The sequence below is a fragment of the Coturnix japonica genome, chromosome 9 (assembly GCF_054131305.1).
Source record: "Coturnix japonica strain WE chromosome 9, WE-NBRP24, whole genome shotgun sequence".
NCBI lineage: Eukaryota > Metazoa > Chordata > Aves > Galliformes > Phasianidae > Coturnix > Coturnix japonica.
In genome coordinates this window covers 9,484,895-9,763,931 of record NC_140671.1, presented here as the reverse complement: position 1 = coordinate 9,763,931, position 279,037 = coordinate 9,484,895, and the positions used below count along the sequence as shown (strand labels likewise).

The 279,037-nt window shown below is 47.9% G+C and overlaps 11 protein-coding genes and 3 long non-coding RNA genes across 34 annotated transcripts in view; 10 read left to right on the top strand and 4 right to left on the bottom strand.

Moving 5' to 3' along the window:
* Window positions 1–697, bottom strand: part of LOC107321479 (uncharacterized) — a 2,234-nt gene extending 1,537 nt beyond the window's left edge. The window contains exons 1-2 of the mRNA XM_015878421.3: window positions 543–697; window positions 159–329 (exon numbers count right to left, since the gene is read on the bottom strand). Of these exons, the coding sequence (XP_015733907.1) occupies window positions 159–329; window positions 543–591 (220 nt within the window). The 5' untranslated portion in view covers window positions 592–697. The remainder of the gene's footprint in view (window positions 1–158; window positions 330–542) is intronic.
* A 570-nt stretch (window positions 698–1,267) lies between these two features.
* Window positions 1,268–8,389, bottom strand: GAL3ST1 (galactose-3-O-sulfotransferase 1). 7 transcript variants are annotated; one of them, XM_015878471.3, is made up of 3 exons: window positions 8,371–8,389; window positions 4,096–4,232; window positions 1,268–3,545 (listed from the first exon to the last, which is right to left on the bottom strand). In XM_015878471.3, exons 2-3 carry the CDS (start codon window positions 4,221–4,223, stop codon window positions 2,399–2,401), a joined length of 1,275 nt encoding a protein of 424 aa, XP_015733957.2. In that variant the 5' UTR covers window positions 4,224–4,232; window positions 8,371–8,389; the 3' UTR covers window positions 1,268–2,398. The 7 variants fall into 7 exon arrangements, with proteins under 7 accessions (XP_015733957.2, XP_015733959.2, XP_015733958.2 ...); XM_015878473.3 differs by lacking the exon at window positions 8,371–8,389 and adding an exon at window positions 6,113–6,464; XM_015878472.3 differs by lacking the exon at window positions 8,371–8,389 and adding an exon at window positions 5,068–5,756.
* A 1,042-nt stretch (window positions 8,390–9,431) lies between these two features.
* PES1 (pescadillo ribosomal biogenesis factor 1) lies at window positions 9,432–15,614 on the bottom strand. Its single transcript, XM_015878331.2, has 15 exons — window positions 15,554–15,614; window positions 15,151–15,230; window positions 14,925–15,078; window positions 14,751–14,860; window positions 13,880–14,051; window positions 13,663–13,752; window positions 12,831–12,947; window positions 12,589–12,666; window positions 12,216–12,305; window positions 11,885–12,015; window positions 11,621–11,746; window positions 11,259–11,443; window positions 10,986–11,143; window positions 10,656–10,823; window positions 9,432–10,092 (listed from the first exon to the last, which is right to left on the bottom strand). Exons 1-15 carry the CDS (start codon window positions 15,575–15,577, stop codon window positions 10,006–10,008), a joined length of 1,770 nt encoding a protein of 589 aa, XP_015733817.1. The 5' UTR covers window positions 15,578–15,614; the 3' UTR covers window positions 9,432–10,005.
* A 262-nt stretch (window positions 15,615–15,876) lies between these two features.
* Window positions 15,877–18,512, top strand: TCN2 (transcobalamin 2). The gene is made up of 10 exons (XM_015878332.3): window positions 15,877–16,292; window positions 16,507–16,696; window positions 16,769–16,819; window positions 16,885–17,018; window positions 17,116–17,277; window positions 17,354–17,529; window positions 17,640–17,814; window positions 17,891–18,083; window positions 18,190–18,311; window positions 18,407–18,512. The coding sequence occupies exons 1-10, from the start codon at window positions 16,238–16,240 to the stop codon at window positions 18,466–18,468; spliced, it is 1,320 nt and encodes a 439-aa protein (XP_015733818.1). The 5' UTR covers window positions 15,877–16,237; the 3' UTR covers window positions 18,469–18,512.
* Window positions 18,513–18,744: 232 nt separating this feature from the next.
* SLC35E4 (solute carrier family 35 member E4) lies at window positions 18,745–22,489 on the top strand. The gene is made up of 2 exons (XM_015878334.3): window positions 18,745–19,828; window positions 20,716–22,489. The coding sequence occupies exons 1-2, from the start codon at window positions 19,234–19,236 to the stop codon at window positions 21,141–21,143; spliced, it is 1,023 nt and encodes a 340-aa protein (XP_015733820.1). The 5' UTR covers window positions 18,745–19,233; the 3' UTR covers window positions 21,144–22,489.
* Window positions 22,490–23,854: 1,365 nt separating this feature from the next.
* On the bottom strand, window positions 23,855–28,017 carry DUSP18 (dual specificity phosphatase 18). 4 transcript variants are annotated; one of them, XM_015878339.3, is made up of 2 exons: window positions 27,930–28,017; window positions 23,855–24,519 (listed from the first exon to the last, which is right to left on the bottom strand). In XM_015878339.3, the coding sequence occupies exon 2, from the start codon at window positions 24,463–24,465 to the stop codon at window positions 23,926–23,928; it is 540 nt and encodes a 179-aa protein (XP_015733825.2). In that variant the 5' UTR covers window positions 24,466–24,519; window positions 27,930–28,017; the 3' UTR covers window positions 23,855–23,925. The 4 variants fall into 4 exon arrangements, with proteins under 4 accessions (XP_015733825.2, XP_085365660.1, XP_085365659.1 ...); XM_085509534.1 differs by lacking the exon at window positions 27,930–28,017 and adding an exon at window positions 26,598–26,741; XM_085509533.1 differs by lacking the exon at window positions 27,930–28,017 and adding an exon at window positions 25,291–25,364.
* On the top strand, window positions 24,853–27,118 carry LOC146759683 (uncharacterized). 3 transcript variants are annotated; one of them, XM_085509535.1, is made up of 3 exons: window positions 24,853–25,092; window positions 25,571–25,676; window positions 26,749–27,118. In XM_085509535.1, the coding sequence occupies exons 1-3, from the start codon at window positions 24,992–24,994 to the stop codon at window positions 26,971–26,973; spliced, it is 432 nt and encodes a 143-aa protein (XP_085365661.1). In that variant the 5' UTR covers window positions 24,853–24,991; the 3' UTR covers window positions 26,974–27,118. The 3 variants fall into 3 exon arrangements, with proteins under 3 accessions (XP_085365661.1, XP_085365663.1, XP_085365662.1); XM_085509537.1 differs by lacking the exon at window positions 26,749–27,118 and adding an exon at window positions 25,760–26,003; XM_085509536.1 differs by lacking the exon at window positions 24,853–25,092 and adding an exon at window positions 25,292–25,469.
* Window positions 28,018–28,193: 176 nt separating the features above from the next.
* On the top strand, window positions 28,194–33,539 carry DRC10 (dynein regulatory complex subunit 10). 2 transcript variants are annotated; one of them, XM_015878333.3, is made up of 4 exons: window positions 28,194–29,331; window positions 30,427–30,660; window positions 32,653–32,724; window positions 32,944–33,539. In XM_015878333.3, exons 1-4 carry the CDS (start codon window positions 28,711–28,713, stop codon window positions 33,223–33,225), a joined length of 1,209 nt encoding a protein of 402 aa, XP_015733819.1. In that variant the 5' UTR covers window positions 28,194–28,710; the 3' UTR covers window positions 33,226–33,539. The 2 variants fall into 2 exon arrangements, with proteins under 2 accessions (XP_015733819.1, XP_032303690.1); XM_032447799.2 differs by lacking the exon at window positions 32,653–32,724.
* Window positions 33,540–34,320: 781 nt separating this feature from the next.
* On the top strand, window positions 34,321–87,892 carry OSBP2 (oxysterol binding protein 2). Of its 8 annotated transcripts, XM_015878377.3 has the most exons (15): window positions 35,018–35,296; window positions 39,937–40,132; window positions 50,121–50,329; window positions 69,907–70,157; window positions 77,196–77,382; window positions 78,427–78,544; window positions 78,720–78,786; window positions 78,900–79,064; window positions 81,117–81,362; window positions 83,006–83,126; window positions 83,306–83,409; window positions 83,633–83,728; window positions 84,117–84,301; window positions 84,626–84,846; window positions 85,840–87,892. In XM_015878377.3, the coding sequence occupies exons 2-15, from the start codon at window positions 39,996–39,998 to the stop codon at window positions 85,980–85,982; spliced, it is 2,250 nt and encodes a 749-aa protein (XP_015733863.2). In that variant the 5' UTR covers window positions 35,018–35,296; window positions 39,937–39,995; the 3' UTR covers window positions 85,983–87,892. The 8 variants fall into 8 exon arrangements, 7 of the variants coding, with proteins under 7 accessions (XP_015733862.3, XP_085365647.1, XP_015733863.2 ...); XR_014931970.1 differs by lacking the exon at window positions 39,937–40,132 and having other exon boundaries at window positions 34,321–35,296; window positions 83,701–83,728; XM_015878376.3 differs by lacking the exon at window positions 39,937–40,132 and having other exon boundaries at window positions 34,321–35,296.
* LOC146759682 (uncharacterized) lies at window positions 40,316–44,653 on the top strand. Its single transcript, XR_014931971.1, has 2 exons — window positions 40,316–43,508; window positions 43,772–44,653. It is a non-coding gene; the product is annotated as an uncharacterized LOC146759682 (long non-coding RNA).
* A 786-nt stretch (window positions 87,893–88,678) lies between the features above and the next one.
* On the top strand, window positions 88,679–109,677 carry LOC107321523 (uncharacterized). The gene is made up of 11 exons (XM_085509520.1): window positions 88,679–88,808; window positions 88,964–89,560; window positions 89,726–89,862; window positions 90,177–90,274; window positions 90,375–90,405; window positions 90,544–90,627; window positions 90,962–91,093; window positions 91,174–91,366; window positions 91,815–96,284; window positions 100,323–100,425; window positions 107,445–109,677. Exons 1-9 carry the CDS (start codon window positions 88,751–88,753, stop codon window positions 91,835–91,837), a joined length of 1,353 nt encoding a protein of 450 aa, XP_085365646.1. The 5' UTR covers window positions 88,679–88,750; the 3' UTR covers window positions 91,838–96,284; window positions 100,323–100,425; window positions 107,445–109,677.
* A 31,584-nt stretch (window positions 109,678–141,261) lies between these two features.
* LOC107321094 (uncharacterized) lies at window positions 141,262–146,568 on the top strand. Its single transcript, XR_001558457.3, has 2 exons — window positions 141,262–142,975; window positions 144,281–146,568. It is a non-coding gene; the product is annotated as an uncharacterized LOC107321094 (long non-coding RNA).
* Window positions 146,569–148,769: 2,201 nt separating this feature from the next.
* On the top strand, window positions 148,770–244,534 carry LOC116654130 (uncharacterized). Its single transcript, XM_085509518.1, has 7 exons — window positions 148,770–149,911; window positions 167,387–167,506; window positions 176,051–176,224; window positions 224,572–224,734; window positions 234,469–234,794; window positions 240,982–241,083; window positions 244,129–244,534. Exons 3-5 carry the CDS (start codon window positions 176,189–176,191, stop codon window positions 234,660–234,662), a joined length of 393 nt encoding a protein of 130 aa, XP_085365644.1. The 5' UTR covers window positions 148,770–149,911; window positions 167,387–167,506; window positions 176,051–176,188; the 3' UTR covers window positions 234,663–234,794; window positions 240,982–241,083; window positions 244,129–244,534.
* Window positions 244,535–244,553: 19 nt separating this feature from the next.
* On the top strand, window positions 244,554–277,431 carry LOC146759681 (uncharacterized). Of its 2 annotated transcripts, none has more exons than XR_014931969.1 (3): window positions 244,554–244,798; window positions 273,707–273,847; window positions 273,992–277,431. It is a non-coding gene; the product is annotated as an uncharacterized LOC146759681 (long non-coding RNA). The 2 variants fall into 2 exon arrangements; XR_014931968.1 differs by having other exon boundaries at window positions 273,707–273,911.
* The last annotated feature ends 1,606 nt before the right edge of the window (window positions 277,432–279,037 follow it).

The following is a 279,037-nucleotide window of genomic DNA, read 5'->3' as shown; positions in this document are numbered from 1 at the left end:
CAACCATTGGGGTCTTTGGCTCCAGCACTCCCCAGGTTATGGAGCCTCCATGTGAGAGAGCTCATCCCCTGCTGGATGGCTGCTGGGGTCCTGGCAGGCTCCATCTTCTGGTCTCATCCCCTCCAAGATCAGCACTTAACACAACACAGAACACTCACCATCCAGCAGCCTTAAGGTGAAGTTCACAGTGGGCTCCTCGGAGCAGGGCTGAGATGGGGTGGCAGCAGCAGGCGCCGGGGCCACAGTGTGTAACCCCACATCCAGGGACATCCTCAGAGCAACTGTTGTGTGACTGGAGGATGCTGGAGCAGCTGGAGTCACGGTGGTCTCTGCAACAAGGTGAGAGTTTGCCTGGCAGGACTGGGCTTGGTGTGGCTGTGCCAAAGCTACACCAGGGACACCCAACAACTCAGGTATCCCTGGAGCTCATGGAGAGGAGGTAGCTTAGGGGGCACACAGAGCCCCTCTCTACCAGGAGGACGTTGGGAACCAGCAGCAGGTCACTCGATCACTCACTCCACCATTCAACCAGCCCTACTCACCTACCACCCCCAGCACAACCCTACACAGCAGCAGCCAGAACAGCCTCATCCTCAGAGAGCAGCAGCACAGCCCCAGCCCTGCAGGCCTTTAAGTACCAGGTGGCTGCAAACTGCCCTCACCTGGTGCTGCTTGCTTTTTGGTTTGGATTGGGTTTTGTTTTGGAGTGGGGGGAGGAAAGGGAAAGGGGTTTGCTTGATGTTCTCTGTGTTGTCACACAGTCCCAACCCCTCCATTTAGTTTTGATCCCACTGTGTCCTTCTGGACCTGCACATGGTCTGGTGTCAACACCTCACCCTGGTGTTAGTGGTTTGGCCCCACAGTCTGTCCTAGTGGTCCTATGGATGCTATTTGTCCCACTGGACAATACAGGTCCCACTATATGGTCTCAGTCCCATGTATGATCCTGGTCCTACCATCCCACCCTTATCCCACCTCACAAATCCTGCTTCCCACCACCCTTCCCCCCCTCCCACCCCATCAGCACCCACCCAGCTCCATTAAGTGCTCCTGTGCTGCAGAAGCTCAACTGTAGGGATGAGAGGTTCTCCTATGGGCAAGTGGGTTCTAAGTCAGGCCTGGGGACCTGGAGAAGGCCATGAAGATCCATGGGAGCCTCCCCCAATCATCTGCTCCCTGCCCAGCCCAGAGAGCATCTCTGAGTCTTCCAAATTCATTAATACCCTGGAGCCACATCCAGTCCCCATAGAGAACAAAGACCAACGGAGACCAGCTGGACCATTGGTGTATTAAAAACTGCCAAATATACAATACAATTATTTTACAGAAGTAGAATTGCTTTTTTCTTGTTGTTGTTGTTGTCGTTGTTTTATTGCTTGCTTTCACAAACAGAGCAGAACATGAACACACAGAGGGTGGCAGAGTTGGGCTCCCTGTGTCACCCCTGCGGCCACACGGTGCCATGGCCCGGGCCACTCTTGGCTTTGCCCCATGCCATTGTCATCCAGCCCGGCTGGGGCACCCACGGGCTCCCTGTGATGTGGTGGTCCCCATTGGGGTTGTGTCCACCACCAGCTCTGCCCAGCTTGTTGCCATGCTGCACCCCATCTGCTCCTGCTGGCACTGTGGGCTCCATGTCTGCTCCCAACACCAGTTCTCACCAGACTCCATGGTCCTACCAGGTTGTCCCCACCAAGGATCAGCACCATGGGGTCCTCTAACTGGAAAAATGGCGTGCTGGGGGGACCTGCTGCCACAGGGTGCTGCAGGGACATGCTGGGGACCACCACTGGCAAAGGCTTTGGGGTGGTTTTGATGCTCTCCAAACTCAAGCATGGATAATACTTAGAAACTCACTGGGGCTTGCTGGGGGACCAACAGCCACAGGTTCACTGAGGACCTTTGGACTGGGGAAGCCCAAGCAGCACAGTCGGAATGATGGGCTCAGACAGGGAGCCCAAATCTGGGATGGAAGGATAGGGAGAAGTGAAAGCAGCCCTTTGGGTGTGAGTCAGCGTGAGCTCCAAAACCCCCACAGGTCCCTGGCCCCATGCTCCATGGGTCCCACTGCTGTCTGACCCACTGTGCACCTCCAGGTCCGTGGTGGTGGATGTATGTCACCACAACAGGGGCACAATGGGGCCCTGCCCTTCACACACCACCTCTGGCATTTCCACATGGAAGGAAGAAGTGGATCCTGTTGGGAAAAACCTCAAAACCCCAACCAACCCACACAGCCTGCGTCCTTTGAACTGGGTTCCTACATCCCATCAGCCACTCTTGGGTGCCCAGGGGTTGGCTGGGGACCCACCATGATGTTCTGCTCGTGTCTAACCCAAAGACATGTGAAGGAAGGACGATGTGAGCCACCAACTCTCCCGCAGGGCGCCCGCTGCTTCTACCACTTGAGGAAGTCCCGCACGCGGCTCCACAGCTTAGTGATCCACAGGTTGACCCCGAGGTCCGTCAGGTACTGGATCTCAGGTGTCAGCATCTTGCGGCACAGCTTCTGGTGCTTCTTGTTGATCTTCTTCTTCAAGTTGTAGCCCAGGATTGACTTCTCTCCCAGCGGCTGCCAGGGCTGCATGGAGGACTCCTGGATGGCGCTGGCGTCCACAGCGTGCCCCCCATCGATGCAGATGCTCTTCATCTTCTCGTTCTCCCGCTGCAGCTCAGCCACATCCTTGGCCATCCTCTCCCTCCCGTAAGCCTCCACTTTCCGCCAGAAGGTGGCATTGAAATATCGGTAGAGTTTGGCATCAATGAGGTTCCAAGCAGTCGCCTTGTCATAGAGTTCAGGCGTCAGCCGGGAGATGGTGGAACCCTTGCGAGCGTTGAGCTTGAAGTAGAGGATATCCTCCAGCTGCCAGCACAGCAGCTCCTTCAGCAGCACCAGGGACTCATCGAAGTACTCCTGCAGCATGACCAGGTGGAAGCGCTGCTCTATCTCCAGGATGTGCTGCTCCACCAGTGGGCTGTCGGCCTTTATGTTGTTGTCATAGCCCAAGTCAAAGAAGAGGAGGTTTTGGAGGTAGTGCGCGTTGAACCCGTTCGGGTCGTAGTAATGCCAGGGGTCCCGCAGGAACTCGGCCAGCTTGTCCTCCCCCGGCAGCTTCCAGGTGAGGGGGATGACGCGCCCAAAGTAGTGGAAAGAGGACTCGAAGAGGTAGGCAGGGTCTCGCAGCACCGTCACAAAGGTGGTGTCCGCCGGCAGGAGCTTGCGCACCTCCTCGTAATTGAAGCGCATGTGGTTGCAGATGATGTTGAAGCACATTCCTGGGCGGTAGTGCTGCACCTGGCTCCTCTCGAAGAAGGACGGGTAGTAGAAGTCATTGCGGCCGTTGGGGAAGGCGAATTTGAGGCGATGCTTCTCCCCGAAGCGGAAGAGGATGTTGAGGATGGTGCTGCTGGCCGTCTTGTGGGTCTTCATGAACATGATGTTCACCTTGGGCCGGCAGTTGGCTCCTGAAGTGCTGCGTGTGCCATTGGCTATTGGTGGCCCCTTGGCTTGCAGCTGGGAGGAGGAGCAGGAGGGGACGGAGATCCTGGTGGGGAGGAGAGAGAGGGCAGCGGTGAGGTGAGCAGAGACACAATGGCATGGTATGGCTGTGTGGGTGATGGACGGCAGAACAAACAACCCCTGTGCTATCTGAGATGCACAGAGCTGGTAATGGACACTCCAGGGCTGAGTGACTTTGGGCAGCTCCATGAAGCTGCAGAGCTGATCCTCGCTAATGCTGTGGTACCGCAATGTAGAAAACAGGAGCAAGAAGCTTACAGAGTGCCCACACATGGAGCTGTGTTATACACGGGATAAAGTTAATGTTCTCCATAGACACTCTGAACCCATTCCTGGGGAAACAGCCTTCACTTTTGAGCCCTGCTGCGTTCTGGGTTTGGAGGGGATGGGAGCAAAGAGCACAACACTCATCTGTACCCATTGTGTTGGCAGCCCCATCACCCCAAAGCAAGCACCCTCAGCCTCCCCAGGAGCTTTCCCATCACACAGACAGCACTGGAGTGTCCTGTGGGGGCAATGACATCCCAGTGCAAAGCCATCAGGGTGTCTGGGTGACGCGGAGTCCCCACACTCACTGTGTCATGCTGACTTGCAGCGGGGGCACGGCGTAGGAGTAGAGCAGGAGCATGAAGCTGGTCAGGAGGGTCCCCAGGACGAGCCCCTTGCACATGGACCTCCAGGGCTTCCCATGTTGATGCAGCATCGTGGTCACCTGCAAGGGCAGAAGGGACACAGCCGTCAGCAGCGCGGGCGGTAAGGGAAGGGCAGCGCGGGGAGCAAAGCCTGCGGAAGAGAAATAATGAGAAATAAAGCATGAGAAGCATCACAGAAGGCTTTTAGGGGCTGGGGAGAAGAGAATCGGTGCCAGGCTCATCCTTGGCCAAGAGAGATTTGCAGACAAGGTGCTGCAGCTCTGCCCATGCTGTATCTCGTCCCTGTGTTCCAAAGATCGAAAGCAATTTCCTTTATAAAAACGAAACCTGAAGAGCTGAAGTGGGAGGAACAGGTGACTGCTCTGATCCAATGGCAGCAAACACTGGGATGGAGAGAACTTGGCATTGAGCGGTGGAGGTCCTAATCCGTGCTTCTGGGCTGCACCAGAGCTGGGGCTGACATGGACCTGCTCCTCACCACCTTCCCTGCATGGCCCTGCCAGCAGCACACACATACACATCTGTATGTGCTTGTGCATGCACAGGGGCACAGACACACGCCCACGATTGCCCACGCACACACAGGTGCACACTCCTCATGTAGATCTCACTCCTGCACGCAGGGACACGGCCTGTGCATGTGCATGCAGACACAGGCACTCACACATCCACGCACACTCACACACAAGGGCACACCTATAGGCTCACCCACGCATGCAGGCAAGGACACGGCCACCCGCACACCTGCAGCACCGCAGACAAGGGCACATCATTTGCACGCATATCCCCCCCCGCACCCGCACTGCAGCAGCACCGCACACCGCGCCGGGGCTGCCCAGGTGCCGCAGTGCAGCAGGGCGCACCGCAATGGGCCGGCAGCAGAGTGTGCCCTACCCTCCTTCCATCCAGCACCCATCCGGCCTCCATCCGTCCTTCGCACCCTTGGGCCGCCCTCCGCAAACACCCGCTGCGTGTCCTGCAGCCCGGCACGTACAGCGAGCAGCAAAGATCTCCAAAGGGATTTTGCAGAGATAAACCACGCGGAAACGCTACCGGGCCCCCGGCGCCGTCTCGCCCCGCTGTGCACGAAGCCTCCCCGCAGCGCTTGGCTCCGTTCTCAGCCTGTATCTCTCCTGCCTTGTCCCGGCGGAGGGCAGCGAGCCACGCCGCAGCTGAGATTTCCATCTCGATGAATAATGGATGGAAAGCGTAACCAGACGCCGGGCACGGCTCGTCCTCACCGACCTCTTCCGAGCCGAGCGCTGCTCCCTGGGCTTTCCGAGATGGAAATGACGGCGAGAGCGCGGCTGAGCTGTCCGCAGCATCCCCGCGGCTGCCGACACCCGGCCCCGCCGGCAGAGATGCCAAGGGGATGCTGAGCTCCACCCGGGCCGCCTCTGGCGTGGTGTTCCTTGCAAACAGTTCCCAGCCCAGTTATTCTATTGACTTTGCCTTAAATGAGTGGCTTAATTATTAATAGCTCGGCAGGAGAAATGCCAAAGTGGAGGCTTTGTCCTGGGGCTCCCTTCGCAGCGGGGCGGCTGCCGGTTCCCATCCGCCGGGTGGAAAGACCCGCTGCAGCCGGAGCCACAGCGCAGGGACGTGGCCGTGCCAGCCATGGCCCCCACCGCATCCACGTCCCAGCCCCATCCCTGCATCCCCGAGGGTCCCATGCTTCCCACAGCAGCCACCCCATAGATTTTCCCTTATGGGCACCGACCCCTTCACAACCTGAATGTCAGGGAGCTGCACACAAGGCACCGCCGCCTCCAGCCCCCGGCAGCCCTGACTCAGGCTCTCCTCACCCTATGCCCATCATGGGCACGCTCCTCCCATCCCCCATGCACTGGCATCTCATGCCACGGGTGCCGGCACCCACCCACCCCTCACCTCCCCCGATCCCCCCGTACCAAGCCCTGCATGCTCAGCCCCCCATCACCTCTTCCTTTGCTCCAGCTGCTCCCTGCACACCGTCCTTCTCCTCTCCTGGGCTGGCCGGGGCGCGGGGCGGGGGAGGCAATGCTGCTCCGACATGGAACAGGCTCTCCCCAAGCAGCCCGCAGCAGCTGCCCCGTCCCTATACCATCCCCTAAATGGAAGCTCCAGCGCACCCAGCCCGGTGGGGAAGGGGAAGCCAAATCAGAAGGATCTCCTTCCCCAGCGCTGCCGGTTCGAGGCGTGGAGTGAGGCTCCCGCTGCCACCCCGTCTCTCCTCCGTCTCTCCACCCACCGCCGGAGCACAGAGGGCTCATTCACCCCGCTGCCACAACAACGGGGCCGTTTGTCTCCATCTGCTCCACTGCCATCAACGGGGACATTGTGGCCGGGTGCCCCGGCTCGCTGCAGCCAGAGCTGCCCCTGCCCAGGCCCGGCCTGGTGCTGCCAACCCGGCACCCCCGGCTGCGGGGTTGGGATCAGGGGGTCCTGGGGTTGCTGGGGGTGCTGGGTGACCCTGTAAGCACCAAGGAGACGTCGAACACAGTGAGTGCTGGCAGTGCTCGCTTGGTGACTCGTGCTGCTTTTTGGCCCCCAGCACATCACATAAGGACAGTGGCCGTTCCTTCTCGGAGACATCTCCCCATGCAGCTCAATGAGCTCTTCCCTATGGGGAGGAGCTCCAGGCTGGGTCTTCTCTCCACAGGAGCTGCCTGCCCTCTCCTTCCCCTTGTTGCCTGGCATCTCTCACTGGTTTTTATGGCCCCACAATGGCAATGCTCACGTTCTGTGCTCTCTGGTGCATCACTTGCTCATTGGATGGGGGAGGCAGGTGCTCAGGTGGGCAACCAGAAGGGTGCCCAAGGTACCCCGAGGGGGGCCCGGGTCTCTCCTGCTTGCTGGGGTGTGAGGCTTTGGTTTATTGGGAACCAGCCTCCCTTTGCTCAGAAGTCAGAGGCCACACATCACATGGCTCCTGTGTTCCATGGCAGTGTCAGCAGAGCTGTGAGGAAGCTGCTGAGCTGTGTTTCCATCCAGCATCACCCCACCAGCAGCCACAGAAGGGACCATTGTGCACCGGATGCGGCCCTGGCTCCTTCCCACCAGCCGGAGCTCTGCGTCCCTCACACCAATGGAGAGCAGGAAATGCGAAGCTGCTGCCCCGTCACAGCCACTGCATTGAGCCCAGCAACAAGAAAAGAGGATGTTCTCCATCCGTGGAGAGCTGTGCCCTGCTCCCAGGTGTGATGGAGGCACTGGCTGTGGGGCAGGCAGGTCCCTGTTCTCTTAGGACACAGCTCTTGGTGCTCCCAGCTGCAGTGTCACAGGATGATGGAAGCTGTGTATGCAACCTCAGAATCTTCAGAATGAAAGCCTGAGCCTGTGCCAGCCTTCCTGGGCTCTCCATAGCCAGGGGAGAGAAATGAGTGCATCCACGGGTGAACTGAGATGGCACGGCCTTCACTGCAGCTGGGAGACAAAGGTATCCCCTATAAACCCCACGGGAAGGCACGGCCTTCTCTGGGGCACATGTTGTGGGGAGGCAGGGGATGATTCCCTCCAGTCTGGCTGGGGACAGGACCAGGTTTTCCCCCCTTGATGACCTGCTTCGGGGCACCAAGCAGCCCAGAGATGTTCCTTTGCCTTCCACCCGGCTGCCCCACACAGCAACACTTCCCATGGGGAAAGCAGGGTCTGTGCCAGGTTGGAGCACCCAGCTCCAGGCTGATGCATTCCCTGCTGTGCCCAACCCTGACTGGATTCATGCCAGTGATTTATCACCCATCTCCCCACCTAAGGCACACCTGTCACAGCGGATACTCTGCATGAAGCACACAAGGCACTGGATTAAGTCACGCACCTGTTTCCAGCTGAGCTGCCTTTCCATCCCTGCCCCAATGCTTCCTCACTATGGATACATCCCAGCTCCATCTGACAGCTGTCTGAGCCAGAGCTCAGCCAGGAGAAGGAGCCTTGGCCCTTCCCATGTCCCACTCTTCCTCTGCAGCTCTCTGCTCCCCCTTCTTCCTGCTGGGTTTTTGTTTCTGGTGGATATCGCAGCACCCAATGGCTGTGGATGGGGCATAGCAGCACTGCTCACTCCCATCTGCAAAGTAATGCTCACAGCCATGGGACACTACCAAAGCAAACCATGTATATGTGTTATCAGCTCTCACAGCCCTCTTTTAGGAACACTCTTCTGCCCCAAACCCAAATACTGCAGCAGTGGGGTGGGACGAGGCCCTATGTGTGTACACTCACCTTGCCATGGATGGCAGCTCCAGGAGGGCACTGCCACCACCTCAGGGTGCTCCTCTCACTGTGCCCCATCCACCACCAACCTGCTGGGACAGGGAACAAGAAAAGGCTTGTTTTAAAATGAATGGATAAATATGGGGAAACCCAGCCTTACGGCCCACCTGTGATGGTGAAGAAGGGCACACAACCAGGCCGTGGGCACTTCTGTCCCCATACCACCACAGTCTGTAACAGGGCATGTTGCAAAGGCCCCAGCAGGCAGCACAGCCCCCAGAGCCCACTCAGGTGCCCACTCTGACCTCCATAACAGACATCATAGGGGAACACACGTGCCCCTCTCCCTCTCCCCCCCATCCCCAGGCCCCAGTACTGACCTCACACAGCAGCACAGGGCTGTCCCCTCGGCCTGGTGGCACACACTGAGTCTGGGCCTTGCAGGGCACTATGAGGCCTTGGGTGGGGATGGAGGCTGTGCTGGGTGTGGGGCTGGGCCTGGAGATGCTGCAAGGGGGGAATGAGAAGGAGAGGGGAAAAAAGGAAGGAAACGAGGGGAAAAAGGAGGAAAGGAGGGGGAAAAGGGAGGAAAAACTGAACAGGGAGGAGCAGAAAGCAGCAGAGGAGCTCAAAAATGAACTTACACCACAATGGTGGTTCCAAGCTCCTAACTGGATCTGATAAAACCCAGTGCTGCTCTGTGAGGCTCAGGATGTCCTGCAGGCTCTGCTCACACTGCACACTGCTGGGCAGCCCTCCATGCTGCTCCCAAGGGATGGTGGAAGCAGCTCCATGCTCTCTGGGTGCCCCTGGGCTGTGCCTCCCCAATGCAGGAACCCACACCAGGCCCTGGGAGGCATCAGCAGCCAGCAGGGATAAATCAGGGCCTGCACAGAGCTGGAGCAGGGCATGGAGCACAGTGAGAAGGTGTGAGAACACAGTGCTACGGAGCTTGGGGGCTGAGGAGTCACCTCCAGCCCTGAGTGATTCATGGGTTAAGCCACAGCTCTTGGTCAGGCCCGAGGTTTGGGCACACAGCACTGCCACAAGGGTACAGACAACACACAGCATGGGGGAAGCATCAAGTTTAATTAAAAACATAACGAAGTTGCAATACAATAGAAGTGTGGTGGTGGAGAGCAGCTCCGTTCTCTGGGAGGCGGGTGGGCTCCTCTTCCATGCTGAGCACAAATCCGGCTCCTCCTTGTGCTGGACACACCACCCCTCTGAACACAACCCAGCAAGGCCAGCAGCCCCCAGGGCAGGTGGGACAGTCTGCACATCTCAGGGCTGTGGGTGTGCAAGGTGAACAGAGCCAGAGGGAGGCAGCTGCAAGAGCTCACAGCTCCCCTTGGCCTCCTGTTCTTCCTGCCCTGAGGTTGCTGAAAGAGCACAAAGAGGACATTGCTCACATAGCTGACCCTCAGGACAGGCAACTGCATCTACAATCACTCCTCCATTTCCTGCATGGATGGAGTCCTGGGTAAGGCACAGCAGGAGGTGTAGTTACTGATGGGCAATAGTTTAATGTAGTATTTCTGTCCCATGAGGAAAGCTGAGGGTTTTTCACCCACACATGATGGTCTCTGCAGCCATTGCAGCCAGGCAGGAGGGTTATCCCCTCCTCAGTGTCCCAAAGTCTCATCAGGCTCGTCGTGCCTTCTTGCTTTTCTTTTTCTCCTCTTTCATGGCAGTGTCGTGGGCTTTCCTCTTGGCTGCCAGTTTGTTTGCCTGCACAGAAACACAACCCGAGAGCCACGGTCAGCCCTGTCCCCACACACCAAGACCTGCTCCAGCCTCAGACCCACTGAACTGTTCTGACAGCGGGGGATGGAGACAAGCAGAGATGCCCTGAGCTTCACTTGCTGGCCACACACTAAGGCCCCAGGCAGGCACAGGGAGTTCTGCTCAAGGAGTTTGAATGCCTGCAGCCTGGTAATGCTGGGGAAGAGGCCTGTACAGTCTCAGCCTTGTGTACCTGAGGTCAGCATCCTCACTGCCTCACCATGTACAGAGAGGAAATGAAAACCCAAAACATGCAGCATGGGAGCAGTCTATGATGTGCATGGAGGGGATTCAGCTCTGACCAGCCCCACAGCAGGGCAGGAAGACAGGAGCTGCAAGGCTATGGGCAAAGCTCCCTCCTACAACCAGAGCTAGGGAGGCACAGGCCTCAGAGGTCACTCCATCCTCACAAGATGAGGACAGACCATGATATGTGATCTTTAGCTGCAAACTGCTTTGGGAAGACCTAGCACAGGGATCCATGGTTTGGAGCATCCCTACACTCGTACCTCTCGGATTTTGCGTTTCTTTCCAAACATGATCTTCTTGTAGAGGTATTTCTCCCTTTTCTTCATCATCATGATGGCCAGGCGCTTCTCCTCGCTTTGCTGCTCCTGTTCCAGGCGCTGCTTGTCCTCCAGCTTCACTTTGCCAGCAGTCACCTTCACGGGAAGAGCCTGCAGAGAGCAGAGAGCTCAGGGCTCTGTGTGCCAGGAGCCGGGCCTTCCCCAGGGGCACTTCCACACTACTCAGTGGAAACACAAGAGACACAGCATCCTCTCTGGTTGCCCCGAATGGGTGGCAGAGGGACAGTGGCATCCCATTGCCATGCACTGCACCTTGTTGTTGCTCTGAGTCTTCTGCTCTTCCATCTTCTTCAATTTAATCTCCTCTTCCTTTTCGGACTCATCTTCCTCCTCCTCTTCCTCATCTTTATCATTGTCATCCTCCTCTTCCTCTCCCTCCTCTTCTTCCTCCTCCTCCTCACTTTCTTCCCCTATAAAGAGATCACTGTTACTGACCATGGAACACAGTGGCCCTGCAGCAGACAGAGCTCTGCTGAAGCTGCAGCACTGCCTGGATCCTCTCCAGCTCTGGGAGCTTCACATCACCTGGGTCCTCGCCTCGCTGCATGGCCAGCAGCTTCAGCTTCTCTGGAGGGATATAGTCTCCTTCCTGCTCTGTCACGAAGGGCGAGAGGTGTGGGGGCAGCAGCACACCGGGGAAATAATCGGCTACAGGGAGACACAGCTTGGCATTGACTGAGTCAAAAACCCACTGAGGCTGCAGATAATACCTATGGGCAGAGGGATATGGGGCTGGAGGTCAGACACTGCCTTCCTGCCCCATGCTCTAGTGTCCAAGGGGCTGCAAGATTGCAGTGGGGAAGGTTGGGAGCAAGCGGAGCAAGGGGGAGTTCAGAAACAGCCATCAGCCCAAGATGGCCATTCTGAGGACAGGACACCTGGCTCACCTGCCCACAACCTGCTGCTCAATCCGGGGCCGGTCAACTATCTGGTGGGTGATGGATGGGTCACTCACATCATAGGTGGCACCAATGCACAGGGACTTGTCCCAGGACACTTGGCCACCAAAGCACCTGCCAGTCAAACACATCAAGCGGTCGGTCACACAGCTGACACTCTCAGGGTCATGGTGGCCTCAGCAGTGCAACTGGAGAGGACAGGGAAGGACAGCACAAGGTGGCAGAGCTGCAGGAACCCCTCCCACCACATACCGGATGATGAAGGCCAGGGGCTCTCGAGGCACCTCCCTGTTGAGGAAGAAGCGTAGCCCTTCAAACAGCTTTTTGTGCTTCTCCAGGGCCTCCTGCTCCTTCCTCCTTGCATCCATCTGCTCAGCAGTCTCCTGCTCAGGGGCAAAACAGTCAAGTCTCTTCCCTACATGCAGCACAGCCAAGCCCCTCTCTGCTCTCAGTCACTGTCCCCATCCTCCTGCCAGTCCCCCCCAGTCCCACACTGGGCACAGACAGCCTTCTCTCAGCCATAAGACGTGATGAGGACAAGACAGCACATGGTGTGGCTCAGGCCTGGCCACCAGGCTCTTACCCCCTCCACAGGGAACTCATCCATCTCCACATCATCCTCTTGGGCTGGTGCCACCACACGTGCCAGGCTGGAGCTCAGAGCCGACAGTTTCTGCAACCAGAGGAGACCAAGATGTAAGGTTCAGCCAGAGCTTTAGGAATGGGAAAGGAGCAGGCTCACAGAGGGAGCCCCAAGACCAAGCACAGCTCCTCCTCCAGCGACAGCAAAGGGATGAGAAGCTGGGATCTCCATCATGCATGGGTCAGGCTCTGCTCCTCAGCCCCTGCACCACGGCCCCAGACCAGGAGGGGTCCCCAGCCAGGGCACTGAGGACACACAGCATCCTTGCATGCAAAGTCCTCACGCTGACCATAGTGGCAGCAGAGCCCCTCACCTCCAGGTAGCTCTCTGAATCCATGGCATACTCCTTGCCTTCCACAGGCTTCAGCTCAACCTCAGCCTGGCCATCGATCTAGAGACAAACAGAAAGGTGGGGGGACAGCTCCCAGACATGCTTTGCACAAACATCCTCCCCCTCAGCCCTTCCACCACCCACACAAGTCCCCAGGAGCAATGTTCCCTGCAGTAGGCGCTCCCACCAGCCTGGCATGTCCCCGAGGCTGGCAGTGGCCTTACCTTAGGTGGGTAGTGCAGGTTGAGTGAGTGGTAGAGACGAAAGTTGACGAAGCCCAGCAGGGTGGTGTAGAACTCAGTGAAGGTAGCCATCACACGATAATCCACATCTGTTGGGTGCTGTGGGCACACAGGGAGGGGAACGACACAAGGATGAAGGAGCAGATTCCCTAATAAGGGACAGGGTGCTGTCCACCCAGTGCCAGCTCAGGACAAGAGCAGGGCCAGGAGCTGAAACACAGCAGGAATACAACCAGCCCCATGACAGTCAGGATGCAAGGGATCGAGGAAGGCCATGGGCTCATTGAGAAGATGCTGGGGAGGTGACACTGCCATAGGCTGTACCAAAGGCCATAGACTGGGAATGTTAGGACCTAACTAAGTCCCAGAAACCATGGGACAAATGGAGAGCACTGCAGCAACTACGAGCTCCTGTGTGCCAGTGGTTCTGGCCCAGCAGCACCCACAGCTCTACCAGAGTCCTGCTGTGAGGGCTGCACAAGGAGCATGTTGCCCTGCCACCCTGCAAAGATGACACAGGAATCAACTCACCCTGGCACCTCCAACTGAGCTAACAGCCAATTAATCTTTAATTCATGGGCAGAGCATATCTTAATAATTTACGAAAAGAGGAAATGAAGAGCAGGGTAGACTGGTACAGCCTGGCACCAGGTCTGACAGGAGAGGCTGTGCCATGAGCGGCTGCCAAAGGCCTTTGTTTTGTCTCTTGGGCACAAGAGTGAGCAAAGGTCCCTCAAAGCCCAGCCCAGCCCTAGGGAAGGGAACAGCAACAACAGCAACAACAGCAACAACAGCACAGGTCTCATGTACTCACATCATGGGCAAAAGCGTAAGGGGTGACCCAGGTGATGGGCTGCCCCAGCACCTCTGCCTGGTAGTAGATACCCTTGATGGAGAGGAAGACCTGGTGGGGAAAGAACGCGACGAAGGTTACAGGTGCTCCTGGTTGTTACCAACTTTGCCTAGACAGTAAAGATACAAAGGAGCAGTGGGGACAGGCAGCAGGACTCAGCCCATCTCAGAGTCCCCACCTTGCGCAGTGAGCGGGAGGCGATGACATAGTTGAGGAACTCAACAGCCAAACGTCGGCACAGCTGGATGGTCTGCACGTGGCACTTGCCCGTCCGTGGGAAGGTAGAGAAGAGGAAACACATGGAGAGGGCATCATCCAGGTCCCGCAGTGCGTCCACAAAGGTTGGGTACCTGCAGCCGGGCAGGAGGGAATGGCACCATCACACCTGGCACCAAAACTGCCTGGACCCAGGCAGAGCTGCAGCAGCTGGTGGGGACCTAATGCAACAAAGGGATGAGCACCTGCAGCCTGGAGTGCCAGGCAATGTGTGGGGACAGGGCCCATAGAGACCATCCAACAGCACTGCAGGGGTCAGGACTGCCCTGCAGGAACCTCCCTTATTGGGAACAACAAACCCAGCTTGTCACCTCCTGCCTTGGGGTGACAGCTCTGAGCACGTGTTGGGGTAGGAGGAGGTTGTGTTGCCCCCACAGCTCCAACAGAGCACCCTGATCGCTGCATAAATCATGTCAGGGCATGAATCACGTAGCTCCCAGGGCTGCTCCTCTCTCCCTGCTAACACAGTCGGATCCCACACAGCACCAGGGATTTGCTAGAGCAGGTCTTTTCTCTTGTGTGTCATCTTTCTCTCTGCCACCAAATGAACCAGCTGCATTGGCGTGCTGGGCCTCTCTCTCAAAGTGTCAATGGAAAACACTCAGGGGGAGAGTGGGAAAGTGCTCAGTGTCATCATGGAAATCCTGGAGCTATTCACAACGGCCAAGAACTTGCTCAGATCTCATAAGCATCAATACTAACCCATAAACCCCGCACGATGCCCAGCAATGCCCACATAGGGCCGGGTGCTGTATAGGGCCCTGTGGACTCACCTCTCCTTCACAATATGGTCGAGCTTGTAGGTGGGTTTGTTGTCCCTCAGCCGCTCCGCCGTCCCCCACTCACTCTTCCCATACGCCTTCCTCAGCTTACGGACAAAGACCTGCCGGCAGAGCAGGGCTCAGGGCTCAGCACAACCAGCACAGCACAGCTCCAGCATCACTCACCTTGTACTCCCGGAACTTGTTGACGATGGGCTCGTGGAGGAGGAACCTGATGTCTTTGAGGAGATAGAAGGTCCGCGGGGCGGTGGAGCCTTTGTTCACCTTCTTCTTGTGCCGGGGCTCGTGGGGGTAAATACCCTTCAGGATACACAGCCGCCTGGGGAGAAGCGATACAACATCAGCACCGCCATCAGCACGGCCCATAGGGGGCAATGGATGGGACACGCACCTGAAGTCGGGCAGGCTGAGCTGCAGCTTCTTGCGGGCCTTGTTGCGGGTGATGTAGTTGGTGGCGGAGCCGCGTTGGTACTAAGGGGAGACACAGGGGGGGTCACAGAGGGGGAGAGCCCCACACCACGGCCATTATCACCCCACACCACGGCCATTATCAGCCCCACACCACGGCCATTATCACCCCACACCACGGCCAGTACCAGCCCCACACCACGGCCATTATCAACCCCATCATGGCCATTACCAGCCCCACACCACGGCCATTATCAACCCCACACCACGGCCATTATCAACCCCATCATGGCCATTACCAGCCCCACACCACGGCCAGTACCAGCCCCATCCCGGCCATTACCCCCCCCCCCCATCACGGCCATTATCGCCCCCCACCCCGGTACCTTCTTCTTCTCCAGCCCCCCCATGTCCCCGCCGCCTCCTCGTGCTCCTCCGCACCGAAAGACCCGAGCTGCCCCCGCACTGCCCGCACCGCACCGATCCGCGCCTGCGCAGGAGCCCGAACGGTTCCACAGCGCCCCGAGCTGCGGCGGGGCTGAGCGGGGCGGGGGGACGCGGGGATGGAGAGGAGCGGAGCGGCGGAGGGAGGCGGTCAGTCAGGCACAGCGCGGGCAGCTCCAACATGGCGGGTGGGGTCCTTCGGAGCGGGGCCACATCCGGGCCGAGTGCGGGCGGCCATGTTGGTGGGCGTGGTCAAAGAGGGCGTGGCCAACACAAGGGGGCGTGGTCAAGCCAGGGGGCGTGGCTTATAATGGCGCGCCCCACCACGTGCCGTCCCCGCCCGGAGCCCCGCCGTTCCCGTGAGCCCTCCCCAGGGTTACCCGAGTCCTGTCACTCCGCTCGGTGCCCCTGACCTGACCTACAACACGGGGTCGTGACCACCCCGCCTGTTCCTCCTTATCTGCTCTCGTCCGTAGCCAAAGTCCTCTCCCCTTTCTGCTGACTCGGCCCCGCGGTGCGGAACTGCCTCAGTCCATCACCGCCTTCCTTCCTATCATCATCTCCTTCCCGTCCATCATCTCCTTCCTGCCCGGCTCCGCTCATCCCGCTGTCACCCCCCCGTAGCGATGTGGCTGCTCCTGGTCCTGCTGCAGGTTGCGGTGCTGCCCGCCCGGTCCTGCGGTGAGTCCGGTCCGCCCCGACGCTCCGTGTCCGCGCTCCGACGCGGGGCGCCCGGGGCCGGGCTGTGGGTGGGAGCGCAGCGGTGCCGGGCGGTGGGTTTCCCCTGTTACCTTTATCCCTTTTCCTGCCCCGTGTCCCGTCTCCTCTTGGCTTCTCCCCCGGCTGGGCTGCACTCACTCCTTGTCCCCATCCTCACGGGAACCCGCGGGGACAGAAGCTCCAGCAGAGGCAGCTTTGGCGGTGCGGGCGTTGGGTGCGCGGCTGCTGGGGCTGGCGATGGAGCCGGGGCACGATGTTGATCCCGGGGTCTACGTGGGGCTGCGCCTCGGCAGCGAGCACGACCTGAGGATGGAGCAGAGTTACCTGCAGCGCCTGCAGGACGTCTTCCAGGGGCGCTACGGCCGGTAGGTCACCGGTGTATGACAGCGGGACGGTCCCTGTCCCTTTTGTGGTCCCACTGATGCCAATCCCTGCAGGAGTCTGCATGCAGCCAGCCAGCCATCCCACGGCCATCGGCACAACAACACGTAGGTGATGGGATGGGGATGGGGTGGTCCTCATGCTCCCCAGGTGCTGACCCCACTGCCCGCAGGCATCCCATGCCGGAGACGGGGCGCCTGGCTCTCTACCTGCTGGGGCTGCGTGCCACCTGCCCCCCACCAGACCCTGCTCCCCAGCGCTTCCCAGTGACATGGCTTAAATACTACCTGGAGAAGGACTGGACAGGTGAGGTACCCCACACACAGTGGGCACCCCATGGCTGCTGGCACAGCAGCTCTGCCACCACCAGCTGGCTCTGGTGACAGCAGTGCCCTGTCCCCAGGCTCCCGGCACCACGGCCATCCTCTCACCAGTTACTACCAGTACAGCCTGGGCGTGCTGGCTCTCTGTGTCCACCACAAGCGGGTGCGTGAGGAGGTGATCCAGCGGCTGCTGGTGGCTGAGCAGCACCGGCGCTTCGGGCACGTGAATGGCAACGCTGTGGGTAAGGGTCAGCGAGGAGCAGGAAGGATGCATGGGGTGGGCATGTAGCATCTGGGGTCACACAGCCATCCCTGCAGACACAGAGGCAGTGGCGGCATTGGCCTTTGCCTGCCTGGAGAAAGAGCCACACATCAGGGCTGGGCTGGCAGCAGAGCTGCGGGCGGCTGTGCGCAGGGCCAGGGCGAGGCTGGTGGAGGCGCAGAGCACAGACGGCCTCATTGGGAACACCTTCAGCACTCCCTTGGCCATGCAGGTGAGTGCGGGTATGGAGCAAGCACAGGAGCGTGGGTGGCTGTGGCTGCAGGCGTTGGTGCAGCTCTGAGCCCGAGTCCTGTGCTGAGCACTTCTTTCCACCCCTCCCAGGTCTTCATTGCCACTGACATGTGCAGGACGCAGCCAGCATACGGCCGTGCCATGGCTGCACTGCTGCAGCACCTGGACAGCTTCACCAGCGCTGCCTCCATGGCCCAAGCGCTGCTCGCTCTGAACGGCCGCAGCTACCTGGGCATCAGCTCCATGCAGTGCCAGAAGGAGCTGGGTAGGAGTGGGGGCCATTGGGCACTGGGTGGCCAGCGTGGGGCTGGCACCGATGGCACCATGTGTCCTTGTCACAGACACACTGACACCCATCTTCTTGGAGGCGCTGCCCCCGGGGCCACACAATGTGATGGTGAGGCTGATGGTGGAGTGCCCGGTGCCGGAGTGTCCCCAGCAGCTGCTGTATAACAACCCGGTGTCTGCACCAGCCGGGGCCTCACTTTTGGACCTGCTCAGAGCAGCCCCACCGCAGGGATCCCAAAACTTCACGTGCGTGGTTTTATGGTCAGGGGGCTCTGAGCCTATCCTCTTGCCCCCCTGTCCCCTCCGCTGTGTCCCTGGGACCCCTGGGTCTCTCACCCTGCTCTGCCCCCAGGTTTGAGACCCGGGACACTGTATATGGCCCCTTCCTGACCTCAGTGCAGGGCATGGCTGCGAGGCCAAAGGAGCGGCAGTACTGGCAGCTGCTCAGCGGGCACGGAACCAGCCTGCAGATGGGTGAGTGATGGGGGGACACGGAGATGTGGGGGCACGGGGATGTGTCCCTGACCCTGCAGCCTTGCCACCACCCTGGCTGCTGTGTCTCTCTGCAGGCATTGCTGACTACAGACCGAAGGATGGGAGCACCATCATCCTGCGCCTGAGCAAGTGGTAGTGGGGCTGGTGGTGGGGATGATGGCAATGAAACGTTGCAGCACCGCCGGGTTGTACCGTGATTTCTCTGGGCGCTGGGAGGGGGGTGGGCACATCCACACTCGGGGGTCCTTGTTTTCATCGCTGCTCGGATGGCTGAAAGCCGCCGGGTTGTGGTGTGCTCAGTGCCCCCCTAGAACGAATGCACAACCCACTGGGGCTGCTCGTTCTCCAGGCAGGGCCACCACCACGGGGGGCGTCACGGGGATTTCAGCAGCTCGGGGTACAACTGTCTGCCCCCACCCCGGGAGCTGAGGGTGATGGCATCGGTGGGGGACCATTCTATGACAGCGCTGGGACGCTTCAGTCCCAAATGTGTACGGAGTCCACCCAAACAAAGCCTGCGCTGGGTGCGCAGCTGGCAGCGAGCGCTGCACGGGGCGGGGTCTGATGGCAGCGCCCGGCCTGCGAGCCACGGCGCCCGCCCATGAGTCACCCGGGGACACTGACGCAGCCGCTCCGTCACCGTGAGCCCGTCCCCGCTCCCCCGGTTCTGGCGGGGATGCGCGGCCTCCTCCCATCTCTCCGCGCTGTTTCCATCCCGGCCGCTCCGCTGTCCCGCACCGCCGCTCTCCTGCCCGCACCGCGGTGACGTGCTCCGGCTGCTCCGGCTGCCGGGGAGGGACCCGCCCGCCTTCGCTCCACGCCATCAAACTTCGCTCCTCCGCACCGGCGCTGCTCGCACATGGCACCCCACGGCTGAACCCACCGCTCGCCCGCACCGGCCATGTGCCCGCGGTGTCCCGGTGGCGATGAAGCAGCGATGATGGCCGCCGCTGGGACCCTCCTACCCCGCAGAACCGACCCGGGGCAGCCGGGGGAACGACCACCGCTGCGGCTGGTGCTCACCGTGGCGGCGTGGCTGGGCACCGGCACCGCTCTGGCCGGCCTCAACAAATGGATTTTCGCCTCCCACGGATTCCGCTACCCGCTGCTGCTCTCCTCCTTGCACATGCTGGCGGCCGTGGCGCTGGGTTACCCGCTGGGCTGGGTGCGAGGACCTCCACCTGCCGTCCGGCCCCGGGCACGGATCTACCTGCTGAGCCTCACCTTCTGCGGCAGCGTGGCTCTGGGTAACCTGGGGCTGAGCCTGGTGCCGCTGGACGCAGCTCAGGCCGTGCACGCTACGGCCCCGCTGGCCACCCTGCTGCTGTCGGCGCTGCTGCGGGGCCGCCGGCACCACCCGCTGCAATACGCGGCCATGGGGCCCGTGTGCGCCGGGGCTGCGTGCAGCATCGCCGGGGGGGTCCGCTTCCACCAGCCCGGGGGCTGCGTCCTCCTGGCTGCCACCGTCCTGCGTGCCCTCAAGTCGCTGCAGCAGAGTAAGTGCCGCCTGGCTGCCCTCGGGGTGTCCTGGGGATGCTGCAATAGGGATGTGCCGACACTCGTGGCACCACAACCATCGTGGTGCTCTGGGCCCCGGGGACACTCTTGGTGTCACCGCTGCTCCCTCTAGCTTTGGGGACATCCCTGTCCCAGTAGCACCTCATAGTCCTGCTGTCACCCCTTGGCCCCAGTAGCACCCCTACCCACCCCATGTCCTGTTCTGCCCCTTCCCCAGTGTCACCCCTGTCCCTGCTGTCACCTCGGTGCTGCCTTGTTCCCTTGCCTTCAGGTCTGTGCTCTCTCCTAGTCCCATCTCTACTCCATCCCTCTTCCATCCCAATCCCAACCCCCATCCCCTTATCCCCATCCCCTGCATGTCTCCATGTGGAGCCGCACTGTCCCCACTCAGGGCCCCTGGCCATGGCCAGAGCAGCAGAGCCACCCGGGCCACGATGTCCTTGGCAGGCGTTGGGGAGGAGCACCCTGACCACACTGTTTTTTTGGAGGGTTGGGAGCATTTCCTCCACCCATGACTCACATGGGCATCACTGCTCTGGCCACAGCCCGTGACTCACAGGGCATAGGGGTGGAGATGAGATGGGGTTTGGGAGGGGAATAGGGGCGAGGATGGAGGTGGGATGACTTTGGGATTAGGATGGGGATGGAGACAGGGTGGAATAGCCTGGGTACTGATGTGTCACTCCGGCCCCATTGTGGGCACTGTGGTTGAGATGAGAGCTGAGCACCTGCCACCCCGGGACTCACTCACCCCCAGTGCCACGCGATGCCGGGTTGGGCTGAGGGCACCCCCCTCTCCTAGTGCTCTTTGTGTTGTTGTACCCCAGCAGGGGCTCTGTCTAACTGTCCCCTTTCCCCCCCCCAGGCCTGCTGCTGCAGGAGGGCCGCCTGGACGCCGTGTCCCTGCTGTGCCTCACCGCCCTGCCCAGCTTCTGCCTGCTCTTCGGTGCAGCCGTGGCGCTGGAGGTGGCCCCGGCGTGGCAGGGCGTGCTGCGCTACGACGGCTCGTTGTGGGGCTGCGTGCTGCTCAGCTGCCTGGGCTCCGTCCTCTACAACCTGGCCAGCTTCTGTGTCCTGTCCCTCACGTCCGCCCTCACCATCCACCTCCTGGGCAACATCACGGTGGTGGGCAACCTCCTGCTCTCCCGTCTGCTCTTCGGCAGCAGCCTGAGTGCGCTCAGCTACCTGGGCATCGCGCTGACACTGGCCGGGATGTTCATGTACCAGCAGCCACAGCTGATTGCCCGGCGCTGGGCGCTGTGGATGCGGCACCGATCCTCACGGCACCAGTAGGGGGTGGAGGCGCTGGGACTCGAGTGTGGCACGTCTGGGTGTGCTGCTGAGCGTGGCACTGTGCATCACGGGAGTGTGCACAGCTCTGTGTGAGCTGGTGTGCAAGGCTGTGTTTGCACATATGAGTGCTGGTGTGCTTGGCACCGAGAGCACAGAACTGCGCTGATGTGCAGAGCTCTGCATGCACCAGTGTGCGTGGCACACGTGTGCTGGGGTGCATGTGTGTCCTTGGCACTGTGTGCACAAAACTGGGTTGATTTGCACTGCTGTGCATGGCACAGTGTGCATACATACGTGCTGGGGTGCACAGCACTGTGTGCGTGTGCAGGTGTGCAGGGCAGTGTGTCCATGTGTGAGTGCTGGTGTGTGAGGCCATGAGCATGTGTGTGCTGCTGTGCATGGCACTGCATACACGTGTGCTGGTGTGTGTGGCAATGTGCACACGTGTGTGTTGGTGTGCACAGCCCCTCTGTGCACGTGTGCTGGGGTGTGTGGCATAATATGCCCACAAGTATGCTGGTGTGCACAGCTCTGTGTCCTCGTGTGGGTGCTGGTGTGCATAGCAATGTATGCACATGCATGTTTGGTGTGCACACTGTGCATGCACATATGTTGGCCACGTGCACATGCGTGTGCTGGTGCACGTGTGTCGGTATGTGCATGTTCTGGATGTGCAACTGTTTGTGTGCACAGCTCTGTGTGTGGGGTACATGTGTGCTGGTGTGCACAGGCTCTGCAGGTGTGAGTGTATCTCTGCACATGGCAGTGTGTGCAAAGAGCGTGTGAGTGTTGGTGTGTGAAGGTTCCAGGTGTGCAAGTCGGTCTCATACATGTGGGCACGTGCTGCTGGGCAGTCTGTGTGGAGTATGTGTGCAGATGTGTGCTGGTGTGCACAGACTGTGTGTGCCAGTGGTGCTCCATGCACAGTTTCATGCATGAGAGCAGGAGCCTGTCAGTGTGTGCACAAGTGTGTGTGCAGATCCTTACAGGTGGGGGTGCATGCACATGCAGCTGCACACAGGCTCCATGTGTGCACAGATTTGGTGTGTGCAAGAGCATGGTGTGTGTGTGTGTGTGCACATGTGCATATCACTATTGAGCTCTGCGGGATGGAGTGAGCCTGGTGCATGTGTGGGAGGTGTGTGCACAGCTTGTTCCCCCATGGGACAGAGGGCGTTGGAGCCTTGGGGTGCTGTGTGCCATTACAATGCTGCTGTCACCGTGTGTCACCGTGCTGCTGCTGGTGATGGCATGTTGGACATGGATGCACACCCGTGTGTGCTCCCCAGCAGGTACAGTGGCACCGGGACAGCTCTGAAATAAAGCTCTATTTTTGTCATACTCCATCCTTGGCTGCCATGACCTCGCACCCAGACCGGCTGAACCCTCACTCCCAGTTGGGGCTGTGACAAGGGATTTCAGCCTGAGCCACCTCGCATGTGCCTCCAGCCTCAATGCTGTCCTTCTTCCACCCGTTGGGATGGTGAGTCCTGAGGCTGTTTGCAGTAACACCCTTGGAAAAGCACCTTCCCAGCAAGGCCACCACGGTGCCACAGCGCCACTGCCACTGGTGCCAGCTTCCCCAGGGCACCCAGGGCTGGAGTGGTGCCCATCCTACAGAGAGCCCAAAGGGCACTGAGCTATCAGAACCAGCTTGTGCCCTTGCCAAGGGCTCGGCAGCTGCAAGCTGTGCCTGTCCCTCTGCCTGTTTGTTTTTAGGGCTCAGATTTCAGAGGCTTTTCCATAGCAGGAAGGACGAGATGGCGTTTTGGGTTTCCTTCTGAAGGGCAAAGCACGCTGCAGACACCAGGAAAAGCCCCCAGCACAGCCTGGCACCCACACTGTCCCCTGCCATGGGCTGGAGGAGCAGGACTTGGGCCAGGATCCCACTGCACCATGACTTTGCCTGGTTTGCCCTCTTTTTAACACGTTGTAGTGCTGGTGGTTGTCCCCTCTCTGAGCATTTCAGGCCATGACCTCAGCCCAGTGCCATTCCTGATGCTGGGGCGTCCCAAAGGGCCGCAAGCATGGGGCAGCTCCCGGCTCCATCCCTGCAGAAGGCAGTGAGCTGCCATGCCCCCAGCCCTCTGACACCCCCAAGGCTCTTGTGTCTCCAGTGTGGGGACTTTACCATCTCTTCCAGCCCCTCCTAATGGTGCACTATTGAAATGTTCTGTACAGGGATTAGCTGCTGCCCCAGGGTAAGGCTGTGCTGTACAGATGGGAGGCAGCAAGGACCAAGTCTGGCTGAGTAAATGCTGTCCCTCTGTCACATGCCAGGTGATGCTCCTGAAGCAGGGGATGCACTGCTGCATCCAGGCTAAAGGAATCCAGCAGGGGAGGAAGAGAGGTCAGGCAGCAAGGAGCAGGATGTCTCTCCCAGCAGGGCAGCCTGTGCTCTTCCTGGCCTCTCCCAGCTGCAGCAAAAGAACAGACTTTGCTCTGCTGTGTCAGGACCCAGAGTCATATCCCAGTAAGGGAAAACAAACCTTGGTGCTGTTCTAAACACCCTGAGTCACAGATAGATTCTGCCCTGTTTTATAAGCAGTTTGTGCTGAAATGAAACAACACCAGCATGTAATGAGAGGCTTCAGCATTGCTGATGAGACCACCATGGCATGAACAGTGCTGTCTGGCCTTACTAACAGCATGCCCCCAGCCTCTGCTCACAGCCCAGTCCCTCCACCTGCAGCTGCAAAGACTCCAACCGCTGTCAAACAACGAGAGTTTATTTCAGAGCTCTGCTGCAGCTCCTCCTTCTGCTTCCCCAGCTGGGCCATACTCAGTACATCACCATCCTCGATTCCCTTTCATAAATATCAGGTATCATCCCAAAGGGCGAATGGACCATGTGGACGGTGTTGATGCCGAACAGCAAATACTCGTAGTGGATGAGCTGCCGCCAGAAGCCGTTGTTGGGTCGGATGATGGGCCGGCACGACCGGACCCAGTCGTGGGCGCTGACCAGTGACATGGCGTGGTGCTTCATCAGGTAGGCTATGCAGACGGTGGCTGAGCGGCTCACCCCGGCTGCACAGTGCAGCAGCGTGCGGCCCCCGCGTTCACCCACATTGCGGATCAAGTCGGCAACAGAGTTGAAACAGGCGGAGATGCGGGCAGAGGGGGTGTCAGCCACCGGGACGCGGAAGTACTCAATGCCGGGGTGCAGCATGTTGGCCAGCTCATGGGAGACGTTGATAACGGTGGTGATGCGGTTGGCAATCAGGAGCTGAGCGTTGCCTGCAGCCACGCCATCGCTGAGGAAGAGGCAGGGGGTGATGCGGGACAGCCTGTGCCTGTGGAGGTGCAGTGAGGCTGTCATAGCCCGTGCCTTCGTCCTGCAACAGCGGTGGCTGCTGCTGTTCCTCCTTCTTCCCTAGAAAACAAACAGCATTGAGTGTAAGTATAAAGAAGGTCACACACAGAGCGTGGGCTGAAGGGGACCTTGAAGATCATCTAGATGCAACCCCCCTGCAATGGGCTGGTTACCAGCTTCTAGATTACGCCATCCAACCTGGCCTTGAATGCCTCCAGGAATGAAGCATCCACAACTTCTCTGGGCAGCCTGTTCCATCATGGACAGTTCCTGCCCTCACCCTTAGGCATGACCAACCCCCATGGATGCTTCTCACTGCCACCATTAATGAGGTTTTGCCTAATTTTTGAGCCTAACCCCTAATATGGCTCACAGTGGGAACACTACCGTGAGTACACGGAGCAGGACTAGCCTGAGCCGGGGCATGGCCAGCCCTGTCTCCAATGTCCTGTGTTCTCTGTCACCTGCCAGCCCCACACTGCAGTGGCTGGGCCGTATTCCCCCACTCCACTGATTTCCATGGTAGCGCTGCATGCACAATGGGGGGCGTGGGGCCATGGAGGAGCCGGGCGGTGTGAGGCCCCGTGTCACCTTCTTCCCACCGCCCGAGAGTAGGGATCCCACCAAAGCCTGGTGAGGGGCTGAGAGACCCCTCATACCTGGGGGGTGATAGGACTCCTCACACTAGTATGGGGCTGTGGGACCCCCTCAAAACTGTTGGGGGCTGTGGGGCTCTTTCATGCCATTGTGGGATTGGTGGGACCCCTTCACACTGGTTGGGATTGGTGGGACCCTTCACACCAATATGGGGATGGGGGGACTGCCTCATACTGTTCTAGAGGTGGTGGGATCTCCTCATATAGTCTGGGGGCTTGGAACATGCTGATCTGAGGCTCTGGAACCCCTCACACCAGCATGGGGATAGTGGAACCCTTCACATCATTATGTGGATGGTGGGACCCCTCCCACTGGTTGGGATCCATGAGAACCCTCACACCACATCAGAGATGGTGGGACCCCTTATACAGCCACGCCAGGTCCCCATGCACCCCAAAAGAGGCATTGCTCACACCCCACTCTGTGTGACATGATCTCCTGTTGCTCAATGCAGCTGTGTGGACTTGGACATCAGGCTGGGTGACCGTGAACTCAACAACTCCCTGTCCCAATCATCCAGCCGCTCCAGCCAGAATACCCTGATGCTCCTGGAGAAGAAGGTGATAACCTCCCTCCCCTGGGCTGCCATCCTGCCAGCATAGGGGAGGGTTTGCTCCACTCTCTGCTGTGTTTTGGAAAAAAGGAGGTGGTTCCTCATTCCTTGGCAGCAAGAGCTATAGATGATGAGAGGCTGAAGAATGTCTTGTGCAAACTCTTTGCTTCCAGTTCCTCAGAAGCCTGAAATCATCGCTTCAGTCCTTAAACCTTCAGCCTGCCAGGTCCAAATGCAGATGTCAGGGACTTTACTCTGCTTTGGGGCTCTACACAGCAGAGAAGGAAACAAATGCTGGAGTGGTCAGACCTAATCTGCCCTTAGTTGTCATTCCTAAAATAGCCCTGTGATGAGACATGGGCAACACGTTGACACCTGTCCTCCCAGGAATGGGAATGAGCCAAAGGTTTTGCAACATCTCATCTCGATTGCCCCTTTAGGGCCTAGCATATTTAGCACTGCAGTAATGAGTGTGAGCCACGGCAGGTGAGACGCCCTCTCCTGCAGGAAGCAGGGATGCCAGGTGGAGTCTGCAGTTATGATTGAGGGTGTCATCAGGCACAGCTGGACACTGGTGTGTAGAGGAGTCCCCTTCTGCAGCCTCAAAGGAAGGGGCTGAGATATCTTCACCATTCCCTCATTCCTGAACCAGAGCTGATGGTCACCTGTGTGCTTTGTGCACAGCAGAACACAAAGTGTTGTGGGTTTCAAGGAGCTGGGGCAGCTGAGAGTGAATCAGCACGAGTTTAATCAGCAAAACCAGTGCTGCTTTGGTACTCAGGCTGCTCCCACAGTGGAAATGAGGCAACGAAGGACACGGTTAGCAAGCATGGTGGGTTGGCATTGGACTTGGTGATCTTGGAGGTCGTTTTCGACCATAATCACCCTATGATTCTATGGTTTCAGTGTTTGGCTGAGTGATACTTACAGATTTTGAAGCTTCTTTGCTTTGAGGTTGCCTTCATGGCAGGGAGGGACCTGGCAGGGCGCCTTCTTTCACAGAGACAAGCATCACTTCAGAGATCTTTATCTTGAAGTTAGGATAGCAGGTATAAGGTCTTACATTTGCTTTCTTAAAGATAAAGCACATGGAAGAGGACAAGAAGAAGATTGAACGTCACCACCAAAAGCTGATGCAGCAATTTGTGCAAGAACAAGAGATAAAAATAGAACGGTTTAAGAAAGCAGCCGAAAGGTTTGAGAAATCCCTGGAGGTGATCAGCCGCAGAGGTGGAAAGTCGTCTGCCCCTGCTGCTGCCGGCCAGGCTGCGAGCACAGGGACTCAGCACAACGCTGCTGAGTGAGAAGGGATTGGGAAGAACATCTAGAGAGCTCCTCCTGCAGGCTGTGCTGCACTGAAAGCTGCGTTTTCCATCTACGTGCTTGGATTTTCAGCTCATCCTTCCTGAAAGCCAGCCTGCTATAACAATAAACAACACCGTCCCTTGCTGTCGGGTGTTCCTCCTTTTATATACATGAAGCTGATGTGGTGTGGGGGCACTGTCTGGGTAGCAGCGCAGGTGTAAAGGGGAAAAAAACCCTTCCAAAGGATTGCTTTCCTCTGAGGCAATAGAAAAGTAATGTAAAGCCAATAGAAGATATTTTGGGGCTTGTGTCTTTCCTTTTTGGAAAGGATGCAAAACGTGTGTCATGGCTGCTTGGATCAGAGAGTCCGAGGGTGTAAATGGATCCTTCACTGGGAAAAGGATTGGTAACTTAAGGCACACACAGGACAGACAGTAAATTGCTTCTTTCATGCTGGCATTGGAGATGGGCTGGTGTTTGCCTACATCAACTGGATGGAGTGGATCTAAGAAGTGTGCTGAAAAACAAGGAAGTGGCAACAAGCAAGTAATGCAGCACAGCTTTGGAGGAGCCTGGAGGTTGTTAGACTGGGGTGGCTTGCACTGGGTCTTCCTTGTTGGAAAACACTGGGAGAAATTGTCATTTTGTGAGCTTCTGAGTTTGATCTAGACACATGTGTGATCAAATAGTGCTTGTGTTGCATCCTTTGGCACGCTGGGTCTGGCTGATTCCCAGACCTGGTTGTGCAGAGTTTGCTGCAAGGGTTTCTGCTCATCAGAGCCTGGGAGACGCTGATCAAAATCACATGCTCTGATCTCAATGCCCTGACACCTCCATGCAGTTCTGCTGCCTGCATCCAACAGCAGAGGGTGCTGGTGGCTGAGGCTGGAGCCAAGGGCAGGATACATTCCAACATCAGCCAGCATTGACACCCAGCCCAGGACCCAGCTCCCACCTGTAACAGCGAGCAGACAGCATCTGGCCGGAGCTGTGTGTACAATTAATCCCTTCCTTCACCAAACAGGCTGCAGGGACACAAGGACCCGGGGCACCCTTTGCTTTCTATGGCACTCCGAGTGCCACCGCCCCTAAGATGGCCACACAGCTACGTCAAGGCCTCTCCTCGTTTTCTATTGAGTAATAGCGCTGCCCGTCAAGACAGCGAAGGCGCTGAGTGGTTCGAGTCGTGATGTGTGTCGGGAAAGAGCCCGCAACAAGCGGAATCCTAGCAACAGGGGGACTCCGGTGGCAGCACGGTCCGGCTCCATAGCGGCCTTCCTTCGGCTGGAGGCCGCACGGCGCTGCGAGCCCCCAACCACAGCCTTGGAGCACTGCAGAGATACAGCCTGATCTGCCACAGCTGCTGCTTAGGAGCTGGGAGCTCTCACCGCACCGGCTTCAAGGCCAGGAGCCCCTCATGTCCCCCCTCCCCACAGGGGTGCTCATGGCCCTGGGTGCTTGACAGCATGTGATATGACACCCCCCCCAGCACCCTAAGGACGCTGTTTCTCTCATATTCTCCTCACATTTTCCTTTTAGAGATCAAAACTAAAGAGGATTTTGCAGCAGAAGCAACAGTGGTCTCTCACTGTGGGCCTTGCCCCGTGTAGGAGATGCTGTGTCCCTTCTAGACGTGAAAACAATTCACTCCTAAGTGTTTAAGTGTGGCAGCAGGGAGCCCAGCTGTGCTCTGAGTATCAGTGCAGGACACGAAGGAAAGAAACAAGATCCTGATAATGGGAACAGAGGCTGCAGAGAAGGCGATGACCACAGTGGACTCCATGAAGGGCTTAGATCCACGCCGGTTGAAACCTAATTGCTTTGAGACAGAGAGAATCCTATCTGTCTTGGATGAGACCATCGCCAAGTTGGAGCTGAGCTCCTTGATCCCACTTATTATCGGCTCTCTGGACAGGTTTGCTGACCTGCTGGGACCTGAGATCACAACCAGCCTGATGGAGTACAAGAAGCTTTCAGACCAAATGGAGCTGCTGCTTGTTGCTGCTGAAGAAGGGGACATCTCAAAACAGGAGGAGCAAAGGGTTGCTCTCCATTTGCTGGAACAACAACTGAAATGTTCTGTTAGGAATATCCTCAGGCTCTTCTTGGCCGTCCCTTCACTTTGTAAGGCTCTGAAATATGAAGTCTGGGCAAGAGAGCCAGCAACTGAAGCATTTATCAAAGCCTTCAGGGAGTTCAGGAATTTTATGCTTGAGCGACTCCTGATTAGTCCCAAGGAAGAGGAAGAAACAGTTCAGCTGGTGGAAGACGTCTCCCTCCGGATCAACAAGAACACTGAAACCATCACAGCTTTGCAGGCAGAACTGGCAGCAGCAATCAGGACCCGAGATGAGGAGGTATATGAGAATGCTTGGTGACAAAGGGTCGCTGAAGCAAAAGCTGAAAAACAAGCCCTTTCTGACAGGTCCTAAAGGGGAGATTCCAGAAATGATTTCAAAATCGGATTCTAAATAGAATTTGGAAATGTTTCTTGAATGCTTCGTGTTGAAACTTGGCATGTTTTGAACCTGTTCTCACCAGCCAACTTCAATGGAGCAAGTTATTGAGCTTAAAAAGGAGCTGCAGGACAGGCACAAATGACTGCAGTAGTATTTTAGCAGGGCTGCCGTGCCAGCTGCCAGGGAGAGGCTCCATTCACTGCTGCTGACATGATGAACAGTCATTCCAGGGAGAGATTGTTCTGATTAAAATCAGTTTTTCATGCCAGCTCTACCTTCGCTCTTAAAACTAACATTTGTGAGACTTCCAACTCCAATACTGGCTACCTTGGAGATCTATAATGAATGTGTGATGACACCATTTCTTTTCCAGTGAAGGCAGCTGGATGGATTAGCTAATGGGCATTTCCCAGGTTCTTTTTGTGAGTCCATGAGCTGAGCCAGAATTCAAGTCCTGGATTCCTGACAAGCCATCCCTTGTTTTATGTGTGTGCTTGTCTTCTTTCTGCAGGAGGGCTCAGAGGGGAAGGTTTTGTCTCGTGCTCATTGCACCGAATGGTTCTGATGGAGATGAGGTCTGTGAATTGAGACACATGAGATTTTTACGTTCACTTTCTTACCAGTGCATAACAAGTGTGTTTCACTGCCCCCAGCTGAGGATCTCTCTTGCTGGCAGCCCCTCTGAGCTGTGTCCTCCAGGCAGTCAATCCAAGCCTCACCTGAAGCCAAAGGGATGATCTTGGCTCCTCTTGAGACAAGGCCGGCTTCTTTACCCTGCAGTGTCAGTGAGTCTCAGTACAGCCTGGTCATTCTATGGCTTTATTCTCAGGTTCAAGCACCTTGCATAAATCTGACTCTGTTCCCTCATCTGGTCGTGCCAGGTCCCTGTTCTTAGATCACCTCCACCTTTGCGACTGTGTCTTTTTCCTCCTGACCACTTTATGCTTCACCTGCACACCCTATTGACATTTCCTTCTGGTTTTCTGTGTCTAGATCCAGAACAAGGACAATATGATCAAAGATCTCAAGAACAGCATGGAAACTGTAGATGAATGCAGCAAGGACAACCTCCTGCAGATCAAGTTGGAAGGTGAAAAACAGCAGAAAGAGGAGCTGCGAGCTTCCCAGGCTAAGTGTGCCAGGCTACAGCAGGACATTCAGCAGCTGGAGGAACAGCTCAATAAGCTGATCCTGGAGCATCGAGTATCAGAGCTGGCTCTCAGGAAGGTAAATGGTCAGAACTGTTGTAGAGCTGCTTGGTGTGGCTGCAAGTGTCTATTTTGTTCCTACCATTTCCTGGCAGGATGCACACGCTGTTTGTCAGAATATACCTGTGCTGTCCTCGTGCTCTGCTGATTTCAGCAGAAAGGAAGCCTGCAGTGCTGCTGGGGAAGTCGCCTGCTCACAGTTCCTCCTCTTGTTCCCTGACCTAGCTCTGGAAGTTCCTCAAACAGTGCTGTGATGCTGCACGACAGGGAGGTTGTGCTCTAGCCAAAGTGCAGAGGCTGGGCAGGTGACAAAGCATCAAATGCAAGTTAGAGCCATCCAACTGCACCTCCTTTAATGCTGTGGCTTTATCAGCCTTTTTTCTTTTTCTTCTATTTTTTTTTCTTTCCTGAGGCAGCCAGGCTGCTGCAGTGATCATTGTGAGGAGCTGCTCAGCTCATGCAGAGAGATTTACTGGCCACAGAGATCCCCTTTCCCTTTCCTTAGCATGTGCTGTACCCCTGGGTGGCCTAATATCGTCTTTGTCATGCCAAGAGACGGGAAATGCCTTGTCTGACCTATGATGGCTTGGAAGTCTGTGGGCCAGTGTCATACAGGAAATCATGTGGCTTGTGGTGGGCTCTGGCTGATCTTTCTCTCACAGAGTACAAATAGCTGTATTTACAGGAGGGACCTTGTTAGGTTAGACTGCTGCTAGACTGTCTTACACCTAGAAATACCTCTTAAGAGGCTCCATATTTGTAGGGCTTTCATGTTTACCATTTCTCTGTTACTTCAGTTCTAGGGTGGTTGCCCCAGTTTGTTGATTACTTGCCTCATTCCATGAGATGTTTTCATTTCCTACCACATAACATGCCTTTCTGATGTCTTTCAATCCTCAGCCCTCATCCAGCTCTGTACTAGTGAACAAATAAGGTGCTTTTGGCCTCAGGCAGCGGAGGCCTGTTCCATGAGAATCCCCAAATCAGGAGCAAAATATAGGTCAGCTGAAGCAAGCTTGCCACAAGGAGGAGATGTTCTACTCAAATATGATGATGCTAGAGCTCAAAGCTATGATGCTGTTTCCTAACTCAGGATTTTACACAGAATCACAGAATCATAGGGATTGGAAGGGACCTCTAGAGATCATCTAGTCCAACCCCACTGTTAAAGCAGGTTCCCTGCAGCAGGTTGCAGAGGAAAACATCCAGGTGGGATTTGAGTATCTCCTGAGGAGATTCTGTCACCTCTGGGAAGTTTGTTCCAGTGCTTTGTCACTCTCAAAGTCATGAAGTTTTTCCTTGTGTTCAGGTGGAACTTCCTATGTTCCAGTTTGTACCCACTGCCCCTTGTCCTGTCACTGGGCACCACCAAAAAGAGCCCTGGCCCCATCCTCTTGACTTTTGATCCTTTTGATCCCCTTAAATATATATAGGCATTGGTAAGACCCCTCTCAGCCTTCTCTAGGGCTCTCAGCCTTTCCACATCAGGGAAAGCAGCGCTTTGTGCTGCCCATCATTTTTTTTGTGTCCCTCTGCTGGACTCTCTCCAGCAGCTCCATGTCTGCCTTGAAGTGGTGAGCCCAGAACTGCACACATTGCTCCAGATGTGGCCTCCCCAGGGCAGAGCAGAGGGAGGAGAACCTTCCTTGACCTGATGGCTACATTCTTTGTAATGTACTCTGAGATACCATTGGCCTTCTTGGCCCCCAGGGCACACTGCTGGCTCATGGTCACCCTGCTGTCCACCAGGACTCTCAGGTCCTTCTCTGCAGAGTTCTTTTGCAGCAGCTCAGCCCTTAACCTGTACTGATGTGCACCCTGATATTCCTCCCTGGGTGTAGGATTCTGCACTTTCCCCTGTTGAACCTCATTGGGTTCCAGTCTGCCCAGCTCTCAGCCTGTCCAAGTTTGGCTGAAGGCTGCGTGGCCTTCTGGTATGTCAGCCACCCCTCCTAGCTTTGTATCACCAAGCTTCAAGTGCCAGCAAGTAACCTACCTTGTTTTGTTTCAGAGAAAAGGCAGAATGGAGGCGGAAATTCTGAACTGGGTCGAGGTATATGACACAGACATGGCAGAAAAACAGGTATCCTCTCTAAAGCATTTTGCTCTCCCATGAGCTGACATGTTCAGGTGCATCCCTATCAAATGGACATTTGGCTCTCACACAGGAGGCCATAGATGTGAGGGGCAGTTCTCCATCCAGATGTAAGGGTAAAAGAATCCTTACCTAGGGTTGTATAGAGAGAAGCTGCTGGTTGCCCTCAGTATTGCTGTAGCTGGTATTTATCTGTTGTCTTGGCAGGCTGAGTTTGAGGAGGTTCATGCTGCCTACACCAAAGAAAAGGCTGAGCTGTCCCTGCTGATGGAGAAACATGCTGTGCTTCTCCCGGAGTATACCCAGATTGAGGAGGAGCGCAGGTTAAATGAGGAGAAGAAGAAGCAAGCTTTGGAGAAATTGGCTGTCATGACCCGCGCTGCCACCCTCATCCAGGCCTTCTGGAGAGGCTACGTGATCCGGTGTACCTTCAAGCCAAAAAAGAAGAAGGGCAAGGGCAAGGGCAAAGGCAAGAAGGGAAAGAAATAATCACAACATCTATTTACTCTCCTGTCAAAGTCACTGACTCCTTTGAGACAGAGCACTTCCAGATAAAAGCATTAGGGTTGAGATAGCATTTGCATTAAGGCCCAAACAGTCCAGGGCTGGAGCTGCCTCTCATAGTTAAATAGAGTGTTGGCATGAAGATAAGGCTTGCTGTTTTAGGTTTAGCTTTGCTAGCTCTAAAAGATGGAGGAGGTCTCCTGGTGAAGGGACTGGACTAGGTCTACCCAACTCTACTTTCTCTCCAATTCTGTTGTTACTGAAGATGGGAATAAAATCATTCCTGGGGGTAGGATGAAGCTCTTTGTCTGGCTTGGTTTCTCCTTGTGTGCATTTGAGAGGATGTTTCCCTTTCCACAGGAGGAAGCTGCAGGATCACCACTGATCCACAAAAGAACTGACACGCCAGTGTCAGATTTAAGACTTAATGCTTCTCCCTGGATCCTCCAAGTGTTCAATGCCCTGTGAGCACACTGTAGCTTTTCCCTTTCACAGAAGTATGAGTCAAATGCATTTAAGTAGCCGTGTAGCAACTTCAGAGTTCTTCACTTCTCTGCCCCTTTGAGCTGAAACTGGTCATGGATACACTTACACTGAGTGCTGTGTCTTACAGAGTTTCATTCTGGCTGTTAATGTTACCAGTATGACACTTCCACTCCTTTGCATTTAACAAGTCCCAGAACTACCAGCATTTGGATCCAGGTTCCAGCTGACATTTCTGTATTCCCCGACTTTGGAGTTTCTTCATTTCTTTTCCCAGGACAGTGCAGTGATGCTGGCTGCAAATCCCCAACAGCCACCAGCCCTTTGCTCCCTCTCTGCCTCTGTTCATAAATGGATATCTATAGCAAATGGATTCTATGCAAACCGAGGCAGAGAAGGGACCGTTTTGCTAAGGACGAGAGTCCCTGGAGATATTCAAGGCCTGAGTGCAGATCACACAGCAGCCCTGCCAGATTTTCCTGGATGGTTTATTTGCTTAAAAGTATGGGGTCACTGTGACATTATCCTCAATACAAATCATAGTGGTTTTTTTTTTGCCATCTTGTGTGCAGCCCTATGCACGTTGCCAAGCGCATCCTGGAATCACTCAGGCCTGGACTCAAGGATGTGACAGGCAGGATCAGGTGAGACTCCTCTCTACTCAGGCACGATCAAAGGATGTTTCTTCGCTTCTTTGCAGCCACAAGAAATTCTTCTCTTGCAATGGACTTCTTCCATTGCTGCTCCATATGGCTAACAGCCCTCCACCTTCATTCATGCCAACTGGAGGAGGTGCACGTGCAGGTGCTCAGCGAGCGGTGATGCGATTAGTGGGATAAGAGCAGATCAGCCAGATCAGGGAAAGGAGATCCCAGCCTTTAGGAGGGAGGGGGCACAAAGGTGAGGGATGTGGTGGCAAACGTGGTGCTTCGCTGCTGCCGCCTGGTCCAACACCACAGGGAACGCCATCCTGGGCATCCTGATGTGGTGATGTGGGGCTGTGATGCTCCTTCCCACACAATCTGTGCCGTGATTCAATTCTGGGACTCTAAGAGACAATCCCGGTGCTGAGGGGGCCGCAAAATGGCGGCGGGAGCAAAATGGGGGTCGAGGGGCTGCGCTCCATTCCCGCCCCGCCGCCAGGGGGCGCTCTGGCCTCGCTCCGCCTCCCCCCATATCCAACTCCTTCTCCCCGTGACGTGTGCGCGGCGCCGCCCCATCCCGGTGCCGGCACAGAGCAGCGCAGCGTGTCGGGGCCGCGGGGCCGCGCCGCGGGGTCTATGGGGAAGGCGGCCGCGCTGTGCAGCGGCAGCACCCGCGGGCTGGTCTCCCTGCTCAGCGCCGTCCCTTGCTTGGCCTGCCACGAGCTGCCGGGCTCCGGCCGCCGCGCCATGAGCGCGGACACGGCGGGAGCGGGGGGCCGGGGCGGCGGCGGCAGCGGGGCGGCGGGGGGAGCGGCCGCGGTACCGGGATCCGACACGTACAAGGGCTGGCTCTTCAAGTGGACCAACTACCTGAAGGGCTACCAGCGCCGCTGGTTCGTGCTCAGCAACGGGCTGCTCAGCTACTACAGGTACCGGAGCGGGGCTGCGTTGATCCTTAGCGGTGGGATGCGCTGGGGCCGCTCGGTGCTATTTGAGTGGGTGGGAGCGGAGCTGGTGCTGCGGCTGGTTGGAGCTTCGTACAGGTTTATAGCCCGTACAGGTTTATAGCCATGAGTGGTGCCAGGTGTTGTCTGGAGGCTCACTGAGCTGAACGTGTGTGCGGGCAGAGCGGAGCTGTGTGTCCATCCCTAATTCAGCCCCTCTCTACCCTCCCCATGACCCCGCGTTGCAGGCGGGTGATGGGTCACAGCTCCGGGCAGCTGATGGAACCAACCCGGCTCCTGCGAGAAACCCGACACGAGCCTTGAGGTCAACCCTGGGCTGTGTCAGTGTAACCCCAAACTCAGAGCTGCTCCCTACAGACAGCCCTGCACTGACCCAGCAGCCAGCCATCCCTCTGATCCTGCTTCCTTGCACACTCAGACACAGCCAGGCATTGCTGTGCCTTTGGCTCAGCTGCTGGAGCTCAGTGCTCCTCTTGTAACCCTGTCAGAATATTGTCTTTGTATCACTGCCAGGTCTGTCACGAGCAAACAAGTGTCTTTTCTCCAGCAACCGCTTGATATTTGTACAGCTAAGGTTATTTTTAAGGCAGTTTTATATGTTTTAGGCTGGAACTGCAGAAAGCTCCCAGGGCAGCGAGTTGAGCAGCAGCAGAAAGCTGTGCCAATGTGATGTGGAGGGACTCACAGCCAGCCCTGCAGCCATGGGTGCTTTGTGCTGTGCAGGTTGGATTGTGTCCTTGCAGGTGCCTCACTGTGCTCTGTGGCTTTTGGCACCCGTGCCATTTGCATTTTGTTCTCCTGATGCACCTCCTCGATCATTTGGGTGTTGGGTTTGTTCAGGACTGGCTTGAAGAAGGTGATAAAACTTCATTCTGCTTGTCAGCTCCATCAAAACGCTGTTCCCTGTTGCCTAAGTGGCTTCCTTGGGTGTATTGATTTAGCTGCAGACTGAAGCTTTTCTTGCTTCAAGTTCCTGCTGCTCACTGCTTAGCTTAGCAAGGACTGAAGGGATGGGGAGCTGCACAGCAAAATTGTTGCCCTGGAGGAGGGGGTTCCTGGTCTTCAGATTGACCTCTTCCAGATGCTGAGGTCCAGGATACAAGGGTCCTCAGGCTCTTCTTTCTCTACAGGGAAAGGCTGGACTCTGATAAAGGCAGCTGCGTTTCACAGGGCCGTGCTTGCATGGTTAAAATACAGCTGAGAAAAGGCAGGACTGGTCCTCTGGGCGCAGCAGGGGACACACTGCATGAGCTTCATGCACATCAGCCTTCTTCCTGGGATCTAATTACAGGACAGCACCTGGAGCACTGCTGGCCCTGTTCATCCAGGAGACTCACCTGCAGGAAGACCAGGACTTTCTCATTACTTCTGAATGACTGGCATTTGGAAGGTTGGGCTGCTCCTTGGCTGCTTCTACTTAATTGCCCTTGACTGTCTCTTTTAGGTTGCGGGGTATTCTGGCTAACATGGAAGTCCACAGCCCAGAGGTGATGTTGGCATTGGGAAGCAGTGCTCAAGAGTGGCACAGCTACTTGTCTCATTAATGAGCCAAACTCTCTTTCCAAACAGTGCTGGCAGGTTGCCACTTGCAGATTTATCATTATCTCTAATTAGAGTGTGTGTATAGGAGAACCTAATCACCTCGGGCAGGTACAGGTTTTCAAGGAGAGTATCTTTAGGTAGGTATTAATTCATTAGAGGTTGGTGCTGGCTCTTGTGACTGAGGTTCTGGATGTGGGCTGCCTTCTCCCAGTATCTTGCTCTTATTTCAGCTAGCTCGAGTTTCCTGCTGTCTCCTCTCCAGGTTTGGTGCCTTAAAGCTGTGCCAAATGGAGAAGGAAAGAAATATTTCATGCTGTGTCTAATTTGCTCATAGTTATGATGCAAAAGGCTCCTGGCCAGCTCGCGGCCTCAGCTCCCCTTTCAGTGCTGGGCAGTGCTCCTGCAGGGACGAGCTGGTGCCTGGAGCAGATTAGCTGTCCTGCCTGCCCTGCCCTGCTATGGGGAGGGGACAGCAGCTTGCTTCCCTGGAAAAGCTGCTTCCCAGAACAGGCTTCTTTGCATAGCTCTGTTTAACCAGCAGTTAACTCTTGATTAACGTATTTAATATCATAAGCACAACCCAGATGGTTCTTTTCTGGCTCCAGCTGAGAGCTGGGGCGAGAATCACAGAACAACTGGAAAAGATGCCTCTGGTCCCAACCCCCTGCATCACACGGGGCCACCCTATGGGGACAGCTGGGACCTTTTGTTGTTGAGCTTTGAGTAATCTCCAACTGCATAGCCTCTGCAGGCCCCTCTGCCAGTGTTGTACCTATGTGTTGAAACGTCTTCCTTATATTTAATCTAAGTGAAGGGAGAGATGCTTCCCTACAGCAGTTTTATAGCACCTCATCTCTCTGCAAACACAGCTGAACGTCCTTGGCCATTTCTCATCCTCCAGCTGATGGCAACGTGCAGGTTTTCAAGCCAGCCCTGTGGCTGCGTGGTAACTCCGAGCTCCTTGTATTTAACCAGCGTTTTTGTGATGCTTGTTCCCAGTCCTCCTGTTTTCACAGGGTGCTTGCTTTCTCCATATGGTGCTCTGCTGTTAATCACTGTTCTTTTTCCTGTTTTTGAGGAATCCCTTCTTGGGTGCTTTGTAACCAGAGACACGATGCAAGTCAACGCGGCGCTTGAGCTGTCAGTTTGCACACCAGGTTCCTCTGTTCTCTCTGCATGCAGGGAGTCCCTCAGCTCTTAAATCTGGCCTAATGGCCCATGTGCTTTATTGGATGAAGCTGCAGCAGAAGTGAGTGCTTTGCTGCAGTGAGCTCTGCATTTTGAGGTGGCCAGAGGAGCAGTGCACTCTGGTTTTGGGGGTTGTAGGTGCAACCTGCAGTGCGGCCTCAAGGCGGATTTCAGACAGCATCGCTCATGCTGCGGTTTTAGTTCCTGGGGATGATTGTGAATATGGGTAATGCTTATGGGCCCAGCTGCATGGGTACCTATGGGAGAGCAGTTACCATCTGACCATTTCTGGTGTCAGATGCTCCAGCTTTTATTGTTGTATTTGTCCTCAGCCGTCCTCCATGGAGGCAGTGGCAGTTTGCTCAGGGCTCCCTGGTTTGGTTTGTTTTCCCTTCAGTGCACTGTAACTCACCACTGGACCACTCTGCCCTCATTTAATGGGCTGTTTCCATGCTGCAGCAGGTCAGACTGCTGAACCTTTCCATATCGTGTCCTGCTTGCATATTCATTACACTGTAGCTAGGTAACTTTGGTAATTGTAGGTGACTTGAGTGCACGGTGACATCAGAGCCCTGTGCTCCTTGCAGGGCCCTCAGACCCACAGCTGATGGCTGTGCTGGAGTCGCTCTGAAACATGAGTTGTTGTCTTGAAAGTCCCTGCATTGGAGTGTGCAGGAGGATGGGGGCTGGCGGAGGTGTTAGATTCCCCATCAAACCTTCATTATGCCGTTCAATTATTTTAATCGTTCCTCCGTCAGCTTGGCAGGGCCCTGGATGCATTTTATACCAACCTTTGTTTGCTTTTGATCGAGAAGCTTGTTTAATAATTAATGGCTTCATTTCTCTTTGTCTGATGACTGCGGGCGGACGGGGCTTGCTGCAACCAGGGCTGGCTCTGCTGCTCCTGGGTCAGTCGCTGCTGACTCACACGGCTGCGTGCATTGAACCTCCAGGCCCCGCAAACATCAACTTCAGAATTCAAAGTGCCAATTTGAAGGCATGGTACGGCGGGGCCGTTGGCACAGCGGGGCCATTGGCACAGCTGAGCTGGCAGCAGGAAGCAGAGCACGTCCCCTTGGCTCCTGGCTCCTGGTCACGCAGCGCTGTGTCGGTGCTGCTCAGCGTTTACATGTTGCTGTGATGAAATTCTGCAGCGTAAGTGTGCAGTCTGGCTTACGTGTGCATGTCAGGAGTGAGCTGTCATGCACGGCAGCTGTGTGCATCCAGCAGCCCTTCCCTTCACGCTCCTTTGGGTCACGCTGTGTTTCTGTCAACCTTCCTGAGCTGTTTTATTTCCTTGCCTTTCCTTTTAACTCTTGCTCTCCTAGATAGGATATTCCTGCTCTGAAATCACGACTGAATAGACGTGTGTCCCCGCCGTGACTATGGAGGAGGGCCTTCATTTCCTAAAAATAGTCTTAATTCCCCATGTATTTCTTGATAAAGAGCTCTGTGCAGGCATTCACAGCAGCTCGGAGTGGTTTCTGCACTGCATGGGAAGATAAATATGGTGCTGTAGGAGTCGGTGCGTTGCCTTTCCTTCTTTAACATGAAGCAGCGATGCCTAAAATCTGTTATTAGCAGCTAAACGTTTTTGCTAAGCACTTCATAAGGAGCGGAGCAGAAAGGGATGTCCTTCACACCTACTGCTTGTGCATTGCTGCTGTATGCAGAAGACCTCCTTACTTTGGGTCTGGGGGTTGGCGTGGGTGCCTCAGCAGTGTGGCTTCATTATTAATGAGGGGAGAAGGGCCCTTTCCTCAGCACAGCCATACGGTGCCATGTGCTGGCAGTGAGCTGGAGGCAGCCACGTGCTGGGATGCAGCAGGGCTGCTCATAGCCAACGTGTCTGTTCACAACCTCTCTTTTTTCAGATCTCCTGTGATTGTGGAGAGTGGTGGCCCTTGTTGGAGGTGTGTAAAGCACGGAGGTCATGGCTCAGAGCAGCTCGCAGGGCTCCTGCCAGCAGGACAGAGTGCCTCTTGTCTCCGGGTGGATCACGGGCAAGAGTGGAGCATGTGCTTCAATGAGCATCTTTCTGCCTTGCCATGTGCAGAAGATGCGCAGCAGGTGAGCGGTGCCACCTGAGCCTGCAGCTCGTTAGGAATTAAACCAAAGATCAAATCTTAACTTCATTCAATCCTTTTTAGAGGCCCTCCTGACCTGATTGTAGGGTCTGTGTGCTTTGGAAGCCCCATTCATTGTCATTAGGATGGGTACCTTCAAGTGTTGCTGTTTCCAGGTGTGTACACATACATCCTGATGCTGCGAGCTTCGCATTTGCAATTTATTGTTCCCATGTTACCACTTAGGTGTTACTCAGCAGGTCTCATAGAGCAGAATGTGCTACAGGTTTATTACGTGTGGTCAGCTGAAACTAATACACTGTTTCATCCAAGCAGTTTTTTCCTTTCCTTGTTGCTTGCTGTATCTGCGTTGCTGTGAGACTGTTGCGGGCTCCCATCTCAGCCTCTCCTGGGATGTAATTTCTGTGAGCAGCAGGAGATGAGGCAGCTCTCCAACCAAAAGCCGTTCTGCCTGAAGTCGTCTCTTATTTGTATGCTGCTGGCAGGTTGCTGCATCTTTCATGGAAGGTGACAGAATCATCTTAAGTCTTGTGTGGCTTAAATTGAATGTGCACCGCACGCTCTCAGCTCCTATTGTTGGTTTGTGTTTTTCCTTTCTTTGTCTTAAGACAGTGTGTGGGACTCCTGCTGAAGCTGTTTGGTGTTCACAGCAGCTGGGTCTTACTAAGGATTGACTGGGAGCAGACTGGGATGTGTGTTAAGTACCTGGTCATGTAATGTGATTTCTTTTATAGATACCAGATTACACAATACACAGCAAACCCAGTTTGGTTGCACTTGAGGCATCCCAAGGTGCCACCCAACCTCTGTTAACATATGGTTCTATCCTCGTGTTGTTCCTGCTCTGCTCTCTCTGTGGGTGAGGCCCAAATCATGACACAGGGATGTGGGATAGATGTGCCATAGGGGCGTACCTTGCAATGGCTGGGCCTTGCTGCTGTGCATTGCATTGGGAATAAGCTGGGTCCTCTGTAAGTCTGAAAAGCTGCTTTGGTGGGGGAGGCAGCGAGGATGCTGGTGCTTTAAGTGTGGTTCAAGCAATACAATTGCACTGTGTGCTCTGCGCTTGCTATGAAGTGGATCTTCTAATAGTGCTGAGAGTTTAGTTTTGAAGCAGTGTGCTTGTGTTTGTGTATCTGCTGGGACATCTGCAGCCCTAAGATGCCTTTACAGTGCAGTGTTGAATATCTTGGGCTTTTCCAGTTTGGGAGCATCACAGGTTAACGTGTGACCTGCCATCCCTTGTGAAGCACTGCTGTGATGTCACCTGCTCCAAATGTGACACGGGAACAAGGCTTTTGCTTTTGGTTTCCTAACGCAGAGCAGCTGTAAGCTGGCATGTCAACTCATGGCCTGTGCTTACTGATGGGGACAGGAGGAAGGTCTTCTGGACTATCTGGCTGTATGAGTTCAGTTCCATGGTCCCTCCAAACACTGGTGGAGAAGGAAGGAGAAGGATGGGAAGCCAGTCTTCCAAAGCCGTCTTTTGCCCCAGATGCCTTTTGCTTTAGTTGCTAATGGGAGAGAACATGGAGAGGGGGTTGTTGGCTTTGTAGGAGAGCAAAGAGAACAGGGCTGTGGTAATGTGTGATGTATTAAGGGAGAGTTTATAGCCTGAGGAGTGAAAACCTGGCAGAGATGCTTAAAATCGCCGTCCGGTTTCAGTGTGCTTGTGTGATTGAAATGAGTGAGGGCACGTCATGCTGCTCAGTGCTAAGTGCACCTTTTATATCTTTAATAAAACCTCGAGGGGAATGTTTCTGCTGTGCCAGAGCTCTATAAAAAGAATCTGATCCTGTGTGCAAGCATTGCAGTCCTGACAGCTTGGTTTTCTCCTCTTGGTCTTCAGGTAATCTAGCTCCCTTTCTTGGGGGAAAAAAAAGAGCGTTTTGCTGCTTTTTCACTAGTGTGTACTTCTCAGTGTGCTGTTCTGGGGCTCTGGGAAGGTTTCCTCCAGCAGCCTTCCTTCTGAACGTAACAGCCTTTCTTTTGCCCTAGAGATCCATCTCTCCCAGCAGTATGAAGCCACCTCCTCCTCGTCACTGTGTTCTTCCACCCACTGTCCTCCAAGGCCTGGAGGACCAACTCCTCTATACCAACACATGCAATGGGGGAACAGTTCAACCTCCTGCAGGAACCGGAGCTTCTGTGGGGTGATTTTCCAAGCACAACACTTGACTCGTGGTGCTATGTAGGCTTCTTTGGCTGGAATTGGAGTGTTTGATTCCCTTCCAGTGCTGAGCCAACATCTGTTTTCAGAGGTGTAACTGCAATCTCGTAACATGTTGGAAGAGCTTCCATTGATATGCCGGTGTCAGTCAGTTCACAAAGCAGATAACCTTCTACTTTTCCTGTTTTCACTTTTGTTTCTGCACTGACAAAGTGAGCAGGTCGTTGCCCCCTGTGTGTGATAGTGCTTTGCTTGCTTTGGCCAGCTGGAACTGTCCTGATTAGGAAGAACAAATATCCACTCACAGCTCATCCCCCAGGAGCAGGTCAGACTTAGGATCATGGAATCGTTAAGGTTGGAAAAGACCTTTAAGATGCCCAAGTCCAACCCCAGCCCACCCCCCATCTTGCCCTCTGACCACGTCCCTCAGTGCCACATCCTCACTGTTCTTGAGCACCTCCAGGGACAGTGATGTTCTCCTCCAGGTGAGCACCCAGCAGAGAGCTGAGAGCAGGCAGTTGATCTCAGGCTGTGCTGAAGCAGCTGTAAGAATTGCACATAAAACCCCTTAAGCATTTTATTGCCCCGAGGGGTTTCTTGCAACGCGGTATGCTGAGGTTTGAGCAATTGGGAAATTCACTTAGAGCTCTAACTCACCCTTTCCTATGTGAGAGCAGCTCCTTGTGAGGGAGGCTGGCTTCGTCTTCCCCTTGGCTGCATGTTTAACTTTCCTGTTCCTGCTAACCATGATCAATATCCATAAGATTTCTGCAGCCCGTCAGCACTGATCCCAGTGCAGAGTATGGCATGACTCAGATTCCCAAGATGAATTTCTGAAGGCGTGTGTGACCTGTTATGTGCTCTGTGTGGCTGTATTCCTGCGTGGAGACAGAGGGGGAGCGTGGGTCTCACTCAGTGCTCCCTATATTGCTGCTCTGTTACTGAGCAGTTAAATGCCTCGCTCTGACCATTGGGCCTTCTCCCCCCATGTTTTATCCTTGACTGACCCTGAGCAAAGGCCATTGATGGAAGCTGATAGCAGTGGGACTTGAGGAAGGAAATCTCAATACACTGATAATGGAAGACATGTTTGGTGTTGCAGGGAAAGCCTTTGAGATCAGCTGGCCAAGGTCACCTGGGCATCTGCAAGACCTGCCAGATCTCTTGGATGTGCCAGGCTGAATCATGGGTCAGTAAGCAGTTAATTCCTGATTTCTATTTTAAAGGAGCTCTTGGCATCTCCAGCGGCTGACAAGCCAGCTGCCAATTTCTTTATTATATTTTTTGGGTAATGTCATAAGGAATGGGAAAGATCTCACATTGCATTATACTGCCCCAGGCACTCACATTGCAGCCGGGGTTTTAAGTTCTTATTGGGTTTTCTTTCTGTTTCATCATTTCTATGCAAAAAGAAATGCTGTTCATTGAATTGCTAACCTCTGTGCTTCCCAGGAGCGCGTCCTGAGGGATGCAGGAGTGAGCCTGTAAATCTGACCATTCTGCAAGGATTATAGTGGAGGTTATGGGAATAACCTATGCATGTATGTATCTCGGTTCTTGAGCTCATGCACTCTTCATCTGCTTGGGCAGCAGCTTTGTGCCAGCTGCCCAAAGGGCTGGATGTGAGCTGAGCCCAGGAGTTGTGTGGCTTGGTTCTAAATGCAGAGACCTGGGTCCTGCATCCAGTTCACCTCTCCTGGTCAGGTTCGTATCTAGAAGAAGTAACTCATCCAGGCAGAAATTCCTTGCTGTGATTTTAGTATTGCTTCAAAGCTGGTGAATAGGAAAGTGCTGACTTTAAAATGATCCTCAGTGCTGGGAATTGTGAGCTTTAATTCATTCACAGCATCTCCAAAGGGAAATTGGTACCGAAAGCATTGACATCAACTGTATCTTGCAGAAGGGCAGCAGAGAAACGTTCCTGGGATGAAGCCCCTTCTGTCCACGTTGGATCTGAGCAAGGGTGGATGAGACTTGTGCTCAAACATGCCCCAGACCTCCGTAATGTGAAAACCCAGGGGCATCCTTAGCAGTCTGAATATTGTTATGGATGCACATGAGTGGGATAAGAACACGATATCTGTCTCCTATTGGCTGTGCTGTGCCCTGTTGTGGGCACACGTTCTTATGCTCTCAGACGTGGTGGTGAGAAAATGCAAACAGGAGATGACTGTGGCTTTATCCTGATCATTTAGCACCATTTCCAAGGGCCAGAAGGCCAGTGCAAACTTAAAGGTTGCGGCAGTAACGAGCACAATTACTGCCTGAGGCTCACGTCTGCTGGGTTGCATTTATGTCAGCGTTCTTGTGCAATAAGAGCATTTGTCAAATTAACCTTGTGTGTGGTAATCTGTTCATTCTTGCTTAAAACAGAGCCACCAGACATGTAATTCACGCGTCTCGCCATTTGTAAGCTAACTCCTGCCCACGTGATGGGGTCTGGACCCAGACCTTCCATCAGTGTTTAACTGAAGCAATGCACTTAGTGGCATTGCTACCCACAAAGGTAGAAGGGGTGAGGGGGTTTGTATCGGTGCCCTCTGAAAGCTGAGCCTTTGTGGGCTGCTATCACCTGCCCTGCTGGGCTGCAGTGTGGGCTGTGCATGGGGTTTGCCACTTCTGTTTAAGCAGTGTAGTCACTGGATCCCATTCCTAACACAGAGTTTGGGGTATGCTGCTAACTGGGAAGAACCTGGTAGGAGGGAGAGCAGCCATGCCGAGGACCTTTTAGTGGCCGGAGTGTTGTTGGAGCCCTTATTTGAGTGAAGGAGGATCTGGAACACTATGAATTAAAACCTTGCTATGCACATTGCCCCAGACCCATAACATTTAAGGGCCCTGTGAGCTAGCTGCTCAGATTCAGTCATAGCAGCACAGGACACCTTCCCCATACAGAGCAGGGGGGTGGCACCCTGCGAGCCCTTGGTGACAGTGATACCCTTATCAGCTGCAGCCACCACTGGTGTCACCAGCGGTCAAATGGAGATAGCACGGCTTGGAGGGAGGAGCTGGAGCTTGTGGTAACCCAAATGCCACTTGGCTACTCCTTCTGTTTTCTGAGTGTTGCCTAACTGAGTTTTTTTCCCCAATTGGCCACTGCTGAGGTTTCATGGTTGGGCTGGAAGGGACTGTGCAGCCCCCCAGCCTGTGCCATGTGGGGCCGGTTGCCCCCATCCAGCCTGGCCCTGAGTGCTGCAGGGGATGGGGCAGACTTGGTCTTAAGAGGCACATCAGCTTGGCAGCTCTCAAATTCCATTGCTCTCCCCATCCATTAGATCTGCATCCATTCCAAGGTTTGTGGCTGCTGTTGAAGGGGCCGTGGGCTGGGCAGTGCTGACATAGGCAGAACACACTGCTGAGGTTCTGCCTCCAGCCTCAGTGCTGTGTCAGTGATGGATGCAGCACCTCGTTCTATGCTGAGGCTGTGGCTGAGGATGTCACAGTGACAAATCACCTCCCCAGCCCCCCTCCAGTGCCTTGTCTCCTGTTTGTAAACGATGCAGATCCAACAGGTGTTCTTTCGTTTGTTTCCTTGCAAAGGATTTCTCTGCACAGCAGTGGGTGCTGCAAACAAGCTCAAGCATCCAAATACTGGAGCTGTCACTGCACCCCTCTGTTTGGAGGAGAAGCTTCAGGCTGTGCAGATCCAACCCCTTCAGCGCTGCTGGTCGGTGGCTGCATCCTGCTGCTGTGACACAACAGCTCTCTGGGACAACAGCTTGGATTTGTTGCTTGTTTTTCCCTGCAACCTGATTATCACTCATCTGTCCCCATCCCCACTGCGGCCACTTGCAGATTAATCAGCCCGTAAATCAAAGCAAACAGAGTCTTTTTGCAGGCATCTCAGTCCAACGCTTGCCATATGCTTGTTTGGGTTTTGTTTGCAAATGTGGTAGGTTTAGTGGAAAGAGAAAGGGGAAGGGAAGAAAAAAACCACCTCAGCTGTTTGTCATGCAGAGCTTGAGGTTTGTACCAGACGTGCTGAGCAAGCTTGTGCTGTGCTGGGTGTATGTATTGTATTGCCTTCCCTGTTTGCTGGGGAAGCTGCTCCTGGCCAAGGGCTGGTTTTCTCTTGGGCCCTTTGCTCTGGAATTGAAATGATGTAAAGATCCTTCTTCCTTGAGCTGAGAGAGGGTGAGAATGCCGAGGGGTTTTAAAAGCTGATGGATGTGGGCAATATCCCGGAGCTGCTAATCTTAGAGTGACCTAGAGACCTTAGAGAACAAGGTCTGAGTGGGTTAAACACTGAGGAACCGAGAGGTGATCTCCAGTTAATAAATGGGTGATGCTGATATGTGACGGTCTCTTCTCTGCTTTGGGGTCACCTGAATGCAGTGAGAGTGATGGAAGGGGAATGCAGCGTTTGGGATGTGGGGCTGGGTATGTTGGTTGCTCAGGCTTACAACAGGCAAGTTTTGAGCTTATATCTCTCGGAGGTCGGGGTGAGCATATTGCAAAGGCCATTGCCATGGATGTACCTTAACTTGTGTTTGGGTCTGTGATGATGCTTAGCAAAAGAGTGGTGCCAGGAACATGGAACAGGGAGTAGTGACCTTTCCAGTGTAGGGAAGAAGTCTCAGCTCAGTGTTTGTGAAGCTTCTTGCTGTGGATAACCCAGTTTAAAGAACTAACTCGCCCCTGTGAAACTGAGTGTAACATAATGAGGTCCCTGTGTGTGCTGAACCCACTGAGCTCAGCCGCACCAAAATACATCTGCAGCCTCAGCGGGTCAGAAGCTCAGCCTGACCCTGTGGTCAGACTGTGGCCACTGGGATACTGCTGCAGGAGCTCTTTCGAGTTAGGACTTCCCCTGATATTCTCCCTTTCTGTAGCTTCTTGGGATGCACATGCAGTGTGGGTTGAAGGGCACACGCTCCTTCCTAAACATGTGTGGTTTCAAGAGACTGAATTTTCAGAGGGCAGCAGTGGTGGCCCTGGAACAGAGCAGCTTAGCCCCAAGCATCCATCATCCTTGCTTGCTGTAACCAAGCTGTACCTGGGGGCAGATGTGACCTGGTGCTTGCACTGCTTGCTGCCTCCTATTAATGTCCTGCAGAGCTGCACAGCTGGAGTCACGGAGCACAGCAGCAGCATTGGAGCAAAACCTTTGGCTGTCATGTATAAAGCTGTAATGTCACCAAACCAAAGCTGCAGAGCCAGTAGGTGAAAAACTTAATCCTTTTTGCTTTTACTCTGTTGCTAAATCTGAGCTCTTATTGCACAGCACTGAAATCCATCATTGCAGAGTGAGAGCATCATTCTCTTGCATAACTCTGGAGCGCTGGATGTGGCTCAGGTGCTCCTCCAGAACTAGCAAGGAGGCTTTTACATCACGACTTGTAATTCTTTTCTGTTAGACATCATCTGCCAGGTAGGAGATGCTAAGAATGGGACTGCAGGTGTTTTACATGGGAGATGTAAAGCTCTGAGTTGTCTCATCAGGCTCTGTGTATTTAGATCTGTGGTATTAAAGTAACCTTAACAGCTCCTCTGGTCGTGTGCCATATACCTTGCACACCGTGCACAGCTATGATTTTACATCGCTGAATTTAATAAGAGCTTTGTTCTGAGCAGCAGCAGATCCCAGCGGCGTCCACCTCTGCACATCCCCTGCTTGTGTTTAACCCCAGTTCGGCCCCTTGCAGCCTGCCCACGTGTTTTCCCATATGTGCAAGCTCTTGGATTATTGCAGAAAGTGGAGAATGACAAAATCTGCCCCGGATCACGTTATGCAATAGTTGAGCTGCTGGCGGTGAATAAGCAGATCCAGCTGAATGCAAGTGCTTCTGAAGGGCACCTCGTATTTTCTGTGTGCGGACAGAGGAAATGGCTTGTTGGCTGGGAGCTGGGTCAGGTGCCTGCCTCGTGTGTGGGTGCTGAGTGATGGCAATTGATTTCCCACGCAGATTGGTGCTGAGAGGTGAGGTAGCTCGAAGAACAGAATCCTGTAGCAAATTGCTTTTCTTGGGTGGGAGAGCGGGGCTGTGTTATGGGATTTAATTTAGTGAAGTCACCTTGGAGACCTTTGTTTTCTGCCTAAGTGAAAATCATTTGAGCTGTTTGCTCAAAGTGAAAAGTAATCCCTCCTGGGAGAACGCCAGTGCGTGCTGCATCACGAGGTGAATGATTCTGGCAATGAATATCAGCACTTGGCTTTGTTTTGAGCCAGCTCACCCCTCCTGCAAACAAACATTGCCATGCTGCATTGCTAGGTTTGAACTTCACACCTAACAGGTGCCAGGGGGCTTTCCTTCCTGCAGGGCTTCTGTTTGCACATGGAGCCTGGGTGTGGTGCTGGGCTAAATCCATCCTGCAAAGCAGTGCCGGGGCTGAGTAGGTTAGAAAAGCTCTGGGGATGCTGTTGGTGGTGATGCAGGGTGGCTCTTAGTGATGCTGCATGTGTACCAGGTTGGGATGCAGCTCCTTGCATCCCCCCCTGCCTTGGTGATGTGATTTCAGTCATGTAGAAGGAAGCAGCTTGAACCATCTGGGAACAGGGGAGGTGCTCCTGGTCCTGGTGCCACTGGCCTGGGGGAAAATAAAGGAGCCATTCCTGTGGAAAGAAATTCCTACCAATTCCTGTTATTCCTCCTGCAATTCAGTGAGCAACCACCTGGTAATGTGTCCTGCTGAAATGTTAGAAGAATCCATCTAATTGTTATGAGACATCTCAATTCCAACAGGTGTCTGCCCAAGGATGAGGACTCTGGGAATGAGTCAGATGAGAGCCATCTGGATGGATCTACACAAGGCTTTTGTCCTACTGTTCTGTGCCCATCTTTCAATCAACCCCATGGGGTGGGGGATGGGGTTGTGGTGTCTGCAGCCCCAGCTGAGAGCGGGCAGCCCTGGGATTGGCATTGCAGGCACTGCAGGGTGATGGGAAGCTGGTGGGACTTGCAGGCTGAGTGCTTGCAGGCAGCTGTAAGTGCTGCATTGGGGTCTACTTAAGCATTTGTCTTCGTGCCCATGTGCCTTTGACACATCCAGTCAGCAGGGATGCTGCTGAGGAGTTCTCTTCCAGTCTGTATACGTACCTGGGATTGTCCTGACCCAGGTGCAGCACCTTTCACTTGGCCTTGTAGAACCTCATTAGGTTCTTGTGGGCCCACTTCTCAGCCTCATCCTATCCAACCTGCGGATGCTGCTGTGGGCATGTGTGGGCTGTGCCTGCTGTGAGGGTGGGGGGGAGGCTCCAGAAAAGCCTCCTGCTTTTCTGAGTAAGCCCAGTGAGATGTGCAGCAGTCCTTCCAGCTGTAAAGGTGTTTCAAAAGCTGTGGATGAATTGTACTGTGCTCGTTTGCTTTACAAATGAATATCTTTGCATGCAAGATCTTATCTAACTTGCACATAAGAGAATGACTGAAAGGATAAGATGGAGAGAGGCAGAAGTGTCTTATAGGTGGTGTGGTGTGGGGAGGGAGAAGAGCTGCAATGCCAGTGAGAAATACCAGTGCTGTGTGTCTGGGGGCACACAGGAGCGTGTTGACCACCCCAGGTGGGTGCAGAGAGATTTAGTATCATTGAATCGTAAAATCATTAAGGTTGGAGAAGACCTTGGTCTTAAGATCAAGCACAACCCCAGCTCACCCCCACCATACCCACTGACCACTTCCCTCAGTGCCACATTGAACACCTACAGGGACAGTGACCCCATCACCTCTCTGGGCATCCTATACCAACACATCACCACTCCTTTGGAGAACAAGTTTTTCCTAATATCTAACCTGAACATCCCTGGCACAACTTGAGGTCGTCACCTTTCAACCTTTACACTTCCCTGTGCTCTTTTCCCTTGCAGGACGCAGGCAGAGATGGCCCACACGTGTCGTGGGACCATCAACCTGTCGACAGCCCACATCGATACCGAGGACTCGTGCAACATCGTGCTGTCCAACGGGGGCAGGACGTACCACCTGAAGGCCAGCTCAGAAGTGGAGAGGCAGCGCTGGGTCACGGCACTGGAGCTGGCTAAGGCCAAAGCCATCCGCATGAGGAACAACCAGTCAGGTAGGGCACAGCTCAACGTGCAGGCATGCGGCTGGATCCTTTGGAAAACCTCCCTGTAAACCAGCTCTTGTGCTCGTTACACTGCACAAAAACCCTAGCAGATACTATATTTCTTCTGTTTCTTCTATTTCTGTTTCCCATTGAGGCACAAAGGGATTTAAGCAGTATTGCATACAGCACACATCTTCCCATCTGGATATACAGCCTTACACCAATACTTAAAGCCCTGGTAGTGGCTGTACATTGCAGAGAGTCAGTAGGAAGGTATTTATGATGCTTCTGCTGGAAGGGAGGTTGTGTGTGCCTTTCTCTTGAGGCCCTGGTTGGTTGGTGTGGGGTGGGGGACATTGCAGGAGGCACCGAGCCCTGCAGGGAGCAGCAGCCCTGGGAGCACTGGTTTGCAGTGAAATCCCAGAGCGATGCCTCTCCCATTCACCCTTAGATTAGGGTATTGCTGTAGATGAATGATAGATAAATGTAATTGTCTGTGCATGCTGCCTTTCTCCCCTCTGCACACACTAAGCTCTGCTTTGGTATTTATTAGTGTGTATTTGGGACAACTGTGTTATGTAAAGCTGTCAAACCACCATGCGTGCTCCTCCTGAGAGTGTCGTTTTTACTGCTCTGTTGTGTAATGGATCTGATAAGCGCTTAACAAACAGTATTGCAGGAATATTTGAATGTTCAGAACTCTTCTGGGATTCACATTTGGTTTTCTTCCACAAACAAACGTTGCCTTCAAATCAAAGAAGACAAAAACTATGAGCATATTAAAAAGGCAATCAGCCACCCCCACTGCCCTAAAATAAAACCACTCTGCTCTCATCCTGAATGCTGGAAGTCAGACCTCATGCAGGAGAGATGTAGTAAGCACCTGCTGTTGTTCCAGTCTGCTTATAATGAAAACATAGCTTCGTCAAACTATGTTTGTTGAGACAGTGAGGTAGTGTGGGAAGGTCTGTGCTTGGGGTAGCTTTGGTTTAATGATGATGTAGGTCCAGGTTTGGGGCCTTGAGACATCTGTAAATGCTGCTTTGTGTGTAGGTGAGGTGGTCATGAGGCTTAGCTTTCAGAATGGCTGCCAAGGAAGGGTCAGTGCACCAAGAAAAACCTCTGCTCCCTGGTGGAAGCATTGCACCAAAAGCACATCACGGGTTGTGCTCAATGCAGCTGTGACATGCAGCTCTTCTGAGCCAAGGCTGCAAGCATGGGGGAAGACGCTTCTTAATGCTGCCGGCCTATGAAAACAGGCAGTCAAGAGAAAAGTGGTTTGCCTGCATTTCTGGAAGGCAGCACATTCCTGTTTCCATCCCCGGGTTGATGGGATGGCTGTTGTGGATGCTGGCTGTGGAGCACAGTGCAGGCAGTCTGTTTTATAGAGAACAGCAGAATGCAGAACATAAACAGCTCAGCTTGCAGGAAAGTGCCCCCAGCCCTGGGCTTATGAGGTCTGACTTATGCATAATTAGCTGTCCCACAAGGTCATATAGAAGTTGATTAGTGCATGAGCTGTTTTCTCATTTCCCATAATTATTTAAGTACGCCGTGTTCTATGGCACCAGTATCTACAGACTTAATTACATAAAGTATTTTGAACCCTCTGTCCCGTGATTGTGCAGCTCTGGACTGTATGTAAATACTGATGGGAGTATGGCTGGTAGAGGAGACGTGGACACCTATGGGGTCTGGCCGTGGCTGCAGTGAGCTCACTGGGTGTGCAGGTTGCTTGTGCTTTAAGGGGCTGAGATGGGTCTGAATCAGGATCTTGTGCCCGGGGGAGGTTGGCACGTGCCTTGGTGTTCATCTCACCTCTGGTTCTTGGGCTGGTTGTGCAATGCAGAGCCACAGTCTGAGGCTTTCGGAGGATGTCAGCATTGTTGCCTGTGGAGTCGCATGCGGTTATTTTGGTCTGGTTTACCACAAAAGTAACAAACACGGAGCCTTGCTGCCTCCAGGCTCTGGATGTGCTGACTTTATGACTTCAGCTGACTCAGGCCATGGTCTCGGGGTATGAGCTGCACAGCGGTGGCAGTGCTGACTTCAGGTGCTCGCTGTCTCACTGTGGTGCTGACCCAACTGATGCTGGGCTCTTCTGTCACCCCAACCAGCAGCAGAACTGCTGTAAGGGGACAAAGGCCTGCTCTGTCTGGCTTGTTTAGTTAGGATGCAGTTAGTGGGGATGGGTTGGCTGTGTGCTGCTGCTGGGGCAGGGCTGCAGCTCAGGCTGCTCAGTGGGGCTGCTGTGGGCATAAGGGGCTGGGCAGACACCAGCTGCTGGGGATGGCTCTGAGGCAGATGAAAGCTGTCTGTTCCCCCAGTGGTTTCCTTGAACTAAACACACTTAAATGCAATTTTATTGGGCTGTAGCTAGCTGGAGCTGTGCATTGAGAAGAGATGCCATTTACTGCAGGACTGTTTGTTGTTTCTATTTTTAAGGAATAGAGAACCCTATACCCAAAGTGAGCGTTGGATAGGAGACACTGCTGCTTCCTCTGCTGCATAATTGAGGGGGATCTGATTTCCTCTGTATCCAGCGCAGGGCTGAGACTATTTTGGTAAGGAGGCATGAGCTGGGACATGAGCAGTGCTCACAGATGTGATACAGGAGCGCGCTGCCCTTGTTCTGCTGCAGGTAGCACTGGGTGCAGGATCAGGGGGGGTTGTCCCCCCTGCTCTGTCCTTAAGAGCCCCCACCATTCCAAGTGTAATTCTGACACCTAAGGGGCACCTGGTTCAGCCACCCCATGGGAACAGCCAACATGGTGCTGCATGAAAGCCTGCTCATCGGCCCTGAAAATCACAGCTTTCTGTAATCACCCTCTGTCTGCATTAATGTAAGCCCCTGGATAATTCCAGCACTCTCTTTCCCATATTGCACCACCCCTTGGCTCTCTGCCCGCTCGCACCCAGGCTCTCAGCAGCCTGAAGCTTTTGGGGACACTTTGCTGCCCATACTCCTTTAAGTTCCCTTCCAAACTAAGCAGTTGTGTGATTCTGCTGGCTTAACCAGCTGTTTTTATAGCCAACAGGGTGTGATGGAAGCAGCCTTACAGAGACTCATCTGCAGGTAGGGGGAGGCTGGGGGCTCAGAAGCCCCCTGCTGTCCCACCACTGGGCTTCCAATGGGCAATTCTGCTGCCTGGATGTGCTGCATCCTACCTGTCTGCAGTGCCCTTTGTGGTACCGAGCAGTTCCTCTAATTGCAGAAGTGCTAACATCAGTTTTGCTGCTAGATGTGTTTTAGCTGTTCTGCTGTTTTTTCTGCCCCCCTCCCCCTTTTCTAACCAAGGAGTTTGTTTGCAGCAAACATTTTGTCTTGGGAATGTGAAGCTGTAACACATCTGCAGCCCCCCCCCCCCTCGGCTGGCTGTGAATTGCCCCTTTGTGGGGGCCCTCCCTCGCCCCCCCAGCAGCCAACACCCGCACTGCTGCTCTGACTGCAGCCACTGGGACAATCACACTCCTTGTTGGCTGTGTGCTCCCAGCTCCCGTCAGCTCTTTGCATCAAACCTCTCCCCTTTTCCCACCCTCCTTGTGGTGTTTCTCCATCCTGTTCCTCTGCATGGTGCTGCTTTGGCATTGCTGTCCCTCTTTTTGGGGGGATCTGCTCTCGGCTTTCCCACTCTTAATCATCCCTCATTGATTTGAGCTTGGGAGTTTTTCTCTTTCCAGGTGGGCAAGTGCCTGATGTCAGGGTTGGGTGTGGGTTGCACTCAGAGGGTGCTGGCATTGCAGCACGAAGCTTCCTGCTGGCCATGGTTCTTAGTGGTACGAGGTTGCTGCCTGGGCTTTCTGCAGCAGCTTTGAGTGCTGCTTCTATTCTCTGTGCCCTCCGTGTATTCCCTGACCATTTGTCTTTACTGCTCAAACACGACCTTTGGGGAAAGACTGGGGCAAGCCCTCTATGGAGTCAGCTGCTCAGGTGTCTGTAAGTGGCTGTACAGACAGAACTTTTACCCTTTTGGGGTAACTTGTGTTGACTTTGCTTTGTTGAACTTGTTTTGTTACGCTCTGTTTGCATGTCAGTATTACCCAAGCAATACACTTAACTCCTTGATTTGGTGCTGACCCTTCCCCTTGTTTTGCCCACGCATCTACTATGTCACAACGTGTTATTCTGTATATATAATCTGTGAGAATCCCCTGTACCAAAGCGGCCCAGAAATCGGTTTGTAGGTAGGACCGGAGCTTGGCACTGCTGCAGGAGCTCAGCAGCTCTATGTAGGGCACCTCTGCTGCTGCATCCTCGTCCCTGCGGCTCTGTGCTGGAGCTGGAGGAGTTTCCTGTGCAGCTGCAGCAATCGAAGGCAAAGGGAAGATGGGCAAAATGCTGCAAGTACTGTGAGTTGGTAATTTTGTAATTAAAGGAGGGGTCATTTCCCTGGATGAGAAATGGCTCCTGCTTGTTCTTTGCCTCTCTGAAGAGTTAAGGCAGTAACAGCTGTGCGTTAGTGCTGGGTTTTGTCCATTAAGTGGGGACTTTGCAATGGTGGTTTGGTGCACTAAGGTCAGAGCAGCTCAGCACAGCCCCCAGCCAGGCTTGGAGCTTGGAGCTGCTACAGACAGAGCAGGGGCAGATGTGCCTATGTGCATTCCTGATTCCTCCCACCTTTGTCTGATCTTGGCATGACCTCTAGATAGCTTCTTGTCTTATCACCTGTGTCCTTCATCCCTGCAGGTTTGGATGCTCTGACTTGGCTGATGCTCTCCCACTCTCAAGCTCAGAAACCCTGAGGAGCCAAGAGCAAAGCATATGAGTGGCAAACAGAGCTCTGCTTGCTGTAGTGTGAGAGCAGCTCTGAACCCAGTGCAGGTTATATCCAAGATGAATTGGCCTTGCAAAGCCATCCTTGCGCTCCTCCCTGCTGTGTGCCTCGTTTCCTGGACACAGGCTGGGCTGTCACTGCGGCTGCTGCAGGCTGCAGTGTGTTCCCCACTGGCTGCAAAGCTCTGCTGCGGCGTGGGTGGCAGCAGTGGGAGGGATGAGCTGTTTCGTTGCTTTGCTGTACCTGCTAATATTAGCTTGATCTGTCACTTTTGCTCACTTACAGCAGAGCTGGGAGGAAGGTGATGCTGTACTGATCACCGAAATGCTGGGCTGCTCTGTAGTGCTCAGCTTCACTCTGCTTTGTGCCTGCTGCTGGTGGCTGGTGTTCTTACCCCACAGCAGCTCATTTACACACCCGTAGCCACGTATGCTTGCATTTGGCATGTGCTGAACACAGGCTGTGTGCCCGCTTACAGCTGGCAGAGGCTGTGTCTGACAGGAAGCAAAGCAAACAGATGGGAATTCAGTGTGCTTACAGTGAGGAGCATCGTATCCTTCCCTTATTTTCCAAAGGGGATGCTGTGGCTGGTGGCTGATCAGGAGCAAATCAGTGGCAATGGGGACATCTGCTCATGTCCTGATTTATGTCCTTGCTGGTACACAAGGCCTGTGCTGACGTATCCCAGTATGTGGCAGCTCAAACCAAGCAAGTATCACCTGGAAGTGACCTGAACAACGTGGTACAGATGTGATCATACCTGGCACGTGCCAAAGGGGAAGCGTTTCCAGCTCAGTGTATTTCTGGATTATCAGGCACTGAAGATTCCCAAGTGGTTTTTCTGTGTTTTCCTTTCTTTCTTCCTGGCACAGAAAAATCCTGTTGGAGGAAAATCAATTTTTAGGTCTGAAAATAACAGCAATTCTCACTAATTAGAAGTGAGTCACTAGAGTGACAGGGCTGCACGGGGCCTTCCTGCCTTGCTTTTGGTCCACCTGAACACATCATCTTCCATTCCCCACCTGCAAAACAGAGGAATTAGCTCCCAGCTTGAGGCTGAGGATGCAGATGCTGTGCTGGAGCCATGCGACGGTGGTAGGTTGCCCTCTGCTGGCACATTCCCTCTGCAAACCCCATGTCTTCATCTCTTCCTTCCAGCACCAAAACCTGCCTGCTGCTGCAGGGGTTGGGAGCTTCAGCCTGTGAGTGTGTGTTTGATTAGTGCCAGCTCTGCTCTGTTCTCTGCAGGGAGAGGGTCTCCCTCTGGTGGTGAAGATGCTCACTAGGAAATGAGACTTCCTCCCACCCTCCCTCGCTGTTGGGGCTCAGCATTAGGTCTCCAGGCCGTGCAAATCCTGCTGCTTGGGGTAGGGCTGCTGGCAGGATCTGGAGCTGCCCACCCTGCCTGTGTGTCCCTTAATGCTGGCAATGCGACACTGCACTTTCAGGGCCCAGCACAGAGGGGGTGTTTAAACAATTTCATTTAATATAATTTCCCCCCCTATTTCCTAATGGCATCCTAGCAAGTGGTCCAGCTCTGTTTTTGGCATCCCAATTTAATGTGTTTTCTGTTGTGAATAATACTGGGGGGAAAAAGCATCTGTGGAACTGAAGTGTAGCTCTGAGCTCCTATCTAAGCCTTGGTTACCCTTCAGGTCTTCTGGATCCTAAATTGCCCAGATAGATGGGTAGGTTGTGTTGGCACTGGAGGCTGAAGAGTGGGGAAAACTGAAAGCTCTGAATGCTGTTAAAGCTGAAGAACTTCTGACTGCTGCCAGCCAGAATCATGCTGAATGATGCTGTCAGTAACTGATAGCAGTCAGTGTTAGTGCTGCTGTTGGCTGTGGCTCACCCCCCTCTTCTACTCTGCGTGAGCTCCATGGCTTTGGTGTCTGCAGTGGGGCTAAGTGCCCTGGGAGCGCCAGGAGCCCATTGCCAGGGCTCCCAAGGCTCTGCTTGCAAACCCCTCCATGGGCTTGAAATTCTTGAATGAAGTGACTAAAGCTGTGCATTCCTTGCTGCATTGCCTTCTGGACCGGACAGAAATGCCAGATGAAGTTCTAGGGTTCCAGGTAGAGTTCTCTATTACTGGCTTTGTCATTGCTTCTTGCCCTGGTTTTTAGATGGGGCTGCACTGGCACATAGGAGCAGTTTGAGCCATTGCAGAGCTGTGCCTGGAGGAGCCCAGCCTAATCTGGATGTTGGCAGCAGTCGTGAGGAACATGAGCAGTGCCATGGGGCAGCAGAGCCAGCTGGGCACAGTGCACATCCCCAGGTAGGAATAGGAGTGTGTTAGCACCTTTGAAGACAAGGAGTTTCCTGAATTACTTGAATAGGGGAAACTGCCACGAGCAAAGGGACTGGAGCTCCTTTGGGCAAAGCTTGCATCGTTTTAAGGAGGCATCTGTGTGAAAACAAATAGGAGAAATGCAGTTTTGTTTCCTGGTGCTGAGATTTTGGAGGTTGCTCCACCATTCAGAGCTGTGTCCCACCTTATTGTTGTGATGGGTTGTACCAGCCCATGGCAGGTGTTGGGGGTTGTAAGGGACCCTTCCAACCCAGCCATTCTATGGTTCTATGATCCTTAAGGACCCTCTCAACCCAAACTGATCTACGATTCTGTGACATGGAGTGTTTCCCAGGTGAGCCACAGGCTGTGACTTCAGCCTGGTTACTTGTTTATGAACAAAATGAAGTGAATTTGGGGATAAATCAATATTTAATCAGGGACTGGTTCTCCATGCACTCAGGTGAGCCGCTCTGCAGCTGTGACTGCTGGCAGAAGGGATCAGAGCTGGTTGTAAAGCTTCATTGATGCCAGGCTTGTGGAGAGCATCTTCTCTATGTGTCTGTGACCCCCCCTTGCAATGTGGTGCAGCAGCAGTGGAACTGAACTGTGCTGGGGTCACTGCAGGAGCCAGGGGTGCATGTGCTAAATCCCATCTGGGCTTTCGCCTCTCCACGCATCACTTGTGTTTTTGGGCATCTCTTTTGATACGTATATACAGAAGGTGGAATACAACCCGTGCTCTGTTGCTATCCAGACATTGGCATTAACAGGAGCTGGAGGAGAGCACTCAGGGCTCAGTGACTGCACGCTGGTCCCTGTGCTGATGTGAGTGCTCACATCGATGTGTCTTCATTTTCTCTTGTTCCCTGGGACTGATAAAAACTGAAGGGCTGGGAAACCCCATCCTCCAGTGCTGGAGGGGTGAGCCAGCAGCCATCAATGTGTGTGTGCATGGCAGAGGTTCTCTTTGGGAGCTGTCGGCTGTGGTGAAATGGAGCTGCGTGAGTGAAATGTGTAATGAAGTTTCTTACCAAAAATGAAGGAATTCAGATGTATATTTTAAGTGAGAGTCCTAAAAATAACCTCTAGCACCATTTAAAGGGACCGGCTTCCAAACAGCATCCCCTTCTCCATACTGCATCCCTTTGGTTTTAGCATCCCTTCGGGTCTCCGGCTGCATCCCTTCTACCCCATTGCTTACCATTTCTGAGATGACCGTGCTGAATCCTGCCCTTTAGTTGCCTGGGTCTCCATGTTTCCCTCTGTAAGGGGGTAGCACACCTCTTCCCGGCACAGATGGAGTTAATTAAGGGCTTCTGCGTGCTGGAGCAAGCAGTGGTGCATGCCGGGCTGTGAGGCTGCCGAGCCCTGTGCCGTAGTGCCCTGCCATCAGCATGGTGCAAGACACAGGGCTGTCTGCTCCATAAGGACATCTGCTAAATAAGAACGTTCTTTTCCTTTGTATTTTTTTTCTCCATCCTAAAGCCAGCGGCCATGCAGCTCTCAGCCTCAGCCGGCTCGGCCCCACAGTGGGCATGAAGGGCAGGGGCTGCTGGGAGGCAGGATCCGTCCGCTCCTTCTGCAACTCTGCCTGCCTCAATAAGTTCCCCAAGGGTCAGTGCCTGGTGGGGGAGGGATGGAGGGATGTGCATGGGGATGGGGCTGCACGAGTGCTGGGTTGGGGTTGGCATCATGCCTAGAAGTGGCTGCTGGGATGGTGTGCTGTGTTCTGCCTTCTGGCTTTATCAGGTGTTGGAACAACAGGGTGCTGCACCCAGTGCTGTGCTGAGAACCTGCTGTTAGGAGAGGTACGTTGTGCATTTCTAGCATCAAAGAATTGATTTGTTCATCGTGGTGAATTAATTTCTGCGGTAGATGCTCTGTTCAGATCTGGTGTTTGATCTCAGTAAATCAGGTAGGTTTTTGTTCTAGGAAAAAGTACCTTCTCATTAAGACATAATGAGAGCGTGTGTGTGTGTGTGGCAGTGCCTGGGGATGCACGAGATGCCTGGCTGTCCTCTGGGAAGCATTTCCCTGCTGAGCTCTGCTTGCCATCCCTCATTGCTGCTGGGGTTATTCCAGGCATTTCCCTCCAGGAGCGCTGTGAGGGCATTGGGTTTCCCAGAGGGGTCAGTGCTGGGATGCATCCCACTGCCAGCCATGTGCTGGAGGGGCTCACATCCACTCAGTGCTTTCCTGGGGTGCTGCAATAGGTTCAAGGATGGGAGAGGCACCACTCCTGCAGAAATCATTAGGGCCTGTGTTGCTGTTGTCTTTGGTGTGGGATTCATTGCCTGACTCTTGGTGAGGTGGTATAGTTGTAGATGCAGGAGTTGAAGCCTGATCTGGTGACCCAAGGTTTCCTTTGGGGCCAGGAGACAACTGGGCACCCTGGAGAACCCTCTGCTTCCTCCTAAAATAGGAGCTGGGATCACAGATTGGACTGAGCAGGGAGTCATGGGGACTTTCCATTCCTGCTGCTGTAGGTCAGGTGAGGTGCCAGTATGTCCTTACACCCACAGGTGGTTAAACTTGCTGCTCCCCCATGGCAAACACCAGGACAGCTTTATTTTTATTAATGTACAATGAGAAATCATCTCTGCATGGGAATCAGCCTCTGCTTGGGCTGCTCCCTCTGCACAGAGATGGCCACGTTGCACCCACGCAGTAATGTAATTTCCTCCCCCAAAGAAAAGAAAACAGAGATACAAATAGGTCAAATCAGAATTCCAGCCGTTGTGGATTTACATCATGCTTTAATCACATCCAGATTGTCCCCTACCCTTTGGTTTTTGCAGCTGGATGCCGTGAGGTCACAGCAACACGTGGTTTATGCAGGTTGGCTTCAGCAAGGAGTGTGAGATGTGAGCTGAACCCCCAAGCTGGGAAAACACTGCCTTTAAAATCCATTTGCTGTGCAGCAAGGGAGCCCCTGGTAAGCACGTCCTGCTTGGAAAACACAGTGCTTGTTCCCTAAGTGAAAATATTTCCCAAGGATGCCCTACTTTTCACTTAATTATGTTATAATATGAGTATTCTACAAAAATAAAGGCATTAAATCTGCATATCTCACTAAAAAGACACCATCTGAGGTGCATTTAATGTGCTGTAATGAGAGACGAGCCCAGCCTTCTGGCTGGCACATAGTTCAGATTGGGATCCCAGTGCTCTTTATGGCAGGATCCCTCTTCCAGTTGCAGCAGGAATGTCCCTGCCAGGTCCTTCTGGAGCAGTGGGTGACCCTGCTCTGTGATCACACCTGTTGTTAGTAATGGGTGAGAACGTGGATAGTTATCTCCTGATGGAAGCGAATCCAGGTTATGTTCCAGCCATGCAGGGCAGCTCTTAGCAGCTGCACAATGGGCTATTTGGATTTGCACATCCCTGGAACATTCCCTTCAGGTGGATCAGACAGAAGAGCCATTGCAGTAACGCCTTCCAGCCCTCTGTGTGTGACCAATGTGGTAATCCTCCCTTATTTTAACAAGAGCAGGTAACCAAAGGGCTCACAGGTGCCAGGGAGGAGGTGCTCTGCTCCTCAGCTGCTCAGCAGCACCACTGGCATCGTGTGCTTATTAGCTACGTCTGAAATGCAAGGGAGAGTAATTAGGGAGGAAGTGACCATCTTGACAGGCTGATGGTGTAATTAGAGAGCAAAAGTGCATTTATAGAATTGGAAGGAATGGAGATGAACTCTGAGATCCAGCCACACGGATCTGCAAATAGAAGCCCCGTGTGCCCTCAGATTGATTTATGTTTTGCTTTTTTACTGGCAAGGCTGTGCCTGTGGCCAGCACAGCACTTCTGGAGGAGGAGATGCTGCATCAGGGTCATTTGGGCAGGACATATGGTGGAGGAGAAACCCCAGGGGATGCTTTACTGGTAAGTCAGTGGTGGTGGCTGCTGTGCGCAGTGCAGCATGTGGGCAAACATCAAGGAGCTGCTACCTGTCCTGCTTCTTGCTCCTGTGGAGTTCTTCATCACTGCTGTGCTTGTAGCCTAGAGGAGATTAATGATGAGTTTATCTCATCCAGCAGAGCACAAAGCCAGCCATCAGAGGGAGGGATGCACGTTGGTTTGGTAAGCTGTGCGGGCTCACTGCAGGGGTGGGCAAACCCTGAGGAGTGTCCAAGTGCTGACTGAAGCTCCCTGACTGCCCTGGACCAGGTGTGGACTTGGAACACTGCATTTCTTCTCTCATTGTAGAGGAAGCAGTGGTGGGATACAGTCACCAAAGGCAGCAATGGGCAGAGCAGCCCCAGTGCTGTACTTGACTTGGGGACTGCAAACCTTCAAGAAACAGGTCCTGGGGCTGGTGCAGAAAGAAGGGGGGGTGTGTGTGTGTTAGGAGACAGGAGGGTGGGAAGTGGGGTCCGTCCCCACTTGACCATGGTCCCCTTGTACCAGGGATGCTGCAGCTTTGCCACCACCAGTCCTGTGACTGGAGCTGCATTATGAGGTAGTAGAAACGGTACTCAAGAGCATCGTTTCCCTCTTTGAGGTCCGCCTGAAGTTATTCCAGACTGTGTGTGCCCTGGAAAAATGGCTTTGCCCCTTTGAAAGCTTTCAGAGCACGATCTCACTGCTGCAAGAAGGGATGTGGAAGGTGGCAGGGAGCCCATGTGTAGCAGAGATGCAATGCTTTAAGTTTGAATGTCTGACCAAACCCCAGCCCTGATGGGCCACTCTGTCATTCAATTATCTTTCCATTTGTAGAAGATGAGTTGGTAGGGTTGTGCGTCCATTAATGATCGAGTTGTTGGAGTTGTTTGCCCATTAATGACTTCTCTTTGACCCCCTGAGGAATTCAGCGCTGTGCTACTTGCCTGCTCCATTGTGTTGGAGAAAGAGAAGTCAGAGGGGAGGAGGAAGGATGGCAGTGGAGCAGTGTCACTGCATCCTCCAACGTACAGCCCTTCAGCCCCTTGATGGCATTAAGCAGAAACACAGAGTGGGGAAAATGGGCCCACAAAGTGGGGATCGGTGCCTGCAGCCTTGCTGCTCTTTGTGAATTAAGAGATGTTGAGTGATGCTGATAAAGCACAGCTTTTAATTAATGAAAATGTAGTCATGTAAAAATGCACACTTTGTTGTGCAAGCATTCAGCCGACCTCGCGTGGGGGAGATTAGCAGTAATTAGGGAAACCCAGGGAGCTGTGGTTAGTTCTGTTTGTAAACACCAGCATCCAGCAGCCAGCTCCCCACGCAGCACCCATGCTGTGTGTCCTCATCCCATGCGGGTTTGCTGTGTACTCTCCCTCTTGGTTGAAATTCTATCAGTTTCTGAGGATTCATCCTTGCTTTCTGTTACTTCTTTTCTACAAAGGGACTAACAGAGCTTTGTCTTCCCTTCCAGTTCAAACCCGTAAGCAGGCTGTCCTGGCACCCATTCTGGCTGATGAGGTTAGTGTGTGTGGGTGCACTCCAGGGCTTCACCTTGTCTGCTTGTAGGGTGTTGGAAAGGCTGTTTGCATCCCTCTGTCTCCACTGGCACTCTGTGACCTGCATGGAATTGAAAGGAGCTGGGTAACTTGCACCCACCCCGATCCTCTTACACAGGAGTAAGCTGAGCCCAGGCAGATTTACGTGTGCATAAGGGCACACATTAGCCTTCCGTTCTCAGGAGTGCTTTCTCAGATATCTTTGCTCATGCAGCTGGCTGAGCTGAGCTTACAAGCCTGCAGGGCAGTGCGGGACGTGCATTACCCATTGGGCAGCAATGGAGACTTCAAGCAGGGCCTTTGCAGTGCTACAAGCAGCCCTCAACCCCCAGCATGGCTGTGTCTAGCTGCCCTGCTGTGGGTATGGCAGGGACATTGCTGTCACAGCCCCGTGATCTCCTGCCTCCCCTGCCACCGCAGCTCCTGAATGTAGCTCAGTCCTGTGTCACTTTGTTCTCATTACAAAGGCTTTGTAGGGAGGGAGAGAGCTGACAGAGCATCAGAGCATCCTCCGTGCTTCCCCGGCTGCCTCCTACGAGCCTGTGACAGGCTGTGTTTTCCATTCTGACACAGGCTTCCAAAGAAAAGCTTCATTGATTTAAAGAAGGAAAATGAGGAATCCCATGCCAAGTTCATCCTTGGTTGCACCAAGTGTTGCATTGCTTTGCAGAGGATGGCTGCTCCAAGCCTGGCTGTGCCACCAGCAGGTCCCCAGCTTTGTTGCTGGGGCAGGGAGTAGAGCCCACCCCACTGTCAGCTCCGTGCCCCATGCTGCTGAAACCAGAGTGCGGCCTGAGGCTGGGAGATATTTAAGCATCATTAAAAATGGATGCTTGGTGATGCACTTAGGAGATATCCAACAACTGAAGTGGTTTTTGGTAGCTGTGTGCTGGCTGACACCAAGGCTAGGCACTGCAGAGCAGGGATGTGCAGCCCCACTGTCCCTATGCTGCTCCCTGCCTCAGCTCCTGCTCGGAGGGAATCATGGAGACATTAAGGTTGGCTCTAAGATGATCTAGTCCAACTGTTGACCCATTCCCCACCATGCCTCCTGAACACTGTCCCTAAAGGACAGTCCCTTTGTGTCAAGGAAAGGAGGTGGTGAGACAGGAGCTGGCTGCAGGTGAGCCCTGTGTGCTTAAGTCACTGGTGGTTTTGCTCTTCTGTGGCTGTCAGGGCTCTTCATCCAGCATAGCCTGATGTTTCCATTTATGCTACTTCTGCATCTGTCATGGCTCACTGCAGCCTGAGGATGCTGCTCATGCACAGCCCAGTGCTGTTCACTGCCCTCTCTTGCAAAGAAGCTCCCATTCCCTGCTCACGGTGCCATCTGGTTGTGAATGCTCAAACACAAATAACAAAGTTTATCGTTTTTTTTTCCCCCTAATGTGCTTTGTTGGACAGGAGCAAATGACGTTTAATGATTTATGACACTTGCATTTACGCAGCTAAATATTCATCAGCAGACCATGAGGTAGCTCTGAAGCCTTGGGCTGTGCACGTCCTCCCTGTGGCGTTGTCTCAGTCTGTGTGTCAGCTGTGGATTCCGAGCTCAGCCATAAAATAGAGAAAGCACAGTTCAGTGAAGCACATGGGCTTCCTTATCTTTGTGCCTTCTTCTCAGTGAGCCCAATGGAAAGGTGGAAATTGGAATGGTGTGGAGTCGGGGATCTACTCCATCTAAGGAGCCTGTGACTCTGGCTGATACCCACAGCTTGAGCTTTGGATATAGGTTTCTCTTCTATTTTAAGTGCTTCATCAAGTATGGATTTGTTGATCTCCCTTCCTCTCACTGATTCAAGAATAGCCCAAAGGAATGATCTCAACATCATCATTCAGATTCCGTGGTGGAGGTTGTGTTGTGTGCCAGCAGTGGGTTGGGGATGCATTTTGCATCATTGCCATTGTGTTGCCTTTGGTGAACCTGCAGAAAGGAAACCCTTGATTGGACCTTGATCCTCACTTGGTGGCACACATGGGCTGGCAGGGACAGGCATGGAGCTTCCAGACTGGAAGAAGCTCTGGGCAGTAGGTGATTGGGACCACTGGGTGGGCTGTAGGGTCCCTAACAACCCAAGTTATGCTATGGTTCTAAAAGGAGATCGATGGGATGAGACGTCAGGCTAAAGATATCAGCTCAGGAGCAGCCTGGGCAGCTTTGCAGGTGTGGATAGAAGCACACTGCCCCTGGCACCCACAATTAGCACTGCTTGCCAAGGACAAGCAGGTGTCAGCATGGCCTGGAGCTGGCCTTGCTGCTCAGGTCAGTCCGCAGTGTGTTCCTGTTTGGAGCTGTAGGATGATAAAGTTCCTATTTTTACCAGAACATTTGTTTTCTTCTCTGGCGGTGTGACGTGCAGTGTGAGCAGCCAACTGTCTGCTAATGAACGGTTATTTCGCTATAATCACACCTTCACAACTGGAATTTTTTCCATTTTCATTCAGAGCTGGCTCTTGGCTTCTTCCAATGCCCATTGTGGATATGGAGAACAGATCATTCCCTTCCGCTTCCAAAAACTAATGTGTAGACCGTGTCTGCAGTCCACGGTGTTGTATTTTTACTGAATGCTGTCCTTTCATTCATCTCTCCCTGCAGGATTTATTTCCCAGCCCTGCTATCATTCCTATTGATGGCTTTTTATGGCGTGCATCTGCCTTAGGATTGCAGTGTCCCAGGCTGGGCGCAGGCTCTTGGGCTCTGATCAGAAGGCACATCATGTCTCAGAGAGCTCTGTTCTGTTCATATAACCCCATATTTCTCTGCTTTTTTTAGCTCCCTTTTCAAAGTTCCATTGTAACTCACACTGAACTGGTAGATCCCTTTCTGCCAAGTGGGCAGTTGTCTGCTCTCTGCTTGGTTGGCATCTCTTCCAGAGTTGGTATCTCCACTTGGGATATGGTGCAATCCTACATTGACTGCATCCTTCAGGCTCCCCATCACCACTGCTTCCATACTCTGAGGTTAAACCCTTGCAACATACTTTCAGCCTGTCTTTATTGCCTGCCTTACCAGTGGGTTGGAGCTGATTAGGTGATGGGGTCAACAGAAAATCCCGTATATGCCAGAAAGAGAGAATGACTGCAGTCCAAACGTAGTGCTGAGGGTTATTGACTGATAACATCATCTTGTGACTGCAGCAATGAGATGGCTGGATTGCAGTCATAATAATAAAAATACTTTATGCTTTCTCAGTGCTTGTCTTTCAGAAAAGCAGAAATCCTTTAGATGCATTAATGGGCTGTGATGCCCACTCCATCTCAGGGTGATGCTTCATAGGAGGAAAGAATGCAGATAACAGCAGATGGGTTAGAATTCTTTGCATGTCAACTGCCAGAACCTCCGTGGCCTCCAGCATCCACACAATGGGCAATGTGGGGGTGAAAGCTCATTGGGCTTGGAAATGGATCCTTGCAGCCCTGAAGGTGTGAGTCCTGGGTTGAGTCTTGTCCTGGGTAAGAGATGAAGCCATCAACTTAACTGCTCTTTGTCCCTCCGGTTTTTTGTTCTTAGATTTTTCAGTTGTGTCCCCATGGTGCTCACTGACCTGAAAAGCCAAGCAAGCAGTGTAATGTGTCACAAGTGTCACTTTGCTTTGGTTTGGCTCCAGCCAGTTGCACTGGAGCTTTAATGAAACCACAATTACAGAAACCAAGAGATGGATTCAGAAGCAAAGAAGATGCTTTCCTGCTTTATTTCAGCATGGTGAGGTGTAATGGTGCCATGTTGGCTAAGTAGGACGTCTCTGCTCCAATCGTGGGCTAGGTTAGGTCATATCTGTAAAATCCTTTGCTTTGAATATCTGCAAAACCTGAGCATTTGGCTTCTCACCATGATCCCAATGGATTTCAGGCAGATCTGCTGGGACAGACTGGGAGCTCTGGGTCCATTCTGTGCAGCCCCAAGCTGAGTTGTGCCCCCAAGGCTGGGTCATCCCCATCAAATGCAATGGAGATGTCATCACGGTTGGTGAATATCTGCTATTCTTAGGCCTGAACAGCTTTCCATTTGCATTAGCAGTAGCAGAAATATCCTCGCCAGGTTGGCGATAATTGCAAAGTGATCACCCAGATTTGGAACGATTTATGACCGACTGTTTGCTCTGTTATTTTGATGATTAATTGCCAACGTAATTCTTTACAACCAAAAAGTGCCGCCTGGGCCTGCTTGTGCAGATGCCGTAGGAATTCATCCCTCTCTTGGCAGCCGGGTGAAGCTATTAAATATAGATACCCATTTCCATTTCATATTCATAGCTATTAAAAGCAACGAAAGCGGATGAAGGTTTTGGAGCCATTGTGGAAATTGCTCCAGTTGAAGAATGGTTGGTGATCAGTGGCCTTGTGCTGCAGCTGGTCCTGGTGGGAAAGGCTCTGGTTCCCAAACCAGGTCTATAGTGGTGGCTGCAGAACAGCAGAGGGACCTGTGGGTGTTTGCTGGGAGTGCTACTGGTATTTCTATAGGCTTTGCCCATGGTCTCCCTGGCAGAGGTTCGTGCTTATTCATCCTTTAGACCTTCCCCATGTTGCATGGAAAAACCTCCAAACCAAATCAGCATGGGATTTTTTCTTGCATTTCCATACAAAGCCCCTGGGGCAGGTACGTGGAAAGGCATACACTGACATTTGTTAGATCCAGGCCCACTGAGATGAAGCTGTGCTTTCTTGATAGGCAGCCATATTATCTATGATGGTGGTGGTGTCCTGGGAGTATCAAGTGCTGGCTGGCTTCCCAGCTATGGAGAGAGGGAGACAAGCAAGTTCATTAACCCCATGACTTCCTCTTAGCCCATCCCAAACAGCTCTCCTGGCTCCATGCATCCATGGAAGCACCTAAATGCACCTGAGCAGCAGCACCCCCAGCTGCTCACCTGCCACCTCTGGTGTCACCGCTGTCCTGTATGCAGGAAGTGCCACCTCCTCCAGTCTGCAGCTCTCCACCAGCATGGGGGAAAGAGCTGCGAGCAGGGTTTAGCTGGGGGAAGTTCAAGAGGCAGAAAATGAGGCTCTAATGGGAGCATCTGCCTTGCTGAGCTCCTCATGAGCTGCTGCCCTGGGCTCTGAAGGCTGGTGTGTGCTGTGGGTTTGGGAAGCAGCCTGAGGAGGCTTATGGCCACTGGCTGCTGATCCATTTTACATGGATTAAATAGCATCACAGCTCCAAAAATAATCCTCCGGGCTCGCGGCGAGGCCCACTGTTCCTATAGCAACTGGTTCATACCAGTGCCCTACAAACAAAAATCAAAACAGATTTCCTTTAAGTTTGTTTGCAAGTCAAAACAAAGTGGGAAACAGAGAATGAAAGACTCTGGGCTGAACAAACCGAGGGTCCTCAGCCTCTCCTCACACACCCTGTGCTCCAACCCCTCCCCATCCCACAGCCCTCCTTTGGACTCCTGATGGTTTTATGTCCTTAAAACCCAGAGCTAGAGAGGCACATACAGCTCCTCTTGTCATCAGAAGGGAGAGTAGTGATGGTTGAGGAGATCCTGGGTGCTCCATCGATCTCTTTTTGCCCACTGTAACATGGGGGTATCCCAGTGGCTGTGGTGGGGGGCTGGGAGCACGTCCTGGGAGTTGCTTCGGGTGCTTTGCACAAATGTTTCTCCTTCAGCTTGCTCTGATTTGATTGTAACCACAGCTTTGGGTTTCCTTCCTTCTGTGCTTTGATTTCAGTTCATTACAGCCAATTTTTGCTGTTCTGCGAGTTAAGTGAAACACCTTCTGGGTGTTTATATAATTCTGCACGGCAGCAAGAAATGGGAGAGGGGGGGGATATGGGTTAAACACTGCCTGGGGTAGGCAGAGAGATCCTTCCTGCTGCTTGCTGCTTCTGAAGTGCTGTTTCTTTTTGCAGCCGTAAATAAGGGAAGATTGTCTTTGAGAGGCATCACTCATGCCTGTCTACGCACAGAGAGATGCCAAATTTGATTCTTCCCCTGCAGTCACACAGAGGGAGCGGTGGTTTTGGTGTCACGGTGGTAGCTGCCTGCACAGTGTCTGTGATGGAAACCACGCTGGGGCTATTGGCTTGTGCTTTTTTGGTGGGTATATAGGGCACTGTTTAGCTGCTGAAGGCCAGCTGCAATCACCCTCAGTCACTGAATGGAGAGAAGGAGAGGTTACCAGGGTGCCTTATGTGCCCCAGGGTGACAGATACTGCAGCAGTGCTGGAAAAACTTGGAACAGAATGTGGACCTTTGGGAGGTTCTGGTTACTTTACTGATTGCTTAAGTTTTCCCTCTAGATCTGTTGAAGCTGGCACATTCGAGACACCAGCAGCACAAGCCTGGTGTACCCTCTGGGATACATCCTGCAAGCCCCATCTTCTCTCTCCTCTCCTCCTGCCCATCACCTCCATCCTACGTTGACCTCATCCCTGTGTGCTTAGAGCAGCAGGACTGTTCTTGTTCATGGTACCCCTGTCCCTGGCAGGGGGTTGGAACCAGATGGTCAATAAGGTTTCAAGGAGTTGCAGCTATAACCGTTCCTGTTGTATCTGAGATGCTGACTGTGATTTTCTGTCGTCTGAAGTGGATGGAGGGTTTGGGGTAGATACGTAGATGCTGTTCCTTCGATCATCCTTTCCTTGGCACGGTGTGGACCTGGCAGAGCCCTGACAAGGTTCAGTTGTGCCGCTGGATGCCCCAAACCCAACCCCTGTGGCTGGGAGTGCTGTCCCAACGCTCCCTGAGTTCTGGCAGCTCAGGGCTGTGCCCAATACCCGGGGAGCCTGTTCCATTCCCACTGCCCTCTGGAACAGAACCTTTCCCTAGTGCTCACCCTGTGTCACACCTTCATTCAGGCTGAGCATCATCCTGGTGGCAGCGGGAGGAGCCGTCCTGACACCCCGGTTTCCATCCCAAATCATTCCTCATGCCACACTCTGCGTCCTCATGCAGAGGGATGCCAGTGAGATGGGCGAGCAGGGATTCAGGGCTGGACTCGGTGCCCCTTCCCTCTGCCCTGGCACATCCCGGTCTGTAGCCTGTGCCAGAGGAGGCAGGAGGTCCCCCTGCCCGCTGGTACAGTCCAGGGGTAACCATGGAAACTGTTTTTTTTTCTCCATCCCTCCCTTTGCAGATGACTCGGGTGACGAGGAGCCCGCCTCACAGTCAGACAAGAGCGAGCTGCACAGCACGCTGAAAACCCTCTCGAGTAAGCTGGAGGACCTGAGCACTTGCAATGACCTGATTGCCAAGCACGGGGCGGCCCTGCAGCGCTCGCTCAGCGAGCTGGAGAACCTGAAACTGCCAGCTGAGAGCGGAGAGAAGATCAAGGCTGTGAATGAGCGAGCCACGCTCTTCCGCATCACCTCCAATGCTATGATCAACGTAAGTGCCGCCGCGTTTGCATGGAGGCAGAGGGAGAGGCATCTTCTTTCCTCTCAAACAACCCCATCTCCTCCCTGTGCCCCAGCTCAGTGCTGTGGTGAGCATGGTCACAACCCTCAGAGTAGCTGGGACAGGGCTCTGCTGAGTGCTCTCAGCTTGCTTGCTGGGTGTGCTGCTCAAGATCTGGTTGGGAAGCATGGTACATCTGGAGGTTGGTGTGCTGGGGGCTTTTGGATCATTCCTGGGGGTGGCTTTCAGGCCAGCCCAGCAATTCAGAGTCTGCTGTGGGTTCAGACCCCCATCCCCTTGTTGCTTGCCACCCTCATTTTGCACCACGGGGGTTTAACCCTGCAGTGCACTCCCCAGGTGCTTTGCTGGAACCCCTCTTTCTCCCTGCCCTGTGCTTCACAATGGGATTTTGTACAGCTCATTCTGGGGTGTGGTGCTGCCTTTCCCAGTGAAGCAGCTCTTCCTGGGGATGGGGAGAGAACAACATGGAATAAAATGTTTGAAGGGGAGCGGAAAAAAGAAAATTAATCAAAGCCTGACAGTCAAAGAATAATGCATGAGGGTAAAGCTCAGGGAGCTTAGCTGTCCCAGCCCGGAGCAAAACAGAGGCTGTATGCCACCTTATGTGTGCATGGAGGAATGCCCCTCCAGGCAGCTGTGTGCTGGTGCTGGAGGGTGTTTGCTGGGGAAAGGCTTTCCCATGGTGGTGTTTGGGGTGTCTGTGCAGATGTGTGGAGTTAGGGAAAGTTTTGGGAGCAGGATTGGCACAGTGTACCCAGGTTTGCCATTTGGATGCATCAGCAGCAGCCAGGAGAGGAGTTTTGGGAAGGGTGAGTAGGGCAGTACCCACTGTGTCTGTGCTGAGGTGGTGGTGGTGGTTGTGGCATGATAAAGGCTTGAGTCAGGGCTTGGCCATCTGGACAGCGTGAAACAGCACCAAAACAGTGAGGAAAAGATGGGAGGAACTCAGTGTAGTGAGCCCACAATAGAATATGAGGGGCTCTGGATACCAGGTGTTTTTGAACAGTGTACTTCTCTGCATCAGCTTGTGGCTGAGCTGCCTGGGGATGGGGGGGTCTGAGGCTCCCCAGGGAGGTCTTAGAGGGTCTTGTAGCAGCCTCAGGAGCATTTCTGCACCTGGGTTTACCTTGTTAGCACAGGGTGATGCCCTCTGTGTCCTGCTGAAGCCCTGCCAGCAGCCTATCTTAGTACTGAAACCTGTAAGGAAATGTTGGATGTCCCTGCGGACGAGTCCACGGCACCCAGCCACCTCCTGGCAGCATAGAGGAGCGCTCTGTCTCATGGATATCCTGCTATTATTCAATATGCTTCTGATGGGCCACAGCTCTGTGGGGTTCCTGCTCAGTTTGGGACCCATATGACAGGTGGTGCTGCATCCCCGTCCTGTTTCCATCCAGCCGTGAACGATGGGATTATGTAAATGTCCCCATGCTGCAGGAGCAGCAGCAGGCAAGTAGAAATAAAGAAATACATATGGAAATCCAGCAGCCGCCTGTTAAGGTGACCTCTGTGCTGCAAACGTGCCGTGCGTGCCACTGGGGGCTCCCTGCAGCCCCCCTTCTGCCAATGGGATCTTCGTCCTCCCCTTCCTCACCCTGCCATCCTCACACAAGGCGTTCTCTTCAAGAAGTCCCAAACTCAAAAGGATGGGATGCACAACAGGGCAGCCCCCAAAATGTGCTCCCAGCTCTGTGCCAGCTGCCCATTCGCTCTGTTCCTGTCCTGGTTTTGCAACCTTGCGTAATAACGCACCGGGAGAGCCACGTGGCAGTGGCAGAGCTGAGCCCGACGGCGCTGGGACTTGAGGAGCATCCGAGAGGAGACGCAGCCAAGCGATCTGCCACGGGGGAGGAGCGGGAGGTGCGTAAAAATAAGAAGAAACTAATTAGGGGGATTAGTATCATCTTAATAAGGGGAGCGGAGACGAAGAGCAGCGTGGGCTGTGCAGCTGAGTTCTATTTGAGGTTGGTGTGAGCATAGGGAGCAGCAGGGTTGGCTGCTTGTGGCTGTGGGGTGGGCTCTGCCCTGAGCTCTGGGAGCAGCTTGGCCTCAGGAGGAGGATAGAAGGCAGAGAAAGGCTCTGCAAGGAGGGTGAGGGTGTGCTGCGGGGCTGGAGATGCTGAGATTTCACAGGGGTGTGTTTGGGGATGAAGTTTTGGGTCACCAGGGCCCAAATGACTGCCACCATCTCTACAGGAGGCCAGACTGCCTTCCCTATGGGGGTTTCTCTTACTCTGAGCACTGTCACCCCTCCCAGAGCCTGGAGTCATTGTCTGAGTGCATCCCACAGCCCGCTGGGAGGATGGTGGGCACAGCCTTGGCATCTCTGTGACATGCTGAAGGATGTGGTTCCCTGGGGCTGGGAATGGGCTGCTGTAGTCCTGCCCAAATTTGCTGTGTTTTAATGCAGTATTGAGCATCCCCTGTCCCTGCGGGATGGTGCTGTGATTAATCTGTGCTCCTAAAATGGCCTCACTGTTAAAGCAGGATGATGCGCAGCACGTGCTCCCAGCGGCACCACGTTCACTGCTGTGAATGGCTGCAGGGCAGCTTAACCCTTGCCTGTGACTGTGTTGGGTTGCAGGGCCACTTAGAGCTGATGTGAGTCACCTAAACCCACTGTAGACACAGCAGGAACATGGATCCCACCTCCCCTCTGCCCCCTACCAGCATGCACGGCACTCCCAGTTCAGCCTGGTACACCAGTACCCAGAAGGAGCCCTGCACCCCATCACACATGCTGTTTTTGCTCCTGGAGCCCATCCTTGCGTGGTCTGTATTAGTTATCTGTGCTGTACCCCACGTGCTCTGATCAGCGCATAGGAAACCATGTCACCGACCCAGAAAACCCACAGCTTTGGGATTAAATCTCCAACCCAGCCCTAATCCCCAGCAGGCAAAAGGAGGCTGTGGCCCAGGGTCCGGGGTGATATGCACTGCTGATAGGGGGGTCACTGTGTGGGCTGCTCATGTTGGGGACTCTGTGGCTGTGTTCAGAGGCTCAGAATGGCTCCCAGGCAGCTTGTGGGGAGCACCCTTGATTGCTGTTTTAATGTTCAGTCTCTAGGTGTGCTGGCTTAGCAGCCTGGCTCTGCAGTTACCCATAAAGGTGTTCATGTTGCTGGGATGGCACTGCAAGCCTGGAAATGGAGATCAGTACCCAGGTCCCTTGGCAAAGCTGAGACAGTGCTGGGGAGGAGGAGTTGCCACCGGTCCCAGCATCACTGCTGGGCCAGCTCCTCGTCCCACTGAGTGTGGTTGTTGGGCTGGAGGGATTACAGGAGCCTCCTTAACGCAGCCACACCAGGGGATTAGCTGCTGTCCCCAATCTAATCCCCTGTAAGGGCTGGATTACATGGCCCCAGCTGCTGGGAGTGGGGCTGGGGTTGATGTGGGAGCTTCACCCTGGTGAGGGGCACCTGGCTAAAGCTTCTGTGACTGTGGGACAGGCTCCCTGCAGCCAGCCCTTATGGGGGCTGCTTTAGCAAGTCCCCACAGCAAGACATGAGGTTTGGGTGCAGCAATAGGGCTGGGTGCTGGCAGAGCCCTGCTTTGTGCTGCTGTGTACTGAGGTGTGGGCTGGAGCATCTCTGATCCATGTTTCCACACTAGAACTATTAATGAGCATCCCTATACCTGTGCACCATTCTTTTTGGTGGTGCTCTGAGCTGAGCCCTGTGCTTCACATCTCCCTTCTCGCAGCCCTGTGCTGGGCAGCAGTGGCTCTTGGCGTGCTTGTGCCCTCCTTTTGGGATGCTGCCGAGCAGCTGGGGTCACCCCGAGGGCTCCACAGGGATTTGCAGGCGTTTCAGCCATCTGTGCAGCTCTGGATGTTTCCTACGCTGCTGCTCCATGTGCTGTGGGCGCTGTGCTCTCCATCCTTGCCATTCAGCTGTGTGTGCGAGCTGATGTGGGATTTGAGACCAGCTCCATCTCGCACTCCTTGTGTTTCCCCTTTTGCTTTCCGTTTCCACTGGGGGATGAAGTGAAAAAACAAACCCTCTCCTGGTTCAAATTCCATGTCCATCTTGCTGCTCTCAGTGCAAGCTGCTACATTTTGTGTTGTACTGTGTGACCTGAGCGCTGACGTGGTGTTAATGTGTTCCGAGCTAAAAAGAGGATCAGAAATGGCCCTTCCCTTGGGATATTTTCTGCTAAGCAGCAGCACAGCTGTGTCCCTGCCTTTTGATGAGTCCAGGAAGGAAGGGAGCACTTATCTACGCAGCACCATGCGTGTGCAGAGCAGCAGGATGTTCCTTCCCACAATGAATGAAGAAACAGCCCTTGCTGCATAATGCACCTTTAAAAAGGAGATGATGGGGCACATCTGGCTGTTCCCTTCTCCCACGCTCAGTGATACTCCTTCAGCTTTAAGCACAGCCCCTTGGCATCCATCATTGGGCTGCAGGTTGGTCGTTGTGTGCCCTGTCCCATGTCCCCTCTGATCTGAAGGACTCAAATCAACCTCCCACTGTATGGGGTGTGATATAGATGGCTCTATTATCTATAGGATGGCTTCACACTGTGCCTCTGCCTTGCTGGGGGGCCTCTCACTTGCTGACCTCCCCAAGGGTGGCCCTGAGGACGGCCATTCTCCCTGCACCATGTGGATTTACAGCTCTGTCTTGCATGCAATCCAGCTCAGGTTAAATTTAGCTGCCGCCCCATAAGGATTTTATAAGCTGGATTTTGCTGTGTTGTTCCTTCAAAGGCTGTGGTTGTCTGCACCTTTGGAGTGAAATGAACTGGTGGTGACCCACAACAGGATTGGCCTGAGGGGGCATCAGTTGCAGGGCCTCCACTTTGTCCCTGGCCACATCCTCGTACAGTGACAGCTCCATAGAGCTTTGTCACTGCTGGGGAAGAGGTGACAGCCACCGACTGGCACAGGAAGCAGTAATGCCTGGATAGCGACATGGATGCTGCAGGCTGCCCGCCAGCATTGCCACTGCTGCTTTGAGGTAGGCTGGGAATGGGACACGTCCTACATTGGGGCTGTACAGCATTGCCCTGGGTGATGTTTTAGGATGGAGTCCTGGGCACTGCTAGTGTGAATGGGGCAGGGCTGTGAGGCAGTGTGGCACTGCTATGATGGCAGCTCTGGGAGGTGAACCCTTGGGGCTGGGGTCTGCCCTTGCCACTGTGGCTGCTCAGTGCTGTCTGCAGGGTCACCGTTGGGTGAGGACAGATCCTCCTGGCTCTAGTGCTGCTTCCCGTTGGCTGTGCATCAGAGAACTTTTGTGCTCACAGATGTGCTTTTTTCCTGGAGCCATTTGCAAAGCACACAGCAGCTGTGGCTCTGCAGCAGCACCAGCACTGCAGAAAGCACCAGGGTGGATGCCATCAAGGGATGATGCCGTCCCAGAGCAGCAAGGACCTTCATGTCTGCATGCCAAGCAGCAGCGTGGCACCACAGTATGCCAAGGGCTTGGTGACAGCACCCTGCCCACTGGAAGAGGAAGATGTGGGAGAGGAAGGTGCAGCTCTTTGGGGTTTTGCAGCTTTAACTGCGTGAAAGAAGCTGTGCCACATCCTTTGGTGGAAGGCAGCAGCAAGCAGGGCTTTAATGATTGCTTCTGACAGCTGGGGAGGGCTGAGGCCCCAGAGACCATCAGAACGCGGTGCTTTGTGTGATCAGCATGGGAGTGCTGCTAGTTGGTGCTGCACAGAGAGCTGCCCTGGAATGGCACCAGCATGTCCCCTTGTCATTGTAGGACCTGGGGACAGCTTAACTAGTGATAAAGGGCCAGGAAGAGCCGAGGTGCTTCTCTTTGGGACACCAATGCCATGTCCCGGAGCTGGGACAGCTGGCACTGCCCATGCTGGTGCCAGCCAGCAGCACTAAATGGGTGTTTGGGGTCAGGATGGGGACCTTCAGAGCAGGTAATGAGCTTTGCTGGGTGGGGAAGGTCGTGTTGCTATCTGATTACTTACCCTTCTGCTTTCATCCTCTTATTGCAATGCATCAGCGTAATAGGAGAGGCGAGCCTGCCGGCTTGGCATGGCTTAGTTTGAATGGGTGCTGGGAGGAAGGCTCGTAGAGGAACAAAGGATCTTCTTGGGAAGGCTCCAGCCTGCAGCTGGGTGTGAAGGCATTTGGGGCCTTAGGGCACAGGGTGCCTGGTGTGGTCTAAGAAGGGAATGGGGACCTGCATGGGGTAATTCTGGGTGCAGATCTCTGTGGCCTAAAGTCAGAAATGGGAATGGAAAACATGAAAGCTGCTGCTCCATGCTGTTTGCCTGCAGCATTGTGCTGCATTGTTTCTGGTGGTGTTAAGCAAATTCCCCCTCAAATCCTGCTCCTGGCCAAAGGTTTGACAGAACCTGATGAGTCAGAGCTTTTTTTCCGATAAACCCTTTTAGAATCCATTCACATTACAAAAGCTGAAACCCTGATGTTGTATGGCTGGGAAATAATTCAAGTGTTCAGGTGCCATCTCCCTGCTTCTCAGTGCAAGAAGTTTAATGCGTACTGAGCCACAGAGAGTTAGGGGAGGGAAGAGAAGGAGCAGCCCTGCCTCTGTGCTGCTTAACCTGGGCTGATCACAGGGGAAGCAGCTGAGCTGAGGAGGCTCACTGCCCAACCTGATATAACAATAACCTACAAATAGAGGTTGGAAGGTTCAAACACAGGACATGCAGCTCTTGGCAGTGTCCCTGCACCGAGCGGACACTGCACATCCTGCACGTGGGGACGTCCCAGTGCACACCCTGTGCAAGGAAGTGTCCCATTGCACGCCCTGTGCACTGGGAAGGCACGGTGCTGAGTTTGTCTGTCCGTGTCCCTGTGCTTGGTGGGTCCCATTGCCTGGGAAAGGGCACATGGTGGGGACGGGAGGGCTCTGGGGCTGTTACCTGCTGTCCTGCCTGGGGGTGTCTGCATCTGTATGAGCTCAGCTGTGGCTCCCCAGCTTCAGGGATGTTCTTCCTACTTCCAGGGATGTGGGAATCCTGCAAAGCTGCGGGCTCACATTTCTCCCGGCTGATTTCTCCCTTCCTGCCCTGCAGGCTTGCCGTGATTTCCTGGACTTAGCAGAAACTCACAGCCGAAAATGGCAGCGGGCGCTGCAGTATGAGAGGGAGCAGCGGATCCGGCTGGAGGAGACCATCGAGCAGCTAGCCAAGCAGCACAACAGCTTGGAGAGAGCCTGCCGTGGGGCACCAGGCAGCACAGGCAGCACCGGCACCGCCAAAGGTGAGCCCAAGGGATGGGGATTGGGAAGAGGTACAGGCAAGTGCTCTCTGTGCCCATGCTGTTTGCTTTTAGGAAGCCTATGGTTATCCCAAGTGGTCCTGCAGGAGAGTACTGCATCCCCAGACCCAGACTGCTTGTGCTGTTTCAAATCTTCTCCCTGCTAACAGGGCACGTCTCCGGCCACGGTGCTTGGAGGAAACCCAGGATCCCCAAATGCTGCTGAGTTCACGGCTTCATTGTGGCTCATGTCCCAACTGGGACTCGTTTGCTGCTTGCAAAAGTTATTTATCGGACAGTAAAATCAATTGGCTTTGGATATCAGTGCCAAATCTCCTTCCCTGCAGGAGGCATTTGTTACAGCCTGGTGGCCAAAAGCTGCATGTAGAGCTGTGTCTTATTTTGAAGGAATGTATGGGCTTAAAGGAGAAGTGAGCTGTTGGAGGGTATTGCCTGGTGTAGGGCAGGCACAGTGGCAGCCTGAGCCCCTCAGAGTGGCATCCTTGCTCCTTCAGAGGGATACAGGGACAAGGAGGTTGTTGTGCCCTGCCTGCAGGTGGCTCAGCAGCGTGGGGTGCAGTGGGGATGGGGATGGAGCTGGAGCATCCCTCCTGGTGCTGCACACAGCTCTACAGGACGTACAGATGCTTGCACCATTCCCATTGCTGGAGCAGTACCACCACCCACAGCTCTGTGATGGGGAGGGACGTTGCCCACCCTGTAAGGTTGTGGTTTAATGTGAAATGGCTGCAGGAGGTTTGGGAATGGATATTCAGGGGTGATCAGCTCTGTGGCATCCTGGCTGCTGGAACAGAGGCTGCATGGCAGAGCACTGAAGCTGGTACCTGCGGTGAGGCTGTTCCCTGGGGCAGTGCCACCTCTCAAAAGTCCCCTTTTGTTTGGTGTCTGTGGTCTGCACGTGGCTCAGGCTTCTGGCTTCGTGGCAGTGGGAGGGGACAGAGCAGGAGACAGCGGTGACAGTGAGTCTCAGTGGGTTTGAAAGGGGACTGGCAGAAGCTGAGCATCTCAACACCTTTGTGCCACCAGGGAGTGTGCAGTCTGCCAAAGGAGAAGCCAGTGATGAAGATGAAGAGACAGAGTATTTTGATGCCATGGAGGATGCACCAGCTTTTATCACTGTAACTGCAGACCCCAAGCACCACAGGTACGAGCTACAGCCCAAGGGCTTGGTGAAACTCATGGGAAGAGCATGAGAAAGACTTGCTGTTGGGTGTTGTGCTTGGCTTTGGGACAGCACCTGAGTGGTAGTGGCTGTATTGCACTGCCCCGGCTCCTCTGTGCTGTTCCCACCTTCACCAGGTGGCACTTTGTCCCCGCAGGCGTTCGGGCAGTAACCTGAGCGGGGCCAGCGAGGGCCACCCTGAGGACTGGAACCTGGAGGACAGTGTGAGTTGGGCAGAGGGTGGGATGTCCAGTGAGATGGAATGGCTCTGGGACTTCACCTGAGTCCCTGGCCGTGCTGGGTGAGCGCTGCTTAGACCATCCTCTTGCTTTTGCAGGTATTTGAAAGCTCAAATCAAAGCAGCTACAATGAGTCCTGCAAAGATCTCCTGCCGAAGAAAAGGAGACGGAGCCGCATCCCTGACAAACCCAACTACAGCCTTAACCTCTGGAGCATCATGAAGAACTGCATTGGCAAAGAGCTCTCCAAGATCCCCATGCCTGTAAGTGAGCCCCAGGGTGTTGCTGCTGTGCTGAAGGTGCTGACCTCAGGGTTTGGTTCAGTGTAGAGCATTCGGGTTACTGCTCCAGGTAGACCTGCATGTGCTGCAGCAACCTCTGAGCAGGACAGAGCTCATGTTACCATGTGGCACACGTAGCCTGGGGTCTGGCTGCCATTAATGTGAGTTGTCCAGTGCTCTGAAGAATCAGCACAGGTAGAAAGCTTGTGCAGCCTGGCAAGAGAATGCTCAGCATGGAGTTGTGCTGCTAATTGCTATGTGGTAAATGGCTCTGATACTGTGGCTTTTGCATTAGGGGCTGCCTGCATCAGGCTGGCTCTTTGGGGCTGATTTCTGCTCCTGTGCTGGCTGTGTAGGACCACAGAGTGCTTATGTGGAGCTGGGGTGCATCTGCAAACCCAGGGGTGAAGAGGGAACCAGGGCACCTGGAATCCCTGCAGATACAACTGTTTCACTCAGGGCAAGAGGAGGAGACCTCCTCCTCAGTAAGTGGCGTGGCTGCCACTGTAAGCAAATAATTCCCCCCAAACCTGCCATGTCCTGGCAAGCACAGGAGAATCGATTTTATTTCTCAGAATGGTACCTGACACACTTGAGTAAAGGGTGAGTTTGTCCCTTGTGCTGTTGCCAGCTGGGAGCTGCAGCTTAGCACTGTCAGTTAGCATTGCTGCACCAGCATCAAGATCAGATAAGGACACGATGGCTGCAGAAATCAGCTCAGGATGTGAAATACCGGCAGCTGCGGTGCTGAGAGAGAGGAAAGCTCTATCTTTCCTAGCAGTCAAACCCACTTAAAGCAGTCGCAGCCTGGCAGCAGTGCATGGCTGCATGTCCCAGGGGCCGTGATGCATGGAAAGCCTCCCCATGCACACGCTGCCTTCCTTCATTTGAATGAATGAACAAATCCTCAGCACTGAAATGGAACAACGCAGCTGTAGGGATTTTGCATTTTTGGGGAGGAGATAATCATCATCCCACTGCTGGAAGGCTTTGCTGTGTGACAGTGCTGGTGTGGGATGCAGCTGCTGCTTTGTTGTTGAGCTGCCTGCCTCTCTCCTGAGGGTCTGCCAGGCTGGCACTGCTTTGCTTCTCGGTGGATGCTTTTGCTGCCCTTGCTACATAACTGCCCTTCTTGGATGCTGTCAGATCCTTCTTGCTTACAGACTAAATCCCAGAATGGAACAGTCTGGAGTTTGTTTTCTTTTCTATAAAACACGTAGCTTGGCTTATGGAAGCGATTCTCCCGTCCTTCAGCCATCTGCTCATTCCAAAATAGAATTCTTGTTGTGAACTGGAAGCGAAAAGGGACTTTCAGATGGTTTGGGGGCAAAAGACTTTCCACTCATGCAACAGAAAATATCTCACTTGTCCTTTTTTAATGATTCCACTTGTTTCTGGAACAAAAGAATTGCTGAAGTCAAGCACTTCTTTTTTTTCCCAAAGACATTTGCAGCAGTGGTTTGGGCAATGTACTGCAAATGTCTCTATTTAACAAAGCTATGATTTCGGGCTGGAAATAAGGTGGGCTGGGGCTTCCCCTGGGACAGAGTCGTCCCTCTGCCCATTGTTCTGTGTTGTGTGGCTTTGACAACGCCACTAAATCGGAGTTTAGGGCTCTGTCAGTCACTGTGCTGCAGTGTGGAGGTGATGGAGGTGCTCAGGGATGCTCGTTGATGCGGGATGTTCCCAGCAGGGAGCTGGGCTCACTGCTCAGGGTCATTCAGGGGATTGGGCCATGTATGACCTGCCACTGTGCTGGGTTAGCTCATGGGCTGTCAGCTCACGGCACGGCTGTTCCCAGCTCAGCCCAGCTGGGCACTCCGAAGCCCTCAGGCACTTGTGCTACGGTTCAGGGGGCACATTATAGCACGAGTCTCTTGTTTTATTTAACATTTACTTGATGCTGCAGAGGCAGTGCTTGTACAGAGCTCCCTGCCACATCCAGCCCTGTGCCACAGCCTCTTCTGGACGTGGTGCTGGAGTGCCCAGCTGGCATCCATCCTGCTTTGCTGATCACCGCTCTTCTCCCTGCAGGTGAACTTCAATGAACCACTCTCCATGCTGCAGCGGCTGACGGAGGACCTGGAGTACCACGAGCTGCTGGACAAAGCAGTCAAGTGTGAGAGCTCCACAGAGCAGATGTGTTTCGTGGCAGCTTTTTCTGTGTCTTCCTACTCGACGACGGTGCACCGCACTGCAAAGCCGTTCAATCCGCTGCTGGGGGAAACCTATGAGCTTGACAGGCTGGAGGAGCTGGGCTTCCGTTCCCTGTGTGAGCAGGTGAGCCACGCAGAAGGGCTCCATGTGCCTGTCTTGCTGTTTGTGCCTGACCAAAGCAGCCCTTGCATGTAGGAGATGCAGCATCTCCCCATTTCAGTGCACTTCATGGAGCCTCAAGGTCTCATTTCTTTCTTGTTATACTGCAAAGTGTTAATTTTCAAGCTTGGTGGCAACCTGAGGACCTCCAGCATCCCTGTGTGCTAATCACAGAGTACATCTGATGCTCATCTATCAACCAGCAGGTCTTAATTAAAAACCTGGGGAGCTTAATGGGTTGAGACCTTGGAAGGAAATTGACTCTTTAAAGCGTAGCATGCTCAGCTGGTGCTTCCCATCCTCCTGGGGATGGACAGGGCTGTTTATCACCACTGAAGGCAGGACATCATTTTGAAGGGGCTCTGGGCTTCCCAGGAGGTGGCTGTGCTGTCCCAGGGACAGTGTGACCATCACATTTCCTGGCACTCAGGAACAAACCCACAGGCCTCTATCACTGCAGAGACCAGTGCAGGTTCATGACCTGCGGCACCGTTTGGCACTGAGACGTGTGAAGTGAGGGCTGTGTGTTAGCTGTTCTGTGGGGCTGTGCTTGCAAACTGTGTCCTCCGGGTGCCCGGTCCCCTTTGGCAGCACTCTGAAGGTGCTGCACTTTGTTCAGAGGGAGGCAGGGACATTTTTGACCAGGGGAGGCAGTCTGTATTGCTCTTCAGAAGGGCACAATGTGTGAAAAGAGTTTTGCTGCTAGTCAGGATGTGGAACAAGGTCACATTATGCCCCTCTGTGCCAGTGTGAGCTATCAAGAGAGAGACAGAAGTAAAGGTGCTTTGGTAGTTGACCTCCAGGATTTGTATCCCTGCTGACCCTACTTGTAGGTATTTCCGACCCTTCCATGTGCCCGTTCCAGCTGCCTTGGGTGTATGAGTATATGAGTTTCGGGTGCTGATAAATGGTGGGGGCTGGAGACGTTCATCCAGAATTTGGTTTGCAGTAACTCGGAGCAAAACCAACTCTGTTGCAGTACTATGGAGCATTTGATCTGTGAGCAGAGCCTCTAACTGCCTGAATCCTGGCCACATCTCAAAGAGCAGACTGGGGGCAGGCTTGCAGAAGCCCACTGTTGGTGTTGTCAGTATGTGCTGCCCTGGGTTGTGCTGGCATTGTGGGATGGATAGATGGACAGACAGACGGATGCTGTTCCTGTGGCTCTGAACATCCCTTGGCCCACTGACATGCTGAGTGAGGCACTAGTAATCCGGTGCCTGAAATCCAGTTATCCAAATAGGATTTTCTCCAGCTGGTGACAGTGGGATTTAATGGAGAGGTTTTGGCTCTGCTCACGGTTGTAATCCGGTTGCTCGGGGCACTCAGGAGTAATTACCCTGGTGCAAAGTATCTCTGAATACAGCAGCTTATATATTCCTTCCAGGGGATGGTGCTTGAGTGGTGTCCCTTGAGCCCCCAGGTGGGCTGTGCTGCAGCCTCATCTGCTTTTTCTGTCCATGTCCATGGGAAGGCACCGCAGTGCCGGACAAGTTGTGGGCTCAGCATCCTTGGGACCAAAGCTGCCACCATTCTTTGTGTCCTGCAGCTATGACTGAGCACTGGATGGGGTGAGCAACTGATGGGCTGTCTTTTCTCCCTCCCAGGTGAGCCATCACCCCCCGGCAGCTGCCCACCATGTCTCCTCCAAGCGAGGCTGGACGCTGTGGCAGGAGATCACCATCGCCAGCAAGTTCAGGGGCAAATACCTCTCCATCATGCCTCTGGGTAGGTGACCTGGCCAAGGGGATGAGAGCTCACTTGTGCCATCCCCTATGACACTGGGAACCAAGCAGGATGTTCCCCGTGGGCTTTCAAAATGAAAGCTGTTAGAGGACAAGGCGGGCATGGTGCTTGGTGCTTGGGCATCTGTCCAGTCCCCACCCTGAGCCCAGGGCTCTCCACAGGTGCCATCCACCTTGAGTTTCACTCCAGTGGAAATCACTACGTATGGAGGAAAGTCACCTCCACAGTTCACAACATCATTGTGGGCAAGCTCTGGATCGACCAGGTTAGTGCCTATGGGCTCTTGGGGGAGCAGGGCACTGTGGGGCCAGGTCTGACGTGGGGTATTTTACTTGGGCCCATCATATCATGGGACTGGAGGGGTTGGAGTGGGGGGCAGATGTAGTTCTGCACTGAGGTTGGTGTGCAGCTGCACAAATGGCGACTAACGGCTCATTTGTTTCCTTGCAAAGTCTCTCACTTGCTGTGGTTCTGTGTCTTTTATCTAGTCTGGTGAAATAGAGATTGTTAACCATAAGTCAAAAGATAAATGCCAGCTGAAATTTACCCCCTACAGCTACTTCTCCAGGGATGTCCCCCGAAAGGTACGTAGCCAAAAATCTCCCTGTTGCTTCTTCTGGCCTGGCTTTGCCCTCCCAACTGGGTTCTGCCCTTCCAGCTGGGCTCATGGAGTCCTGGCATTGGGGTGGGATGCAGCCAGCATGGGGCTGTGGAGCTGCACTGGCACCTCAGTGTGCCACTGGCCCCTGGGGGGGGGATGCTGGGGACAGAGCTGACAGCTGGGACCTGTGTATGGTGCTGGGGAGGATGAGGGTGGAAAGCAGATGTGTCAGGATGGGACCTTGCTGGGTTCTGCCCTTATGTCTGAGGACACAGAGCACCGCTTGAGTCACCATGTCTCACTCCTGGAGGGCTCTGGGTGCTTTCAGGAGCCACCAGAGCCATCTCCTGCACTGCTGTCTCTCCTGCCAGGTGACGGGAGTGGTGAGTGATGCTGATGGCAAAGCCCACTATGTCATGTCAGGCACGTGGGACGAGAAGATGGAGTGCTCCAAGATTGTGCAGAGCAGCCATGGCAGCGCCGGCTCAGAGGGCAAACAGAAAACTGTCTACCAGACGTTGTCCCCAAAGGTCTTGTGGAAGAAGTACCCCCTCCCGTGAGTCCCGCCCTGTGAGGTTGCTTGCTGCATGTCCAGCATGCTCCTTTGGTTGGAGTTCTGCTTTCCTGGCTGCTGGCTGTGGAAGGGAGTGGTGGTGTCTCCATGCTGGCTTTGCTTTTAGCATCTCCATACCAAACCAATGAGCCTGTGCTTCCCCAAACCCCTGCAGGCATCTCCTCCTTGCCTCCCGAAGGCACCATTTCCACTTATGTGACTGGATGCAGAGCTTCTTAAGGGTGTTATTAGAGGGTGTGGGACGTGAGCACCTGAAAGGATGGGAGGCCTTGCTTGTGGTCCTTATCGGGTCTGTCTTGTCTGCAGGGAGAATGCCGAGAACATGTACTACTTCTCCAGCCTGGCCCTCACCCTGAATGAGCCCGAAGAGCGCGTGGCCCCCACGGACAGTCGGCTGCGTCCTGACCAGAGGCTGATGGAGAGTGGCCGCTGGGATGAGGCCAATGTGGAGAAGCAGCGGCTGGAGGAGAAGCAGAGGGCTGTGCGCCGCAGGAGGGAGGCTGAGGCTGTGGAGGCCTTGGAGGAAGGTGGGATGTTGTGGGGTGGGGAATGGGGGGCTGCAGGGAAACCCTGTAGGGTTGGGGAGGAAGGACGGACTTCTCATTGTGGAATCATCGAGTCCTAGAATCAGGGAATGGTTAAGGTTGGAATAGACCTCCAAGATCACAGAAACACAGAATTGTAGGGGTTGGAAGGGACCTCTAGAGATCATCAAGTCCAACCCCCCTGCCAAAGCAGGCACCCTACACCATGTCACACAGGTAGGCGTCCAGGCGGGTCTTAAATATCTCCAGAGAAGGAGACTCCACCACCTCCCTGGGCAGCCTGTTCCAGTGCTCCGTCACCCTCACTGTAAAGAAGTTCTTCCGCACATTAATGCGGAACTTCCTATGCTGTACTTTAATCCCATTACCCCTAGTCCTGTCCCCACGCACTACTGAAAACAGACCAGACTCACCACTGTGGCCCCCACACCTCAGGTATTTATAAACCTGGATCAAGTCCCCTCTCAGCCTTCTTTTCTCAAGGCTAAACAGGCCCAGTTCCCTCAGTCTCTCCTCATAGGGGAGATGCTCCAGGCCCTTCACCATCTTAGTGGCCCTCCGCTGGACTCTTTCCAAGAGATCCCTGTCTTTGATCTCTCTGACTCTTGTCTCTGACTCCAAGATGAAGTCCAACCCGCAACCCATCCCCATCATGCCCATTTGTAGAACCATAGAGCCATTCATGTTGGAAAGGACCTCTAAGATCACCAAGTCCAACTGCCAACCCATCATTATCATGGCCACTAAGCCATGTCCCTGGGTGCCACATCATATGGATGGACGTGGTGGGGATGGGCTGATGGTTGGGCAGGGTGACCTCAACAGCCTTTTCCAACCTTAATAATTCCGTGATTCCATCTCCACCTTTCTCAAGCACCTCCATGGGCAGTGACTCCACCACCTCCATGGGCAGCTCAATCCAACAGCTGACCAAGAGGAGATTTTCATCTTCATCCTTCACTTCTTCCCCTGCAGGAAAGGACTACGAGGGCTACATCCCACTGTGGTTTGAGCGGAAGGTGGATCCCATCACAGGGGAACTGATCTGTGCTTACAAAGGCGGCTACTGGGAGGCCAAGGACAAGCAGGACTGGAGCTCGTGCCCCGATATCTTCTGAGCTGCCGTGCTTGCTGTGGTGTGGCCAACCTGCAGCAGGACAGACAGACAGAGGGACAACGAGGACACACAGCAACGTGCTGCCAGTGGTTGACAGCGCAAATAAACACACACACAGACACACACACGGCGTCAATACAGGCAGAAATTGGACAGAGAGAATCTAAACAGGGATTCCAAACCTATTTTTTTATGCACTAATAAATAGCATCTTTTTGGTTTTGTTTTTTTTTTTCTTTTTTTAAACAGTGGCTTTTTCAGCTACTTAATTAGGACACGTGGCTCCGGTTTGTTTGTAGCCTATGGTATTTATTGCTGTCAGGAGCTGCTGCCTATATCTTTCAGTGTCTTGGCCCTATTGGCTGAGACAACAACTTCCAAAGATGCTCGTGTCGTGGGGGTGCCGTGCAGTTGTGTGAGCTCTTTCTTTCGGCATCTTTTCCCCCCCATTCATGAAAAAAACAACCCACACAACCTCTTTAATCCTGATTCAGATTCCTTAAGATAACCAAACGAAACCAGCTGTGAACCCAGAACCAGCTGTGAAGCCCAGAAAGCAATGGGGGGCTGTGGCTGTTGCTGGAGGCTGCAGGTGGTTCCTATGGCTGCACCCCCATCTCACCCATCAGGATGTTTCAGCTGACGACCTGCTTTGTTTCCATGACCATGGTGAGCTGCTGGTACATGGAGGACTCAGGAGGAGGTGATGTCGCACCACATGACAGAGGGAACCAGAAACCTGCACACCCGCTATTCATGTATCTCTGGGTCTCTGTCACACCGTACCGAGCTCTCCCTCCCATGGGCCGCCTGCATCCGGACAGCCACGTCCCCATTGGAAGATAATGAGCAATAATGAATTTTGAGGCGATGGGAACTGTGATACCCTTGGAACATTTATGCAATCAGCTTCTTCCTCCATCAGCCTCCTCCTGGTTGGCTTCTTATCCAGCACCTGCTGCCTACAGCAAACCTGTGTGTACAGTTATACATAGACCTCGTCTGACATAACAGTAGTGAGTGGCTATTGGAGTGGCAACACCCACTGAGCTCAACATACCCCTCCAGTCTTATTTATTTGCTTCTAATTTATATATATATATATAAATATATATATAATTATTTTGCTGAAATTTCTATGGTACGCAATAGATGAAAAACGATGAAGACAGATGCATCTGTCTGAGGTTTTTGTAGCACGAAGCTGAGTGCCCAGCCCTGGGCAGGGTGTGGGGGGTGATGGTGATTCATTCCCAAAGCCAACAAGTGACGTTTTGTCTCCTAAGCTCTTCAAGCTGCTGTGTTGGCTGCTTGGATGCAGCTGGCTCCAGCTGTGCCACATCCAGCCCCAAGGCACTCAGATCTGCTTTGGAGATGTTCCCACCTCAATAATGCCTTATTTTCCTCTTCTTTTTTTTTTTTTGGTCAATGCAAGAGAATGCAGGGAAAGGTGAGCAGCCCCACACCCCAAAGCTGGAGCCTGGTGTCCCCAGGACGCGGGGTGACGTTGCTCAGGGACTGTTGGCTCTATGGCCTACAGGTGGGACACAGCTCCTGTCCTGTTAGCCCCCCTTCCCTCTGCTGTGTATCTCCCAGGATCACCATCACAGACAGCTGAGTGCAAGGAGTGCCCCGACAACACAAATCCCACCCCCTCCCCTTTTTTAAAGCTAATTTTATCTTCCAGAGATCACCGAGCAGCATCACTTCATCTGAGCACCATCTCCTTCCCTTTCTATTTCCCCCTTACCGCCTCCCCCTCCCTACCCCCCCACCAAAGGATTTTAATGTCATTCTACTGTAAATGCTGTTGAATGTATTTCTTTTTGAGCAATATATTGTGAGTGACCCTCCCCCCCCACTCCCCCTTCTCCTACATGGTAATAAAACTTGGATTCAGGAATTTTAAAAGGTGGAAGTCCTGAGGTTCTCACTCTTCAGATTTGCAGGGTTGGGGGGTGGCCAAGCTCTGGGTGTGAGGTGACCGTGTTGTTGTCCATTGGGAGACCATGGAGGGCCAGGAGAAGGGTTGTCCAGGGAAGGTTCATGGGGAGGTGGAGTCCAAAGGAGGAGATGGCCAAAGGAAGGTGGTGTAGGGAAGGAGATTGAGGGATGGTGGCCATGGGCAGGAGGTGGTTTGCGGGAGGGGGACCAGGTAAACAGGGGTAGGAGAGGTGGCCATAGGAAAGATGTTCTCCATGGAAGGGATTCTCTTGGGGAGGTGGCCAAGAGGGGGCAGAGGATCAAGGAAGGGGTTGTTCTGGGAGGGCCAGGGTGGGAGAGGGTCTGGGGAGGAGGCTGCAGAATCATAGTATGGCTTAAATCAGAAGGGATGTTAAAGATCATTGAGCTCCAGGTTCAGTGGCTTGGGGAGATGGTGCTGCAGCATCCCAGGGAGAGCCCAGTGGGGGGGGATGTGAAGGCTGGGAGGGATTGGAGAGGTGAACTGCTGGAGGAGGAACAGACCATGGGGAGGAGGCCCAGGAGAGGTGGAGGAGGCTCTTGGGCAGGCTGGGACTGGCCAGGACACCACAACGTTGCCAGGTGACAGACAACAGCAGCTCCGGGGTGCACTGAGCACACTGACATCTTGTCTTTTCCCAGGGAGGGTCCCCTCTGTGCCCCCCGGCCATCACACAGCACAGGAGGCTGAGCCCGGCTGCATCCTGCTTGGGGCGTTCACTCTGAAGCCTAATGAGGACCTCGAGCCTTCTGCAGCAGAACCCTGCAGCTCCTTCCCTGTCCCCCCTGCAGCAACGTGGGGCTGGGATGTATGGCAGGGCCTGCAGTGCCTCTCCTGCTGCTGCCAGTGTCCGTGGGATGGCTGGTGAGTGGGGATGGGGCTCTTTGCTTGGTCTGTGCACGCAGCATTCTGCATTTAAGTCCATTAAATGAAAGGACGGTGCTACACAGAGGGCAGAATGGGGAGCAGTGAAGAGCAATGCCCACACAGTGACTCCTGCTCTGTTTGCATTTTGCCAGTGGCTCCCGCTGAGGGCAGAACTCCGGCTGCAGATCCCAGCTTGGAGGGCTCCAGACTTGCTGCTCCCCATGCAGGGCTGGTGGAACACGGAGTGTGGAGCTGTTGGGGGCCAAAGTGGGGCAGAAGGAGCAGCTGCAGCTCTGTCTACACCGAAGATGTGGCTGCTGGGTGTTGGGAGGGCACAGCGGGGACCTCCGAGGAGGAAGAGGATGATGGCAGCAGGCAGGATGTGTCCCCAGGGTTGATGAGGAGGGGGAGCCTGGAGTCGCTTGGAGCCAGGATATCCAGGCTGAGCCAGAGTGGGGCTGAGACCCCCTGCCCAGCCCCCTCTGAGCACCCAGCACAGGGCAGGGGGGATGCATCCCATTGGGCACCACGCTCCAAGGCAAAGCCCTCAGTCACTGCTTTGCATGGTGGGGATGGGGACACTGGACATCTCTGGACACCCTCAGGCAGCTCAGTCAGCAGGAGCAGGACCAGGGCCATAGGACATAGTGGATGGCAGGAGCCACCAGCACAACGGGGGTGGCATGGAGGGGATGTCACCCTCACTGCGGAGAAGGAAGGAGATGGCAACGAGCGGAGGAGGGCTCTTTGTGAGTGTGCTGCTGGCCTCAGGGTGCTGGGGCTGAAGCAGGGGACCAGGAGGGGTCCCAGGGGCTTGGTGGGGACAGGGACCCTCCTGGGGCTGGGTGATGGTGGGGCCAACCCAACTCGTTGGTGGGTTTGTTGTGTCCCCAACCACCTCCATGTTCCTGCAGGCACCAAAGCAGCAGCAGTGGGACCTGCTGGGAAATGCAGCCCCCAGGCAGAGGGGCAGCACAGTGTGTCCTGCCCAGGGCATGTGGCTGAGCCCCAGTGGCAGCGCTGGAAGCAGAAGGCCATCCTGTCCCACAGGGTGCGTGTGGGTTGGGATGGTGGGGTGGCTGTCCCCATGTGAAGGGTCCCTGGGTCCCACATGGGACCTCTGCCAGCCCCTACAATGGCCATGGAAAGGCTGTCAGCATGAGGACGTTTATCAAAGAAATGAATTGTGAATGAAATCCTGCAAGAAAAACCCTCCAGCACAGGGGAGACTGTTCAAAACCAGTTTGTAAAAGTCATTGCCTTCATCAAGTTAATTAGCTGCATAAGTGCAGGCTCAACGTGGCAACACAACCCAAGGGTTGATGGGTTGGTGCCATCCAGCTGTGTCTGTCCTGCTCCCTCCAGCTGGCAGCACTGAGCCGAGCCCTGCAGAGCAGCCAGGAGGGGATGTGGGAGCCAAGAGCTGGAGCTCAGGGCATGCAGAGCAATGGGGATGGGGCCAGGTATGCGCTGCAGCCTCAGGGACTGACCCTGCTCTGGGGTCCTATGGGTAATAGGGGAGTTCTGGGGGTGTCCCACTGGGTGATGCTCTCCCTTTTGCAGGGCGTGTGCATGGGATTGCGTGGAGAAGGTGGTGAGCACACTGAGATGGGCAAAAGGGGGTGGCAGAGGGATGGGTTGGGGGGCAGCAGGGCAGGGTCTGGGCTGGCCATGCCATAAGAGGGGAGGGAGGAGCAGGGGGGAGGTGGAAGGGATGTCCCTGTCTCAGCAGGGGTGGAAGGGCTGCGCTGAATGCTGTGAGAAGATGAGGAGGAAAACGCTGGATCTCAGGGAAGAGAAGCAGGAGCTGAAGGAGGTCGGTGCCTACCTGGGGTGCTGTGGGTGTGGGCTGTGTGGGATGGATGTGTCCCTGGGCAGTGCAAGGCTCTCACCCAGCCACTGAGTGCCCCATTTTGTGATGTATATGAAAGCGAGATGACCTGTGGGAAGGTTTTTGTCATAGAATCAGAATCACAAGCACGGTTGGGTTGGAAGCGCCCATACACTGGCCTGGCTGGGGGTCCATGGTTGTCTACAGAGCTCCAGGAGGGAGGGCAGTGCCCCAGGTGCAGTGGGGTGCTGGGTATTGACACAGCCTGCACTTGAGGGATGAGCCTGGCTGGGCCTGGGATGTGACACCTTTCCTGCAGAGGCTCTGTGGGCTGGAGCTCCAGATGTGCTCCGTGCTGCGGCAGAGACAGGAGGCATTAGGGCAACTGCGGGCAGTGCTGCAGAAGGAGAGGATGGCCACGCTCCATCAGCTGCAGGAGAGCATGGAGAAGGTTGGGGTGGTGTTGGGGCACAGGGGTGTTGTTGGCTTGGTGCCTGAGACCCCATGGGTGACCCTCTATGTGGACTGCAGGTGAATGGATGTCAGGAGAACTGTCACCTGAAGGAGCTGGCAGCCCCAGCAGCCCTGAAGGAGCCACTGACCACAGTGAGAGCCCTGCGGGTGGCAGGAGGTCCTGCCCCACATCCAACACTGCCTGCAGGAGCTGCAAGTAGAGGACCTTGGTGTGCTGGGAGCAGAGCTGGGCACCACAGCAAGTATAGAGGTATAGGGACGGCTGAGACAAGGGACTTGATCACTGCCACTGCATCACCAACTGGACAAATGAAGAGTATGAGGTGCTCCAAGGGGTGGGAGCAGCCCCACAGCAGGGCTCAGGGCCCTGTGGTTTGGTTTCTAACCTAGGGACATTGGGTAGATCCTGTCATAACCATATGGGGTAGGGGACATTGGGCTCATCTGTGGAGGGCTGAAGGTGGGAGGGGACCTGATGGTGGGAAAGGATCGGCTATGGGGAAGGCTATAAGGTTCCTCAGGAGTCCTCATCTGTGTTTTCTCAGATGAAGAACCAGGTTCTTTTGCATCTCTCCCACCCTGCAACATATCCTTCTCCCAGCCTGAGATACAGCCATAGGACAAACCCGAAAGGCAAATTGGATGTGGTGCTTCCCTTTCTGCTCCATTACATTTAATGGATTATGGCTTTCTCCTAGGGGTTCCTGATGCCACCTCTTGACGTTCCTCCGAGCCCCAACAGGATCAAGCTCACTGCTGCAACCAGGACTTGAGATGAAGCATGGAGGTGGCGATGCATCCCTCTGCTTCCCCATGCACAATCAGAACGACCAGTTGTGAAGCTGCTGAATGGGGTCCCACAGAGTTTCCCATGTAGAAGCTTTCCCTTAGGTCCAGGCTGGGCTCCTTCCCAGGGCTGGGGACTGTGGGATGTGCCAGGCTGCTGTAAAGGTCCTGCTGCAAGAACATGGATTCCCAACCAGCATCGTTGCTCCTCACACTCATTTACGAGCTTGGAATGGAGAGGTCCTATGTTGCAGGAGTGGGGTGCTCAGTGGGGCGGGGATGAAGCTTTTGGGTTGAGGTGAGATATGGGGAAGGAGGTGGGGAGTAAGGGCTGTGGGGAAGTCTTGTGCTTGGAAGCTTTGGGATGCTGCTGCAATCCCAGTCAAAATCACCCAGTGCAATACATGTCCCTGTGGAAGGCAATTGCAAGACCCATGAAACAGATTTTGTTTGACATACCTAAAACTGGATGAAATACCAATGGTGTGTGCCAGAAATTAAGAACTAGGATATAGATTTAAAAGAAAAAATAATGGCATTTTTGTAATTAATATGGGAAGTTCTGTTGGAGCAACACGTAATTACAGAAACAGCCCTCTGGGACAAACCACTGTTCAAACACTGATGGATGAGAGCTGCTCATCTCCACAGGGAAAATGAGAATCTCAGTCTAGGAAGGCAAAGCTATTTGTACTGTGATAATGGTGATCGTGATTATATGGCAAAGGTGTCTGGGACTGAACTGGTAATAATAAAGGACTGAGGGTGGTTTTGGTAGACCCTTATTTCAAGAAAACTGGGAAATGATTATCTCTGCACAGTATAATTATAACTAGAAAATTAATAATATGGAATACAGTGGAATGAAATGGGATGGGATGGAACAGAATGGGGGAGAAAGGAGAGGGTAGGATAGGATAGGATAGGATAGGATAGGATAGGATAACCCAGTACACAAACTGGGTAAAATGAATTGAAGCCAGACTGAGCCTCAAGAATAGCTGTTTTTCTTACTATGGCCAGAGCTGCCTACCCATGGCAGTACTGCTTAGCTGGAAGATTGCTTGCCTTCTGCTTGAGTGATTGTGTATGTTTTTATGGAAAGCACTCACCCATTAGAGATATTTACTTATGGAAAGTGTCTCCTAATGCCTGGGGATTGCAGACACTTGTGCTTCCTTGGTGATGTATTTGCTTTGTACAGATTAAGTCCCCCCCGATAAGGAATGCAGGGTAATTGGTGACCTCCTCATCTCATGAGAACCATTTTTGTCTGTTCTGACGCGGGCAGAGAAGGCACTTGTGTCAGGTTAATGATGTCCCAGCATGGCAAGAGACGTCTGGATAATTGGTGGCATTTGTCACAAGGGAGGTGTCATCTCCTTCCTTCCGCAGGAATGGCTGCTGAGGGTAATTAGCAAGAATTATTGCATAGACGATGGAAATTGTTCACCAGTTTTAGCGCCTACGTCCCCCACATGCTGCTAACCAGAGCTTCTCCCAAACACCTGCTGAACAGGGAACGGGCTGCTTGATTCGATGTATTACATATATTGCCCTCCTGCTTTTTAATCCATGCTGGTTAACCAGAGCCACTTGGGGCCGTTGTAAAGGCTCCCATCATTTGTATGAATTACAGGTATGGGCTAATTGAAGGTGATGCTGACTCAGGCTGGTGCTCACACAGCTTTCAGGGGTGGCAGTTAATTTCAGTCCCATCTGATGTTGCAGCAGAAGTGCCGGGTAAGCAGACAACTGCTGCTGCTGATGAGAAATACCTATAGCCCCCAGTCGGTGTTGACTGAATAGGAACGCACTTGCCTTGTGTTAATTAACCAAATCCCATCATTCCTGGGCAGTACTGGTTCATCAGAAGTATTTCAGTGAATGTCATGACTCAATCCAGCCAATCAACAGGGAGCACGGAGCATAACTCATGTTATTAGTGTCATACGGTAATGCAGTGTGCAGCGGTGCTGAACTGACGGCATATTTGCTGCCTATGATCTAATGCCAATAATTCCTGCAGGATGCCACTGAATCAGAACTGGTTTTGCCACTAACACCTCTTGCCATTGCATGGGCTCTGGGGATGATCAGGGTGAAGTAACTGCCCTAAACCAACAAGTAGCAAATAATATTTTGTTCCCAGAGGGACACTCAGGTTTGGTGGCTGGGGGACCCATTCGTCTCAGGGCAGAACACCCAACAGCCCCAGGACACCCCCTGGGCAGCAGTGTGGTCTCTGTTCCTCCCTCCTCCACCCCTACAGCTGCCATATGTCCATCCATTTCCACCCTCCTTGGTGTTAATGGGGTACAAAAGTTGTTTACAATGCATAATTCAGACATTTGCATTAATGGGGGATACGGCTGCTCAGCACGATTAGGCTTGTCTTATGCTGATTAATTCTCTTAATTTCTAGGTAATTAGATTTATGAGCTGCATTTCTACCCAATGGTTCCTGCCATTATTTATGGCTGAGGTGCTGACTGTCAATTGGTGCTATATGTGTCTCAAGTTGCTCCATGCCCATGCCCTGTAGAAGTCATCTGCCCCTCGGAGGTGTTTGTGCACATGGTGCCTTTCCCCATAATGGTGGTTGAAGAGGAGAGGATTTGCCATTGGCTGATTAATTCTCAGCATCCCTTGGAATTACAGACAAGGTCTCTTCTTAATCTACCCAATTGCCATCATCTGAAAGGACGTGGTTGTTATTGAAAGCCCACTCTATTGTTCACTGGTTGGCAATAAAAATCATTTAGAGAAGCTATGGGAATAAGCACCTTCCATTGACCGCTATTTATACTGTTATGTCTCTGTCTTGTCCTAACTCTTCTATCTTCAACAGTTTCACGGTCAAACATGGGGCTGCTGGCTGTAAAAACTCTCTTTAGGGCTCAAGAGAATGAGAAGAATGGTTGGCGGTTCCTCAGAACTTTTGCTGCCCGTGGCCATGCACTCAGCATCCTTCTTGTTTGACGTCAGCTTGGAATCCAACCTGGGCACGTTAATGGATATAGATCAGCTGCAACGTTCATTTTGAGTAGATCCTTTCCTTACGCCCAAAATCAGCTTATTTGGAATCGCTCACTTTTACATAGTCCCCCATTAGAGACAAATCCCACTCTACGGTGACTGTTACAGGCAAATAAACCCGAGCATCCTCTGCAGACAAGCAGTTACCCACTAGATGGCAAGTTTGCTCCATACAACGCCATGCTCAGCGCTGCTCGGAGAAAATGCAGATGTGTTAAAAAAGAAGGCAGCAGGTCCCATTTACTGAGAGACTTAAAGATTTTTTCATCTGCACAGCCAAGAGGGCATAGAGCAGCATCGAGACTATAAGCCAAATGGGCAAGCGTAGGAACAGCTGGGCTTTGCATTAGGGGAGTGCATTGGTGGCAGGTTACCAGGAGGGGATGGATCCTCACTGTCCTGCTGGGACACAATCAACTGTACCATTCTAAATGAAACCATGGCTGAGCATCTCTCGAGTTGGGCAGTGCTTCCTTCCCCTGGAAGACTGCTGTTTCAAAGTACAACCTTTTGGGTTTTCAATATAGTGGGGAGGCACACTGACCTATGTGGAAGCACAAAGACCTGACATGGAGAAATAGGAGCAGCCAAAGTTTGAATCCCACAGGCCATTTCTTGTGTGTCATCTGTAGGATCTGAACCTTGGATCTATCACTCAAAAACCAGCCCACGGGCTTATATGTAGCCCCACAAAGGGGGAAGAAGACACAGTTGTCCTTCTTCACTACTATTTCCATTAGCTCATCGTATTCATCATTGACACTCATGGACTGCTTGCAAAACCACTGTTTTGTGCTCTGAGTGAAGTAACCCAAGGAGAAAACAGAGGCTTTTTCTGGAACATGGGGAGGAAAGCATTAAAAAGGCAGCAGCATCTTTTGTATGTGGTAATAGGATGACCAGAATGCTAATGCAGTGGGAAATCGTTCTCATATATAGGAACTGTCTGTAATAGAGAAGCAAATCCACTTTTTGCTGGATACAAATTCCACTGAACAGTTCAAAGCCTAAGTGAAATATTTGTAGAGGCTGTAATTGAATTAGAGCTGATGGAGAAAGGCTGTGGTTCTGAGCCCTGTGGAACTGGAGGGATCTGCAGCTTTGAACCAGGTGGAGGAGATTTGGGGTGCACAGCTGAGGCTCTTAAAGGAGGAGAGAAGGAGGGAGAATATAGAGCTGCTTGGTAGAGAGTGATGTGTAGCTACAGGATCAGAAGGCAGGAGACTGCAGTATTGCCAATATTGGTCTGACCATAATGGGAATACAAGAGGTAGCAGCCATGAGTTACAGCAATTGCTAACCCAGTGCTAAGGAAGGGGATGTATCCTTCTGATGGTGACAAGGTGGGTACTGATGCTTTTGATGAGGATGTCTTGTCTGTGTTCTGTGACACCAGTGTAATAGGTTTGGGTATGGGATGAGAAAGCAGTAGTACAGTTGATTTGGCAGCTGCTTGGTAGCACGGCATTTGCTGAGGTCTTTCCAATGTCAGCACCTTCATGTCAGGCAGTTTCTTCAGGTTGGTGATGGGAGAACTGCATTTTGGGGAGCTGGGACAAGGACCATGAAAAGGCAAAGAAGACTTGGGGTGTGTGAACTGAGTCTCCCCAGTACAAGAGTCAGTCATGTCCTTGACTCCAGCACACAAGCTGAAGCCACGCAGGGGCCATGTGGCTTTGCTCTGGCTCTTAAAGCACCTGGCTGAGTCATCCAAAGCTGTAATCTGCCCACCATATCCACACTGTATGCTGCTTATTACTCAAACCTCTTTAATTCTTGTCTGATCACCTTGGCATCTTTCATGTGTTGTGCCTATCTAAAGGGTTGGCAATCTTCCCCTGTGGGATCCATGCTGACCTGCAGGTGATAGCTGGAGTTAAGGTGGGTAAGGCAGACTGCTATAGAAGCCAGCAGAAGAAAAGAGTGGCTGGAGCAATACAACTTGATGCTCTGGGTCCTCTCTCAGGAGATCTCACCCATGAGAACCAGGGGAATACTGTGAGCAGCCTCCACCACAAGACAATCAATGGGCAGTCACCACCAGCCACGCACTATGTATTTTGCCCTTGAAAACCTGAAGTTTGCTGTCTCTGGGATGAGAGGCAGCTCACCAGGTTAGCTCAGACATTGCACGCTAACAGTATTTTCTTTCTTGGATGCACTTTTGGACCAGCTAATAACCTCGGTGCGAAAGCACACAGCAAAGAGGATAAGAGTGTAGCAGAGAAGCTGAGCAAATGTTCTTCATCTGTGAAGGAGTTAACTGGAATCCCCAGCCTGGAACGTTTCTTAATGGGGGACGAGTCAGAAAGTGTGTCTCAAAGTGATGTTTCAGTAGATGAAGTTATAAAGCACCTCAACAAAATAAACGGTGCCAGTTCAGTAGCACTGAGTGGTTTTCAGTCGAGCTCTTAAGGAATTCAAGGATGAAATAGCTGAACTATTAACTGCATTAAGTCTACTGTGAAACCTCTTAAAATATTCTCACTATAGGGGGCAAGAAAGCAGTGAGACCTTGATTTTAAGGAAATGCTTTAGAGCAGATCCAGGAAGAATAGATTATTAATACTGATGCCTAAATGAGGTAGAACTGCAGTAAGGAAGGGAACTAGGGAGTGTGTTAGCGAGCAGTGATTTATGGGAATAGTCAACAAGGCTTTTGTGAATGGGAGGACTATCTGAAGGGTCAGCAAGGGATTGTATATCAACATGCAGAGAAATCCATGGTGCAACCTGCTTGAGCTTCCAAAAGAGTTTAACAGAGTCTTTGTTCCAGGGATCTCAAAGAAGTTGCTATGAGAAGGAAGGTGCCCCCATAGGTAAGCCTGGGGAAGGAGACACAGGTGAAGAGCCTCCCAGAGCTTAAACTTAGCAATGATTGTAAGCTCAGGCTCCAGCTGGGCCCACAACTGAAACATGAATCAAGATTAAAACTAAGCCCTACAGTCCCATCTGGTGACTCCAGCTGGTTTGAGATTCACTTGCAGGTGAAACTGGGTGTTTTACAAGTTGGGGTTCTGTTTTGTTCATTCCTGATATCCAGATTTCTTATTTATTGACCACAGCAGAGAACTGAGCTGACTCCAACTCTTATTCTCAAGTGGTATTTTTTCAGAGCCCATTGCAGTGTATCTGAAATTAGGATTTGTTCTTCCCATGTGTGTCACTTTGTATTTGTCTGTATTGAATTCTATCTTCCACCCTCTCACCTTCTCTATCAATATTATGCATTTCTCTTGCTTAATTTGCTGCCCCTTTTCTCCTCTGCAGGGAGAGAAGTGAAATACTTGGCCCTACGCATCCTCTCAGGGTTCTCATGAGTTTGTCTTCCTTCATGTATCCGCTATGACAATCCCTTCTCTATGCTGAAGGCTCCTGTCCTCCGGTTTTCCTCACACAAAAGCCATTCCAGACCTTCCATCGCCCTCTTGTCCTCCCCTTGTACCCAAGTACATGTCTGAAATGAGGGGATTGAAACCACAGTATGACTGCACCAATGATTTATACAGCAGCAGAGCTGCGTTTTCATTGATCAGATAATCTACCATTCTCTAGGAGCTCTTCATTCAGGCTGCATGGCCGTGTGTTACCAACACAGATGGTCCATCTGACAGTTTAGATGCTGTCTTACAAATGGTTTTCCTCCACCTTTGCTTAGTTCTGGAGTCCTCTTGTCATAATGACTCACTGGAGTGCTCCTCTCCCAGACCTGCTTGGTGGTTGCCTCCCTGTGATTTACAGCACCATCTTTCTCTCCTTGCACTTGTAATTTCATAGTGTTTGGGTCTGTGTTCCTCTTCCAAAGCTACTTGGCAAGATTATCTGCCCCGTTGCTTCGCTCCTACTTGGGAAACAGGCTGGTTTCATTAGTAATAGGGCCAACTTCTGCACTGCAACCACAAGGTACAGAATCATGCTCACAGTTGCACTAGAGAAGACTAATGTGGAGCTGCTTTATTTGATGGCTCCTTTGTAACATTTCAGTGGTCATTTGCTGTACAATATGGGTTCTCAATGGAGGTCAGAGGAGATTACCACTGAGCACGTTGCTCTGAACAGGAGCAGGCTATGTGTGCAGACTCAAAGGAGGAGCGCTGATGATGCAATTAGGAATAAAGCTCAAATAGGTATTATTCTGAGACATGAAAGTAGCTTTGCTGGGACAGAATGCTCTCTCTTTCTTTAGAAAGTGGATGCCTGACCTCTGTTTCCATCCACAAGGTGTCTTGTACTGTATTTTTTCCATTGGGATATTAACAGCTCCTTTAAAATCATTGAACTGAACTGTTCTATACCAAGTGACAAATTACCTGTAAAAGATCTCAGTGAAAGCTTCTTCTGGAGTCAAAGAATTGATTTCCAGATATCTCAGTGCTTCTTCCATCTTCTCCAAGACAGCACTTCTCCTGGACTCCTTGTTCTCTGGGGCACTTGAGAATACTGATAACATGGGAGTACATCTCATCCATGCACAGAGGCAATGGTGTAAAGGGAGCGTGCATCCTGACTGTCATTGTTTTGTTCCCCTCATGTGTTCAGGACCAGGACTTCTCACAGCTGTGGTCCATCAGACCACAGTGGCCCATGCATCGAGAGCTCATCCGTGCCAGTAAGGGAGAGAGATAAGAACACCCTTCATGTCATCTATGAGTCCAGCTCCTTGTATGCATTTGAAATACATTGGAAGTGACAGAACTGACCCTGAAACAAAAGGTGTTTGCTGTTCAAAGAGCCTTCTGAAGCTCTCATCTAGATAGTTATTGATGGCACGTACAGTGAACAGAGTGCTCAAGGAGCCTGGTGAAATAAAAACAAAAGCTTTTTTTTTTTTTAATATATTATTTTTTAATTTATTTTATGTATGTATGAAGCCTCCTCCTTGTATGACCCTGGAATACTTTCAGATGAAGCCCTCTGGCTCTGAACTGCCTTCAGAACTGCTTGATTTATGATACCTTGTGTGAGCTTCTGACAGAGCTTCAGCCAGCCGCGTGCGCCCTCTCTTTGAGATGTGATCAACAATTCACATTTGAACCTGTGCAACCATCCGTTTCAGAGCTAATGACTGCAATAGGTGAAGCCTGAAGGCTGACTTTGGGTTGAAGTTTTTCTCCTTGCAAATCAAGCATGCAAACTGCCTGGTGCTGAGTCTGCTCTGTGATGTGAGTTTGCTCCTACACCAAGTGTTGTGTTTGGACCATGGCGCATTTGCAATGGTGCACATTCAACCTCAATTTCTGGTTGCCTCAGTTCACTGTATTGTTAACTTGTAGGAGGTATTCAGAGAAACATCCTGTCTTGAGGCATCTAGAAGCTTTCCTGGGCTTTCTTTGCCTTTCCCTTGTCTCCACTTAAATCTTAACTCAGGTCTCTGTTTACAGGATCATGGAGGAGCTCCTCTCCTGCTACAGAGCAGCTGCTGCACCACCCATTCTGCTGCAGTCTCATCACTGGTTGCAAAGCTGGACACCATTCACCCACCAGGTGAGTAAGGGTAGTACTACTGTGTGTGTCCCATGTCTAAATAACAGGTGAGAAAGATGTTTGAAAAGAAAATCAAATGCAGTTTCCCTTTTCACTTATTTCTTTTTATTATTATTTTTAGAAATAGGAAAAGTTTCCAGAGAAAAAAGTATAAAACCCCACTAAACCCTGTGTATTCAGGCAAAAAACTTACCCAATAAATTGAAATATTTCTCAGCTTTTACACTGAAGTCATCTCCCAGTCTTCTGCCCCTTAGGATTGCCTCTGACGTGGCTCTGTGTTGGTCCCCAGCTCTTTGCCGGCAGCTCTGTGAGATGTGCTCCATCTCTGTGAGCCACACAGTGGGGCTGTTATCCCACCTGATGCAGGGATGGCTGAGGCTGGTTGGGCTCCTCCTGCAGCTGCTGTTTGTAGCAAGCACATCTCTTACACTTGCAGCTTTTTGACCCCCCTGAGGTGGTTGTGGAGTCTGGTTGTGTCCCTTCTTACCCCTTTCCATTGAAGTCGTTGGTGGAGGTTCTGCTGAGTGTCCCCATTTGTGGTGGAGCTGTGCATGATGTGGTTGTTGATGATGACTGGTTTTAAGGTCTGGCTCCATTGAAGAGCATTTTCCAACTGCCTTAGGATAGCGCCTGGTGCTCTGACTTGGGCTTGGAGGAGCCCAGTTCCCCATGGCTGCATCCTGTTCCATGGGATGGTGCTGGTGCACTGTCCTGCTGTGCAATTCATCAGCAAACCTTGGTAGCCCGTCCACACTGCTCGCTTCTTTCCCGGCTTTGAAAGGCATCATAGAATCATTAGGGTTGGAACAGTCCTTTAAGATCCCCAAGTCCAGCCCACCCCCCTGTGCCCACTGGCTGTGTCCTTCAGTGCCACATCTGTGTGTTTCTTGAACACATCCAGTGTGCCCTGCTTGTGTGTCTGTCCTCCTTTCCTTGCAAACCAATGCTCCTGTGCACCCATCAAGGGTTAATTTGCCTTTTGGTGCAAGTGAGAAGTTTGCAAGTACAGTACCCCTGCCATATGCTGAGGATTTAGCTTTATAATCATCTTGGCTTTAGCAGCAAAGCTGGGAAGAGAAGCTTTTTTGTATTTATTATACATAAGAAGATCTCGGTGGTTAAGAATATACAGGGCTGAAAATGGGGAAGGAAAAAAAAAAACCCACAACTTTGATAAGCTTTAAAGATTTAAGAGATGGAATCTGCATCTGTGTTACCAAAAATACCTTTGTGAAACCTGGCTGCTGGAATAGGGGAGGCGTGTGAGTAGTGACACCCTGCTGCCATGTTCACCCAAGGGTGCCATGAGTTGAGCAGTTCATAGAACCATAGTGTCATTAAGGCTGGAAAAGACCACTAAATCCATCAAGTCCAACTGTTGACCCATCCCCGCCATTCCCACTATCCATGTCAAACTCTATTGCTGCACTACAGGAGGGTTTGCCCAGCACAACACCATCATCCCCTTCCCCACTTCACCCTGACATATGGGCACACATGTGACACCCCAAGAACTGCTCCAGGTCATAGGATGGCTGCTGATAGCTGTCTTTCCAGGGGTTTTGATGCTCCGATAGCCTGAAGAACTATTTTCAAGGCTACTACTTGAGAAATCAAGGGATTCCGACACATACTTATTCAAATGCATGCCATCAGATTGTAAGGGCTAACTGCTGTGAATGAGAATAAACCCCAGCACACCATGGCTATTGATCACAGAGGGTTTTTTATGGCTGTTCTTGAAGAATGAAATCCCTTCCCATGGGAGGCTGCAGCTCAACTCAGGTTGCTCCTCTTAGGTCCTTGAGTGGTGGATTCAGCATTTGACCCTTTGTTCAGCCCAGAGCTGTGTTGGATGGAAGTAGTGTGGGATTCTCTACCATGAGTTCCTCTTCCCCACCAGGCGACTTCTGAATTCTCTTTGCTACCCCTCCTTTGGGTACCAGCCTGCTCCATCTATTGCTCCCTATAGGCGATGGAAGAAAGATGCCCAGCAAACTTGCAGGGCGATGGGGTTTCAGCAGCAGAAGGGAAAGTAGAATGCATGATGCCTACACTGGGGAGAATGGAGGTGTGTGCTTCACAACCTCCAGGTCATGGTGATTTCTCTTGGTGATTTCCCCACTTGGCTCTTGGCATGCCCACATAGTCTCTTTTTGAGCTGATTGGAATCATTTGTATGAAATGCGTGACCTGAATGAAGGCTTCCTGCTATCGAACTGCATTGGAAATACCTCTGAAATACCAATATGGCAATGGTTTTTGAAGCATAAATATTTTGTGGAATTTTGGTCTCTCTGCTTTGGGGTGGAGGGAACAATAATATTCCCCTATGGACAGAGTATCTGTAAACATGTTTCCAGAACAGAGAAAAATAATAATAATAATAATAGTAAAATACCCTTCGTATTTCTATCATGGTCTTTGCTGTGAAAGTCTTCTACTATGGCCTGGCTCCAGCAATACGTCTCATTTGTCTTTTCTACCCTTCTCCTTTGCCAGAAGATTTGTCTTTTAAAAATCCATTCAGCCCTCAGATGTGGCCTTGTGCCGAGGTTGTTGGGTTCTCTGGTTGCTTTAATAACTCAGAGAGGATTAAAGTTCAAGGGCAAGGGTTTGGAGCTCTCTGAAAATCAATTCCCTCTTGACTTGGCCACCCAAAAAAGCAGGGGAATGTGAAATTAAAAGAATCAACCCAAAATCCTGGGTAGAGTCCTTCTACTGGTGAGAGAGTGAAATAAGGGTTGGAAAGTTATTCTGCCCTTTAGCCTCTTAGCTTTAAAATGTTGGGTGGCTTTTTTTGTTTACTCATACCAACAAGTCATGCTTGCAAGGCTAAAATTTCACAACACCAACCCATTTCAGACCCTTTCCTCCCATTTTTCTGCTGTTCTGACGTTGGTCTAAGACAACAGGTTTAGGTCTGTGCTCTGGTTATAACCTCTGGTTATATTTCAGGTGTATTGAGTTTTCTGTGCACTGGTTAGAATATACAAGTCTTTAATACGTATTATATGCCAGCACCTAATCAAGCATTCAGCAACAGCGCTTTCCTGTTCAATTTTTCAACATTGTGTCTTTAGTTACAATATAGGAGGATTTAAAATGCTGATGAGGGACCACCTCCTTCCTTCTTGTTGTCTTCCTACTGCCAACAACTGATAAAGCTCTACAGTCAGTTTTCATGTTTTTGATACTTAAATGGATGAAAGCTGTGCTTTCTGTACTGAATGGGGTCAAACCTTGTCCCTCCTCCTAGAGAGGATGCTTTGGAATGGTGGTCAGCCCACTGGATGGCCCTGCCTGGTGCCCCAAATGGGGATGAGGCATTTTTGGGGTGGAATTTGGGCACATGGTGGGCAGATCTGAACCTCTGCCCAGTAGTAATATAGATTCATTTTATCTAGTTTGGGTCTGAGTCTACTCCCACATATTTTGGTGGGAGATAATAGGTAAAAAATGGCTGCTGTCACCACCTTATCCCAGGGTATAGCTTTTAAAACAAATCTTCCATGCCTCTGCTTCCTGTACTCCCAAGCTGAGTTGCTACCAGCAGTAACTGAGCTGATTCTGTTGTCTTTCTCAGTAGCCCTGATTAGAGACATTTGGCCAAAGCTTCCCGTGCCTCCTCTCTGTGTGTGCTGAAATCCACCCCCAGTAACTCTCACACACATCACATCAAAGTTATGAAGGAAATCTACTTCTGGGATATGCCAAAATGCAAACAAAGCCCCTATGTTTCATCATTCACAGCAAGTAAATGCAGGTGATTTGCACTGAATAGCATCCGAGTTATAGCATTAAAATGCAGAATGTTAAGATCCCCCCTCCCAAGAGGGAAGGCAGACTCGATAGGTGCTCTGATGGGCTTTCTGCCCTGCCAGCTGTCATGGTAACCCCACTGATAATACTGCCATGTCAGCACAGCAAAGGAATAAGTGTCAGGTTCAGCAAGAGCTCTGCCTGCTCTTGGGCTGCACTTTCCTTCCTCCTCCTTCAGCCAAAGGAACAAAAGCACATATGCTTGGCCAGGAGGTCCTTCCCAGCATCTTCATCCTGGCCATGGCCTAGAGGAAGGGTAGGAATAGTCCATCAAAGCAGCCTGGGAAGAGCAAATTCCTCCTGAGTCTGGCTTTCTCCTGCTTTCTACTGCTGCCAGGGCAGATTCAGGTTGGATAGTATGAAAAATTTATTATCCTTATGATTGGTCAGGATCTGGAACAGGCTACAAAGGAAGGTGGTGGGGTCATCATCCCTGGAGGTGTTCAAGATACATTTAGATGTATCTGAGGGGTTAGTGGGGAAATACTGGTGGTAGGTGGATGGTTGGACTGGATGGTCTAGGATGTCTTTTCCAGGCTTAATGATTCTGTGATGTACAATCTCTCTATGCCCCATGGCAGGGCAGCTTACCTTGCAGATGTGCTGGGCTGGTGTATGGGAACTGTTGAGTCCCAGCCTGGAGCACTGATGGAGCACCTGGGGGGAAGGACTTGGTCAGCCCTGGGGGCACAGGTGAAGGCAATTCAGCTGTGTGATAAGGGCTGGAGCCTGGCTGTACCTCTCTTAGACCTCACTGAAGGGCTGACTGCCATTGGGGAAGGATCTCTGGTTGGAGATCCCTCTCTGAGGGAGTCTTTCCTTCAAGCCTAGATCTTTGGAGATGGATGAGCACCTTTTCCTTTGAAATACTATCCTATCCATGCTAGTCCCTTTGGTTTTACACTCCTGTATCACCTTTCCACCACGTTATTCTTTCTGATTGTAACAGCTGTGTCCTGGGGTAGGAGTAGAAAGGGGAGATGCTTTTTGCCTGCCAGAGCCTGGAGGGTCTCCTTCTCCCACCTGCACCTTGCTTGCAGGGCCATGGGTTTGCTGCAGACAGCACAGTAGAGGAGGCAGAATCCACGGTGGGATTAGGCAGAATTTCTTTTGGGATATGCTGGGCATCTGCACTATATTTTAAAGCAAGCCCTCTGAATCAAAACCGTGGCTTATCTCCATTTTTGCACTTTTTATCATCTCCTTTGTATTCTGCATAAGTTCTATATCGTGGTCAAACTTGAGTTCTCTGTGTCAGCTCCGTCGCATTGCTCTCTATTCATCATCTGGCTGTGCATTACGAATGAGAAGTGACATTCTGTTCACGTGTGTCCGTGAGGGCTCAGTTTCACTGGGGATGGCTTCTCTTTTGAGTACCTCACTCATATTGGACAGAAATAATCCTCATAGCCAAGATGGGTGTGCTCTGCCCACACCGTGTTATTTGTCTTTCTGGTCAGGCTGACAAACCACCCTTTGAGAACGTTTAAGTTCACTCACTGGAGTAGTTTACTGGGGATATAACATCCTCAGAAGCTCATAAACATCTGCAGAGCTGGTAGGAATTCCTGGGAGGGTACTGTGACAGCCTTCATCCTTGTCAACGACCCATAGCCAAGCATGCATTAAATCATCACGTGGATTCTGCAGGTGACGCAGATGGGTGCAGGGGGACAAGTCAGTGTTTGTAGAATGACCTGAGCTCCTTGGCGATGAGTCCTGCAGGCAGCATGTGCTTTAATCTTGCTAAATGCAAGGTGATATTTCTGGAAAGGAAAATGCTTGTACCTGTGAAGCAAAGGGCTGAACAGAAACGGAGACGGATGTGAGGGTGCTGGTGAGATCTGAATGAATGAGCCGATGTGGCCCTTAGAGATGCTGGCTGATAATGAGCAGTTACAGCAAGACGTGGGCAAAAATAACAATGGTTTCATACAGAATGTTTCACAGCTAATTGAATGTATTGGCAACAATATATTAATCCATCCAGCCAATAAAATAAAGAGAAATAAATTGCTGACGAGTGTTCAGACATCTCTGGTAGGTTCATCCTTCCCTTTAATGACACTCTCTCTGTCCACATCCATGGGCTGCCCTGGGGGTGGAGGGGTCACTGTCATTGGAGGTGTTCATTGGAGATGTGAAGCTGAGGGATGTGGTCATTGGCATGGTGGCAGTGGGTTGGTGATCTTAGTGCTCTTTCCCAGCCATGATGATGATGCTATGACTCCCCTTGCCTGTGCCCTAGTGAGACAGGACAGTTTTCCTTGAGCATCCCAACTCTGCCAGCATTTAGGGGATGCTGCTGAGAGCACATGCCGCTTCCAAAGGCTGCTTTGGAGCTTGGGGGATGTGTGTTTGTGGTGATAAGGGTCAGGGTGGGAGGAGAGGGAGGGCTTTGGGCGCATCAGCCTCTTGAGTTTTTCAGCTGTATTAACTGCAATAAATAAAAATGATGAGCAGAATGGCATATTTTCTCTTCAGCTTTGAAATGGCCATCAGTGTCTTCCTGCCTGGCTGCTGCCTGCTTTGCTCTCCTGGTGCTGTCTCAGTCCATCCCTCTCCATCCGCTCCTCCCTCCCCGGCTCCTTCCTGATGCTCGTATGATATTCATTTCCCAGAGATCCTTATCTACACTGAGTGGGGAGAAAAAAAAAACACCAAAAATTGCTTCACATTTGCACATCAAAAGAAGGCCACGTCTGCTATTGGGAAAATTAATAAGAATTAAGCCCCCCTCTAAATAAATAAATAAATACAAAGGAACCAATTAAAGATATTCTGAGACTGGAAAAGCTCTTGTGTGCTCCGGTCTGGGCTGAACCGACCCTGTGGTGATGGCAGAAACTCTTTCCCTTGTTCAGGCAGCCAGGAAAATCCCCAGCCGCCGCTTACTGAGGGAAGAACAGACATCAATTAGTGAGTGGGAACATCCTTCCCATCATCTGATGGGGCGTCATCTGAGAAGAGAATAATGCGGAGAGAAGTGCAGGAACAGCATGTGACAAATGAGGGAAACAGTTTGTTTATAGGGTGCAGCAGCAGAAGGGTAATCTTTTGTGATGCAGCTTCAAACAGAGGAAGAAAATCTGTCAGTCTCTGCGAACAAAGAGAATATTCTGGAAGCTGCCACGCTCTGTTTGCTGTTGTTATTTGTCTGTTTTAAAGTGAGTATTTACCCTTTTTCATTTTAGTGGAATGGAGTTGGGCACCGAAGCTGCATTATCTCATCTGTTCCTATGCAATGCAGTAACATCTGGAAGCAAAGGGATGGATGTGGCTGACCTGGCAGTGTGAACAGCCCCGTGATGGGATGGCAATTAGCTGCACATTTGTCAGTGTGGGATTCAAGAGTGTAAAACTCAGCCGTTGCTTTGGAGCTGACAATCCTGGGCTGTGCTCATTGCAACCAGTGGAGTTTAGGACATGGTTCAGCTGAGATGACATGAGATAAGCTCAGCTGTAGGATAAGCACTGCCTGCAGGCCCTGGGCTGTTCTCTGTATTACTGCACAGTGTGGGCCTGCTGGGCATCTCTTTGCATGGAAACAGTGTCAGGTTCTGGGGATCCCCATCCCACTCTCTTTGCCTCTCTCTTTGCTGTGCTGTACCATCCTGATGCTCCAGTTGTGGGGTATGTGGGGTGTGCATACCCTGCAGGGTGGCAGAGGTGCTTGATAAATCACGGTGGGTCTTTAGAAAGGAGAGAACACTTTTCCTGCCTGCTGCCTTTTATGCTGTAGGGAGGACTAAAAGCCCAGCAGTGCCAATACACAGCTTTTATGGAATCAGAGAGTCATAGAATGGGTTGGACTGGAAGGGACCCAAGGATCACCAAGTTCCAAATCCCTTCCAAGCACACAGTTGCCGTCTACGAAGTCAAGCCCCAGCTCATGTCAACTGCACCACTCAGCCTGGTGTGATCTGCAAACCTACTAAGGGTACACTCAATCCTACTGTCTGTGTCATTGAAAAAGATGTTAAAGAGTATTGGTCTCAAGATGCACTCCTTGTGGGCACTGCTCAAGGCTGGCCTTCACCAGGGCTCAGAGGCACTGACCACAGCCCTCTGGCTGCTACCTTCCAACCAGTTCTTTATCTACTGAAGATTTCAGCCTTGAACCCATGTCTCTCCAGCCTGGAAGTGAGAATGGGGTGCAAGACCATGTCAAAGGCTTTACAGAAGTCCAGGTAGATGACATCAGCTGTCCCTCCTTTGTCCACCCATCGCTCCATCATAGAAGGACACCAGACTGATCAGGCACAATCTGCCCTTAGAGAATTTGTGCTGGCTGTCTTGTCTCACACATGGGTTAACTTAGTTTTCAAGAGGAACTGCTCTGAGATCTTCTCATGCACAGAAGTGATATTCACTGCCCTGTAGTTCCCCAGAAACCATCCCCAAAGCCTCACAACAGAAAATCATCACCACTCTGCTCCTGATGCACTGCTGTTCACCTAAGGAAGAGAGAAGGGTGTGTGATGCCAAAGCTGCCTCCTGCCACCTGCTCACCCTAACCCCAGTCCACTGTCCGCAGTCCCCCAGCAGAACATCACCATGGATTCATTCCCATCACAACTAATCCCACATTTCTGAGAGTATTTCCTTCGTGTTGAATGAAATTTCAGTCTCATTTTAAACCCCGTTGCCTGGCGGTAGGCTCAGCACCGAATGGGCTGTGGGAGAAGTTCTCCCATCCTCTCATAGAAACACACGTAGATCAGAAAGCACAGAGGGCTCTTAATAATGTCTCTACATCCAGCCCATCTCTTCACACTCACTGTTGTTCCAGGAAGACGGCACTTCACAGAAGCTATAAAAGACACATCATCTCTCAGTGACACTCTGGGACAATGCAGGATAAAATTCAATTAAATGCAAAATCCAAAAGAAAGTCCGATGGAGTTTCAGGTGCTTTTTCAATTCATCACTTTTCAATATTGTTGAAATTCCCCAGAACCAAATATCCAGAGGTCATTTCAAAAGCTACAACAAAGAATGTGCCGGGGTAGTTCTCATCAGGGACCCTGGCTTGATTTGTGATAGAAAGCTCCATGAGTCTGAAATTTGGGTCCAGAGGAAATGTTGTGTTGAATAATTACAGCCGCCTGTATCTTAATCACATGTTGTGACTTCACTGGAGCTGATATTGCATCCAAAGTGCAGGCATGGATCTATTCCCCTGGTTTTCCTGGCTCTTCAACGTGTACACTTTGTATTGAAGGAGCACAAGGATGGGTGTGAGACATGTTTTGCTTTAGAATAAATCGTTCAGCTTTACTAATGGAGATGCTCACACTGTTTTGGTTCGCCAGTTGCTCACTGCTAACTTATTTAAAACTCATTCTCTGTTGATTAATGCCTGGTAATATTGGAAAGGCAACCTGCTGCTGAGATGTGTACATTAAATCTGCTGATTTGCTTTAATTAGTGGAAGAACTATTATTGGATATCTGAAAACACGTTAATCTCTTCTTTCACCTGTACCAACATTCCTGAGCCATAGAGCAGGGCAGGCCCAGGGGAAGGAGCTGAGTGGCATCTGGGGGACAGCACAACTTACTTACCCTTTGCCCTTATAAAGTGTTTGCACATTGAGCTTTTGATTTTCATGTCCTAATGACACATGGAGAGCCAGCTTTATTTGTCAAAAGCCCATAGAGGCACTTTGGGAGAGATAAAACCCCCAAATCTCCTGGCAGGAACAGCTCATTGCCTTGCTATGTGCTCCAGCTTCACAGAGATGTGATGAGTAACACCGAGACTAGTAACTTGGCCCATTCTGGTAACACAACTCTTCAACTTGGCACAACTCAATAGAAATTTGTGACCATGAAAAGTCATAATTGGGAATGGTTTGAGTTGGAAGGGAGCTTAAAGAGCATCTGGTTCCAACCCCCAGCTCTGCAGTTATCCCCAGAGACATACATCCCTGTACACCTAGAGTCCTTTGACAATTGACTTTAGCATTGCATGAAACCACATCACGGGGGACAGGCAGAGCAGATCAGGTGGGGTTGACTTTGAGCTGATTTCAGCCTCTAAGCAAAGCAGAACCATATCTTTCCTTGTCCAGAGCACAGCAGTGACTCCTCACTGGGAATATCTGCATTTCAGTCCTGCTTGGCAGCATTGTGTTTCAATGGGAAGATTGATCCATCATTGCTGGGACAGGTTAATCTGATTTATCAAGTCTCAGCTAGCAGACTGAAGAGTAATTTTGTCTTGCTGAAAACGTGGAGGAGTCGTGTGCTTGGACAGACAGGTTTTCACTTCATCACTGAAGAATCCATTCAGGAACTGAACAGCTGCACTCAGTTTCATATCCATGAGACAGGGCGAGAAGCAGATGGCAGCACTGACACATCTGAAGGACTAAAACCATCTCCCCTGTGACCTGCCCAGCTCTCAGTCTGAGGAAGAGCTGTGGGTCTGGGGTCTGAGAGCTGATCTGGATCTGGGTGCTACTGGTAATAGGTGAATGATTGGACTGGATGATCTTTTAGGTCTTTTCCAACCTTGGTGATTCTATGATTCTATGATCAGCAGCAGCTATAACTTTGTGTGCAAGTCCAGATGGATCTGGGTCAGGGCTTGCTGGATGGTTCCGGGCAGTTCCCTGTATAGCGCCGTGGATTTTTTGACCCTCTTTTTCCCTCCAGCACAGTGGAGGTATCAGCTTGATACTGGCAGAACTATTTTAGACAGTGGGTAAAAGAGAGAGGAAACACTGACAAAGGCTCAAGGGGCACTTTGTTCTTCTCCTGACCCACCACAGCTTCTCAGCCAGGCTTCAGGGCCACACTCCAATACCTTTCTCAGCAGCCATGTCTATTTAATAAAGAAACCCACCCAGATAATGTCATATTTTGCTGCCATTTCTATAGCCGTTTTGCTTCTTTAGCTCCAGAGAACTGAAATCAAAACTGTTCTGTGTTATACAGCTTGCTGGTCTGAAAGCAGGGGCTCAAACAGAGCAGAATGTGTTTAAGAGAACAGACAGAACTGCAAGAAGTGTTGAAGAAAAAATGTGTCAATATAGAGATTAGTAGTGAGTTGATCCAGCTCATTTGGTTCATATTCTCCCATGCTATGTCTAATTAAAATGCTGCTTCAGTATGTGGAAATGCATTGGAGTCAATCCAGGTGGATGTGTTGAGCTCCATGATGTCCATCTAAGGAGAAGTTCTGCCTCTGTCACCTCAGTCATTCAGTCTTGCTCAGAACCTGAGCTTTTCCAAAGGTATCATTTAGGTAGCAGAGAAGTGCTGAGCTGGCTTTGGGTTTTAATTCAGTACTCATGACAAAGGAGAACACTGGCACTATGTGTTATCGCAGCAGCACATCAGTGCTTCCAAGGATGTGGCCAGCTCCTGCAGCAGTGTGATGTAAATGCACAACTTACACTGGCAACAGCCAGATATGTTTATCTATGCATGACATTTGAGAAGATCGTGTTGCCTACACAGGGGGGAGAACACAGCTTTAAATTCTAATCTGAAGAAAATTGATATTACAGTCTTTATATACACTTTTATTCTCTGAAGCCTTCTGCAGGTATTGCGTTTCCCAGGAACGTGTTTCTGTAACTAACTCTCACCAGTGACACAGAGTCACACAGAGATGCTATCCGTCACACTGCATGGATGTATCTTCATCCTTGCACCAAGAGTGGTAGTTTGCTCACTCATCATTTCACCCTGTATTTGTAAGTGATCCTAAACACCTGATCACAGCCGCTCTTCCAGTTAGGCCTGTTCTATGGAAAGACCACTCCTATCTTCATGGCAGGGACTTACACTGCATTAAGTGATCACTGAACTAACATTTCAGCACACTAATGCCATCAAAGCTGCATTGTTAGATGCAGGAATTACAAAACCCAGGCCATCCTAATCTGATTCCAGTGTTCTCCCTGCTGCAAATGCCAGGTTGAGAGACCTGCCCAGCCCACCTTCTTCATGGTTTTCTCTTCCTCTTGCTCAAGTGTGGTATGAGCTGCCTCTATTGCTCTTCCTGCAGCCCACAGCTCCATCAGCATCATCACATCCATGGGGATTATTTTCTATCCCAGCGGTGGTTAAAGGTGTTGTTTAACAGTGATGGCCAAATGCAGTTATTTTAAAACCACTGCATCCGGATAATTGCATCAGAGGCTTTAACAAAGTTGGGCCAAGACATTCTCTGAAATGCTAATGGAGATTTCCAGTAAACACAAAGAAAGGGGGAACCTCCAGAGAGCTGGGAGAAAGCCTAAATGAATGAGGCAGGCAACTCCAGCTGTAAGAAAAACCACAAGCAGCAATGGAGCTGAGCGATATGGGGTTACAGGAGGACTAGTAATAATGATGCAGACTTGCATGAGACAACTGATAAATGAAATTATGCTGAGATTTTTATGAATCTGTCCATAGGATTTGCCCAGCAGGTGCGTCATCCCTGCAGACACCCAAGGTCAGGCTGGAGGGGCTCTGAGCACCTGATAGAGCTGTGGGTGTCCCTGTTCATTGCAGGGAGGTTGGACCAGATGGCCTTTAAGGGTCCTTTCCAACTCAAGAGATTCTATGATAGCTATGTGGTCTCAGGTGGGATCCCGGAGCAGAGTGGGACCTTCCAGGACACCTATGCCTTGAGGTTGGTGAGAGCCTGCAATGAAATGTTGCGCATTTGGGACTGTCACTGGGAATTTCACAGCTCCCCTATACAGCCTTTTCACAGTCTCTATTACAAACAAATCTGGACTCTACCATGAGGTGACAATGTAGCCATAAGGCATGATGTATTTTGGGGAAGCGTTGCTTGTGTTGGTTGCAGAAGGTCCTGAAGGCTTCACCTTGTGGCAAACGGATACTAGAACATTAGGCTGCTTCTTCAGTCTTTCCTGGGTCATAGGGAGGGATGTGCTGGAATGGTCTTTGCCAACTGCTTTTAAAATTATGACAGTTAATATATTGCACTTTCAGACTCCAACATAACTTTTTTCCAGAGTAATTACTTTCGATTTCCTCACAATAAATACACTGCTGTTTTTTTCCCCTTTCCAATAATTGAGTGTATTTATTCTTAACTAAGATTAACTGTCTTTTGGAGCCCAAAATGAATGGGGTTGCCTTGGGAGATCAATATGAATGCTCACAATCATTGTCTGCTCATGAAACCTGTGCTAGTCTTGGTAACATGACCTCAGATGAGCTCTTGTTTCTCCTCTCCTCTCCTCTCCTCTCCTCTCCTCTCCTCTCCTCTCCTCTCCTCTCCTCTCCTCTCCTCTCCTCTCCTCTCCTCTCCTCTCCTCTCCTCTCCTCTCCTCTCCTCTCCTCTCCTCTCCTCTCCTCTCCTCTCCTCTCCTCTCCTCTCCTCTCCTCTCCTCTCCTCTCCTCTCCTCTCCTCTCCTCTCCTCTCCTCTCCTCTCCTCTCCTCTCCTCTCCTCTCCTCTCCTCTCCTCTCTCCTCTCCTCTCCTCTTTCTGCTCTCCTACACCAAATCAGTCCCATGATTTCCAGCAACTCTTCTTCTGTATCACTTTCCTGACTCCCCAGAGGGAAGGCTCAATGGTGCTGTTCCACCTACTAGCAGGCATTTAAGAAGTATTAGTAATAACTGGACGGTATAAATTTTAGTAATTATTATTATAATTCTGAGCGCAGCCATTAATCAATTCATTAGCATTGAGGTAAAAATTACTTAAAGATTTATAACTACATTTAATGCTTTCTAATTAATTTAATTTGGTGAGGTGAGGAATTTAAATAAAAATACACTGCTGGTATTTCTCCCCTGCAAGGGATACTGGTATCTCCTACTGGGGATGGGAGAATGTGTCCTTGGTGGGAAAGGCCTTGGTTGGACCCTGGGATGGAGGTTTGTCCTGAACCACCTCATGTGCTGAACAGAAAGAGGAATGGGATTCATGGCCTGAAATATATGTGTGACAGGTTGACCCTGGCCAGCAGCTGTGTTTCCATTGCTGTCCATCCCTCTCCTGTGGAATTTCCCTTGCTCAGGCCAGATTATTTTTCATACAGCATCTATACTCGTCCTCTTGAGCACTTAATCTTTAGGGATTACTTCAAAGGCTCTTTTCTCTATTTCTTTGCTGAGGGAGTCTTTCTGAGAAGGCCCCCAGGTTGGGAATCATTTCAATTAATTTCCATTCTCTCCTTTATGCATAAACCTCCTCATCCCCTCAGGAAGCGTTGCTATTCCCACCTACACGTAATGTAATGCACGTCAGCATTTTGTTTTCAAATAGACATTTACCTGGGATTTCAAAATGAGTTAAAACCTGATGCAAGTCTCATTTTGTCAGGGGTGTACTTTGGACTGGATTTATAACTACAGGTGCCTCTCCTCCCTGCAAAAGGCACTGCCCCCTGGGAGGGGGCTTCCACTTTGCTATTTTGAGAAGGGATCCTAATAAGAAGGACTTGATTTTTCTTGCATGGCCCTAAAGGTTCTTTTGACCTTCACCTCTCTTCAGTTAAAGCCACCACTGGAAGAACTCATACAAATAAGGTTCAGGGATGTCCTTACGGATTTCTTACTGTATTTCAGAAATACCCCTAAGTCCGTAAGTCCTATCCCTAAGTCCCAAGCAGCAATGGCCTCTGAGGATCAAGTGTACAATGAAGATATTGGGAAGCCTCAAGAATGGAGCCAGAGAAGAGATGGGCTGTACCAAGTGTGCTAACAGCACTGCAGAGATAACTTCTCTTGGCCCTCTTAAAACAGCATGAAGAAGCTCTCTTTGCTTAGTGAGCAGATGTAGGAGAACACCATAAACACCACTAAGTGTGCCTCAGGGCATCCAATACAGGACTCTTATGTTGCTATTAGGAACAGAGAAGCCAATTCTCTACTCTACTCTACAGAGGGGGTTTAGGTTGGATCTTAGGAGGAAGTTTTTCCCCCAGAGGGTGCTGACACACTGAACAGGTTGCCCAAGGAGGCTGTGGATGCCCCATCCCTGCAGGCATTCAAGGCCAGGCTGGATGTGGCTCTGGGCAGCCTGGGCTGCTGGTTGGCGACCCTGCACATAGCAGGGGGTTGGAATTGGATGAACACTGTGGGCCTTTGCAACCCAGGCCATTCTATGATTCTTTGACATCTTTTGTGCTGCAATGCCTCTGCAGGAAGCTGCTGCTCTTCTCAGCTCTCTCAGCCTGTCCCACTTGAGCTGCAGTCTGACATCTTAGATCTTCTTTTGTCTTTGTAATTTTGGGTCATGTAACCCTTCTGGGACTCTCAAGATATTTAAATAGCCTCTGTGCTGAGGAGAGCAACCATTATTTCCTTGTTTTTTGAACTAACTTCCTCATTTACTGTTTGCACAGAGTGGTTCTGGGGCTGAGTTTCAAAGAAAAGATCTTTGCATATTTTGCTATTCACTCCAGTTGTGCTTACCCTGTTCCACAGCAATTGCACAGAGACTAACTTTTAATTAGCTTCAAAGCTGTGTGATATCTTTGGGAACAGCCAATACAGCTATTGGGCTTCCTTCATTTGTGGAAAAGACATGAAAAATATGCAGAATAAACTGTACAGCTCTCCATAAGGGAGGGAAAGCAACAGTCCAATTTTATGTAGAGGCAAGTTTTGCTGCAACTTTGTTTTCTTGGTGAGAAAAGGGAAGAAGAAAGGAAACAAAGACGAGGAGAGAAGAAGCATTTATTACACTATAATGAGGTAAAACTAAGCTCACATACCAATAGGGGAGCTGACAATAATATATGGCTTTAATTAGCAATCAGGATTTGAGAAACAGCTTATTATGCTAATAGTTTCAAAGCTTCCCAGTAAAAAAGTGCCTATGGAGAGATTTGCTAATGACAAGGAAATCTCCATTTTGTAATATAATCATGTAATTCTCTAGACAATAATTACACATTTCCTTGCGTGTTTGTTGTGAAACTCTGGACTTCAGATTTTGTGCTGTGTACTCCCAGTGGGCTAAAATATATATATACATATAATAGCCCCAAACTTTGTTTCAAAAGGCAGCGTTTTGGACTTTAGATGAGAATGATGTTGATAACACAGTGATGTCTGAGTTGTTGCTGAGCACTTCTGCACAGGGCAGAGGAATTTTCAGGCGCAGAGGACCACAATGCATTTGAATGGGGACATTTTGCAGGACTGGGTCTTTCTGGTGCTTTCTTTTGTGTGTGTTAACTTGTGCTCTCTGGGTTATCTCATATCACTGCAGCTGACCTGAGCCCGCACACAGAGGCTCGTGGATTTGGGCATTTCCACTCCAGTCTGTTGTGTTGTTCTGGTCCAGACCCTTGGCCTCATACTGAGCTCCATCTCTGATTTCTGTAAATGAAGATGTCTGTGTGCATACTGCATTTTATCATGAAAGATCCCCCCAGAATTACTGTATTCATGGGCTTAGCCACAGATGGACTTTGGCTGATTCTCCTAATCTCATGTATATTCATACATGAAGCCAAAAGCTTCAGTCATCTGGATACATGCATCTGGGGCCATCCTGGCTGCTCTCATTGTCCCCTCCCAGTGAGAGAAAATGCCTTCCTAGCTTCCAATTGGATAAGGAAACCACTCAGGAACAGCAGAAAAATGCCTTGAATTAATTGTTTTGAATGCAGGCAGAAATACCTATGAAGCAAGGAGGCAAACTGCTATCAACCCTTCCCCCAGAGCACAGAAAGAGGAGGCTGAAAGCAGAATACCTAATTCTCAGGCTTAGCAAGTGGACCAAAGCAAAATGTAGGCTGTAAAACTCCCAAACCCTCAAACAAATCCCCTCCCAGCCCAGCAGTACAGTGAGGATGACAGAGGAATACCCACTTCTGGACTGGGAGAACCAGTGTCTGGTACATCCAATTCACAACAGTAAAACAAATAACTCCAGGCCTGAACCATGCATAATGTATATTGGCAGTTTCTCATCTAACCCCATGATGGGCTGGTGTTGTTGCCCCTGACTTCCTTCTTTACATGGATCCTTCCCTAAAAGACGACCAGGTATTTGTGCAGCATTTTGTTTTTTACTTCTTTCTTTCCTCCTTTTAGTTTCATGGAGGCTGATTTTTGTCCACCTTCAATAAGGATGATTCAACCTTCCCCTTTTGTGTGCTAAAATGGAGAAAGTGCCCAGAAAGTGGACTGAATTATGTGGTAATTCCACTTGGGAGACCACAGGAGTGCACTGTTTCAGCATATCAAAGCAAACCTCTCAAACCAAAGATTCCATCTCTACAACCAAAGTCCGCTACAGACGAAGAAGACAAGCAGGGGGAGAATTCAAAGATGAAAACTGTGCTCTTTCAGGAGGGCAGCATGGAAATATGAAATGAAAGCCAGAATTCCAAGTGAAGGAACACTTCAGACGGAAGATCAGACATTAAGATTCATTACAGTTTTCTTGTCTGCACATTTCTCACCGTCAGATATCTGCAGGGTATTTAATGACTATGGGATGGAGTAAGAAAACACTGAATAGTGAATGTATTTCAATTTGAAATAGGCTCTCACGAGTGGTTTACAGACAGAGCTTAGCTGGTAGGTGAGAGCTGGGGCGAAAAGAGCTCCCCAGAGCATCTGTGCTCACAGAAATACAGCTGTGCTGATAGAGGAAACCCTCTGTGCCCTGCTCCCTTGGGGGAGTCCTGGGAATACCCCACAAACATTCAGGCTTGCCCATGTGGTCCCATCAGCAATCTACAGCTTTATTCTGTATCACAGGGAAAGTCATGGCATTGAAACACTGCTGAAAACTGCTCTGGCAGTTACTTGCAGTGGAATCATCTCTTGTTCTTGAGATGAAAGAAGAACCCCCCCTTTGGTATCTCAGGGGCTGTGTGTATGTACCCCAAACCCTGATCAAAGGGGTTATGCGACTGCGAGCTTTGAAACTTTGGCTCACTTCTCATTAATGAAATCCCTTCATCAATGGAGCATGTAAAGGAGACTGACAAGGAGCCCTTTAAGAGGCAGCTGAGAAATGGGCTGAGTCATTTGTGTAAGTGGGAAAGAGGCTGAGTGCTCTGAGACTGCTTAGGTGCCAGGCAGATGGCAAAGATAAAGTCTTAACGAGATGGATGAGTCAGTTTGCTTGGCTTACAGCCAGTACTAGAATGGAATGGAGTAGAATAGAATAGAATAGAATAGAATAGAATAGAATAGAATAGAATAGAATAGAATAGAATAGAATAGAATAGAATAGAATAGAATAGAATAGAATAGAATAGAATAAGCAAGAACATTTTTTACTGGGACTTTTATGTCAACAAATGTATCTCTAGGACCTTACACTTGCATTTTTCCCTTAAAAGCATCTTTCAGATCAGGGTGAGTCTGATAACTTCTAAACAATCAATATGTATTCTAATACAGGGAGCATTGCATGATTTGGTGGTGTGAGTTAGAATGATGCAGGTTAAGGATATATTTTAGGACTCTTCCTAACCAAAGGTTTCCCTGTGCCCTGGACTGGAGGAGAGCTCCCTCCCCACTCCTGCACTCACATATTTCTCCTCTCCTTTTCCATACCACCCTTCTGTCAGCACCCAGGAGATGGCATCAGCGCATAACAACTTTCATCCATCCTTTTCTTTTCCAGGCCTTTTCATATTGTTCTCCGTACCAGGGATTGTATTGCTATATTAACTTATCCTCTTCATTTCAATTAAGTGATTCATTTTAATACTCCAGGTTATTATACAGAATGTTTAGGTATGCTCAGTGTTCTTTTCCTCTTTACGCTAAGAAACTCATTTCATTTCTGGGTGTTACAAAAAAATTTAGAGAAAGCAGTAAAAGCCTGTAGTATCCCTAAATAGTGCAGCTCTCATACACGCATTCTTCTCTATATCCAATATTTTTCAGCCAGCATTCTTAAACACTTACAACAAGGCAAGAGCTGAGGCAATTAAAGAACATGACAGATGACCCACATATAGGAAAAAGAAATACCTGAGTCAGAAGACTGATAAATACACACTTTTGTTGCTTGAAGTTAATCAGGAATTTTAGAACTATCCATTTTTGTTGTTTCTTTTGCCTAGGATGGGTAATCCCTTTCATCCCCATCTTTGGCCCTTGGTTCTGCTGTGAGGTGCAGTATAACCTGCTCAGCAAAAACGGATGTCATTCTGTTTGTCAGGCTCTGACATCTCCCCCTCATCAGGTAGAAATGACAGCTGGCTGCGAGGAGCTTCGGAGGGATCCTTAGTGACTGAGGCAGAGGATGGCAGGTGAAATGCAGCGTCAATAATGGCAAAGTGAGACACAATAATTCACAAAGGTGTGTGCTGAGCTGGCTATTATCACTCGGGAAAGAGATCTTGGATCAGCTCTGAGGAGTCTTTTGCAAATTCCAGCTCTGTGTGTTCATTAACATCTCAAGAGTTTTGGGTGTCATTAAGATGAAGTGATGATGAGGATACCAACTATGATTGTGCAGCATTGCATGCCTCTACTTGTACATGTGTGACCCTGTGCCAGGCAGGTGGGCATGGGTCTGAAATGATCCAGAGAGAGGCAAAAAGAATGGATCTGTATTGGTCTGCTGGGCACCACACAGCTCAATCCTCCCCATTGTGATGGGGCTGAGAACTGGAAAAAGGCAAAACTTGTGGGCTGAGATCAATGCAGTTTAACAGGTCAGAAAATGAAGGGAAAATAATGATAATTATTAACAATAAATCTATGTACAAATCCAGTTATGTGTAATGCAATTGTTCACTGATGGTGGGATCTTCCATTTCTGGATGAGACCCACCACATTCCAGAGCTCCTCACACCCTGCCATGCCTCATCCTCAGCCCACACACCTCCTGATCCACTGGAGACACAGTGGAAGATGCTGAAGTACCGCTGTGCTCCAGCTCTCGTGGTCCACCCATCCTCCAGGGCAGCGTTGGTGCTGGTTCCTGCAGGGCTTTGCAGTGGAAAGTTTTCACTTCTCATTTTGCAACTGCTGTCTTTTAGGCTGCTAGAGAATATAACACCATTTACAATATAATATATTGTAATTGATTATACAATTTGAGAATCAAAATCGCGCTGCGTTGTGCCAGAATTAAATGCTCTCATTGGCTGGCTGTAATTTCCCCCTCTAGAATTATCCATGAAGAATATATAAATGTTTGGTTTCTCGTTCCTATTGGGACCATATTTCAAAATCTCTGAAAATCTTTGCGGTAGAAAACAATTCCTCTCTTCGACACCATTCTGCTTAGCAGAGCTGTGTTAAACCCACACAGAGCAGAGCTTTGTCCTTGGGAGAGAAAAGGATCAGATATTGCCTGAAGCTCACCAGGGATTTAATTCTAGTTATTAATTTTATACAGAAGCCATCCGGATACTACAAAGAAAGGGCAGGAGCGTGAACTCCTCAATTAGATCATCAGCAGAAATGCATTAGCAATAGCATATGTTGCAAAGGGGGAAGTGGGTCTGATTTGTCTGGCGCTTGATTCCACCTGGTATTCCTTTCACTCTTTGACACGAGGGAAAGAAAAGGCAAATAATGGCGGTGCTGACCACCCATGCATCCCTGTGTGCTGAGCATTGCCATGTTAAAAGAAGGATGTTTCTTTGTTTCTCCCAGGTAATTTTATTCCCTGCTGACAGTCAGGTCTGTAACCTGCACTGCGAATGTGTTCCTATGGGGATTACTCACTCCTGGGGTCCAAAAGGACGCGTACAAGAAGTAGATATCTTGAATTAAAAGCAAGGAAAATGCTTATGGGGACCTTGCTAGGAAAGCATTCTTCCTTTGTATTCCTTGAGCAGATTCATTCCTGGTTTGGCAGCATCTGGGGGCACGTGGAGGTGTTCTGGGAGTCGGACTTGATGATCCTTATGGGACCCTTCCAACTGGGGATACTCCGTGATTGTTTTTGTATTCAAGATGTAATGTTTGGTGAAGGATTTTCCAGTCACACAAAGCAGTGGTCAGGCCTTGAAAAAATGCTTTATAACAAGGTCTGTGTGCACAGCACTTTGTTGGGAACACATGGGCTCCTGCTGCATTCCTGGCCTCCTGTTGGCACCCACTGGATGGCACAAGCAGGTTAGGGTAGCAAGACAACACTGCCTTTACACAAATTACTCTTGGTCTTCTATGTAATTAAACTACACAAGGAATCTTACAGGAGTATTGTGAAACAAATTAAATGCTGATTTCTCCTCCAATTCACACCTAACGATTCATTAGTTATTATTGGAACAAATGCAGTGAGCGCTGGGCTGCACTCCTAAAGAATATGGATTCTGATGGCTTTGTTTGTTGTTTGTTTGAGGTTGTTTTTTTTTTGCATGTTTTTCAGCACAGAGAACACTGATTAGGCACCATAGGGATGTGCCCATGGGTGCCCCTGATTTTGTACCTGTGCAAAGTGGTTGGGCAACCCGCTCCAGCCCTTGGATATCCAAACTGTGTCACCATCTTGGCTCCATTTCCCCCATGCCGCCTGTCCCCTCCTCTTCTCCTCTTGCTAACAGCTTTAAATACAAATATTTCTAACAACCCATGCCAATGATGGGCTATTCCTATACTTAGAGGAGGCCCAGCATCAGCAGTCAAAGTCAAGCACCTTGCATCACGGTGCAGCTTGCAGTGGTGCAGTGGACATTGCCTATATGCACAGCTAAAGATGCAGCTGCTAAAACTGAAAGATTTGCTTGTGGGTGTATACAAGGTTTTCTTCTGCCTCGGGGCTCTCTATTTGGCAAGCAAATAGCTGCTGTTGCACAGAGGCAACTCCTTAAACATAAAGAGTTAGAATGTGTAATCAATAATCCCTTGCCAGGGTGATGCCCTTGCACGAACAAAAGCCAATCCAGAGCATGTTTCCTCCTTCTTGCAACTTTTAATCTCCCATGTAAGTCACTTGGAACGTTTCTATGGTTACCTCTAGAATATCAGTTTGCCAACATCGGGTCATTTCCATTACAGAATGGCGTTTCAGGTTGGCCTTTTAGCTGTGCTGGACTTTAGTACTGATTTTAGACTCCCAAAGAGCTGGAGGTATAAAGTCAGATGCAACTTCACCACCATTTCTGTAGCGCTTGCTACAACTTTGATAGCAGTACAGGATGGAGGATCAGCAAGAGAAAGGCAAAATACCAGGGGTCTCATGTCCTGAAATTATGATGTTACATGGCAGCTCAGAAATGCACTCTTGAAATGGCAACAGCAAAACATGTATGCGAACTGTTGAATGTCCTGAAGCACTGATGGAGCACCTGGGGAAAGGACCCCATCAGCCCTGGGAGCACAGGTGAAGGCAGTTCAGCTGTGTGATAGGAAGGGGTGGAGCCTGGCTGCACCTCTCAGACCTCATTTAAGGGCTGACTGCCACTGGGGAAGGATTTCTTCCTGGAGATCCCTCCTTGGTGAAGCTTTTCCCCTGTGAACCTGGAATCTTCTGATACAGGTGAGCAATCTTCTTCCCTTCCTTTATGGCACCTTTCTATTGTGTCAGTCCTTTTGTTATCTCACCTTTGTTGTAATGCCTTTCCCACTGTATTGGTCTGTCCAATTGCTAGACAGGCTCATGATCGTTTAATTAGCTTATCTCCCATTTCAGGCTCTGAAAATCTCTGGACACACTGTCAGGAAGGTGAGTACAAATATGACTTTTTCAGCATTGAAGGCATTAATGGCTTTCGGCAAAGTAGGTAAGGACTGATTATTCATACCCAGGAACTGCATGTGTTCGTACACAAGAAGTATGCTGCTTGAAAATGTGATAATGGATCAGATATCTCCTTTCTCATAACAAGGAGAAGTGGGAATTCTGATGCTGCCTGGGCCACCGTAATTCTGCATTCAGCAGCTAATCATAACAATACATTCTCTAAACCCAAACTCTCCTGACCTGAGTTTGAATGCATGGGGAGTGCAGAAATACAGCCCTCTAAGTGCAGTTTCTGTTACCAAGTTGAATTAGAGCTATGCTGTGAGTATGAGAAAGAATGTGAAACCTCCTTGTCAGCTCGAAGCAGAACAATCACTTATTTTTCCTTTCAAACCAGGGAGGTCATGTTGCTGATAGTCACAAAAATAAGCTTTTTCGAGTCAGCAGCTTTGCCTGATCTGTTGGAAATGTCACTACTTGCTGGTAAATATTCCAGCAGCCAGAAGTCTTTGTTTCTAAACCCAATTATGGTGGCTGTCTGACAACAATGCATTTACTTATCACAGCATCCCAAACACCTGACCACTTAAAAGCAGCCGTGTGAATAGTTAAGGGTGTCATAAATCTTCTAGGGCCCAAATAACAAACAAAATTATTCTTATTAAGCTCGGTTTTTATGCTAGTACAAGGGCTCTCATTCGGACCCAAATGGAATGCCATTGTTCCACTGGTAAATTCAGAATGCAGAAAATAACAGGAATCCATATATTTTTTTTCAGTAAGGCCATAAAAATTATATACCTGTAGTTTTATGACATAGCAGGCATAGCAGTGAGGCTGGCTGCTCCTGGTCTCAGTACAAAACAAACTCAGAAGCAAATCTGAGACATTGATGGATTTCTGCATATGGTTCAAGAAAACTCTTTAAGCCATGGCAGTGAACGCAGGAACTTGGAGACTTGTAAAATACCTTCAGTAAAAAGCAAACAGAGATTTAATGAGTGCCCAGAGGTCTCTCTGGGTGTAAAGCCAGCTAATTGTGCTGCTGAAGATGTGAATTCTTGCTTTACCTGGAGATTTACCAGTGACCTAGGCCTGCAATAGGAAACCCAAACGATTAACAAGAGGGAGCTGTGGGGAAGATCCCAGGTGGTTTGGTGGGAAACGCAACCTGTGCTTAGCAAACATTGCAGTGCTGTGTCTAAAGCTGTGAAACCAACATGGCGAGCAAAAGGAGACTGAATATCCATTATCAATATATCCAATATACCATTATATATTATGATAACACCCGTGAATTGAATTGCACCTAATTCTACTCCTTAGCTTGGATGTTAGGAAAAGGTTCTGCATCAGGGGGTGGTTGAGCACTGGCACAGCTCCTCAGAACATTGGGCATAACATAGGATCTGGGTGGTGTTGTGTGGAGCCAGCAGTTGGGCTTGTGGGTCATCATGTGTCCCTACCAGCTTAGGATCCACTGTGATCCCTACAGAAGCATGGCTTTATTCTAATGCAAACAATCGCCAACCAGCCTTAAAAAAAAGAACAGATGCCTTCCAGTTGTATTTGTGCAGCCATGAGCCTCTGCCACGTGGACCAGCATCGTGAACACATTGCTTAATGAATCCTTAGATTGAGGCAATTCTCTGCTTTCGATATAATATTGTGGAAGTGTTTTCCTAATCTGTGAGACAGTGAGAATCCATCAGATGATGGAGGGTATGGACATGTCTGTGATCAGTGCAGGACAGGCAAAGAACAGATGGAGACTATGGAGTTGTGCCTTTGCCATGGAGGAGAGCACAGACAAAGGTCCACCCCAAACATGTGTACCAAACAGTGATTTGGGCACTTGGTTTCCACAGGGTTTTATTTCTCATTAGTGCTTAATTCATTGCTTTGTGTTGCTAACACACATCTTAAATGTAAAACTGAGAGAAAAGTCTTCTGCAGATCTGTTTAATGAGATGCAAGCGCAAATGGTATTACAAGGTAATTCTTTAATATGTGAGAATTAAATCTGATGGAGAATTTATGCAATTGGATCACTTATTTATGTAGATGTTCAGAACACCTATCTGTAACAATGAGTAAATGAAAGAAACACAAACAGGGATGATCCCAAAGGATAAAGCCAGCGCTAATCTCTCCATCTCTTGCTGGAGATGGGCTGTCAGGGAGATTTTTCAATTCTCAAGCATGCTGGCTCACTTCAGTCTCTGTTTTGTGTGGGAAAAACACCCTGTATTCCTGCGGAGTCTCCCCATCAAAGCCCATTCGGTCTATCAAAACCCAATTGGTCTGTGGAGAAACTCAGGGAACCACAAGATGGGGGTTTGGTTTCTCCCTTGGCCCTAATGTGCCATGGTGCCTCTGGTGTGAAAAGTCCATACATGCAAAGACTTACTGTATAAACTAAATGAGGTTATTTCTACCTTTTTTGTTATGCCTGTACTTTGTTGCCTGAGTGAAGTAGGAGAGCAGCCTGGAGAATGAGGAGAGACCCAATGAAGAGGTTTTAAATGCTACCTGTAGGCAAATTGAAAATTGCCCCTCCAAATGCTAATCTTATAGTGAGGAAATGACAGTTCCTACACTAACTCCTTCCCAAAGCATCATCCTTGTGGCAGTTATCACACCAGAGATAGGTTCTCTTGCTCCAGATCGGTGCCACCATAGCAGCACCCAGGAGTCTGCTGTGCTGGAGCATGGTACAGAGGGCACAACAAGAGCCTTCCTGCCCCATGGAGCTTCAGGTATATCCCTGTCACAGTCAGGTCCTGCCTGAAGGCGCTGAAGCTTTGCTCTCTCAAAAGGCTGCACAAAGACCTGAAACATCCAGCCTCGCTATAAATGGCTCTTTTAATTCAATTACTTAGCAAAATTGATTTAATTAAGAGCACAGCCTAGATGGGATTATTGCAAGGCTGTAGAGTGTTGCAAATAGATTAAAGTGGCACAGAGAAAGGCTCGCTATGCTCCCAGGAATAAGAGGTAGGGCTCATGTCACAGGCTGTTGGTACCATCACAGGGTGTGAACAGCCTCACCCTGTGTCTGCAGCAGCACTGTTGGTCTCTACTGCAACTCCATCCAAGCACTGCAACTTGGCCACAGCATCTTAGTGAAGCCAGCAGTGCCCCTCCCCATCCCTACGTTTTCTCAAGGAGAATGAGCTTAGAGCTCAGGGGACCACACTTTGTGAATGCCCCAAGCAGTTTCCTACACTCCCCTGGATGGAACCATTGTAAAACCCAACTCCTGATCTCTCATCCAGACAACACAGGGCTGTTGTACTCTCTCACAAGCTCTGTTACACTCAGCTCTTCCTTCTGGTTCTGATAAACCACTCCTTTCAACATCCTCTGTTTCCCATTAATCATGGTTTGCTAGAAATGTACATATTTATTGCTTTTTATCTTGTTTAATCTATTGGGTCTTGCAGTCCCTATTCATTTTTGCTGCTTCCCTCCTAACTCCCACCCATTTATCTTCACTGTTATTGCATCTGCTTGAGTACAATTTGATTATCTCCTGGCAGCACTCATGCCGGCCCTGAGCTCTGTGATGGGACTTCATTCTGCAGAATAGTTAGTCTCCCAAAGTCATCATTGCCTGAGTTACAGAGGACCTGGTGTTCTCACTTCTCTGCTTAGTGGGGAAATGGGGTTAATGTTTAGTAGTCATCTGTCTTTGGAAGCCTATAAGGTAACCAGGCATCTCATTCCACAGCCCCATGCATCTAGCAGAATAGCTCCCTGTGCTGAGCAGGGTTTGATATCTCTGACAGTAACCTCCAGCAAATCGATAAGCTCTGGAAAAGACCTCCCTGCTGTGGGGATGCCCAAGGCCAGCGAGGGCTCATTCCCTCCAAGCTGCTCTTTCTTTGTGCCTATTCATGAAAGACAGAGCAATTGGGAGTGGGAACTTGGCTCTTCTGAGGGGAAAAAATACCTAATAATGAGGCACCTGGGTCTCAGGGAAAACTGTGGGCTTCTTTCTAGGCTGCAGATGGCCATCCACAGTGGGATGGATCAGAAATGCATTTGCTTTTAAGTTATGCCATTGGTTCAGCTGTGGTGCCTTTTGCATCTGGCTTTGTGGCACAGAGAAAGGAAGTCACTGTGGCAGCTGAACACCCTTATGTGACCACAGCACACAGTCAGCATGATTTTTTTCTATGAGCATTTGCCTTTCCATGTGGCTTGTTTGAGGTCTTTGGCTACTTTCTGAACTCCACTGAGGTCCTAAAAGACACAAAACAATTCAATCATAAAATTAGATACATTATTAGACGGAAACCTTGTGCAATGCAGATTGATATCATGTAATATCTCTGGGGCAAAAGAGATGCAACCAAGAACACTTGCTTAGAGGGGTTGCAGCTGCTCATTGCCCCATGGGTGGGATGGGAGAAAAGCTGCTGGCAGCATTGGTGGCTTAGATGTATGGCTTTGATGCACATCCATGGCAGTAGGGTGTGGATGTGCAGTGGATATTCGTTAGTTATTGCTAGGGCCATGAGGTGGACTGCTTCTAGGAAGTCTCTAGGCTGAATCCAATTCAGTTCTGCAGAACAGGGGACACACTGAGGGAAGTGAGTATCATGCATCCTCCTGAATGGGCCTTAGGTATTCACAAACCTCTTAACTCACGGAGCTATGAGAAGCATCTTGTACTGCCATGACTTCTGGCTGCTGGCCATCAGCTTCCAGTGAGCACGTCTTTCTGGTAGTCATAGATGAAGAAAAATCATGTGTTCAGTTGGAGTTGAGGAGCGGGAGGGTCATATAAATGTTCTGTCAGAAATTGGATGGGCATGAAGCTCCAAAATGAGATCTCTAATTATGGGAACCCTCTTAGAGACATCAGTGTGATGGATGGCAGATTCCGTACTGCACATGACTGTAAATCCTGCCATAATCTCCTCCTTCCATGCCCAGAGGAAACATCACTCTAACAAATCCTGACTCATGGCTGTCTTTAGCTCTGTGCTTCCAGGTCCCCCTGCTCTGCTTCAGCTTCTCAGAATGCCTCTCTACTGCATGCCCAGGTGCTCTCTTCCTTTGACCAAGTGTGGCTTTTGGGGATGGTGAGCTGCAGCACACTGTGGATCCTCTCCGTTCTTTGGATCAGAAAGCAGGGCACTGTGTAAGAATGTGAGAGGCTGATAGGTTTTCTTTCATGTTGCTGGCTGTGCAAAAGGCACCATATTGCTTTTCTGACAGGACAGATCCAATTTAGCAAGGAAAATACAGTAGGGCAATGATTTGCTTGTATTTGAATGCTTTGTGCTCATGCTGGATGCTGGATATAGGGTCACTGCCAAGGAGCAGCCATCTGGGTCAGGAGAAGCACCAAGGGCATGAGGTGATCCTGACTCACTGTAACAGAGATGAACCTTTGGGTCTGGGTACAAGGGTTGTAGACCCTTGTAGGCCAGGAGTAATTTTTAGCATATTCTTATACCTCAGAATCTGTCTGAGCCAACAAGGGCATTTCAACCCTTGTTTATGTTGTCGGGACTATCAACATATGGAGTAATCCTCATCCCATATTACCTATGGCTGAATGCCAGACAGTTATCTTTGTTTTCACTGTGCCCACTCTGTGCTTCCCTGGGTTTCAGTGCCTGTTACTCCACTGGGCCATGGGCTGGTCTCAGGACAGCAGAACATAGGTGACAGGGAGACCTCTCAGCTCAGGTGGGAGCTTGCAGCTCCTGGAAGACTCCAGGAGATGATTGTCACCCTGCAATGGAGGGATGATGCTCCATGTTCCTGCATATCTGTGTGCTGGTAGGACACGGGAAGGGATGATTAATGGGTATAATAAAAATGTTAATCTGTAGAAATGAAACCTTCCTAATTAAGAAATGTCTTCTGAGACTTTTGCTTCTCCTTTCCAAAGCTGCTGTGTGTGCACGGAGCATCTCCATCCACTCTGGTGTGATTAACAGAAAGGCCAATGGTGCCAATCATGAGCCATTCATCCACATTCGACAAAGGGGATTATTCCCAGCTCCATCTTCTTGGCAGAAAGGGATGAGAGTGCTCCTGCACCACTGACTCCTTTCTCCTGGTAACAGTATCAGCTATGCTGGAGAAAAGCAGGATTTAAGCTAATGAAAGGATTAGAATAATCTCTGTGCAACCCGGTGCTCTATGGCTGCTCAGATCTGTAACACAGCTGTCTGTCTGTCTGTGCCAGGCAGCAGTCTCAATTGTAATGGCAGTCCAGTGGCTCTCCTCTGTCTTCAGGAGGCATCAGATGAAAACAACAAATGGAGTTTGTTTTTTTTTGTCATGTGCTAAAAGAGTTCTAACTCTCAAATTACTCCAGAAAGCCCTTCCTGAATTCTTTGGCTTGATGCTTACTGATATATGGGCTCTGGATCTGGGCTATGCGTCATACTCACTGTCACATAGGACTGGGAGTTGATAAATCGGAGGGTGAGGGAGGAGTGGAAGGGATATTTATGGCAATGTGGGGAAAAGGCTCTGCTGGATCTGAGCAGAAGGGAAGAATCTGCTTGCTGTTGCTATTTCTTCTTGAGCCCTGCACCTCCCTTATGGCTCTGAGGTCAGAAGTGTAGATGTAGGAGCATCGCTCAGACCATCTCATTGTTTTTAGGATACATTTCTTTCAGTGCCTTTCTTCTTTTTGCTTTCTTTCTCCCAAATTTGTGTGTGTGTGTTTCCCACAAAAACCCTCTGAATTCCAAAATTAAAGACCAGAATTGCAAGATAAAGCAGTCTGGGGTCCAATATATAACATCACAACAACCAACTACACAACCATAGCTAACAACCAACCAACAAAAAGCCCTGCTTTGTGTGGGAAAGTGGACAAGTTTAATGAGGAGTGAGAAGTGGGATTAGATACAGGGATCAGAACGCAGCACAGCTCGGAGGCGCCTTTCTGAGTAGCTTTTATTCCCAGCAGAAATTATTGCCAAATTTTCTGGAAGGATGTGTTTTCTGATCCGTGATTATTTTGCATTTGCAAAGCTGGTCTTAGGCTCCATTTCCTATCAGAAGAAATCACTTCTGACAAACAATGAGGCAGCCCCATTAATTAGTTGTCTCTAATTCTCCTAAGATTGTTGCTGTAATTAACGTCTAACTTTCTGAAGTATGCTTAAACTGGAATTGTTCCATGTTTAATAGCTAAAATGTCCCATTAGATAAAGTTAATGCAGCCGTCATGGAATGGCAAATAGGGGCTGTGAGGCCTTTCTTTAAGATACGCATAAATAATCTTAATAGAAAACATGCAGGCTGAGATGCGGGCAGAATAATGTCAATATTATTAGAAATAGCCTTTCACAGGCTTTAGTGAACAGCAGTCGTTGGGCTTAATGGCTAATTACAAAGACTCTTTTCTTGGACTGCTATGGCATCTTTTACCCAGCTATGGACTGGGCATTAGGTTGCAGCGTCTAAGTGTCCCTGTTTATATCCCAAGGATCTGACTCAGACTGTGTATTTACTGTTAGGATTTTCAGGAACTTGAATGCAGGGACCACGATCTTCCTGCAGCCAGGATCCTCTCTACCATGAAGATCACAGAATGACAGAATGGTCGGGGTTGGAAGGGATCTCTAGAGACCATCAAGTCCAACCACCCTGCAAAGCAGGCTCCCTACAGCAGGCTGCACAGGTAGGCATCCAGATCAAAGCATTAGAGTAAGAAATGAAGATCTTTCAAGGAAGAAAAATGAATTGCATTTTTCTTTCTTTGAAATTGTTCCTTTTCAGATGGTGATCTGAAGCTTAGGAGTATATCTCAGGTACATCTGTAGTACCGCTCACTCACTCTTGAGAAGGTTTGGCTTTTAGTCCAGCTGTTTTTCTTTCTTCCCTGATTGCAAGGCTGTCATTCCCTTGTTCAAAACACCTTTGGGAATTACGCTGAGATGGAAGCAAAGTGATTGCACCATGTGCTTTCGGCACGGTGCCCCAGCAAGTTTGGGTATCTGCCTGCACAGAGGGCCAACTTGGCCTGTTCTTCCTCCTCCAGGTGGTCCCCACTGTCTCAGACCAATGTGATCCTTTGAAGACTGCATCAACAAGAGAAACACTGACCATTCTGAACTTCTAATGTAAAGATTTTCCAACTTCTAGTTATTTTTTGCGGTGGTTTTCTCGTCTCTTTCCTATGGGTCAACAGCCTTTGCAAGCCTGGGACTTAGGAGTAGATTTATGCACCAGTGGCAGCGTCATTGTTCTGATACCAGAGAAAATACTTAATGTTCCCTCCCTTTGATCTCTATCTTGCTCTTTGTTGAACTGTGTTTGGTTTCCACCATCCCTCTGGTGCCCTCGGGTCACTCTCCTCCAACACACTGATGACACTGAGCCATCTTGGTTTTGGCTGTGTCATTCTCACTTTGCTTTTAGCACATTTAAGATGTTGGTTAAGACCTGTAACCAAGCAGCCAGGTTTTATAATGAATTTACTCATCAGTCCTCATTCACTATCTCACTGGATGCAACCATTGTCAACATTACTTAATTCTAAATTCTGTCCTTTCTTATTTCATGCTGAGAATAATTGTGGTGGAATGTATTAGAAACACCTCCGTTAAATGGCACATCTCTGTGTGAATTATTGATAAAAGAACTCCCCAGAGCTGGAGGGACATTATTAATTCTGCTTGGTGATAGTCTTCAGATGAAAATGTTGGGCAGTGCTGTCAAATATTGCAGCACAGGCTGAAGCATAGGAGTGTGAGTCAGCTCACCACATTTTTCTTCCTTCAGCACAGATAATTTGTGGATGAAATGCTCTCTCTGGCTTTTCTTATGGCCAAAGGGGAAGGAATCGATGCTTAGTAGGGGCCACCAATGGGCAGGATGCGTGTTCCTCTGGATGTTCCTGTGTCTTCCATTGGTTACAAGCAAAACCTCATTTTTGTGCTGAAATTTCTTCTTCTGACTTTCTGATCTGACAGCCAGCCCAGCTTTGATTTTCTTCTAGTGTTTAGAATGGTGTCGTGCTGGTCTTCTGCCCCTGCAGTGAGCTCTGTGGGGTCTCGATGAGAGCTGCTGCGTCTCAAGAAAGGCCTTTTCTTGACTGATTTTCCCCATTTCTTCTCCAGCACGAGAGTTGTTGACATGTTGCCACGAAAGTGTTGTGAGACTTCTTGAAGTGACAGCGAACATTCTTTGTGTATTTTCATCTGCCTTTCTACTATTTAATCACAATAAACATAGTGAAGCCTTCCCCTAAACTGGCTCCCAGGTGTATTTTTTTTTAAATATATTTTTCAAAATACCTCCCCCACTTTTATTAAGCATAAAATGATGAGCTGTAAAACCCCAGAAATAGGCTTTTATGCTGTAAGCGCAAAGACTGATGGGCAGCCTTTGGGATTCTCTTGGATGTAATCATTGTTTCGGGGGTTTCCTCTTTCAGAAAGCTTGAAGGCACACAGCTTTTGATGGGTCTCATTGGGCAGCTTCCCAGGCATGGAGAAAGGGGCACTTGGCTGAACATGAATCAGCAATACTCGTGGCACTTAGGATAGCAGGGACATGCACAGAGAATATGCATGAGTTCACTTTCTCAGTTCTACAGTGTTGTTAAAGGTTATAGCTGGCAGAAATATCCCAAGATGCATATTTAACATCCCTTCATTATTTTGAAAGCTGTGTTCAAGCAGGAGCTGGAAGTTTCATAAGATGCATTTAAATTTTTGATATTCAATTTATTTTAAATCTCTTGTCTGACGCCTGTAATCTGATTTAGCAAGAGACATAAACCAATTTGGAATAGTGAGTGTGACCTCCTTCCCATCCTGCCTGCACCCTGTGCTGCAAAGCAGGTTGAGCATGGGCGTTTTGTTTGCATGTGTGCAAAGAGGATAAATCAGCAGTGGAGGGAATGGTTTTGCTGAGTCCCTATTCTCAATGCTGCACTGTTTCTGCTAATAGAGATTCCTCCATCTACTGAAATTCAAGCCAGAAGTGTGTTTGCTTTTTCCATGTTCCTGTTGAATAGTTGTTTTGCAGAAAGCCCCAGGAGGGGAGGCTGGGGGGTGAGCAGAGAAGAGTCCCCTGGGGCACTCATCAGCCTGCTCTGTGGGACTCTGGGACAGAAGAGCTCTGAGGATAGGGCTCAGGTTGTAGCTGAGCATCCCATGGAGGTGGAGACAACATGAACGTCCAACCTTGGTCACAGTGCCCAGCAGCAGCCATAGAGCTCTGCATGGGAAGTGTCCCACCTGCTGCTTTTGGGCTCAGTGTGTTGGGATTTTGGGGTCCAGACCTTCCCCCCCCCTCATTCTGCTGGGACAGCAGCAATGCGTACTTCTATAGCCCCAGTTGATGAGCATTTGCTTTATAGCTAATGCTATTCTGTAAGTCAGAATTGTTATTTCAAGCTTGTCTCTGCAAATGAGAATAATTATTTTAAGTATCTTCTGTGGGGTTTAATAATCAGTTTTAAACTAATACATACCCAATAAACTGTAACAACATAATTACTTATAGTTTTTTGTGCCTTCCTGTGAGATCACTGCCAGGAATCCCTAATTTGGTTTTGATCATTTTAGATCTGCTCCGCTGCTTCCAGCACAATGAGCTGATGGGAAGCACCTTGGAAAGCAGGATGAGATGAGTGATGGGAAATACTGGTGACAGTCAGAGCCCAACAGGGCACAGTCCTAGGGCACAACCTTCTTGAGCAGGGAAGTTGGATCAAATGGTAGAATCATAGAATCATATGGACATTATGGTTGGAGAAAACCTCTAAGATCAACCAAGACCAACCCCAATCCCATCCCCACCGTGCCCAGCTGACCTCAATCCTCAATGCCACATCTCCATGAGTCTAGAACACCTGCAGGGACAGAGACACCACCACTCCCCTGGGTTGCCTGTGTTTCCTGATATCCAACCTGAATAGAATCATTAAGTCATTAAGGAGAATCACGGAATCACTAAGGAAACAGTCTATACAGGTCCCTCCAGCCTGACATATGCTGTAATTTTGTGAGGCGAGCCTTCCCCTTTTTATTTTCTTGAAACTGTTCCTTTACTTGGTACTGAAAGATATGGAGAGCTAACAACCTGACAGCAGATGAGTTTTCTTCCTTCTCCTGGCATGCTGATGATATTAATTAATTATTAAGGCAACAGTATGCTGTGTTGGTTGCTTCTTAGTGAGCAGGGAAATAGTTTCCTCCTCCAGTATGCCACAGCTGTCGGTATCTGTTGCATTAATCAACTTGTTGCCTATGTCATACAATAGCAATAGCTTTCCCTACTTCTCATTATAATGTATCGTTATAGTACAAGGTGGCTTATCAGTATTTTCACCTCTTTCTTTCCTCTCTGCTTCAGGTCTTTGCATATTTATATGCAGTTAGGCCAGGGTAGGAGCATCCCTCTAACAGCCCCTGCCAAGATCAGCATCTGCAAATTCTGCAACAGTGAATAAAATCAACCATTGAGTTGGACTGGTCACTGGTACCATGGAAAAGGCTCCCCAGTGGGGCAGGCAAATATATCTGCAAATGCTAGATGTTTGGTCTTTGCCACCAAACATAAGCTATAGCAGTTGCCGGCAAGTCCAAATGCCATAACATCAGCTGGGCTATCACAAAAATAACATTAGCAGAAGCTGTTTAGGGCACAATCAGACAAACCTCAACCTGAGATCAGACACGGCCCAGCTCTCCCCAGTTCTTATATAGCAGCTGCAGGGGAAGAGCAGTGCAACCAGGTCTGGGCAAATAGCTGCTGTGGGCAGTGCCCCACAGATATCACAGATGGCACTTGCTATGCAGATCAAAGCAGATATAATACAGGAATCAATGTCCTTTTGTTACTCCTTGTGTTTCTGAAAGTCAGACTAGGAAAGTTGGAGCTCTTGGTGCTGCTGCGTGAGGGATGGAGCAGCAGGGAGTCACAGCTGTGGTTCTTGAAGTAGTGCATGCTCTTTAGGAAGCACTCTTCAGTTGCAGAAGGACTTAAACATTAAGTCTCTTGTCTAACATCTGAAAGACATACAGTGGTAGCACAAGCATGACATGGCTCTATTTCTAAAGAAACCATTGCCAGGAAAGAACTGGTTAATAAAGTAAGGGAAGACTGGCCCTGCTTGTGGATGCTAATGGCGATGGAGGATGGTGTCTTTCTGGAATGCTAATACAGTCATTCTGAGGATTGGGAAACTACCAGTGCGTGTTTGGATTCGTCCCTGTTTGGTACAAAGGTTTCCTCAATAGCAACATGGGATCCTCCATGCTTGTTGCCAGTCCTGCATGTGCATCAGCCACCTGATAAGTCCTCCTAGACACTGGAACAGGTTAAATATACATGGAATTTAACCCTGAGCTGCTCTTGTTTGTTTTATGGCTTTGAAGGCATTAGAGGCCACGTTTCCTAATCCTCCTTGATAATTAATATAGTAAGAGCTAGCTGAAAACAATCCAGCTGGAATTGCGGATTGCAGTGGCAGAGATGGGTCTAGGCAGCGCAGTAAGGCTGCAGAACGCCTTGGGGAGCAGGTGGCAAAGGGAATCCAAAGCAGTGGGTGAGAGCTTTGGAGAGAAAAGGTTTGGCAGATAACATCACACCAGAGTTTACCGAGAAATATTTTCTCAATTACATTATTCAGCTTTTCATTAGCTTTATTTCTGTTGCTTTTTCTTCATTTTTATGTTGTTCTGAGTAATAAAACCATTTGATTTGATGAAGTTCTCAAGTTCTAATACCCCAAGATCTCCAAAGTTCTGATTTAGTTTCTTTAATTAACGCCCTCATCCTCCACCCAAAAAGCCTTTAATAGGAGGTGTGCTTTCAGCCACTCATGGTCTCAGATGTAAGCACCAGAAGGTTGGGATGGGTTCAGGGAGGCAGAAAGAGGTTGCTGAAGGGGGGAGGCTGTGGACATCAACACCATGGGGTGCTGGGGGCACTGAGATGGTCACTCTGCACAGGTTCCTGTTGGACATGAGACACAGGGTTGGGGCTTGTGTGAACACTCATGGCACTGAGTGACATGGGTCAGTGGGCATGGTGTGGATGGGTTGATGGTTGGACTTGGTAATCTTAGATGTCTTTCCAACCTTAATGATTCTATGTCCAAAGAGCTGTGGTGCATAGCACTGACTGTGGGAGCCAAAACCACTATAAGTAGGGTAATATACGCGGCATTCTTAGCATGCATTTGTTTAAATACCTTTCCTTTAATGTTTAAATTCAAATGTATAGTGCACAGGGCTCGGTGAAAGTCAGCCAGATATTAATTAACCCACAAATGTCCATGAAACAAATCACACTTGCAGACATCAAATTAATTTCAGATCTACTGGGATAATTCTAATGAACTGCATGAGGTCTACAGCCCTGTATCTGGCATGGCAGAAGGAACATTAATATTCTCTTTGTAAAAGATAGCAGGAGCTGGAGGCTCAGAAGGATTACACTGTGCAGGCTGTCAGCATGGAGAGACACTGAGCTCAGCTTCACCACGACGAGCAGCCCCCAGCACAGCTGTAACAAAGAAGTAAGATGGTACTGTCAGTGTTTCAACATTTTCATTCCTTTTCTGTTATCTGCTCTTCTCTATGCTTGGGTCCAATTCGAAAGATATATTTACATGCATGTATGTTGATGTTGCTTTTGTATTCTTTGCCGTATCCTCTTGGCACTTCAAATTGTATGTAACATCTTGGAAAGTGTGTGGGTTTGGATTGGTGTGGACAGAAGAAAGTGGAGATTCCCTGCCCCACAACAGCAGCCACAGGTTCTTTGGATCTCAGTGGGAAAGGCAGTTAGAGGGGTCTAGTCCTGCACAAGATCTGCTGCTCAAGGGTGGGAATCCATGGAGGATGTTGGGCACTTCAGTGTGATTTGGAAATAGCCTCATCAGCACGTGTGGAGCACTTCCATCCCTCTTTGGGGACTGGACTGGTGGTGATCACTGGGAGGAACAGAGAGAAGCTCCGTGGCACTGAGTGACATGGTTAGTGGGAATGGTGGAGATGGGCTGATGGTTGGACTGGATGGTCTTAGTGGTCATTTCCACCTTTAATGATTCTATGGACCCTTCATACATTTCTGGCTGTACAGACCTGGGTCTGTGTTCAGTGTTGGCTCCTGCCTGCTGCATTCCTGCTCCTTCCTGGCTGCCTCTCTTCAGTGACGTCAAATGATTGGGAAAGACCTCTCCCGGTGTCTAGAATGCCTGTGAATTCAAACAGGCACAAGATCTCCTGTCAATTACCTGCTATCTTTTGTATTATTTAAATTATTCCTAAAATTATAATGTCCTTGGGGAAGAAAAGGAACTCTGTTCCACTAAGTAACATCTTATTAATCAGATTCTATATGGCACTGAATGAATGACTGAAGTCAAGTCCATCAGTTAGAGAGGATCGTGAATGTCAGATTAGCTCAGATTAGCTCAGTAATTATTGAAAGACTCAGTAATACAGTTCTTGAAGGGAGACATGGAAAATGACTTTCTTTCCTTTTAATCAGAGGTTTGTGCTCTGAGAAGGCTTTAAGAACGTGATTCCTTGAGAAGGTCTGGCTTCCCCTCCATAGAAGAACATGGTGTGTGGGTTATATATAACAGGGTGGGGGATCGAGGGACAAATCCACGCTTGGGACATGGTTAGTGGGCATGATGGGGAAGGAATGATGATTGGACTGGATGGTCTTCAAGATCTTTTACAACTTCAGTGGTTCTATGATTCTATTCTAGGGCTCATTTTCCCCTTGAGCACTCAGCTCCCTACTATTTACCCCACCATAGGCATCTAATGGCTGGCTGTCTCCCCTTCCATCAGCATGGACAGTCAGGTGCCACAACGCCATCCCCTATAATGAAGTGCTGCCATTTCCAGGTGCCCGCAATGGGCACAGTGCAGTCAGGATGCAAAACCACAGCCTGAACACAGATTTGTACAGAGATGATCCCCTACCACGAATGGCTCTGCAGTCATTAGGAAAAGGCAACCCCAGCCCCGACAGCATCAGCAGCAAACATCAGCCCCTTCTCTTCATGCAGGAGAATCCGAGTGATCAGAAAAGTGGGTGTGAACAGGTCTTTATTCTTCTAATTAATTCTCAGCGAGCCGTATTGAAATTGTGCCTCAGTGTGTTTATCGTTAAGACAATTATTTTAGGCTGACCTACTTTTCTCTGTCTCTTCAATAACATGGGCCACATCGTTAGTTCTCTACGCAGGCAGCAGAGAAGGGAAGCTAATTGGTAGCAAGCTCTTTAAGAACTAAAGCAGCCTAATCGTTTGCCTCCTCACGTTCTTCCATTACAGCTGAGGAACTGCAGAAGATGTTCGCTGATTAGTCTGCTGAATTATGAATTAGGCTTCTGGTCCCAGTGCAGCTGTTTTCTCCATGTCATTCCTAGCACTTTATTTCCCCATCTGCTTATAAAACCAGGAGCTTGATCCTGCAATAAACACTTCAAATGCTTTTTCTTCTTTTTTTTTTTTTTTTTTTTTTTTCTGAGGCTAATTAATTGTGTTGCATTTCTCAAATGCATATCTATACCCTGACATGCATCAAACTAACAATGCTAATTTCTCTGTGCCCAGACAACCCCTCCTACAGATGAGCTGGGAAAGAAAGAGGGTTACATCAAACGAGTTTTCTATTTGTGTTTCTCACCTGTTTGATAGCTTCGGTGCACAATGCAGAAAGGGTGTCAGCAGAGCAGTTGCATTTACAAACCGAGTTTACTGCTCCCAAAGCTACTTAGATTGATCTGTCCTTGCAGGAGCCAAAACAGAGAAGTGACATTAGCAACTGGCTCACACCTCGTGTTCTGCCCTAATCTCCAGTTGCTGCCTTGCCAGCTGGTCCCCATGAGCTGGGAGGAGCGATGCTTGGCAGCTGGTGCAGTGTTAAATGGGGTGCGCTGGGGTCTGGCTCTGTGATGAGTGAGGCTGCATAAAAGTAACAGCTAAACAAGAGACTAGTTCAAATTAATGAGCCCTTTAAAGTATACAAGCAACTATGCTTTGCTGTAATTACACAACAAATTGTATTTTATTGCGTATAGTGATCTCACCCTGCATTGGCTTCGCATGTGTACTTGGAGTGCTATGGAAGGATGCTGGATGTCATACCCTGAGCAAGCTGGACTGATCCATGCTGCTTTGATTTGGATGCCAACAGTGTCTTGCATATGCAAGAAAATGAACTGGCTTCCCAAACTCACCTGCAGCTCACAGGTGAGGCCTGTGAGACCTGTGGCTTAATGCACTGGATTTTGCATCACGAAGGAAGATGCTAAATTGGTGGTTGAGTTGGCATTTCAGGACCAGCTTTTTTTGACAGGAAGGGACAAAGTGAAGAGAAGTGTGTTTGAAGGATGGTGAGAAGGAGGAAGACGGGGCAGGAAGCATCTTCCCTAGGTTTATACATCTTGTTGGAGGTGTTTTCTTCTGCATGAGTAGCACATGATCTTCCTAGAGTCACTAGAGAGAAAGAAGTCAAGAGAGCCATTGATCTAAGCTGTACTATAAGTTCTCTTTGGGGTGGATTGATTAATGTTCTAAACACAGAATAATAGGATCATGAGGATTGGAAAAGACCACTAAGATCAAGTTCAGCCATCAACCTATCCCCACCATGACCACTAACCAGGCCTGCAGTGCCACATCTACCCTTTCCTTGAAAACCTCTAGGTTATGTCACTTCTCAGATGGCAATGTGAGAATTGGGATGACTTACTCAGAACAGAGGTGTCAAGAGACAGCTGAAATCAGCTCTGCCTCTTCTTCTTGACCCCCTTCACACAAGGATGTTTTAGCCTGTCCCCTTCACCTTTCTACAGTTGAGTATTGGAAGCGGTTGACCGGGGAGGTTTTTAGGACAAGATTGGATGAAACCCTTGCAGTTTTTAGGACAAGATTGGATGAAGCCCTAAGCAACCTCATCTCATCTCATAGCTTTGGAGCAAGAAGTTGGCCTAGAAGCCTCTTGAGCTCCCTTTGGTGACCCAACAGCTGAAGCCATAACCCAAGTTTCACTGACATTTGTGAGAGTGAATTTTAGAGAGTTTGCTAACCAATGAATGCCCTGTCCTGATCTAGATAGCCTTTAGTTTAGAGGAAGCCCTTCAGTATCTGGTCACTTTCCCAATGGCCATACCCTCCAACCACAGCCCTGGTGCAAAGCAGAGCATGTCAACTGTGTGAGCAACTTCCCTCCAGCCTCACCACTGGCTGCCAGATGTCCCTGGGGTCTTTGCTATAACCAGTAAGAAATAGTGATGAAGTGACTAGCCTTCTTCAGCATCTACATTACTCATGATGGAACCTATCAGCATCTTCATTACCAGTTGGCCAGATGTAGTGACCTTCGGTTTACACAATATTATGCTGCTGTGCATTTATTTCCTATTTTTGTTGCTGAATTCTGGTGGTTGGTTTTTGTTGTGTTTTGTTTGTTGGTCTTGGTTGGCTTTTTTTAGCATTTAATCATTCAGGGCTGTTCTCCTTGGAGGTCAGGAGCCTTCTTTTAATGTATGTTTTTTAATGATCTGGATGTAACTCCATCAATCAACAGAGCTCAAGGATGAAGGCAAAGTCCTGGCTGGCATCAGTCTTAGCTACATTTCTGCTCTTTAGCTAAGGCAGCAAAACCTCAGATTTATGGTTTTAGATTTGTAAATATTTCTTCTAAACCCAATAAATGAAACTAGCCCCCCGTGTATCCTCGGTGCTCGAGACTGAATGAGTCCAATCAGCCTGTGAAGAGCTGCTCCCTGCAGAATAATTTCAGTGTTTGGGTCAGTCCATTGTGAAAATCATTTATGGCTGTACCTTAGCACTGATGGTTTCTTGTTTAGTACAAGAAGCTCCAAAAGCGACTTGGTTTCTTGCCAGAACTTCTTTGTTGATAAACTCCTGTGCTCTCTTTCATCATCCTGTTTCTTCAGTGTTTTTCAGGGGAAGACAAAGAATAAATGCAGTTTATAAAGAAGATGAATACTTTGCTCCCTTTTGTTACTGCTTGTTTGCTGTCTTCTTAGGCTGGCTTTGTCTTGTGGATTTGTTTGTATTCTGGATGCATCTGTACCTATCCAGCACAGTTTATGAATGATAACAACACTCTGTGTTAGCAGTGGGTCATGGCATTAACAATAAATGATAGCATCTGCATGGAATTCATACACTTGTCCTCCCTCCTGCTGTACTTTGTTACCGCAGACCTTGCAAATACCTTCGGCCAGATAAAGTCCAAGCTTCAGAGGGAAGATATTTATTTCTTGTTGGGCTTTGTAGTATGGAAGGAAGCAGTTGCTCCCTGTCACAAATGTCCACAGAATCCACAGATAAGAGGTGCTGGGTGACCAAGAGGTGGCACCGCATCCCATGCAATTTCTTCTGTAGGTCAGAAGTGATTTGTCAACAACTGTGAAAAGAATCTCTTGTCTGAGAGCTTGAACTTGAGTGCAAGCAGGGAAAACATCAGTTTAGGACTGCAATGGGTTCTGATTTCTCACGTGGATGTAGGAATTTAAATTCCAGGCTGTAGACAAGCATCAGCACAAGTTTGCCTTTGGAGCTACCAAAGGAGCTTTCTCTGGAGTTTTGCCAGGTATCAGTCTCCTCTGAAGCCATGAATATTAACAGTTAAGTTCTGCAGCACAGATAGTGGAGGACAGCCCTGTATAAAGCTCTACGCAAGGACTGAGCTGGAAAAATCATGCATGCTGTTGTGTGTTGTATTTGTGTTGGAAAGGAATGGTCATAGTTGGTAGAGCAGTGGTGATAGGCATGCCAGGATCACCCCCATGGGGCATCTCTTTGAAGGCAGGGATGAGCAGTCCTCTCTTATGGCCAAAGGTGGGATCCTTCCTTGGGAATCATCCATCTGAATCCTGAATCCAGAGCACAAAAACAAAGCAAAAAAGCCCCAGTCTACCTTGCAGTCCTATGTGGCTGCCACAGTCAAGGGAAGATGTAGAGGACTGCACTGGGCAGCATCAGCATTGATGAGTTGCCCCTGTGAAGGTGGGTCCAGACCCATCCTGGAAGCCACATCAGTGGGGCTGCACACTGAATGCTGGAGCAATGCTTCCAGGGCTGCACAGCGGTTGAAAAAGGGTCTCAAAGAACTGCACAATTTCAAACATGGGCTTCTAGATCTATCTAGCTCCTAATTTAAGCGTCTCTGTCAGATTTACCAATGAAAGTTAATCATGTTGGGAGTTTGTGGTGAGTGTTGGTGTGAATACAGATGTTGCAATACTTCACCTGCAAACTGGGTCAATCACCTGTATACTCTGTTTTAGGGGATCACAATTTAGAGCTGAGCAACTACATTTGCATGACAGCTCTGCCCTTCTGCTATTGAATATTCGTTCTGCAGGAGGAAGAGTACATGGTTTGGTTTGAAAATGGAGCGGCTTTGAGCCAAATGAGACACTGTGATGTGTGCCAAGCTTGGACGGCTTGGTGGAATTAGTAAGGTGAGAATGACAAAAATAGTCTGCAATATTTTGACATTGGAAACTTTCTGAGAGCTGCCAAACCTCTCATCTCTACTGTTGAGTCAGTCACAAATTGCATTTATGTTGCTCCCTGCAGAGCTCGCTGTCTAAATCCACAATAAAGCTTGGGGAAGTGCTCAGTGGCCACTGAACAGAGCACGTATCAGCCAGACTCATCAGCCCAAATGTCTTTCTGTCTCCTCTGGAAAGGAACAATCTCAGCTGGAAAATCCTATGGATGGCACAGGCTTGTCAGTGTCAGCCAGTGTCAGAAATCTCTTGACCAAGGTGGTGAGAAATGGTGAGAGTGTTTAAAGGGAGAGCAGCACATTCCAGAACTTAGAGGTGTGTGAACTGAAGTGCCCAGTACTCTGTGGGTCAACTGAAGTCAGGGCTGTTGTGTCCAAGTGTATGGGAACAGTTGAGTCCCAGCCTGAAGCACTGATGGAGCACGTGGGGAAAAGACCAGGTCAGCCCTGGGAGCACAGGTGAAGGCAGATCAGCTGTGTGATAGGAAGGGGTGGGAAGGCTGCACCTCTTAGACCTCATTTAAGGGCTGACTGCCACTGCAGAAGGATTTCTTCCTGGAGATCCCTCTTTGGTGAAGCTCTCCTCTGGACCCTTCTGATACAGGTGAGCAATCTTCTTCCCTTCCTTTATAACACCTCTCTGTTGTGCCAGTCCTTTTGTCGTCATGCCTTTGTTGTAATGCCTGCCCCGTTTTCCTGTTCTTTTCAATTGCTACACCAAGTGTCACACAAGACAAATATTTACTAGCTCTTTGTATTGCTCCTCCGGTGCTAAAGACTTAATATTATTATTAACATCACAAGGATTCTATAGCAACTTGTGGGTGTTTCAGTTTTACTTCTCTTTTCATAGTGTCAGACTCACAGTATCATTAAATTGGAAGAGAACCCTAAGATCACTGCATCTAACCCCAGTCCACCCCACCAAGCCCACTGACCAAATCCCTCAGTGCCACATCTCCATGGTTCTGGAAAGCCTCCAGGGATGGTGATTCCATCACCTCTCCAGGCAAACTTTTGTTCCTTCTACCTCTAGAGAGAGCCACATTCATTGTGCAGCTCCCATTTCACTAAGGCTGTAATCTCACCACCACAATGGCTGGGATATTTTGTTGAAGATATATTTAAAGGTAGAACAATTACCGAAGCCATCAGCAGTAAGAGGTTTCCTCACCGTGTTCCCATCCCATAATACACAGCTCAGAGTAAGAAAGGTCACAAATACCCATTGCTCATCACAATAAGTCTAACAAATAATTGGCTAGGAGTAATGGGATGAAAATGAGAGGAAGGGATAGTTAAGCTGACTGCCAGGGAAGCTTTCCCTAGAGATCAATTTTACAGAGGAAGAAGTTCTAGGATGGAGATGATTGAAACTTCACGTGTTCAGAGATGATATGGGAAAATAATGGAGTTATTGTGTCAGTGACCCAGCCTAAAAATCCTCCTGAGTTTGCTGGGGAAGGATTTGTTTTGTTGTTCTTACACATCATATGGGGGGGAAAGAAGAAAAACAAATCATTTAGGGTCAGCCTGGAATGTTTTCATTAGGCAGATAAATACTGGTGCTTTATTTTGGGGCTGTTTGCCTGGTTTATGTGCATCTTTCTCGCTTGATGCTGGCCACTTTCACATTGAAAAGACGCAATTTAATTTAAAAGGAAAAGAAAAACCAACACAAAATTAAAGTGCTCCTGCATCTCCGTAGCACAGCGTTTTCATTTGGAAAGTGTCTAAATGGAACAGCGGTGCATTTCCAATTTCCTCTATTACTGCATGCATAGAGCGCTAGTTGAATTCGGTCAAACACGAAACGTAGTCTCATTCACTCTGAATCTCAGTTTATTAATTGCATCTTCTCTTTTTCATCTTCCTTTATTTTTTTTTTCCCTTTCTCGCTGTACCTGAGGTGCTTAAAGCCAGACAGATACCAACAGAAAACTTCCAGACTGCCACAGAAGGAGAATAAAGGAAGACAAGAAGAAAGAAAATGAGATGGGATTTTCCTTATCTTCTGCTTGCTGTTAGAACTGCTGAGCACATGCTGTAAACTGGAGCAGCACGATACGAGTCGGCTGTCAGCAGCAGGTTCAATTAGGAGTGTTTTACAGCCCAGTGGCATGAACAGGGAGACCTTGGTTGGAGCCATGTGTTTTTTTGATGACCTGATGTCAATCAAACAGGAGTCATATTTATCCCAGCCCACTGTTAATGACCTAAAAACTCATGGTTGGTCCAGTGTGGCCAATGACTGGTAATGGTAGACTCACACCTCAGGCAGCTGTTTGTCCCACCTGTGCTGGCTGCCTCCCAATGCAAACTTCTTGGCTTAGCCTGCAGAAAGTTAAAGCTCCCAATCTCCTGCAACCACAGCAACAGATCTACGCTAATTTCTTTTTCCTGAAAGATATATTTTTCATAAATTTCATTTTCAACATTTGCGGTGGGGGCTCTTTTCCCAAACAAAGCAGCCAGTGACTGAGCCTGGGTTTATTGCCTCCACAATCCAAATTGCAGCTATTATCGCTATCTGCAACCTGCAATTATCCTCAGCTTGTGTGTTTCATTTCTTTATCAAAACATACTTTGTGCTGATGAGAGGTGATAGGCTGGCAGCTTGGGAAGCCGCGTCTGCTCTCCCAACAGCAGCTGCAAAGGCAGAGAGCAGCCCCTCACTCAATGCAGCAGCTGTGTGATTGCTGCAGCATTCAGGAACATCTCAAGGTGGTGAGGGGAGTTCTGAAGCATCTCAGCCCCTCCCAAGATCAGGTCTCCCTGCTTTCCTCTGCCTTACTCTGTGCAGAATGAAGGGAGCCCACCATTTCATGCATTTTTTCATGGCCCTGCTGTGTTATCCGTCCCCTGAGCTGCCACAGCAGTTTTTGTTTCCTTTGCCACGATGGGGATTGATTTACCCATCCCTAAAGATCTTCAGGCTGCCAAGCTGTAGGGATCTGCCATGCTGGGGCTGCTGTGCAGCTGCGTTTCCTGGGAGACACCTCCTATTTCATCCAGCAATTCCATCTGGGTGAAGTAGAATTAAAACTTCATAATAACAACTTTGGTCATTGGGCAAGTTTGTAAATGGAAATGGCAGTGAGATCTGGTGGATGCCTTCAGGAGGCTCAGTGGCTGCTCAGCAAGGAACCAACCTGAAATGCTTGGCTCTAATCTGCATTTCAAAGTAACTGTGTTGTAAAATGTCCCTTCTGTTGAAAATCAACAAATCCACAGTCTCAAGAAGATAAGCTACTTGCTCCCCATCAATTACCACTTAATTGGAGGCTGAGGATCACCCTGCTGTGGTGGTGGAGGGATGGCTGCCTGCCTTCTTCATTCCAGCGGGTAAAGTAGAAGAGGGGTATAGAATCATAGAAAATTATAGAATTGTTTGAGTTGGAAGGAACCCTTAATGGCCATCTGGTCCATGGTTCATTCTACACTGATGCTGAATTTAAGCATCCGATAGGTGTTGAGATGCTGTAATTTTGCTTTCCAAGCTGAAGGTGCTGCAGACATTCCCATTTTTGCTCAAAATGGAATGAAAATATTTGGTTTTAATCACTGACGTGGAACTGTTCCGTTTTTCTTCCTTCCTTTTTCTTCCAGCAAGAAAACTTAACAAAAAATCTGCTTGAATTTGGATCAAATTGATTTCTTTTTCCCACTTTTTAACTTGGTAGTTGAACTGAAAAATCGATTACTCACCCAGCATTGCTCCCTACACACATCCAGGAGTAGAAACTGTTGTTTCTGTTCAATAGCAGGTGCTCAGTAATTTGATAAAATGAAGGCCGGGGCAAGAACAGCTCACCTCGTTGCCTTTTCTAACTCATCCCATCTCACCTGCAATCCCTCAGGGCTGCAGGGGAGACCCCAGAGTGCTTCCTTTCCTCCATGCTGTGTCCAGCGTGTGGAGTTCAGAGCCAGTTTAGATGGCAATACACGACAAGAGCTTGGTTTTGATCCTAATGGCTGCCGGTGGTTTTCTGAAGTATGCTTCGACATCCACGTAAGTTTTGTTGGACACAATAACCAGTTCCCCCCTGAGAAGCACTCTGATAGTTCCTGCCTCATAATCTTGTATAATAACAGCCTCCAAAGGAAAAATGTTGTCACTAAATGTGAAGTGCTAATGACTGTGATGCTGTGTCACAATAAGAAACAGAAGAGGAAAAACAAGTTTGTCAGTGGCACATTTCCAAACAAACAGCTCTGCTGGAAAGAAATGAGCTGTTTGAGCAGTGTAGGGGGAGGGAAGCTGATTACTGACAGGTCTGTGGACAGAGCAGAACAGTCAGGTCAGCCAACCCTGAGCATCTGGAGTGAGTGTTTAGTTTCCTGCCTCTCCATCACGGACAATGCATCGTTCCTTTCAGGCTTTCTGAACCATGCTGTCTCCTGTGTACCCTCAGTGTTGGAAATATCCACTCAGTTCCATCACAGCTGTCAGATACAGAACGTTTTCCTGTCTAGGAGGTCAGTTTTTGCACTTTGTAAGATTCTCATTGCACGGTTATGTGTTTTGCTACAGCATCACTGGAGGACACTGGACCCCCAGCCCAGACTTGGGTGTCATTGCTCTCTCAATGCTTTTGCTGTACAAGGGACTATGTAAGGAGCTGAGAACAAATCCATCATGTGGTAATGGCAGGAGCTGGGTCTAGGGAAAGCTTACAGCAAGCTGGCTGCAACCTCCACCTCCTGCCTCTTCCCTTGACCTCCTCTATCCCTGGCCTTGCTTGATGCTTGCTGGGCTTTAACCAAAATGAAAAGTCTGGCTCATAAGACAGCCAGAAAGAAAAACTGTCAGCAAAATAATACAAATATCAGGAGGTGAGAGCAGGCATGTGCCAGCAAAGTAAGCACTGCCGTATGCCCTACAGTCAGGGTAAGTGTCTGTGGGCTCTTGTATGGGATTAAAACTGTCCATCTTCGCAATGGATGCTTGGAGTTTCTGTCTTGATGGGTCCCTGGGGGGTGACAGAGGGCTCTTTTTTCCATTTTCATCTAACAGCTGCCAGGGGTGGCCACATCGGTGATAAATGCTGACTGTGCTGCTGCAGCCTGGCAGGGCAACAAAATGCCATGGGGCTGAGTGTGGCCAAACACTGCTAACTGGGGTGGGGACAGTGGTGTGCTGGGGACAGGAGAGGCGAGCTCTCACTGCTTACTGCATCCCATTGGGGTTTTAGTTAATGATGCCTCCAGACCTCAAACTGGATTTGAAATCATTGCCAGGAGGAGTCGACATTCCCACGTTTAGAAGGTGCTCAGGGGCAGCATCCGCTGGGGCTGCAGGACCTCCTGCACATCCACTGATGGGAGCTGAAGGTCAGCCAATGACTTGGAATGGCATCAGTTATCCAGAGAGGTTGGGAAGCCTCCATCGTAAGAGGAGATCAAAGCCTGGCTGGCCATGGTGCAGGGTGGCCAACTGGAGCAAGGAGCTGGGCGAGGTGATTCCCAGGGATGCCTCCAATTACTGCAATTCTTATTTTCTCTAAAGATGAGGCACCGCCAACTGGGAGACAGGAAATGATGCTCTGTCTTAAGTAATGTTTAGAAAAACACTCTTTTCCTCAGTCATTCATTTGTTTTTATTTCTGCTGGATGTTACTGCTGCTCTCATAAATAATTCCACTTTTGTAAAGTCTGTTGTATTATTTAAAGCGATACACATTAATCACCTTTAGTGCATTCTAGGGCATCGGGACTACTCTTAATGAATTGTAAAACACTCTTTACATGTACAGATAGGATTAACTGTAATTTGCAGGCTAGGCCTAACAAATTCAGTATTTCATAGATCTCTGCAGTCTGTTCGTATTTAGTTATTCAAGGAAAATATTCTTTTCCATTGATATTTGAGCAGCATACATCCCTGATGTAAGAATTTAGAAGAAACTGAAGCTTGAAATTCAGCTTTCTCACATATTAGGCTTCTGGATTGTTTGTGTACACATACTGTATGGAGTTTTATGTCCATAACAGTCCTCGTATAAGTAGGCAAATGAACTTAAAAGCATCTGAAATACCCCTGAAAAAGAAAATGAGGGGAGAAGAGAAGAGAGGAAGAGAGAGGAGGGTTGGGAGGAGAGGAAGAAGGCAAGGGAAGGCAAGGCAATAGAAGGCAAGGGAAGGCAAGGCAATAGAAGGCAAGGCAAGGGAAGGGAGATAGCTATATGCACTGTACTGAAACTCCCGTGCTTCCCTTCCACTTTGCCAGTGTTTTTAATAAGAGCCTTACTTGTGGCCGAACAATCTGTCACCATTACTTCATCTTTAACTCACAGTTTGATATCTGTAATACTTCATAAACAGAGCACAGGATGAGACTATTTTAATTAGCTGTGTCGTAAAAAGAAAGGCTTTTAGTGTCTCAGGAAATGAGTAAATATACATGTATGTATTGCTTTATTATAAAGAGGTTCTCTGCATCACTGGCTTTATTGCTGTTTAATAACTTTAAAAAATGCAATCTGGAAAGCCTTTCCTCAATGCACAGAAGTAACCTCTAATAACTGGAAAGCAGAAAGATCCTTTTCGTTGCACAGCGGAGAGGAAAACATCTTGTGGGGATAAACCTCAATATTTCTGTCTGCTTAGGGCTGCAAAAAATGAAGGATACCTGTAGTGCTGAAAGACTTCTCATAAATTAAGAGTGATTGAAATTGTTTAGCAATGACATATCTATGGCATGCTACTATTTCTTTTGCTGTGTGTATGCTGGTATTTAGTAGAGGGCACACATCCATTCTCATTTCCTGTTCATTTGTACTGAATGGTATCTACCAAAACTAATATCAGCATAGAATCTAATAATGAAGATAAGTAGTTAAAACATCAAAATGTTTGATTTTTTCCTTGCATTCTGAAATAAACACTGTAGGCTCTTTCTTATACTGATAATAATCAAGTAGACAATAACAAAGTAGTAATACATAAAAACATATGTTGTTCATTTGCACAGCTTGAAGCATCAACAGTAAAGAAAAACACACCTTGTCTATATTAATGGCTTTCCTCAGATGAAGGAGAGGCCATGTGCTGTTGATGGTACACACACCTTTTTGCCCTGCCAAGATTTGCCATTTAATCAGGAGGTGAAGCCAGACAAACAGCAGTGCTTTGTTTGTTATCCCAATCAAAAAGTCCATGTTTATGATCACTGATAATGCTGCAATGCACGCCTGTTTCTGCAGCAGTTATTTGGTCTTTTCCAGTATTTTCATCTTCCTTGGGCAAAAGGTTCAGGAGATTTGCTCTTGCAAGTTTGTAAGGGAAACTGTTGATCACAGCCTGAACCTCTGATTAACCATCTGAGGCAAGTGATGTGTCAGCTGTGGGAGCACAGGTGAAGGTAATTCAGCTGTGCTCCCGGGAGGGGTGAAGATTGACCCCAACCTCTCCTAGATCCCATTTAAGTGTTGACCACCTCTGAAGTAACGTTGCTTTCTGGAGACTGCTTCTTTGTGGAGTTCTTGTGGTGAGCCTTGATATCAGTGAGCATCTATCTTGACTGAAGGCCTTGGAGTTGGTGAGTCCTTTTTGTTAGATACCTTTTGGCTATCTATTTCCAACTATATTTGTATTATTCTAACTGTATACAAGTTCCATGAGGGAGTAATTATACAGATAATTATTTCCAATTATATTTTATGGAATCCTAGTGTCATCTTTTTAGCATTTGTGCTTTCATTTGTATAGTGACTTGTCTCTAATTATCCATCTCAAGATATTGAGAACTTACCTCTGTATAAACTCCGGTAACGCATGCGGAAATCATGGCTGAATTTTGTGATCCATGGGGGAACTTCTCAATGGGGAAAACAAAAATCTGCTCCCTTTATAGGGCCATGCTTTGTCTTGCTGCAGTCACTATTCACATGGGATATGAAAATCTTGCTGTGACTGAGCGCAGCTCTTAGTCACTGTGTTTGCCCTCCAGATGATGTTTAACTATGAAGAGTTTATGGATTAAGAAAATACTTACACAGAGGAAAGATTGACTATGTAGTGTTATGACAGCTGTAGGTTAAAATCCTGTAAGCACACATTCCAAATGTCATTTTGTCTCAACAGGAAATGGAATAATTTTTGGAGAGTGCCCTATAAGTAAGATAGCAAACATTTGGCTTTCAAGGTGCAACGTAGATGTGATTTCCTAGTGTTCAGCATACTTCATCCCAAACTCCATCCCAAAGAGCCCTGTCCAAGTGATAATCACGTTCAGCGTTTCAGTGCCCTATCCTGCTTATTAGACTCACTAAGTCTTTACAATAAAATGTCAGAGTGTCCAGATAGGCTGAATATTTGCCGCTTTGTCTCGGTGGATGTGTCCAGGAGACTTTTTGTATGACTTTTCCCTGCCTGATTGACAAGTGCAGAAGCAAAGGCCAGTGATAACAGCACATCTGTCAGGACATAAGGCTCTATCTATGCTTTGCAGTGTGAGTCACGGGGAGCGTGGTCTTTGGCAACACAAAAAGCTCTTTTCTCCTTAACTTTGTGATTAGTTTTGTTAAAAGATGAGGCCTCCACAGCTGAAGTCCAGCCGAGAGCAAGGTTTAATCAGCAGTGGTGCTGACTTGTTGGAATGGCCTCACTATGTCTCCTGTAGCAAATGGGATAGGGATCTTCCCTTGCAAGAGAGAATGAGCAATTACCTCCCCAAACAAATGAAAACTAGGAAGGATTAATTAGCCTTTAAAACGAGAGACAAGAGGTCATCGTGATTGTGGCTGCCATGTGGGTGGTACTGTGGGGTGGTTCCACAAGAAGGGCTTAGGATGTGTATCCAGTTCCAAACCCCGGTGAACACACCTCTGGGTCTTACACAGTGTGAAAACACCCAGCTGGGAGAGGGGGGAGAACCTTTCTGCTCTTGGGACAAAAGGTTTTGTCTTCTCCTGAGCATTCACTGCTCTGAATCCTGGTGTGGGTCTATACAGCAGTCTCTTCTTTGAGCTGCACTGTGCCAGTCTCACACTGTTTGATGGTTTTCTAATGTACTCAGGTATATTTTGCTGGACTTTTCTGCTCTTGTTTTAACTGTGAAGCTGGAAAGACACTGAGTTCTTGGAGAGTGCCTAGAGATAGGGAACAAAGCTGTGAAGGGTCTGGAGCATGTGTCTTATGGGGAGCAGATGAGGGGGCTGGGATGGCTCAGTCTGGTTAAGGGGAGTCTCAGAGGGGACCTCATTGCTCCCTTCAGCTCCTGAAAGGAGACTGTGATGAGGTGGAGACTGGTCTGCTCCCATGTAACAGCCATAGGACAAGAGGTGATTGCCTCAAGTAGCAAGAGAAGAAGTTCAGGTTGGATATTGGGAAACATTTATTCTCCAAAAGAGCAGTGATGCAGTGGCACAGGCTGCCCAGGGAGTGGTGGGGTCACCAGCCCTGAGGGTGTTCTAGAACTGTGGAGATGTGGCACTGAGGAATGTGGTCATTGGGCAATACTGTGATAGGTGGGACTTGATGATCTTAGAGGTCTTTTCCAACCTTAATGATTCTATGACTCTGTGACCTTAAGTGGCAACTGGACTGTTGTTTTTGGCATATTTAGGGACAGTGGCAGTAGTCCAGAAGGTCCATAAACCCTGGACAGTGCAGATATGGGAGGAAAAGCAGATGTTTGGGTTCACAGAGGACCTGTGATTTAAGCTCTCCATGTAATAAAAGCAGCACTTTCTCAGGAAGTTTCAACACATTTTCCTAATAGCTTTTGTCCTTGTCTCACTGGAGTCCACATATACATCACAGCCTGGTTTATGCGAGGATGTGTTCCAGGCAGCAAATTGAACTCTTCTCTGTCCACCACAGCCACGAGAGCTGCTGGCCTTTTCAGCTCTCGGAGAGATTAGGTTGAGAGAAGAAATACACTCTGTAGCTTGTTCCTTGGGTAGAATTGCTTTTTTTGCTGAATGTGATACATTATAGGAATGAAAAGCTCCTGCAAGAGATTATCATTCTGAATGTGTTATCTCCGAAGGAGTTAAGGGCAGAAAAATGTCTCTGTTGCCTTTGTTGATCCCAAATGGCTGTGAGGATGCTCAGATACATGGTAAAGGATTGTAAAGGACTGTCCCAGGGTTTGGAGCACCAAAATTGGCAGTTAGATAGAAGCAGAGACCAGGTGACTTATGTCCAGGGGTCAGTGTTCAGGCTGGAAGGAAGTAAATGGGTGACATTCCCTAGACAGGGTTAGCATCCATGCCTTTTTTTGTTGGATTCTGGTGTAAACTAAGGCAGTGATCAATGAGGATGCTCAGGTACACAGCAAGATATTCACCAGGGGGTTTTCTCCTCTTAATTTTAGATGCCTCTGTATGATTCTTTGTGGGCTTCCTCTGTATTATCTAGACAGAAAGAGGCACCCTTGGTTGCTGTTGGTTCAACCTATTTGGAACACGTGCTTTAGGATGAGATAAATGGTGATGTGGGCTCTGCTGCCTGTGCTGATGGAAGCTCCAGCAACTGTCGAGGGACAGATAGGGAGGCAGCCCAAACCCCAATAACAGCAGGATGTAGGGACATTATGCACTGACAGATAGCTAGATGCATTGTTAGGCTTTCACCATTTTCTCAGAGTTATTACTTCATATTTTCAGCAGACAGCACAGGTTACACCTGCTTCACATCGGAATGTGTTGTTTACAGCCACAATGGATTAAATTTTACCTCCAAATCTGCTGGGTGAGAGCTACATTGTGGTAATGGCTGGGACATATTTACAGAGCCATCAGCTTCCTTGTGACCATGGCTGAAATGCAGCCACCCTTGGAGTACCACATGACAGCTATTTGACACCGTGCAAAGCAAATTAAGAAATAATTATTCCTTAATAATATCTTTAGCTCAGGCTTCAGGGGAATTTAGGTGAACTGAGTGTAATTACCTTCACTGGAATTTGACCAGAACTTCAGGGCAAGAAAGCTAATTTGTACAGAAAGCAAGACATTATCTCTGTGTTTCACCCTAAATTAAATAGCTGAGGTGACATCTCTGTTATTGCTGGGAGAAATGGAAGAGGATTTATCTCCCAGCACTGAAACTGCTCCTGACTGCAGGTGCCAAGGGGCAGTTCTGCAGGGCCATGGACATGAGCATCACTGCTCAGGAAGCCAAGAGCCCAACAGCATCAGCTCTACAGGGGCTGGTGGGAACAGCATGGAGGGTGTGTGGAATGCCCCTATGTGCACAGCTGGAGGGGCAGCTCTGTGTTGCATCAGTCATTGCTGAAAGCCATCAAAGTCAGAAAGGAGAGAGCACCTTGTGTTGATCAAACCCATGTTACAGCTCCTAATGACCACCCTGGGGCTACGGGATGGCTGCATGGCTCAAGATCTTAAGGAGAAACTGATCCTCTGCCCCTTTGCCCAACTCTCCTACTCCCATTTCTCTGTTATGCAGTGCTGCCTTTCTAATGCATGCAGACCAGTTTCCTTTTGTTCAGCTGAGTGAATGCTTAGCAGCTAACTGACTTCTGTAATGAAGTGCTTTCAGTGCTTCCAGGTTTGGGTTTGCTGGACACTTGTGCTTTAGTTTCCTGTCTACCACACCAAGGATTTTACTGCTGAACTACACACAGTGTGCAGGAGTTCAACCCTTTCTTCTTGTGCCTTGTACTTGCAGATTTCATAGGAGCCTATTGGATTAGCATTAGAGAGTGAGCAATTATTCTCTAAACACCTTCTTTAAGGTGCTGTGTCTCATGATCTTCTAGCACCAGACACAAAGATTTTAGGCTGGGGAAAAGCTCAGCATCATTTCTTGCCCTTGTCTCAGTCCTGATAGAAACAGAGATGCCAGGCTGACAAATTACCATCGTGTTAATTTAATATTATGTGGAGATTCATAAAGCTCTGACTGCCTCGGCGGAGTCCGTGCGTGTCTCTGATGAACGGAGAGTTTCTGCTCCAAAAGAGTTGTCATCAAATGATATGCTTTGAGAATGCAAATGAGCAGTAATGAACCAGGCAGCAGGATGGCTGTAATCAGGGAGTTTGGGGACTGCCACCATACAGCTGGGGTATGGAGGGTTTATAATACCTCCTTGGTATAAAATAGGAATGCTCTGGATCAGCAAGCTCCCCTTACTGTGTGCTTTCCCCATTCCCCACTCCAGGTTTTCTTGTCACTTTCTACTTGGGTGTCCCTTCTCTGCTGCATGGTCTCAATGTCAGGAGAGTCAGGTTGAACAGAGGAACTGCAGTGTCAGAGCTAAGGAGGGCAATATGTTCCCCTTGTGTTAGCTTGTTTGCTGCCGTCCTTAATTAATTAACTTTTCTAACTCAGAGACCTCCTGGGAGAAGCCATGAGTAATTAGCTTGTGTCATTTGCTTTCTAGGAACTGCTTATAAATGTTAAATATATATATAATAATCCAAACAAAATCTTCAGCAGCCATGGGCCAGAACAGAAGCCTCGCTAATGGGATCTGCTCAATTGCAATAGTTCCTGGGTTCAGCCCCATGCATCACTCACTGAGGGCTCCTGCCACTACACTGGTGCCAAGCAGAGGAGCACCCTAAAGAGACATACTCCTACTGAAGGACTGAAGGTATCCCTTACCTCATGAGTGCTTGAGAGGTCCCTTTATTTGGTGGCGTTATTTCTGGGATAGCAATGCTTCTGGAATGGGTGCAAGGAGGGAACACCTCCCTGAGAGGGAAGGGAGGGCTGCAGGGAGAGCTGAGAGTGGCCTTCAGTGTCTGATGAGGGGCCATAAGAAAGAAAGGGACAGACTCTTTAGCAGGGCCTGTGTGACAGGAGGAGGGGAAATGCTTCCTAATGACAAGAGTGGGCTTTTAGACTGGGTATAAGCAAAATGTTTTTTACAATGAGGGTACTGAGAACCACTGCACAGGTTACCCATAGTGGTGGTGGATACCCCATCCCTGCAGACACCCAAGGTCAGGGGATGGGACTCAGCACTGATGGAGCTCTCAGTGTCCCTGTGCACTGCAGGCAGTGGGATCAGAAGACATTGAAGCGTCCCTTCCAACTTGAACCATTCTACTATCCTACAACCCAAAACTGGTCCATAAGGCCTTTGAAACTCGTGTTCCTTGCTGCTGTGCAGCTTTTATGGAGGACTGCTGTCTGCAGGAGCACATCTGCCCTGGTCCTCCACAACCCATCCTGGCTGCATGGTGAGACACAGAGCCTGGAAAGGTGGATCTGGTAGGAAGAAAACATCTTAAACAGGAAGGTGGAAAGAGAAGAGGAAAATTACAATGGCAGCAAAGGCAAATGAACAAAGACAGTTAGAAATTTATATTAATAACACATGGCTCTCTGTAAAGTTAGCATTTGGGGTTGCTGACTCTTCAATTTGCGCCTTCTGCATTAAGGATATAATGCAGTAATCCAATCAAAATGCTGCTTTGGAAATGTCAGAAGGAGCTCCAACAAACACACTGCAGGGATCTTCTGAGCTGCCCTGGGGGGAACACAATACATAAAGCAGCTGGGAAGAGAGGAGCAGCTCTGATCTCCATGTATGCACCAACTGCCCCATTCCCCAGGCCACCTCCTATACCATCCCCTGGTACAGGCTATCTCCAGTCCTTCAAATGCACAAGTACTATTAAGAGATGCATCTGAATAAACCTGTGCTTCCAGTGATGAATAGAGATGGCTGAAGGAATGCTGTACGGGCCTGAAAAATGCCTGGTTATTTTAACAGCGAATGGATTAATGGGGAAATGAGGAGTTCAGCTGATGAGCACATGGGTAGTAATCAGCAGGAATGATGGCAGCCATCCTTCAAGGGACAGTGAAGAGATGCAAAAGACACCTGTGGTATTGCATGGTGAAAGGTATGCAGGGCACAAAATACCTAAACACAGCTTTTGGAAGTATGCAGGATGAACAGTGCTGGCAATAACTGCACTGTCAGTGCGTGTTCAGTGTATGGATAAAATCATCAATTGACTCAAAAGAGCATTGCAAACCATGATGGATTATAATTGCCATTATGAATGCATAATTCAGTACAGGAGGGACTGATTCAGTATCTCATTACTCAGCACCTGTGAGAGTCTACCTGCAGAGCTCCCCTGTTCCAGAGAAGTGCTGGGAGACTGGAAGGGACCCAGGTAGAAGGCACCTAATGAGGTAGCCCAGGGTTTAGAGTGCTCATCCTAAAAGGGGACTCTGAGGAGCTGGATGGTTTCATCTAATGAAGAGGAGATGCAGAGTGAGCTAATTGCAGTATTCATCTACTGGAAGGAGAGTTGCATGGATGACAGAGCCAAATTCTCCTCCAAGAAGATACAGCAAGGGACAGCAGTCCTTAACGTAGACAGAATAGTGGGAATGCTCTTCATTTCTTGGTCCTTTGGAAGGAAAGTGTGGTGTCCAAACCATAGAATCATTATGGTTGGAGAAGACCACTTGGATAATCTAATCCAACCATGATGAATGGATTCTCTATATCAAACACCTTCAGAGACCTTTACAAGAAGGATTTCTGTGGCTCTAGTACTTAGTGGACATACATTCATCAGCTTCCATTCCACACAGAGGATAGTTTTTATTTCAGCCTGAAGAGCTAGAAGGTTAGAATACATGAGAATGATTAGGCATCTCTGTTGGCTGTGAGCAGCTTGAAACAAGGACCAAGAGTTCTGTTTTCAGGGAGGGTTCTGGGGAAAGGAACCAACAGGTGTAAGAGAAGAGCAGGAGCATAGGAAGGCATGGCAAGGTGAAATGCTGACATGCTGTCATCACCCTGCAGTCCATTGCCATACAGCTGAATGGAGCAGTGGAAGCTGCTGGGCTTCCTGAGCTCCCCTGAGTGGGTCCCACTGCTCCAACATAAAGCTGGAGTGCTGCTCTGCTCTGCTACATCCCACAGGTCAGGGATTGTCCATGGACAGGAGCCTGTTGGCACTGTGCACTGCAGCTCCTTCCAAGCCACAGGCTTGAATATTTGAGGATGGTAGAGTTGTAGGTTATTCCCGGCCTGGCATTACTCCTCCTCCTGTTGTCCATTGCCATCAGAGGGGCTGTAGCTCCATGCAGCAGGGCTGTGCTGGTTCTCTTCCACCTGCTAGGGCATTGCTTTGTGCTCCAGCAGCTCATTCTGCAGTTTGTGAGTACGCCTTGCTGGTTGTGAGTAATTTATGTATTTATTATGCCCCCTGGCAGTGCTGTTTTACTAAAGCTGTCCCCTTTTTTATGTTGCTCCTTTATCCCACTGGGAACAGGACTTATATATCTTTAAAGAAAACAGAGTTATTTCATATATTTTTAAATGGGAATTTAAGTGGAGTAATGCAGATGAAGGGGAGAACACAAACACAATAATGCTTTGTATCTTAAATAAAAAATACCTTTCTCAGGAAGGCATGCAGTGGTGATTTTTCTCTCGGGCTTTCTGCAGAAAGTGCTGGCTGTTAAAGGACTTTTCTATATGTCTCTAACTGATTCAGAGCACATTTTTCCTACATAGTTCTGCTCTGTGGTAAAGAGGAAGGCTTTCATCAAGTGCCTTTTTGTGTATCCAGATAGTTTCTCCAGGTACTAAACAGGGTTTAAGAAGATGCTGGAGTCTTTTCCAATACGAAGAGGGCAGCACAGATGCTCCCAGATGCTGTTCCTAGTAAATTTTAGGAGGAAATGAAATTTATGTTATGTCTCGGAAGGGTATTGCTGCCCATGGGGCTCTCAGCTCCCTTGGAATCAGGGCTTGAGACAGGATTCTTGCTCCCCATGGCCAAAGCCAATGCTTCAGGACAGCATGGACTGTGGTACCATTGTGCACAAGGAAGGGTCTGAGGGTGCTAGTCTGCACCAAGAGGCTGTGGCTGCAATTGTGGACCCACAACATTGTTTGTGGGATTTGGGACTTGGACAGTGCAGTAGCACAAACCATCCTCCTGATTGAGCTGCTGCCCTCAATACTGACATTTTCCAGCACCAGAAGAACTCGTGGAGCTTGTTGCAGCCACAGCAATGTCAACCTGAGCAGCCCTACAAATGAAGGTGTAAGCAACCAGCAGGTTCAAGCCCATCTTCTGAATGTTCCCCTGTATCACAGGATGATGGAGACAAGGAGCTCTGCTCTGCCACACCACCAGCAGGCAGCATTTTATTGCCTGTTCATGTCTGAAGCCTTCTGCACACTGCAGAGCACTTATCATTGACGCTGGTGAAATCTGGGGGCTGGATGTAAAGGAAGGAGGTGCTCAGTCTCAGCACAAATCCCATAGGATGACAAATGAGAGAACAACGCAGGTGGGAGGTGTATCATTAGGGATGCACCCAAGCTTCCTCCCTGGAGAGCAGATCCCGGTTCAGCAGCCTGTGAACTTCAACAGCCTTTGCTCAGCTCTCTCCCCATAATTTATCACTCTGCTAAGCAGGACTGAATGAGAGCTACAGCAACACTTAGCTCTCAACAGCACCTTCAATCTGAGTGCTCACAGCTTCTTGTAGTGTGCGATTAACCTTCCAGGCATGGAAGTAAATTACAGCACAAAACCAAGAACAAATCAGAAGCTTGCCTCAAAAAGCAAGGTCTGGGTTCCACCCTCTTGCTGCTGCTCAGTCTGAATGCACCTTTTTAGGTGCGCAGGGCTCTGTGTGCTTTGCCTCTACTTTGCTGCTTACAGGACCGGCGTGGTGCCCATTGCAGACATCACGCTCACTCCCTCACCCCTCCACCCATGTGTAAGCACCTCTGAGCCCTGCTTTGCATTGTTCTGACCTAGAGCTGACATCTTTGCAGGGGAAACAAGACAACAAATGCAATAGCACAGCAGTGAGGCAGACACATGCTATGCTCAACACCAAGGTGCAGAGCTGTGCTCACAGACCAAGGGCTGACCTTCATCTCTCCAATGAAGTTTGCCTTAAACCCAACTAAAAAGAAAAAATAAATGAAAAGCTGAATTATTTATTTGGTCAGGAGTTTTCAAACAGAAATAGTAGAATAGTAGAACTAAGAATCAAGTGCACGTTGGCTGAAGCCCTGGGATCTGGGCACAGGCTTAAAGCAGGTGCAAAAGCTGCTGTTGGACCCCAGGTGGAGCCCCTGATCTGTCAGCATGCAAGGTGCCAAAATGGGGCACTTCTAGGAAAGAACAGGAAGGGAAAAAATACCCAAAGCTCAAACTTTCGCATCAAAGCATCCTGTGAAAGAGATCTCGTCTCTTCCCAACTGCCCCGTTATCATGGGAGGTTTTCCTTATCATTTATCCTAATGATACCTTATGTTGCAGTTCCTTGCTTTTCTTTCTATTTCTGTATATAAATGGCAGCATATTTTTTAATCTCTGCAGTCCTGCTTAGCACAATTCCAGCTGGCATTATGTCTCCCCTCAGCCATCTCTTTACTTTCAGCGATCAAGGGTCTTCCAGATGTTTTTCTAGACTGATGCCCTCCAAACCCATCCATCTCCTTGGAGGATGCAGATATATTCAAGCTCAGGTTTCCAGGCCAAGCCCAGCATTGCTGCACTAAGCATCCCCTTGTCCTGGAGAGCACGAACATATCAAACCCTAGATGGGATCCCACCACAATATGATGCTTTGGGCTCTCTTTGCTGGGTCCCTATGATGCTGACCACTTCCCAGCCAATCTCTGGGCAGCTTTTTTTCCCTCTTCCTTCAGACATCCATCAACTGAGCCCAGGACCTGCTTTGCTACCATGGAAGGATATTAAATTGATTTTATGTGACTTGTTCTTGGCAAATCAAGCCTGCTGTAATTCCCTGCCTCATTATCTCCCAGGTGCTCACAAGTGGGTTTGTTGTTAATACCTTCTCTCTCTTTTCCAGGATTTCAGGCAGCTGCTGGTCGATAGATCCCCATTTCATCCTTCCCCTTTTTAAAGATGGGCTTTGCATTTATTTCTCCCGGCCTCCAAAATTTTATCCATTCTCCACACACTCTCAAAGATAAAAGCCAACTGCTCTAACATTGATTCAGCATCCTTTAAGCACCATAGAGCAAATGCTGGCAGGTCCAGGCAATTTGAAACCCTCTAATGTACCTAAGTGCTCTCTCACCCATTCTTCCTGTGTTTCAGAGTAAATTCTTGCCCCTTTGTCACTGAAGCTGTTTGCCTTAACCATATCATTGTCACCAGCTTTTAGTGGAGGCTGCAACAACAGCGGGACAAATCTCTTTGTCTGGGGCATCATTACTCAAACCATTCTCAGCTCCCAGCAATGGCAATGGGCCAGGGAAGATCCTCTTTGTCTTCCTCCCAGTTCTAATTTAATTACAGAAAGCGCCCTCGTTAGTCTTTATGCCTCCTATTAGTTGTGTTTCCCTTTGTGCTGATGTCGCTTTTATTCCTCTCCCATCCGACCTGTTATTCTCTTTTACTTCTGCTCATTGACTCGGTCCCCAGTAACATCCTTCTCTCCAAATTCCACATTGGGAAGGTATGGATTTGACTGGTGGACCATTCAGTGGATGAGGAAATGGTTGTGAGGTTGAATCCACGGTCGATGGCTCCATATCTGGATGGAGACTGATGATGATCCTCTGCTCTGCAAGACCTCACCTGGAGTGCTGCATCCAGATGGGGTGTGCTCAGTGCAGGAGAGACACGGAGCTGTTGGAGCACGACCCGAAGAGGGCTCTAAGGGATGGAACACCTCCCTGTGAGGACAGGCTGAGAGCCCTTTGTGCTGTGCTGTTGGATGCTGGCTGTCTTTGGAGCTTGTCCCCTCTGATGGCAGAGCTGGGTTCTTGTCACACCAGAGCAGCTCTCGTTGTCTGCAGCACTCCCAGGAAAGAGGACAGAAGTGGCACTTGTTACAGTTTTAAAAGTCATTGACTCGTTTTGCTCCCGGCAGGGCAGGAGCTGGAATAATAGGAACTAGGAGCAATCAATCCCAGGCTATTAAAAATGGCACTTTGATAGGACCATTACATCAATTAATTCTAAAACGATCATTCAGTTTTAGGACCATGTGATGGGTTGCCATTTCAGCCTGTATTTCTGGGTTCTCATCTGTCACCCTGTGAGACACACGTGCTCTGGATATGTTGTGCCTGGGAGGGAGAGAGGTGTCATGCAGAGACCCAGCAATGCTTGGTGCCTGAAAGCGCCTGGAGGGGTGGGCAGCTTGGCTCTGTCACAGGCTAATCACATAATGAAGGAACACATATTGTACATCCCTCTGTTATTCGGAGCTGAGATCCCCTTGTGTCCCATCCCCTCTTAACGACTTGATGATGATGTGGTCATTAAAGATGGTTACTGGCTCAGGGTTCCTGCACATGAATTACCACAGTAAAACGTTCAATGGAGAGGTTCAGAGCCCTTGCAGAGCCATGGGCATTTCATGATTGCTAATTAATCCAGGGTGTGATTAACTGTAGGCAGTGTGGCTGCTGCTTTCAGGGCTGCAATGGGTAGGGCTGATGCAACACCAGAACAGTTGTGTGTGGGTCCCATCCACTCCCTGCTCCCTGGGTATCAACTCACACTGCCTTACTGTGCAGCTTAATGCAAAGCATCTGGGCTCTGAGCCTAAGCAGCACCCCTGCCTGGAACCCCAATGATTAGGTTGTGTGGCTGCAGTGAGAAACTTTGGTTCTGGATCACTCAGCTCTGGGTCACAGGGAACTCCTCTCTTTGCAAACCAAACAGCTCCTTTTTTTCCAGCAATGTAGTGCACCTCCATACTGAGGAGGGCCTCATTCGTCATCAGTATCAGCCTGAATTTGTTTACATAAGGCAGGATGCAGGTGACTGATTTCCCCATATTCCCCTCCATATCCCTCCTCCATATTCCCCTTTGTGGTGGCTTTGGAGTGATATCCACACCAATACAATGTGGAACCATCAGCTAACTGCTTCCAAGGGGCTCAAAGGCAGAAGGATTGCAGTGGGGTTGGCTGTGGCCCCACAGCACAGGGATGCTCCGTGCTGAACAGCATCACCCAGCTCTGCTTGCTGCAGGAAAGGAGGGGCAGACGTCTCTTGCAAACCCCACGTGCACTGGGGTTTCCTAATCTCAGCCATAGATCTTTGTATTTCCTTGTCTGTAATATTTATGTCTGACCTTTGCCATTCAGACATGTGTGCATGAGCTATGGAGGAAAAAAAAAAAAGAAAGATTCTGAGACCTCCTGGGCGTACAGCACTGCAGATGTCTACCAAAGTGCTATTGATTTCTCCAGGATCCCCTCAGGTCAGCTGTGGCCTCATCAGTTTCAGAGAGATCTAATGGGCTCTTGCTTCTGCTCCAGGGTTAAGGACTCATCCTGCTGGGATGGATTCCTGGTGTCTTTGCTGGGCTTTAAGTCTCCATTTCCCTGCAGTCCCCTTCACTCATTTGCTCAGAGTTGAGAGCACAGTGTCACCCTGTGCCATACAGAAGGCAGCTTCTCTCTTGTTTATCTCACTCCACTCTCTGGATGTCAGAGATGCTGAGCATGCAGAGCATCTCTGCTCTGTGCTAGCATCATGCATGGGGAGCAAGATGGTAACACCATTTCAGTGCTGCTGCACAACAAAATAGAAGTGGTCCACAATGCCTTTTGTTCAGCTCTCAACACTATAATATATGGCATGAACGCTGGGGAAGGTGCTTGGGAAAACAAGGCAGCATGAAACAAAAGAAAGCACAATTTGTTGATGAATGCTTCCAGTGACCTGCACAGTGACATCCATTAAGGAGAGGCAGTTCTCCAGTGTTCCTGTTGGACTGCTCAGACTGTACACGGCTGCAGAGCAGCTCAGGATGCACTGCATGTGACTCCCTCAAAGTACCTGCTCTGCTGTGCAAAACAGGAATGAATCAGAAAACAGCAAAACACAGACTGGGGCCTCAGATACAGAGTGCATCAGGACCCATGTGCTCCCATTTTGAACATCTCTTTCCAGCAGAATCACAGAATCATTAAGGTAGGAAAAAAGAGCTTTCAGATCCTCAATCCCAGCCCACCCCCCACTGCCCACATCTCTCAGTGCCACATCCCCGTGGTTCTGGAACACCTCCAGGGATGGTGACCCCATCACCCCCTGGGCAGCTGTGCTGATTGATGCCTCACTGCTCTTTCTGAGAAGAAATTGTTCCCAACTGAAAGGAAACAATGGAAAAGAAGAGCAGGATGGAGGCTTCCCACTGATCCAGAACTGAATCAGCTTCATAAATAGGGGTCCCTTGGAAACTTGAGTGATGAATATTTCTTGCTGGGACAATGTGACAATTGCAATGCAGCGTTACCTTTGGTTTCAGAAGCTTGTCCATGCTGCTGGCTGAAACCTCATCCAATCCTTATAAAGGATGCTCCAGGAGTTATGGGGATGGTCACCTCTGAGCCCACACATGACTTCCGCCTCCTCCACAGCAAAAAGCAAAAAGAACCCTCTTCTACATGCCTGGTGTATATACAGTTGTTCTGTAAGGCAAAGCTCCTCGCCCTCCTTGATGTTTCCCCATGCTCACAGCTTTGCTGGTCCCATCACAGCAAACACCAGCTACAGGCTAGTGAGATGGTGCTAATAATAATAGGAACATCCACAACCTCTCATGCAGAGCAAATCGTTTCCAGACCCTTCAGTACTGAACTTTAAAGAGGACTTTGTGCCTTTGGTCAGTGTCAGATATCACAGAGATCACACCTGTGGTCAAACTACCCCACTTCTGTGCGTGTTCAGTTGTTGGCCTTTCCTTTGGGTTTTCTTCTTGTTCCACTGTAATTGGCCCCCAAGTTCATTCCCTTTAGTAGAATCAAAGATCCTGCCCTCTTCTCTCCACTTGCATGGATCATCTGCCTTTGCCCATGGTAGGATCTACATGTTCTGATGCCTGCACTCATCCACCTTTGACATCCTCTCTGCTGTGTCCCCATCCCCATTTTGCAGTCCCAAAGTCAGAGATGCCCAATGCCTTGTACAACACCCAGCAGTATCCAGACAGGATGGTGCCTCAACATGCTCCTCTCCTCCCTCGAGGTCTATAAGAATGGACATCAGGAGATAAGCAAAGTGGGCTGTGACTGTAAGTCCTCTTGGCCCTACTGCCATGCTGTTCTGTTGGTATGAACCACTTCATTTATGGTTAACATATTCCTCCATGTCCATGTGGTGTAGATGTACACGAGCAGCTTAAAACAAAGAAATCTTTGTATCCCAACCTGCCTCAGATACGAGCTGGGGGCCACAAGACCCTTCAAGGCAGTGGTTCCAGAGAAGTCAAATAAATCAGAGAAGTGATTTTAAAAGAACATCTCTGGAATTATTAATCACCGAGAGCAGAAAATGAATTCCTAGAATGTAATACATATATTTAATGAAAACCAGGTATATGATTTTAAAACTTAATGGAAAAAAAGGAATGAATTTTTTAACAGTGAGGTTCCCACAGCCCTCCCTTAGTCCCATTTCTCTGAGTGCTGAGGACATGGAGCAGCTGGAAGCCCCCAAGATGGGGCTGTTCATGTTCACCCATGGGAACAGGGCTGCACAGCAGGGCTGATGCTTCTCCCCTCAATGTGCTCCCCAAACCTTTCAAGGGCATAACATGCAGCTGTGCCTAATAGCTCTGCAGTCTTTTGCAGGCAGAAAGTAATTTTTCGAGGGCAGAAAGCTCAGCATGTTTTGTGTGGCCCTTCTGGAAGGGTGCACTGTGTTTCTGAAGCGAATCTTTTGCATCTATTTGGTTGTGCACCGGTTAAGTCAGCAGGAATACAACCGTATCGCTTCTGCTGCATAAAAGTAATTTATGAATTTATCCACTTCTTAACTTTCCATGTGCTGTCACATTTTTATTTTATATACAAATAAAAATATATTGGTGAGGAATGAAGTGCAATAGCTCCAGAATGGATGAAAACAATTTCGCCGGCAGAGAATGAAGTGCAGGGGCTCAGCTGCATGTGGGGATCCTCGGTCTCCTGTTAGGCAGAGGGGGAATGAATCCTTCACTCTAACTAAATAAATAAAGAGACCAACTGCCTTGGAAAGAATAACACGTTGTATGTCAAAATATATTTGAATGGGCCCATGCCAGCAGCAAGCCATAAAACACGGAGGATGGGGGCTTTAACAGCTCCTGTGTTCAGAAGCTCTTCTGTTTCTCTGCTCTGCAGAATCGTTGCTTAAATAGGTAAGCAGTGAAAATGAACTTTAAAAAGCTGCATGTGTGGCTCTGCGCCTCATATGAGAGGACTGGGAGCTCCAAAAGGCTGCAGGAGGCTGAGAAGGCGATGCTGCCTGTAGACAAGGTGCTAAGGCACACAGGCAGGGCTGGTGGGTGGGCAGGGGACAGGGTGACAAATATCATTGGCTGTGTGGGGATGTGGGGCTCCTGTGAACATACATATGCTCCTATGAACATCTATGGATGCTTAGCTTCAACATCCTGTGCTGACCTGCACTTCATCCCAAAGACCTGAGTGAACCCCTAGAGGGAATGACTTCATGCTGAGCCCAGAGAGGTTCAGGAGCAACAGCTTCTCCAAAAGAGCAGTGATTCATTGGGAAAGGCTGCCCCGGGAGGTGGTGGGTCACTGTCATTGGAGGTGTTCTGGAACCAGGGAGATGTGGCACTGAGGGATGTGGTTTAGTGGACAATGGTGGTAGTAGGCGATGGACTGGATGATCTTAGAGGTCTCTTCCAACTTAAATGACTCTACAATTCTATACTGCCACACTGTGGGTTAATTTCTGTGCTGTGGAACAGCCCAGGCATGAAACATGTCCTTGCTTAGGAAGGTGATGGAGAGCCCTGGAAGGGGTTGGAGAATACCCACAAGTTTAAAGGGGCATTTCCATGCTGGGACCCCATGCTGGCAGCTAAGAGGCCGAAGCCAGTGCTCTTGTATTATGGAGCATTTGCCTAAATCATAAAGCAGACAGAGATGGGCAGATGATGAGAAGGAGAGTACAGATTGCAACCCATTGGGTCATCAAAGAGGTTCAGATCTCCTACAGTTGCTAAGGCAGAGATCCTGGCTGCGAAATGAAAGGGAGTAGAAATTGGATAATTTGCAGCAGATGCTTGTAGTTCTATAAGCTCTCTGACTTCAGAAGAAGCCCTTGCAAACTGGATGGTGGCCAGCTCCTGCCACTGAAGGAGCATCTGGAGGCAGTCCCAGCAGGATGCAGGCAGAGACCTTCCCTGTTTGCTTATTGCTGCGGTGCAACAAACTCTGCTAAACAGGGAAGTGAGGCAGGTGGCTGCTGGTGCTTGGGAAAACAAAATGCCTGAGATGTGAGCAGGGATTCCTGCAGGAAATCAGCACCTCTGAAAGGCTTCCTGGAGTTCTCCCTCCTCCATATCACGCTGCAAAAGGACTTTGTGCCTGACTGTAGAGTTTGCAAAATCAAGAAAAACACCTTTTGGATTGAGGGGGAGCAGTGGGTTTTCTTGCTCTAATTCGGTGGATACAACACTTGTCTGGGGGCTTAATATTAAAGAAATGTCCACATTTGCTGCTGATCAGTGCCCATTTAAATGTATCCGGACCTTACTGCCTCTGTGGGATGGAGGCTGCACACTTAGTGCTCCTCCATAAACAAAAGTTCAGTGCTCAGCCTTGCCTACTTGAGCAGTTTGGCTTTCTGCAAAGACAGAGGAAAGCCATTAAAGGCTTTGCATTGCGTCCTCTCTTGGGAGCCTTCCCTGCCCACCCAGTTTTTCCCTGGTCATCTTACAGCTTTCTTGCTCTCAGAATGACAAATCACTTGATTGCTTCTTCTTTCTCCTTTCCTTTCCTGCCCTTTCCTTTTACATCTGCACATGATCCTGTTATTGCTTCACCTTTTTCCCCCCAAGCTGACCCAGTTTCTACTCTCTCTCTGTGTCACTGAACAGCTTCCCTGCTTGGGAAGGTTTTGTTCCGACAAACCTAATGCGATTCACTTATGGTATTACAAAGCCTCTTGAATGCTTTTCCTCGCAGGTTATTTTTTCCCCATGAAAACTCATTTATCAAGTATACTTTAAGGCTGCTGTCTCACCTCATGGTCCCTCCTCCCTCTTTTCCTTGCAGCGTTTACCATTTCGTGTCCATTTCTGCTCTCTCCACCAGATTCCCTTTGTTTGCAGCTGTTTGATATGGAGTGCAACACCTGGCACCCAGGATTGCCTTCAGTTCCTGAGGACAGAGGTATTAAGGAGGAACAGAGGACTGCGAATTACCAATAGACACGTAAGAACTGCAAATAATGAATGATAAAAAGCAAATGTTTGGTCAGGCTGATGGGCACACAAACACAAGCAACACAATTCATGAATGAATGAAAGCCAACAGCCACTCCCAAAATATCTCAGCAAAGGGGAAACTGCTGACATAAATACTTTGCAAATGGCACATCAGAGGCTGAGCCAGAGGGGTTTGCAAACATTGCCTGAAAACAGAGAGCCCTGTAGACGGCCTTAACAACTGCAATCCAGTCCTCTTCTCATCAGCTACAGCCCTTGCGCTCCTTCCCAGGGAAACCATTGCCAGGCTTCATAGGAGATCATAGAACCAGAGAATTGTTTGATTTGGAAGGGACCTTTAACAGCTATCTAATCCAATGGCCCTGCAATGAACAGGGACAACCACAGCCCCATCAGTGCTTAGAGCACCGTCCAGCCTGACCTTGGTTGCCTGCAGGGATGGGGCACCACCACCAATCTGGGCAACCCGTGCCAATGCCTCTCCGCCCTATTGTAAAGAGCTTCTTCCTTATATCTTCAGTCTTTTCCACTTTTCTCCCCTACTGGCTCACAGAGAAGTTCTTCTCTCAGCTCCCAGTGCTAAACTTCATGAGAAATGGAGGATGAGACTGGAGGAGTGGCGGTAGGAAAGCACAAAGCAGAGCAAAGCCTCATGGAACTGAAATAACTACACTGGGAACGTATGGGCATTTTTTTTTTTCCTAGGAAAAAGTGCAAATTGGTTTTGTCATAATTGAATTTTGGTTGCCAAAATGCTTGTTTTCATCTTTTAGTCCAACCAAGATGTCAATCCAAGCTGTGCTTTGTCAGCAGCGCTGCTGACAGCCTGTTCTTCCTGGCTGTCCATGCTTCAGCCTTGGCACATCACCACCCCAGGGCTGCCTTATTGAAAGGAACCAGGGCACCTTCACTTTTGAATGCATTAAGATCAATTCTTAGGGTTTTCTATCCGCGTGTGACTTACAGCCCATAGAGTCACTGGGAAACTGTTGTTTGAAGTGACATTTCTGGGCCAGTGCCACATGGATTCTCGAGGCTTGTAGAAACTCTCTGGAATTAAAAGTAGTGCTCAGCATCCACTGCACTGCCAGCACTGACAGGGATGAGTTCAAAGCCTTCCACGGGACAAAGCATCCCAGTGCAATGTAGCAGCGCTGACCGTAACCCCAGCATGCAGAGCCATGGCTGAAGGTAGAGAAGCATGGAATGAGCAGGGTGGAACTGTTCAGAACACAAGGACCAGCAAACCCTGGTGCTGCTGATTAAATCTGAGGGCAGCTGCGGCTCAGCTGAGCATATCCCCAGCCCCTTCCCTCCCCCACATACACACCGTGCCTTTGGGTAGCTCTTTAGATGTCTTCCTCTTGATTTTCCATTTTCCTTTTTGCTTTCCTTTTGCACTTCTGGCTCTGCACATTTCTTGCACCCATCCAAATGATGCAAGGGAACTGGGTTTTGCAGTGATGAGATGCAAATTAAAGGAGTAAAATGTCTTTCCAGAGGAGCTGTCTCACCTTGAGCTGGGCAGGAGGACACTGTCATGTCCGTGGGACAATGCAGTGCCCACACACCCTGGAAGGGAAATGCTGGAACATGTAGAGCACTGAATGGCTGACAGCAATGCAGAATGAAAGCTCTTGGCACAACCCCCATTTCACGTCCCCTAATTGCAGGGTGTATGCATCGCTTTCATGGGTTAATTGGATTCCTTGTAGAGCATCCCTGTGTGTCAATATCAGTCCCACTGAAGACAGGAAGAGCCACAGGGAGATGCTGCTGCTCATCCAAAGCTGTGCTCAGCTCTGGGGCTAAAAGTGTCATTGCATGTCTGGGGATGCACTTCTGCAGGCATTAATTGATAAGGTTGTTGCTCTTAAGATTTGTTTGAAAGACAAAAAAGCTCAGATAAACACACGTGTCTCCATTCTCTTCATCCTTTTCCAAGCATGTATTCCTTCTTTCTAAACTGTTCAGGGAGCTGAAGCTGTGCTGGGAGCACAAGGGGCATACAAAGCAGGGGATGAGCACACATCACAGCAGAGGAAGTTATCTGGGATTTCTTCCATCTTGTGGAGACCCCGTGAACCGCTTGTCAATGCCCTGCACTAAACAAAGCCGTTAGCTTTCTGTGGGTGGCAGTGAAGGAACGGTTTTTGCTTCTCTCCTCCCTTCTCACCCAAAGAAAATAATGTTTGGAAACACATCTGAGTTGCAGAAGTCTAAAACTGTCTCGAAATTCCACATTCAACCATGTGAATTGCATTTCACTTTTATTTCACTTTATTGGGTCTTCATTTTAATATGATTAGTTTATAGGGTTTCTTGACAGAGCAGTAATAGAACAGCACAATATATATGGCTGTCAATGTCATACTAAAAAACCAAATAAACTCTGTTAGGCTCTGTATGTTTTTATCTGTTTCTTATTCTATTTTCAAACCCACTGAGGTCTCTCTGAAGCACCTTGTTTGCTTGTTTTTCCCAGTGGAAGGTGTCTCCTGGTCACTGGGATGAGGCAATCTGAAAGTCAGAGTGGTCCTTGGTGCCATCATTCAGGCTCAGCTCCTCTCCCTCCAGCATTTAATAACATCTCCATCATCCTTCCCTACAAACCATTTTATTTCAGCCATTAACTCAGCGGCTTCAGGCTGCCCCATTCTCATTTTAATGAGATCTTTCTTCATATTGGGAGAGTAAACCTGTGTACATCATCAGGTTCATGAGAGCCTTGATGAGGGCTGACTTCAAAATGACGCTCAGCGCCCCAGGAATGCAATAGTGCTCAATGTGATTAACAGTTGTCTGGGAATTACACCAACATCTCTCTGCCCTTCATTTAGGAGTCTGTGCCAAAGCATTCAGCAGGGCACCTTCCAGTCTGCTGTAAGGGCACCTGTAGTGCAAGTGGGCAGCAGGATCTCAGGGGATGGAGAAATCAAGCATGGGATGTGGTGGAGTTAATGGAGGGCTGGCATCTCTTGGGGTGTGAGTTCCCTTACTCCCATCCCTGCGTGAGCAGTGAGGCAGTGCTGCAAACCTCAATTACAAGGCAGTGTTAAAAGCCCATATGGGAATTCATCATGGGAAACCACACTGAGACAAGCAGCATGAAAAAAGTACAGATTTATGGAATTTATTGGTCCTCCTCGATCCAGAGTGATGGTTATTCCATTAGGAAGTAATCATATTTGTCTGACAAGATTTACGTCTGCTAAACTCAGACTGACTCACACCTCTCAAAAAACACTTCCCTAAACGTATCCTGAAGGTACCCAATGACAGCTCTTTGTCAGCTTCATTTCCACGGGGGTTTGGCACCAGGGTGGCAACGTGCAGCTCCCAGCAAAATTGATGATATCTATCAGAGCGATACGCGATGGCGGTGGCACCTTTGGTATTAAAGCATAACGAGATCTTTGATTCCTAACTTTGTATTTCATTTAGAAATGGGGTCCCGAACCCTTTGGGGCTTTGATCTGCTGTGCTGGGAATGCTTTGGCAGTTAATATTTGCTGTAATGAATACAGATGTGAGGAAGGCATCGGTACTTCACACATACCTTTCCAGTAACAAGTAATTTCCAACTCTCCTGCCTTCTAACACTGGTGATTTTCTCATTGTTAAGCTCCCAGATTATGACACTGATTTAATATGTGTTGCACTGGTGATAATAATAAGCAGCACTGCACATCATTAGGTCTTAAAATATTCTCCGTGAAGAGCGTATCACACTCAGTTTTAGAGAAAAACAGGGCGCAGCGTAACAACAAACCTGTGGTGCTGCTTCAGAACAGCTGCATAATGCAGAGCAAAACCCCAAATTTTAGGGTTGGCTGCCACACTAATTGCTCTCTCTTTGTCAGGGTTAGCCACGATCGTGGCCTCATTGCACTGGCTGTTGCCATATGTTGGTCAGACACAGACTCTGCTTGACACATCTGCAATGGAAGATGCTGGTGGGCAATTACCAAATGTTGGCTTACCTGTGGTGTTGTAATTCAGTGCTCTCCGTGCTTCCCAAAGCCAGCTGGGATGCATCTGATCCCTTTGTGGGGTGCTTTGGATCCTGCTACAAGATCCCCATCAGCAATGAGACACTTCACTTTCAGCCCTGGATCTCCCCAAGTTTTATATAATAGGTAAAATAATAATGTCTAAGGACACATCCTGCTTCACTGCTGCCATCCTTACACCGAGCTTTGCTTCCCCACAAAAAAAAAGGGGCTTCAACTGCTGTAATGCAGCCATAATAAAGGAGATCAAATATCGCAGAACTGAGGGCAAAACTGCTCAGTGCAGGAGGACCGTCAGGCACATGGATCACTCTTCACGCTAATTGGCCTCAGCTGGGACATGAGTGATATTTGTTCTTACATCAGGAAGAATTTTACCAGAGAAAGGCCAGGGAAATTTTGACACATCTCTGGAGTGAATCAATCACTTTAATTAGACCATCTAATATATCTGGAAAAAATCCCAGAGACATTTTCAAGCACAAAACCCTTTGTTCATCATGGGACCCAAATGGCTCAGTTTTTTCCCCATCTGCACTGTCAGTCTGTTGGAAGCTGCCACCTCTCTTTGCTCCTTAGCCTCGCTGACACCTGCTCACTCACACTGATGACAACAGCATTTGTACAAATAATTTCTCTTGTCCTGTTCCAATCTTGTCTATCTTTATACTTCCCTTTGTTCTCTTTGGTGGAGACATAAGCTTACTTCGTATGCATCCATCTGCTCCAAATACTTTCTCTTCCCTTGTGCTCGCTTGCCTGAGTCGCTGTCATCTCCATAGTAACTTGGGAAAATGTTTTCTTTCCAAGTGTAGAACTGGACAGAAGGAACTGTGAGAGCCTCTGGATGACCACCAGACATCAATGGGTACAAAGCAGTAGGACAAGGAATAACAAAACCCACTCTGTTGCCAAAAGCTGACTTGTACCTGCCTATCAAGGTGCCTTGGTCTCATTTCCCTCCAACACAGGGTAAGCGATGCCCTGGCTCTTTTTGTGATAAAGGGCCCAAAATCTAAATGCAGAGTTTAGAAAAAAGTCCCTCTTTCAGGGAGAAACTCCCCAGGAGGTTTCTACTAAGCTTTGTAGGAACAGAGGTGAAGGTCAGAGTGATAAGAGCCCATCAGTGACCCTCAGGAGGCTGTGAACCACCGGGCATGGAACAAATGGAACAACTCCCTTTCCTGATAGCACTTGCTGCTCCTTTGGTTTTCAGGTTTATTTGGGTTTTCTTTTTGCTGCTCTGGGTGATATTCCATGGCCTGGCCTGCTGCACACAGCCCAGGATTGTCTGGCCTGGGCAACACTGAATTCATCCTGGTTAAGCATTGATGCCTTCCTCTGAACCCGTCAATAGCGGCTCCCTGTGAAGTCAATATAGGCAGTGGAGACTGGTTGCAATTCAATTCAATTAAAATGATTGCCTACATTTGATCTGATGAGTTAATGCCCAAAAACCTCCTATTTTTCTCCACTATCAAAAAAGGACATCCTGGGTGACTTTGCATTACAGCTTTCCATGGAGTCTTCTCTTTGACTATGGTTTATAGCAATACAAAAAATGGCCCTTTCATCTAGCTCAGGTCTTAGTTAACGCGTCTCCATAGTTCTCTGCTTTAAAGGGCTGACTGGTGCATGAATTCATTTTAAAGTACAAGTTGGAAAGTGGTGAAAACAGCACAAAAAAGAAACAGGCTGGAGTAGGGAAGTGCAAAAACAAAGGGAGAAAATGAGATGGTGTTCAGCTTACCTAGTGCAAATGGGTGTGTTTGCAGATTAAGTGGGCAAGCAGTGCAAGCAAACAGCTTGGCCGTCTTTAGATTTAAAGGTGAGAGCGTGTGGCAAGGCAGTGGTGCCAGCTGGCAGTGGGCAGAGCTGGGATGGATCTGTGCAATCAATCCCCAGAAGAAAGGGATTTTCTTTGTGCTGACACGCAGATGCTTCCAGGACACAGGCAGGCAAAAAAAATAAGCCCCAAACACTCTTTTGCCAAGAACAAGTAATGAACAGAACCATTTTCCTGAGATGTATAGCTGTGGCTAGAGGTCTGTTTGTTCACCATTCCTCTCAAAAGAAGGAAGAAAACAAACAGCAGGCTGAGCTCCCCAGCAGTTCGGTGCTGCAGGCTGTAGGACTCATTTTGAAGAGAAGGGCAGGTCATTCCATCACCTTCAACACTGCAGCTCCAACACACCTATCACTGGGATCAACCTCCTTAGAGGCAGGCTGGATCACTTCACAGAGCTTTTCAGCCTCATCTCTATGACACCATGGCTGTGGCTGGTGCCTTCCCTTGCAGATGCATCCAGTGTATTTTCTGTTTCACATGAAGTAACTCATGTGAGCAAGCCAGCTGTGCGGGCTGGGAATTTATTTTATACATAAACATCCTAATCTTTTGTCTGTATGCATTTCCTTGGGCATGGGTGTAAGGGAAACTGTTGATCGCAGCCTGAACCTCTGATTAACCATCTGAGGCAAGCGATGAGTCAGCTGTGGGAGCATAGGTGAAGGTAATTCAGCTGTGCTCCCAGAAGGGGTGGAGCTTGACTCCATCTCTCCTAGATCCCATTTAAGGGCTGACCAGCATTAAGGTAGCTTCTCTTTCTGGTGATTGCTTCTGTGTGGAGTTTTTTGTGGTGAGCCTCAACACTGGTGAGCATCCATCTCAACTGAAAGCCTCAGCACTGGTGAGTCTTTTCTTAGATAGAATTGCTCTGTAGTTACTATTATATACTTGTATTATTCCAACTATACATTGGGTAATAAAGCATCTGCGACATCCTCTAGGTAACAGCAAGAGTGTTGCTGGGTATCCAGTGATTTTAGCCAACAGATACATCAGGAGAAGAACAATTTGTAAATGAGCTGATAGCTGTTAAGCTTCTTTTTTTTCTACGTGATACCCCAGGCTGACAGTGGGCAGTATGAAAATAAAACTAGTTCCTTGCACTAATCTTTCTTGCTACTTTCTAAGTGAGTGATTGAGTGGGACTGTACATTCAATATGGTAAGGTTGTTTAATTAAAGGCTCCTTACCCTTAGATCAGTGTTGGCAAAAGAGAACTTGTGCAAAAGCTTGGGAATCCCATTGAGATGGAAAAAGGGAGACAGAAAAGTTTCTCAGGGTAATGTTCTCAGCTTGTCCTTGCCAGGACAGTTGTCCCAAGTGCTGTGCTCATGCAGCCCAAGGGTGAAGCAGTGCCCAGACAGCACTGAGCAAGGACAGGTTACACTGCCCCTCCAAGAGCTGATGTCTCCATCCTGCATAGAAGGAGACAAGGAGGAATGTTCTGACCAGTGGCCAAAGCTTTCTTCTTGATAAGGGTCTCCATGTGTGGGGCTGTGGTGGCAGCCAGACCCTGTGCAGGCATTGAGACAACCCTGGCTGTGGGGTTGTGTAGAGCTGTAGGTACAACTGCAAAATAAATGCCCTGGATGGAGCACGGAGGGCTTAAAAGGGCTATGAAGGCAGGAACATAAGGATCTGAGCCTCACTGCTCCCCACCTGCCTCCCTTTTGGCGCACAGAATGCCATGAGAGTGGAAGAGTAATGATTTTCTGGGAAACAGTAAAAATCTTGCAAGGTAATATAAACTCAGCATGAGTGATCGAGTCATGTTGTGGCAGAGATGGAGTTTGCTGTAAAAACCTGTCACGAATTTAGTAAATAAGAGCTTCTGCCTGGGAAAAGCCTGCATCTCTCAGCCTGCAGGGCTGTAGTGGTGGTCTCCCTTCACCATGGGGTCCATTCTCAGCCTGGTGAGCCATCAGGAAGGCTTCCCCAACCCACTGTGTGTCAGCCTCCTGCCCTTCATGTGGCAGTCTTGCACATCTAAGGGCCTGGAAGGTGATGTCAGGATGGTGTTTTTGTTGTGCACCAGTATGATGCTTTTACTGTGTACCAGTGGCACCAGTATGGTATATTTGGTGTGCATCTTCACTTGGGTAGGGTTCCTTAACTTACCCTCTGCCCACCACAGTTTCAACCTGCCACTGTGTGTGGTGGGTCAGCATCCCTATGACCAGTCCCTCATCTCACAATATGCGTTTCTCCTTAATTTATTTCCTTTTCTTTCTTCTGCATGCTTCAGACAACTGAATTATCTTCCCTTCCCTTTCTGCACTGTGATGTTCACCCTTCCCAAATCAGCAGTGTGAGAACTTAGCACTGTGGCATCTCAGAGAAGCATACGGGTGGCTTTGTCCTGCCATCGAGGTTGCTCTGCAGGCAGTGGTGAAGAGCTGGAACTCTCTACCTGCCCTCTTTGTCTTTCTTCTCCATTGCCTGTTCTCTCTCCCCATCTATCAAGGCCTTGGTTGGTCTCAGCCTTCTCTTATGGGGCTGCACAGATCCTTTTTGGCCCTATGAGCTCTGCTTATGATGCAGGTTAATGGTGCAGAAGACAGCAGCACTTTGAGGGTCCTTATGCTGCAAGAAGCACCCAGCACACGTTGAGATGGGCTACAAGAAGAGCTGGCATTTCTCTAAATCCCACTATTTTCTCTCTTTCTAGTTGTTTCCTCTGCCATGGCATAGCAGAGCAGCTGACAGCACCTTCAATGTGTGGCTGGCCTGGGACCAAAAGTGCTGGGATGCTGCACTCTGACACAGGATTTACAATGTGATTACTGCTGGGAAGGCAACCCAGCAGATGACGCCTTCAGAAGCCAAGCCAGTCTCAGCAGCAGTAAGTACATGGCAGAATGAAAGACAGAGATGCTCACAACCATGTGGATTGTTTGAGAGCAGAAGGTATTACTTATCCAGACAAGCATCAGATCACCACATATAAAGGATCAGATTATCTCACTAACAGGAAAAAATATATAGAAAAGAGATTAGATTGAATAGCTCAAAAGTCAAAGTTTTGTCCTTTGGAGTAAAAGGGGTTTCTTTTTCCTACAGACTGAGGATTCCCTGATTAGATATAATGAAAGAGGGAGGTCAGCGTCAGTTTGTGTTGGTTCACACTAGTGTAACTCACGACTGATAAGGTGATGAGGGTGTGAAAATAGTGGCTGTAACTCTGGGATGCTTCAGGAGAAGAATTTTCAGCAGTTGGAGAAGCATTAGCACTATATAGAAAGCATTAGTAAGAGTTTGATTGAGCTGTTGTGTATGGGCTTAGTAAAAACATATTACCTTAAAATTGCATCAGGAAGGAGGAGAGCTGTTGAATCAGACAGTTTGGGGGAGTGAGGACCTGTCCTCGAAAAAACACACTCTGAAAGCTTTGCTTTGTCAATATAGTGAAATGACTTTGGGAGGTTGGGTGATGATTCTTTATAAATACATCTGGGGGATAATATCAAATGTGGAAAAGCTATTAAGGGATAAGATGGAAATAGATCAAATAGATATAAACCAGGGCGTGAGCATAGTGAGACTGGAAATTAGAAGATTTCTAACTATCCAAAGAGTGAAATTCTCAAATGCTTTCCAAAATCCATTTGTCTGTATGGAGATGAGAAGGGGGGGAGGCAGGAAGGAGGGAACATAAATTACGTGAAGATGGAGTTCTTGATGAAAGAAACTGATAGAGGAGAAATAATTCTGGGGCTGGAAGGTAGAGGCCTTGGGCATGTGATTTATTGCCATTCCAGCAGATGGAGATTTGATCACTGCATGCCAAAGGTATTTGTCTGTCTGTGCTACATTTATATGACATTAATCCCAGATTTCCAGCTTCTGCTGGTGGATTCTGTGCTCTAGGATGCTCCCTCAAGTCACCATTGGATTTCTGGCTCTGTTGTAGCTTTCTTCTGCATCACTGCAAGTGCTGTTCCCAAAGGTGGGCTCAGAGCATAAAGTGCTTCTATGGGTGATGGTAGTGGGAGGGGGAATTGCAGCAATCACAGAATGGCTTGGGTTGGAGGGGACCCCAAGGATCCCCAAGCTCTAACCCAATCTCATACCTGGGACTAGGATGGAGGTCTGCTGGTAAAAGCTGAGATTGTCAGGGTTCTTATTTTTATTGCATAGCATGATATGGTCCATACTAACTCTCAGGCCCTGGTAGTCCTTCTGTGAAGGCTCATGAGGATCTCTTTAATATTCTGAAGCCTGTGTGTTGGGGGTTTGCCTTCATTCTTGCAGTCTGGCCTGATTATTTCAGGAGCAATGTGAAAAGGGGAGGTGAATCAGGGGAAGAGGAAAAATGACCTAAATGAACTGAGGCAGCACATCTTCTCTGCTGGGAAAGTATACATTTTTTTCTGAGGTTTTTGGTGGCCTTGGCTCCCTCCTGAAGCTTTCATGTGAAGCTGGGTTGGCTTTCTAAAGGTGGGGATGCCTGTTTTGTGTACCTCTGTATCTCGTACCCTTGTCTAATATGACATCATTACATGGTGCTTGTGAGTTGCTCTTAAGGAGCGAATGACCAAAGGAGCAGTAATAGTCATACATTCATATCTTACCCCTTCTCCTCCAGCACAAATATGCACTTCTTGGGTAGAGCATCCCTTCTGCAGGATGCTCTTAAGCAGTTGTGAGTGGAGCAGGGCTGCTGGTGGTGGGAGGGCAAAGGGACGGTGGGGATGACCTGCTGTCTTTCTCCTGAGCTCTGGACAGATGATGGCAAGACTAGTTTTTTGACTCATAGGAAAGGATCAAAGTGGCAGTGTCATGCATAACTCTGGCCCAGAATGAGTTGGGATTCATTCTGAGTCCTCCACCCTTAATTATAAGAGATGTAAGTGCCTTGGTGTATTCTCTTTGTTCTTTTAAGAGCAGGCTGATGTCTGATCTTCTTCCATGCATGTCTCTTTAACTTTAGCTAGTCTAAGCTTGGACTTTGCTCACCCATGTTGCATGTTTTCCTACAAGGAATGCATGGTCCTGGGAGCAAGGAGAGCACAGGTGTTGGGTGGGCTGTGCAGCATCATCCCAACTGGGACAGAGCACTGGGTTTGGGTCTTTGCAAAATCCAGAGCAAAGCATCAAAGCATGAAGAGAGGTGAACCATGCTGTGCTGCATCCCCTGTGTGGCAGCCTGGCACTTGGAGCTCAGGGCAAATGCAAAGCCCAGAGCCGAGCAGAAGTCAGTAAGGAGTAGGACACTGAAGCGTACATGACTATATGAGCTCAGATGTTATCCCATGTTGGATTGTAAAGGTTACAGCAGCACCCAGGGCTGTATGACAGAATCTGTGCTTCATAGAGTCATCAGCAGCCCTGTCAGTTCCTCCCCAGGCTTTTGCACAGCTCCCCATGCAAGACCACTCTGCATGGGGGAAGCAGAGATGGCTGAGCCCAGGACAGTGCACTCACTGTTCCAGGCTCCAACAGCAACCAAAGCAACAGATTCAATTCATGAAGTGCCCCTCTAGCTCAAACCTTGTTTGCAGCTCTTGTTTGAGCCTCTAAATGCTTTGTACAAATATTGATTCAGCTAATAACAAACAAATAGCTGTTGTTAGTTTTAGTTAACACACTGGAACACAGGAAAAGTGTGGGAGCTCCTTTGTTTTCATTGTAATAATGAAGAGTGAAATGGATGGAGTGAGGTTTCCACCTCTTGGTTTTGTACAGTCCCAGAAGAGCTTTGAATCTAAAATATTCATCCCCATCAATGCTTCAGTTTTTCTAAAGCTCACCCGTTGCTCTTTGGCCCAGATTATCCCAATGGCACCCTCCTTTATTTCCAGAACCACTGATTTCATTGCTCATTAAATCGGTCCTACTCTTTGGTGACCACATGCTGCACTGTCTCCCCTCCCACCACACTCAGCTGTGCACACTTCTGTGCTTCTCAGCTTCCCATTGTATGTTTTAGTTTTCTTTTCCCACTATGGGTGCTGTGTGCTGGGAAGATGCTGAGGAGGGTTGTGATGCAAAGGCTGCCTTCTCTCTGTGCTGAATAAGATGCTGCATCACATGGCCTGGCCAATTCAGGCACACTTGAGACCTTTCCTATGTCATTCAGAATGCTTCATCCATTCTCCATCTGTAACAACCATTTGGCTTTTTGTTTCCTTTTCCCTGAGTGCAGCAGAGCAGTAAAAATAAACCTGTGGCTCTCAGGTGGATTTCAACCGCTCCCGTTTTCCAGTGGGAACCCACTTATTTTGCACACTAGTATCAGTAATGAGCTGAGCAAATTTATAGCAAAGCAAACTTTCCAGCTCTCTGAATTATTATTGTAATGATATATTGTAAACCCGCACCGCCAAACAATTGGCTTAGTTGTTTTACATTTATGGCGAAGATGATTTAGATCTCAAGTGGGGAATAAAATGTGAAGACGTGAAGTTTATTATAGAAAAATACATTAAGAAACCATCTTTCAGGCAGAGTGGTGGGGGAGGAGAACGTATGCTGGTGATGCCTGCTTTGAGTGCCTTGAAATATGAGTTATCAGTTCACCACTTTTGCTGAGCACGCCTGTCAGGTATTGGAGAACTGAAGTGCTGACCTTTGAAGCTGAGCTTGCTCTGGGTGTACGTTGGTTGCCTGGCATTCCCGTGAGCTGCCAAGATCTATCTGGGAATGGGTTGCATGTATGAGGCTTCTCCAGGCTCCAAATCAATAATTGATGTGTGGTCAAACAGCACTGACAAGGTGTGGGATGGGAAAAACAAACACAGTTATTTGAACAGATAGAGAACAAGCCTCTTCCAGTAGGAAAATTGGGATAACAACAAAAACCTCAGCAAAATTCAGAAGCGAGCTTTTAATTTTTCACTGAAAATCTAAACTCTGCTTTTGGTCAATGGGTCTCTTTTCTGAGATACCATCATTGGAGTATTGGGTCCTATAGGGGCTCCTATGGCAGTCCATGCAGTGTGGCTGCAGGAGCAGCTGTGACCACAGCTCAGGGACAGGCAGGAGTTGCTGCAGCTCTGGAAGCAATATCACAGCAATATTTCAGCTGTGCGGAGCTCAGCCAGGGCATAACGTTTCCATGGAGCGCGTGCGTGTTTCACACGCACACAAATTGCTTTAGACAAACCCCCAAGTTTTCAAAACACATTTAAGGCAGGTTTTCTAACCAGCCTTTTCTGTGTCATTGCATCATCTGAGGCAGCAGCGCCTTCCCTTTCTCCTCTGCCTACATTTCCATCTCTTTCCCTGCCTGCTGAGCCTACAGCCATTTCCTTCTAGTAGCGGGTTCTGCTTTTTGCAGAGGCTATAAAACACTGCTCTCCTTCTCTGTTCTCTCTGCTGTTATTGTTTGTTTTTATTTTACAGTAAGGGAGGAAAAAAAAAAGCCACACAGAAAACCCCAAATAGAGATTTTGCTTTTTGTGTATGGGAAGTAAAGTAGAAAAGCAGCAGCATGTATACAGCACCTTGTATGCATTGAAATGACATTAAACCTGCTGCTTCAGAGTGTGTTTTTGTAGGTACTGCTATTGTCTACTAAAGCCACTCCTGAACGTCAGTAACTCCACTTGAGTGTAGTTTGCTTTATCAGTTATCTCTGCTCCTCTGGAACAGAAGCAGCAAATAGAAAAATGAGAAGTTGTTGAGTGTTATAAAGCCCAGCTTGATGGAGATGTTCTGCCTGGGAGTGATGCTTTTGCATCATCTAAAACCAGGGGGGCAATGTTTGACAGTGTTCATATGTGTGTGTTAAGCAACAAGTTCTTCACACTGGAATAGGTTGCCCAAGGAGGCTGTGGATGCCCCATCCCTGCAGGCATTCAAGGCCAGGCTGGATGTGGCTCTGGGCAGCCTGGTCTGGTTGTGTGATGGGGCTCTGTGCAGCCTGTTGTGTGACAGGTGACGATGGCACCTGCTTGCTGCTGGCTCTGATGCAGGTGGGTTGAAGACCTGCAGCTCTTCCAGTGCTCTGTTGAAAACTCGAGCTGGCGTTTGAGACAGGAGTTGGTTTAATGGCTGCACGATCCTGCTCCTCGGGCAGATGAATGTCATATTGCATCAGCTGTGCTGTGCTCCTTGCTAGATAGCCAGCTGAGCCTGAGAACACCTGTAGCTCTTGTGGCATTGCCTGTTACTGCTCCAGAGAGATCAGAATTGCAGAAAAGCTGTTCCACAACTTCAGGCTGGTGTCAGGGCTGCCATCATGCTCTGAGTTCTCCTGAGTGGGAATGGAATACACCTACCAAGAAGACAGGAAGGAGCTTGGAAAATAAACAAGGGGAGATGCAGAAGAAGCTGCACAATGACCAAGTCTCTTTTATTCCTCTGAGTGCAACAGCTGTGGATGCTGACTTAATTTAAGAGGAAGCCATTGTAGGACAAAGAAAATATTGGATCCAGGATGCAACAATGTTCACTCTAAGCTGAGGACCCTCAGCATCATCACCTCCAGCACTCCAGTCCCAGGCACTGCATTATCTGCTCCCCTCCACGCATCCCTGTCGTGAGCAAGTTCCACCTTCACACTCTCTAGTATTTGTTTTTTTTTCCCTGCTTTCTTTATTTTTTCTGCTCTCTACCATCTGTGAGGCTGTGCCAGATTCTCATTACTCCAGCTGTAAGGAGCCCTCTTCCAATTTCCAGCCTGAATTTATGTCTGGTCAGTTTATAGACACATATTCTTGTGATAATATTGCTTTTAGTTTAAATGCCTCTCTTCTTCCATGGAGTTGCTGCCAGTGAATTTAGAGAGCAATATCCTTCCTAGACTGCCTAGATTAAAAAAAGAAAGTAAAAAAAATAAAATAAAATCACTCCTTCCTATCCTGAACTCTTTATGTTTCCCACCATATAACACGCTCTTTCTTCATCCAAGGAATACCTGCTTCAGTATGAGCTCTTCCTTTTGAACACAAAGGCACAATAATCACTAGATGGAGGGAGAGTGGCTGTCACTTCCTTGCTAGAAACGCTCCTCTGATTCATGCTGGGGTTGCATTTAAATGTTGTTCATGTTCATGATGCCTTCATTTTGTCATCAGCCTGAGTATCAAAATCCTTCTCCTTGGTTGCTTCTGGCTTATGAGCATCAGGGAGAGCAGTGTGCAGGGATTTTTGCATCCCCTGCAAGGCAACCTACACCATCCTGGATGGCACTGGGGCCACACAGTAACACTGAGCCTCTCCCCATTCAGAGCGGGTTGCAAGTAAGCATGGAGATCACACTTCTCCAGCACACGTCCCCTTGCTATTTCCCCCCAACTCCTCCTTTCTGCTGCTGTGCAGTCAGCAGCTCAGCACGTGGAAGGATGCAGGTGTAGGGATGCTTGATTTCCCCCCTGCACCACTGTCTCCGTCCAGTCAGGAGGATGTACAGAGGAGGATGCCTTTGGAGACCTGATAGACCACGGAGACCTGAGCTCCTCCCCTGGCACAACCTTGGCAAGGGAATGCAGTTACCAAAATGCAGCCCTCAACTTTGGGGTGCTGTTGGGAGGATGCATGGGACCGGAGGTGGGACAGCTGCACCATCACATGGGCACCTGGTAAGCTCTGAAAGCTGCTTCTGCAGGTGAGGTTGCAGTAGAACTGGCCTCTGCTTTGTGAGAACCAGTAGGGACCTGACCTTTGGCTCCTGCAGGAAGAAAAGGTGTATTTAATGGGAACCCTGCAGCGTACATCACATCCTGCTGCCTACTTACCATGGCCCCTTGCACCCTTTGCTTGTGGCACTGTTTTTTCAGCCATTCTCCATTTGTTTGTTTCCCTTTCCTTTCCCCTACATCTGATTTCTCTTTCCTGTGCTTTTATTCTCATCTATTCTCACTGAATTTTCTCTTGCTTAATTTGCATCATTTTTTGTTGTTAGCGTCGAGTTCCTTGCTCCTTCCAGCCAAGGTTCAACCACCAGTTTCTAAGTACATTCACTCGTCCATCATCCTTGCCATTAATAAAAAGGCTGAACAGAACCTGACCCCTGCAGGGCTCTGCTTACAGTGCCCAACCAGCTCGGCAGCACGCCTGGGTGACCGCTCTTTTAATGCTGTTTTTGGAGCGCTGCTCCTGTCTGTTTGTCTCCTCCACCCAGAGCTTCCCCTTTCTGTTTAGTTTCATTGTCAGGGCATGTTCCCCTCTGGCCTTTGTATTTATAGGCAGCTTTTACTGAGTGCTCTCCCCGAGCAGATGTGCAGGCAGCCACAGGAAATCTGTGCAACGCGACCGTTCCAATAGGCAGCTTAATAAATCACAGGTGCTGTGAAACAATCTGTCTCCAAAGAGTTGGATGCGGGGGGAGTTGCAGCCACATCGATGGGATGAGGAGCATATGCTGAGCTGTCTCACATCTTGCCAGTGCCACAGTGGCTGTCTGGTGGCACAGGGACTGCAGTCACCTTCATGGGAGCATGGGCAAATGAAGACTGTCCTGGGCAGACCTCTGCTGTCTCTGGGGTCACTAGGATGGGGTCTGTGAGTCCCTGGTGGGAAAGCAATATACTGACCTGGGCTGGCATGGGAAGGAGGAAGTGAAGCTTTCCTTGCATTTATATTCCAGCTCCCCACAGGGGGCACACCAGTTTTGTGCTGACTTTCACTGACCCAGGCTTGAAATGCTACGGTGGCATGAGAGCAGAGGGAGAGCTGATGCAGGGGATTTCTGTTAATGAGCTGTGTGCAGGTTGACTCTCCCCAGGGCTCCCTGCAACCAGCTGCACAAGGCTGCACCCTGCAGCCCCTCACCCTGCAGCCCCTGGGGCTGCTGCTGCCTTTTGCTCATGCTGAGACTGATCTACGGTGCTCTCTGTCAGAGGGCTGTTGTGGCACATAGATCAGTGACAGTGTGCACAACACGTGGGTGTCTGCTTTGTCACTAATACTTCATCATCTTTTAATTCATTAAATACGTTTGTCATCCGTCTCTATTAGAGGTTGACACCGCTGCTGTTTGCTCTGCCCTGTGTCAGTGTGCTTGTAAATATATACAGTAGCCACAAGAAAAATCATGTTTGTCTTCTTCTGGATCTAGAAACTGTGCTTTAGGAGATAAGCTTTCCTACTCCATGAGTTCCCAGAACTCCCAGCTTTCCACCCCCCTGATTCCCCATCACCCTGCCCAGCTCCCAGCCATGTCCAGGCCCTTCCAGGAGTGACACTGGATTGAGTCCTGTGGAGGTACTGAGGTGGACAGGAGCTATCGGATGGGGCACAGGAGGAGATGCTGAACTTCACTCAGCTAGGAGAAGAGGAGGTTTTATTGCCTCTAAATGGAGGATGTAGAGACTCAGCAGTGCACAGGGATGGGGCAAAAACATTGGGCACAGATCCCAATGCTGGGCAGTGCTGGGTGAAGGTCCTGTGGCTCAGTGAGTGCTTTCTCTGCTCAGCTGGAAACCCTGCTCACCTTGTCTTGGATTGGGCTGGTTTATTGGGAAACACGGGTCTTTCTCTGCCTCTTTAATAGATGTGTTTGCTTGTGTCAAATGACACCATGTTCAGCTCGCACGTTTCTATTAATCCCTAAATACTGTAACAGTGTGTTGCAGCCGGAGATTTGTCAAGACTAATTCCATTATCCAGCAATGTTTGCTCTAATCTTCCATCTAATAAATGCCAGGCACTCACAGAAGGGCTTGCAGGAGGAGCAGCAAACCCAGCCAGCAACACACACCCTTCACCCCTGCTCTAAAGAGAGACTTTCCCTCTGGAAGAGAAGGCAGGGATACGGAGGATGAAGCAGATGGAAGAGCAGCCTGAAGGTTAACACTGGTCTCACTAGTGTGAAGTGATAAAAGTTCACATCTAACATTCTGCCTCATCTCACACCTGGATGCCACACCGGCCCTCTGGGAGCTTTGCACAGCTTTGGCTTGTCTGTGTGCCTTTCCAATCTGTGAGCTCAGCCTCCAGCTCCTCCTGTTTCACTCATCCTCCTTAATGCACCGCCCTGGTTTGCAGGTGGTACCATGGGGAATTCTGACAGGTTTTCTTGGCTATCTTTATTTCATGGGAAAACACTGGGGGATAAAGGAATCCTGTACGTAACAATAATTGGGCCTGTACTCTTAGAAATATGATTTGCAGATGCTACAGTTTTAGCATAAGGGAATGACTCAAGCTAAAGGCAAACACTTAAAGCTTTAAGTATTAGCAGTGCTGTCTTGGTTCGAGAGAAAGAGAAGGTTGGTAGGTAGAAGGAAGTCTCCGTGCTGCTCCCTTTCACTGCCTGTGTTGTTGCACTGATGGAGTGATATATATATGGAATGGGCAAGAGCCATTCCTTTAATGGTTCTGCTGTTGAAGTAGCCTGGACGAGGTGGGCTTGGAGCAATATGGGTTTTCTTGCCAGATCCTGCTCCAGGTTGTACAGCACAAGGTAACGTGGGGCCCAGCTGAGGATCCTCAGACTTGCCAGTGTGCAGAAACAGAATGGTCAGCCTAGAGGTTTGGGATTTGCTCTGTTTATACACAGCCTATTTAATGGTTTGGAAGCAATGCATCATGGATTAGGGCAGTTCCTAATACCCTCTCTGATCCATCAGGGTTCTGAAATCACTCATGCTGTGCCTTATGTTCAGCACACAACTATCACACCATGTGATTTGCTAGCTCTGATTTCGAGGCCAGCACTTAGAAAGGCAGTGATGCACCAGTGCAGCTACAATGGTGTTAACATGCAGCAAAAATGCATCTCATGGGGTGTGAAGCAGGACAGCCCAGGGGATGCTTGTGATGAAAGAATTTGGACACGATGATTCTTATAGTTCCCTTCCAACTTGGGATATTCTACAATTCCATGAGTCCTCTGAATGGAGATCCTTAGGTTCAGGATCCTCCTTGCTTGTATTGCAAACTGCTGGATATAAATGCATAGAGCCCAGTGGCCAGGTGCTGCAATGCAAGGTTCCATCTGCCCCCTGAACTCAAGTGGGCAGTAAAGTGGTTTGCTGTTTGCTTGACAGAAGGTGCTGTGAGCAGGTCTAAGAGCTCTGGCACTGTTCTGCTTCCCTGCCCACTCCTAAGCAGCTCTTCAATTCCTGACATGGATGAGTCCCAGAGGAATGCTTTTCCTGAACCAGATGTTGGCTCATTTTACCCACTTTCCATGACCAACAGCTTCTAAGCAACAAGGGATGTTACATGGTGCTGGTGCTGCTGTGAGTCAGGCACAGCGACGAGCAGATGGAGCAACAGCTTCAATTCAGAATGCAGCTGATTTGAGTGCACTGATCTTTATGTGGACAGAAAATCATTTCAAGACCATTATGGAAGTCTTTTTTGCATCTTCTGTTGAATGAGATTGGGTCTGGCAGTGTTTTTTGGGAGCCAGTTTTCAGTTGCTGAGCTATATGAAGGGCTATATGTGTCTTAAATCTTGTCCCTGTCCTTGTGAGCAAGCTGCAGTCATCATTGCTGGGCTGCTCAAAGTCATGGGGAGAAGCATCAGTGAAACAGAGCTCCTCTGCCCCGGGATGCGGGGTTCAGCATCAAGTCAACTCCATCTGCTCCAGTTAATTCAGCATTGTTCCTTTCAAACTGTGATCCCGGCACTGAGCTGTGCTGGGCCAGGTGCACATCTGTGCTCGGATCTGCGATTAACAATCATGAAACTGTGGCCTCAGTGAAATTAAGGGCACTATTGCCTCAGCTCATGGAAAAGTCAATAAGAAATAAGTCAGTGATGACAGCGTTGCAGAGTGCAGATCTCAGGCAGGGCTCGGTCCGTGGGTCTCTCCATGCAGGAGGAAGGAAAGCTGTGCTACCCTCTGGCTCAGAGACATGCTTACCCTGAGCTCTTGTCCTCTGTTGCTTCCAGTCCTGCGCTGGCACTGGTTCTCAGGGTATGCCCAGCACCATCTCACACACATCTCACTCACCTGTGGGTTAGGTGTTGTTTTGTCATCAGCAAGTAAACTGCCAAATAAGGCTTTCTCTTTGGGGTCTGTGCCATGGGACATGAGTGCCTGGAGCACGTCCTGCATGAGTCTACCCTCCGGGAGCACCCTACCATGTGCCTTCTGTCCCCACTTCCAGCTATGTGACAGTGGCTACCAAGTGGCCATTTCCAGTAGCCACAGGGACTGAAAGATGATCCATAATATGGGAAATCTGTCCTTGCGGTGTTGGGATAGACCATGTGGCAAGGGGGCTGGGATGACAGTCATCTGCCAACAGGAATGTCCCATGTTGTGCCATGGCATAACCAGAATGTGGGCATCCCATGTCCCTCAGCATCTCTTGACTCTCTGAACATGCCATCATCCAGCCCTGCTGGTATCCTTGATACATAAGTGACAAAATAAAATAGAAATGACTAATTTCAAGCTTCGCTGGTAGAAAGGAAAAGAAAATCAATGCTTGGCAAATGGAATCAGGAGAAACCAGAGGAAAAGAATGGCTCCTGCGTACCTTCAGTAGCTGGTCTGTGAGGGTGAGGCCGCTCTGCTGTTCCACCTGCTGCATATTAAAGCTGTCTTTTGGCATATTAATGAAAAACGAGCTCTCTGCTTGTTGTCCTGTTGGCACTGTGCCTGCTCAGTGCCACTGCAGAGTGGTGGTGTGCTAGAAGCAATGCATGTGCTGCTGGTGGGACCTGTGCCCTGCTTTATTTGGAGCAGCATGGGACCCAGTGTTGGGGGACCTGTCCACTCAGAGGAGCTCACTCATCAAAATTACAAGCACTGGGTCCAGCAGGGCATGGGGGTCAGACATGGGATGCAGAAACACTGCCTGAGAGGGGCTGGGAAAGATTAAGGACTACTCCTGCTGTGAGCAGCTGAATGACAAAGGGTGTTGTAACTGCCTGTAAGACAGCCAGGTACAGATAAGTCCTCTCTGCCTCCTGACACAGAAGGAGCATATTTTCAATTAAACTGAGAGATGGCAAATCCAGAATTGATGAAAGGACATTCACTTCTGCACTGCGAGCTGGGATTCAGCTCCTCCAGCCAGAGACGTCTGAAACTCAGACACCTGCATCTGAGCTGCCTATGTGAGGCTTTCCTCTAAGACAGCCAGGGCAGAGAGGCACTTCCAAGCAGCAATTCATCTGAGCAAATATAAATATCCATTTGCAGAAGAGGTAACTCCACGCCTCATGCTCTGCTGGCTGCGTCAACTGCATCTCCACTGCTAAGGAGGCTGATGAGGAGGGCAGCCTGGGTTGGCACCTGCCTGCTCAGGTGAGCTTTGCCTTGGAATATGAAACTCATTTCTGCAAGAGGTTATGGAAGGCAAAAGATAAATTCCATTCAAACTGAGGCCAGAATAAATGCAACAAACCAGAATAGCTGCAGTTATCGCAGATGGTAGTAAGAGCATTTTGGAACAGATAGAAAACGCTTCGCTTCCAGGCTTAAATCCATTTTAAACTCTTAGGATTAGGATTAAGATCTTCACGGGGGTATTTTATTTCATATCTACCTGCTGGCTGATCAGGGGTAGGCTGCTAATTTGAATGGATGGTGAATCTACTCGAAACTGTCAATATTTTACCTGCACTCAGTCCCCCAAGACTTTGTGAAAATCTTCCAGCTCGTACTGAATTCTAAACAGAATGAAATCCAAAGTTTAGTGGAGTAGCACGGATCAGACTGGAAAGCAGAAGGATACAGAGGAACACGATAAAGCAGAACCAGAAAATGACACCAAATGTGCATGCAAAGAAAATATAGAGCAGGATGGAAACGTGTGTTGGCGTACTATACTGCCCCCAAGCAGAGGGCACAGAAGATGCTCAGGCAGGTGAGTGTTACCTCTCTTGGTCTCACAGTGGTTTTGGCTGTGAGTTGCTGTGGGACCAAGTGATAGCCAGTCTGAGTAATCTATGTGCAGTGCTATGAGTAGTCCTGGAGGACTCAGCATGAAATAAAGTGCACAGCACCTCACTGTGAGCCTCAGCACTGCAGTTTCCAAAGGGGCTGGAGAAGAGGCAGTGCAGGAATGGTGGAGATGGAGAGGAAATCTCATACCTATGGCAGTTTCAGGGAACTGGGGCAAGGCACAGCAAAGCTAAGAGCACAAGAACAAACTGCCTTGGTGTTCTGAACTATAAAAACCCCCCAAAACCAGAGGAGCACCCCCTGTGATGGAGCAGTGAGGGTGAGATTAGCTGTGCACCAGGAGCTATCATTGCCTGCTAGCAGCAGAAGGAAGAGTAGTACAACATCATTGGGCGATGCTACAGAACAGCTGCAGGCAGTTGGTGTCCCCAGCAACTCAACCCGCACCATTCTGGAAGAGATCAGCAGATGGACCAGCTGGGTTGCCTTCTCTCAGAGCTGTTTGGATCTGAACTTCAGCCTCATTTATGCCACGGTTACCCAACCCAGCCTGATTTTCTTGGGTTCTTATGATAATAAACCCATTCCTCTAGAACCACTTGCCTGTGACCACTTCTTCTGATTCTTCCTTGCTTGATACTAGGGTTTGGTTTGATCTGAGAAAGTTCATCTGAGAACATCTAATGCAAAAAATAATTGCACAGAAATCTTCTAGCATTCATCCATTCCTCCTAGCTCTTCTGTGTATGCTTTCTGCTACTGTTATCCTCCTGCATGGAATTAAAGAGAGCAAGGGATGGAGACTTTGGTTACAGCCCAAGCAGAGGGAGCCACAACCCTCTACCAGCCAGCAAGCCAACTGGCCCCAGCCCATGGCTCAGCGAGACCCCAAGGAAGGGTTCATTTCCCATTGCCCAAATGTTGCTTAAGCACAGATAGGAGATTGGCACCACCTTCCCCCTATGTGCAAGTGGAAGAGGTGGGTACCTGGAAGCACTCAGTGACCCTCCAGGACATGGGGTTTGCTACTGGCACATCTTCTTGAGTCATAAAGTCTTGTTGTAAGTGAAGCTGTCTGCCTGAGTTACAACAGCCATCAAATCCAGACTAGGTGTGTAGAACCTTGTACCCAAACTGCAGCAGGGACACACACAACCAAAGGAGAGTGATATCAGGAAAACTCAAGACCCATGTGTCTAAGACATAAACAAGAACAGGAAGAGCCTGTGGCAGGTATTGCTTTGGGGCCATTCAGTATAGAGCTCAGAGTATGAACCTTCTTGTTTAAATAGAAATAAATGAATACTGATATAAAGAAGATAGTAATGACCCACAAGTCTGAGGTCCACCTGAGATGTTTAACAGACGGTGAACAGAAACATATGATATGGTAGAAAGTTTGGGTCCATCTGTTTCTATTGGCTGTGACAAACTCTATCCTGCAGCTGTAATCAAGATAACAGCAGATCATGCAATGCTTGAAGTAAAAGAAATATGCAGTTGGTTATAAGTAGGACAATGTGTTGTCAGTGTGCCTTGAAAGGCAGCATAGTGCACTTAGCCTTGAGCTAAGCTGAGGGTGACCTTCTGCCTTGTAGGAAGCTCATGGTAGTTCTATTGGATCCAGAGTTGCCAGGCACCGCGCTGTGTGTTGCAGGGTTTCTGCCTGCTCCTCTGCCTTGGGTTGCCCACAGTTTCCAAATGTGACTGAAGTCACATCCAGGCCCTAAGCTTTGTTTGTTTGACAGATATAAGAATGAGGCTTCACTCCTGGAAGTCTCCTCCCAGCACTTCGCTTTTCTATTAGTTACTGCGTTCATTAATACACTCTGAGTGCTCTGAAGGGTTCTGAGCACAAGGCTGACAAGCAGTAGGGCTTCTCCTGGCAGTTAGCAGCCATCTGGGCTGTCTCATTTCTGTGCCAGCATGTTCTGTTTGGAAGACCAACACTGGTCTCCAAAGCAACCTGGTGCATGGTGAGGAAGGTGCCTGCAGTGCTGAGGCTGGCGCCATTCTCCTCTTGACGGCAGCTCTTCTAAAGATGCTAATACATTGCATTTCACATGCACCTTCCTCACAACTAAGAGCTTAATACCCAGTACAATACCAGCCTTACAGAGCAATAGAGGAACCGCTGTTCTGCCTTTGTGCAGGGAGCTGAATATTGCTTTAATGCATTCATACATAGCTTAGGGTCCCCAGAGGGACGTTGATTTATCTGTGCTCCTAGGCTCCCTATTTGGTGCTGATACTGTGTGTCAGGGAGCAGAAGGGAAGGATTTGCCGCACCTTATCTCCATTCAGACGATAGTGAAGCTCCCTGATAACTCGCTAATCCACAGAGATAAGAACGCTGCAAGCAGATTTTGCAGCCTTTAGGATGAAATGTGTGCAGGGATTTATGTTATTCTTGCAAATGCTGAAATCATACATTTTGCTGCGCGAGCCACAAACTTCGTGTCACTGTGCCAATTAGCTCCTGGGATCGGGCTTATTTCAAACAGCATTAACCAGATGAGCAGACAATGGGAGATAATAAAGAGAAAAATAAGATCAGATGAGCAAGACACTTAATGTAGCATCACTCTTGGCACTGCAAACTACTGCCGGAGAAATAGAAGATGTGTTTTGCTGTGTTTTTGTCTTTTTCTTTTCCTTCATCACTGTATGGGAGCTGCTGAATCATGCCCTGAAGCACTGATGGAGCACCTGGGGAAAGGATCTGGTCAGCCCTGGGAGCACAGGTGAAGGCAGTTCAGCTGTGTGATAGGAAGGGGTGCAGCCTGGCTGTACCTCTCTTAGACCCCATTTAAATTACAATTATAATAGTGTTGAGAATTGTGGAATTAGATGCTAGATATGTCCTTACTGCAGCTAAGCTCACTCAGCACCTATAGGAATTTCAGGGCTTAGAATGCAGAACAACTGTGTTCTACTCTTTCTAAGCCTCCAGTTGACTGCTTGCTATCTGCATTAAGGTCTAAGTTTAACACAGTCATGGCAAGCATCTCAAAGGCTTCCAGCCTAGACCTGTAGGCAGGCACAGCATTGCAGGCTGCTCAACTTAAAGAGCAGAATCCCAGGAGAGCAGTGACAAAGCAACGGAGTGCCTTGAGAAACCAGGCAGCCGGTCCTTATGGCAGCAGCTCCTCTGAAAGTCCCTCTGCAGTCCATTGCTGGTGGAGCTGTACTCCCAGAGAGACTGTCAGAGCTCAGAAGTGCTGCCTTCCTCCAAAGGTTTTGCTGTTAATACATCAGAGAAGGGGCAGAGCCTTGTAAAATGCTTTAAGAATTCCCCTGGGTTTTTCATTCACTGAAAAAATTGCTGGATTCATTCCATTTTGCATTCTAGAAACTCTGCCCGGGGATGACTGAGAAGATGGCTTCTAGCACAGATCCCCGTGTAATCAGAAACACTGTAATGCCCAGCTGAAATAGAAAGGGAGAGACAAATGGCATTAAAAGCAGGAATCCAGTAAGAGGATAGAGAGCTCTGAGAATTAGTTATTTGACTCTTTTTGACCTAGATCTCTAGTTTAATAAAGCAAAATCTTTCCACGTGGTGCTTTTTAAAGCCCTTGCTTTCGCAGCCTGCCCAGGGCTCAGCAGAAGGAGGGGCAGCCGACCCACAGCCTCACCCTGCCATCCCCGTTCTGCACTGCTCTATGTGCTGAAATCATCCTCCCATTGCTGCATCCTTCACATAAATGCAAACAGGGCAGCCCCCACACCAAACTTCCCTTAGTTTTATATGTCCACATGATGCCATGTGGTATGGGACATCCATTTGGCTTAGCTGTCCCCTTCCAGCTGGCAGGGCAGTGTGAGAAGCTAAAAAGTCTTTGCTTCTCTTTGTTATCAACATTGTTCTCATCCCATATCCAGAACACAGCTGGTAGGAAAGAAACAAACACTATCCCAGCTGAAGCCAAGACACAGCACACCTCCCTGCAGCCTGCCTCACCCTTCTATTAGGTGCCTGCTTGCAATTCCCTAAGTGATAGCAAGGCAGTAGGCTTCAGTTCCCTAAAGGTGAACACCTGTGCTGGGAATGCTCATAAAAGCAAGGGAGTACGGACCCATGAGCAGTCCTTGGCTGCTCCCTGCACAAGTAGCTTCTCCATCAAGTGCTGTGGGAAACAGAGGGCTGTGATGAGCCTGGATCTTCAGCTGAGGTAACAAGAGGGTGATGGAGTTAAAGCTGGTGGGGATGTCTGGCATCACAGATCTCATGCTAGCAGCTGTGTTGGAAGGAAAGCCTGCCAGAAGCTTGTGGTGTTTGGGCTCCCAGCACCATGTGTCCCTAAACAGGGTTCTGTGCTGTGCTTCCCTCTTTGGCAGAGTGTGAGCTCACCCAAGTACCCTCAGGCAGAGGGTGCCATTTCCCTGGATATGAAGAGACTCTTCACTGCTGGGATCTAATCCAAATCCTCTCAGGCAGGCCCTTGCAGTAGGGAAGATTTGTGTGCTCTGAGATCTTTGGAATCTGCTCATCCCTGATGTGGGTTGACAGTGATAAGAAACATGCTCTGTTTGCAGAAGCCTGAGCATTCTCCACCTGCAGTGCTTTGCTGAAGCTCTCTGACTGCAGGGCTGAGCTTATCTATCAGACTTCTCATTTTCCTTTCCTGGAGTCCCATTTCACTGAGAGAGCCTGCAGGGATTTCAGAAGGATCAGGGTTTCCCTTATAGTCTTCCACTTAGAGTATCAAGATGACGCTGGTATTCCAGCCACAAGGAGAGCGTGGATGTCATTTTAAAGCCCAGTTCTAAGGATGCTCTGATTTCAGCCAGAATCCCTTGAAAAATGCAGGCCCCTAAAAGTGAGGGAGTCCCTAGGAAAAGTGTAGATAGGATAGCTAGGTCTTATTTAGCACCTTAAAGCAAAGTCATTCCTAGGGAACAGACTTGGTCCCCAAGGACCCAGATGCTCTGACCACTGATCTCTGTAGCTATCAGCTCCACCTGTTTCTTTAATGTTCTGTTGAACCAGAGGCAGTTAAATGGCAGTGCTTGTGTGATTTCTGGCCCCTTTCCTACATCCAGCTCAGAACCCTTCCAACCTGCTGACAAAGGGCTGTGATTTCCCTGCAACCTCGGTGTCCCCAGAGCTAAGCTCTGACTCACATGCCAAAGGGTGAGCTGGGCTGCCCCAGGCTCTCAGGGGTTCAGCCAGCTTTAATTTGTTCAGGGTGAGGGAGGGTGAGCTTTAGCCTTATAAATAAAAAGAAAATCCCGAGCCTGTTGAATTAAAGCCTAAGAACCAGCTTCTATAATCACTCTGCATAGTCCCTTGGATCTTCCCTCATTTATAGGGTGATTTTTCACTTGAATTTACTGCCCAAGCCTGATTTCAATTAATCCTTCTCTGCCCGAGTCCTTTAGGCATATGGCCTGAGAGATTTTTGGCATGGAGTGGGTAACTCTGAGACCTCCTAATCCAACATTTGCCAGCTGGTAAGTCCCCATGCTCTTTTGAGCAGCCCAGTAATAACTTTAATCACCCCAAACTGCTCCAGCTTGGTTACGTGATGCTTCCTTCCAGCATGGCAGGGTGATGCAATTCTGGAGCAGCTTGCTGTTTTGCAGAGCATAAAGAGGTAAATGTGTTCAATAAGGAATAAGGCAGAACACCTCAGGCTTCAAAAAGCCTGTGGAGCCCAGGATGGGAATGATGAGGTCCAAAAATACGAGCCATCATCCTGGGCTTCAGCTCATCTGAGTGAGATGGCCCAAATTTAGGATTCCCAAGACATAATGTGTTCAGAAAGAGCACATGTCTTAGGGCACGAGGAACTATGGGCACTACAGGGTCAGCATCCGGCCTGAAGGAACATGTAACTGCAAATCCAGAGCTCTGCATCTTAAGATAGGCTGGTTAGGAGGTAGACAGAGCATCCCCACAACATAGCAGCGCCATAGAAGGCTTTGTAAAATGCTTCAAGTTGGAATTTCCTTGGGTGGTGGTGGGAGCCTGTTTCTGCAGAGGATTCAACCAAAACATTGCATTGCCTCCTTCTGTTTCAGCATTGTGCTGGTCCCAGGCTTGGGAAAATCTTGTTTGCCTCTTTATGAGCTACAGGTGAAAGATCCCTGCTGGCTGGTGAATTGGGGAATTCACTCCTCTTCTGCTTGTTCAGTAGCTGAGTCAACTCAAGAGGCAGAGGAATAGAAACTGTTTCTCCAGGGTATGTGAAGAAATCGATCTGTCCTGGGTTCTGTCTTAAATGCACCTTGCTTGGTGAGGAAGCTGCAATTCCCAGTGAATCCATTAGCCCATTCAGTCTGTTTTATGGTGACTGACATTTCCTTATCTCACCTGTCATTACACAGAAGCCCAGAATAATACACCAGCACATCCTACAAGGGCTGTGTGTGCTTCCACTCTGATTTTCTAGTACTTGCTGGGCTCATTTCCTTCATTATTGACATGATTTAACCCACAGCCCAATGCTGGGGTTTGTGTAAGTATCTCTTCCATTATTGGTTTCCAGTTCTGCTGTCGCTCTTGCTAGCAAAAAAGGAGGCTGACAAACAAGGGCTTGGTTAATAAGCAGGATTCTTTAACCCTGCAAGCTGCAGAGGATTTTCAAGGAGGTTCCAACTGTCTTTATTGGAAACCTCTTTGTCAGGTTAAGCTGATAACGTAGCTCCTAACTGCCTGGTGTCAGCCCACAAGGTGCTGGGAAGTCACAGGCCAGGGGGAGATGATGCAGGGAGTCTTGCTGAGGCCCTCGATTAGATTAAGCAAGTAAATTAGGAAACTGCAGGAGATCAATGCCCCTGAGAGATGGAGGCCTTCTGGGGGAAGCAGGGCTCAGTGCAGCCCAGAGCCATGCTGGCAGTGGGCAGGAGGTTGGGTGCATATGGCATGGGATGGATGGTAAGGAGCTCAAGGGTGGCAATGTCTGTGAAGAAAAAAGACTTGTTTTGTATTTTGTGCAGCCCATATGTTGAGCAAAAGCAGTTACTTTGTGCTGGAGCCTTTGGAATGGTTATGCAGCACATCTCCACCAACAGAGGAATGTCTGCTCTTAAATGTGATGTATCTGTTGGCTGGACCATCCTTTGGGGATGCTTAGTGGAAGAAGTAAGAAGTTTGATGTTGAAAGATTTAGGGGATGTGTGTGATGGGAACCCAAGTCAAACAGAGCTTTCAAGTGGATCCATCTGAATCTTCTCCTTCAAGCAAGTGTGCCCACAACAACAAAAGGAGTCTGGACTTGAGAGCAAATAAACCCTCAAACAACCCACCCAGTGGAACAATGAGAGTTTTCTTTCAATCAAGGAACTCCTGAATGAGACAGAACAGAACGTAAGAACTTTCATCGCATCTCCTTCCTCCTCTCTGTTTCTCACTTAAGTCTTGTTCTCTAACAACCTTTTCCATCTCATGGGTTGCAGACCAATTCCACCTCGTATCGTCTCATGTCAGGGAAGGCCTTTTCCTTCCATCATGCCTTAAAGTTGGCTGTGTGCCTGCTGTCTGTTCACTCATTTCACCTGGATGGAGATCAGCTCATCTTTCTCCCTCCGCGAATCTGCTCAAACTCCCTTTCAACACGTTATTTTTCCAACACTAAAAACAATTGGTGGTGAATTCCACAGGCAATTTACACGCTCTGCGGAGATAGTCTTTATTTTCTGCTTGTTTTGAGCTTGCCATCTGATAGTTGCAGGATACTTCTTGGATGAAATGACAGACAATTCTCACCTCTCTTCCGGGTGGGAGATCCATGGTCTATTTACCCGTTTCTCCCACAGATGTCATTTCATACCCTTCATCATCTCCCCTGCTCGGTTCTGTTTTCTTCCCAGTTTTACAACAGCCTTTCTGAGATGGGGATTGCAGAGAACATTCAAGAAGTGAACACACTGTGGATTTACACGGCAGCATAGGCTTGTTCTCTTTATCTCCATTCATTTCTGACTACTTCTTGGAAAAGATTTGCTTCTTGGATTACAGACAGGGGAAAAAATCCCTATATTTAATCTATCATTCACTGGATTACTCTCCCAAAGCATTCTTCAGTGAATGTCATGAGGAAGGAACCCCACCCTGGGAGTTCAGCTCTTCTGCTCTGCTCAGGGCAATGCAATGATTAGCCAAGGGTATTGCATCCATGTATTTATTAGCGTCATGTTGGCTGTAGAAAGATTAATGTGATGATTTATAAGATATATACCTATAATAATAAGGGCTATCAAACATCAGGCTGTTGAATACATGCTATTAAACTGCATTCCCTTCTGCCTTATTATCCTACCCATTTAAAGCAGCATGGCTGTGATACCAGTTTCCTGTCCTACTGTTTTCCCTGCGGAGACCCACATGACTTAATATGAGGAATCTTTGCAATTATTATTGTGTAATTATCTGTAGCAAAGATACACTTTGAGAAGGAGGAGACATGACTAGTTAGAGCTACAAATCTATAGTAATTAGAATTAGATTTGGAGAGTATTGGATTCCCCTCAGCGGCCAGCTCATTGATCTCCTCCCTGTGTCATTTTATATATGTATTTTTGGTATTAACATACTTTTGTGAGGGTTTTCCAACAGAAAATCTCATCCCCTGTGCTGAAGTGTTTACAGGCCTCAACCACTGCAGCTAGCAGTTTAAGATCTGCCTTTTTCATCAAAGCCTTTTCCTCTTTTTACTGGTTTTCTAAGACCATCTTCAGCAGCCAATAATCATTAGCACCATGATCTTAAGCAAATGATCAGATTTTGTGCTATCTTTCTGCACTGCAAGAATAGATTTGATATAAGCTGAGTTCCATCAAGCCTTGTCTATTAATTCTGCGTGATGATTTGTCCAGCTTCTGTCATGCAATGGAGTCTGTTCTGACCTTTTGCTGTAGTCTGACAGTAACCAGATATGGATTTGAAGTCTTGAACCATCCATGTGAATCCGTGGGGGGCGGGGGGTGAAAGGGGGAGAGATCTTGCTCCAGATCTCAGTATCTAAATGAAAAACTGTTGGTGCTGAGGATGTAGATCCAAGAAGCTGAATAATATCGTTGTTGGTTAGAATCTAACAGTAGCCTGGAAGCGCAGCCTGTTGTGAATAGTGTATGTTCGATTTGAGAAAGGGGCCAATACTTCAACGATTTTTTTTCTTGCTGCTAGAATAAATCTCAATAATGCACTTCCAGTTGCAGTAAGGAAGCAGTATTTTAAACTAAAGTGAGGCATCCCCTGGAACATTTAGATTCTTTTGGGTAGATTATCTTGATGAATCTACTTGTGGGTTCATGCATCTCAATAGCACCCACAGAAAGCATCAGCCTTTGTGAAATGGCATTAAATTAGCAGTTAAGTGTTGGGAGACTTAGTTTCTTAATATTGTTTAGCCGACCATATCACGCAGATTGTGAAAAGTGCTTTAATCTGCAGCATACAGGACTTCCCGAGGGATTAGCTGCAGCCCTGATATGTTAATATTGCAAAAATGGATGATCCAATTAAGCTCTGCTAAACCATGGCAGAATGTAATGTCCATGTTGGCTTATCCTCATGGTTTGTGTGTTAGCTGGAAATTGCAAGGCAGCCTGTGCTGTGCACTGGGTTCTGAGGCTTCATTAGGGTTAGCAGAGGAGGGGAAAGCTCTCTGCCTGACAGAGGGACTTCCCTCCTTACACTGTGTTCTCATTCACGGGGCAGTTTTCCAAGGAGAGAATCATCTCTGTGTGCCTAGTCCATTTTTTTTTTTTGTTACATAACCCAGGAAGGCAGAAGCTTCTGAGCCCAAACATCATCCCAAAGGGATAGCTAAATGTGGAGAATTATTTTCATCAGCAGGTAGAAAGGATCCTTGATAACTTCAGTGTGAGATATCGCAGACTTCCCTGTGTCTGAACTCTTTACTGGGCTTATAGCAAAGGACTGAGCTGATGGAGACAGCGTTTATGAGCTGCTTCCATGGCAGATGCCAAGCATGGGCTCCAGCAGCAAATGGAGCTGAGCAAGTGATGCTCTGACTGCAGGTGGGAAAGGCAGTTCTCCAGCCCTATTCTCTGCCACAAGATGTACCCCACTGCAGGTTCTAGCTGAGGTTTGCTGCTTGCTCTAATTTGTTAGCACTCCTGAAGAGAGACCAGGAGCTTACAGAAGCCACAGATTATTTCCTGCAGGAGAAAGAACAATCTTCTTTCTGGTTGAGATTCACTAAACAACTAGGAGGAGGCTGGACCAGAGACCTCCAGAGGTCCCATCCAACCCACAGCATTCAGCAAGTCTATGGCCAGGATGTACAGAACTCCCTCACAGCTGTTCCCAGCACTGCTGGCTGGCAGTGACCATTCTCTGTGAGCACACAGAGCAGGGTTTGCTTCTGTGCTTCTGATGCTGGGCCAGGTAAACACACAGCATCCTCAGCAGTGACGTCTATTTGATGCTATGCTGTTGCCTGTGGGAAGACAGGTTTGCCTTGTTTAGCATTCCAGGACTCCTTTACATGGGGGCTGCCTCATCCCACTGAGATACAGCTGCTGCTGTTTTGTGTTATTGCTGTGCTTTTTGTTTTTTAAGGACACCTCTGCTACTCTCACCTTGTGAATTCGGAACAGACAATGGCGGTTACACTCATAGTTACTCGTTCCCTATGGAGCACAAAATAGCGTATGACACCTTCTGGTGGAGAGAAGCAGTTCAGCATTTTCCCTCTTGGAGGAACAGAGATACACACTGATGTTTCTTGGGGCACTTCTATGTATTTCAGCTCTCCTTTTATTGCATTGCATTACCTCCGCCCTGCATTTCTAGCTGTTATTCTCCCTTACTAATAACATTATTTTCAGACTGGGGCAATATTAACATACTGAATCTTTCTATTGCCCTTGCACTTGTTCAGCTGGCTCAAATACAAACCTATTTCTTTGCCAGTTAGATTTAAGAAGGGACACTTCTCTTGCCTCTTTCATTAAGCAACATGAAGGCTCTCTGCATATCACCGAGTACTCTAGTTAGATACTTTCTTTATCACCTTATCCATGTTTGTGGGCTGAAATTAAAAGGCTAAAACAAACAAATATCTGAATTGCTAATAAGCACCTGAACACCATAAACACCCCTTTGCAAATGTGCCAAGAGCTGGAATGATGTCCCAAGGGCATTAAAAATAGCAGCCAGTGAGGGCCTTTTTCTTGATACTGGGTTTCAGATGCGGCGTGGGGTGATGGCTTTGTGCTGCTGGGAAAGTGGGATCTCTCCCACTCATAGTAAGGGCTGTGGTCCTTGAGCAGGAGGTTGAAACTGTGCTTGTGAATCTCACCTTTTTGTTTGATTCGATTTTCCTTGCTTTCCTTACAAGCGCAAAACATTTCATTTGGGATGGTATGAAGCCTTTCACGCTGGATGGAACAATTCTTTTTGTTGTTTTACCAAGATAAATAATATTCTGGAGCGATCCAAGCCAAAACGTTTTAGATATATATATTTTTTTTTCCACTTGATTTTTCAATTTTGCTGTCAAACTGAAAAATCAGCTGTTCTCCAGACCAATAACACAGTGCTCTGTTCTCCCATATGGAACAGCAGTGTCCTGATGCCAAACAGAAGAATATTTCCTGGCAGCATCGTTTGTTGTAAGTCTTAAAAGATAACTCGGATCACGAAGAAAGAAAGTGGAGCACACACTCCAGCCTTTCCTCACCGCGAGGGCAGCTGAGCAATTTCAAGTGGCAGCAGCAGGAGGTTGGCTCCTTTCCCTTGTTGGGAACTTCAAAACACCCCAAAGAAAGGTAATTTTATTCCTATTTCTGGCTCACGGTCTCTTAAAACAAATGATTCGCCCCTTCACCAACCCTGGAGGAAGTGTTTTCAAGATGAAAAGGGGGGAAAAAGAAAAAGGATTGTGGTGTCACATGGGCTATCTGAGCAGGCTAGTCCCATATAGAAGAGGCTCCAAGGGAGAAAAAAGACCAGCATAGGAAGGGATTAAATTGCTTCAGGTCAGAATAATCTTGGGTGCAGTTCCCAGACCCTTGGTGCAAGAGGAAGTGTCCTGCCTTGGTTGCTAGTAGCTGCTTTGGCAAACCCCACAGAGAGAAGCAGAGGTTTTGCTGCTTCAGATTGTGCTGCTCTCTGCACTGTGTCTGGAGCTATGATGGCACAGCAGTGCGGGCTAGAGCATGCAATACTGCAGCCTTCAATTAACACTGCTTGGATACAGCCAGTCCAGCAAAAACCTCCTGGAAGGGTTTATTTTGTTTTAAGGAAACTGTAAGTGGGAAAAAAAAAAGCCATTCCTTTTTTTGATCAGTGGTTTGAAATGCTGGTTTTGCTGTGTTTCAGAACACAAAAAAGCCAACCCAGAACTGAAATAAAAACACAATAGAGACTGTTATTTTCCCCAGGTGAGAAAGGGGTGGGCCATTCTGCTGTGAATCCATATATCCTTGGTATTCCTGCCTCCTGACTTTGTCTTTGGAAATCTATGCTGTTCTATGATGTTCTCCTTAGCAAGATGTCCTACTTTCCACTTTTGTTCTTGGTTTTGTTGCTGCTGATTTAGCCTGTGGGTCATTCCTGGTTATTCTTTCACATTTTCTTCATGTTGTAGAGCTTTCTCTAGGCTCCTGTATGGTTATTTCCTTCATATTACAAAAGCCTCTGGAAAATATATACTCTTCTGCGTATTTTTCCTAGGCAGGAGAGACTGACACTTAGCAGAAAACTTCTGTTTAATGGTTGGTCGCCACCTACTATGAGCCACTGTTTGGCTTCTCTGCTTCCCTGGGACAGCCAGGAAGGAAAACACCAGCGCTTTAGCAGAAACCAAAGGAGGTTTGCCTCTGCTGGGAAGAGGCCATTATGACAGTGTCTGCCTGAGGGTCCTTCCTGGTAGGAGCACACATTTGCTTCTTTTCATCTGGGAGGGAGTTCACATCCCCCTCATAGACCAGGAACCCCTCTGAGGTATTTCCTGAGGTTGTTTTATACCCTTAGACATAAAGCTCTGGCTGTGTGACTGCAGAGTGCCTCTACTGGTGTTAGCATCCTGGTTTGTCTCTGTGCAACCTCGAAGGTTGCTGGAAAGCTTGTTTTGCTTCCCTCTGCTGCACAAAATGACCTCAAAGTCAATCTGTGAATGCCAGAATGCCTCTTCTGGAAAGCCAATGAGGATTTCTCCCTGTTACGAACCCAGTGCAGTTTGCAAAAGGTGAGGTGTAAATTACATACAAGATAACGGTCCACTGGTTGCCCAGGGCAGTTATGAGTGGCACCTTGATCTTTTCAAAGGAATCTCCAATATCCAATTAAGAGTGGGGAGACACCAAAGGTCTACACGCACAGTGGTCACCAGGGATGCATGCCAGGCATGTGCAGCACGTTATGGAATCATCTGTGAGGATATAAAAGATCGTGCAGCAATAAAGACAACTCCAGAGAAAGGTAATAGAGAGATTTGCACTAAGGTGTAGAAAGATCCATACCCTGTAGTCATATGCCATGGGTTGGTTGTGCCATGCTGGGTCAGGTTGCTCAAGGCCCCATCCAGCCTGGACTTGAGACTCAATTATGTTTCTTACTCTGTTAAGATGTATGTGTTGTTTCCTATCAAGAAATCATTCCTCTCTTACATCCAAGATACAGCCTTTTTTCCTGCTTTCTTAAGTACTCTTCTACATATACATATCATGGAAGTTAAGAGAACTACTAGCGAGATCTCTCCAGAATGTAATTGCTTTGTATTCCTAAATCTTCACAAGCTTTATTGCTGAAAGCCTTAATTAAACAAGAAATACCTTCAGATGTGCAGCACAGTGCTTACAGCAGGGAGAATTTCCTCATCTGAGGAGCCAAGCAGTGTGTGGTTCATGTGTTCACTGAGCGCTTTTACACACAGCATGGCTGCTGCAGGTACCCGTGTGCAAGGGCAATGGAAACAACTGGGGGTCCCTGCAAAAAGCAGTGTGAAATAATGGCTGGAAATACCTTCTGACCTCCCCTTATCTTTTCCTAGTGGAAAGGAAAGCTTTGTTTCCTTTGGTTTTCGGGTCTAGATTTGATTTCCTATGGACGGCATAGATAGACACAAAATGAGGGATGCCTGAAGTTCAGGCCTCTGAGCATTCCCAAATGCCAAAAGAAGAGAAGACCTGAAGTTTATTGTTGTTTCTCTCCACCCTTCCCTTGAGACTTAATACAGTTCTCCCCACCATGTTATCTGCAACCAGCAGCCAGGACTCCATTGGGTTTTGTTGGATGCTTGGGCAGAATGAAGGGACAGAGCTCTCCAGTCAATTGCCATTTGCCAAGATGAAGTTGGAAGGTTGTATTATTGTTGTCTTCTTCATGGAGTCAGGCCCAGGCTAGGTGGGGGTCCCTTATGTGTGTGAGCCATGTCATACACAGTTACTTCAGGGCTGAGGGCTGTTAAGTCCTCAAGGCACCGACTTCTAGCAGCAGTTCATCCAAAGCTGTGTCTCCTTTACACCATAGGGAAATGTCACCATTTGCTCTTCATTAAGTACCATAATAATCTCTCCTCCATCCACCTGAGCAGCCAGAGTCCTGCTTTTTACCTGCAGACATGCCTGGCTCCAACACAGCTCTTCATTCAGTGCAGGTCCTGGTTTTCCTTCTTCTCTGCACTAGGGCATGGGAAGAGGTGGAGGAGCTCTCGCTGCCAGCTGAGCAGGGAGCTTTGGGGCACTGAGTTGGAATTGGGAGTGGTTTCTCACTTGAAAAACTTGGGCTGGATCAATTCCCCCCCACAACGCTGCCACTTGTTTTGACAAGACACGTTTTTGACATACACAGCATTGATTTGGGGCTTTTTTTTTCCCTTTCTCTGTTCCACGAGGAATATTAAGTGCGACGTTTGCTCTTCCTCCCACCCTTTTCTACTGTGTAACTTTACAAATGCTTCCCGTTTGTTCGAGTGACACTGTGACAAATTCTCTTTCCCAGCTCCATCACTTTCCCAAAGTTGAGAAAGTTTCAGGGAGCTGAGGGTTTAAAAGAGGAAAATGAAAGAAGAAGAAAAACACCGATTTTTCTTGCATCTCTGAAGAGACAAGAAAAGAAAATCCTCCTGTCCCTGCACAGCTGGGTGTTTGAGGCTGCTGGGGAGATGCTCCTCTGAACATCCCAGCTGGGACTGCTGAGGTTACGTTTTGCTTTCCTCACCTCCTGCTGCTGCTGTGCCCAGAGCAATCCGTGGCTGCCACCGGCTCTCAGTGGGGAAGCAGAGCTCAGAGCTGGCAGACAAACAGAAGCAGCTTCTCATCACCTTGCAGTCGGCCCTGACCTGGTGTGCAAACAGTCAGCGGGGGCCAGTTGGCTGCTCTGCATTCATTTCTCCTGCGCCTTCAAACATCTCCATTGTTCTGTTCCAATGCAAAAGCAACCAAGCTGCCTGACATCACTGATGACTGGTAGGGGGTCAGGAGCTGAAGAGAGGTAGTTTGAAAAGCTCCTCATTGCCTCTCAGCTTTTTTATTGACTCTCTAAGATGACACAGAGGTGGCAGAGCCAGCTTGCCTTGCTTTATGTTCCTGGGTAGTTTCCAGTGGCTCCAAAGGGGTTCCATGCAGGAGGACCTGCTCAGCATCCCACAGGTGAGGGACCTCAGCCTGGCTGAGAACACACATGCACCCTGCCAAGGTATCTGCCCTTGCAGAGCTGCCTCAGTCTGGAGTTGGTGCTCCCCTTACACTGTTGCCCAGCCATTCTCCCCACAAAATGCTACCAGTTTGGGACTGTCGCTGTGACAATCTTTATCATCATGCAGATAGGCCCATCGCCTGTCTGTCCCTCTGTCTCATTCGGCTGCCTGTTGTATCTACGCACCGGAGACTATCGTGAAGAAATCCTTCACACCCACCAGTTTAATAATCCCCTTGAATATGGAGTGGATTCTGCCTGTGCAGCCTTGCAGATCTGCTTATGAATAAATTAGCTCTGCTTTGTGAGGCTAAATACATCCACACGCTCTGGAAGCATTCGTAATTGCATTTGAAATGTAATCATACTTTCAATGGGAGCGTGTTTGTCGTTGTTATGTTTTATTTTTCTCCTTTTCATGAATAAAAACCAACCAAACAACCAACCAAAAAAAACCCACCTGGAGGCTTTTTTTCCATCCTGATTTGATGACCGGTAGTGGGAGCCTCACTGGGGTTTGGTGTGATGATGGTGGTTTGTGGCTCCTCTGTGCTTCGTCTTGCACTGCTCAGTGCCAAACCCTGATGATGATCTTCCAGATCCAGGGCCATGTGCAAGTAGTCCTGGCTTCCAGGTGTGAATGAGTCTGCTCAGCTGCTTTCCATTGGCCCAGCTGACAGTTCACGGTCTACAAAATCCCTCCTGTTGCTAATCAACTCTTTTCAAGCATCCTCACAGTGCAGCATTCATTACCTTTCCAGCCAGTGCTTCTGCTGGGAAACCCTTTCTGTGTGGTGCCTTCCCAGGCTGTCTCACTTGGCAGCACCATGCTGCAGTCTCAGTAATGTGCTGCAGTCACTTGGGTGCACTTAGTGATTTCCTCTCTGTGGTGCTTCCTACTATCACTGCTTTTCCCAAAAGCAGCTCAGGAAATTGATCTGCTCCAAGGAGGAGCAGAGGTTTCCTTGCCAAGCAGAGCGAGGAGGAAGGTTTGCCAGGACTTGAGGAGCAAATGCTGCCTCCTGCCTCAGTGCTGCCCTTGGGCTTCTGATGAGATACACCAGACAGCTGCTGTTGTTCCTCAGGTCTGCAGCACTTCTGGGATGTTCACAAATAGGATTTTCCTTACTATACATGCATGGATGAAGTGTATTGAATGCTGACTCTTAAAGAGCTTACAAATGGGCCTTGCATACTCGTTAGGATGTCTGTACCCTTTCTGTAGGCATTTATCCACAGCTTTTAATTTCTAAGGGAGCTCAGGTGTATCAATGCACTTTCAGCCCACCTGTGTGATTCTGATGCATTGGTCCCATCACCATTCCTGGCTCTGTTCCTCCTTGGATTCAGCCCTGGGTAGCAACCACATTCCTGTTCTTTCAGTACAACTCAACACTGTGCAGGGCAGGTTCAGCACTCCAGCATCAACAGGTAAGAGGTGACTGCTCTCACCACGTGGTTTTCTTAAGTCTTCAGGCTGTTCTTCCTTACTCTTGTTTTTTTTGTGATGCTGGAGATCAGCTGTATCTCCAGCTAAATTCCTTTGACTGGAGCAAAGGAGAGGGGTATATTAGCATCCTTCACTGCAGGATTAGTCTTTTGAAGAAATTGTAGTGGAACTGAGCCTGATTAATTAAAAACAGTGTTCAGTGTTCTCTCTTGCACTTGTGAATCCAGTCTTTCTATACACTAGAATTGGTGGAGCAACCAGTGTGAGGGATAAAACACTGAGAGCCAAGACCACCTGAGCTCTGATTAACCTGAGGGTAATCTGGCCAGGGCATGTGGGCTCTGGAACTTGGCTCAAAGGAGGCATGGATGCCTCACGAACTATTTCCTTCCTTGGGTCTTGTGACATTCAATATAGACCAGTTTAGCTGTCAACATCTTCATGATAGACATCTTAAATCAGGATGTTTCTCAGGTCTGAGAGGTGTTTGCTGGCTGGGTCATATCCATCAGCTCCTGGTAGGAAGCTGGAGGAGCATTGCTCTGTCCAATGGGGTGGAGAGCATCCTTCACTTCTATCCTTGGATCACTGCAAGCTTCCATTCTTTGCCAGTTGTGCATGGTTTTATGAAACTTTAGCTCATTTTTAGATGCTGAGCACCAGCACCTGAATCTTGGCCTGACTTGTCCTATGCAGTTATTCAGACAGTGCTGGTGCAACAGACCGTGGGATTAGAAGGGAGTATGTGGCCATAGGAGGAGAGGAAGCAAAGAGAATCACCCAAAAGAAGACACTTAAAAGAAAGAAAAGTAATAACAAAGTGCACCAAGCTGTTTTAATTTATCAAAAGCAAATATGTTTGTTCCCCTGTTTGTTGAAGCAGATAGTGAATTATGATTGGAAAACAGACAAGTGCAGTAACTAAAAGGCATGCTAGTTGTTCTTTCTGTTTATGTATGTGCATTGGAAGAGAAACATGATAGGAAAAACAATGAATATGTGATATCTTTCTTTTTTTTAATTAATAGTTATGGATTTCAGTGTGGAACCAGATAACGATCACTTATCTGGGTCTGGCCTACTGGGTGCAACAGCTGTGTACCTCATAGTTAAGCTTCCATTGTGACAAAGTTGTGAAGCTTTTTTACTGTTAAGACTCAGTAATATTAGGGCTGTACCCCTTTTACCTCATTATACCCCCTCAGCAATTCAGCAGCTAGGTCAGACTATTTGCTCTCACCCCTTCCTTGTTTCTGGAACCCATTTAATGGGTCCTGCTCAAATCTCTCTGTCCAGGGTTATAAGAAGTATTTTTGATGAGGATAAGAAACATGCTTCAGAATATGATGTTAATTTCCTAACCACTAAGGGCAGACTGTTTGGTGGATAAGGAATTGGTTGGATGGAACCACACCAGACACTAGGAAGGAAAACAACTCTGTCCAAGCTGCAACTAACACAATGTGCACCCCTTATACCATACAATTTACATCATGCTCAGATCTCACAGCTTTCCATGCATCCTAACTCATTACCATCACATCTTGCTTTCTGATGTATACACACATATATCATTCTTACGGTTCATGGACCTTCCCTGTAAACTGTCCATAGAGTTCATTTAGTTCATGACTTTGGGCTCCATCTGTTGTAACAGTCCTTCAGTGCAGGAGAGGTGACTCACACTGCTGGATTACTGCATGCTGAAGTTAGTTGTGGTTCCAGCAGCGTGGAAGGATGGGGCACTGTGAAGAGGAAGCTCACAGCATCCTGCTTCTTGCCAACCCACCCCTGACCCCCAGAAGGTGGCTGTGTGGGCAGATGTCACTTTTATTCCAGGATTGTTTGAGACAAACAAACATACAACAGATTTATATTTTAAAGATACATCTGTATTATTTCGTGTTGCCCAGTGGGATCTGAGTGCTTGAGCTGAATGCTTCTGTTAATGACTGATCAATGGCTTTAGTTTAGAAGGGGGTGAGATGCTGACCCAGGCTGCCAAGAATGCTGTGGGTGCCCCATTCCCAGTGGTGCTCCAGGCACCTTAACACCAGGATCTCGTCACCACTCCATCACAGAGCTCTCTTGGTGGGATCAAGTGGTAGCCAGGAAGCACCAGATCCATCAGTGTGGGCTTGGATGGCAACTGCAGAACATCAGAAGAAAGGGAAGGAGGAAAGCAGCGAAGGATGGGCCAAGATTTGGCAGAAGAGTGGAGAACAGGGGAAAAAGCAGAAGGGAGAAGGAAGGGGAAATGAAAAAAGCACAGAGGATTCTGCTTTCCTGACTGCCTGTTAAGTATGTGGGAGGATGAGTAATGTGTCGTGGTGTGGAAATGCAGGGGCTTAATGCAAAGTTGAAGTGCAAATACAATAATACAGGAAAAATAGAGTTTTTAATGTAAAACTGATGTTTCTTCCTAAACCTTTATTTATCTTAAAGACCTAAGAGCAATCCCAGAGCCATGGAAGAGCATTTATCAGCATGGAAGGTGAAGGCAGGAGAATGTGTAGTTCCCTGGCTGGTTATTCATGTAAATTGCATTCAGATTAGTACAGAGCCCACCTTACATCTCAGTTCTACAATCCCAAACAAGCATTAGCCTTGCGCTTGCTTTAAAATGAGCATAGCCTGAGATCCTGATGCCTGTAGAGTAAAAATTCAGTCTTGCAGCTTGTCAGGCTGGGTGTACTCTTGGAGGCAGGATTTTTGTATGTGTTTAAGACAAAAAGCTAACCTAGATGTAATTGAGAATTTGGGTGGTTCTATGCTGTGATTCTGTTGGCTTTCAAGCCTCTAGTTATTGCTGATGCTGGACTGGGATGAGCAGATAAGCTATCCATATGTAATGCATAGAGTAAGATCACCTCTCCTGTCTGACCTGTGTCACTGTCTTGTCTGGTTTTATATACTCCCCAGTGAGCTCAAGCTTTAGAGCTGTATTTCAGGTCCCAGTTAGGGATTACTTGTCTCTGCTGCCATCTGTAAAACAGCTGCTTTTCACTCCAAACATTCAAAACAAAACAGAGAAACAGCACCAAGAAAACAAACTAAGGAAAAACAACCTAACAGCATTTTAATAATCCATTTTCCAGGTCACAGAGTCAAGCATTCAAAAATCAGAAAGGGTCAGCTTTATGGCTACCTGCAACACTTTCATTTAGCGTCCTTGCATGCATGCATGCATTGTAATATGGTCTTAAATATGTGATCACTTCTCATCTTTAGACAGAATCCCTGCTGCACAGAATAGACTCGCTCGCTGAAAGAGCAACTCTTCAATATTTCATTTAGTCTCATCGTTCAGCGTGTGGCTCAATGCATTATTTACTGCATACACCGCTGAGTACAGAATTATTAATTTCTTATGGGGCTTTTCTCTGGTGCTTCACCAAGAATCTTCTTCCTTTACGAAGCTTAATGAATATATCTTCACAATGCAGCTGATGGGTGAGCCTGGATTAATGCCTTCATTTTACTCCGGAGAAGAGAGGCAGTGATAAGTATTAAAGTCACAATAAGCCACAATGTCACATAATTTTTGCTGTACATTTCAGTTCTTCACCCTGGCTTTCCTGAGCGCTTCAAATGTGTTGGTTACCTGTGTTTCCATAGGAGGTCCCTCTGGCGTTGTTCATAGCTCTGTGTGGTCCTCAAAGCAGAGGTGCATACCCACACAGGCTTAGTCTTACTGGAGGTGCTTATAGTCAGCGGAGAGCTAGTTTTCACGGGTGAATCCCATGTGTCTGTAAAATAAACAAGCAAATAAACCCAAGCATTTCTAACAGTCCTATTTTAGCAGATCTTGGGTTGAGAGAGTGAAACAGGCAGCAGACATTCTGGGGAGCCAGTGAGGGGCTGCCAGGCTGAGCATCTTCACAGTTTCCAGGCAGTGAATCCAATTGCCCTCTTGTTTTGCTGTCACCCAGATCTGCAGTCTCTGGGGAGCCCCGGTTGCAGCAAGAGCTTGAAGAGCCTTTCCCAGCAACTGGGAGGTTGTATGCAGTGCATCCATTTGTAGGTGAGGACTCCAGCTTTTCTATTGTTGAATAAACAAGTTTACATGACAATGAGTTGGAAAAATCTGGTTTCATTCTCCCTTTGGTTCAAAGTCATCAAGTCCCTTTGGTTCATTCCTTTGGTTCATCAAGTCTGGCCAGGGCTCAAGGAAGAACCAAGGAGTTTGTGTACTTGTAGGTCTTGACACTGCTTCTAAAGAAGGAAAGGCTAATGCATTCTCATAACATTTTGTCTAACAAGATGTTTTGTCCAAGATACATACTGCACTAATGATCATACATGTTTTGCTAATGATGGGTGTACGGCTGGGCTGTGAGATCCATCTTCAGGTCAGAGGTTTCTTTTGAGACCTGCTGTTCAGGCCTTAGGAATTCAAAAGGGAACGCTGGGAAGTTTCCTTTAATCAGTTGTGTCCAAACAAGAGATGCCACTGTCAGAGCCTGTGGGTGTTCACAAGAGGAGCGGGGTGATGATGCAGAGAATAGTATTCAGTTCCTGACATTTTCTGAATGCTCTCTGCTTGAAGTAGCTATATCAGTTTCCTTTCGAGATAACATTTGGATCTAAAATTGATAGCTTTTGGTTGAAAGAACCTAATGGTAATTAGTCTGATTTATTATGTTGAGAGATTCCAGTCCAGTCAGCTGTGGAATGAGCCTGATAACTTGTGTTTGACCAAAGCACAGCATCTGGGTCTCCTTTGATGGGGTCTGCCCTTCTGACCCATGGGGAGGCTCTCCCAATGGCCGTGCTTTTCTTTTGGATTGGCATTTGTGCGTGTTACCTGCTGGATGATGATTGTTTCCCCTGGTGCTTTTCAGAGTACACTTTAATTTCCTGTGTTCTCTCCTTCAGAAGCTGTTTACATACCATCCAGCAAGCCGTTCTTGAATCTTTCCTTTTTTTCTTCCTTTGATAATCAGGAAGTATTGAGCTCTTTCATAAAATGTCATTTTCCAGCCTTCAAATAATCATATCTCTGTTCAGGGCACTGTCTTCAATTTTTCATTTGACTAAATGTATTATTCCACCATTAGCCCCACCAACATTTTGTATTGGTGTAAAATAACTCACAAACACCCTGTTTTTCTTTCTGCAGATCACATGCAAGTCATTTTATCATTGCACTGGGAAGGCTGTATTGAATCCCTGTCTGTTAAAAGATAATAATGTTTTTTTTTTGGCCAAGAATAGGTTGTATCTTTTTATACCTTTTCACATTTCAGTGTGCTGAGGTACTTAATTGTGAAATAAGATCAGTCTACCTTTGGGTCACCCTAGTGTTGCTTTAAAGGCACCAGTTGCTGGAAATGTCCTACTCTCAATAGGGAAATGCCAACCAAGATTACCAGTATTGCTTGCAAGGTTTTAATATGCAATTTGTATTGCTTATTAATCTCTTGATTTATAAATTCTTCCTCATTAGGAATACTTGCAGGAGTTCAAGGGATAAAATGATCAGTGGTTACTAATACATCTTTAATGATCACATAACTCAGAACAAGAGCTTCCATTCACCTGCTCTGTTCGGTACTGGGACAGTGAAACCAGGTTCAAACAACCAGTTCCTGTTGATTCATGCATCCCTGTATTAGCTCAGGATAAATGAGAAGATTGGTTAATGTCCTATAGCCTCTGCTGTGGCTTGGAAACTCTTGTTAACTGTTTTTGTATGATTATTAAGCATAGACTCTATATGGTGACTGTTGAGTCAGGTCCTGAAGCACTGATGGAGCACCTGGGGAAAGGACCCGGTCAGCCCTGGGAGCACAGGTGAAGGCAATGCAACTGTGATAGGAAGGGGTGGAGCCTGGTTGTACCTCTCTTAGGTCTCATTGAAGGGCTGACCCTCACTGGGGAAGGATCTCTGGTTGGAGATTTCTCTACGAGAAAGAAGCACTGAAATCACTAAAATTTGTTAACGCTGATTTCAGTTTGATTCTTTAATTGTGCACATCCTTCCCAGCCTCCAGCCCTTCAGAGGTAGGGAGAAGGAAAGGCTATGTTCTCAAGAGACAGGTTATGTATCAAGATCACTTTGTTCTGAAGGCTGACAGGCAACCAAAGGAGGTTCTGAAGCAGATTCATGCAATAAAGGTCAGTTCATCAGAGCTGTTTCAGTTCATTTCTGTGGTGTGGTATAGTAACTTACTCTCTGTGAGCTCCCAACTGGTATAGGTAGATCTACCTTAAAGGAGCTGAGAGCATCATAAATAGATGTGAAAAGAAGCTTTTTCTCCACCTTACTATGGATAATGTTAAGGAAGGTTTACAGGATGTTGTTAAACTGGCATTTGCTGGGTGGATTTGTCTCCAAGTGGAATTTTACTTCAAACAGTCTGTAAAGGACTTGATGGAGATCTTTGTGATTACATGACTGTCGCAGAAAGGTGTTAGTGGTAAGGCTATTGCAAAGCACTCAGTGTTTTCCCACATGTTTACGCTGGCTGACACCTCCCTCCCCACTGTGACAAGAACTGTTTGAAGTTCTCAGCTTGTTGGATAAAATGTTATTGTGCCCAAAGCCTTGACACAGGAAAGAAAGCAAATAGATAACAGCGGTACAAATACCTGTTTGTTGCTAACTTGATTTTGACAGTGGCAACAGGTAAACCAGCTCTGATAGCATTGATAGCTGCCAATAATCATCTAGGACAACGACCATTTCAGAATGGTCCTAGTAGAGCATGAGTCTGACCAGTCACATTTTGCCTGTGGCAAATTCCATAGGGTTCCTCTGTGTTACGTGGAAAACCTCCTTCCTTTCATTTATATTGAACTCACCAACAGATAGCAAACCAATCACTCCCTGGATGGCCATTCCCTTGCTCTCATAGTTTTGTAAAACCTATCTCACCTTTCTCTCTCCCCATCCAAATGTCTTTCAGGATGGAGAATCATAGTGTGTGCAGGTGGTCTGTAATTAGAAACCACCTTGAAACAGTTTCTGCCCTCTGTTTTCTCTTCCATTGTGTTTGAGTTGGGGATCCCAAGGGTGGGCTGGTGCTTGTATTGTGGCTGTGCTTGTTGGCACTGTGACACTGTCTTTTATTATCATAATACCTAACTTTTCACTGCTAATTTCACAGGGGCTCAGCATTACATAGGAAAGTTGATTGTATGATTACCAACACATTTTGTGTGCTTCAAACAATCACTGTTTGTGTGAAGACCTTCCTTCTGGTTCCCTGGTAGCTTAATGTCTTTAAGATTCTTTTTTGGTAGCTTTGTAAAATACCTTTAGAAATTCAAATACATCATTGCCTGGATCTCCCTAATCCCCATCTATTGAATACACCAGGCTGTAAAGCACCATTTCCCTTTAAAGAGGTGCATGGACTCTTTCCCATTACACTTCATTTGCGCATGGATTATCTTTTCTCTTACAATTTCTACAGAATGGTACAGATGTGCTACCAGTCTACTTTCTAAATGTAATGCAGGATCCTTTTAAAGACTGAAACCACATTATCTACCTTCACGTGTCTTGACTCTGACACATTTTTACATTCCAGCTCACACACCAATCATTAATTCAGTAGTTTCACAGTGGAGTTCCTCAGATACTCTTGGGCAAATATCCTTTGGTCTTGATGATTTGTTATAATATCTTTTGATATGCTTTATGACCTCCTTCAATACAAGAAAGCTTCTCTGATGTATCCGCTCATAAAGAGGAGCTGTGCTGGAGCTTCCTCGACCTCTTCCATAGTCAAAACAGCTGTAAAAATTGTATTGGTTTTTTTTTTGCCATGCGTTTATTTCTCTAAACCTTGATCGTCTCTTTGTATTTCTGTACCCTTTTTGCCTTTGTGTTTAGTCAACCTGGTTTCCCTTGGTCTTTCTAAAGTGCTGTTGGCTACTGATACACGTTTGCTTAAAGCCCCAGTGTGGTATCTTTGGTTTCCACACCATACATGATGATTTTACTTTTCAGACTCTTTTATTCTCTTTCTAAAGGAGACAGACAATAAGGAATAATTTTCAGTTAGTGCCCCTTTTTTGAAGCTTAACATATTGCAGTAAATTTCCTTCTTTTTTCCCCAAGCCCATTGTAGGTGCTGAATATAAGTACATTACCACGAGTGCTATAGGTGGCTTTCTACAATAACTTTTCAGTGAGATACTGTGCACCGGGTGCAACCATGTTAAGAACTGGTTTTACTCTTGCAGGTTCTCTGAGTGCTTTTTCAGTTTGGCGTGGCATCAAACTGTAATGTGACATTTATCCAATACAGTTCAGTGAATAAAGCTGAAGGAGAACATTACCAATATCAGCTTATTGGTTTCTTGCAGTCTAATGTCATTCACTGTGAGGCCAGCTTAGAATAGGAAGAAAATGACTTCTGGCTTCTGATAGCAAGACATGCTTGTGGCTGTGAAAGAATTAAGATCTAGCAGCATGTAGCAATTGCCATTAGTAAACACGTACTTCTATTTCATGATTCAAGAAAGCTAAGGCGGGCAGTCCTGAGGGTTGAAAGCTGAACAAAGTAGGTGCAAGTCCACGACTCCTTGCCTGATTCCCTTTTTAACATAAAATTCCTTATGAAATAAATCTTTTTTCCATTACACAAGCCTTGCTATTGCAAAAAGAGAACGTGGGGTCACAGAAATATCTGCCAGGACAGCTCAGTGCAGAATAAATATGAAACAAATAAATACAGTCTGTGTACAGCAATCCAAACATCTTCCATTCTTCTTTAGTAGAGCGGCAAATGAGTCATATAAGAACTCATTTTGCCCACTTCATTTATTAGCTTAGGCTGACCCATCTTCTGCTTTATTAATTTTCCTTACCTTTTTTATTTAACCTGAAAATAACTTGGGTTCCTTGCCCTTAGTGCACCGTAAAGTCATTCTGTGAAGCAAATCCTTAAATGTTTTGTTATTTTCTCTGCCTTTCAGTCGAAATGTATTCATGATGACTTTAATCCTACTCAAGCGTTATCTTTTAGTTTACATATTCCTATTGGTCCTTGCTATTTACTCAGCCACTGTATTGTAAAGCATCATCACGTTGACTCTGGGATCTTCCAAAGTTATTGGAGCCAGAGCAGCAATGTCTAAGAGCTGGTGGGGTTTTTCCTTCTGCTGTGTCACAGAAGTGCTATCAGACCTGGACTTCATATCAGAGTCATGTGACTAATAGTATAAATTATAGCAAATCTATAGTGGATATCCTTGAGTACCCACCAGCTATGCATTAAAAAAAATGTGACCCGTGCTTGCTAACCCTGTGCTTTATAATTCTATCAAAAAGGACTCTATGTTATTTAATTGATTTGTTTTCCTATGGAAATCAAGTGTCATTACCTTTAATGTCATTTACAGTGATGGATGGCAGACAGCGCCGCTGCAATCAGTATCCTGACAGTAATTTAACCATTAGCTGCTGTACAGACCTAACAGATGGCATTACCTCTGCCTTGGGTGTTTGCATGCTGATACATCCTCCCTTTGCTACTGCAGGCTGACCCTTCTGCTATGGCTGAAGGGTCTTAAAGCTGAGATACTGCTCTCCTGTTCTTGTACCTGAGACCAAATAATTCACTTAGCTGTAAGTCAGCCTAACATTTCATTTATTGCTCTAAAGCTTCCCTGGAGCTGAGTGCATCTCTGAGTGCTCAGGAGCTCTTTGTGTCCTGGGAGATACCATTTCAAATGAGCCTTTGCAAGGCTCAGAATGAGTTCAGCCTTCAGCCTGGTGTGAACCGTGGATACATTTCAAGCTCAAAGCATCACACAAATTATACAGGAAAATGGGATTTTGATACTACCAGCAAGCAGAGGATTCTTGAATTCCTAATTTATGTGGTGTCCTCACATCCCTTTTCTAATCCCTCCTTCCCCTCCAGCCCCAACACCTCTGCCCAGCCCTCCTTACACAACAAGCCTGGATGGGATCCTGTCCATCTGGGAGAATTATTTATGAGAGTTCTGCAAATGTAGATGTACTGTTTCCAGCTAATAGAACTCAAATCACTTGCACTGCACCATTAGAGAGGAAACTTACCCAAGTAAATTATATGCAGGCCATAAATGGAAGCAGTTGTAGTGTTTTTACGACTCTATAAAACTCTGGAAGTTTATTGCTATTGAACAAACATGTAATCTGATTCTTAAAGCTGAATATTAGAAACCAATACGGCCCCAAACCAGCGTTTACCTTCAGACTTATTACCATGCTGGTCATACCGTGGAAATTGTTTTTCAGTGGCAGGTTTTGAGAACCATTAATAAATCTATGACCGCTTTCTAGAAGATCTATCAGCTGGCCAGAGTGTAGGGCAATGCCAACAGTCAGTGGAACCAGTAGAGTTTTTCAGCTTAACATTCTCTTTGTCTCCAAAGAGATCCTTTGAGGTCTTCCATGAGGGTCTGAAAAGTGATGGAAAGATGTCTTGAGCTTCTTATATTCCATGTTTTGCAGCTTCTTTCTGTTTCACGAAGAATGTGCTGATAAAACACTGCATAATCAAACAAACCTAGGCCAGAATGGAATATTTCATGCTGAGCTCATTGACCTGACTTGTGTTTGTAAGCCCGTGGTGCTGCAGCTGCTTTTTCTAAGGTTTGGGGAGATCCATCAGAGCACAAAGGCAAGGGCCAGCTGTGCACTGAGCTGAGCAGTGCCCTGCTGTGATTAGTGGGATGGCACTTCTGAGGAGGCAGGACAGTGAGCTATCCAGCCTCTGCTTTGTGGTTCCTTTTGTTCATGCCTCTGCCCTGTACTGTTATTTTTACTTGCATGGTTTCTATTTGAAGACTGGCTTCCTTTTAGCTGGGTAAGCTAACAGGGATGTTGTTTGATCTGCTTGATATCTATGTTCTTTCTCTCTTTTCAGGTCTGTACAGGGCTGCTGACACTTTGGGTTTGTTTTGTGCTAGTAAGGCTGTCTCTGGGCATGGAGAGGGCATGGACAGATCTCAGGGTACATCACTGAAAGAATAGAGAGGAAGCTGTTGGCTGACAGTTGTTGTCCAGGGTCCCCTCTGTTGGGTCATTCCATTGTGGCTGGGAGACTTTGTTCCCACAGCGCTCCATGGCTCTGGAAGCAGTGTACTTCTCCAGATGCAACTTGTTTTGACAGGACAAAGGCACATCCATCAGCCTGGGAAATAAGAATTCTCTGTACAAATAGTCTTAAACACTTGCTGGGGGAAGATTCAGAAAAGAAAGAATAGGGTCAGCCTTCTGGTCAGAGGTCTTGCACCACTCTGGTGTGTGAAGAAGAGACTGGATCACCCTAAGCCCTTTGCTTTCTTGGTTACTCGCTTGAGAAGGGCAGGGAAGGCCTGAGTTTGGTCTTCTGCTCTTAGATTTATTCCAGTGGCAGTGGTGAACATATGGCAAAGCTGAAAACCTGCTGTGATGTGGCTCTGAGTTGGCTCTAGACACAGCTGACATCAAGGGACATTTCTCTTTTTTCCTTCATAGAGAAGTGCTTTGTCCTGGTTGAATGCTGAGATGGATAATTCATGGAAGAAACTTCAAGTACTTTGAGATTACTTTATTAAGTTTGGTGGTTTCTTGCACTCTGGCAACAACAGACTCTTGAAGGTCATTTAACTCTCTTTAATCTCTCTCAGCTCACTAGTTGTGGCCACAGTATGTCACAGTCCAGTAGCAACAGCAGGTATAGTAGGTAAAGTACTGTGGTCATGATGATAAGAGAGAATCAAAAGCAAAAAGCCAGTGTTTCTAGCTAAGGCAGTATCTGTGACTAAAGATCAACGTCCCACTGTTAGCTGAGATACAAGTTTGGATGTCACCGATAATTAGCCTCCAATGTAGAACTGGAGAGACAGTCAAATTAATAAGAAACTGGACAAGTTATTTCAGCAATATGCTGGTCAGTACAGATGGTTTTGTGGAGGGCAGCAATCATTCCCTAGCCAGCAGTGTGCTCCAGCACTGCCTATGGCTGCAGTTGCAGTTGCTCTGCCTATGGCTGGTTCTACCTTACAGCTCCTCCATTGTTTTGGAGTCTCTATAGATAGTTTCCTTGCTAAAGAACCAGTTTAATTTTAGGAACATGGGGTGTTTTATCTTACCAGCGCATTGTGAAATGCACATGGGTGGCAGCTGTTAAGCCTAATGAAAGCCACAGCAGGGGAGAAAACAAAGCATCACCTACAAAAAGAAGAAGCAGGGACCATGGACAGATGTAAGTGGCTGAGAATGGTGGATTTCTGAACAATATAGCTTTTAAAATTTATTTATTTATATATATTTTTTTACCATTTCACTGTGAGAAGATGAGAGAGGAATGGGATAAATGAGGCCGTGTGACTTCTGATTACCAGAAAGATTTTTAGAGAAACAGTCCTTTCCATAAGGAAATACCTCTAAATAGCAAGGACAGACTAACTGTCCTTGTGCAGGATTAATAGCAAGGAGAGTGTGGCTACCCTGGCTCCCTCTGTGCAGAACCATGATAAAGGCTCATACTAAAGGAATGTGGGAAGCAAAGTTACTGATGGACCAGGGAAAATGCAAGCATTATGATTCAGTTACTTTTGTGTAGAAAGCATAAAAAACACCTAAAAAAGGTAGAAAGATCATTTGCTGTCTCGAAAGTAGGACAAGGGAATAGCAGAACTGTATATGTTAGGGTTGTGCAGCTGCCCACAGCCTTTGCAAGGAATGAATTTCATCAGTGCAGGCAGAGCTGGAGGTGTCCAGCGATGGCCAGGGAAGATCTCCCAGTGTGAACTCAGTCAGCCAGGCTGTTGGGATGCTGGCAGTACAAAGGCATGGCCAGACATTCCCTTTCTAACCCTGAAAATCTGTCAACAATTCTGAGTTGTTGAACACATGGAAATATAAACTCAGTAGCATTGGTAACCTGCAATGTGAGACTGGGGGAGGACAGCCCTCTGCAAGGACTGCCAAGCATCCTAACACCACTGGGTTCAACGAGGCTGCTGATGGCAGTGAAGCAGAAGGTGTTGTCCCCTAGGGAAATTGGGAGCATGCAGTGTGGAAAGCAGCATTCTGCAAATGGATACCCAGAAATTAGAAGTATGCCCTGACTGTAGCTTGTGTGGCAGATGGAACCTGCTGCTCCATTGGCCCTGGTGTCACTGGTGAGATTTCTGTTGCTGGAGAAGAAGCTGTCAAGGGGATGAGCCACTGGCTTCTAAAATCAGCATTGGCAGTGAAATAATGCCATGGCTTCAGGCATGGTGGAGCTGGTGAGGACTGGGTGCATTATACTGGATGCCTGATGGCTGGAAAGAGCTCTTCCTGAATGACAAAGCTTTATGAGACATTCACAGGCCCCCAGGGAAGTGTAATGCCTTCCACTGATGGACAAAAGATCCATTAACATACACATCTGTCTTACAAGGCAATGCAAAAATATCCATACGGATGTAACCATACTCCTTATGTGTGGACTTGCAGAGCTTATCCATCCTGGAGACCCACACAAACTGCCACAAGGGGTACATCTCCTGTAAGTTAATTGTTCCTCTGCTGAAAAATCTGATCATTTTGATGCAATGCATTCTCTGAAGGGGGGGGCTGGGGGGGGGGGGGCGGGGGAAGTGCTTTGATCCTACTGTCTTGGTTAGGTGAATTCTTACAGTGATCTATGTGCTGAAGTAATTCTGCTTGACTAAGCTCCATGTGACACTGGATGCGGAGAAAATCTATCTTTATATGGTGTTATTACCAGAAAAAACAATTCAGGTGGTGGTGTCAGGTTTTGAGGTTACTGAACTCCACGGAACATGTGCAGGAAGATGAAGAGAATAATAAAGTCTGCAAGTACAGACAGATTAATACAGGAAGTATGTTTGAATTGGGGTCTGGGACTCTGGGAAGCTCTAGAGTAATAGTATGGGATGATGTATGTGAACAAGCTTGTTCTACCAGGAAAGAGTCTGCCTATCTCTCTGGTGGTTGATTAAGCTCTCAGTTGTAAATATTTACCCTACTTCCGTGCATTTAGGACTTGAAAGCAAGACAGCTATGGCACAAATGAGTTTCACTTGGCTTGGAAACAGAAATCAAGTGCTGAGATAACAGCGTATAGAAACATGTAATAGAGATGCTGGCAGCAGTGCCAGGGTGTGCATTAGTCCAGAGGACGGGGCTGGGGAGCTGTGCATGGCAGGGAGGGCTGGGGAGATGGAGTGTGGGATCCCCATGGAGCTGTCTTGGCTTTCTTGGCAAAGAGCTCAACAGTGAAGGGCAAAAAAGCCATGAAAATGGAAGCACCTTTCTATGGGGTATATGTGGGTTGGAGGGGGTCCACTGAGTTGCCACTGTATCAGCTATTTTTGTATTTTGAAGGGCTGCTGTTGTAGTGAGAATGTGAATATGGGATCCATTATAAGTCCTTGATGAAGAGCTCTCTTGGTATAAGTGGGTTTTGTCTTAGCACTTGTGTTTGAGGGCAGAAATTAACAGAGCCTGTCCCTTGCTTGCCTAGCCCAAAATTCCACTGGCAATGACTGAATGGAGCAATGACCCTTGTCAGAAGAGGCAATGAAGCTGCCTTTCCTTGCTGCTCATTTTCCTCCTAGTTGTATCTGCTTCTAAGGAGCAACTGATAGTAGATGAGCTTTGTGTTGACTTATGTATGTAGAGCTGCAAGGCTGGGGAGAAGTGTTGTGGATGTTATTTTAGCTTCCCTTAGTAAACCTTTAACAGTGAGTGCTGCATCATATCAGTGGGCACTTCTTGCATGGTATAACCACCATCAGGCTGACAAAACAGCAGACAGCACAAATAATTGTGTAACAATGCTCTTTCTGGGAGTCCAGATTCTTACCTGTTGGTTTTACTTAGCATTGATCTTAGTTAATAAGCCTAGAGTTAACACAGGGATTAGAACAGTAATATATAATGAAGGTGATGGATCACAGACGGAGACAAATGGGGTTGGATTTAATGGGCCTCCCAGACCAGGAAGGTCCTCCTCTTTCTGTGTTTCATGCGCTCAGTTATGAAACACAAATACAGCAAATGAGTGTTATCCTCTTCTTGATCCTTGAACTAGATCCAGCTACCTTTTGCCAGTGTTGGAGCCCCTGCCATTGCCATTTGCATGTCTGCTTTTTTCCCCTTCCTCCTTGCAGAACTGCACATCCATTCTGCCCATGTCTCTCCTCCAGCACTGTAAGGCAGTTTTCATGTGACCTGCTTAGCTTTTTACCTGCTCCTTTTAAATCCTTTTGCTTTCCTTCCAGCAAGCTGTGCAAGATGGTGGGAAAGGTGAGACAAGGGGATGAAAGAGGACTGATGAAATCAGGTGGTGACCCGATCCCACCTTTAGAATTCCACGTCCCAATGCATTCCCACAAACTTATTGCTGCCTTTTTCCACATCGTTTGGCTGAAGTGCCAGCAGCCCAGTGTATAATCATGGAACCACCTGAATTATGTGTTTAATAGGAAGCGTGCAACCAAGAGACACAAAACAAGCATCACATCCATAAATTATTAAATTTAAAAAGGGAAAGAAGCATCTATGGCCAGAAATAAGCAAAAAATGCCTCCTTTCTAAGCTTTCTGCTGAAATCTCCTGCTGTGTTCACAAGTCACTGACGCCCTGCCTTGAATTGTTGCTGCAATTCCTGTTTTGGTTGTCACCACTCTCAATTATTTTTAAAAAGGGCCTAAAATAGATTTACGTTTCTTAGAGTTTATTAGACAGTAAAAAAGAGAAGTCTGAGCTGCAGCAGTTAAATAATTTACAACCTTTGCTAGAGGGGCAAGAAGGCCTAAAACAAAGATAAAATAAATGTATTGGAAATAAAGGTGTTGGATCTGACTGTTTTTCCTGCCCACTGGTTTCGCTGGATGCAATTTTAAGATACATATTTATTCAATTGAGAAGCTTCTTTGCCATCACACGGCGACTTATTATCATCAAATTCTAACCACCAGTTCATAAAAGACCCATCAGGGTGGAGCTGAACTCCGCTTCCATTTCACGGTGGTAAAAGCCAAGCTAGGAAGCAGGGTGGGCGCTCTTTTCTTGCATGAAGAGTTGTTTATTGTAGGCAGTGTGCTTAAATATTAAGCAATAATGTCTTTACTGTCTTTTTCCCGTGCAACTTTGCAAATCAATGTGTTCCCCTGCAGCTAACCTTTAAAGGCCTTTTCAGTGCCCAGCTATTCCAGTGCATACGTGCAGCTTGTAGATGCACTGCTAGTGTTTCTTTCTGCTCTGAGGACCCAACTGCAGCTCAGCAGACATAGATCTTCCCGGTGATGTTTTCTCACTGACTGAGTGAGCAGCTCCACGTGGAATAGACGTCCATCCTGAGGGAATGCTGCTTATCTTTCCTGTCTGTGAGGCTTAATGGCTGAGTTCATCTATGAGCAGGAGCCATTTATGCCTCCAAAACACACATTCCAGCTCACTTTCATATGAGCACTTCTCCCTTTCTATCTCTCCTTGGCAAGTTCTCAGTCTCTGACATGTCTTACAGGAGTGAGTTCCACAGTTAATTATCTGTTGCAGAAACCAATTACTATAAAACAAACGAAAAACCGGTTCCAGCTTCTGCCCAGCTTTCCTCATTAAGTCTTCAGTCTGATGTGTGTCGATAAAGTAGAATTCTGGACATGCAGGAGTCAAGCTTCTGAGTACCCCCAATTGTCCTCCAGTTTGCTTAATGTGATCTTGCACAGATTTCATCTCCTTTTAAACCACAGCGTGAAAACCATGTTGCTATTTTCCAAGTCCTTAATCATTATGTTAGCTGCTCCTTCAGCCTTCTCCATTCTCACTCTATCTTTTGTATGTTCACTTTCAAGCAGAGTTCAGGATCAGGTCGCCTTGTTTGTAGATGTGTTGTCATTGCTGAAGCATTTTTTGGTGTTTTTTTTTTTATTTTTTTAATTTATTTTTTGGCAACAATTTTGTGTGATGCTAAAAAAGAATCACGTAACTCAGAGGATGCAAGACTGAAAGGAGCCTCAGGAGATCATTTAATCTACCACTTGAACTGAGGCAGAGCCAAGGATCAGCCCTTAAGAGATGCCTTAATAGGGTTTTCTCCTGCTGTTGTCTCAGTATATCTGTCCCCAGCCTGATCTGCGCTTCCCTCTCTTGATGGGCAGTGTTTTGTGTTGGTTTCTTTTTTTCTTATTATCTTTCTGAAATCTTTTTGATGCAAAATCAGCTGTGTGTTTATTTTTTGTCTTTCACCCAATGCGAGACAGACAGCAAGTTGCTGTTGTTCTTCATAGCTGTTTTTCCTATGTGGGGGACTATGCCTTCCCTCAATTCCCCTCTTTTCTGGAAGAGAAAACACATCTATTTCTCCCATTTCAAGTATAGCATTGCCAAGAAAAGCCCCAGCCTTCCACCAATGATCTCCCATTGGTGTATGCCTCTTGTTGCTGCATTCCAGAATGAAATTAGGTTGCTGCTGTTGTTCAGCTGCATTTTTGCAATGGCATCACACCACTGACTCAAACCAAGTTTGTCATAGGCTCTAAGCTTCATGTTTGCTTTTCTAACATGCTTTTCTCCGTATGGTACTCACACATCTGTTTTTTTTCTTATTCAAAATGTATGTGCAGGCAACATGACTTCAGCTGCGCTTCCTCCATGTATATGCTGATAGAGCTGGCTGGGGGGCTGTGCAGTGAACTGAGCATAGAAGTGAGCCTGGTTAGCTATAATGAATAAGGAGAGGTATCTTTATTCTGCCTTGGCTTAGGGAGCTGCTTTGTAATGCAGCCCCACAAACAGACAATCACTGCCCATTTCTGCTAAGGCAAAGATGGGGAGAGGGATGGAAATTCCTACAGCAGCTTTGCTGATAAGGGTAACCTCACCTGCCCCAATCCCAAACCAAGCTGTTGGTGTTTGCCTCTACAGAACTGGATTGCTTTTATTGCGGATTGTGTCTCTGGTTCATCATGATCACATTCTGTTCCAAACCCACCCCACAGAGTACTTCAGAATTAGAGCGGATCCCAGGAGATGCGGGACGTCTGGGCTGAGGGACCCCCATCATTGGAGGTTAGGGAGAACAGTCTCAGGAACAGCAGTTCAGGCTCTTTGCCTTGTGTTGTGCAGGGGCACACAGCCCACTCCTCCAGCTCCTTCCCAGACCTCTTTCCCTAGGCGACGCACTAAGAGTGCAGGAAGGAAATCTGAAGGAGCATCCAAAGAGGAGATGCAGTGCTCTCACATGGATGGACTGGGTGGAGAGTAGTGCCATCCAGCTTTCCCCTGTGGTGATAAACTCCACCATTCATCATGAGTGAACAACACAGAAAAAAAAAATAATAGATGTTTCTCTTGTAGCTCGATACAAATCTGATTGTGCTTTGTGTTTTATTTCATTACTTTTTTTTCTGTTTCTGAGATAGGAGAATACACGCCTGGACCTCAGCCTGGGTTTAGATCTGAGATGCCTCCTGAGCTGCTGAAATGGAAGCTTGGCAAAAAGCAAAGGCACCCTGAAGGGACAGCTGCAAGGAGGAAGTCAGAGTGCTTTGAGGCAAGGAGTATTCTGGTACCTGCAGAAGGTCAGTGCAAGGTCTGGGTTGATAATTGCCTGTTTTGGGGATGACACGAGCACAAATCAACTCAATTTCCAATGAGCAAGCATCAGGTTTATTTCACTTGCCAGAAAAACTGCCCATGTTGCCAGAATATGTTGTGCTAACTTTATTCAGTTCTAATCTGAAAGGTATGCATGAAAACATTGGCTAGCGTGCAGCACAAGACACAGCCCCATTTGACAAAGCCTCTGATGGGGGCTGCGAACCACCTACAGCTGTCACCCAAGGAATGTTTTCAGGGTTGCTTCACCACCAAAGACATTTCCTGCAGGTGGTATTTCCCTAGCACAAGATTGCCCTGTGGGACTACGTCATAATCCTTCGCAGTGCCAAGAAATAGCACATCTGCCACTTTTCCCTATCCTCTAGACCACTTATCCTGCCAAGAAGAGGAAATTAGATTGGTTTGACACAAACTGCTTTTGTCAAATCCATGTGGGCTTGCTCTTATTACCTTATTACCCTCCAGATGCTTACAAACTGCTGCTTAACAGCTTGTTCAGGTATTTTCCCAGGTACTGAGGTTAGACTGACCTGCCTGTATTTCCCTTGGTTCCCCAACTACTCCCTTCCTAATGGCAAATGTTCCTTTCCAGCCATCCGGGATAATGCTCTTCCTCCTTGTGCTCTCACAAGCAAAGGCAAATGAGGTAGGGACTGCTGGGACAGCCCTTAGGGTTGAACTCCCATTTTCCTTCTTCCCTCTTAAAATTAATTGCATTAATAATTACTTAAAAAAAGAAAAAAGCATTTTATTTTTAAGTGAGGGGTGCACTGAATGCTTAAGCTTTCTCCGTATCATCTATTATTCACACCTCGTGGAACTACCCAAGGATTTATTTCATTTTCCTCACTTTTAAATATTTATCTTCTTGCAACTTTTTTTTATCCCTCACTAATTATAATTCATTCACATCTCTTGCACACTGACCTTCTGCTCATACATTTCCACATTTTGTTCCCACTTTGATATCTTCCCTTTATCGTTTCCAATCTGCTGTAGGTTACCCCCATTCAGCTTCAACTTTCTCCTTGTGCCATTCGTTCTTGTTTTCCTCCTGCATTAGGGATCTTGTCATTGTACTTTTTAAGTTCAGGATTATGTGTTCTGCATTCCTTCTTCTCTTATGCTCTTTTCCCATTAAATTGCATTGAACGCATCACCTCTCCCACCCAACTGATGCCCAAATCTCTGGAGAGGGGATCAAAAGGAGGTACAAACTGGGTACAGATGAGAGCCTATCAATCACTCCCAATGGTGTGCACTGCCTCACTGGTCCATTCTGAAAACCAAATCTTCCTCTTGTTTTCATGGAGGTAAATTTTTGGCATAAAATCAGCAAGAAAACACACTTGAAAGCCTCTGAGATTGAGTGTGACATGCTTCAGTGGGATCTGTACTCCCTGGGGAGAGATACCACTGCGAAGCAAGGGGAGGGAAAGTCCTGGAAAGATGTCTGCCAAAATAAAACCAGTCAGCTTCCTGCACGAAATAGCATCACTCTTTGCCACAGTGATAAAGTGGGTTTGATCTCTGCCTCCCATCATACATGGGATGTGGATATCCCTAGACATTCGTCAGGTTCTACAGAAACCAAAGGCAAACTGAACCCCAAATCCAATATGACTTTGTGGGGTAAAGGAAAAGTGGTCGCGTGGGAGATGTGGCCGGCTTTGTTTGAGTTGGTGTGGAAGCAGAAGGTGCTGTGTGTGTGCTTAATAAATAGGAGTCACATAAGTAGAAATGGTTTGAGTCAATGGGCAGTTCAGAACTAAGCATCCTGAAACCGTGAGTGCCTGTTATGTTGGGCAGGTAGGAGCAGGGGAAGGAAAAAGGGGGAGATTGGAAAATATTATTTCTGAGAAGAACTAATGAGTCTGATGGAAACACACTGAGTGCGAATGTCCAACGCTATACAATGGCAGCATCTACCTGGGGTCTGGATTTTGATCTGAAGATATGTTTCTATCTCAGCGAGTAATTGGAAAAATAGCTGCCGAAAGGTATACTTTGTCTGCTGTGCAGGCTGCCTGCATGGCATGCATACTGGAGCTATTTTTGTGTAGGCATCTTTCAATAACCCCTGGGCTCAAACTCTACAGCTTTATGCCCATACCTAATAATTTCTCATGGTTATGCACATCCAGACAGTAAATGATACTCTAGCGTTAAAAATCAGCTTTCCTTCCATTTCTATCTCTACAATAAATAACTGTTAAGTGAGTCTAGTAGCCCCTTGAAGTAGTAGAAGAGATCAAACATGTACAAAATAGTTTAATGTAACAAGCTCTCATGAAAGGGAAAAATAAATAATACGCATCTCTGGTAGATGATGGATTCGTCTTCTGCGAAATGATATGATTTACAATTATTTTCATTCACTACCTGCAGCAATCTCAGACTTCTGCTGTGTGTTTGAATGGCTTTCCTGGAGACAAGGCATGGCCACTAGATGGTTCTGCTCAGAGCAGTATTTTCTGCAGATATGGAGAAAAATGAAAAGAGGGGAAATACAGTGATTCCTCCCCAGTGCCTGCTGGAAGCCTCCCGTGACTTGCACCATATAGGAGAAGATAGTATCCCGGTGTTTAATGGCTTTCAGAGCTATTTCATGCACTGATTGGTATACCTTTTTAAAGATTCCCATTTCTTTTTAGCCTTTGCATCATGGAGTGATGGTGAGTCCAAAGCTCATCTTCCATTGTTTCTGAGTATGCCCCTATCTATGCCAGTCCTATGCTTCTTGCTTCCTGTGCCCTATCAGTCATGTACCCTTCCAGTCTACTCCCAAATCTCTTTTTTTTCCCCCTCATGACATTTTGTTTTCCAACTGAAGAGATCTACTATGATTCTTATTCCAGACTTCCGATCATACACCTTCTCCATTGCTGATCCTTCCTCAACACTACCCCACCCTTTTCAAGAGGGCAACCCCTGTGTCTCCAAGAACTCGTTCCTGAAAATCAATATCTAGCTCAAAGCCTGTAATTATGGGTGCAAATATAGGGCTTTTCTCTTCATGTTTATCTGAGCCAAATTTTCAGCTCATTTTCTCATCTAGTCAGCGTCTGCAGATTTTTCTCCGATGTTTTGCAGTCTGCCCTCTTTACAATCCAGAACCAGTTAATACATCAATGTTGTCATCTCACCTTCATGGTCGTTTCAGGTCATTTACAAGTATCCTGAGCCACCGGTGATGTCCAGACACTGGTATGTTATTTTCCCATCTTTTAAGCAGCTACCTGTTGATGTTAGGACTAGCCCTCTTAACCCAAGGTGGATGCACTTCTTCCTCTATCATTGGGAAGGATTCTTCCTGGGAGAGCTGTGGGAATCCAAAGAGACTTTTTCTTTGACTCTCCCACATATCATCATTATCTCTATCTAATTATCTCCAGTTATCCCATTCTTTAGAATAGTTTCAAGCAGATCCTATTGCTGGTATTTGCTTCTCTGGCCTTCCAGAAGCACTTCTATAAAAAAAAAATCTGGATCATAGTTACTGTTTTCCAGTACTCTGAGGCAGCTTAAAAGGGAGAAATTGCACATTTCTGTCAATACTTCAGCTCTTTCAGCCTTTGCTTCCTCTGGAAGTCTTGAATTGACGAAGGATTTAACCTTAGGCTTTAGTTGTCAAGGAGTTAGCTTTGAGTCATAGCTAGTCTTGCCCTATAAAAACAGTAGAGAGCCTTAAGCATCTGGAGGTGTTCAAACACCATCTGTTTTTCCATATTGGTTGTAAAGGGAACCTACAGTGGCAGCTTGGACAACTGGCCCTATCTCAGTTACAGCAGGTGGATCCTACCCATGGGGATCCTGTTCTACTCCATGCCATTTTGCCTGGAGACCATTCATATTTCAGAGGTGCTGTTGAGAAATTTGGTGGTTTTTTTGTCGTTGTTATGCATCAGAGAGAAAGAAAAAAACCCAAACAAATATTGTCTTTAATATCTAATGGAGACCTGTAGTAGGAATGATGTATGATCTGAATGTTACAAGCCTGTGTTTAATATCCAAGTATTTCTCTTAAATCTACTGCTGTAACTTGGATACTACGTTAATGTGCACCCACCTGGGTCTGTATACACTGAAGGGGAAGTAAGAGTCACTAAATGCAGCTGCTTTTTGTACCTTCAAGAAGAATATTGTCTTCTTAGTTTGCAGAATATCTACACTCATTCTTCAGCTACTTGCCATCTGATAACCAGGTTCCTCTTTTTTCATTTAAGTGTACACTTCTAAACAAATCCTGTGCTTTTGATCCTGTGAAATGAAAAGTAGCTCATCTTCAGTTTTGTAGCTCACTTCACTGATAAAAAACAAACTTTTTGGATTCTCAACCAGTTGTCTGTTCATTTCTGGAATGCTTCAGCCCTTGATCCACTGATCTGCCCCCTCTCTCCTTGCAGCACCTTTTCTTCTACTCTTCTGCTTCAGGTTGAAGTCTCTTATTTCAGTACTATATCAGCTTGGTGCCATGTTCTTGGCTAGTGATTAATGAGCAGGCTGAGCCAGAGTTTGCAATTATGGTAAGCATAAGCATCTTCTTACTGTAAAGATGTAGAGAGTTGCTATCAGCTTCTTCAGAGTGGACAATTACAACACACTGAAAATGGGTGGTTTTTATAGCTTCCCACCCACGCTGCTCACTTCTTCCTGCCTACCTGCAGGCTGCACTGGAGGCCAGGGGTAATGGGAGTGGTTATCTGTCCATGGCTAGAATCCAGCTGATTCCATGAGGAGCTTGACCTGTTTACAGAAGAGGTTTTGTGGCATGGTATATTGCTGCTGGGGAAGACACAAGCCAATGACCATGGAGGTCTTCTCCAGCATCTCTGCTCCCTGTGGAAGGAGCAGTGCAGTGCATTGATAAGAACACCTTACTTGTCCTCATTCCTTGATAACCATTCTCAGTATTGTCAGTTTTAATGCTGATTAGAGAACTCACTTTAATTATGATGAACTTTCCCTAGCCTTTCTGAAGAGAGGTCTGACTTTAAAAGAACTAAGATACCCACTGGACATCCCTGAGTGCCAAATGCCAACCCTTGCTAGGTCACCTAGAAGAGGTTGAGAATGTGTTGTTGCTGTGACAAAATGCAGTGGCTGGCAGTTGAATATAGAACAATGCAATTATGTTCCCAGATTTAATGAATTAGAATGGAGCCAAGATGGCCCTTAGGCAAAGTGCTGGGTGGTTTTCAGATAGAGGATCAAAGCTTTTGTTCATGTTTTTTCTGCCATCATTATGTGAGATATGGTCAAATTATACACAAGGGAAACGTTTCTGCTTTAGGCATCTGCAGTTTTTATCTGAAATGGGGCCATGGAGGACCTTCTGCTTTAGGGAGTTTTCCCCTAAAACTCCTGCATTTGACACCGAACCTGATGGACTTCAGCCCACATCTTTTTTTCCTTTGAGCATGTTAGCAAAGGAAGAACAGACTGCTGCTTGCTGCCCCAAAAGACAGCGTGTGAAGAGACTTGCTTCAGTTTTAGGCATAGAATTAACTTTTCTTTAAGTCTACTGCATAGATGGACACAGAAGAGCCTGAATGCTATTAGCAAGATTCTAAATGAAGGAACCAATTCATTTCATTATTGATAACAAAGTCATCCTCCCAGAATAGCAAATGAGGTAAGACTGGCACTTGGAGATAAGTTCCTGATTACTGTCTGTGGACTCTGTTACATTCTATTATTTCTCCCAGATCAAACTTCATCTTTCTTAAACGCAGACACTTCACAGATCAATTTTATGTTATTTTTTTTTTTTTTTAAGATTTCCATACTTTTTTGTTTGTTTGAGTACGGTAGAGAATAGTTGAATTCTGAAGCTAAACTCTTTAGCTAAGCACTGGGCTCCAACAGACCGTTGGAAGAACTTAAAGCAATGAGTAAATTATTAAGTAGCACTAAGCCAATTCATAATTCATCATTATTGATATTTATACCAATGGTTGCTGGTGAGGAAGGAGATAAGAAGAGGATGGTGCTGGTCAGCCAATAGGGAAAGAAGAGCAATGTACCTGAAGGACTGAAGAGGTCAGAGGAGTCAGTGGATCAGGCTGGAAATTGCCTTGTGATGACTGCAGCTGCAGTGCTGGTTGGCCTCACTGTGAGGGATAAAAATGCAGGGTAGATCTAAGTTACAGCTGAATGATATAGGAATGAAACTATGAGGGGAAGAAGTCAAAACCAGAGTGCATGGTGGGGAACTGGAATGAGGAGAGAATCCAGGGAAATTTGTAAAGCTGAGGAATGGAAAAAAGGGGGAAGATGCTGTAAGAAGACTTGACAAGACTTTCACTGCACCCAGTAACTGGAAGACCTCTGTGAGCTCTACTGTGAGTGCACTAGGGGAAGGCAGGCATTTATAGGGTGGCGGAGTGAAGAGCAGCACTGAGTTTGGTTGAGGTTTTAAAGTGGGATGATGTGTCATATGAATGTCCCAAACTGCCCGTGTGTCTCCTTAATAAATCACACAAAGTTTGCCTTACAATAAACCTTCAGTGAATGAAGCTGCCTGGCTGGATGTCTTCCAGATGGACTTCTCCAGCTTCCTGCATTAATGCCAGTATCTCAGCATCTGCATCCACCCCACTCACAGAACAGCAGCATAGGATCCCCAGTGATCTGGCTGGCTGGCAGATCCTTCCTTGCCCATCCAGACTGCAGGAGGATGGCTTGCCTATGAAGTTGCTTTTTATGTGCTGTCCAACGGACTGTTAAACTGTGATTTGTACAGGTTTTAGAAGTGCAGAGACGCCCTTGTAGCAAGTTAGTTTTTAATTAGCAGCTGTTTAATAAAGTTTTGCTCATTGACAAATGCCCTTTTCACCTAACCCATTCCTGCATGAAATTGTATGACCCACTTCAACCCATTTAGCTCTTGATCTAATACAAGCCATTCTAGCCCTTTCTGCAAATAATTAATCCAATTTGGATTAGAGTTATTATAGATGGTCTTAGTCCTCGCTTGATAACACTTCATTTTTACCTGGTGCTTTCAATTTTATCTAGTGTTACGAGAAGGCAAATCAGGAATGTCTCATTGTAGATGAGCCTACATCATGATTTAGTATGAGAACTGCTGCTCTTCTTGCAGAATCAGGGACGGTGAGAAATCCTCCTTCTTGCATGAATGGAATGACATTTATTACAAGAAATCACGTGCACCACAGAAGCAAACAGCTGAATGTTATGTTCAGATGGTAAGGAAGGAGAGAGGTGTGAACTTGAAGAAAAGTTTAATGTGTCACATTATGAGAAGTTACATTTCAGAGCAGCTGAATGGATATTTCAAAGCTCTGATCCCAAATATGCTCTATAAGTCCAGACTGCTGCTTCTTTTAAATCATAACCTATTTGATAACACTGGTGTAACTTCCTTCTGCTACCTGCTAGTGCCTGGGCAACTTGCACAAACATCCTCACCTCTAATGAGCTGTGCAAGCACAGTGTTGGCTGTTCGGATGATGCTTTTGCTCCACCTCTCTCAATGATTCACCCCATGGCTTCCCACTCAGGTTCATACCAGGAAGCACCAGTGTCCCTGGCAAGCCTTGCAGCAGCCAAAACAAGGTGAGCAAGGCAAGAACAGAGCCTGCAGGGATTCCTGTATACAGTGCAGGTGGAAGGGAGTCCCAGCTGTGCTCACTCTGAGCTCCCCAGCATTACTTGCCCCTGTCTGCATAAAAGGGTGTAAGCAAAGAGCTGAGCAAGGATTTTCCATTGCCTTAAGTGGTTTTGGAGGAATAGCTTTGTCAGGTATTTGTTTGGGAGTTACATACAACAGTAATTTTGGAAGTCTTACAGCCCACAGAAACTAAATTATAAATCAGTTTGTAGTGCTCCCAAGCCAGCCAGCTTCATTGAGATCCTTGAGAAAGGCTTATAATGGTCTAAAAGCTGAGAACAAGACCATAGCACAAAGCAAGTAACTTATGAAAAGCTGTCTTCTCTCAAATACTTAGGCCAGGGTGTGTGGAACAGAGAACTGGGAGGTTAATTAATGAAAGACCAGCTTCCACTGCTTGGATCATGTTTGTCGACTGGAAATGGCTGGGATGTTTATTTCCAAAGCAGGAGTCAGATGGACACACTGCAGTGCCTTTGTCTTTACCTTTTCCTGACAAATAAGGACTGACCATTCTATGTGCCACTTTTATTCCGGTGATGTAGCTGTGAAGGTTTGCACTGCAGAAGCTCATACTCTGAAAAGGGAAGCATCTACCTACACCAAACATCTGTTTGTTGCTCCACAAGCTTTGAAAAATGCCTGTTTTTCCATTTGCACTTAGCGTGGGAGCTGTGCACATAGGATTTTGTGCATTGCCGGTGACACAGGCATTAAAAAGCCTGGAAAACATGTGTATTCTTGTCCAAGAAGCCCTGTTTCCTCTTCTGGAAGTGTTGTTATTGATTGCTTCACCTTGTTTGTTTATTCATTGTAATCCATATTGATAAGCCAGCTTCAGAACTGTGTACTGCTGGATGCCAATGGGCCATTGTGATCCGATGTGCAGAATACAGCTCACAGAGTGAAGTTATCACTGTAGAGGAGTCTCCAAAGACCCATTACCTTACTTGTCCCTTCACAGCCCAACACATTTTACTCTTGCGTTTACTCTGAGCTCTACATGGCTATAAATCATGCAGTGCATTTGGAGTACCATATTTCCTGTGGTCCGTCATGAATTAATGCGTACTGGCATCGCTACCACACTGAAAACACCACTAAACTCTATTTCAGCAGAATCTGTGATGTCAGGTTAAGCAATAGCAGAAATATCACAGCAAAATAGCCTCCTTGCAGAGTTTAACCGCATCCAATCCAACAAATTAAAACATTCCAAAGCTTGATTGTCTAACTACACACTTAACAAAAGTCCAGTGCCTTCAAATGTATCGATGTCAAATAATCACAGACATCGTTCTGTTATACCAAATCACTCAGCTCCCGGGAAGTAAGCTTTTCATGAAGCATTTCTCATCTACTTTTTGTGATTTCAATCAGTTTTAATCCCATCAACAGGCTTTAACTTGACCAAAAAGGAGTGTATTTATCTGTGGATTCTGCAGGGCGCCTGCTAGATACTGAAATAACATCTTTGCAAATCACTGATTCGGGCTGAAAATCAGAAAGGTTGTAGAGATGCTCGAACGTAGGCTGTAATTCTTCCATTTATTTATTTATTTTAGCCAGGGGAAGATGAAGAATTCAGTCTGAGGAAAGGATGAACAGTGCTTTTATGTAAGACAAAACGAGTGAGTTGCAAAGAATTAAATAAAACCCCATGTCTTACAGAGCTAAGCACCTCAGCCTGTACCTATCCCTAGAATCCCAGCTGAGACTGACTTCTTATTTTACTGAACATTCTTTTTATGTTTTTCCAGTAAGAAATGGCTTTGCAATCAACAGGAACAGCAGAAGTGTGCTTCATTTTCTTCCATTTGCTTTTTGCTTTCCCCTTTTTCTACCTTGAAGAACTTATTTCCTCTGGAGGGTGAGGTGGGCAGACTAAAACGCCTTCATTTTTTCCAAGCAGCTGAACCAATATTTTAAATAAAACATATGGGAAACACATTTCTGATGAAAACTAACACATCAACAAATTAAATCCAGCAAAACGAGCAAGCTGTGTCTGTTCTTATAATCATCTTTGGGCTTTCTTGTTTGCTTTTCCCTTTTTAGGAGACATGTTTTGCCAGACCTGCCTGCAATTCTCTGGAGCCATTGGTGTGAGTCTCCATCTTGAAACCCATCTGGAAGACAACGGGATGTGGGGAGCAGTGGTGGAGCTCAGCAGTGAATATCAGATGGAGCTACACGTGCTGCATCACATTGAGAGGCTAAAGCAGATGACAGGAAGACAAGAAGAGCTGTAGTGCATGGCATGGCATGCAGCAACTGCCCACCAATGTGGCAGAAGCAGCAGTGCTTCCCAGGGTCTTCCCAGATTGTCTGGAGCCATGAATGCTTGGCAAAGGTGCTGGAGACAAGGCTGAAAGGGCACAGAGGTAGGAGACAAATTTACAGCCCCTTCTTACTCTTGTTCTGCCTTATTTTGCCTCTGCTTTATGTTGTTTCTTCCAGTTTCTGCTCAAATGAAATCTGCCTTTCTAAACTCACTCCCCTTTTTTTTTGGTGGGGGAGTATCATTGTTAGGAAAGGGTGAAGCATGACCATCTCAGACTGTGGTTTACTCAGGAAAGGGACTGAGGGGGATTGGTTTCAAACTGAAGGAGGGGAGGTTGAGATTGGATATAAGAAAAGCATTTTTTTATGATAAGGCACAGGCTTGGGTTGCCCAGAAAGGTGGTGGATGTCCCATCTGAAGACATTTGAGGTCAGGCTTGGAGGGGCTCTGAGCACCTGATCTGCTGTAGGTATCCCTGCTCATTGCAGGTGATTTGGACTAGAGTGTATGGCAATTGGACGTGTTTCAGGTGACGCACTGGAACAGGTTGCCCAAGGAGGCTGTGGATGCCCCATCCCTGCAGGCATTCAAGGCCAGGCTGGATGTGGCTCTGGGCAGCCTGGGCTGCTGGTTGGTGACCCTGCACACAGCAGGGGGTTGAAACCAGATGATTATTGAGGTCCTTTTCAACCCAGGCCATTCTGTGATCCTATGATTCTGTTCCCCCCTACCCAAGATCAAGCCCCTTTGGTAGCCTGCCACCACACTCACATCTCCGTATTTGCTCTTGCACCCATCTGAGCATCCTGGTGCTGTACCAGTGTGTCCCAGTCTGACTGCACCCAATCAGTCCACGCAGCGTCTGTGCTGATGTCTCATGTTCTCATGTATCTCCCCTCACTGACCACTGACATTTGCACAAGATGAGACTTGAATTTCCAGTGTGACACCATATTTATCAAGGCAAGACACCAGAAAATAAAGACTTTCCAGCATCAATCTGGGATTCTTCTAAGCTTGCCTCTCGAGCAAGTTTTTCCTCCCTCCCTCCTTGTAACAACCAGCCAATATTTGAGTTGTTAATAAAAAGCTGTTTTCAGCTTCCCTAACTCTGCCCCGCTCAAGAACAACATGTGCCCTGTGTTTCTTTAGCTTTGCTTATCGGATCTCCAGCAAAAATGAATGGCCAAATCTCTTGCAAACAGAGAAATTAAATGAAAACAATGCCAGTGCCAAGTTCTTTGCAAACAGAGAAGTGAAGTGAAAAATGCCAGTCTCTGTAGGTTCACCCAGCACGTTGAATTATTATCTGTCACGGCCCGTTCTTACATTTGTCCTTTCTCTCTGGTTGATAAATAAGACTTCCCACAAGTTCTGAAGCCGAATTGGGAGCTGCGTAGCAGATAATGTTAATAAATCTTAGGGGCTATCTCTCTGACTTGCCTGGCAGCCTAATAGCTCAAAAGTCTTGTGGTTTCTAATGTCTTGCTTTTTTTAAATGTGTAACTTTCAAATCTTTCTTTCCTTGACCACAGGCCCAATGCTCAGGTTGATACTGACGTGACTTCAAGTCCTGATTTTTACAGAAGGATCTTTTGGGTTGATTCACTGCAGTTTGGTGCCCAGAGTTCATGCTTTCGTCTGGGCAGCAGGTGCCATCCCAGTGCTGTGTGCAGACATTTTCCCCTTGGTGTGGGCAGCCCCAGACTTTGCCACAGCTCAGTGTATTGGGCACTTTGTGATGCTCTTGGACTTGATGCTGCTGTCCTGATTTTGGCTGGGATTGAGTTAATTTTCTTCCCAGTAGCTGTTCTGGTGCTGTGTGATGTAGGTTGAGAATACTGTTGATACCCCAGCGATGTTTAGTCGCTGCTGAGCTGTGCTGCTTAGACTCAAAGGTATCTCAGCATCTCACTCTGCTCTGCCTGCACAGGGCTGGGGGTACACAAAGAGCTGGGGGGAGACAGAACCAGGATGGCTGACCTAAAATGCCCAAAGGGATGTCCCACACTGTGTGTCATCATGTAGAACTATAGGACTGGGGGAGTTGTCTGGGGATCACTTGGTGGGTAATGAGCAATTGCTTTGTGAATCACTCGCTTCATGTCTTCTTTTATCATTATTATTTTCCCTTCCTTTTCTGCCTCGTTAAACTGTGTTTATCTCAACCCATGAATTTTACCATTTTTTCCAATTCTCTCCCCCCCAACCCGTTGGGTGGGAATGAACAAACAGCTGTGTGGTGCTGAGCTGCCTGCTGAGTTAAACCACAGCAATTCCTTTTGGTGGGGCACAAAGGGTTGAGATAACAGCAGATCCTTAAAACAAGAACCAGAATGGCAGGAACTGTTTGCTGACAGTCTTTCAGAAAGCCTGTTTGGGTGGTGATGCTACTCATGCATCAAACCCTGAAGGCCATAGTGCCAAAGCTGCACCCAGCAATGGGCCAGCACTAACTGGCCTGGAATGGATCCAGGCAATGGAACACTTCTAGTATTAGATGTGGATGTCAGAGTTTTGTACTCCAGTGTAACTACCTATACCTCTACTCCTATACCTCTACTCCTGCTTTTTTTGGTTGTTTCAAATTGAGGATGGTATCCTTCTCTTCCTGGCTGGAGCTGCATTGTTCATCAGACATATTTATTACCTTGTCTAGTGGCTTTGCTATTACTTCTCACCGAGTTTTCTCACTCCCTCTAGTTTTTGTTGCTTGGCAAAGTAACAAAAGCCTTAATTTTGCTGTCTCATTTTTATCCCTTCTCAGCTCCTTATCACACTCTTTTCCTGTTTCTATTATCAACACGCTTCAGCAAGGTCTCCCGTCTGCAAATCCAGCAGCTGTGCTCAGACTCCTGTCTGCACAGCCTGTCTGGGTGCTCTGTAGGTGCATTCCTGGACTCGCCAGATGCCGGCGCCCACTTTTCATGTGCTGCTGCTGGCTGAGTGTATGAAGTGCCTCCATATTTCAAATATCGAATCTGTGCATTAAGTACTTCTGAAAACGGTCCAGTTCAATTAACAGCACAGCTCTGGGCAAACCTCTGTCCATAGAGGGATCTCCATCTATCTCTTTTCCTTCATCGACCTTTTTTTTTTTGGCAGCTTGCTGCAGCAGGGATTGCTGTCAGCAGAGCAGCAAGCTGTAGGATGGTGCTGTATCTCCAGATTGTGGGAACACCTGCACCAAATGCCAAGAGCATCCCCCAGGAACAAGAGAGGCTGTAGTTCCCCAGGTGTCACACTGCCTTTGTGGTGTCAGTCCTTCCTCTGCACTGCAAGCTGAATGTCTTCAGCCGGGCTGAAGATGGCACCAGTTGCCATCTTGTGCCTGGCTCAATATAGCAATGAATGCTTGTGGGTGCACAGCAGAGCTGTAACCACAGTGTTCATGTTCCAGGCTCTCTTGGTGGTGTTTTTCCCCTCATGTAAAATAAGGAAGATGTGTCTCATGCTCTGGGCATGGAAAATTAAACAGGTGTGCTCCTAAACAGTTATTTCTATGTGCACAATGTGTATCTGGTTGAGAGATCTGGAAGAGCAGAAGATCCCCCTTTCACTAATTAAATAGTCAGTGGGCACATGGGACTGTGCTGCATACCCACAGGTATTCACCAAGAATAGCCACCATTCACTGAGAAATCACTAAGAGTGGAGACACATCCAGCCATGCATGGGGACACGTGTGACACAGGACACAACTCGTCCTTGGTGCTGCTGGTCATGGGAGCTGGTGGCAAGTGGGACATCCCCTGGGAGCTCTGAAAGCCTGGTAGCTTTGTACAGTCTTATTGTACAAGGGGAATGTCTTACTGTACAGGGGGAATGGCTGTGCCCACATTTGGGCACTGGAGTTAGATGGCTTTGTCCACAAAACTTACTTGGATTGCTCTGCACAAAAGCAGAAGGACATTTATCCCATTTACAACCAGCTCACACCAGCTCCTGCCTGGAGGAACCTGTTTTCTTCCATGGACTTTAAATAGAGCATCTGGCAGTGCGCTCAGACATGCTGTCTTGCTCTTAAATCCATGAATGTAGTGGGCATGAGTCCACCCAGGATCTCCTGCCCGTCCTCATGCTGAGCTCCTCATCCCAGAGATGGCAGGCAGCTTCCCATCCTGTCTCTGTTTCTCTTTTTCCAAGTGAGCACGGGGATGGGTGCTCCTCTCTGATCTGCCTTCCGTGCACATACTTCTTCTGCATCACAGTACAGCAGCACTTTGTAATAATCAAAACCGTGCATGTCAGAGATGCATATTACAGCCTCCTAGTGATTTATTCAAGCAGCGGTGATGAAGCTTTTACTACTCGCACTCTTTGTAACAGGGCGTCATTGCCATTATTATGATTATTCACTTTAGAGCACATGAAAACATGTTAAGGACTCCAGAGACACTGAAAGAAACAGCCTTTTCCCAAACACTTCCATTTGAAATAAAGATGCATGGCAGCAGGCTGGTGCCAGAACAACAAAGAAGACAGAGAATAGCAGAGCATAAAGCTTGCAGTCTATGTACCCACAGTTGCATCTTCCCTCATGGTTGCTTTGTATGAGTCTCAGAGTGGTCTTTAGGTCAGAGATGGGACAACCAGAGGCACCTCCACTACCATCATCACCTTTGCATGCTCACTAGCAGCTTAATGTCCCCAGAAGCCCCAGTTACCACTGGGAATGTCTACAAAACCAACCAAGCAAGCATCCCTCTGCTCGGCTGCAGGTGTTTCTGATGCTGGATGAGAGGAACCAAAATGTCTTACGGGTGATGGAGATGTGGAATTTGCAAGGCAGGAAAGCTCTAGTGAAATAAATTAGGGCATGAACATAAAAGAGCTGCAGTTCTTCCCTGATACATCCAGAGGGGGTAAAGAGAGAAGCAGCTTGTGCCTCCCTGCCTTGGAGGAATTAAAACACAGAAGTATTTGTGGCTTCAATGGGAACAGTGTAAGCAGAGATACCAGGACTGGTGTCTGAACTGCCCAGGGGCAATTTTTGTCCTGATTGAGAACCACAGTTTAAAAATAGTTTATTTTGTTTCCTTTGGTGCCACAGGCACTGAAAGAGACTCATGAAATCATTAAGGTTGGAAACAACCTCTAAGATCATCTAGTCCAACCATCCACCCACCCATCTGGTTTATTTCCCTCATAAACCACGTGCCTCAGTGCCACATCCCCATGGTTCAGGAACACCTCCAGGGATCCCACCACCCCCTGGGCAGCTGTGCCACAGCATCACCAACCTCTCTGATAAGGAGTTCTTCCTAATATCCATTCTGATCCAACCTGAGGCCTTCACCTCTCACCCCATCACAAAGAAGTTAATGGTGGCTCCGGATACACATCTCCATATCCCAATAGGGCAGGCTGAAGGGCATGGTGTAAATCAGTGCCCTGTGTACTTTTCTCGTGGAGAAATTGGACTTAGCTCTGGAGCTGAGGCAGAACTGTGGGGCACAACTCATCTCACCTGGTTTGGGACATGGGGTGTGTTTATATCTTGGAAAAATGATGTGTGTGATACAACCTCACCACTGTTCCATGTAACCAGGCTTTGTCTGCAATGACTTCCTGCAACTGGATGTTTCCCTTCCTGTCAGCATTTGCTAACATGCACGATGCTTGCATGTAATGCTGACTTCAAGTTAAACACCAATGGATGGTGGGTGTAAGGGTGAGAGATGAAGTGTGGCAATGATGCAGTCACAGAGGAAAGTAGGAAATGGTGCCAGTGAGAAACAAGCGACTTTGCAAGCTGCAACTTCCAGAGGTGGAAAGCACAAATCAGGACAGGGCTTGTTTCCTATGACCAATACTATACACAGTGAGAGTGGAAGCCCAAGCTGAGTGTTTGCTGTGAGCATCTTCCATGCAGGCAGAGTTGGGAGCTTTCATTTCAGCTCTTCTATTCATAAAACTCCAAGTGTGTAACATCACTGGAGCAGCTATTTCCAGAGGTCTTGCACTTAGAAATAACCCTGGGAGTTTGGGAGCCTGCAGGGAACAGCGCGGGGTCTCCTGGGAGCTGGATTCTGCTCACACTGAGTGTGCTGCATTCAGAGCACGTCAGGAATTGTTGTCAAGGCTGCGAGTGCCCCAGTTTCTGTAATCAAAGCTCTCCCACGATTTGCATCCCGAAACGCAGATGCTGAGAAGCAGCAGATTACATAATAGCCCGCTTTGTTTATTTGCTTAAACTTGGGCTTGTGTTACGTTTGAGAACAAATAAAAAAAGCCTTTTCTTTTTTTTTTTTGTCCCCTTTTTTTTCTTGTTTTTTCTTTTTTAGGCTGAGGGCAGCGTGCGGGATGTGCTGTGCAGTGCTGTGCTGCAGGAGCGGGCGCAGAGGGATTCCCCACCCCTGTACCAGAGTCAGCAGCAGAGATTACAGGTGAATTAGTGTAATGGGAGACCCTGCGGCTCCAAGCTTTGCTGGGGCGATGCAATTGAAAATTCACATGCTAATCCAGAGGGCTCATCCAAAGAATACATTTACATTTCTCTGCTACCTTTTATCCGAGAGGATCCCCAAAGCACTTTTAGAGTTAGAGCGTTGTATGATGTTTCCATATACAAAGGGCTTTAATTCCCTGCTGGGTTCTGCTGTGGAGAGGTGAAAAAAAAAATAGAAAAAGGAAAAAAAAAAGGCATGCAGAAGTATTCTAGAAGGAAGCACAACATGTGCAGTGTGGTCATGAGCAGCAGCACCAGGGATGGCTGATGGTGAGCCCTGCAGAAGGCACATAGGAAGGCAAGGGTCAGCTTGTGCTCCCAGATAACAGCGATAGGATGAGAGGTGATGGCCTTCAGTTGCACCAGGGGAGGGTCAGGTTGGATATTAGGAAACATTTATTCTTAGAGAGAGCAGTGATGCAGTGGCACAGATGCACAAGGAGTGGTGGAGTCACCATCCATGGAGGTGTTTCAGAACCATGGAGATGTGGCACTGAGGGATGTGGGCAGTGGGCATGGTGGGGATGGGTTGGGGTTGGGCTTGGCGATCTTAGAGGTCTTTTCCAACCTTACTGATTCTATAAGTCTATGATTCTACCAGGGAAAGCTTTTGATGTTGAGATTTGTGAAGCTGTCTATGTGGGAAAAGCCTGTAAGGAACATCCCCATGACTACCAGGTCAAGCCTGAGCTGGGCAGAGGAAACCTCACTGCTAGAAAGGCACAGATGTGGGCTCCTGGAGTAACGCATAAGGTACAGATAAAGTACAAAGTGATTTTGAGATATATTATTTCTTTTGGACAGCAGAATCTTCTGGCTCTGGCAAGGAAGAGCTGAGCTGGGTGAGCCCTCACCCTTGTGGAATGCACACACAGAGCAGCTGTGATGGGTACCAGAGACTTTGGGAACCAGAGGAAAGCCTTTGCAGCCAAGCAGGCAAGCCCTGCAGCCTGACCTTTAGCCAGAGCACTGATCGATGGATTGCAGGAGTGCTGCAGTAGATGGAAAGGGCGCTGGAATGATTGATGGCTGTAATGAGAGGAGTGGCCTTTCCCCAGGCATGGGCTGGTGTGAGGATGCTCTTCACTCATCGGTGTGGGCTGGGAACACAGCAGGGCTGGGGAGATTCAACCTTGGCTGTTTGCTGCTCATGTGAGTCTTTGCTAAACTACATGGAAAAGGGAATGTTCACTGGGAGGTGACAGCATTTCATCAATCCAGGCAAAAAAAAACCCAACACTTTTTAGTTTTTCTTGCCTCTTCTTTTCAGTTCCTTTGAGATATACATGGTCACATTGTAAGTCCAGGCACAGCTCAGTGCACTCCCATTGGGATCTCCCCCTCTTTTTCTGCCTTGACAAAGCCACACGCCTGAGTCCAGGACCCAGGCCTGGTGCAAAGAAAAAGCAAAACATCACATAAATGATATCAAGAGCTGCAGAAATAGGAAAAATTAAACCAACTACAGCAGCAGAGAGGATGACAAGCAAGCAAATAAGCAGTAAAAGTATTCCAAATTAATTTCTTGTTAGCTGTCAGCCGTACCACGCTGCTCCATCAGGGATACAGGGTTTCATTTTCTCATACACTGAACCCTCAGCAATTCCCTCTGTGCACCACTCCAGAGGCAGAAAGAAAGAGATCTTTTAGCTTTAAAAAATTAATTAATTAAAAATAAGCCTTTAGCTTGAATTGGCTGTGCATTGGAGCTGCTCAGAGTGGTGCCCATCAGCCATAGAATCATAGAATCACTAGGGCTGGAAAAGACCTCTAAGATCTCCAGATCCAACCATCAACTCATCACCATCACAGCCCACAGATAATGACAAATTCTCTCCATTAGTACCTAAGGCTCCAGTCTTTATATCCTACCACCCCTCTTTGCGGTGAGCTGGTAGAGCTGGGCTTGCTGCCAATACTCTGATAAACTTGCAGAAACACCTGAGATGGGGCCAACTGGTAAATGATGCAGAATGGTGCCAGATCTGTGGCACTCCTACAAAGTGAAGGAAATCCACATGGAACTTATTACTCAGTGTAGTGGTAATAATAAGAGATGCTGGTTTATAGTTGTATTGGTGTTGAGGACTTTTTTCTCCTGAGGTGTGGAGAAAGGTATCAGATACATTGATAAGGGCTGATGGTGGAGAAAAGGAGCAAATTCAGACTGGGAGAAGCTGCTGAGCATCTGCAGGGATGGGGAAGCTGCTCTGGGGACTGAGGGAGGTCTGGAGTTGTGAGGCACTGAATGCCTGGACATTAGTGTTGTTCATAGAATCATAGACTCACCAAGGTTGGAAAAGACCTCCAGTATCATCCAGTTTAACAGTCTAACTGCCACCAGTATTTCCACACTACACCACGTCCCTCCATACTCCAGAGAGCAAAGAGACAAACAGAAAAATGCTTTGTACTCACAGAGGCATGAATGTATTTAATTTGAAGGCTGCATAGCCACAAACATGGCTCTTTCCTTATGTTTTCTCTGTAAGGCACAAAAGCAATTGCATATAATGGGGAAATGTGGCCCAAAGTGGGAGAGGCGGTGGGGCAGAAGCAGTACAACCATGGGTGGATGGCAATGCTGTAGCCAGTGCCCAGGCAGCAGCCCTGTAACACTCTCTGTGCCCTCCAGCTGGGGTCACACCAAAGAGGTTTTAACCTTCAGATCAGCAGCTCCAGTGTGCTGCTAAATTCAGCTGCTTCCTCTGGCCAAGACCTTTAAATTTTACGTTATAATAGTTACATTTCAGCAATAAGCCATTAGAATCTCAGCCAAAACCTTGTTAAACTGTCACGACCCCCAAAAGACATAAATTCCCCCTTCTGTGATTCATGAAACATATTAAGAGTCCCTTAAATATCCCTTCCACAAATCTATTCCCCTCGGCGCAGCAGGGTTCACACTGATGTATCGCTCCATGGGACAGATTCTGTGCTCTCCGCAACACATTTTTAGTAAGTTGTATTTCTATCCTTGCAGGTGTCCAAGAGCAGAAGCTGAGGTGAAGCTCTGCTGTTTCAGGGCCATCTCACAAAGAAACGTGAGCTGCCTAGCTAAAGTGCAAGTTTTCGGCAGAGTGGTCTGGGATTTATTTATTGGATGGCTTGCAGCTATTTAACCAGGGCACAAACGAGCTCAGGTGTCAGTGAGCTCCAAGAAACCACTACTTAAAGCATCACGTGTCCTTCTGCTTGGTAGGGTATCATCACTGCAAGAGTGGAATGTTCTGCACGGGGCAGAGTGTGGGATCCAAGGATCCCAGTGATGTCAAGGACATTTTGCCATGTTGGCTGTGATAATACTGCCCATAGTGCCTTCAACAAATGCAGCCTTAAACTTTGTATTTGGCTCATTCAAATGTAAAAGACTGTCATGTTTCATATTATCAAGGTCCAAAATTGTCAGTCAGTGAGGGTGTATAGGAAATGTTGAGTCCCAGCCTGAAGCACTGATGGAGCACCTGGGGAAAGGACCTGGTCAGCCCTGGGAGCACAGGTGAAGGCAGTTCAGCTGTGTGATAGGAAAGGGTGGAGCCTGGCTGTACCTCTCTTAGATCTCATTGAAGGGTTGACTGCCACTGGGGGAGGATCTCTGGTTGGAGATCTCTCTCTTATGGAGTCTTCCTTGCAGCTTGGATCTTTAGAGATTGGTGAGTACCTTTACTTTTCTTTAGAAATGCCATCCTATCCCTGCAGGGTCCTTTGCTGTTTTGCTTCTGTATCACCTTTCTAATGTGTTAATCTTTCTGATTATAGCAGAGGGTATCAAAGGACTTTAGCCTAGGTATGTTGGAACAACCTTTTCCAGTAGTACTTGTGTTATCTAAGGCTGAAAAGGCATCTGCAAGGTTTTAATGAAGTCCTTAGGTCCTCTTAATTTCTTGAGGAAGGATTTTCCCCAGATACACGTTCTAGGTCTATCTCTGCTTCAGCTAGGTTTAGGACCTCAGAAAGGGCACAATGCCATTGAGACACAAAAGAGATTCCAGGGATTGCTATGACCTGAGCTGGCTTTAGTTTTCGCTGTGATAATAATTGTTTATGAGGTGAAAAATGAAGAAACAGAGTGTGTTCAGGAGCATGCAGGAATTACCCTAAGTGGACTCTATCTTGGAGGAGAGAGAAGCCCCACTGAGAACATCCAACAGCCCCGCAGAGGGTTCAGACACTGATAACGTATTGCAGTCACTGAGCTGGGCTCAGGGAAAGCTGAACACAGAAAGATGCTGTGATAGTGAGCACAGCTCTAGAAGGAAGAAAAGCAAAACAAAGAGGAACATATCAAGAATACAGAGCAATTTTGACTATATTATTGATGAAGCTATTCTGTATTAATTAGATGATTTGAACTACTAAGCTGTCAAAACGTAATTAGTGCAATATAGTAACTTAAAGAGACAAAAGCCTATAAGATGTGAGTCTGAAACCAACAGATGAATGTGGAGTTTTGCAATCAAAAAGCAGCTTGTTCTGGTTAGACTGTTTTCTTAGATATAGATGCCAATGCCAGTCCTTCATTATGCGGAGGGTCTACAAACTCATACCTTGCAATAATCCCTTTGGGATCTCCTCCTATCACAGGTTCTTGGTGTTATAGTCAGGAGGCAAAATAACATTTTCCATGTTGTGAAATACCTGAACAAAACTGGGGGTATTTCCTGTCTTTGTTCTTTTCTCTCAGGCTGAACTGGGACAACTTGTGTATCTAGCACTAAGACTGAGCTTGGTATTGCAGAAACTTAATGCTCAGATTTCAAATTGCTGTTCTTGGCTGCATTCATCATCAGACCCTCTTCCACCAGATATATGCTGTGCTTACAGTCTATACATACTGGCCCGTGCATTTCTTGGTCCAAAGATGTGGTTTCTCACCCTTCTCTAGGACAAATCCATCAGCCACCGCCCTCCCAGGGGATGCTTTTTCTAGCATATCCTTATACCAAAATGATGTATGGAAACGGTGTCTTGCAACTTATTTTTCACAAAAAGCCCATTTACATGCTTCATAAAGCCTACAACTCTGCAAACATCACACGGAGTGGTGATGTACAGCCAGGCCTTCAGACATCACCACATCTGCTCAGAGAAGAATTAGCAAGACCTCACCAAGTGAAGATGATTTTCAGTGCATAAGACAGTCTCTCAGGAAATACATCATGTTTATGCACAGGTTACTGAGACACTTCAGAAAAGCTTATTATGATAAAAAAGGAAGCTCTCCCCCTCCCCCCATCCACCTGCAGCCATTGTTCACTTGGTCCTGCACTGAGGACCATGAAAGAGAAGAAAGATTTGCGGCAGCAATATATGGCTGTGAACAGTTACAGCTTATACCAAGAGAAGATTGTGTGACGGAATAATTTCCCAGCCTCCCCTCTTTCTGAATGCCAACATATAGCAAGCAGCAACAAGTTCAGTAATGCCGTAAATATGGAAATATGTGGAAGTCATCAATATCTCTCCACATCTTTGGTGACCCATGTGTGCAAAGTAGATCAGGACCCAAAGATCCTACGTAGAGAGGTGCCAAAACCACTGTGAGTTATCTTGCATGCCAGATGCTCTCCCATAAGCCCTTAGGCTGAGGTCAAACTACCAGCACGTACCCGAATGAACTCATACAAACAATCTATGAAGTCTAGGTAAAAAACAGTTATTACTGAGAGAACAGTTTTTCGCAGAATGACTACTTCATCCTTGACCTTTCTGTCCCAGTCTTCAGAAGAGTCCAAAACCTTCACAAGGAGAGTGTAGGAACTAAAATTTCATAACTCTACTGATGATTGAAAATCACGGGCGCAGTGGAGACGCTGCATTTTCGGCTTGTTCCTATTGACCCTTTCCTGTAATACAAATGCCAATGACTCTTTTCTGTCTCTGCTCTGCAGAGGCTAATAGCTGGTGACATTCTTCCCTGCCAACCTCTTTCTCCCTCTGGAGGGGTTACCTACCCTTCATCTCAGCACTTTTGAAACTTTCCTTTTTGTACTCCATTTTCTTCCCCTTGGCCAAGTTCTTTGCTCCCTCCCTTATGTAAAAAGCTTTATTCTGTAGGAGACACAAGGCTGTGTGCATGCTGATACCTTAGCAAACGTGCAGAAATATTTCTATTACGGCTTGAATTGAATGAATTCTGGGAGGGAAGGCAAAGCATTGCTTGCTTTTATTTCTTTTCCCTTTACACCAAATGTTTTGTCAGTGCCATTTCTCAGCCTGACCATGAAATTTCTCCCTGAACCAAGAGGAGAAAAGGCTGAGTTTCTGCTGGCCACTGTTCAGGGTCCTCACCAGGACCCTGGGAACACCAGCTCCATTTTTCACTGTTCCTGTCACTGGGGTAAGATTTTCAGCTCATTTCTTCCACTCCAGGTGTGTGTGTTGCACTCCGTTTGCTCTGCCAGTTGCTCTGGTTGGAGTAATGATACTTATTCCAGCTGAGCAGTTCCAGGGGAAGAGAATGATGGACTTAAATTGAGGTCATATTTTGCAGATCCCCACGTCCTAAATTCTCTGGAATGACAGAAAACCATTTAAACCAGCACATCACATTGTTTATCATCATTAACAAAACTTAGTGATTGAGAGGCTAAATTAGTCCGGAGTAAAATGCCCAGAGATAACAGCCAAGATCTCTGTCAAAATCATGTGTGTCAAATGGGGGTTGAATGCTACTGCCAGTGAAGAACTGGAGTTGGTGAGTTGAAGCCAGGTGTGCAGTGTGGGATGCTCTGGGCAGTGCCCCCAGTGCTGTCTGTCCCTTGGATGGACGCTGTGTTCCTTTTAGCAGAGAATCAGAGCTCGGGTCTGGCAAGAAGGTTTGTGTTTTCCTGGCAGGATGGCAGTGTCAGGGCTGCAGCAGCTGAATCTGGCAGCAATTAATGCTGCAGGTTTTGGGAGTGCTGAGCAAGGCTTGCTCCAGCTCTGTGAGACACTGAGTTGCCCCAGACTCTGGACAGACAGAGACAAAAGGTGCAGGTATGCTGGGCTGCATCACACCTCTCAATTCAAGGTTTTTGCAGTACTGAATATTGAGGGCACTGTGAGGAGGTGGCACAGCAGTGTGATGGAGCTGGGGGATGTGTGTGAGGTAACACTGAGCCTTGCAAGCCCATCTCCTTGTCCAACCTGTATATTGAAACAAGTGAACCACGCTCTTGGAAGGGCATATTTTCAGGTGAGGAAGGACTGTGTTCTGCAGTTCTGCCTTATAACATACTGACAGTCTAGGGACTGTAAGGTGTCCCTTTGTCACCTTTAACCTACCCCATACCTTTAGGTGTTACAAACTGGGGACCCAGAATGGGCTTTGCCATGAATAACCTCCCTAAAGCAAAAGACAAAAGCAGACTCCAAAATATGTGATCTCACTAAATGTGGTTTAGTTTTCCCACGTTTCTTGCAGAAGTTTATTATTTACCCCCAAAACATGGTGCCTACAGCTGCTAGCCAGCAGAATAGCCACTTGGTCTCCCAAACCTTATGCTCCCATGAGGTTCAATTGCAGCAAGCAGAGCTAATGTTCAACTCTGACCCTGTTTTAACTGAGAATCTGAGTCCTGAGTTGTCCCTGAAGGTGGAAACAGTGTTCAGATGGGCACCAAACAACAGGGAACACCAATCAGCTTCGCCACAAAATATACTTCAGTCTCCTGTTTTCTTACATGGAGCTGATTCCCAAAAGATAACTGGATTAAATTGGTCAGTGACAGAAATTAACTTATTTTGGACAGGAAGAGTCCAAATAATAAGTCAGACTATGATATTAGGTAGAGTTTAAATCATTGTGATTGCCTTTTGAACCCCCCCCCCCCCCCCCCCAGGCATGACAAGCATTTGCACAAATACAAGATGTTAATATATAAGTAAATTAAGGTAAGAAGCCCTGAGGCAGCTTTTCAGACCACTTCAGCACAAAAGTGCAGGCTCAGTTTGTGTGCACAGTTATCCCCATTCCACGTCCAACGTACCTAATTAACCATTTGCAAAGGCAGTCGCTCAATTTGCATGTGTGGCTGTGATTATTACACATGCACTGTGTACTTGTATGGACACATTTGGGGCTAGATATTTGAAGTTTAGCTCACCAATCCGCTGCCAATTTTATGCCACCAACAGGAATCAGCCAATTTCTTGGACCCATTTAGTGAAGCTGTTTCCTCTGGTGTCGTGGACTTTGTCCCTAAATTTTTCCACTCTGCACTGCAGAGAAGATGCTGCCTATGATACAGGGTTATGGCAGATGTCACCAGATGGCACTCTTACATCGATTCTTCCTCATCCTTATTTCTTTGCTGTTTGTTTCGTCTCTGTGTGTGTGAATGTTCAGCATTGAATAGACATTCCCTGTAACAGAAATTGTTTTGTAGCGTGAAGGTTTGGCTTAGGGTCAATTAGTACGTGGGCACTGCATTGGGCAGTAGAAGAGTTTACTCTCTGCCCTGGAATGACAGCGTGGGATATTCAGAAGATTGAGCTGATCTTCAGCTGTCCTCGGTTGTTGAAATGTAATTCCTAGAAGAAGAGGTCAGATTCCATGTTAAAACAAAGGGTGGAGACTAAAAGCTATTCTATATCCTCCTGTATGAAAATACTAACACTGGGACACAATACAGAATGTTTTCTCTCCAGTGCATTGATGAATTGAGTATTACCTGCATGTTCTCATGGTGCAATTTCACCCAAGAATTGCATTGGGTTTTATTTGTCCTAAAAGGATATTGTAAGACAAGGATGTCATCCAGCTCAGAAATCTGCCAGGAGGACCTCTAAAGCATCAAAAGAAGGTTACTCTGAAATAAAATATGCCTTAGAGAAGGTGAAACAATAGATCAAAAGTATTACTTGTAACGTTCAACAGAATGCATCCAACATGCTGCTAGGAGTTAAAAATGAATCCTCAGAAGAGAGGGCAAATCCCCCTGTTTGTTTTCTTCTGATTGCTTCAAGGCTCTTATTGCTTGAAGCCAGCAAAATCCATACACCACACTCTGGGATATTGATTCAATAAAATATGGTACATCCTTGCCATAGAGAAACATGTGAGGTTGAAAGACTGCAGAAATAGGTAACTGGCTCTCATATAGGCATTGTTTGTGATTACAGAACTCTAATATGGCATCTGTGGGAGCAGTAGCTCAGAGGCCTCTCAGGCATGCTGTAGGTAAGAGGCTAGTTTAGCATGAAGATCTTAATTCTTTATTGTCTGAGACTTTACATTGCTTTTGTTTGTCCCTTAGTGTAATGCTTACTACTGGAGCAACATCCACCTTCAAGCATCAAACTCTTATATCTGCTGAATGTGACAATATTCCCCAGTTGACACTCATTTTGTTTTACTTTGTCCTGGTTGGAATCTGACAGCACAGCAGTTTTAATCATGCAGATAATTACAGGATCATAGAGTGGTTTGGGTTGGAAGGGACCTGTAAGATCACCTAGTTCCAACTCTCTGCTATAGGCAGGGAAACTTCCTAGTAGCCCAGGTTGCTCACAGCCCCATCCAGCCTGGCCTTGAACACCTCTAGGGTGGTGTTATTAGTATCATTTAGTGTTTATTACTATTAACCTACTGCATTCCCATTGTAACGCAAGTGTCACAACAACACTGGTGCACCTCCCATTCATTTCCAGCCCCAACCTTCTAAATGTCTATAAGATGGGGAAGGTCATAGGAAGGAATGATTTGAAGACTGTAGAAAATGCCTTATACAGAATGATTTTAGAGCTCAATCTGTTTGTCTCATTAGGAGGAGGACAGGGGATGATGTGATTATAGAAGACAGATGACCTTGGGTTGTTTTTGTTTTTTTAATCTAGTAAAGAAAGACATTACCGACAGAGACAGTTCAAGTACCAACAGTGGGAAATCCACTGGCAGAAGATTTAGCATGGGCTATAAAACCTAACAGGAGGCATATGCTGCAATGAAGCTTACAAACTCTAGAGTACAGCTGCAGGCACTTAGTGAACACCATTCAGATATGACCACGATGTCAGTGCTGGTGCAAGTGCTGGTGAGATCAGGAGCTGATTCCAGGCAGGATGCTGTGCCCAGATGGTCAGTCATTTGGAGCCTTGACCCCAGTGAAAACAATGCTCATAAGAAAGAAGCAGCAATATATTTATTGTTTTATTATTATTAAATATTATTACATTTGTTATTGTATATTACGTACTTCATGGAGTGTATGGGAAATGCTGAGTCAGGGCTTGAACCATTGATTGAGCACCTGGGGAAAGGACCTGGTCAGCCCTGGGAGCACAGGTGAAGGCAATTCAGCTGTGTGATAGGAAGGGGTGGAGCCTGGCTGCACCTCTTAGGCCTCATTGAAGGGCTGACTGCCACTGGGGGGAAGATCTCTGGTTGGGGATTCCTCCTTGGTGAAGCTTTCCCCTGCAAACCTGGAATCTTCTGATACAGGTGAGTACCAGTCCTTTTGTCATCACACCTTTGCTGTGTTGCCTTTCCCACTGTATTAATCTGTTCAATTGCTACACGGGACAAGATCGTTGACTTGCAGTCAGTAGTTTTGGTTTGTGCCAAGTTGGCCTTCAGCTGTTGAACCCAGTGTCTGCTACCAGTTCTTTAGGCAGCTAGTTTGAAACAGCATTGTTGTTCTTATCAGTCTTGGTGAAATCCTGATTGTTATCAGTCTTTGGGCATCTTGTTGTTTGCATGAGCAAGGTCTTGGGCATAATGGTCAGGCTGAAGGAGGAAGCTGGGGGGAGGCTGGGGGGGGATGTCGCTGTCTTCTGGATGTGTGATTGGACACAAAGCTTTTCAGGCTTGTTACAGATTCAGACAACTCTTGGTCTGGATGTTGCCTGTGGTCTTGGAAATAATTGCGCCTTTCAGTAAGGATGTGATTCTTAGAGTGAATAAAAATCATTTGGTACTTTAATGAGAGCATTATGTTTGGTTTCAACTGTCTTCCCTTCTTCCACAAGGTCTTTCAGTAGGAGATATAGCACCCCCTAATAGAGACACATCATGTGCTTTGAGTTACGGGTTTATTTTCCTGGGTACTCTTCCTCCCACCAAACTGCAGCCTCACCTGCACCCTGGCCATGGTTTTCCTCAAGGATTTACTCCAGCCCTAAAGACCACAAAGCAGGATTTGCCTGGAGGGAAGGTGCTGCTGATTTGTAACCACCAATTAACCCTTTGCGGATGCAACTTCTTTCTCACAGTTGCAAATGATTCCAGATAATCAGATTATTTTTCCATGCATAAATATAATCCTATTATCTCTAATTATGCCCCAGTGTGCAATGCTAAACAAATCCCATCTTTTTGTTACGTATAACCTCCAAGAAACTTATTATGTTCCCTCTCAAGTCATTATGCATAAGTATCTCGTTTAATCAATCCTTGCTTTCAGCCCCTCCAGACCTCAATTATTTTTTCTCCCTCCTAATATTTTACTATAATATTTTACTATGATTCTGTAACTGAATGGACTACAGCTTCTTCACATGGTGCTATACACTCTAAATAGACAACTTGGGGTCATTAAATGGTTTTCAGGTAACCTGTTTATGGGTGATATATATATTTATATGGTCAAACTGAAAAGCACCTGCAGGTCTCTTTGTTTCTATGGTGGAAGATTTTCATCATAACACATCAAGCCTCAATATGATAATTATTTGCAAAATTATTTTCATTGGTTTCATCAGCACTTTGGCACAAAAAAACCCCAATATATCCATTTGCATAATTGCTGGTACTTTGTTAGAAAAGTTAAAATTTTCTGCTGAAGACTTTGGCAAGAGAATATCATTTTAAGGTCTCTTCCAGAACAAAGATCCTTGAGAGAACAAACAAGGAAATGAGCCGTTTCAAGCCATTTTTACCTACAAAGGATAATGGAAGTGATTCTGTTGCCTACAGCATTTGCACTCAACCTGCAGGAGATAATTTCAGATAGGGCCAGGCACACCTTCTGAAATTGCCATCTCCTGAATAAATCACCATCATCATATTTAGCACAGTGTAATGCCACCAGTGTTGTGTTTGAAACCCGGAGCAGCTGGAAGCTCTTTCTGATAGCTCCCACTGACCTAGCGTGCTATTATCAAATAGCCTTACTCTAACTATCTTAGAGCCAGAATTCCACTTGGACTGTCTTTGTGGTGCTGCTCTAACAGAAGGGTCCACAAGACTTTGTGTATCCTTCTAGCAAGCCTAACCATGATATTTTCTCCCTTATTTTATGCTAGGCTCTCTCCGTCAATTGTATGTCAGATGCTGCTTGGAAAGGTTGATTGGAAAGAACCACTGGAGGTCTTCACTCCAGCTTCTCACTCTGAATGGGAATGCTGCTCTAAATCAGGGCTAACTGGAAGCGTTCAAGGTTTGAGGTGCCTTTAGTCCCTTGGAGCACTCTCCCAGTGCTGCACCATGTTTCTGTTATAGGTTTCCTAATGTCCAAACTGAAGCTCCCAGGCTCTGTGGATGTTGCGCGCCTGCTTTTACAGTCTGCCAATACTGGGGACATTTCTGCTGCCTCATCTTTGTACTTGGTGTGCAAGTAGTTATAGTCTGTATTGTTAACAACGCAATGCTGTTCTGGCTCATATTAAAACAGCTATTTTGAATTTCTCCCCCAAAACGACCTCCCCCCTAAGTTAGCAGAGGCTCAGCATACGGTTCTCTCAACTGGAACTGGGAAATGGAAACACAGATTCTGAGCCTATCTTATTTGCAGGACTTCTTGGAAGAAAGGTGATTATTCCTAGATAGAAAAAGTGTTTGCTTTGGATATTTCCATTGTATCTACAAGCAGAGAGTGAAGCAGTGGGTTGTCCCATCTCCAGGGCCTTGTTCTCTGAGCACAGTGCAACCTGTTGCCCAAATTATCTTCTTCCCTGGAGATTCCTTTGTGTTCAGAGATTTCTCTTGATGCCGTGTTTCTTCAGGGGAAAAAAAAGGAAAAGAGGAAAAAAAAAAGGCTATGAAGTCCCATCTTGGTATGTTTGAAACTAAATTAAGCTCATTTCATTTTGAGATGGGCACAGTGGAAGAGTCTATTAAAAAATTAGGAGCAGAAGAAAACATCTGAATTGAAACCACTGCAGGAAGGCATGAAGGCTCTTGTCAAAACCTCAATGTAAAGGACAATGCTGTGCTTCATTGTCAAAAGGAGATAATTGAAAATAGCATTGAATCATGTCATCGCAGAACTCCAGAGCTGAGGGAAGGTTCAGAAGGGGTTGATTTTTGTAGCAAATTATTTTCATTGTTGGAAAAACTGCTTGAACAGAAATTTGATCTTCCTTTAGAAATACTAAAAGCTTTAGAATACCACACAAGCCTCCTCCACAAATAGATATTTCAGAGGCTTTCTTTCTCTGTAGTCTTTTTTTTTTATATTTCTCTTTGAGTAGAACAGACAGAATTTGGTCTTATTAGGAAAAATCCATGTATTTAGGGGGAAAAAAAAAAAAAAGCCAACCAAACAAGCCCCCCCATGTATATTTCTCGATACATCTATGGTAACAACGTGGATGTTGAAATATTTCCCCTTAGAATACATCTGCCATCATCTCATGTGCCTCCTTCTTATTCATCATCACGGGAAAGGATTACAACAATGCCAGATCAGATTTAGTTCTATGACTAACAGAAGGTGTGTGTGAGAATCACTCCTAGATGGTAGAAAAGAATGAAGCATCCCCATGCTGCCAGCTTCTTGAGAGGAAGCAATGCCTGCGGTGGTCCTTTCTCTCAGCCCACACAGAGAAGCATCCACAAGCCTCACTTGCTGCTGCCCAAGGGGATGGTGGAAGATGGGATGTTTTCAGCAGGACGTCAGCAACCAACTGGAGGAGGCTGGAGATTTACACAAAAGCAACATATGGTAAAAGGAATATCTTTCAGCCCACCACCTCACATAAGTTGGACACCCACAGCTGAAGTAGTCACCACTGTCTTGTTGTGCAATAAGATGAGAGGAATGGATGCCTCCAGAGAGCAGTTCAGCTCCTTGTGTCTTCCCATTGCCTACTAAGGGAGCCCTAAATGTGGGTTCTAAGAGGGGGGTGAAGGGGACCAGACTCCTTGTCTTCCACAAAGGGGGCGAGGGGGAACTATATTATTAGTTTATGTAAAATTTAATTTAATGAACCAAATCATAGAACCACAGACTGGCTTAGGTTAGAAGGGACCTCAAAGGTCATCCAGCCCCAACCCTTGTCCTGGGCTGGCTGCCCAACACCAGATCAGGCTGCCCAGGGTCCTTCTATGGCCTTGGGCACCTGCAGGGATGGGATGCCCACAGTTCTCTTGGCGATTTTGAGATGGCATTTGTTATGCACTTGTTCTCAGCCATTCACACCTTTAAAAATAATCTCCAAATGGAAGAGAGTGTGAAAAGGTAAACGTTTTCTCATGTTTTCTGTTTCCCAAAGGACAGAATCCATTTTCTGGTCCTTGCTTTCTGGAAGTAAATTGGAAACCAGAGCCAATGTGAAAGTGGTTAGAATTTCTTTTTGTTCGTAGTCTTGAGATTCCACTTGAAAGCTTCACAAAGATGACATATTCTTCCCTGTCCTCGCTGTCTCCATTGATGCAGAGGTTCCTCCTGCTGACAACAAGCAGACCCAGAGCAACTCGCTAACTGCACGGCATCCATTGATCCACTTGGCACTCGAGGGCCTGCTCTGAGCATTGCTCACTCAGATTTCCTATTGATTTCCTCGAGGTGAGCGCAGTCCTTGACTTATGGTGAGAGCTGCAAGGACAACTGAGGAACACTTCAGTGACAAAGCTCTAGGAAAACATTTTTACCAGCTTTTTTTTTCTAAATTTATTTTTATTGGCCTAAAGGATTTGTGTTTTACAAGTCCATCTTAAGCTTTACATATTTAAATTAGCAGTGGGCCTTCGCACGCAGCTCATGGCTGGAGGTCCTCTATTCCTGCAGGCTGGTTGACTCTAAAACGAAGCTTTTAAATAGATATTCAATAAATTTTCTTCGTGTCGATGTAGCAGAAACCTTAGATGTGCTTCAGGCACAGAAATGCAAATTTCCTTCACATCCACTTGGTGTGGGGACCCAGAACCTGGCTCACATGTCATTGTGTTTGTAGTGCCTGCTAAGGCGTGCAAAACCCTTCCAGGAGGTGGTAAACCGCTTTTCAAGACAAATTTAAGAGAACAGTAATAGCAGGTTAAGTAAAGTGAGCATTTTAAGAGCACAAACCTCAGCTTGTAGAAAGGCTCAAAAATGAACTGGCACACAATCACAGGTTTGGTAAAGGCTCATCTATAAAAACACTGTCTTTAAAAGTGCCAGTCAAAAGTGCTAGAAGTGGATGGTTTCCTGTGCCCTAAATGTCAAGGCTTAGCTGGTTATGAGCAGCAGACAATGTAGGGGGCTTTCTGCCGAGGCAGTGAGTCTGTGCGTGTTCCAAGTCTCAGCTTCTTCCATCCTTCTGCCTGAGCCAAGATCACAGAATGGTTTGAGTTGGCCTTTAGAGGCCGCCTGGTCCCATTCCCCTGCAATGAACAGGAACACCCGGAGATGATCAGGTCCATCCTGGCCTTGGATGTCTCCAGTGATGGGGCATCCATCACCTGTCTGGGCAGCCTGTACCAATGTTTCACTAACCTTATCATAAAATCTTCTTCCTAACAGCCCATCTAAATCTCCCCTTTTAGTATGAAAACATTTCCCCTTGTCTTGTCACAACAGACCCCATTTGAGGGTCTGCCCCTTCTTTCTTACAGCCCTGTTATATATACTGAAGGCCACTCTTATCTCTTCCAAAGCTTTCTCTTCTCCAGTCTGCACAGTCTTAGTTCCCTCAGCCTGTTTTTGCAGGGGAGGTGTTCCATCCCTTGGAGCTGCCTGCAGAACAGTCTGTGACCTCGTGCTTTTCCCCAGCAGAATGTTTTCTGAGTTGCTTTTCAGCACAGGACCACTTTATCACGAGTGCAAAGGAAGAGAGGCACCAAGAGCAGCCACCTTCCTGCTCCACCAGCATGGCAAAGCTGTCCCTGCCATGACCCCAAAGCCATAGCAGCCACTCTGCCACTGCGCCCCTCTTCTATCTCTTCACCTCACACTATGAGAGAACAGCTGTGTTTTCATGACATCTCTTGGGGCTCTTCCATATCTCGCCGAATATTGTCGCAGAGAGACACATTAGTTTGTTTACAGCATTCTGTTTACCAAATATGTTCTCTATTTAGGTTTTTTATTATGATATTTTATTTTTATTGCTCTCCACATGATCTGTTTGTTTGCATTAACTTGATTCTAAGGTTTCATAATCCGATTATGGGGAGCAGGGCTCAGAAGTAAGTTATAAACTACACACGCTGTAGCAATATACCTGCATTACTGAGCACCAGCTGTGCACACTGCTGAGCCTCAGCCTCTTTTTTTCCTAGGCTCTTTCCTTGACACTAAAAATTGCTGATGATCATATGGGAAATGGGCATTAAGAGGGCATGAAGGCAATGCATGCAGAACTTACAGGTCTGAAGACTTGTACTTTACCTTTCCAAGTGATTCTTGGCTATAATGGGTGACCCATGGCCTTTTTGTCCATGAGCAGGCAGAAATAATCATAGAATCGTGGAATGGTTTGAGTTGGAAGGGAACCTAAAAGGCCATCTGGTCCAGTTCCCTTTCAATGAATGGGGACACCTACAGCTAACCAGGCTGCTCACCAACCTTTGTGTGTCCAAATGAGACAGAGAGGAGCTGGGGTCTGCCTGGCTGTGAATGGCACAGATGCTGCTGTCTATTTCTGTTTAGAGGGAAATCAGTTTTATACTCCATAATATCATAACATGGCCTCACACACAGCATGCTTGGCTGAGTTGCCATACTGGTTTAACCTCTTCTCCATTATACTGAGCCAGTGTGCACTTGTACCATGATCTTGGCTTTGTGTAGATAAGAGGGTTTTTCCTTTTCAATGGATCCATAGCATCACCTTATGCCTCTGTTTTCTTCTAGGAGGAGGCTTTGCTGTCTAGCTCAGTCTCTGGTTGAGAAATTCCCCAGATGCTGATTGACAGAAATAGAGTAACAGTGATCTCTGCTTGTTCAACTTCTTTGCACATCCAGAAATGGGCAATGAATTTTTGAAGGGTCTAGAGCTCAAATCTTATGGGGAAGATGATCTCAATGCTTCTTCCCAACCTTAATGATTCAGTGATTCTTGAACTTTTTATTTGAGTGCTTGCTTAAGGAAATAAGGTTCTGGAGTGGGTGATATCAAGTCATTTTAGTGACCCTCTACTGCTCATCTGAGGGCCAATATGTGCACTAAGCTCTGGTGAAAAGGGGCCTGCACAGATAAAGGCATTTGCATCTCTCATTTGTGCATCATTTTTACCTGCAGCAACTTTTTTTTCTTGCCTAATTGGATACAAGCAGATAAAGAGTTCAATAATTCTCTTTTTCACTCATGCCAGCAACTTGCAAATTGCAGGAAAGATTAGTCTGTGGCCAGATGTTAGCCAGGAAATAAATTTGCCCTTGAGAAAGGGGATTTCTTGCCATTATGCTCAACACTGAACATGCATCAGGATGGTGCATGAAATAATACAGTTAAGCTAGGTCCTTTTCAGGCAATTTTCTCAGAGAAAGTCAAGTGATGGGATAACCCAGAGCTCAAAAACCCTGAGGTATTTTATTATAAATAACAAGTCTTTTGAATTTCCAGATGCACCTTATGAAATTAGCCAACCTGGGGCCAACTGATTCAGGTCCTCATCCTCCATCTGTTGGAGAATTTCAGAGCTTAAAGAAGCAGGTACATCGGGAAGTTTCTATATCCTCACAGGTCTCTATAACCCAGAACATTCTCATCACAGTTGACCAGCAGTAGAACTTCCTGCCACCATCTTGCAGGTAAAGCACTTGCTCAGAGGGAAGATGCTATTAATTTTGGATGAGGAGGGCTCTCCAAAACCACGTAGCATGGGTTATAGCACTCTGGATTGCTCCAGGCTGGGCAGATGGACATTACAATAACTGCCTGCACAGACTGGGTTAAGCACATGCTGTCCTGCAGGGATGCTGGTAAATCAAGGAACATTATGCCTTGTCCACACTGAAAACAGGATTACAGAATCATTAAGGTTGGGAAAAACCTCTAAGATCATCATGTCCAACTGACTGTCTACCATCAGTATTTCCCACTGACCACGTTCCTCTGTGCCACATCTGTGGGAATCTCTGTCCTTGGTGACACAACCAGTCTCAAGTCTCTGTTAAGTGCAAAGACATCTGCATTTTAGCAGAGTATTGTGAGAAAGTCCAGTCCAAATCAACAAAAAAAGGGCAGAGACCCTGTTTGTTTTCTTTATTTGCTACCTGAGAAAGCATTGCAAATAAAAGCTTTTTGTTAAAAACCATTTTCTGAAAAGAAAAAAAAAAAAAAAAAAAAAAAAGAATAGTTTTCAGGGAATTTTTTAACGTTCTTTGAATTTATATTTAGAATTTTATCAGTCTTTTTTTTTTATTCCAGATTGCTGCCTTGTGACAAAACGTTGTCTTTTTTGCCTCTATGCTTCTGACTTTCAAGCAGAAAATAGGATTTTTCACAATTTTGGGCAAGAATCGTGATAAGATTGATGTAAAAATAAGGTGGCAGATGTGATGAGCAGAGCAATGAGGTCTGTTTGGAAGCAGAGTTAACATTTCATATTTCTTGGATGAAATGGTTATATATATATAATATAAATATATATATATATATTTATCAGGCAATTGAGGGCAGGTGGAGCCAGAGAAGTCTGAGCATCATGGGAATGCTGAATAGCAACATAAAGGCTGATGATTCTTTGGTTCCTCTCCTTGGTGGTGTGCAAAGCAGAGCAGATGAGCTGTGAGTGATGCTTAGTGTGGGGGATGCTGGGGGCAGAAAGACGGCGCTGGGGGCAGACTGCCTTCCCTTAAAAGCAGAGCCAGCAGCAGGGAAGTGTCAATGGGAACATCTCCAGGTATGTTTTAGTCAATACTCCCAGGAAGCCCATCTGAAGATACACTTGCTTTGATCTGAATGGCTCCAGGTGGCTCTCAGATTGTCTGTGTAGGTGGAAACAGCTCCCATGTCCCAGCATCAGGGTCATCCCTTGTGTTTACTTGCTAGGAGTCCTTGCAGTGTATTTACATCCTTGGTCCTTTCTCTTTGACTTACTGATTCCCAAGTCCTCTTCCAATCCAGTTGTCCTGTATTTACATCAGAAATAGATTAGGTTCAGTCATTCTCCTTGTTGACTCGTTTCCTAAAATGAGCTCCTCTGGTAAAACTGTGAGGGAGAGAACAGACCCCAGGATGGCTGTGGGCAGCCAGCAAAAGGAAGTGTTGATAAGGAGGCATAAATCTGATGTCAGCACAGTCACAAGACCAATGGTACAAGTCCTGTGTTGAGCCACTGAGGGAGCTGGGATGGTTCAGGCTATAGAAGAAGAAGCTCAGGGGAGAACTCATTGCTCCCTACAATGGAACGGAGGTCGCGGTGAGGTAGGGTTTGGCCTCTGCTGCCACATAACAGCAATGAGAGGTGATGGCATCAGATTGCACCAGTAGAGGCTGAGGTTGGGTATTAGTAAGGATTTCATCGCAGAAAGAGTGGTAATGCACAGGCAGAGGCTGCCCAGGGAGGGGGTGGGGTCCCATAGTTCCACCCATGGGGTAGCGTTGCATGGGTTTGCATCAAGGAGACACCTACTACTGCACACCAGAACCATTCATACAGTTGATATTTGAGGATTAACAGCCCTTCTACTTCTGTCTCTTCTGTAATTGCTGCTAAGTCTTCGTAATAGTCTTTTAAATGAGGAGGAGATCAAATACATACAAATGCTAATGATGTATTGTAAAAAAAGCCAGCTACTAGGAAGTTAGCTCTCAGCACTGAGTGTGGGTTCAGCTCCTGTGGAATAGTGCTATTTGCAAGCACTTTCACTCATCTTTTGTGGCCTTTTTGAGGGTGAGTAGGAAAGGAGGATGAAGGCATTGACCATAATTAGGAAGGACTTTAATCCTCAGCCAAAGCTGAGCCCAATCCCCGGCTCTGCTGAGACTCTCTTGGTTGGCTCCTTAGGTCAGAAATGCCTGTTGATCAGCTTTCTTTGCAGGCCAACACAAACTGTCTGGTTTTTGATATTAATTTTCAGTAATCAGCTTTCTGGTGTCTGGTCAGAGGAGAGCAGACCCTTTGGGATGGTCACTGTGTAGGAGTGGCACCTCAAGGCATGAGCAGAAGAAACCTATAGACAAGGCAACTGTCTTCATTGTGTTAAAAGGTGGCCGAAGCCCAACCTTTTCAAGTCCTTCAGATGACAATGCAATGTCTGGATCGGAGAACAGGGACCGTCAGGCAGGTTTTAGACATAAGAGACAAAATATTTCAGACAGTAAAAGGAAAGACCCCGGTTTCTCTCCTGGACCTCTTCCTACTTCTGAGTATTGAGAAGAAAAACACATGCAGCAGGGACTGTAATTAGGAAGGAACATTACAAGAAAAGGAGTGAAAATTACTCTGTCAACCTCAGTTCTGTTTAGACTGCATCTACTTTAACCAGAATGTGATCTGTCAGAAGCACTACGCTGAGCTGCAGAGTCCAATACTGATAGCAACAGCATTGCCTTCCCTGGAGCCACGCTGAAATGAGAGGTTTCAGTGTTATCAGTAATAGGGAAAGTAGCTCCATTATGCGGGAACTACCCTGCAATGGAGAAAGCTGTCCAGCAGGAAAACCAAAAGACACTCATTTCCATTTCTTTTCTGATCAAACACTATCTTTCCCCTTCTGTGTGTTTGGGTTCATTGAACAGGACGCTTTTCGGAAGTGCCACTTCGTCTATTTTCAAATCACTTTTTCCACCTCCTCTCCTGTCAGAAGAATGAAAAAACAGCCTCATGTTTCTGCTCAGCCTGGAGAATTTCTAGACGAAACCTTGAGCCACAGCGCTGAGTCCCCGTGAGCCATCCAACAGGATGGATGTGGATGCTGAGAGTGGCCGCCAGTCTGGCATTTCAAGGGACGTTATTCTGAGTACGCGGAGCAGATGGGAATCGCTGCCTTACAGCCAGGCATGCGGCCTCATTCTCCACATCCCTCCATTGCAGATGTCTGATGGCTGGCAATTTCCTCTTGCTTTTTTTTTTTTCGCAGATATTTCGGGACATTTCCTGCAAGCTGCAGTGGCTAACTGAACCCTGACAGCTTTCTGATTGTACGAGCAGCTATCTAGACAGTCATCTGCATTAGGCTTGATTCTCTCTTCTTCATTTCTACTGCAGTGAATCTCACTGTGTACTTTTTGTTCTTCCCTTTACCTGCACATAGATCTCACTTAATGAAGACAATCACCGTCTTTACGTCGGAATGGTGTAGTGCTGAATTTGTTATGTGACGCTTTGCCCATGATTGCTTTTTGGACCCGCTGAGAACATCTTTGTTGTTTTATGGATTATGTATCCCAAGTACATTTCTCCATATTTTCATTATTGTTTCTATTGTATTCATAGAGCAAGGCTTCTCCCGTCACCTCTCCAAGAACATCTTTACATTCCCATGGGCAGTGCTTAATGAAAGAGTTTGTAGCTTAATTTAGTGCCAGCAGTATTTGTCTTAAGGTTTTGAAGGCAGGGAGATCAAATCCAAGAGGAGTTCTATTTTTATTAAAAAATAACTCCAGTTTCTTATTCACCGCTTGTCAAATGGATCACAACAGCTCCACTTAATTATCTTCATCTACCCTTCTACTCTCTTCTTAGCATTATTTAAATTGCCAGTCTTCAAGATGCAAAACTTAATCTTCTGCAGGTGCTTGATCTTTCAGCCCTCATTTCTACGAGCAGCTCTGTTGCAATCAGTGCCTGTGGAACGTGTCTGTCGGTGGGTTTTGCTTTCTATGCATCTCATCAGGTGGTGCAGGGAGAGAGATGGGGCTGTGCCCCCCCTGCTCTTCCCTGGTGGTGTATGGGGATGTAGATGAAGTGGCATTTGGGTGCTGGGTCTCAGAAGGGCTATGATGCTCAGACAGGAGGATGGATCCTTCCTGTCCCTTCAGAAGATGCAGATTTCTGCACAGCCCAAAGCCAGAATGGGGGGGGGTGATGCTTCTACCTGCACCCAGCAATGGATCATGCTGTTTCTTAGGGGAGGTGATTTTTCAGCTGAGTCTGTGTTTTGTCTCCTTCTGAGGTTTCACTTCTGTAGTTACAGGCTTGTACTTCCTTACAAGGAGAATAATACATAACCACAGGTGCTTATTGACTGGGGCACTATTGAGTTACAAATAGACTCGCCTGTGCCTTGGACAGAGTAGGCGCGGGAGAGGGGAATGAATTATTGATAAGGGCTGTGGTGTAAGGAAGGAGCATGGAGATGGCCCCTCTGACTCACACAGCGGCTCTCCTGCTGCAGCTGAAACACATCAAAGGGACGAGCAGAAGCGCTGCCTCTTGCATGCAAGTGCCATTGGCGGTAGTGGTATTGCAGGGGCGGAGGAAAGCGTTGGGCTTCATTAGCTGGCACACGATCCCAGAGTCATTAAGGAAGGATGAGGTTAATCTCTGAACACGGCCTGCCAGGATCTTGCCTGGATCTCAGCGCTTTTCCAGTGAAATATCTGTGAAATGCCAGGGCCAGTGATGGGAAACGAACTTTGCCTGCAAGTGCTCCCCAAGCAGCAATCAGGGCTTAAAAGGGTTATTGACCTGGAGGAGGAAGAGAAAGATTTGTGAGCGATGAGGAAAATCAATGTGTCACAAATCCTTTCAGAACCACTGTCCTCTGCAGATGGCTCATGGCCCAAATCTGACACCCCAGAACAGGAAGGGTTTCAATTTTGGGTCTTCCACCCACTCACCTGGCCAACAGCAGAGCATTACAAGGGCTTGGTGTGGATATGTGCTCATTGCCATGTTGGTTTATCATGGTGACATATACAGAACTCTGATGCAGCGTGGGTTGAAGAATGAGTCCTTTATGAAGAGGACGCATTGCAAATGGTTGGCTGTGAATTTCAGACTTAGCCCTTGGCCTTTTCTCCTGTTTTGACTGTGAGGTGCATAATTTATCCATATTTTCTCTGGGTGTCTGAGCCAGTGGGCATTCAAACTTTAATTCTGCAGGACTATTTTGCAACCTCATGATGAAAAAAACCATCAGTTCCCTTCCTGTTGGATCTAGTTAGAATTTGCCCCCTGCCCCTGTTGGCTAGTTTTTCCCTATCGCCTCCCTCCTTCTGATGGAAGCATCAGACCCTCGTTCCGATAGCTATCAGGTAGCCCTCATGTCTTCAGAAGACTTTAAAGCGAAGATGTAGGGTTAATTCCAGCTAAATTTAAATATGTTCTGGTATAAAATGTAATCTCCTATCATCAGCAGCTCTCGTAAACGCTACTTTGCTAAAATGCCCAGTTTCCAAGCTGTGCTTTGATATACAGTTTATCCATTCACTGCTCATTTTTGATTGGTAGTAAAGGCTTTTAGTAAGGATGACAAAAATGTTTTATCTGCCATCATAAACGTGGTTTTATTAAAAAGAAAAAAAGAAAAAGAAAAAAGGAAAGGGGAGGAATGAGAAAAACGCAGGTCCCCAGTCTTCTTTTCATAACTTATTGGGAAGGACTTTATAGCTGAATCAGCTGCTGAGTTGCCATCTTTTTATCTAGGATGCAAATTTAAGTGTTTCTGGGCTGTAACTGCGCTATGTGTGGGCCCTGAGGTACCCCCACAATTGCTGTCTGAAGGCTTAGTGCTGTGGGAGAGAAATAGGCAGTTTATTGCGTTCATCCTACCAGTCTGCTCCTCTTACCCCAGCTCTCTTTGTAATGCACAGCATTTATCTTTTCAGACTTCTTTCTTCTCTCTCTCTCAAAAAAGAAATAATACCAAAAAAAAAAGCATTTCTATTTTTTTAAGCTGTGCTATGAATGAGCTCTTGTAGAACCTCAGGAAAGCTAAGTGAGCTCTTGCAGCAAGAGGTTCCGGTCCATTGGGCTTCTATGGATGCACCCAAAAGCCAAGGGACAGGGGATTGCACTTACATCAGGATCAATCACTATCAGAGAAACCTCAAGGTTTTGCTGGGCTTTTTTTGGCATTACCTATGTTGAGTCTTGGTGCCAGAGTGACTCCTGTTGGGAGTTGCTCCAGATATGGAGTTGGATATTGGGAAATATTCTCAGAGTGGTGATGCATTGGCAGAGGCTGCCTGGGAAGTGGTGGGGTCACTGCCCATGGAGGTGTTCCAGAACCATGGGCATGTGGCACTAAGGGTTTGCGGGGGCAGATTAGGGTTGGTTTGGGTGATCTTAGTGCTCTTCCCAATCTTTATGATTCCTTGATTCTGTGATAGTATTGGGCAGGGTCCTGCAAAGGCATCCTTACAACTGGTTTATTTTAGGACTTCCAGTATTGGGGTTGAATCCTACCAAGTGCTTTTGCCCAGGTTCCCATCCATCTGTGAAGTCAGCATGGTGGATATCGTGCTGTATATTGATCCAGATCTAGCACATATCTTAATCTGGTGCAGAGACAAAAGCATCTGGTAGAGTGCTACCAAGCATCTGGAGATCCTTTGAGTCTCTGGAGTTGTATTTGTCAGCAAATGAAAATGGTGTTTTTTACTGTCTTGTTTATTTATTCTATTGATGTCAATAAATTTGGAGTTACTCTTGAAATTACTTGGAAATGCTTTATATTGAGTCTTACCTATTTTTATTGCTTCTGAAATGAGCTGCTTTTTTATATGTCATCTTTTTTGATATATTGATTTTTTATTTTTTATTTTTAATTATTTCATCACGTTTACTGGGGAAAACAAATTTTAAAAAAAGGGAATAAATAAGTTTCCCAACTGTGTGTTTGTATGGAAGTGAGCAATAGAGGTCATCTTGAGAAGCAGTGTGGGTGTTTGCATGATGAAATGCTTCAGTGGTTTCCGCAGCAGAACTTCCCTCTTGGCTTTTTGAGCATGAGAAGTCAAGAACTATGGACTGTCACTGTTAGTGAACCTATGGACTCCTCATTCTCCAGTAGATCTTTCATGTGGTTGTTGAAACTGTCCATGTTTGGAGCTTATTCTTAACATATCTGGTGAAGCAGAACCAGGAGCTGATGAAATCTTGCCTGGAGATCTTGGCTTTCCATCTGAATGTTGAATGGTTTCTCTTTTTGTTGTTGATTTATGCCATTTTTAATCATTTTGATATTTTTTCTTCTTTATAATCCCAGGGAGAGTCTGGAGATTTTCCTGCATGAGCTCTCAGGAATGAGCTTTCTTTGGCTCAGTGTCTGTATTCACTCGTATCTAAGAGGATTTGTGGGAAGAGTTGTGACTGCTTGACATGGGCTATTTGTTATTCTTCTCAAACTTTGAAAGTTTCAGTGAGGTGCAGCAACTTGGAGCCAAGGCAGTGTTGAATCCTGAGAGTTCAGGTTCAAAGTGACAGTAAATACAGCAAGGCTGTCTTCTCTTTGCTTTCACTTTTCTCAGAGCATCTTATATTGCCTTACTGGGACTGGATAGTTCAGTCTGGTCCATGTGGAACACTCCTAGTACAGCAGAGCCTCAGGGTTAAGATGAACATCTTGTGTTGGCAAGACCAAGATACATGCATGGAGGGACAATCAGTTTAAGCATGTGAGAAATAAACCCTTGAAGACGCTTGATCCCATCCCTAGAGACACCAAGGTCTGAGGATGGGGATCTGATCACCTGTAGGAGTCCCTGTTCATTGCAGTGGAGTTGGATGAGATGGCCTTTAAAAGTCCCTTCTAACTCAATCCATCTTATGATTCAAGAGCATGATTATTTTGATGCTGGCCCTTCTAAATGGCTCCACACATTCAAAGCACTATTGTGGGTGATGAAGTTCTAGGAGACCATGGTGCAAGATAAGCTCCCAGAGCAAAATAAGTTGGGTTGCTTTCACCCGTAGGCAGGACCTGGGAAGAAGGAGTTAATTCTGAGACCTGTCAGAAGACACCCTCAGCCAGAACAAGACACCTTCCCTTGCTTGCATGCAGTCATGCCTGAGGAGTTTCAGGCTGAAAAAGCACACACACAAAAACAATGTTCAGTGTTGAGCTGCCAGTTTGGGCTCTGAGGATTGCCTTAAAACAACTCATTGCTCTTCCTGCATTTCCTAAACACAGCAGTGCCAGTCCCAGCAGAAGCGTATGTGCTAATCGCAATAGGATGTAATAGTTCTGCATTCCCCTTGGAGAGCTCTTCTGTGGCTCCCATGCCTCCGTTCCACCCCTGCTGGGGAAATATATTAAGGAATTTAATATTATTTGGAAAGCTGATCACAAAAATATGTTTCTTATCCCCTAGGCACTGTTGCAGCCACACACTGACTTTAACTTTCCCATCCACAGGCCCTTGCCAAATGCTTGCCTGTCCCACAGCTCCAGCCTATTTTAAACTCTTTCTCAGAGTTATGGCTTCTTTTTTTTTCCCATCAATTTCTCCCTCTGATACTCCCCTTCTCCCCCAGCATCTGCAGTCATGCAAAAAGCTGATGGAGAATGCTGGTTCCCAGTGGTAGCTTTGATGCTGGAGCAGCTTCCCTGTCACCAGGCTGTCAATGAGGAGCGTGATGGGGTCTCTGCCTCCCAGCCAGGGGTGGGAGCAGATCTCCCATGTTATCAGCGTGACACAAGAGCAGATTTGTTTTCAAGCCTCTCTATTAAAATTCCATCTCGCACAGCAGAGCTGGATGCTTCCTATTTCAAAAGTTACCTTGTAGTTTGTATTTGAATAATAATAATATAAAAATGGCATTAGAGACCAGGAGCCTTTTTGGTGCTTTTTTGACTTAAAGGAGAAAATAGGGAATTTCCATTTCAAGGCTGCAGAAGACTAAAAGACCCACCAAGCATCCATATTATTGACTAAAGCAGAACTCTGCAAAGTAATACACTGCAAAAGTACACACCTCTCCCTCTGCACAGGTGATAGAACAAACAGCAGTTGACTGTTAATCACACTGCTTAGCACATTGCTGGAGTGTACCCAAATGCCACTGTGTCGATTGCTGTGTAAAAACCCATTTGGAAGAAGAATTAATAAACCCGAGAATGCAAATTCTGATCTCCAGTGTTATTTAACAACAGTGAGTGCCACTTCCATAGCACAGTACAAGGAATGAAGGCTGCCATGGCTTTACTATGGGCAGAGTAAATCTCCATGCCATGCTGGAGGCTGATAGTGGATGTTTCCACACTTCATTTATCAAGGATTGAGCACAGAGTAGGAAGGCTGCAAAGAAACCCGCAGCCATGCTAAGGCTACATTTGTTGGTGTGATGCTGGTGAGCAGCTATATCACCCAATCAGTGAATTCATCCAGCCATTAGCATTTGCTTTGGTGGGTATGGACTTGCTTTTTAGCCTTGTTTCCTGAGGAACTGAGTTTTACATGGGAGGGATGTCTGTTTGCTTCTTGGCCTCATCCTTCCTTTTCCTGATGATTGGAAAATACATGAAGCAACTGAATCCCTATGACAGAAGCAGAGCTTTCAGAGACAAAAGCAGAAACTGAGAGAGACCCAGAGCAGTTCATCCAGAGAAAGGAATAAAGTTCAACCTTCACCCATCTCCAGAAGGAGTGGGCTGCTTAAAACACCAGGCTATGATATGCACCACAGCAAGCAGACAAGAGAAGATGATAGAGGGCTGAAAATACAGCCAAATAACTGGAGCCCAGATGCATGTTAGAAGGAAGAGATTGTGGTGCGTGGCTAACAGATTTGCAGGAAACACATGATAAGTTGTCCTAAACTGGAATGTTGTAAATAGAAAAACTCATTTTCTGGATGTATTTGTTTCAAGATCAGTTTTGACCTCGAGAAGCCAAGAAATACATGCATTCATTTGGAGAATGGGGGGAAAAAAAAATCCCAGATGGGAAAAAGCCAAAACACAGATTTATATAAAGCTCTGTTTTTGATATATATATTTTTCAGCAGAAAGAAAGTGCAAGACTCGCTCTTGCAGCTCAACATGTACATACAGGCCCAGGTATTTACATTAACAGGTTTGGAAGATCTCTGGGAAAAAGCAAGATATAGGAATTTGTACCGTCCTGTCTGCACCTGTCAGACTTCTCACACTACAGACTTCTGAATGATGGAGTTCATCACCAGAACATTGCCCAGAAAATCACTTTTCAATGAGAAAAAACATAAATAAATGGAGAAAACAGAATTAAATTCTTAGTTTTTTTCTTTCCTTATTGGTGATCTATGACTCAAAACTCTGTCTGTAACTCAGTGCTGCTTTCACTAAGGGCACAGCTGTGCAACCAGCCCCAGCAAAAGTGGAAGGACTTGATTTGTGAATGGAGTAATACAGTCACGCCAGCACAGGGCTGCTTAAAACCATGGCTGCATAATATTGGGTATGGCATCAATCTGATCTTCCCACTGCACTTGGGCAGCATCAACTGGGCTGAAATTAATTAGTTAATGGAGTGCCTGGTTTTAATTTCTTTTCTCAGCTCTGCTTGTGGCCTAGAAAAAGCAAAGCATAATCAGCACTGCTCCCAATTAATGATTTCTAGATACTCCAGATCAGCAGACAGAGTTTAGGAAGTTCATTGCTTTTGCACAGCCATCACATGGCTGGGAGATGAGGTTGCCTTTTGCCATTCAGGAGATACTCAGCTCGACGAGACGTGTTGGCTGATGCTGAAGCCTTGGGAAGGATCTTGCAGCAGCTGTCTTAAGAGCAGAGCGCATAATTCTATGCTCAGCTTGTACAAGTGAGGTCAACCCGAGGAAAAATATTGTGCAGGCTTTGCCAGTGCTGTTGGAATGGATAAATTACACCTGAAGTCTGTTGGTAAATAAAGAAAGAGGCTTTCTGTCCACCTCAGTGGAGTGCTTAATATCTGTATCCAACCTCCAGCTACTGAGGACTTGCAGATTAGGGGATGTGGTGGTGTTGTTGTGGTGGTTCCTGTTGGCAGTTATGCTACTGAGAATACTTTGAACTCTGTGTTTTTGGTTAGTGTGTGAAGGCTCTAAGGCTATCCAAGCTGACACGTGCGGTTATATCTGTTAGGATTCTTCTCTTCATTTCCAGAATCCAAACAAGACAGAGATGGGCTATTCTGCAGTCATTCCAGTCCAAAGCTGCTCTTCAGTGCAGAGAAGTATAATAAGATTCGCTGTACCAGAGAAAGAATGAAGAAACAGGTCTAGGTGATTGGCAACCTTTCGGAAACATGATGTTCTTGAGCTGTGTTCCTGTCTTCCCTTGTGCATCTTGTCCACTGACCTTCCCATAGATTATGTATATGCATTATGTATTTCTTAGCTTGTCAGATAGAAACTGTTTATTATTCTGTTGAAGAGCTATAGTGCACGTAGACCTCCCTTTCAGAAAATCCTGTGCACATAGATTCAAACCACACGGCACAAGGACTGGAGGCTGGCAATGTCAGGTCTTGGTATTACTACTAAGAGTCACAGAAACCACTGTGCAACCTTCCAAAGGTTGTGCTTACTGGGAACAATATTTAGGACTGTCAGCACTTAATTCTTGGACCTGCTACTGTCATATTGCTAAAAAAATTCAGGTGAAGGCCTTATCAGCACCCAGAGATCTGTATCAGGGTCTGCTGTTTATGCTATCAGTCAGACTTGGAATAAGCGTATAGGAATTTTATCTTTGTGAAGCTGTTTCAGTCCAACTCCTTTTATAGAAAGATAAATGCAGCAGATATCAACTCTTATCTTGGGATTTCCAGTATTTCCTTTCAGGGCTGCTTGCTAAATGCAATCAGTTGTTACTGGAATCCCTCAGAAGAACTTGATCATGCAGTTCCTGTGGTTTCCCTCTCCTCTTCCAGGAGAAGAAATGGAGCAGTGCTCTGCAAGAAGTCAGCATGCCTTGGCCCCTTTACAGCTCTGTGCCATTGACACTGGCTCAGCATCTCTGCAGAAGAAGCTTTCAAAGAGCCCTTATGCAGCACCAGTCAAATTAAACTCTTGGGTTCTATACCATAGGAAGTTAGGTAATGAATTCTGAATACCATCAGCTAGATTGATAGTGACAAAACTGAGCCAGTGGTCAAGACCATGAGCAGGAGAGGACCTACTGAGGAGAAAATAAACTACTGCTACTAGTCTAGGAAGAGTAGAGAAACGAGAGCAAAGAAGGAGAATACTTCTCACATACTTTTCCCTACCAAAGCCAGCTATTTGATCTGAGATAGTCAACCAAGCTGCCTCTGTGGTTGTTGGAGCCACAGAGATGAAATTATCCATCCCTAGAAGTGTCCACCTGCTAACAGTACACAACCAGCTTAGATCAGACATAAACACCACCTCATCCGATGTTTAATTCATGAGAAAACTGCAGTCACAGTGTCTGCAGGGATTGAATCCGACATCAGCTCCTCTAGGGTCTTTGTAGGTCCATGAGGGATTGACAAGGTGGGCTGGTCCTGGGAGCACTCATTGCACAAAGTGGCAGTGTGGGTATATGTGGTGCACAGCAGTGCAATGAAGCCCCAGTGAGCCCAAGGTTATTGACACACAGAAGAGAAGGCAGTAAGAAAACCAAGTTTTCTGTGTTGCATGAGATGTCAGACAGGCATAGTTCAAGAGGAATTACATGGTTTATCATCAGGAGGAGACACAACCAAAAGGCAAATGGGGTATCACAAGACCACTGGGTGTTGCAAGAGACCCTCAGAACTGATGGAAAATGTATGTTTGATGTTATTGAACAGTGTAAAGTCAGCCATTAGCTAATGGCATGTCTGATGGGAGGTTTGTCCAAGAAACAAACGGGAAATGACTTGCATTGTGCAAGGCTCATGTTGCATGGTGCTGGCGAGTTAAAATTTCAATGACTTGGCTTTGAGCCTTTCTGAAAACCAAAGGCTCTCATCTCTGCAGCACCTCCGTGGGGAGCCCATGCATCACATTTCCAAAACACAGTGGGATCTGTCTGCTCATCTTCTTCTGCATCTCCTTAGCTTGGTGATGAATCTTCCCACCCAGTGCAGAGCCCTGGCACAGACTATAGAATAGCTTATGTTGGAAGAGGCTACGCCTTGTTCTTGGCCTTGTTGAACCTCATTAGATTCTTGCGTACCCACTTTCTGAGCTTGTCCATTCTCTCCGGATGGCGTCCCTTTCTTCTGCTGTGTAAACTGCACCACTCAGCTTGGGGTCATCAGCAGATTCCTGAGGGTGCACTTAATCCCATCATGTATGTCATTGGTGAAGATGTTAAAGAGAAGATGGCCTTTGAGTGTCCCAGCCTTGCACTGAGGCACTGGGCTCACAGCCAGCAAAAGCCCTGCCAAAATTCCTTCCTTTGCAGGACATTGAGCAGGCAGCACCTTTGTCATCTCAAGCTCCCTTTACCAACACTGGCTGCCAAGCACAGCCAGTGGTACCAGTGGATAAAGTCTATTTGGACAATAAGCTTTCAGCATCTGCTTTGAATTGCTAATAGCAGAGAATAGTTCTTGATCTTTTTAGGACAAAGGAGTTAATGAGCTTAATTGTCTCCCTGAAACAATAGAGCGATTATCTCACTGAGAGAAGAGGAAGTGGTAGATTCAGCACTTCTGAAGGCGGGCTCCTGAGAGTTACCCAGCCCAGGGGGGCCTTGAGCTGGGTTTATAACAAGGTTTTGCAGAAACATGTCCCTGATTTTTCCATATATATATGTATATATTTTCCCCCCTTGCAGTGTTTTGTTGAAATGACAGCAGGGTATAAAGGCCCCCAAACACAAGGCACTTTGGGAGTTGTGCTGTTCAGTAATAATCAAAGAGCTCAACAATTTAAAACAAAAACGCCTTCACATGAAACACTCATGCCTGATATCTTTAAGGTCCCTCCCAGGCTAATCCATTCTATGATTCTGTGACATGTTGGATATAGCCCTGTAAGGGAAACTGTTGATCAGAGCCTGAACCTCTGATTAACCATCTGAGGCAAGTAACAAGTCTGCTGTGGGAGCACAGGTGAAGGTAACTCATCTGTGCTCCTGTAAGGGGTGGAGCTTGACTCCACCTCTCCTAGATCCCATTTAAGTGCTGACCACAACTGAAAGCCTCAGCACTGGTGAGTCTTTTCTTAGATATCCTCTGGTTATTTATTCTGTAATTATAAGTAGGCACTTGTATTATTCCAACTACATAGGCCCTTTGTGCATGCACAGAAGTGAAACAGATTTCCAAGCTGAATTTTGTTTTTTTTTAAATGATACTCTGAGATTTCATTAATTTTGCTTGTGTTGTGCAAAGTTTATAAACAGGCACAATAGAAAGAAGCTTAATGTGATGAGGAATATATCGTAGACTATGGGGATTAAGTCTGAGGAGATTATAGGACCAGCTATTCTGTTCCCAAAATAAAAACTCAGTGCCATGGGTGTTTGTATAGACTCATCATGTTGTTCCAATTAAACCTCAATTGCTGTTCCCTCTGGCTGCTCTTGCTATCCATGGTTCTGGTCAGCACAGGTGTTTGGCAGTAAAAGATGTCAATGAATTGAAATTGTTGCTAATATTCAAATTACCTGTTTTCATTTCAGCTTCTGACAACCCCCAGGAACAAAATGAATGCCTGCTTGCCAGCTGGAGGGCGAGCATCCAAAAAGGAAAAAGTGCTCCTTTTCAGCTCCTACAAGGGTATTGTGATCAACAGAAGTAAAGAAATGTAATCCCATTGCTTGGTACGGTTTTCTGAAGGAAGCAAGAGCTGTGGAGGCTGTGGAAATCTGAATGGTTTTCCATAATGTGTGTTTTGCAAGAAGTGGGAGAGATTGGGGCACAAAGTCTTTTGGTTTCCCATCTATCTAAAGCATCTTGTATTGCAGATTCTAATGGGAACTGAACACATGGCTCTACCCTAATAACCAGCCTGCTCTCAGTAGGAGTGGGAGATCAGGTGAGATCTCACCTGTGGCCATTACCAATTACTTCAAGGAGAACTTCAATGTTATAAAGCAATTACTACAGCCAAGATGATGAGGCTGTTGATGCCAGCTGAGCAGGTAAGTTCAGAGTAATTGAAATAGGGGTGGTTCTGGGTTGTCCTGTGTGAGGCTCTGCAGAAAACAGGCTGTGGGGAAGAAGGAAGAGAGGAGTTACAGAACCTTGTGGTTGGGGTTCTTTTCTAGCTCACAGAAAAGGGAACAAAGTATTGCTGGGCTCAAATGATCTGATCAGCAGTGCAAAGTCTCCTTTGTTTTCCTCTTTGGTATCTTTGAGATGCTCTGAATGAAGGATCCCCATCACAGCACAGAATGTGTAGCTGTATGAAACTGAGTGAGGATCATCCAACACTATATGTCCCTGGAGACAGCTGGGTGGGGAAAGGAGAGGGCCAGGGAGTCCAGCAGCAGGGCTCTGGTGCCCTGGGTACTGCTTTTGCCATTGCAACACCAGTTCCCAGCCCCTGGGGTTTCTTCAGTCTTTATTATAGAGCAGCATTTTGTTAGCAGCAGCAATGCAGGCAATAATCATTCTGTGGCTACTTCCATCTTACGTGAAGCTACAATAGCTCTGACCTAAACTTAAAAGAAATGTCACATTCCTCAGGACAGTGTGGGGAAAATTGATCCTTGTGATGACAGCTGAACAATCATGGAGATGCACTTTTGCTGGTTGGAAATGTCATCCTCTCTCTCTATTTCATGTACTCTTAGGGCAGTCCTGAACGTGCAGGCTGTTTCTTCCTTTTGCAGTGATCTCCCTGAACCCTCTTCCACCTCGTTGCTTTGCCTTATTAAGAACTACACAGAGCCCTTTGCTACCCCAGGATTGTGCTCTCACCTCCTGCTGTGCTTTGCCTCCAACACCTCTCAGCTGTGTTAGGTGTTAAGCCTCTGGGCTCCCATCTGCTCTTTGCTAAGCAGCCATCCTGCAGCATTGCAAACGCTTGTGATGCTCTTCATCATCTGTATCGTCCCTGGTTTTGTCTTCCCACGGCTTGTGCTTTCAGTCATTCTGCTGCCAAGATGCAGCAGGGCTGCCAGCATAGGAATGCCAGGAGAGAAGGCTTTGCTTTGCCTCTAATCCAAGCAGAGGTGTGTGTCCCAGGGAGAGGATGCTGATACACACTACAATGCCCTGTGGAGCAACCCCATTCACACTTTAACAGAGAAGCATTTTAATTAATTGTCAATGGTTTTTTAATATATAGACTTAACAGCTCTGCCTGAGTAAATGCTGTTTGAGAGATTAAATTCTGTTTGGATTAATGGCCTCTGACAGCTTTTCCTCCTTTGCAAACAAAGTGGGTTTGAAGTGTAATAAAACAGAGCGTGGGACGCATTGAACATGGAGAGCTGTTCAAGCTGGCAGCCAAGTGAAACACCACCAGGCTCCATCCAGAGAAGTCCACAGACAAACACACCTTCCAGGCATAAAGGCTTTTTATCTGATGTGGCTTCAGGCTCTCCGATTCCCTCAGCCTCCCATACAGTTGCTTATGGCAACCTACATCAATTGTGTGCATGGAGTTTTGAAAGTAAGGACTCTGCAGACTGTGGGGCTGACATCTGCAGCATCTGCACAAAGGCACATACTGAAAAGCTTTCTTTATTCTCTGTATGTCATAGTCAAGAGGAGACTAATCTACAGCATGGGCATATAAGCAAGGTGAGATCTACTTTCCAGGAGGATTCGAAGAAGTGGTGGTGCTGAGTCCAGGATATAAAGTAAACTGGGCCATATATGTTTGGATCTCGTGCTTATGAGTGAGCTTTCAGCTCATTATGCAGCTTGTTAGGGATATTATTAATCATCAGTGAAATCTTTTTACCAGGTCTCTGTTTCATAGAATCTTAGAGTTGAAAGGGACCTCTGAGGGCTATGTAGCCCAATTCCCTGAACTTTTTCATATGTTGTCCAGCTTCCATGTTTTTAAGACTGAGAAGCACGTGGCTTAGCATCTGGCCTGTTTAGAATTGGAACTGAATAAGCCTTCTTACCATAATCTACTACAAATCTTATAACTGACCACCTTGCTGTGCCATACTTGTACCAAACCAATGGTATGGTATTTGCATGGAAGCCTGCTGTGTTACGTCCCCATGTTACTCAGAGCACAAACCCTGAGGGCCCATTCACTGCATGTTTTGGAAGAATAGACCAGTGATTAAGCTTTGTTAGCCATACCTAATAAGCTATGCAATGTTTGTCTGAATACAGACTGCTTTAGTTTTCAATCACTGATATCCCAACTGGGGCCTTGGTTCTGAGCCCATTTAATCTGGTGGTCATCCCTTAGATATCTATGTATTCCTGGCACTTTTTCCCTGTAGATCACAGTATAAAGCAGTATTTGAACTTTTGGCTCTCAGCAATGAATACATTTTCAACAGCTTATTAATGAGACTTACCATTATTTTTACCAGGCCTGTTACATGTTCCATCCTCCAGAAATGCTTGTGCCTTTCAAGAGAAGAGCTTCATTAATTTCATATTAAAGTTGATAGACAAATTATGAAAGGCTGCTCATCCCGTTGGTGCTCAGGGTAAATAGAGGTTACTTCATCCAATGTCCTCTCTGATTGTGTTCTGTTGTGTAAGATACCTCCTTTCTAAATGAACATTTCTAATCAACCAATTGCTGTTGTGTTGAATGTATTAAATGCAAATAAAAACTCGTCTTCTCATGCTGCTTTAGACGTACTACACAGTTTAGTGTGGGGCATGGTCCAGTCCTCCTAAATTGTAGAACCCATTTTGATTTGCTGTTGAAGCACATGTTGAAATGCATGGCTCACATACTGCCTATCAGTCTTCATAGTGGGATCAAAGTTGGTCTTCACTGGAAACTGCCATGCAATGCATGGAAAGGTCAAGAAGAAATCCAGGAGAACTGGTTGCTCTGCAGATCATGCTTTTAATGAACTTTGTGAATCTCTTAATTGTTTTAAAGTGTAGATGTGAGAACTCTGAAATGTTTGTTTTAATTTATGAAAATGGGACTTGAGGGCATTAAAGGATGATGGTGGTTTTAGGTCCTTTAAATGAATGATTTTAACAAAGGGTTTAGAATGTAGTAAGAAGTATCAAATAAATTGTTAATGAAAACCAAGACTTATGTAAGGCTGACCGACCGTTTCTCTGAACTCTAAGCTCTTATGATTATTTTTGTTCTAGGAAGGAGAGAACTACAGCTTCTAAGGCAATGAAAGTTTTCATTAGCAATAGCACTCAATGACCAATAATAATCAAGATTAATGGCGTTGTCAATGATGATTCAACCCAAAGACGTTTTTGATCTGAGAAACGTAGCAAAAATCATTTGAAGCAGAAGTTGTTTTCCCAAATCATGCTACTTCATAGCAAAATCCTTTCATCTGACATACTCAGATCTTCTCTGTCTGTCTGAACGTGGATTACCCTTTAATACAGAAGGGGATAAAATGGTTAGAGATAAGGTAGATGTTTCCAACAGTAACTCACTGAAGCATGTGGTGGATCAATGGGAGTCTTTAAGCCTAAAGTGTTTGTCTCCTTCCTAATGGTGCGCTTTAAATCAACCCCAGGTTGAGATACGAAATGGTGGAGACTGTACTAAAAACAGGTATAAAACCCAAATCCCACCTCTTCAGGAAATTGCAAGATCCCAAAGCTATTTTGCTTTAATCTAAGTTAAAAAGGAAGTTTAGAAAAAAGATCTTAGATTTTTCAAGTTGACAGCGTGTAGGGCTGTGTTTTTTAAAGCTTCTTAAATGCAGGTTATCTATGTTACATGTAACCTGTGCTATAAGAACTAGATTTGGCACAGTGCTCCCGTGCACAGCTCTTTTCCATACGGTTCTGTTTGCCTGCACAGCGTAGAGAAGCAGTAATTGGCCTTTTTGAAGCGTGGCTCTCATCCTGGGGGTGGGTTAATGTTGCATTTGTGAAGGATATTAGACACAGGTTGTGGGGAGCATGCTGTGAATGCGCTGATGTAACTGCAATGTCAGTCCTGTATACCTTAGTAGGTCTGCACTGAGTCCTTCTTGTGCTGGTGCCATCCTTGCATTTCCCTTCTTGATGTCCACATTCCCTTTTGCTATGTAGAGCAGCTTGTTTTATACTAGCCAAACAGTAAGGGTTAATTTGCTTTCTCAAACATACCCTATAATGTTGGAAATATGAACAAAGAAAATAACAAGTTAATTTGGCCAAGTTATTGACAAGAAGTTTTCAGCATTGCTGCAGAAATCAGTGGGGGCTGCTTGCTCTTTGTAGGGATTTGTACCATTTAGGAAAGCAAAAGCCTTTTGTGGATCAAGCAATATCTGAAGAGAAGGTTCCATTTTAATTCTCTGCTTATTTTTCTGGGGCTGAGAGGGGAAAAAATGTTCTTGCTGTAATGAAAGCAGTGAACCCATGTGGCTGTTTGGAATTTGAAAGTACTTAATTTGGTCTCAGCCTGTTGTTATTTGGAGGTATGAGCACGTGAAATAGAAGCAGCCTGCTTTGAGTCAGGAGGGTGAATGAGCCACATCTTGCTGCTGCAGAAGGAGGTTAACTTCTCCTCCCAAAAATACCTCTGGAGAGGTACCCTTAATTCTTTCACCTCAAGAAGCAGTTTCCTTATCAGAGAACTACATCGAGTTATTCCGGAGCAATTTACCAGTGGTATACCATGATCCATGTATTTCATTTACCATTCACTTCTCTGGTTTTGATATTATTCATTCAACCTTTATCAGATAGCTTTTATTAACACTCAGGTCATAATAACAAGCCAGAGGCACTTCTTTTTTCTGTTTCAGATACGGTCCAACACTTGTTACACTGCAGTCATACCCGGTCACCCCAAACCTACTAAATCTGCTGAATGCCTTTGCTGCAAGAAGTGCAGCTGAGCATGCTAAGTCCTTTCAAAATGGAGATTACTGGGTCCCTTTCTC

What these genes read in the sequence shown, in the direction of transcription:
- GAL3ST1 (XM_015878472.3), bottom strand. Translation starts at nt 5,358, where the DNA reads ATGGAAATCTCAGCTGCGGCGTGGCTCGCTGCCCTCCGCCGGGACAAG. An exon ending in GGGTGCTGGATGGAAGGAGG is followed by an intron (nt 4,233 to 5,067) that starts GTAGGGCACACT and finishes CTGCCCTTGCAG; the next exon opens with GTGACCACGATGCTGCATCA. An exon ending in CTGCAAGTCAGCATGACACA is followed by an intron (nt 3,546 to 4,095) that starts GTGAGTGTGGGG and finishes CCTCCCCACCAG; the next exon opens with GATCTCCGTCCCCTCCTGCT.
- PES1 (XM_015878331.2), bottom strand. Translation starts at nt 15,577, where the DNA reads ATGGGGGGGCTGGAGAAGAAGAAG. An exon ending in GGGGGCTGGAGAAGAAGAAG is followed by an intron (nt 15,231 to 15,553) that starts GTACCGGGGTGG and finishes GTCTCCCCTTAG; the next exon opens with TACCAACGCGGCTCCGCCAC. An exon ending in GACCATATTGTGAAGGAGAG is followed by an intron (nt 14,052 to 14,750) that starts GTGAGTCCACAG and finishes GCCCGGCTGCAG; the next exon opens with GTACCCAACCTTTGTGGACG.
- TCN2 (XM_015878332.3), top strand. Translation starts at nt 16,238, where the DNA reads ATGTGGCTGCTCCTGGTCCTGCTGCAGGTTGCGGTGCTGCCCGCCCGG. An exon ending in GCACTCCCTTGGCCATGCAG is followed by an intron (nt 17,530 to 17,639) that starts GTGAGTGCGGGT and finishes CACCCCTCCCAG; the next exon opens with GTCTTCATTGCCACTGACAT. An exon ending in CGGAACCAGCCTGCAGATGG is followed by an intron (nt 18,312 to 18,406) that starts GTGAGTGATGGG and finishes GTCTCTCTGCAG; the next exon opens with GCATTGCTGACTACAGACCG.
- SLC35E4 (XM_015878334.3), top strand. Translation starts at nt 19,234, where the DNA reads ATGTGCCCGCGGTGTCCCGGTGGCGATGAAGCAGCGATGATGGCCGCC. An exon ending in CCTCAAGTCGCTGCAGCAGA is followed by an intron (nt 19,829 to 20,715) that starts GTAAGTGCCGCC and finishes TCCCCCCCCCAG; the next exon opens with GCCTGCTGCTGCAGGAGGGC.
- DUSP18 (XM_085509532.1), bottom strand. Translation starts at nt 24,885, where the DNA reads ATGCCCCGGCTCAGGCTAGTCCTGCTCCGTGTACTCACG. An exon ending in TCCTGCTCCGTGTACTCACG is followed by an intron (nt 24,520 to 24,846) that starts GTAGTGTTCCCA and finishes TTTGTTTTCTAG; the next exon opens with GGAAGAAGGAGGAACAGCAG.
- LOC146759683 (XM_085509535.1), top strand. Translation starts at nt 24,992, where the DNA reads ATGCACAATGGGGGGCGTGGGGCCATGGAGGAGCCGGGCGGTGTGAGG. An exon ending in AGGGATCCCACCAAAGCCTG is followed by an intron (nt 25,093 to 25,570) that starts GTGAGGGGCTGA and finishes TGCTCAATGCAG; the next exon opens with CTGTGTGGACTTGGACATCA. An exon ending in TGATGCTCCTGGAGAAGAAG is followed by an intron (nt 25,677 to 26,748) that starts GTGATAACCTCC and finishes GCTTTCTTAAAG; the next exon opens with ATAAAGCACATGGAAGAGGA.
- DRC10 (XM_015878333.3), top strand. Translation starts at nt 28,711, where the DNA reads ATGGGAACAGAGGCTGCAGAGAAGGCGATGACCACAGTGGACTCCATG. An exon ending in TCAGGACCCGAGATGAGGAG is followed by an intron (nt 29,332 to 30,426) that starts GTATATGAGAAT and finishes TTCTGTGTCTAG; the next exon opens with ATCCAGAACAAGGACAATAT. An exon ending in CAGAGCTGGCTCTCAGGAAG is followed by an intron (nt 30,661 to 32,652) that starts GTAAATGGTCAG and finishes GTTTTGTTTCAG; the next exon opens with AGAAAAGGCAGAATGGAGGC.
- OSBP2 (XM_015878376.3), top strand. Translation starts at nt 34,824, where the DNA reads ATGGGGGTCGAGGGGCTGCGCTCCATTCCCGCCCCGCCGCCAGGGGGC. An exon ending in TCTCCAAGATCCCCATGCCT is followed by an intron (nt 79,065 to 81,116) that starts GTAAGTGAGCCC and finishes TTCTCCCTGCAG; the next exon opens with GTGAACTTCAATGAACCACT. An exon ending in GCAAGCTCTGGATCGACCAG is followed by an intron (nt 83,410 to 83,632) that starts GTTAGTGCCTAT and finishes TCTTTTATCTAG; the next exon opens with TCTGGTGAAATAGAGATTGT.
- LOC107321523 (XM_085509520.1), top strand. Translation starts at nt 88,751, where the DNA reads ATGTATGGCAGGGCCTGCAGTGCCTCTCCTGCTGCTGCCAGTGTCCGT. An exon ending in CGAGCGGAGGAGGGCTCTTT is followed by an intron (nt 89,561 to 89,725) that starts GTGAGTGTGCTG and finishes ATGTTCCTGCAG; the next exon opens with GCACCAAAGCAGCAGCAGTG. An exon ending in AGAAGCAGGAGCTGAAGGAG is followed by an intron (nt 90,628 to 90,961) that starts GTCGGTGCCTAC and finishes CCTTTCCTGCAG; the next exon opens with AGGCTCTGTGGGCTGGAGCT.
- LOC116654130 (XM_085509518.1), top strand. Translation starts at nt 176,189, where the DNA reads ATGACGCCTTCAGAAGCCAAGCCAGTCTCAGCAGCA. An exon ending in CCAAGCCAGTCTCAGCAGCA is followed by an intron (nt 176,225 to 224,571) that starts GTAAGTACATGG and finishes TCTGTTTCTGAG; the next exon opens with ATAGGAGAATACACGCCTGG. An exon ending in TATTCTGGTACCTGCAGAAG is followed by an intron (nt 224,735 to 234,468) that starts GTCAGTGCAAGG and finishes TTCCCTTTTTAG; the next exon opens with GAGACATGTTTTGCCAGACC.